Consider the following 288,358-nt stretch of genomic DNA (forward strand, 5'->3'; position numbering starts at 1 on the left):
GAAAGCGTTATGACTATGGTATGTATTTGCAATACATATTATTCTGTAAATGATTTAATTACCTACCGTGCAAACTCCATCATGCAATTTACTGTCGTGGAACTGGTAGATTAGGTGTACTTAATACTGTACTCTTGGCCACGAGTCCCAAATTACGATATATCAAAAAAGAAACTGAACTCTAAAGAACTGAAAAACAAACTCGTTTAACTGTTAAATATAATGTAATGTCCTCGTTTAGGGTAGCAAATGCATTTGTCCGTATTACATCAAAACCAGTGCATTCTACCATGGATCAACATATCACCCTAGGGAGCATAATGGATGATCATATATCACCCTAGGGCATGACTTAACTTCCAATTATCCTCGTGCATGATGCACACGTTACAATCACGTCAGCACAAACAATCCACCAGTCTGCAACTACTATAAACTGAGCTGACAGATATAATGACACAAAAACATATTCGTGATGAGAACATTGTAAGGAGACAGCATGTAAAACGAACCCGCGTCTTCCAATTAGAGAAGGGAGAGCGATTAGACAAGTTAAGGTAGAGACGGAAGGATTTATGATCCTCGGTGTAATCAATATCAGGCCACGTGCGAGGAACCCATTGCTGCCTGTCAAGTGACGAACACAGCAGATGAGTGCGCATATGTTTAACGGCTGACCGCTTCCAGTATCTGCTACTGATAGCAAGGGCCTCATGTACATGATGCAAGAGCTTTGTTTATTGACTGTATGTTATAACAGTGATAATCTGTAGATAGTCTCCCTGGTTTTAATTATCCACCCTTTTGTTGGTGGGACTCCTGAAGGAAACAGGTAGCGGCTTGTTCAGATTGTACCCTGTGCTGATAGCGACTTCTTTAAATCTTATAATTCCGCCTTTCACAATCTAAGTAAACTTAGTCTCAGTTTTATTCGTTACACTATACACAGGAGAGTAACGAGTAATACTGAAACTAAGTTTACTTAGACTCCGACTTTCCTTAATTCACGTTGGTTACCAAAGTAGTCAGTGTGAGTGAGTATGGCTTTACGTCGCTTTTAGCAATATTCAAGCAATATTACTTATGGGACACCACAAATGGGCTTCACACACTGACACTATGTAGGGAATCGACACCGGGTATTTGGCGTGACGAGCTGACGTTTCAACCACTAGACTACCCCTGCGCCTACTAACATGGTCAGAACCAGGGCTCCGTTCCACAAAGCGAACGTGAATGTCTGTCTCATGTATGCAGATATGGGCCTTGGTTTTCGAAGCTCTCTTACCGCTAAGACAGTCGTATCTTACTGTTAATGTATGGCACTTACGACTATCTTAGCACTAAGAGAGCTTCGAAAATCTAGGCCCAGAGTCACAATTGGTCTTAGACATCCACTGCTTGTCGAATAAGGCCTAGCTGGCAGGGTTCATGCATGGCATCGATGGCCGAGGTATCAATCACAGGAATGTCCGGTCCAGACTCAGAGTCGCGTCATACTTCTAGTGAACAGGGTCTAGATTTTCGAAGTTCTCTTAGCATTAAGATAGTCGTAAGTGCCATTCATTAACATTAACTTACGACTATCTTAGCGCCAAGAGAGCTCCGAAAATCTAGACCTAGTTCAGCAAGGCGTTAGACCAACACATCTATAATAAATCAACTGAAATCATTCATATACAGCTTGTGATCATGTATACATTCCTCATGTGAGTTGTGTTGGCAGCTTCTCAGTCCTTATCTCTGAACACATGTTATATGGCGTCCCAGGTATCTTAACTACCTACAGCAGCATTAACAGAAAACGAGATCGACCGTATTGTCAGGTGAGTATGTTTGTTTGCTTACTGTTGAACGCCGCAAACAACATGGCTACAGTCTGTAAGTTTTCTAGTTTGGACCAGACAAACCAGTGGTTAACGGCATGAGCATCAATCTGTATAACTGGGATACGATGACAAGTGTCTGCATGAGCCCAGGATCACAGTTAGTCGTCTCGAACGAGAAGCTAACGTGGGTTTCTGAAGACGAATTCAAACCGGTATCTCCACGAGTAGATGTCTGCGTTACCCACCTAGGGAATCGAACCCGGGTCTTCCAGTGATGAGCGAACGCTACCCCACCGCTCGTGACAATGCATAAATGGATACTAAATGCAGTTAGTTAGAAGAGTTAGTTCTCTTTGCGTTGTTTGTTTGTTTGATTTTGTGTGTGTTTGTTTCTGTTATACAGTAAATTGTGGTCATTTCGAATTTATACCGATCACCGTTTTCATTCGTTATAAGCATAGTTTGATATATTCATATACAAGTGTCCGACACCGAAAACAGGTCGTTAGATTTGCACATAAGCTTGTTCATAAACACTTGACTCACTGTATATGGAAGCGCGGGAGGACACTTCTAGTGGAAAGACCAACTCGAGTCGTCAATTATAAGTCACAACCAAAATACTGTAACTTTATGCAGTTGCATTTATAAGACATAACTTGCAGCAGGTGCGGCGTTCAGTATATATACTCATTCCACAATATCAACATAATTTAACATTCCATATGGCGCGTTGCCAATATTTGCATTATAACGGAGGTAACCCACGCAATCGATATTCCTCATTATACAGTAGTATTGGTAGAGACGGCTGCTGGTTCTAGCATTCACAGCGAGGCTGGTAGCAGACACGAAAACTCTTTGCTGCCATGTTAACGCACGGATGTGGTGGAACCACAATTTGGTAAGGATTCTTCATTTTGGAGCAGTTTTGATAGGTGTAATAGAAAATGACAGACAAACTATGAATTTGGTACCATGGTGGCGCGTATGTACCATATCCGACGGCGGAGTTTTGCAGGATGATGTCTGTTTAGAAAATATTAGGATTCATGCTGATCTGTGGATTTTTAAACATAACGTTACACATGTATGTGATTATTGATGTTCGGGGCTGCAATTAACACATAATCTGATTACACAGAATCAAACCAGGGTTAAGGCCCCAGCGTTTGGTTTAGATCTGACATTTACCCGCGATCAATTACTGCGTTATTATGGTATGTGTAGGACATATTTATAAATAGCAGTGTCAGTGTGTTTAAGCTGCAGACCCCGTTTGAATCGTTCCTCTTGTGTATGTAACACATCTGACCCAGAATGTGTGTTTGGACACGAGCATATGTCTGGATCAATATTCGCTACAACACTGGTAGGTTTAGACCGTTACATATCGGGATTCTTAGGACCGGTGAGAAGTCATCACTCCAGTCAGGATAAGTTATCAACGCTTGTAGCAATGCCACTAATTACTGCTGGAATGGAATATGCGCTACACACTTGTTGCATTGGAATTGCAGAATGCATGCCCTCTCATGTTTTAATGTAGACTTGTAAAAATCTGTAAAGAAATATAGTTGAAATGGTAATTTCTTTAAAAATATAAATGAAAAGAGCTCACTGTCCCCCTAATTGTGTGTGTTTCTGGTTTAGAGGTGCTCATAGCAACATTCCAGCAATGTGGTGGTATGTAGACTACCAACTAGTTTCTGAAATGAAAATATTTTACTGAAAAATGTTCCTTACTAAAAAAAAAAATAATATAATGTAATGAAATTGAGCCGTGAGACTTTCTTCATTTCGAGAAGCTAAAGGAATCAAGATTTGCCACATTTTCTAGACTTGCAGGGGTTTTCTTGGATATATTTGCTTCAGGGTCTGTACTACAGACTAGGTGGTACGTAGAAAATCGACTCTGAATCTGACAATCCAGTGATCAACGACATGAGCATTGACCTACAAAACAGGGATTCAATGATCTGTTTCCGTACTGTCCACTTATCTGGACTTTCCTCTTTAGAGGACAGAAGCACTAAATATCTATGGGCTTAGCATTCAGTATAGTTTTTATGTTTCAAAGCATCTAATTTTATGTTTGCATTATATATGCTGATAAATATTGCAACATAAAACTAAACTCACTCAGAGACAGATGATAAAACAATTTTTGATAATACATTGGGTGATTGTATTCAAATGCATAAACACCATAAGATTAAGTATATGTAGTTTTATTTTGTCATCAGTGATATGCATGTCATAGATTGGAATTTTGTGGTTTCATTAATGATACTTTTGTCTAAGGGTTCAGGAGATTTATATTTGTATTTGAAATTTTAGTGAAATGAAACAAAAACCTGTCATTTAAGGTGTATTTTATATGATGGACATTACAGATTTTGATTGTGACTATCTTGTAACTGTCATAAAAAATATTTGAATCTCATCAAATACGTTTGTTCTCTACCACGCCTTCTCAAACAAAGAATTTAAGTGGTTGTGTACAGAATTAATAGCCAGCTAAACACTCATAGTGCTTATTACAGAGAATATTCGTATCCTGGTGTATTATTTCATGGCAGTGATAATCAAAGACATGTGATTATCTGGTTAGAATTGGTCTACAGCAACCCATGCTTATCGTTAGAGGATCAGAATCTGGTTGCTTGCTTCTTTTATGCATGTCATTGTATCCCAGTTGCACAGATAGATGCTTATAATGTCAATCACTGATTGTCTGGTCCAGACTTGATTATTACATACTGCCATTATAGATAGGATATTCCTTAGTGTGTAGTTAAAGTACAAGGAAAATATTTCATATAATATCAAAAATAATTCCTCTTATTTGTTTGCAAGATATCAGGAATTCATATATACTGATTGGTTAAGTAGTACCAGAGGATTTATGTAGGACATTGTGCCATTAAATACATAGTTTTCAACACCTGTAACTTAAGCATTCATCATGTATATATTTTTCCTAAGTGAAAATTGGGTTGTAGACAATATCATTGATAGGAATTGATCAGCTGTTGAGATGTTAAATACAGGTGTGTAAGATTTATGCACCTGACCATTTTGAGTCGAGCATTCTTATGTAGAATTGAGTTTCAGATTTCCATGACCATTGACATTTTTATATGCTGTTGCTTTTAATCATGACTATGTGCATGCTACTGTGAGTATGAGTCATCACTGTGTCTTTAAAAACAACACTGATGATGAAAATTATGATGAGGGAGGGGAGTGAGTGAGTTTAATTTTAATCCGCACTCAGCAATATTTCAGCTATATGGCGGCGGAAGATTAGAATGACTCTCTTTGGGTACAAAAACTTGCCGTTTCTAATGTAACTATGATATCTACAACTTTCGGTACGTCACGTGGGTGAGTGAGTGAGTATGGCATGCTGCTTATATCAACATTCCAGTTACATGATGCCAAGGGACACCAGAAATGGTCTTCACACACTGTACCCACGTGGGGAATTGAACTTAGGTCTTCAATGTGATGCTTAAACCACTAGGACTGGAAGTGAAAGGAAACAACTCACCCAGTGCAGCTGTGGATGTAGCGATGTTCAACTGAATTAGTTATCAACAACTAATAACTGATTCTTAAAAGTGCCAAAAACAAAAGCAAAGACTGTAAGTGAGCACCTGTTCAATGGACTGAACTAAAGTTCAGGTGTTTCCTAATTTCTCATTACAAATCAACATGTACAATTGAATTGATAGCACAGATGTCACAATAAGGACACTTTCTTTATGAAAATCTTTCTTTTTTAGCAAAGTTAGGAGAATAATAAAGAACAAACAAATACATTAAGAAGGAGTAGGCTTTTCCAACAGTGAAATGTCAAAGGATTTATCATTTAGATGGGAAACATATTCTGCATTGTGAAGGCGTATGTTTTTATTTGTGGGATTTATGGGATGTAGGCCTGACATGTAAGTTTCTGTGTGCCTTGCTGCAAGGGCAGGCTCCAAATCCATCACTGCCTGAAAATTCAGGTCAGTTAGTGAAAAAGCATGAAAATAGCAAACATCCTGTTTCAAACATGTTTTTATCACCTCAAAATGTTGAGTAGGTAAGAGAGTGGAAAAAATAAGGATTCAGACCATTCACTATGTTTTGGAGATGTACGATGCATTTTCAGTAGGTTTTAATGATGCCTTTTAAAACTGTATTTGTCATGGTTGCATTGAGAGTGATTGTGAGGCTAGACTAATTTTTGTTTGCATTGAGAGTGATAGTATAGCCAAACCGATCTTATTTTTTTCAGAGAACCACCAGCCATAGTTTTTTAAGAATAAGAAACAAAGAATGACTGATAATTTTCAATGATCAGACAATAAAATCCAAATGTTTATGTGATATAAATGTGAAATACTCTTAAAATCAGTGTGAAACCTAAACTCACTCAACTTATCTGATGTTGATTAAAGAAACCAAAAGACTTAATATGGAAACTTAGGCGGATGGGGTTTTTTGGTGTTTGTAATTAAACAAAAATTCTGCCATTGGATTTTCTGAGGACAAAAATCTGTAAAACAAGATGTGAAATTGGTCTGACGAATGTAACAATTTTTAACACTTTCTATTTATACAGGTTCTTGTCAAGTTGGATGATTCAAATGATACAACAAAGGAGATGTATGTGCAGTAAATGTGACTAGCTGGTATATCATACACTCATTGACTTGACTGCCAACATCCACACAAATTGACTCACTGTGTATGTTCTCTTAATAAAGGATTAATCCATTACGAGGGCAACGAGAACTGTATACATTACTGGGGTGGTTCTAATGATACCAGATCTTGTAATGGTTATGGTTGGTACATCTGGTCGTATATGTAACGTGTGCTGTAGACCTCTGGCATTTTGTACTGGAGTGAGTGGAGCCGAAGGTTTTACCTCACATTTCCTGCAGTGGCATAGTGGGGACACCAGAGGGTTTCACATGTTGTACCCTTTGGAAAATTCAATATGAGTCTTTGGAAGGATGAATGATTGTTTTAACCACTAGGTCGGCCACAATTTGAGCATGTAGTGAGTGAGGAAACAAGGTTTTACCCCATGTTTTACAATATTCTAACAGTGTTGTAGTGGGGCGACAAGGGGAAATGTGAATTGAACCCTGGACTTTGGCATGATAAGCTAACACTTTAAACACTAGGCTACCTCACCATGTGTACATGTTGGAGTGAGGGGGTAATGGTTATTTTGAAATCAAACCCAGATCTTGAATGAGTGCACCATCAGGCTACCACACCGTGTGTACATGTTGGAGTGAGGGAGTAATGGTTATTTTGAAATCAAACCCAGATCTTCAATGAGTGAATGAGTGAACCATCAGGCTACCACACCATGTGTACATGTTGGAGTGAGGGAGTAATGGTTATTTTGAAATCAAACCCAGGTATTTGATGAGTGAATGAGTGAACCATCAGGCTACCACACCGTGTGTACATGTTGGAGTGAATGTGTGTGAATGTGTGTACGTGTTGGAGGTTAAAGTAGTAACAGAATTTAGAAGATAATATGCTTTTCTTGAATACATACCCTGTGTTTTCAAAACTGAAAATGTTTTGAACAATAGACAGTATTACACAGCAGGCAAAACATATATCATGTTCCTGAGCTCATCTGTTACAATTTATGGTATTATTTGTTATACTTGTTGTGACAGATGTGAGTAATCATTGTTATTGTCCTGATGACATGACCAAAATAACTCCAGTTGTTGACAGTTGCCGCTCTTGCAATATTCCAGCAGCATCACAGCAGACGACATCAGAAATGGGCTTCACACATTGTACCCATGTGGGAAATCAAACCCAGGTTTTCAGCGTGATAAGTGGATACTTTAACCAATAGGTTAACCCACAGTATCTGTAGGAGTGAATGAACATGTGCAAGAAAGAGTGGTACATATGATGTAGTCACAGTATAGAGGACATCATGCCTCATGCAAAAACCAGTTACAAATGTAATTGCTTCATGTATGGAAAGCATGACTCATTGATGTAATATTGTATGTGTTAACAAGTGATTTGAGAGAATTTAATGAATTCTGGTTTTATCTACCAGAATGTAGTTTTATGTCCAATGTGACCTGTGTCCATCGATGTGAGCTGCACAGCCACGTCATACCAGATGTTGTTCTAATATGGTATTTGTTGTTACCTGTTGAGCTTGGAGTCAGTATGCTGTGTCTCAGCTGGGTATCCATACTCCATTCAGTTCGCTTCTGCAAAAAAACCTGCATTAGCCTGGACTAATATAAGTAGCCACATGCATTCACATTGAAATAGAAGCTCATTGTATCTTAAGTTCTGTTGAAGTTTGTAATCTACTATTTTTCTGAAAAGAATATTTTGCAAACCTAGTGTATGAATGAATTAGAAACATAACTAAAGCCTATTCTTGCAAGGTTTTTCAAGCATTTTTAGGAATTTAGTAGGCAAAACATTGAGCCTGGATTGTCCGGTCTAGATGCAACAATTTACAGAGTGCTGTTATACATATCAAACAAAAAAATGTGTCAGTATGTATTGACGAATGACATATGAATATCATGACTCCCAGTGGCATGTCATAAAATCAATGTTGTTTTGTCACAACGTGACATATTCATTAGATGCAGTCAGAGGGCTGTTGTACAAAACAAACCTAGCGCTACAACAGCTGTAAGTCCGTGTTAAGGTATGGGAGTTACAATCTGCACAAAAACACCCTGATAGCAAGTACAGTCCATTAAAGCCAGTATACACTTGCACTGATCTTGCTACAACAGTCATAATGAAAGACTTACAGCAGTTTTAGTGCTAACACTTAGTCTGTCGTACAGACCCTGAAGTATATATATCCAAGAAAGCCCATGCAAGTCTAGAAAATGGGGCAAGTCTAGATTTCCATAGCTTCAGCTCCATTTCATTGTATTATTTTTTTGACTATGAACATTTTTTCAGTAAAATATGTTCTTTTTAGAGATTAGCTGTTAGCTGTTAGTCTATGCTAACACTTTATGCAGGTGGCGTCAGATCTGTAGTTCACAGTACTACTCTTTAGCATGAAAAAAGGGACCGATGAATAAGAGTAAAAGTTCAGGTTTTATTGTGATTGGCTAATATTATGATGATGATGATGATGATGATGATTGTTATTATTTTGATTATTATCATGATTATACCCTACTCAGTAGGCTGTAGTCAGAAAACCAATTTTAGTCTGGTCTAATACAAGCAGCCACGTGAACACACAGTAAAATTTCAGGTTTTAATACGATTGGCATATATGATTATATCAAAAACACGATAAAAAAAAAAATATATTTATGAAGTCTGCCAATACATACGTGAAAATTGTTGTTTGATTGGATCCTGAACATGTTGATCAAGTTTGTACCTGAAAATCATCTTCAAACGTTTGCTGTCATTATGATTTTTACGTGTGAGGGCCCCTTTCTCTATTCCTTTTCATAGCTATGTTGAGTGCTTTGGTTCATTACAGGCATCATGTAATCAGAGATTTACCTTGAGTCATGTTTTTTGTACGGTCCTTGGGACACAATGGGGGTCTCAGACTCTTGACTGTTATTATCAATACGGTTATTGTATTGTGTATCACATTATTTGTTACAGTAATTGAACTGCAAATGATGCCATAGCCTATTAGCAAACTCTTTGATGACTTATTGTTACTTGATTGAAATTTCACAAAAAGTAATTGAACCTTTTCTGCATTCCTGTGGCTGCACTTGAAAATTTAGGTGCATCCACTGTCAATTTTTATGCATATTTGATGCAGAAATCCCTTAGATCCCAGCTTATCTGAAAAAGTCCATGAAACATTATCAGCCTGGTTGCTATTGTACAATGTGATCTTAGTACTAAGGTGAACATAACTTCCATACCTTAACACAGACTTAAGGCAGCCTTAGCGCTAAGGTTGCTTTGTACAACAGCACTCTGATCAAAATCAGCTAGATCACTCACATGCCAGATTCGCTCATGGCTGAACAATCAAAATAACTGAAAAGACTTTCTTTTGAAGAGAGATCATGAACAAGATGAATTATTAAGAGTGTTTGCCAGTTCCTACCACTGCCTGACAGCTACATAATGAGGCATTAAGATTTTAAATTCAAATTTTTCCACATGCTCTCAGTGTTAGCAGTGAACACAGCATGAGAGTGGGCCTTGCATGGATGTAAAGGTATTGATTCAATCTTGCAGGTGACAGTGTACAGATGAAGTAACTGCAACAGTAACAGATAATTTCCTGGTCTTCCAACCTATTTTTGCAGCATGATGAAGTCAGCTCTGATATTGCTTTTAAGTTCTCTCTTGGGTTCGGCATCAGCTGTGCGAACAGTCACCATCGGCGCTGCGTTGAGTTCTGAAAGAAACCAGGAAGTGTTTAAAAATGCAGTGGATCATTTAAATGATTTGCGACTTGGAGGTGATGTCTATTTTAATTCAACGTCTATAGCAATGGATGTTAATCCTATTCGGTCAGCTCTGGATGTGTGTGACCGTTTGTTACCACAGACAGTGTACACTGTGATTGCCAGTCATCCGAACGCCAGTGACCAGTCGCCAATATCAGTCTCCTACACGTGTGGTTTCTACAACATTCCTGTGATTGGAATTGCAGCAAGAGACAGTGCTTTCTCAGACACGGTCAGACTTGTATATCTTTCCAAATCTTGCAAGATTATGTGTACAAACATTTAGAAATCTGAGAATGTCATTGGGTTATTGATAATCTCTTGTCTTTTCCTAGACAGTCCCTGAAGTCTCTTCTGGTCTAAGTATTGAAAGGTTTACACAGGTTTTGAAACAAGAGAATATCATTCAGTACTTCATAATTACTTTTCTTTCCCTGGGATGTCCCTTTGATCTGTTTTTTGAAAGTTTACAGAGTTTTAGAAATACAGAATTTCATTGGGTAATAAATAATTTCAATTCTTTTGCTGGAAAGTCTAGTCTGATTCTTGCATCTGTTACATGAAATGAAGCTGCTATAGGACATTTTGTTACTTCTACTTTCATATTTATCATCTCGTACACAGACCATCAAGTTTTTACACATTTTAATGTTTTTAAATGCCACATATATTTGTTACTTTTCAGTTACTTGTTTTTGTAATTTATGTCATTTGTTGACAAGATTCATAACGAACCTTTTTTTGACCTAACTTCAACCTCTGCAGAACGTCCATGGGACCTTTCTGCGCACAGTGCCACCCTACTCTGCCCAGGCAGATGTATGGATTGCCCTGCTGCAGTACTTCGAGTGGTCACAGGTCATCTTCCTCCACAGCTCAGATGAAGAAGGGCGGGCAATTCTCAGCCAGTTCCAAACCCTAGCTGAACCTCTCAAAATCAAGGTAGGAGGTGAAATGTATTCAAAGATATGTGCACATGTAATATGTATTGATACATGTATATGATATTGCGAATAATTTGTTATAATTTTGATTGTTATAAGTGCACCATTGAAAAAGTTGGTTTGTGTACATAGAATGAATGCACAGTACAAGAACACATCTTCGGAACCTTAAATGCAAGGTATGTTCAAAAGTGTCAACTTGCTTGAAAATGTCAAAATGAGTATACCATGCAATGTTTGTTGATTTGTGCTGTGCTTCCTGGTGCCATCAGTGAGCCAGTCTTGAAACATCGTAATTTTACTCTCTTGCATACTTCCCATGGAGCTGAGCAGTTAAGTGCCAGCTGTTTGACAGATGAATGTATTTTGCACTTTTAGAACGTTTCAGTGGATGTAATGTCGCAGATTACATTTATCTGTTTAATGTGACTATTTTCACCTGCCTTGAAATGGGAAAGGGATATTGTAATGGAGTGTGTCTGTTGGTTCCTCTGCTTCCCAATGGGGATAACTTTTGATGATTATTAACATCCAGAGTAGTAGTAGTAGTAGTAGTAGTAGTAGTAGTAACAGTAGTAGCAGCAGCTGTAACAGTAGCAGTAGTAGTAGTAACAGCAGCAGCAGTAGTAGTAGCAGTCGTAGTAACAGTAGCAGCAGCAGCAGCAGTACTAGTGGAGAATAGTTTTATAGATGTTGATTATTTTATCTGTAGTGTGCTTGGAATGAAAGTAAATGGTGTTTGTTTCATTACGTGTCCTGTGTGTATTGTCTATGACAATTATTAACTTGCCTTCAGTTGAAATGATTTACTGTAACTCTATATCCAGCTTGAGATGACCATCAAGTACATTCCAGGCCAGTCAAACTACACCAACGACTTGTTCAGGACTGTGCAGGCCCAGTCCAGAGTGGTACTTCTGTCTGCATCGTAAGTATTTTATTACGTCAAGTGGAGCATGACCAGGTGTTGTCAGTCTGGTCTCATCTGCAACACTCTTCCACATGAGAGGGGGTGGGGTTCCTCAGTCTGTTGTTGCAGTAATTTAGCATTGAGACACTGCTTGCGTGATCTTGGAACTCTTTTACAAACAAAAGTCTTGTTTGTTTTTGGATATTGTGCTCTAAAATGAGCCAACTTCATAACGTCAGTATGCAATCAGAAGTAAGAAATACGGTTCACATGTATTCTGTAATAATGTACAGTTCTGTCCTGTACTAATATAATTATAATTAGGGGTGGTGGGGTAGCCTTGTGGTATAAGCGTTCGCTCATAACCCTGAAGGCTTGAGTTGTTCCCCACATGAAATTTGTGTCACATAAAGCATGCCTCTATATCAACTGAGATGCTGTGATATAACTGGAATATCATTCCAAGTGGCATTAAATCCATCCCACATTGTCTGGCAGGACTGATGATGCTGAGGTGATATTCCAAGACGCCGAGAACCTGGGTCTGACTGGGGAGGACTATGCATGGTTTGCCACAGAGCTGGCCTTCAAAGCCTACAATGCCCCTGTTGGTACGTACCACAGATGTTTTATACAGCAAAAAGGTTTCAATATTTGTTACATATTCTATTTGAAATTTGAGTATTATCTGGGATGTATCCTCGATTTCAAAGTAAGTGCTGCATGTGTGATATTGGGATAAATCTGTTTTCATTAATATAATGGTTTGAGTTCTGTTTTCATTAATATAATTACTTTCAGTTCAATAATATTAAGTAAAGTCGACAAATTCTGTTATACCTTTACTGGTTTTGGTACCATTAGGATAAAAGTTAGTATGGAATATCATGAGTTTGCACATTCCAGGTTGGAAATAATTACCTACATTTGTTGCTAAATTTGGGTTTTTATGCCTCAGGGGCCCTATCCACAAAACTTTCATAGCACTATGCCATTTGTAAGTCTATGATACAGAAGAGAGTTAATATAACATTACAAATGCTTTGTGGATTGGGCCCCTTATCATCATTTATTTCTACTGACTGTGAGAATATATCATGTATTAAACAGATAGATGAAAATATACAAGAGGTTTCAGTCTTTTAGAGTGTCATGAAATTCTCACTCTTCAAAAAAAGACATCTGCAAATTCAGATTTCATTCCATCAGGTGACATTGGTTCAGTTTTCCGTAAAACATTACAACTAGTTTTGAAAATTTGGGTTTTTTGGCTAAAACAATTTTAATAAGAAGTCATTGTAAAAGATTGCTGTTTTTTAAAGATTACTGTGATTTTACAATTACAATGTTTACAAACCTTTTCAAGTTTCTTGACATGTTTTGCATGTCATTAGATAATTGTTGATAACATGATATAAACATTTATATCCCCCTACATTATATGCACCGAGGATATAGTCTGAACCTCTGTACTTAAACAAAACTAGGTTATCAACTTCAAGTTTGTAGGGACCAAGGGGACTGGTCTTCTTCTGATGACTCCTTGTTGTGTGTTTGTTGTAACTGAATAATGTTATGATTCCAGGCCTGCTTGGCGTGTATCTTAACAATGGAACAGATGAAGAGGCCCACATCAAAGACAGCGTCACTGTTGTTGGACTTGCTTTCTCAGAAATACTCCGCAGCGGAAACATCACAGCACCACCTACTGCTTGCAAAGACATGAGCACTTGGAGCGATGGGACTACGATCATGAGGTATGTGGCAATAATAGTTGTCTATTGGGGAGTTGTGATAATAATACAATAGTAATAATTACTGATTTCTGATGCCTTGTATGCAGTAACAGGTGCTCACTGGTGCTGTGACAAAGTGAAACCTAGATCCATGCTCAGATATACACACACTTCTGAAAGTCTAGTGCTGAGTGGCAGAGATGGGTTGTAAGGAGAGAGAGAAAAGGTGCTTCGATTTTGTATTTCTTTGTTCAAATGGCAGAGACTGCAAGCTGAGAAGGCATGGTCAGACATTATAGAAATAGACAGAGGATAAGGTCTTTATCTTTCAGACATTTATAGAAATAGACAGAGGATAAGGTCTTTATCTTTCAGACATTATAGAAATAGACAGAGGATAAGGTCTTTATCTTTCAGACATTTATAGAAATAGACAGAGGATAAGGTCTTTATCTTTCAGACATTATAGAAATAGACAGAGGATAAGGTCTTTATCTTTCAGACATTTATAGAAATAGACAGAGGATAAGGTCTTTATCTTTCAGACATTATAGAAATAGACAGAGGATAAGGTCTTTATCTTTCAGACATTATAGAAATAGACAGAGGATAAGGTCTTTATCTTTCAGACATTATAGAAATAGACAGAGGATAAGGTCTTTATCTTTCAGACATTATAGAAATAGACAGAGGATAAGGTCTTTATCTTTCAGACATTTATAGAAATAGACAGAGGATAAGGTCTTTATCTTTCAGACATTATAGAAATAGACAGAGGATAAGGTCTTTATCTTTCAGACATTATAGAAATAGACAGAGGATAAGGTCTTTATCTTTCAGACATTTATAGAAATACACAGAGGATAAGGTCTTTATCTTTCAGACATTATAGAAATAGACAGAGGATAAGGTCTTTATCTTTCAGACATTATAGAAATAGACAGAGGATAAGGTCTTTATCTTTCAGACATTATAGAAATAGACAGAGGATAAGGTCTTTATCTTTCAGACATTATAGAAATAGACAGAGGATAAGGTCTTTATCTTTCAGACATTATAGAAATAGACAGAGGATAAGGTCTTTATCTTTCGATTTCAGAGTAAGGATCATGGCAAGTATCTCATTAAGATATTATCCAGGAAAAATGAATGGATTTGTTTTTTGGAAATTGTTTAGGAAACTACGAGACACAAAGCTGACCCATGGTCAGACAGGTTTGGTGACCTTTGACGAGCATGGTGACAGACAGAACCCTTCGTACGAGATACGCAACATCAACCAGGATGGCAAAGCTTTTGCTGTGGGACTGTATGGTGATATTAAGGTGTGTGGGTATTTGTTTACAAATGTGTTTCAGATGACACTCATTTCACAGATATTGTTTAGTTTGTGATAAGGTGTCTCGTTACTTTTACTTACTATTTAAGAAATCACAGGTTAGAGATTTTGTGCAAAATCTCATATTGCATAGCCAAGTTACATAAAGCAGAATTGTTTTCTTGCCCTGAATAGCCAACAATTTATAAGTTAAGTTATATTGTATCAATATTTATACTGATAATTTGTTTTCTTCTGTTTAATGAATATGGACTTTTAAGTATGAAGTAGGCTGGCTGTATGACCAGCTGCAATGCATCTGGAGATATCTCCCCAGTACGATGGCTCAAATCGTGGCTGTATATTGTTTAATCCCACTGATAGTGATCATTGCACAATTACATAGAGCGGGAGTCACATTTAGTGCTTCTTGTGCTGATGGATGTATCTTCTTTCAGCCAATTGAAGAACCCCTGAGGATGATGCATGAGATAACATGGCCAGGGGGGGTCAAGGTCAGACCAAAGGGTCAGAGGATCTCTCGTAACTTGACGGTTGGTACCAATATTCAAATGTTGTTGCATATTAAATGTTCTCATGAAGTTAAATATGTATGCAGTTTGTGATATTAAGCATGAAAGTGTTATAAAAAACTGAAACTAAACACACTCACTCAGTCATGACAATTATGTTGCAAATGTTACGTTTTTAGGAAATGTCATTACAAATGGCGATAAAAGTGGCTTCCCCTTAAAAACAACACATGGAGCACTTGGCGGCAGTACATGAGTTTCCAAGCACCATTTCCTGACTTGTATTGAGTTGTTTTTTTTGAAATCTGTAAAATATTCTCTCCATGGTACCACAATACCCATGTATGTTGACCCATCTTCTTTTGACAGATTGTAACAATCCCTGAGATGCCGTTTGTGGAGGTTGAGAGCCCCCTGCCCAGTGGCGTCTGCCCATCGTATGATGACAAGGAAGTCTTCCCTTGCACACAACACAATAAAACAACTGGTAACAATCTTTGATCTGCCATTGGAGTGCTTAATACAAGAGGGTTCATGTAAAAAGTATCATGCTTTAAAGATTGGCGTGGCCATAATGTCCTGACCTTCACATTAAACCTCATATAATATATACTGTCAAACGATACAACAGGGGGTACACACTTACCTGAATTGATTCATATTTAAAATTGTGGACCCATTCAATGATACTTAATTTACTTGATTTTGAGTGCATATGTCATGTATCTTGTGAACATGATTTTCACTGTTTTATGTTTTCATAGTAAGTGCTGGTGTTGACACTCTAGGTTTATCTGAAATATAGTTATATTTGAAATATGATATTTCATTTTGAAATGTGAGAACTGGCCCCAATTTCTTGAAACAAACTTAAGTCTGAATTTTGAGCTACGTTCAAGTTTTTGCTCAAATTTGAGAAAACGCAGGAATATGCACTTTCCAGAATGAAGTGAAATCAGTATCAAACTCAAACTTATCAGGCAATTCGATTTTATGGACAGGTTTCTTTGGTGATTTGAACATTTTTATTTTTAACAAATACATTTGAGTTAAAAATTCAGCTGTTTCAAATTGTTAAACTCAGTTTGAGATTTGAGTGAAAACTGTAGTTTGTTTCAAGAAATCGGGGCCTAGCTGATATTCAACATCTTTCAAACATTATGTATAGTATTTATGCCCAATGAAATATGTCAATTGACATAAGATTGGTATGAAGTAATGGTGGTACATACCGTCCCCTCACCTGCTGTGTGTCCTTGCAGGGCAGAATCAGCTCCAGTGCTGTACAGGCTATTGTATGGACATGCTGCAGGAGATTGCCAAGCAGGTCAACTTCACCTTCACCATACACCTCAGCCATGATGGACTGTATGGGTCATTTGAAAGGGTGAGTCAGCTACCTCAGTGTCTTCTGTTTTGTGCATCATTTGGATGCCGTAATTTGTGTTTGTCCTTCATTTGATGTTCCTTGTTGGTCTCTGTGTCATTTGTCTTGTGCTCCATTCAGAAACTGTAATCTGTGTATGTCCTCCATTTGATGTTATTTATTGCTCTTTGCGAGACAAGGTTGTGATCTCAGTATTTTGTGTTTTTGTCATATCTCACTGGTTGCTGTTTTACAAAATAACTTTAGAGCTACGACTCTCATAACTCAGGAGTTACGATCAGCATAGGATCTGTTTGTACAACGGCACACTGACCTTGAACTTGGGTTTTGGATGTTCATCATACTTCGGTTAAACCAGTGTTGCAAACTCCCACTTGCCCGACTGTCTGGGATGGTCTGTTTTTGCTGGGCAGTTTTAAAAAAGATGCATACCCGATGGTCTTGGATGAATCTGACTTATAAGGACTAAAGCCTTGATTTGAAAATGTTAACCAGTTTCTCTCCATTTAATTACCTTCTTACTATTTTTCTTAATCCAGAAAATTCTGGACTGGCAACATTCCAACCAGTCTGGTAGCTTATGAGAGTTACAAGACCGGTTGTGTGCCTGAATGTTTGACGAATTTACAAGACTGGTTAGACAATATCTTGATCTCTGCAGCTTGTGTTTCAGCATAATGGTTCAAAGGTGAAGCGATGGAATGGGATGGTGGGAGAGTTGCTGGACAATGAGGCAGACATGATAGTTGCTCCACTAACCATCAACCCAGAGAGGGCCAAGTTCATAGACTTCACAAAACCCTTCAAGTACCAGGGCCTAACTATACTGGTCAAGAAGGTCAGTTGAGAAATCATGACTCATAGTTTCATCATTCATACATAGGTGGCAAGTCCTAAAACTAAGGACATAATAAATGTGTTAGGTATATTTTTCGTTTATTTTTTACAGACCTTAAGCCCATCCTCATAAAACGTACATACAAGTTTTAGCAAACGTACTGATAACAAAGTAACAGATGAACATTTTTTCTTATCTGGACCACTTGCTGTATATTTACGTTGAAATACTAAAATGAACTGTGTTTATAAGAAACAAATATTAATAGTTGTTTTGAGTTTATCATAACCGTAGTTTACTGTATCAAGAAACTCATTTATACATGCCAGGTCTGATACTTGAGTCTCCCCAAATGAATTCATGTTTTCCTTCATGTAAACTCATCTGTTCTATACAGCCCTTCTGGCCCGCAACCAGGAAGCAGTCCAAGTGTTGTTATGAACATTTGCTAACCAGTAGCTGTTCCTATGTTTCATGGTATACCTACAGCTGAAGGTGTACCTATGTTCTGTTCCAGACTCAGAAGGACTCAAGCCTGGCCTCCTTCCTCCAGCCCTTTCAAGACACTCTGTGGATCCTGGTTGGTCTGTCTGTCCATGTGGTGGCACTGGTCTTGTACCTGCTGGACAGGTTCAGTCCATTCGGACGCTTCAAACTGGCCAAGAGTGATGACACTGAGGAGGATGCCCTCAATCTGTCCAGCGCCATGTGGTTTGCCTGGGGAGTTCTTCTCAACTCCGGTATTGGTGAAGGCAAGTTGATTTATCTACAGCATATAATGTAATGGTCGTAGAGCCATCGTATCACCTACGGAGTGGATTCAACTTAAGCATACAGTGTAGTAGTTGAAGAGGTATCATATTTCCAACAGATGTCTGTTTTTTTGGTTCACAAAGAAATGAGATTAGTTTGATGTTTGGGGAATACATCAAAAACGTGTTATACAACTTTAGTGGGTGTAAATTTGGTTTACTCTTCAAGATTATTCCACTTATATGGTGACATGCATGCATGCATGGTAACTGCTTTCCTTTCATTTTTTCTTCCACCAAGGAGAAATATTAAGGCAATGAGGTCCTAATACCTGCAGTATATATAAAAGAAATAACCCTAATGTTCACATGTGTTGTTGGGAACCATGTACTACGTTTTACAGGAACACCCCGAAGTTTCAGTGCCCGTGTACTGGGCATGGTGTGGGCAGGATTTGCTATGATCATTGTGGCCTCATACACAGCCAACTTGGCTGCCTTCCTGGTGTTGGACAGACCAGAGGCCTCCATCTCCGGCATCGATGACCCTAGGGTATGCTACTTCTATACACCCATAATGACCAGCTGTAGCCTGTCTTGGTGGGAGTCTTGTGAAACTGCCAGATTTGGTGTCTTCATTGTCATTGGAGAAGTGTTTAAAAATTTTGACAAGCAGTGTTTTGTTACTGTGTCTTTTGTCTTTGACTAGTATACAAACCTACATGGTAGTGTTTTCTTTTAGTTACAGCTCTGTGCACACATTTCAAAACAATTACGCATCGATGAAAATCATCAGTTATTAATAGATTGTACTTTTGGCAATTGACCAGCCTGTCATTGTGTTTTGGGAAATATACTGAACAGCGTAAGAGACACAAGTTTTGAAAAAGATGAAATCTCATAAAAGTAAGCTGAGCATTCATGTTTATGTCTTCTAATTAAAAACTTGACAAAAATCGAGTTGTGTTTCTCTTGCTTTTCATATTATATTTGCATCCTGCGTGAGAACCATAATAGGATGGAATATTCCTGCACTTCAGAAAATACTGTACTGATGAATCAAGTGATAATTGTCTTTATTTCATTTCAGTTGAGAAATCCAAATGAGAATTTCAAGTATGCAACTGTGAAGGGCAGTGCTGTGGAGATGTATTTTAAGCGTCAGGTAGAGCTGTCCACGATGTACCGCACCATGGAGAACATCAACTATGCCACTGCTAAAGAGGCCATTGATGATGTCAGAAACGAGTGAGGATAGTCATACAAGATGATAGTATTTGGTCTATGTGTCTAAGTGGTTTTCCTGTTTACATTATTAATGCAGAAAAAGAAACATACATGTATTTCATTATCATAATAGTTTCTGTTGTATTGCCTATGTTTCCTGTTGCTGATTGGTTGTGTTGACTAACTGTGTTTGCTGATGGTGATTGCCCATCTTGACTAAATGTTTGTGTGTGTTGACAGACATCTCCAGGCATTCATCTGGGACTCGCCACGTCTGGAATTTGAGGCTGCCAGAGACTGCGATCTTGTCACTGCTGGGGAACTGTTTGGACGTTCAGGTCTTGGCATTGGACTTCGGAAAAATAGTCCCTGGACACATGAAGTCTCACTTGCTATCCTTACTTTGCATGAACGTAAGTACCACATTACCCACAACCTTCTGTCACTGGAACATGTTCCTTTTCTGTTGATAATAGGTATCAACAAAGTCTTAAATCATTAATCAGTTGAAGTGCTTGGTGACACAGTTGAATGCTAACACATTTAGTCCAGTGAAGTCTAGATAAATTGTGACTGTTTTGATTGGAATACATTATTGTATGCATGACTTCAGCATAAACCAGCATATTGACATCTAATATGCCAAATGCAAGCAGGCATGTTGCATGTGTAGCATGTATCAACATATGTCAAGAGTTGAGAGGAGTCATCTCTGTACACAGGTGGTTTTATGGAGGAGCTGGACAATGAGTGGATCCTGGCGGAGAGTACTTCAGCCTGTCCCCAGAGAGACTCTGCCCCAGCCACTCTGGGACTCACCAACATGGCTGGTAGGTTTCTGGAAGGATATAGTGGGAATAGTGATGGTGGTAATGGGGATGATGAGCTACCAACTAGTTACCGATGGAGATAATGATGATGATATTGACAGTGGTCATGATGATGAGTAGGAAAAAGTAGAAGAGTGGTGATGATGAAGGGATTGTGGAGGACGATGGGATATTGAGGGTGGCTATGATGAGAAAGAGTAGGAAGAGGAGGAGGAAGGTGGCGGTGATGAGTGAGTGAGTGAGTTTAGTTTTACACCACTTAAAGCAATATTCCAGCAATATCATTGCTGTGGACACCAGAAATGTGCTTCACACATTGTACCGTGGGTATCAAACCCAGGTTTTTGGCATGACAAGTGAATGCCTTAACCACCTGGCTCATCCTGAGGATGAAGATGAAGAGTAGAAAGAGGGTTTGACGATGAGGATAATGATGAAAATATTAAGGATGGCAGTGATGATGATATTGAGGGTAGCATTGCTGCTGCTACAGAAACTGAGGATGACGATGAAGATAATGATGAAAATATTAAGGATGGCAGTGATGATGATATTGAGGGTAGCATTGCTGCTGCAACAGAAACTGAGGATGACGATGAGGATAATGATGAAAATATTAAGGATGGCCGTGATGATGATATCGAGGGTAGCATTGCTGCTGCTACAGAAACTGAGGATGACGATGATAATGTTGATGACCATAATTGGTTTCAAGAATGTACAAGACATGATATTTTAATTCCTTATTTAATTCCAGGTGTGTTCATGATGGTAGCTGGTGGCATTGTTGCGGGTGTGCTGCTAATATTTGTGGAGATAGCATACAAGCGACACCGTGGGTTGAAGGACAAAGAGCTGGAGTTGGCCCGCAATGCAGCGGACAGGTGGCGTGGTAACATAGAGGTGAGTGAGGCCATGGACTGTGCTGGTGTGTCTGTGACAGGTGCTTGTGGTGTTGTGTAAGTGTTCAGTGTCTGCAGGCTCATGTAGTAAACCAGTGGAGCAGATAGTCAGAACTCTTGTAAGGAATACGACTGTGTGTGTACAGAGTGTTGGGGATCATTTATGTTGTTAGGCATAAATCTTTCAAAAGTGAAAGGTATTTTGTGCATGATATTGCATTATTGGAGATAGATTTACCCGTTTAAAAGTATATTATTCTTGTGTTAGACTGGAAGTAGTCCATGATGTAATCTTTCCAATACAGTTAGAAAAATAATACAGACTCTGCTGGTGTGTGTTATTGTTATCCTTGTTGTGATTTTGAATATATTCAAAACTGTGAATTTTACTCTATTAAACAATTCTTCAAACTCTTCTTATTCTGTTGTCAATCTGCTGTTTTACTGTTTTGCATTAATGTCTGAAATTTTCTTTAAATGAAATATGATGGAGGTTGTTGAGTTTGAGGCCTTTTGTGTGGTGGGCTAACTTGCATCATTGTTAATGATAACTGTGACGATGAATCATAATAAAGAGACAAAGGGTAATTATTGAAGTAATTAGTTATAATAATGTATATTTTGTAACATAAAATAAGAGTTACTTATCATCTTTTGGCTTATCAAGTATTTGACTGAGGATCTGTTGTGTTTGAGTCTGCAGTGTAAATGAGTTTGTATGTTTGTATGTCATTCTGTTGATTGTCATGTCAGTGTCAGGTCAGTCTACTTCAGTGATCTGTCATGAATGTTTCGAGTTTTAGTTATATTGTTTAATATCATAATGTACAACCCATTCAGTGATATGTTCACAACATATTCCTTTTGTTGTGCACACTATTAAAGCTGGACTATTTCTGTGATGTTCTGGAACATAATGTGTATTGATGTAATATTGAAATACATCCTATAGTTTATGTGAAGCCTATGATCACTATGACGTACAGCATGATCTACTTGCCTAACATGTTGCATGGGTTTGGGAGCTGTATCTTCTTATGTTTGTAGATAGTAGACTATGGCCCAAACATACAGTGTATGAGGTTAAAAGGCTGTGTTGAGGATTTCATTGAAATTCATATCCTTTCAGACATGAGAACATTTCGACTTAATGTTTAACAAAAGCATGGCTATGAAGAACTGGAAACAAATTTGGTGATTTGATACCTTATTTTCTGTTGACATTTGTGTTAATAAGAACAGAAATTTATGACATTCTCCATCAAGAAGGGTGACAGTTTCATTGTCATCACCGAGTAAACAGGATTCATATCTTAAGTAATAACAGATCAGTAATACAATGTTAATACTTGTGCCTATTTGACGTTCTTTGCTTTGGATGTATATTATAAAATTTGCCTATCTACTAACAGAGTATTGCAGGAGAAGCTTGTAGATACTGATTATCACCATGGGGAAAAATCCCTGTTTTATCACAAAGGCTAATGTTGATATCATCAATGACAGTTTTCCTGTTGATTAGTTTTAATAATCCCTCCTATTACAATGCTTCCAATTATAAACCTGTATAGTAAGCCTTACTGAGATGTCTCCAAAATGAAATTTGTAAAGTCTCTGAATAACTGCATTATATAGCTTTAATGTTTATCTACAAATTTAGCATCTCTTTCCAACACAGTCATTTGATTGGATAGTTATTGTAAGGTATGGATCATGGTTAGTCTGCGAATGGCAGTGAAACGTTCCAGTCGTCGTCACTGTCACCCTGAATGATTGAGGTTGAAGTTAGGACAATGTATTTGTAGTAATGTGAAAATTCTGTTTCTGAATATTTTAAAAATAATTTTAGGTGATGTTTTTCATGAATGAACTATGACATAGTCTGTTATCAAATTAAATAGTTTTATAATTTGTTTCACACATTTGTTTCATTTGTATACACTTAATGCCTGTTGGTAGTGAATGCGAAATAGACTTATCAAGTTGCTCTTCATTAACATAGTGTCTGTGGCTAGGATCAGTGATGCCAATTTTGAAATTTAAATACATGAAATATTAGTTTCATTGAATCTGTTTTTTCAATTGACCTCTTCCAAATTGGTCACATGATCTGAAGAACAAGTGTTTCTTCAGTCGATGCATGGAGAAAAAGAATAATTATTTGAGTGGTGATGATCCTTTGATTCATCTCTGCCATGTTTCTTCTTCTGTTTTCAGCAACTAATGCATACTACAGTCTTGATCTATGGTTAAGCTTGACATACCATATGTAGTTTAGGTTCATTACATACACATAGACCTAGTTTGAAACAGTTCATCTATGATCAGAAGTTGCCTGTGCATCGATCGCCTGTGGGATATGCTGACAAAATATAATGATTATAGTTGTTTGTCCATTATTCAGAACATTTTATATCCGATTTCATATCACAACTCAAATCTGTGTTTCATATCCAAATTCATCCAAATTTCACCAAGTGCATCTTTTAAGACACAGTCAAATGTTTATTTCAATTCTGAAATCCATAGTATGTATCCAAATATGCATTTTATTAACCAACTCCATATTCCAACTCCAAATCCGTGTTTCATGTCTACTTCAGTTCCAAATCTTTATTTTGTATCAAATTCCATAATTTACATCCATCCCCCAGCGATCAGTTGTTTCATTCTCAGACTGCCATGTCTTCCTCCTCTGATGCAGTTTTAAATGATTCATTTGACAGTACCTGTTTTCTTTAGGATTAAGTTATAGACCTGATAGCCAATGTTATGCTGGTTCAACTTTTAGTATCTTAAGTATCTAGTATCTAGTATCTAGTATCTAGTATCTAGTATCTAGTATCTAGTATCCCCAGATTGTGAAACCTTTCTGCCAACAGGAACCCTCAACAGCCATTGAGGAAGGCGCCTGTCCACAGGCAAACTAGACTTATCTGTAGGATGTTCTGCCACGTTTTCGGTAGGGATTCCATCTCCCAGCATGAGTTGGCTTGTCCTGAAAACAATAACTGCCCAAAGCTAGAGAAATAATCCTGCAACCCATCTTTCCATGCTGCCAGACTGATTACGTTCACACCTTGCCATTTTTTATTTGCATTTAGGGGCTTTGACATATTCAAGTTGCCTAGAAACTGTTTCTGTTTATCTGTTTAGGATTATGCTTTCTTGAAGCATTTGTTGCATTTGACTACTTTCTGAAAGGCATGTTATATTCAAAACTGATTTTAGCCATAATGGTGAAACTTTACACATGATTTTGACTGTTTGCCGTAAGAATCATCTGTCTGTACAAAATCTGATACTGGGTTGTGGTTAATGTTGATGTCCTCATGCCAGTAGTGTCAAGCAAGGGCCATGCTGTAATACTGATGTAGACAAAATGATGTCGATACAGGAACAGGGATAAAGAATTTTGACAATGGGCCACCTTCAGGACTTTTAGCCATGTTCTTAATTTTAGAATGGGCCACTGTCTTTGTATCAATAGTAAGCTTCCAAATTATAATGGGCCATTTTTTATTCTAATGTGCAAAATGCTCCATGACCCTGCCTTTCCCAATCCCTGAAGATAATGTTGAACCTCACTGTGAAAATGATTTCAGGACGTTTAACTCCACAGTCAGCAATTTTCCTGCAGCAGTATGCATATCATCGAGTCTGGACTAGACAATCAACTACAGTTATGAGCCTGAATCGAATGACCTTGACATTAGTGGGTTTATTTGATAGTGTATTTGTAACGGAATGAAAGCAACTTTTGGTTGGGTAGGGGAGCCAGCATGTTAGTGTTCAGAGCCCCTTAATCCAACCTTGAATGGCAGGCATTAAGATAACTGTTGTTGGAAGTAACAGTTTTGGGAAGATGGGTGATTTTGGGAGTGGCTTAATCTGGTTAGAGAGATCGTTAAGGTATTCATATCCTTCCTTGCAGAAGGATTTTTCAACTGATGTTTTGATACTTTTGTGATGTAACAGCACTTCAGTTTTGTAGACTTGAATTTACAAAAATGTATGTTTGCTTTATAATTCTTTTGATGATTTAAAAGGTGTATATGAAGTGTTGAAATTCAAAGATCTCGAACTACTTCAAGATGCATGCACCAGTAATAGGTATAACTAGTCAAAACTGTTGGTCGATGAGGGCATTTGAAGATCATTACAGGAAAACATTGTCAGAAAAGATCTGACAGTTGTCAGTTAAGATGGGTCATTTTGCTGTGTCTACAAAATCAAATTAAGCTGATGTCACCTTGGTGTAAAATTTATTTACTCTTAAATGAGTTTATTGTTTTACCTGTGGCCATGTGCCTTTAAGTGAACTGTTATAGAATAGTCTATTTTCTCCACTTGTCCACTGAATAAAGACTGATATTTGGTCACTGGAAAATGTCTATGATTTCAATATTTTGGTTGAAACATTGCAAATAGGTTTTATATATTTTTCATGTTAACGCAGATTTCAATTCTTTGAGTGTGTTTGTAAATGTGTTGGTTTATTTTTCTCCACCTGTTTCTATCTGAATTGTGAACAAATTAGAAACTAACATGAACAATTAACACTGCTCGAAACACTTGTAGAATATGACCTGCTTACCTGAGTAGGTACTTTTTCCATGGTATATATACTGCTGAAAAGAAGTTAAAGAACACCATTGTTTTTTGCATGACTAAAGGTAATCTGTCATAGCCATGTGTTACTTGTATACAAATTTGTGATCTGTTTAATTAGTGTCGTTCATAATTTCATTCAGTTAGCATTAATTTTGGCAAAATAGTGAGAAAACTGACTGACAGATTGACCAAATCGCTGTAGACAGTGACCATGATTAAATCATTCTTTGGAACAAAACTGTCTGTGTTGACAGAGAATCAATGCTAATATGATAAATGCCATACATAGACCTTCTGAAAGTTGAATTTTTTGCAGTTTGACTTTCATTTGTCAGCATATAGTATTTGTGATTATTGTATTATCAAAGTGTTTCTTCACCGGTTGCTGGTAAATCTTGGAGAAAACATGTGAGCTGTCGACAGCTGTATCAGGGACAGGAAAAGAGAGGGGCCATGCACATTGAAATAAGAAATGGCCCATTAAAATTGGAAGTTTACTATTGATACAAGGGCAGTAACCCATTCTAAATTTAGAAAATTGCCAGTAAAGCTGAAAATAGCCCATTGTCAAAGTTCTCTATCCCCATCCCTCATGTATCTGAGTTTTTTAGAAAGTACACACTATATTCTTAATCTGGAAGGAGTGTAAATTCAGTCTTAATGGAAAGTAATCAAATCTGGTGATGTTTTATTGCAAATTTCATATTACCAGTGGTGATCAAGTTTATTGCATTTTGTTTCTTGATGTAGTTTTATTTGCGGTGCTTAATACTTTAAAAAATTGTTTTTTGCAAAATATTGCATCTCCTGATTAGTTCCAGTTCGACTTTTGCATCACCTTAATCGGTTTTTTTTGTTGATTTGGTGGTGATATTAAAGTGAATGAATCAACAAACGAAGGAATGAATGAGTGACCAAATGGATGGACGTGCACATGAATAAAACTCTTAACTATAGTCATATGAGAATCAGTTGTTCTTCAGCTTCCTTTGAGCAGTATATGTGACTGTCAGATCTTTAATTAAGCCTGATTGTCAGTATACAAATCCAGGTGACAGGTCTGTAGATATGTCTTGACAACCAATAATGCTACTCTTTATTTCAGTCCTCTCACCTTCTGCCTTCCTCCTTTCTTCCTTCTTTCCCTGCCACCCTCCACCTGGGCTGAATAGAGTTGATGCTCTTTAACACGGGACATGGACTGGGGCATGCTGCTTGGAGCAGGGCTAATTCACTGCATGGTCTCACTGGCTTGGGTTAACATTTGCACAAAGAGCACCTGTTGAATAAATTGATATCTAGGTGGTGGCCACAAGTCAGTATCAATAAGTTTTCCTGTTGATATCCAAATGTACTCAGAAAGTTATGTTGTATTTTTATTATTAATAGTTTGATGATCCCCCCAAAATGGTAAATTGTTTATGTGTATTTTACTTTTAGTATTTTTATAAAAAATATCATATATTATATATATATATATATAAATTTTATTGAAAGTAATCTTTTGGAAACACAGTAAAATCTGCAAGAGATCAAGTTAGGGCATATCAATTTTTTCATATGGGCTCTTTGTAAGTAGAATTAGTAGCTGTGTTGGCCTTTAAACTATATAGTTGGCCATTTTTATCCACTTGCAGAAAAAAAAGAAATTGCGGGAGACTTGGGCGTATCTTCATGAGCTGACGGAGCCTGGCAAAAATGACAACGGAGTTGTTTACTTGTGATCTTCACTGCTTGTACGGATATTGCAAAATGAGCACACTTAGCGGTATTAACGTATTAAATGCACTGGCTTAAACATTATATTTACCTATTAAATATGGAGGTAACTTTATTGTTGCAAGATACTGATGCATAGCTAATGTTTCAAGATGTTCCTGCATATTAGCAATGTGTTGAATTTGCTTTTTATGAATTTGTTTTCATGCTTAATTTTATGAAAATTTCCTGATATTTGAATGTTGAAATGGACAATTATTCCTTGCAATTTTCTTCATTGTGAGTACAGTAGGTCATATTTCGTGTCTTGAAGGCTGGAATGGATATTGTGATTATTTGTTCATGTTCACTTAATTTGAATTCAAGTCCACATCTTTCTTTCCTCGTGAATACGTTAACATTTTATTTTGCAGAAGCTATTTCTATTTTTGTGTAAGTGTTGTGAAGTGAAATTCTATGATTACTGTATGGAATTTATGATACTATTTTATGAGTCTCAGGTTTTAATTATACAATTGATGTTTCCCTCCAGAAACGTAGAACTCTTCGTCAGACACTTCAGAAGCAGCGTGAGGAGCAGATGCGTGCTAACTCGCTCATGAAACAGCAGACGTCCATGGATAGTAACAGTACTCCAGTCTTCCGCCGTCAATCCTTTGCCGAGGCCACTGGCAGTCGTGTATATGCTGCCACCCCACCTCCACCAAACTACACCCCCACCCACAGCTGTTCCAGCCAAGGTCGGAGTGTCACATGGGGACGACCTCCTCAGAACTCTGAATATAACATTATATAGGTCTTGGGTTTGATATTCATTTTTTCATATTCTCTGTATTTTGAGAATAAGGCATTGTTTCATTGTTTCAGAATGAGACATTTTTGCAGAAAACATGACATCAAGTTGATGTTTGTTATTCTTACAGAATTTGTCCTTGCTTGGAATTGTTTTGTTTTTTAATTTCAAGGATAAAATTTACCTTGATTCAGACTAACACATGCAAATTTGTGCACTTGCTTGAAAGGGATCAAAGAAAGAAATGTGTTGATTACATTGAAATTTTGTCTTCTATGGAAGCCAGTGACATCAAGTTCTAAGTACTGCGGTTGATGAAGAGGAAAGGTTGTTGAAAGATATTTGTTTTGACTTCCCTTTTGGAATCGGTTGTCATGAAAATTGTACAGGAAATACTCATCTTGAAATATTTGGTTTTGTCTATTCAACATACTTCTTTGTTGTGAAACATTACACAGAATGTCTTCAAATGTTTCATATTTCCACTAGGAAGTGATTTTCTTTATCAACTGTCATAATAATGCAGATATATATTCAGTAATTATTATTGTCAGATCATGTTTTGGGATTCAAAAGTTTTTGGAAGGCAGTATGTGCTGTCCCTATACGATGTGGCTTGTGTCACACAGACATAGTAAATGGATTGTGTTGAAGATGAAGTTGTCTTTAAGAAGTTAGTTTTACAATTATTCATGCAATGACCGAGAAAACAAAGGTTCTTCCTAAGCGTACGAAAACCCATAACGCAAGAATTCATTAGAGCTTTCTTTGTGGAGGTCAGACTTAATGAAGTCTTACCCTAAAGTTTATACTGCGCAAAACAGTTGTTCCTGTTGAAGTAGTCATAATAGTCAGTTTTATTATATATTGAGTGTTGTCTTCAACTTTGGAAGTTTGGGGAGTTATTTGTACATATTGTCGAGTGTCTGACGTGTTGTTTATACCAATGAAGATCTGAATCTGCTTGTATAAAATAAATGTTATCGATCATTTCATGAAACAAAGACAAATCGCACAGGGTGAATCTTTGTACTTGTTAATATAAATAGTCAGATATTAGTGTTTCTTTCAGGACATTATCATCCACTAGACAGACAATCATCCATTGTCATTATTTATCATGGCGTTGTGTTGCCCAGTAAAGTGTCAACACGATCAAATCAATGAAGCCAAAATTAATGCAGCAATAACTTGTATCAGTATGTGAACAATGTTTTAGGATAGATTTCATAAAGTTTTCTGTAAAATTCTGTCTTCAGTCCATGTTTGTCGTTCTAAATCACCTTGTACTGTTGTGAATACCGTACTATGACTGTAATGCTTCAACCTTGTCTGAGGAGTGCTAGGGTAGGCTAGTGGTTAGAGCATTCGCTTGTCACGCCAAAGACCTGGGTTTCATTCCTCACATGGGTACAATGTGTGAAACCCATTTCTGGTCTGTGCCCTTCCATGATATTGCTGGAATATTGCTAAACTCGACATGAAATCATACTCACTTACTCACTCAACCCTGATCTTGGGTTCTCAATATCCGATCTCAGTGGCACTCCATTTCAATTTAAACTGAATTGTTTGTTTCCAAAAAAAAGTAATTATGTTTTCACAGATTTGTTTATTGTTAAAATAAAATCAGCTTTGCAACTTTAGACATATGGTTTACTGGTTTCAGAGTAATTTATCCGGAGAGCCAGTTTGCCTGCAAGTCTGTATACGTGGTATTAACACATAATGTATTTGCAGGTATAGATCAATTTACAGGTATTGACTCAAGGGAACAGCAGGACAGTTTATGGACAGGTATAAAGCTCTTTCAGATCACCTTGATAAAACCTGGAGACTTTGATCAAGAGAGAGTTGCTCAAGATTGCCAGTACTTTAATATGTGATTTAACAGATTATTCACAGTATTGTTTAAATTGTGACAGTTTAAATAATTATAGCTATGTGACAGATATACATGTATTGATTGTTGGCTACATTGTTTATACTTTGAGACATTTTAACTGATTATTGGGTATAGCATTTATACTTTGTTATTCTGGACACAAATGAGAGTCTAACCTTTCGTTTTTCAGTGAAGTCATGTGATATGTACGTTTATTATATATTTGATACTTTTCTTCAGTTGATATTGTGTCGATATTGATCTGCTCAAAGAGTTAAACTCAGCATAATGTGCAATGTATCAGAACCTTTGGTTTATTTTATTCTAAAGCACAAAGGGGAAAGTTCTATTGATATATCAAGAAGGTTTGTTATTATCTACACGAATAGGTTGCATACCTTTAATAATTAAGATGTTGTATATCCAGAGAACTTTTCCCCATTGTTCACCACACCCACTTCTAAGTGCAACTCAAAGAAGTCATTATATGGCAGTATTCACTTCAAATGTTTCCACTAAAGTTTTACCTTTTATTGTTATTTTGAGATTGTGCACTCTCTTCTTTGAGGTTTCATTCATCTCATGAGAGACTTTGCTAATGTACACTGTATTGCAAGTTTACCCCAGGTGTGCAATAAAGTTCTTCCATTGTCCAGTCATTGTCCATGCAGGCATTATAACTCGTCTACTTCAGTTCAATAAAATGAAAGTCTGATGAATGTGTATGTACCATGTGAAGATCCAGGGTTGTACTATATTAGTGAGTACATCTTCTTTATGTGCAAGAAGTATATCTTCTTTATATCATGGAGAGGTGATGTTAGTCAAGTGATTAAAGCATTCGCCTGTCATGCCGTAGTAATGGGTTTGATTCCCCACATGGGTACAATGTGTGAGGCCCATTTCTAGTGGGCCCCAGCGTGGTATTGCTGGAAAATTGCTAAAAGCAGCATGAACTAAACTGACTGACTCACTCAAATGCCTATATCTTGAAGTGAAGACAAAACTTTCAGTCAGCTTTAGCATTCATGATTAGTTCCTTTTATACGTATATTAAAACCATTTGTGACTGTGGTCTCATCTCTTGGTGATGATTGACAGATGCCTAGGTAGGGCCAGGTATTAGGGGATGGATACATGAGTTGTAAATTTGGACAGATCCTTTCATTTTGGAAAGAGTCTGAGCGAACTACATACTTGAAAGGTGTAGGGTGGGTTCTAAACACTGTCTGAATATACATAGGCTCTTGCACACGGTACATCACTATAGATCCATCCAAAAGTAGTTTGAAATTGGTGTGTTGTCACAACCAGAAAGCAAGTCAGCTATACCTGATTGGTCTATATATGTTATGTTTCACTCTGCACTTCAAGAGTGAGTATTTACACAAAGAGAAAACAAGGGTTGTTACCACATATACCAGTACACATGGAAAGAAGTATCGCAAAACCCCATAGTTTCACAGTATTGTTATGCTGCCATTAGACATAGCTCTGGAACTTCTCCAAATCTCCTCATTTCAACTCACTATCTGGATAAACTGACCCTTAAGAAATAATGTAATCATAAATCTAGAAGCATTAGCACAAAAATGTAGTTAATGTTTAGATTCGAAATGTGACAAAACAACAGCTTATTTTGAAGTGATGATAACTATGGCCGCATGGTGTTAACACGTGCAGTCATGTACAAGATTCTGGTAGACATAAATATCAACAAGCGAGTACAGTGTCAATATCTGGTGTAATCTCTGCAAACTGACAACATCCCTCACACTCTCATGTTTACTTATCAACAGCAAAATCAGTTGATTTGTCAAGTTAACAAACTCTAAAGCATTTTACTCTATCTTGATACAGTTGAACCCTAGAGTCTTGAACTCGACTGAGATGAATTATCGGTTGTGTCATTTTACTGAATCTTGATACAGTTGAACCCTAAAGCCTCAAACTCGATTGAGATGAATTATCGGTTGAGGCATACTCACCTCTCGGTCCCTGACCATTTCCTATTTTCATATCATTATTCTATGACGGCAGATATGCCAAACATTCAGATATGTCAAACTGTCCCATTGGTCCCAAAGACTTCACAATGGGGTTGGACTGTACTTGCTTAATGACAGGTACACCTACTAAACAAGATACTCACCATGTGATAATGGCATATTCATAGCTGATATTAAAGTATGGTGCACCCAAAGGGTCAAAATAACCATACAAACCTACTTATGAATATGAATCCCTATATGGGGGATAAAACATCATAGACTGTACTTCTTTGTGTATACAATACAAGATGAGGCACATACAAACTTGTATGGTGGGATTTAACTGGGATAGGTAGGGTGCAGTCTTCAAGTATTGCACTGTTATTACCCGTAATTACCTTTGTCATGGTACACACAGGTGTTGTCTGGCCTGGAACAAGCAAATTATGACAGAACATTACTTTCAATATTTTTGTTTAATTTTCAGATTATTGATTGTCATGTTACAATCCCTGACACTAAGAGATCCAAGAATCTTGATGGCTTTCTTCAGTCTTTCATGTTAAGGGAATTATCCACATTTATTGTTCGGAACATATTTATACAACAACTTTGAATATTGCTGCATGATAATATAGATAATGACCTTAATGCAGAGGACTGAAGAATGCTGCTAATCTGTTTATTTCCTGCCTATATTCCCCAGATGTGAGGGACAAATGGAAGGAAAATATGCATTTAGTGTTGTAAACCTTCTAATGGTCATTTGTAAAATGAACTCAAACATTATAAATGTAAATGACTGATGTGGTTTCTGATTTAACATACAACAGATATAACTACATTCACATGCTAACATCCGAATATTACAAATATTCTTACAAGGAAATTCCTTCACTCATGATTTCATACCACAGATGCAATTCAAGTGAATCAAACTAATGGATCTCATACTCAATGCTGTAATCATATAGAGTCATGAGTGCGGGTAATACAAAAACATTCTGGAATATAATGCTGTGAATATACTAAAAACACCCTGGCACCTTTTAGCCATTTATAGCTTCTCCCTCAAATATAAGCATCTGTGTTTAGAAAACATTAGTCTCTGAATGTACAGTTGGAGAGTTCTAATAACATTTTGAATGGTCCCTCCAGTTGACACCTGCAAAGGTTGGTTGGTTGTTTAACGCAACAGTCAGCAATATTTCAACTAAATGATGGCAGTCTGTAAATAAATGAGTCTGGACCAGGCAATCCACTGATCAACAGCATAAGCATCAATCTTTGCAAATGGTATATGATGACATGTGTCCGCAAGTTAGCAGGCCTGACCACCCAATCCTCTTAGTTCCCTCTTATGACAAGTATAGGTTGCTGAAGATCAATTTTAACCCAGATCTACATGCGTCTGCAAAGATTTCTGCTGAAGCTAATACCTTTTTCAGGTATTTTGTTAACATAAAGAGGTCTTTTCTTATTTTTGTTCCCCTTGTTGTTAGGAATATGTTGTGACAGAACTATAAGTATGTGCATATGGTGTCTGTCATCATTATATGAATATAAACCTATAACATAGAAAACAATACATCAATACCATTCCCATTGGGTAAACAATAAACAATGGAGAATATTCAATCTGAAAAAATATTCCATTTGATATAAAGGCAAACAGAGCAGGACATTCTATAAATAGATCACCGAGTCATCAGATTCCTGAGTTCTGTGGAAAGGTAAGACATGCCCTGCCTGCTAGTACTACCCTTCACTCACACTATATGCATAAAAAGTGTTTCTTGTCTGATGCCACACAGCAGTGTGTACTGGAATATGTATTTCATAAAGGGTGAGGTAGTCTGACTGTAGTGCTTTATGCATTTGCTGTCACTCTAAAGATTCGGATTCAATTCCCCACAAGGGTACAATGTGTAAAGCCCATTTCTGGTGACACCCACCGTGACATTGCTGGAATATTGCTTATAGTGGAGAAAAACTAAACTCACTCATGAAAGGTAATGTCTTATTTCATGAACACCCTGAATATTCCAGTTATTATTTGTCAATCCTATAGGACCTTGTATCAAAAATATTGAAAAAATATTGACTGAGGTAGGTCAGAAGCACACCTTCAAGGTTAACTGGAACCCAGAACAGGTAATGACTGGAAAACGAAGTCAGGCTCCAGACCATAACCTAGACTTTCAAAGCTCTCTCAGCACTTAAGATAGTTGTAAGTTAATGTTAATATATAGCACTTATGCCTATCTCAGTGCTAAGATTTCTTTTGAAACTTTAGGTCCTGGATTAGACTAACAACTAGTTTCTGAAATGAACATATTTTTACTCATAGTTAAAAAATAATAATATAATGCAATGGAGCCCTGAGACTTTCTTCATTTTCACCCTGAAGCTAAGGGAATCTAGGCTTGCCACATTTACTACACTTGCGTGGGCTTTCTTGAATATATTTGCTTTTAGGGTCTGTACGACAGACTAGTCCTGGATTGCCCTGAACTGATGTCAAGGATAACTGGAACCTAGAACAGCCAGTGACTGGAGAATGAAGTCAGGTTCCAGTCCAGGATTTTCCTGAATTGATGACAAGCTGGATGTTCCTGACAACACAAGAGCGGAATCCACTCCAATCTCCTTTGCAAACGCTATGTCGGCCCTCACGCTGTCCCCAACCATGAGGGTTCTTGACTTATCAATGTTAGGATACATGGTCTTTATACACGTGTACATGTGTACATCAGGTTTGCCTACAAGTGTTGGCTCTCTCTTGGCAGCAACTGATACCGCTTGAACCATCGCTGCTGTGATTGGCTGTCTCCTGTTGGGGCCAATCATAATGCCACCTTCAAGTTTGTTAGTTGCAAGAAAAAGACATGATTCTTTCGTGAGGTAGCTTGCTGCTTTGTACATCTTGATATAGTTAAAGTATTCATCAAATCCGACAAGCACTGCATCAACATCATCGTGAAACTTCATGGCGAGAAGCTTATCATTGTCACGTGTTGGCTTCTCGGTCTCGGGTCCAAAGCCGTGGTACTTTAAACCTAATTCCTTCAGCTCAATCTCCATGCCAGGTGTACCCATGGCATAGACAGATCCCTTGACCTTTGCAACATTTTTCAAGTATACTGCAGCGGCATAAGACACTGTGAAGATCTCTTCAAAACAACCTTTGAAACCATACTGCTGAAATTTGTCAACAAGTTCATTTCTCCCTGGAATACTGTTGTTTGTAACGAAGAGAACCTGCTTTCCTGTTTCTCGGAGGTCGTTCATTGCCTGAGGTATTCCAGGAATAGGGGTGACGTGGTCAATCTCCCACAAGACGCCATCACAGTCGAGCATGACTGTGTCGTACCTGGACAAGAATTCTCGAGTGTCGTCTGCTTTCACTTCACGTATGGTTTTACTGTTGACAGTCAAAGTGGAAAATGCTCTTCCGTTTAAAACAAAAGATCCTTCTACAGATTTTCGTTTAAGGTTTGAGTGTGCTACAACTGGCATTACAGTCTTGTGCCACACGCTAAATAGCGATTTGCTCTGCACAAAACATCGTCTGCTAGCGAGGTTGAGGCTGTTAAATGCCATTGCCAACACTGGTATAAAACTACTGCAGTTCAAATAACACAGATAATCTCATTCGTTATTGCATATACATATAAATGGCTTGCTAATTACCACCTACATTAATCAGCGTCGAAAAGGATGGTCTGAAGTTTACACTGAAAGAAGTCATGTAAAATCAGGTGCTTGTGAATTACGTACTATGCAAAACAGTTAAACCCAACACATTACAATGGCACATACATACCATTGCTTTCCGTGGATTAGACTGCTCTCAGTCTCTCATGAATGCCATATATATGCGGGAATTCTGCAAACTGATGTATATCGATTTCACAAAAAACAGCGTTACAAAGGAAAATCAGTAATCATAAAACTACTTGACATAAAAATTGACCAACAGTAAGTAGTCGTACTAAAAATAGTACAAAACAATGGCATGCCTACTTCGTCATCGGTTTCTGTGTTCGCCGCGAAAGTCGAAGTTTTGAACGTAAGAAATACTCAATCGATGATACAGAAAGGGATTACTTGTATCATTGAACAAGATGTTCAGGTAAAACATGTTTAACCATAATCACGTGTAAAATGGAGTGCGATCAATAATACCAACATGAGATCTCACGACATCTGCCCTGCAGTATTGTCCGTTATACCACAGCAACAGAAATAGGGAATGTTTACAAACGTTGTTTCACATGCTTGCACAATGAATTGTCTATCCTTTGGCGCAACCACGTTATCGGCTGAAAGTGCATAATTGTTAGTGCGTTACACTGTCAATGTACTGCACATGTGGAAATGTGAATCGCGTGATCACTGAAATGACTGACATATGGAAATAATGCAGAATGCGGTTAAAGGCACAAGACAATGATACTGTATGCACAATAACACAATATCAGTTAACGTAATTTTAAGCAGGGTGGTAGACACTAGTACGTTGTGACTTTTATACTTAGCTATTGTGTTCTATTGTTATACATATTTTTGTCATGTTATGTATATTATAAGTAAGGCCCACCAACCGAATTTTATCATTGAGGGAAAAATTCTTTGGGTGGGATTTTTAGAATTTTGTAGGGTCCTAGTCAACATGGCCACAGAAAAGCCAAAATGGCCACAAAGCCCTAGTCAAAATTGCCATACCAAAAAGTTGAAATCGCCACACAAAAAAGTACAAAATGGCCATACATTTATTTTATTATATTCTAACACTCATAACGTTTGTAGTATTTGATATCAAGGTGCAAAAATGAGAAAAGAAGTTATATCTTTATATGTCTTTCACAATGTCCAGATACAATAAAATAAACGTGTTAACACTCAACCTAATCAGATGAGGCATAGATGTTCAGGTGATATGATTTGACTGGAATGAAATTTAAGGGGAATATGGGCAGAAGCCTTTCATTAGCATTATCGACAGTAGGTCTATGGAAATAGAGAAAGAATGTATCAACCATGTGCATCGTTTTCTTTCATCAAATGCAGACTCTGTCAAATGATTTCTAATCCTGATTGGTTGTCACAGTCATAGGTTTCTTGCGTGTCCAAGGGCGGCGTTGTAGCCAAGTGCCACGAGTAGAACTTGAAAGTTTTTGCTTTCAATCAGGGTGTGATTCCCCTCATGTGTACAATGATTGAAGCCCATGTGTGGTGTCATTGCAGTGATATTGCTGGAATTGCTAAAAGTGTGTGAAACTCACTCACTCATACAAAGTGATGCAACTGTACACAACAAAGAACCATTGTGTATTTGCTTTGCTCTACAATGCCCTATGTGTATAACCATGCTGTATACAAGAGTTGGTTGTTGCAGGTTCCTGCGTCGTGAGAATCTGGCCAAGCAGTCCCAGCAGAGTATTTCCTGTCCCGCCATCAACTCCCCACAGAAGGATGGGGACTCTCCATCAGAGTCCAGCTCAGAGTCAGGTACCCTTCCAACAGTTAGAAAATGAAACAAATTAATAGAAAAATACTATTATAAGGATAACATGAATTGTTAAATATGGTCCTTTTACAGCCAGAAAAGCATGCGTTCAAATATTAAAAAGGTCTAGATCCCATGACTACAGGTAGGAAATGAAACAATCTGATAGCATGTATGATAAGACATTCTGCCAGTCATTTTTGGCAACAGACCTGCAGATATGTTTTGCTTTTCAATCCTTAATACATAGAATGTGACTTTATTTCAAATACTCATGCATGTGAAGCAAGTGTCTCACATTGCTATCATTCTGATGTTTTATAATGATCATTTGAATGATACAATTTCTGAAAAAGGTTTCAAGAGCACTTCTTGTCAATAGTAACTTTAAAATATTTACTATAAGTAGTAATTGGCGTAAGAAAAGCCCCTCAAATATATTCTTTAAGACATTTATAACATTTCAGTACTACCTCAAAAACAAACATGTTCTCTGTCTCATTCTGTCAAGTTCTGTGCTGTCAGGATGGGCCCATCAAGATACCATTGCCACATATTCTAACCATGTCCCCGTGCCTAGCTGTCAAGACTGTAGCCGGTTAACAGAGTTTATAGTCCTCATCCCGGATACATGTTACCAGTGTGGTATAACACATAATTTCATCAAGCAGTACAATACTTCTGTAATAAACCAATTTAATTACCCAGCATCAATTAACTTTGTTGTTATATTGCCCCAGTTTAGCTTGTTAATATCCCACTAACAGCACAGAGTCTGAGATTATGTAGATCCCTTTGTTGAAACAATGGGCTTATGTAATTAACAAGCTTTGATGTGGATGGGTGGCAACTAAGTAGAGAAGGTGTCAAGTGGGAGTGGCATGTTGTCTCAACGGGTGGCATATATACCACAACCAACAGGGAATACAGTATTGTATTCACTACATTTACATGAACTGCAAACTGGTTGAGTAAGCTTGATTTAGGTAAGGATATTGCTGGGCTCTGCTTTTATATGAATTTACAGTTATACTTTTCAGTTCACAAAGTAGGGATATGTATAATCCTACAAACTAACTGCACATGACAGGCAAATGAGATAAAAATTATTACTAGTTTTTTTTATAAATTAGCACTTTTTTTTAAAAAAAAAAATAAGTACCTTTTTCTAAACTCTGTAGATTTACATTTTGTTCAGTGCAGTGAGGCAAAGCAGGGTTTCAAAATAATTTTAGAAGCCACTTGCCACAGGTCAAGTGACTTTAAGAAAACTTTGTGAAAGTAACTTGTCCTGACTAATTTTCCACTTGCCCTGATTTTTATGACATAATCATGCTGACATAATTCTAAATAAGAGTAAAGCAATGTGTTATTTGATATTAATGTTTACTGGGCTATTTATCGAAAAGCATTAAATAGCAAAGAAAGATAACCCTTCTTTATTATCATTGCAAAATGTAAGGGCTACATTTTGAGCAGATATGAAATGAAATCCAAGTTTTGCAATTTGAAACCATGAAGGGAAATTATCTAATACCTCACCAACAAGTAAGATACAATTATTTTATTGACCAAAATGAAAAATTGTCCTGGGCGTTGGGCAATGGGATTTCTTAATGCCTGGGTAAAGTTTTAAAGTCTCTTCATCCATATTGGTCCTTACATACATATATACAAGTAAGGTCTACAGAGCTGTAAAATTAGATAGTACTATACTAATATGAATTGTAATTCATATATGTAATTTCAATTTGGAACTTCTGATTTACATTTGAGATATATGAATATGTCCTGAGCACTTTTGGACACGACAAAACATAGATCAGTTAAACTAGTGTTCGGACATGACAAAAAATAGATCAGTAAAACTAGTGTTCGGTTATGACAAAAATATATATATAACATGGGCGTTCATTGTCTGTGTATTGTTGCCAGATGGTGAGATTGCCGAGGTGAGTCGCAAACAGAGAATGTTCGCCCGCAGGTCAATCAGACGAGACCGCAAGAAACAGAAGGAACAGCAGAAGAAGATAGAGAACAGTAAGTACTGATGGCTAGTTTCCATGGTAACAATACATTTCGGTTACTAAATGTGAAGATGCAAGTTAGAATTGGTCTTTAGTAACCCATGTTTGTTGTAACGAGGTGGCTAAGAGGACTGGGTGATCATTCTCACTGACTTCGTTGTCCCATGTGATTGTATCCATATTGCCTGCATCGATGCTTATGCTGTTGATCATTGGATTGTATGGACCAGTGTCATTATTCACGCTGTCATATAGCTGGAATATTGTGGAGTGGGCTAAGCAATACAGCAAGCAAATACAAAACGTTCCCGCAGCTGTCTTTCAATAAGTGTTGTATACTATTCATTTCATGTATGTTGTTATGAAAACAGCAAAAACTGTCACAGGGCATTTTCTGCAGCAGAAAATGCATAATATTGTATCCCACTGAAGAGTCTCCTGAAAGAATTGAAAACTGCTGAATTCAACAGAATTGTAAAATTTGCTTGCGGGGGGAGGGGTGTATTTGTGTTATTATTTGTGTCTATAAATTGCAATAATAACCTTAACACACATTGTATTGCTTGTGAGTGAGTACGGTTTTACGCTGTTTTAGAAATATTCCAGCAATATCATGGCAGGAAACACCAGAAATGGGTTTCACACATTGTACCTATGTGGGGAATTGAACCCTGGTCTTTGGTGTGATGAGAGGACGCTTTAACCACTAGACTACCCCATCGCCCTTGTATTGTGTACATGTGTAAAGTATGTATTACCTGCTGTTTCAGATATGATATCAATGGATGACTATCTCAGCAAGCAAGCAGAGTTCAAAATGTGGTTGAAAGAAGAGGTAAAGGGATTTACTAACACTGACACAATGTTGATCCATGTCAAAATGAATAGAATTGCAATGTGAAACATAAGCTATGATAAATTTCACTTTTGGAAAATATCCTGCTAACCTTTTTCTTTGAATCAACCACTTTGTTTTTTTGCATAATTTTGGAACAGGTCACTAGCTGTTTAATTGAAACAGGATATAGACTCATGGTTTGTGTATGTTATGTTTAAAATGTTCTCTTGTCATCAGAAACAAAAGACAGCAGCTGACTTGAAGTCCCCAAAGTTGAAGGCTTACTTCAAAGATTTCATGAAACTATGGAACAAGAAGAAGCTGCCACAGGTATGGAGACAAGGGACGATGATTCCTCCTTTAGAACTGACAACTGGAAGTACTTATGAGTGCTGGCAATAAAATGTTATCTTTGTATTTGTCATACATCCAGCCTTTGGCAGCAGTGTGTTAAGGACCGTTTGACACAACCAGCAACACAATGTTTAAAAAAGCTGCACCTTTTGTCAAATAGCCTTTATCATAGGATTTATAGCTCATTTGACGTAATTTTACCTTCCACAGAAATACTACCGTGGCTCCACTGGCACAGACACGCCACCACCATCTCGGAACCACCAGAGGTTCAGCTTTGTAGAAGGCTCGCCCTTCTCTGACATCCCTGGCTTCCATCACCCCATTGACCTGAGTCTGGAGGGTGCTGTGCTGCTTGACTCTCCATTCTCTACATTTGGGAAGTCTCCAGGGGAGCCCCTCACAGCACAGTCAACACCACGGATCATCAAACTGCCAGACATCGTGAGGACATTCTTTAACCTCTCCTTCACAATGAGGAACTATGAAGATCATTGTGCTACCGATAATAAAGAAGTCAACTTCCATAACTTTTCAGCTTTTATGTTTATGACTTCAAAATGCTGTTCAAAGACTTTAGACTATTAATTCTTTATTTGATCAGATTTCATCTAAACTTTTAAAAATAGGAAGCACATCCATTGTTTCATATGAGGATACGAATATTCCTCTCGATGAAGTTCCTAGCATGCATAGGCACAGATCAAAGTTTTCATCAGTGATGAATGTTTTCGATCTGTTTTCATATATAGTGTGATAATGTGATCAGCAAAAATGATGTACTGATGTTGGTATTTTCCAGAAGAACACGAATGCTGTGGACAAAGAGAACAGTTGTACAGATGGCAACATTCAGCAGGTAATGACTACCCAACTCTTGCTGACAAACACAGGATGTCTGAATGTTGAACAATGAACACTGTAGACAGACTAAGCTATTGCCCTGTGGTCAGACTGTAGTGCTAAGCACTTACTACAGACATGGGATAAAAGTGGACTTTAGTAACCCATGCTTGGTCAGGTGGCTTGGTTGATAAATGTCATCATATGCCAGTTGTGTAGATTGATGCTCATGCTGTTGATCAGTGAATTGTTTGGTCCAGACTTCATTATTTACAGACCACCACCATATAGTTGGAATATTGCTATGTGTGGTGAACCAACCAACCAACTGCTATAGACAGTGATAGAAATTACCCTCAGACAGTGCCTTCAGGCAACCTTACTGGTCCAAATTGTTTTCTACTGGCCCAGTTTTGAAAAAAATGATGTGGTAACTCATTTTATATTAACCAACTGTTGTGGGGCAAACACATTTAAATGATTATGAGAAGAGGGGATACGGACAGAAGTCTTTCCATCTTTATTATCAGCAATGACACCCTTGTTGCCCAGCAGCAACCAGTAGCATGGTTCGCGTAGGGGTGAGTGTTAATTTCTACCACTGTACAGGTATAGCTGGTTAGATTGTAGTGCTAAGACAGCACATTGACTTTCTGCGGTCATTTAGCTACAGTGGCTTTGTGGAACCGGGCCTCATTTCACAAGACTCTTGTAAGCCTAAGATTTTGTAACTTTTCTCGTAGCATTCATACCTCCTATGTTACAGTGTATGATGTAAAAATGCCATGAGAAAAGTTGCAAGATCTTAGGCTAACAAGAGCTTTGTGGAACTGTGCCCCGTTTCACAAAACTCTAATAAGCCTAAGACCTTGAAACTTTTCTCGTAGCATTCGTACCTCCTATTATTACAGTATATGACATATGAATGCTACAAGTTGTGACATCTATGGCTTACAAGAACTTTGTGAAACAAGACCCAGGGCTATAGGCAGAGAGTGTATATTTGACATAGACACCATCACAAGTTATCCCATCTATTTGAAACTGAAAGATATTCGTCTTCATGCATCAAAGTAATCAGCCAGGGTGCTACTGTTCTTCTCTTAGTGCGAAGGTGACTGAAACTCCCATACCCTAACATAGGTTTAGTAGTAGCAGCTAAGACAAGCATGCAACCTATCTGCATGGTCTCACGGATGGAGCATCTTCCTAGAAGCCTGGAGGTCAGAGGCTTTATCCTGGTTGTTCCAAAAGGTGGTTGGCTTGACATCTGAATACCGTATCTGAGTGGGATATGTGGGGCCACACCATGTGATGTAAAACTGTGATGTGGTGTACATTGCTCAGTACTGGAAAGTTGTTCATGTCTAATTGTCTGTCTTGCAGGACAAACCTGAACCTGTGTCTGAGAAAAAGAAGAAGAAGAGTAAAAATACAACTCCAAAGAAATCAAAGTGAGTTGCATGATTATTTGTGATAAACCTTTAATATGTAACTTGACTTGTTTTATTAAAAAACTTGAAAACTCATGAAGGAAATATATTGAATAAGACATATGATATACAATATGGTATAAACAATGGCATAAGAAGTCTAAACAAAGTGTTTAGTAAATAATTTATGAATGCAAAGGTATCTTTTAGATTTATGTGAAATTAAAAGTAGTTTAATTTCCTTGTTTCCTCCTTACAGAATGAAGAAGGACAATCCCTACAAGGTTACCGTGTTGTCATGGACTTCTAAAGGAGAACTCAACGTATGCCCAAGCAGCCCAGCAGAGGAAAAAGAGGGCAAATTGAAATCCTTGAAACCTGTGCCCCCAAAGCGAACCAGCCAGTCAACCAAGTTGAAGCTGGACACCTCCATCCCCTATGAGGAAGTGAAGGATGCTAACCCTCTGGAGGTCTCTGACTATGACCCTCTGTATGCAGACCCAGACCCTTTCTTCAGTGGGAGTCTGTCAGTGTCAAGATCAAAGAGTCTGGATTCTGGTCTCCATGTCGAAAGCCCTCGTCCAGTGACTGATGGTTGTAAAAGTGTGGAGGAGATATATGCTGTGCCGATGAAGAAGAAACGGATGTCTGCTGAGAAGGATAAGGTTGTTGAGGTAGTAACGTCGCCACCTCCTCCTCTGCCGCCAAAACGGAAGTCTCCTCTGGAATCCTGGCCATACCAGGTGATTAAAGGTGATGAAGAAGCTCCTATATTCTCAATGAAGAAAGATGGCCCTGAGTTAGCATCTCCAGCAAAATTAAGCAATGGATCTAAATCAGTGTTCAGCCCACAAAAGACGGAGAGTCCAATGAGGATGGCAGTGTCCATGCCCGATCTGTGTGATCCTAAACTAGATCCAGCAGAAGAGGTGGACTCTTCTTCCTCCTCATCTTCCTCCTTATCTAATGAAGAATCTGAGACTGAGACTTTTGAGTTGAAGGTGAAGATAACGGACCCAGAAGTCCAAGCGTTTCTTGATGAAGATCCAACTACCCTACCCCCACCTCCTGATCTGGTGTCGGACATCTATCCCCCAGTCAGACTGTCCCTCCTACCACCCCCACCACCAGAACTCCTGATGGATACGCCACCAATGGAGAATGAATACAGACCGTCTATTGAAGCTTTTGGTTCTCAGTCATCGCTGATAGCTGAATGTGGCACTCCAAGGTCATCTAAAGTGTTAGAGGAGGGCATGTCGCTGCACTGTCACACTACACCTAAGTCAGTGCTGTCTCTGGACTGTACCTCTACAGAGACTCCTCCTCCAACCCTTGTTCCAATCACTCCTTTTTCACTTCCAAGCCTGGAAGCTGTCAACAAATCAGAGGAGAGGTCACAGGACATGGAACCAACTCCCCAGTCAAGAGCGCCTCAAGCATCAGTTTTAGCGGTTCCAGTTCAGGTGACTGAAGTCAAAGAAATGTCCACAAGTTCTCGAAGGGTCTCAGTAGGGCCGGTGATGATCCCACCACCAATGAAGTCAAAGCTACACAAACCTGACTTGCGTCAACTCACTAGTGAGAGTGAAGCAAGCATGAAGATACCCTCATCTACTGGTGACATACTGAATCAAAAACCTTCATCTACTGGTGATGCACCCAATCAGAAATCCTCACCTACTCTTGACACACCCAGTCAAAAACCCTCATCTACTGGTGACACACCCAATCATAACTATTTGACAGATGCACTCACAGACCTGGATACAAGTGCCGAGAAGGATGAGGTGTTCACCTACCGCCAAGCGCTATCTGGTGCAATGAAGTCACTGAAGTCTGCCTATGCCTCATCTGTGGAAGACATCACAGCAGATGTCCCGAGACGCCATCGCAATCTTGGCAGAGGCCTGAACACAAACTTGTATACTGAAGATGTTATCGACCAGAGGACCACACCAAAACATGATGCAAGGAACCGTCATCATTCTGAAAACAGCGCTAACCATCTGAAGAGGAACATCCAAGAAATGAAGGAACCTGGTGGTAGTTCCAGTTCTACTTCAAGCAGTGTGTCAGAGAACTCAGAAGTAAAGAAGGTCATGAAAAAGCCTCCAGCATTGAAACCAAAGCCAAACAAAGGCAAAGTTGCTGAAGCAGTTGAAAAAGCACGACAGAGACAGTTGTCCAGTGACCGGAGCTCTGTGTCCAGTTCGGCAAGTGACTGCAGCTCAGTGTCCAGTGACAAATCTTCCAGGTCCAGTAGTGAGGTATCTGGTGAAGAGAATGTGCAGAGAAAGCCTTCAAGCTCCTGTGGATCAGTTTCACGAGTACTTGGATCATTGAACCAGAATCGTGTTAGTCAGTCAACACCATCGCCAAAGAAACCACCCAGAACATTCAGTGCTAAGAGAACCAATGGCGAGAATCCACAAAGTCCCAGAACCCCTCTTACACCTACAGGGCAGGTGAAAAGCATCTTGAAGACAACTCCAGTTTCTGGGTCCTGTGATAGAGGTCAAGGTCAAAACTTGGACAAGAAGGCATCCTGTTCAAGGTCACTCACAGAGAAGGTCATGGAGCAAACAAGGCCCTCTATGAGTGCTGGTGTGTTTGAGACAGATATTGATAGTGTGCTTGACGATGACTGTGAAAACAGGGACCCTAACTGTGCCTCTCGAGGAGTCCGGGAAACAGATCTAGACAGGATCCTTGAGGAGATGCAGTCCAATTACCCTCTGTCTCCACTCCTAAGTGTTGACACAGCCTCAGAGATGAACATATAGACTGTTGGGTGTAATACTGGGACAGTCCTGGTGACTCCTTCTAGTAAACAAGTAGTACTGGAGCCAATCATTACTGCAGCATCCTCTTTGTTTTCTGCCAGCAGACCCAGATTTGCAAGTGCTTGCATCTCTAGACGGTATCATGTTCTTGTTTTGCAGTTTGATCAGTTATGTGAAGGTGGTAGACTTAGGGCTAACCATTCTTCTGTAACTGCTGTGCTACGTTATGTTCTGTAGTTTTTGCTTTCGGAGTGTCACAGTGTAAAGTCAATACCAGATGATAAATATTGTATATAGTGTATATTTGTACATTACCAACCTGCCAGAAGTGGAAGTCAGTCTCTGTTTACCATTGAAAAACTGTCTTCCATGAAACTGCCTTTCAAAAAAGTATGAAATATTAGAATTGTTGCATCAAATTGTCCACAGATTGGACTGATAAAATATATTGTTATATTTGAGTAATCATCTACCTATACTTAAAGGTTGATTGTTGTTTATCGCTGTACTCAGCAATATTCCAGCTATATGGTGGAACTTCAAGAATGACAGATAATTTGATCTCCATCTTGTCCGTCACCTTGATGTGCATGCACTTTCATGTTCATCAAATTAACTGATACAAATGTATTGTTAGCTTCTCCATGCAATACATTTTGCAAATTTATAACTATGCTTCTCTGATCTTTTTCTTTCCAACAATTCATTTTCCGTTTTTGTGTTACTTCTTTCAGTAAAAGTGCTAAGTTTTGTTACTGGTCATAGATTCAAATGATAATAGTGACAACTAATGTTTGAATTGTTCCATTTGGACAAAAGACCAAGTGACATGCAAAAAATGTTTGATGGAATAGATATCTCCATTTGGATTAAAACTGGCAGTGCAGGGTCCCCCATTTCCATGTCTCTTGTAAAGGTTTTTTGGTAAAGTGTTTATGAAAATCAAGGATGGATAATTTGAGATTGCAAAGAATCATGGGAGTATGTCCAGGGTTTGGAGAAGGCGTACCAAAATGAGGTATGAAAATGCCATCTGTACAAATTCAGGCAATCTTAGGTCAGCTCACAATTTGACCTAGATAAAGATTTTGGTAGGCCATTGTGACTTGAAGCCAATGAACATGATGTATTCTTTGAGTGAGAAGCTAGTGGTCACTTCAGATACAATGGAGGATGGATTACCAACTCAGAATAAAATATAGGACATCAGTATTAAATGTGTTTGCTTTGAATCTCAGCTGTATGGCAATAGATAGGCATTATAATAACCCTTTTGAGGGAGTTCCTTTGTATTTCTTATTTGAATACCCTTTGGCTACCGTAGTAATAATTCTGTATCTTTATTCCTTATGAGGAAACCATATTCAGAGTAGATAGTGCATGCTTCTGTAACCATTTCATCTGATCTGAGGGAACTCTTGATTTTTTTTTACATTTGTGTAAACTTCTGTGTGTCATACCTTTGATACTTGTATACTTTACACAGCCATCCTTTTTTTGGTATGGAAGTTATTTAGTTGTGCTCCAAGTCTTCATCTTGTCCTTTGCTCTTGCCATTATACGGTCTCTCAACCTCTGAACTTCATTTCCCCGACAGTACCATCTAAATCGATGTCACCATACTGTCAGCATCTGTGGAATCCTGTCTCTTGTAGCTGCTATTGTAGTTCTACATGTACATAAACATGCAAATAAATGCCTGATATAAATGTTTTATTTTTTCATTTTCTGCAAACAGTGATTTATTCTTGGTCAGAGAATGGGTTTCTGCCATTAGCTAGTGATATCAATTGCAAGAAGAGGTTGGGGAATGAGAGAGAGAGTGACACCTCACTCGGCAGTATCCCAGCTATATGACGGTGGTCTGTATATAATATTGAGTCTGGACCAGACAATCCAGTGATCAGCAGCATGATTATCGGTCTGCGCAAATGGGGGCCGATGACAATCCAGTGATCAATAGGGCCAATCTTTGTGACCGAGATTCGATGACGTGGACCACCTGATCCGGTAGTGGCCTCATAAGAATGCAGATCAATTTTCTAACCCAGACCTTCATGGGTCTTTTGGGGAATTAAACCCAGACACAGGGGGATGTGAATTAATCAGAATCTTTAACAACAGTTGGGGAGTGTGGTTTTACGCCACTTTCAGCAATTTTCCAGCATTATCATGGCAGTTGACACAGAAATAAGCTTTGCACAATGGCCCCGTGTGGGGAATCAACCCAGGCCTTCATTGTGACAAGCAGATGTTTTAACCATTAGGCTAGGCCACAAGACTTGAAATTGGGTAAAGTAAATAGACAATGCTAAATTACACGATTAGAAGGCATGATGAGCAAGGACCACTGGATATGCTGTGAATTGTTTGAGTCTTTGCGCCAATCAATCGATGTGTCATGCCTTCTGTAATCTACCTATGCGCCTCCATTATTTCTTCAGTCCTGATGAGTTCCGGTATAGACAGATTCCACTGTATATGGTGGTGGTCTGTTTCAGAATGGGCACTGCAGTCACCTTAGGACTGCTTTGTGCAGCAGAGCTCATAGCTTCCCAACAAATAACTTTCAATCTTCATAACAAAACAATTTATTGTAAAAATATACAATGTCACGTTTTGATCGCAAGTATGACTCTCTTCTTCCTCTTCCTTTTCTTCTCTCTGAGTCTGTCTGTTGCGTCCTTAAAGAACACAACTTCGTCTGACCTCTCGATCTGACTCTGTAGGAACTGGAGCCCAGCCAAGTTGAACCCTATCTGGTCCTGAAACAAAGTACAGTTGACATTATGGTGGACTCATTTGGAAAACAGATGACTTGGCATTCATATACACCCGTGTAAGAGTCAACAGGCAGAAAATATGACGTACACGTTAGTGAGTCTAGAAAATCATTATGTCATGGGGTTTAATACTGATATGACAGTTATGTGCTTTATATGGAACAACTGATCTTTGACAAGTTGGACTAATCTGCAATGAGTCTGGAGTTGTCTGAAGGGGTGGGGGTGGAGACACACCTTGATGTGCTCTCTGGTGACCTTTGAGAGAGTGCTTATCCTGTGCTGTGTGACCTGGGAGAGAGTGCTTACCTCAGCTATGTGACCTGGGAGAGAGTGCTTACCCTGAGCTGTGTGACCTGGGAGAGAGTGCTTACCCTGAGCTGTGTGACCTGGGAGAGAGTGCTTACCTGAGCTATGTGACCTGGGAGAGAGTGCTTACCCTGAGCTGTGTGACCTGGGAGAGAGTGCTTACCCTGAGCTGTGTGACCTGGGAGAGAGTGCTTACCTGAGCTGTGTGACCTGGGAGAGAGTGCTTACCCTGAGCTGTGTGACCTGGGAGAGAGTGCTTGATCTCAGTCTGTCTATAACAGGAAGTAGCATCTGGCTTGAGGTAATCTGACCATGGTGCACTCTGAAATCAAACAGGAAGTAAATCATAGTTATCAACATTTTCATGCAAAACACCCTAGTCTCCTTACTGAATGAGAGTGAGTTCAGTTTCATGCCGCTTGTAGCAATATTCTAGCAGTATTCCATAGGCTTCACACATTGTATCCATGTGGGGAATTGAGCCAGGGTCTTTGGCATGCTGAGTGAACACCTTAACCACTTGGCTACCACCGCTCCCCTTGTCTCACTTATTTAACCTAATAACTGCAGGAATCGTTTCTGTTTTCTCTACACATCAAGGAATCATTTCAATGCCAGCCTATTGCACAACCTGACACATCCCTACCTGAGGAGGAAGAGAAGGCATCGACAGGAGAGCTCGGGCTCCCATCCGGCCTGCAGGAAGATGTCCAGCACCTTCAGCAGGTCCATCACATAGTTGAACGGCAGCACCAACAGTGCCTCCTCCAGCTCACTGCAACATCATCAATAACATTCCTTAGAGATGGACATACCAACATCTCTATCACTCCTACAGTACTGCCAGACTTTAACAAGAGAGTCCGCTGTATATAGCCACTTATGTTTGTAATTCAAATTTAATCCATGTAAGCTGGAAATATGGTAATTTGGAAAACAAAGTGAACGAATAGTGAGTAGGTGAGTGAGTTTAGTTTTACGCCACACTCAGCAATATTCCAATATGACGGACTCTGTAAATAATCAATTCTGGACCAGACAATCCAGTGACCAACAGCATGACCAACAGCATGACCATCGACCTGCACAACTGGGAGCCTAGGACATGTGCCAACAAAGTCTGCAAGCCTGACCACCGGATCCTGTTAGTCGCCTCTTACGACAAGCATAGTTGCCTTTTATGGCAAGCATGGGTTGCTAAAGGCCTATTATACCTCAGACCTTCACTGGTCAAGTGAATGAATAACATTTGTTAGGGACATATTATTGTTGTGGTCATTGGTTGATAATAATGCTGACTCTTGATGAGTAATTTAGCCAAAGCAACTACCTGACATAGCCTGTCTCCAGCCCTATGGTAACACTAAGCCAGACCGGCCTATGTCACGAAGCAAAAGCTGCAGTTTCTGTTCCAGGTTGTTTAATGCAGCCATGATGACACACAAGACCGCTAGTCCATGGACCTGGTTTCTTGTTTATCCAATAAGTTGTCACTATTATTCAGTTAGTTAATGATTCCTGACTATATCCTGAATATATTGTGCACACTAATAATCGAGCCTGGTGCTGTGGCACAAAAACAACCTTAATGCTACAACTGTCTTTGACTTCTTAAATATCGCAGATTATGTCATCTGTAATAAAGGACTTATTATTTAAAACGACCATTCCCTTAATAAACAATTAAAATTAACTTATAGATATTTCTTTTTAAAACTTGTAACTGCCTCAACTTTGCGAACATCACATAGTAGATTTTCACAATTTCATTTGTGGCAGGGCCAAATCACCCTGAAATGGTTAGTGAGCAAGTGAGTTGGGTTTTATGCCATTTGTTATCTATTCTGGCATCGTGATAAGCTAAAGTTCTAACCATTAGGCTACTGGACTGCCCCTGAAATGGTTAGATCATGTAACGCTTCCTTGAGTACTGACCTTGACTTGATCCTCTTGATGACCTCCAACAGGTAGCGTGTAGGGGAGGTAACTCCATACGCCATAACGAGTGGGTTCAGTTGCGGCGGAGCCAGCTAGGAGTAAAGCAATATATGCCGCTGCATTTTTCATAAGGATAATTTCAGCTTTTCGTGGTTCTTCTCATATGTCAAGTTGAGTAGTATATCATGGTATATCATACAATGCAATGTTTCTGATTACCTTATACCAAAATATTAAGAAATTAATATATCAGTCTAGCTGTTTTCTGTTCTGTGGTAGGGAGTGAGTGAGAGTTTAGTTTTATGCTGTACTCAGCAACATTCCAGCTAAATGACGGCAGTCTGTAAACCAGACCAGACCAAACAATCCAGTGATCAACAGCATGTGCATCAATCTGTGCAACTGGGAATCAATGAGGTGTCAACCAAGTCAGTGAGTCTGACCATCTGATCCCGTTAGTCGCTACTTACAACAAGCATAGTCGCCTTTTATGGCAAGCATGGATTGCTGAAGACCTATTCTACCCCAGAATCTTCACGGGTCCCAGTGGTAGGGAGGAACTATTCAACGAATCAGTTTTGTATATGATAATACATAAGACTTCCACTCCGATGTCTGACCTCCTTGCCCGTCTTCCGACACTCCTCCTTGTGTAGCTGTATGTTGGCACTCTCCTCCTTGTACACCTCAATGGCCTCCATCAAGCGCTCAGCCTGTACAGATATACCTTAAACTGTAGTCAGTAGTCACAAAGCTAATGCATTTATAGAGTGTTCAATATCCATCTCAAAGATGCTCACTGGCATCAACGAAAAATAATGCGGAACCTGCAAACATTGCTACATTACCTTGGTTACCTCAAACTGAGAGCAAGGTACTGGATGGTTAGCAGTAACAAGAGGATCTGATGCTACCGGGTACCCATTCACTGCTGGGTGAACAGTTTAACTTGAGTTACAAGATTAGTTACCACTAAGAGTCAGCATGATTACAGAATTGTCTCGGTTACGACAGTTTCTTTCCTTGAGAGTAGTAACTAGAAGTTTCTAGGTAAACAAACACAATCTGCGACTCACCGCTTTAACAGTTTCTGCTGTTTTCTTCCCAGCGAGAGCGACTTCAGTAGTTGTCTCCCCTGGTACCTGAAACACATAACAGCAAATTGTCAACAGACTGATTATTTATCATTTAATACTGAGCAATATTTTCACTAAACAATAACTGTCTGCAAATAACAAAGTCAATGCAAACCAATCCAGTGATCAACATCACAGGCACTGATCTTCACAAATGGGCTACAATGCATGAACCAATTAGTCAGTCATACTACCTGATCCCATTCTCCAGCACGGACTGCTGAATGCTACATCTAACCCTCATCTTCACAGCTGCATAGTTTATGACTAGTCTCTTTGCACGAAACATGATCTTGTTATATGTTCTGTCCTTTACAATACAGATCACTACAGAGTCTGTGCAGGTGACAACACTGTTTATCAGTCTGTATCTGACTGTACTCACTACTGCTTCCATTTCATTGGATATCACCTCCTCAAACTCTTGCTCACGTTCCTGGAACACACAAAAGTGCAATATATGCATAACAAACAAATACCCCATCAACAACATTCGGGGACGTCCTGCCTGTTGGGTGGTTTTCCATCAAAAGATATTTGTTTAGGGGCTGATGTCACAGATTGCCAGAATCATCTTCACAATACTAATCTAAGGCTTCTTGAAAAAATCAATAGTGATAATTTGGTTGGTTTACACTCAAATACTTATGTTATTATGCAAACACGTTTCTCCCAGAGTATAACAGAACAGGGCATGTATAACAGACCACATAAAATTTCTGTCGTGAGTGCAAGAATGAGAAAACCAATCTTTGCAACAGTGTTGACATTTGAGCAAAGTTATTAAGTTGTTCTCGTCCAATATTTAGTGTCCATCTTCTGGCGGATACTTACCATCTCTCGCTCATCCTCCAGAACCAACACCTCCTGTGTCTTCTCCCACAGACGAAGGGACCGGTCCTGGGAGCCAGACACCACGAAGTTGCCACTGGAGCTAATACTGAGACTGAACACCTCTCCGTGGTGACCCTACAACCAGGATCTCATCTCAGGAACTCCATTGCTAAGTATAAGCTACCCATCAAGACAAGTGAACACCAATGCCTATCAGAGACCTGTTGACCTATAGCACATTTGGATTACTCTTTCTCAGTCAAGAGAAGATTCTGATACTTTTTAGGGTTGAGTCCCATCCAGGATTCAAACCCGGACTCTCAGAGGAAGGTACAAAATTGCAAGTACCAAAGTCAATAATGTAACCCACTCGGCTGTATAAATAAAAAAAATACAGCTGGTCTTGATAGTTAAACAGGAGAACTTCTTACCTGGAGTGTTGAGACGAGTTCAAAGTTGTCCGCATCCCACTGTTTGAGCTTCCTGTCCTTGCCGCCAGTGAAGAACATGTGAGTCCGGGGCACGAACTGTATGCACATGATGCTGAAACATGGTGCTGTGTGCTTAAACGTAGATTCACGTTTCCAGTATACTACATATCATAGGGAAGGGAACATGTGAGTCCGGGGCACGAACTGTATGCACATGATACTGAAACATGGTGCTGTGTGCTTAAACGTAGATTCACGTTTCCAGTATACTACATATCATAGGGAAGGGAACGTGTGAGTCCGGGGCATGAACTGTATGCACATGATGCTGAAACATGGTGCTGTGTGCTTAAACTGAGATTCACGTTTCCAGTATACTACACATCATAGGGAAGGGAACACCAGGGGCCCTTTCACGAAGCTCTCATAAGCCTAAGATCTCGTAACTTTTCTCGCAGCATTCGTACCTCCTATACCATAACATAGGAAGTAGGAATGCTATGAGAAGAGTTACGAGACCTTAGGCTTACGAGAGTTTTGTGAAAGGGGCCCCAGAAATGGGGTTCACACATCGTACCTATGTGGGGAATGAAACCTGGTCTTCTGTTTGACAGCAAACACTATCACCCCTAGGTTAATCATTTTAGAAGGCAAACTAAAGCATATTGTTGCAGTGTCACGGCAGGCATGAGATGCAATCATCTCCTGGTACACCCTTTTTCATCTAAGAATATCTACCTGCCAACCTATTATGTGAGCAAGTGAGTATGTTTTTACACATTTAGCAATATTCCAGCACCAGAAATGGCCTTCACACATTGCACTAGTTAGGGGAATCAAACCTGTTAGTTGGGCCTGACGAGAGAACATTTCAACCACGTGCCTATACCCAACAATCCTATGGGTTTATCTTAAAAATACTTCCAGAATCTATGTGAAATATTTCTGTGCACATAATCGAAACTTAATGTGAGAACAGAATTAAAAGAAATAGGAAAAGAAAATGACAGTAGTTAGATCATCACACCCTCAGACTTGGCAATACTCAACAATATTGGTCACATTTTGTTGGGTTTTATTCACCACAAGACAGTCCTTATCATATGAAAGCAGGTTTTTATAATTTTACATATATTTTTCAATCTGACCCAATACCATGTGCACCACATACCAAGAATGAAGTGTCATGTCCTGGCATCTTGTTCCAGCCAAAACTCCAATGGTGAAGGAAGCATGTGACAAGAGGCAGCTGTTGTTATCCCAGGCGTTTATTACACCCAGGCCACTGGGACCATAGATGTCAGTACTGATACCTGGGGTTAACTGGATGATAGTTACCATTCAACAGACGACCCGTGAAGACCTGGGTTAGAATGGGTCTTCAGCAATCCATGCTTATCATAAAAAGCAACTGACTGGGACGGGGTGGTCAGTCTCACTGACTTAGTTGACACATATCATCATATTACACTAGTCTGATGCTCATTCTGTTGATCACTGGATTGTCTGGTTCCGACTTCGTTTACAGACCACCACAATATACTTGAAATATTGCCGAGTATTTTAAACATCAGACATGACCATGATGTTCCTAATTCATGCACTCTCCAAATCCCTACGTAAAGCTATGTGTCTCTGTGTCCGTATCGTCTGGGCAATTGCGTGATACGTAGTGTATAGTGTCCAATTCCATGTGTGCATGTATATGTGCTATGTGATGTGTTAAATCAAGTATTTCTGTCTTGTGCAGGCAATAAAATACTTGTGGCATTGGGGAAATCCACTCGGAATCCCTACTTCCGGCCTCCGTCCAGCTGTGTGATGTGTGACTTTTTCACTGTCAACAAATTAACACACTATGTATCACACTTTACTCAGCATAGAAACCTCTATTACTATTTCAGTATAAAATGTCGTATATGTAGAACGTACGTATAATGCATCATGCTTTACGTGTGCATGGAAACTGTTGCTACTACTTCAGTATAAAATGTCGTATATGTAGAACGTACTTATAATGCATCATGCTTTACGTGTGCATGGAAACTGTTGCTACTATTTCAGTATAAAATGTTGTATATGTAGAACGTACGTATAATGCATGGAAACTGTTGCTACTATTTTAGTATAAAGTGCTGTATACATAGAACGTACGTATAATGCATCATGCTTTACGTGTGCATGGAAACTGTTGCTACTATTTTAGTATAAAGTGCTGTATACATAGAACGTACGTATAATGCATCATGCTTTACGTGTGCATGGAAACTGTTGCTACTATTTTAGCTTAAAGTGCTGTATATGTAGAACGTACGTGTAATGCATGGAAACTGTTGCTACTATTTTAGCATAAAGTGCTGTATACATAGAACTCGCGTATAATGCATCATGCTTTACGTGTGCATGGAAACTGTTGCTACTATTTTAGTATAAAGTGCTGTATACATAGAACTCGCGTATAATGCATCATGCTTTACGTGTGCATGGAAACTGTTGCTACTATTTTAGCTTAAAGTGCTGTATATGTAGAATGTACGTGTAATGCATCATGCTTTACGTGTGCATGGAAACTGTTGCTACTATTTTAGTATAAAGTGCTGTATACATAGAACGTACGTGTAATGCATCATGCTTTATGTGTGCATGGAAACTGTTGCTACTATTTTAGTATAAAGTGCTGTATACATAGAACGTACGTATAATGCATCATGCTTTATGTGTGCTGGAAACTGTTGCTACTATTTTAGCTTAAAGTGCTGTATATGTAGAACGTACGTGTAATGCATCATGCTTTACTTGTGCATGGAAACTGTTGCTACTATTTTAGTATAAAGTGCTGTATACATAGAACGTACGTGTAATGCATCATGCTTTATGTGTGCATGGAAACTGTTGCTACTATTTTAGCTTAAAGTGTTGTATACGCATTACGCATCATGCACTGCACGTTTATGGAAACCTGGGTTTAGACAGAACCCTGTTTCTTGTCTCCAGCCCTATGGTAACAGTAAGCCAAGTTGGCCTATGTCACGAAGCAAAAGCTGCAGTTTCTCTCCCAGGTTGTTTAATGCAGCCATGATGACACACAAGACTGCTAGTCCATGCACCTGGTTTTAAAGAAGAGTCATCAGAAGATGACAAATCCCTCTGGTCCCCATAAAATTGAAAGGACAAATCATCTGAGTCACTTTAAGTCCAGCTTAATTTTCTTGTCCAAATCGTTTCCAAGGAAATAAAAAAAATGCCAAAAATCTGCAAACAGCAAAAGGCACCACTTTAACTTATCTCTGATATATCCACGAAGGCTTTAAGAAAGATACCTGAATGGTATTTGAGTTGTGCTCTGGAAACAAAGCTCACCCTGCCTTTCACAACTATGCCTACAATGTTTCCATGGAAACCAAGAAAATGAGAATGTGTTTTGAGCTGTGCTTCAGAAAAAAATGATTCTGGAAAGGTGGGCAATGTGTCGACTATATATTTTATGCTGCTTTTAGGATTATTCCGGCAATATCATGGTGGGAGACACTGGATATAAGCTTCTACTGACTTTTCTTACAAGTACTTAAAACTGTCCTCAGCCCCACCTCTATCTACATGACAGACACGGGTCCCTAGGTTGTCGGCACACTAGCAATGTTCACAGGAACATCGCCAGCACTGAGTGCGCAAGGATGATGTCATCACAGGACAGAGACTTAAACAACAGGTGGGAGATTACACTTGCAGTGAAACTAATTTTTTATTACCATCAACACATTGACATGGCAAAGTTGATATATTGAGAAGTTACGTTATCTTAACATCAATGCATGTGCTGTTGCCACAAAAGATTAGGGTCATATCAAACTACACATCTTAATGCCTCCATTAAATCACAGTGAAAGTCGCACCATGATCACAATCACACACTTTCCATCTCACACTTAAACATTATTTGGATTATCAAAATCTGAGGTTAATACACTAAACAGGATTTTACTCTGGGCTCTTGACGAGCAGCTAGATTCAGATTGTAATGCTAGGCACTGAATGATTTTTTGTCCAGTGCTCTTTTAAAATGAGTAAGTGAGTATGGTTCTATGCCACTTTTAGCAGTATTCCAGCAATATTACAGTGAAGGACACCAGAAATGGGATTCACACATTGTAACCAAGTTGGGAATCAAACCCAAGCCTTTGGCTTGACAAACGAACACTTTAACCTCTTGGCTACCCACAGCTCATTGACGAGCAGCCCACAACGGAAATTCAAAGAGCTACCGAGTTGCGGAACAATTATAAACACTCCATGCTTCTGTACACATTACATCAACATGTCCCTCAGCCTGTCAGATAGGGAAGCTACAAAAACTCCTTCATATCATCAAAGACCAGGTTTACTATTCCAGGTTTTCATTGAACAAACCATTTACTATAACAAATCAAATTCAAGGGTACATTATCAATACTGTTCCTCCCATTTCTAAACATAGCATTTAGTCATCGATGGACTTAGCTTAAACAAACTGCAGATTTAATATTTAATAACTTCTAAGTAACGTACAAACAACAAGTCAACTGTAACTGGTATGATGCCTTTCAAGTGTTTGCAAACAGACATCTGGCAGGTGGTAAGACTATCAATCTACAAGTGAGTTTAGTTGTATGCCACTTTTAGCAATATTCCAGAAATATCATGGCAGAGGACACCAGAAATAGGCTTCGCAAAACGTACCCATGCGGGGAATCAAACCCAGGTCTTTGGCATGATGAGTGAAAGCTTTAACCACTAGGCTACCCCACTGCCCATAAATCTGCAAAATACCTACCAGGATTACATTTCATATTCTGATCACTAAGTCCAAATTGTTTCCATGGAAACAGGGAAAAATAGAAATACCAAAACTTTGTAAATAGCAAAAGGCACCACTTTGTGGTCTGCCTCACATATCTGCCAAATTTTGCTGAAAGTTTTGAGTTGTGCTCCAGAAAGGAAGCCCATCCCTCCATTTTGAGATTAAGTCAAAATCGTTTCAGTGGAAATTGGGAAAATAATAAATCACAAAAACCTGGAAATAGCAAAAGGAACCACTTTGGTGTCTGCCACACATATCTACCAAGTTTTACTGACAGATATTCAGCAGTTTTTGAGTTCTGCTCCAGAAATCAAACACACCTCTCACTTTTGAGATTATGTCAAGAAGAGTCATCAGAAGATGACATATCCCCTCGGCCCCCACATATTTGAATGAACAAATCACCTGACAGTTACTTAATGTCTTTTTAGAAACAAAGCCCATTAGTCCATTTTGAAACTAAGTCCGAAATGTTTCCATGGAAACCAGGAAAAATAAATACGCCAAAACTTTATAAATAGCAAAAGGCATGACTTTGTAGAGAACTATGTCTTTCATGGAAATGTAAATTTTGATGATTATCTGTGTTTTTAACAAATGAGAGACATATGCTTTGCTGTTGGTGGCTGACAGACTTCAAATGAAACCCATACCCTTTCAAACAACCATAGAAGACACAGAAAGATTCACAGTTACCACAAACTAGAAAGGTCACTTCAGTGGCATTAAGCAACCTCAACATTTTGGCCAGAGGTGAATATTGAGATGGATCGCAGAATAGCAGAAATCAACTGTAGTCACCTGCTGAATCTGGACATGATTAAAGAAAATGTCTCTAATTTCCTGCTTCAAGGAATACAACTAATTTGAAATATATGTATGCTAACTGATTATCAAAATACACACAATCAAACATGACTACACTATCACTATCTCCAGTCTAAGTAAACTTATCCTCAGGACTTTTCGTTACACTCCACTACTGAGTCTAACAAAACTTTATGGGAGGTCGCCTCAGGTAACCTTTGAGATTGACCAATCAGAACATGGCTTACCAAATCGCGGAAGTGCACATTCGCACATACCTTTTGAACTTTTTATCTCGAAAAGGTTTGTAAACGAATGATTCCGAATACTATTTAGCATACGCTTGCTTCCGGGTGATGCACATGGCATACGTACAACCGTGACAATGGTGAGTAAACAGTCGCTGAAAATACTGTCTTTGGCAATATTCAAGGCTGTTATCTTACGGAAATATTAGCTAATGGTAACCATGTCAACAGACACCCCAAAGCGTATATACTGCAGGTCAAATAACTGTGTTATATGCGCATTTTTGTTTGTGGAGAAATCTGTGTCAGTGACCTGAGTATGTTGAAAGTCCCTCTGATCCCTAAATAGTGGCCATTGTCTGGTTGGTTAAATCTATTTAACCGTTTCACGTTTGATTGGACGGTCATTGCCCGCTCAAAGGTTACCTGACGCGACCTTCTACTAGGTTTTGTTAGACTAAGTGGTGGAGTGCAACGAAATACACTGAGACTAAGTTTACTTAGACTGTCACTGTCTCTGACCAAAGACATTAAGTAGCCAGCAAAGCCCTTACACATCATCCAAGGTCAGGTGTACTATTCCAGGCTTTTATTTCACCTGTGTCATTAATAGACATAGATGTCAGTACAGATACCTGGGTTTCTGACAATAACAAAATTATTAGCTGTCATGGCAACAGTACCTCCCAATGCATAACATCAGTGCGACATAACATTTTCTGTTATTGTTTAACACTGTAGTTAGCAATATTCCAGTGACATAGGTAAATAGTGTGAGTCTGGACCATGATTGTTGTAAGACCAGACTAACAGTAACAGGATCAGGCATGCTGAGTTGGTCGACTCATGTCATCGTATCTGAGTTGGGTAAATTGGTACTCATATTGTCGATCACTGGATTGTCTGGTCGAGGCACAATTACTTACAGACCACTGCCTTATAGGTGGAATACTGCTAAGGGCAGCATTAACAAGAAGACAAAGTCATTAATATCCCCCACAACGGCAAAATATCGATATCCCTCATGAATATGTCTACAAGTTATGATTATGCCAAATGTATTGGTATGTATATAGAAAAGTGCACTGATAGGTTCTGAAAGTTCTGCTCCTGAAAAGAGCACAACCACCAATTTCAGTCAAAGTCAAAGTTGTTGCCATGTAAACGCCAAATATATTTTATTCAGGACACCCAAACTATTAAAAATCAGTGCACCACTAAAACAATCTACGTGTCAAGTTTGGTGAAGAAATAGTGAACAGGTTCAGAGTTCCGCTCTGGAAAAGAGCACTACAACCAATTTCAGTCGAAGTCAAACTTGTTGCCATGGAAATGCCAAAAATATTTTATTCACAATACCAAAACTACCAAAAGGCACCAGTACACCACCAGGTCTATCTACGCGCCAAGTGTGGTGAACAAGTATGGAACAAGCTTAAAATTCTGCTCTGGAAAAGATAAATGTGCATGGACAGACAGAGCACATTTTAATACCACCCCACCCCCAGCGAAAACCGTTGCGGGGGATAAAAAGCAAACTGATGGACGATCATAACTCTTCTCTGGTTTATGGCTGGTACAGGTTTATCAAGAACACCAGATCATCATATACATCTCAGACATGGAACCATCAGACATGATGTACTCACCTGTCATCATGGGCAAATATTGACTTGTGACAGTCCCCAAAGTCCATCCCCCAGATCTTGACATTCCTGTCGGCTGACCCTGTCACCAGCAATGTGCTATCTGATGATATGTCCATACACAACACTGGGAGCTTGTGACCATACATGGACAGGAAGAACTGAAACAGGGCAGATGTCACAGATACTGTAGGGTTAAGGACTGCGCTCCAACTTCAAGGCTACTTTATCTTATTTGAATATGTGTCACTATGGTATGATTTACATGTCTTTGCCATACACTATGTCACAGACAGATGCTTAGGTTAAATATAAATCGCTTTAAATAAAAACACAGTTGTATATATTTTGCACTGGCTGTGTACAATTACCCATTATGAACACAGTTGTATATATTTTGCACTGGCTGTGTACAATTACCTATTAAAAACACAGTTTTATATATTTTGCACTGGCTGTGTACAATTACCTGTTAAAAACACAGTTTTATATATTTTGCATTGCCTGTGTACAATTACCTCAACACTTAACATTTAAGTGAGTATTGTTTTATGCAGCTTTTACAACAGTCCAGCAGTATCACGAACGGGGTCACCCGAAATGGTCTTCACACACTGTACACTTGTGGGGAATCGAACCAGGTCCTTTCCTTGACGAGTGAACGATTTAACCACTAGGTTACCCCATCTCCCCCTCTATGTTTGAACAGAGTTTGTTTACATCAGCTCATTAAGAAAAGCAATGCATTTTTTCAATTAATGTCTCCAATAGTTTTTAAAAAGCTATGTCAATGTCTTTTTTCACTAATGACAAAAGGTTAATCACTGAGGGCATTCAAATTCCAATTAAACCTGAAGCTCTCCTGTTTCATGGAGCTGCCGTTGACAGGTTGTAAGCTATTTCACAGATAGAAACGAATCAATCATGGACATTTGGGTCAACCCACCTTGAGTGTGTCAGAAAAGAAAACCTTCACTGTGTTATCCATCAATGAGGCAGCAACAAACTTCTGGTCAGGACTGAAACAGGCAGACACTGATTAACACACCCGTCTCCCACCAACCCACGTTTGGTGGGGTATATCAACGATGTCCCAGCACCGAGAACACCCCACTACCAGTATGGAATGAGGTGGACTCTCAGTTCTGATGTTTCTATCCCAGACTTTCATTTCATCAGCAGCATGGAGTGGCTGTCTCTGTACTCAACAGTCTGGATCAACTTCAACAACTTACAAATAGCACTATTTTCTTTTAAAGCACAGAAACGAGTGAGTAGGAATATACTGCCACTGCAATATCACAACTGCGACACCAGAAATGGGTGTCACACATTGCATCCATGTTCAGAATTGAACCCGGTTCTTTGGTGTGATGACCACTAGGTACCCCACCATGCGATTGTGCAAGTTTAGTTTTATGCCCCATTAGCAATCTGCCACACCATAGCAAGGGGCACCAGTACTGGGCTTCGCACATTGTAAATTGTGGAGGGAGGATCAAACCTGGGTAAACACTATAACCACTTGGCTAACCTACCACCCATCACAGCACAGAAGCATTTTCATCTAGTCTGATGGAGACAGCGAACAAGGTGAATGAGTGAGTTTAGTTTTTACGCCACACTCAGCATTATTCCAGCTATATGGCGGCAGTCTGTAAATAATCAAGTCTGGACCAGATAATCCAGTGACCAACAATATGAGCATCAATCTGCGCATTTGGGAACCGATGGCGTGTCAACCAAGTCAGCGAGCCTGACCACCCGATCCTGTTAGTCGCCTCTTATGATGGGCATAGTCGCCTTTTAAGGCAAGCATGGGTTGCTGAAGGCCTATTCTACCCCGGGACCTTCACGGGTGACAGCGAACAAGGGAGTAGACATCCTTTTGAGGTGTTCTATCATGTGATTTTAACATAGTAAGACTGTTCCCCTCTACAGAAACCAATAATGAAATTACATGGGTTTATTTGTAAAAAATCTTAGAGTAGGTGTAAGCTCAACTCTGTGGAACAAGTAACTATGGGGGCATGAGAAAATTGGAAGAAGCTGACTGTTCATTAACACAGCAATGAGAGATGCTGCAGGTACCTATAGAAAATATTCTAGAGATACAAAAAGCAATGATGCAGATTGTGTGCATCATATTTGTGTGACATATTCAAGTCACTGAGTCAAAAGCAACCAATACATGTTTTCCCATATCATCAACACAGACTGCTGGGGTCTTGTTCTAAACTAGATTTCCCCCTGGGAAATAGGTTAGCCGCGCCATGGCTTAATTGTGAAATAAAATATATGATCAAACAGGGTTCAGAGCATTAAAACGTAACATGCAAACCGAAGCATTACCAATTCATGTCTGACAACTCACCTGTACTTGACGCACAGTACATCCTCATCCATCTTCAGTGTCTTGTTGTGCTCTAGAGTCAAACGTTTGCTGGGGAGAAAAAACAAATTCGTACAGACTGTCATACACATGAACATCTTTCATAATAATTTTATCGTTTGGAACACAGAGTGAGTGAGTGAGTGAGTTGAGTTTTACATCACACTCAGCAATATTCCAGCTATATGGTGGCAGTCTATAAATAATCGAGACTGGACCAGACAATCCAGTGATCAACAATATGAACATCGATCGGGAACCGATGACACATGTCAACCAAGTCAGCAAGTCTGACCACCCGATCCCGTTAGATGTCTCTTACGACAAGCATAGTCATCTTTTATGGCAAGCATGGGTTGCTGAAGGCATATTCTACCCTGGACCTTCGCGGGTTTTTGGAACATGGAGATAACTCTGTACCTGTGTCAGGATCTGAGGACGGATGAAGTCAAGTTGTTTCATTAATTTGAAATAGTGACTGCTACAGAACAACCTCCCTGAGGTCTGATGAAAATAGACCCGAAAAGGTCTGAGGTAGAATAGGCCTTCAGCAACCAATGCTTGCCATTAAAGGCGACTAAGTTTGTTGTAAGACGTGACGAATGGGACTGGGTTCCGAATTGCCCAGATCGATGCTCAAGCTGTTGACCTCTGGACTGTCTGGTCCAGACTTGATTATTTACAGACCACGGCCATATAGCTGCTATATTGCTGAGTGTGGGGTTAAACTAAACTCACTTACTCTGATGAAAATAGCACAGTTGAATCTGTCATTAAGTCATATAAAGTTGTCTTTGTTGATAAGGTTGCATCCTGCTTTTGGCAATATTCCAACAATATCAGGGTGGGTGATACCAGAAATGGGCCTCACAAATTAAACCCATGTGGGGAATAAATTCCATGGCTGTCAGTGTGACGGCCAACACGTTAACCCAAAAGTTACCGTAGGGGTCAGTCTACCCTGATGACAGGCGTAAGTATGAAACTATACAATAGTGACAACAGGAAGCAACTTATACTGCTTGCAAAGCATTCTCAAGAGGAATCTTCTGTATCCAAGACCTAGCAACACATCATATGTCTGCAGCCCTATGGTAACAGTAAGCCAGGTCGGCCTACGTCACGAAGCAAAAGCTGCAGTTTCTCTCCCAGGTATAAAAAGGCAGCCATGTTACCAAACATTACCTCTGGTACAACCTGGTGAGTGAGTGAGTGAGTGAGTGAGGTCACATGTCACTTTTATCAGTTTTTCAGAACAATCGCAATGGATACACCAGAAATGGGTTTAACACACTGTACCCATGACAAGACAAGACTACCAGTAAACTGGACCTCGTAAATGATGGTATCTACAGGTAGAATTGTACCGATATCCCAAACAATATTTCTAGTAAAGCATAGACTACATCACAGAACATGGTCGCTAAATATATCCTTAAACCTCTCATTTAATGACTTGTAAACCACAGATTTCAGGTTCCGTGTCTGGTCCCTATTTCCTGTACTAGCCTTATGTTGATGTAGAAACTTGAATGCAATGGCCATGATTGAATGTATTTCCTTATCACCCATATGACATATCAGCTTTTGTGTCAAGCCCTGGTAACAGAGATACACATAGCTGGTTGGAACTTTGGATAACATTTATTCTGAAAAGTTTACTTCAAATGCACTGCAACTGATAGAATTTAGTTTACTGGAAGATTTAACCTTAACAATGTTTACCTACACTACTGCACCAACTTGACATGCATTTTCAATGACCAGACAATTCAAATTACACTATACAACCTATATAAAAACTATGACAAGCAATTAAGCGTACAACTTATTTGTTACCTTGTTGAATCAGTGTCCTTAATGAGCTCAAAGTTCCAGAATTTGATGTTGTGATCAGCACTGCCACTCATTATGCCTCTCTGTAAAAGGAAACATTAGTGAGTGAGTGAGATAAGACAGTCTAGAATTTGAAGTAGCTCACAGAACCTGACAACCTGTGCAATCGACTTGCCTCCCATAAATAAGAACCGACAGGGTGGACTTCATGATTTGTCAACAAGACAAATCCCATGAGGAACTCAATGTTTCACACTTACCAGGAATCTTGTCAACCATCATGATTACACCATACACAGTGACTACACAATCACCTCAAAATACTTCTTGAAATATTAACCAACAATATAAACACAAACCCATTGGTAGCAGAGACATTTCAGCCAGGTTTCACATGAGCAAGTTCATGCAGACGACTGCAGAGTAAATATCTCATAACATAATGCATCACACCCAGATACCCACAGAACCAGCATGTTGACCCATTTGTCCAGGTCTCACCTTATCAGGGGCCATGGAGATTGACCACAGTGGACCTGAGTGAGCATCTATGTCTTCCAGCAAGGATCCTGATGACACATCAAATATCTGCAGCCTCCCACTCTGTAAGGAGAGATAAGCATTCATCAGTGTGAACTTAACACATAGTTTTGTTACAAATACATGTATGGGTTACATGGGTGGGAAATCAAACAGACATCTAATCCTCCCCATAATTTTGTGTTTAAACATTTCCTATATTGAAACAAGCCTTATGTCAAGCTGATATAACTACACAACCTCCACATAACATGTCCTATAGGCACCTGCGGAGAACAAGGATAAATAATGGCTTTAGAAAACAAGAAAGAAGATGACATATCTCCTCGGCCCCCACATTTTGAAAGGACAAATCATCTGACAGTTACTTGATGTTTTCTTAGATTAAGTTTGAATCATTTCCAAGTGTTTTTAGTCCAAGTCTGAATTGTTTCCATGGAATTCATGAAAAATATAAACGCCATATATCTGTAAACAGCAAAAGGCACCACTTCAAGATCTGTCTCATATATCTGCCAAGATCTGTTGAAAGATATCAAATGGTTTTTGAGTTGTGCTCCAGAAGCAAAGCCCACCCCTCCATTTTGAGACGAAGTCCGAAACATTTCCATGTAAACAGAGAAAATAATAAATCACAAAAACCTGTAAAGAGCAAAAAGCTCCACTTTGGGATCTGCCACACATATCTAACAACTTTTGCTGACAGATATTAGAAAGTTTTTGAGATGTGCTCTGGAAACGAAACACACCTCTCACTTTTGAGACTATGTCTGCAACATTTACATTGAGGCAGACTGATTACAATATAGCTCTGTATTTCAAATTGAGATGACCAAAACGCTAACTGAGCCAAGAATGTCAATGGGAGTTATGATCATCTCCAGGTTATGCCAGCTGGACAATGAAGAACAGGACTCACCTTGGAGCCGATGATCACGTGTCTGTCACCAGGGGCAAACATGGAGGCAAGGGCATAGTCACATGTCATAGTGCGGATTGGTTGCAGAGAGTCCCTGGACATGAAGACAGACATGACACAGTGAGTAGCTGGACATGTGAATCTTTGGTCAGTATTTCAGTTATGTTTTGTCATACATGCTTTCAGTTTGGAAAAACATTAAGTGATACATGTGCTAATGTGTTTAATTTCGTGGAGAAACTCGAGTATGGAGCTGAGAAATATACTATAATCAAGGCCAAGACAATGTTTTTTCCTTTTGTTAAATGCAGCAGCATCATAATAACCGTCTGTGTGAAGGCAGGTGACTGACCTGTTCCAGATCTTGATGGACTCGCTGCTGGCGGACAGTATAGCCAGGTTGTCGGAGCTGAAACAAGTCGTCCTGGGTGTGGTTCGGTGAGCTGGGAGGGCAAGGGTTTTCACATCTGACAACTCAGCCTTCTTGTTGTCTATGTGAATGGTCGATGTTTGGATGGAGTTATTGTTGAGCAGGCACATACACTACAGACAATCAACATAATCATGAAACTGTGTTGAAGATAAACACAAACCTCTGGGGTCACTAACAATCTTTTCCTTGTGTAATAATTACTCAACTCAAAAAAGGTTTGATTAAAAAAGGTTTGCAGCATGATTCAAATGGATACTGTATGGGGACAGAGTATATAAATGCCATCTACCTTCTGTGAAAAGCACAAAACCAGCATCAGATAACATTAGATAAATGTTAATGATACGTATGTAGGAGCTATACATGGAACTGAGAATTGAGCCCAACTATAACACTGTTTTATATACTGTTACATGACCTGTTGATTCCAATTCAAATTGGAGTATGTTGACATGCAAGTCAAATTTTCTCCATTTCTAATTTTCAATAGTCTAAAACCAAATTACAAAGATCAACAAACTGGACTGTCCCTCACCTTCACAGAACTGCTTTCTTCCCCAAGAAGATCAAGTGCCCTCACTTTAGTGGCCATCTTAACAGCAGTCATTCTCTTGATCTCGTCTGTCAGCTTGATCTCCACGGTAACCTCCCCTGCTCCATCGTCCTCCCTGCATATATAGATGGGACAGTCTGTTTTCCTCAACACTGATGATATTTCAAAACAACGACCACTACTAATGTTATGATCAACTCAGGACACAAGAGCCTGAAAATCTTTCTTTTTTATCCAACTCATCCTATAACAACTTCAGTAGAATGGACTGAAACATTTTTTACAATCAGATGAACAAGATGCCCCAAGTTCATAGACTATATTATGATAAATAATACACCCCCTACCTTCTTTACCATACACAGAAAATTTCTGATTTTTTTCTATACACTGGCACGGATCATATGACCAGAGAAGAAATCATATTTTAATTTTAGATTCATCAAAACCTGACTGTCAGGGCTAAATGTTTTCTTTTAAACTGTATTACTAGGTTTGTTGACATACTGCCCAAATTATAATGATAATGTCATGCTATAAATGCCGCCTTCAGCAAATTAGATCATTATATCACTTCAGTGGATTATTGTATTGTCAGCTTAGTAATGGTCCAATTAACTTTCATTATTAAGTGAATACTCATTGCTATGTGAAACATGTTCAGCACACAGCATCACTTAAAGGTCACATGCAACGTAAAACACAACTTTGCAGATTCTGGTACCTTTCGGTATGCACTTACCGAAACAAATCATAAAAAATGCCAATTCAACCTATAAAGTTGAAAAAAATGCGATGAAAAAAAGCCCGCGAAATCGGAGTTCAAACGTTTTACTAAATTCCCCCCAGCGCTGGGGGGAAAACTGGTTTCAACAGCTGTGCTGCGCTGCGTTCATAACGCATGCGCAGTGAATAGGTTTGCAGAGCTTGAAACAGTATGCATGCTCGGAGTCTGAGGTCGTGAGCAGTAGTCTAATCTTGGTTGTGTACACAAACAAGTAAATAATCTACTCGTTACGTAAAAAAACTTGTTGATTGTGGTAAGCAGTCTCTGTCACTGAGAAAGCTCAGTGTCTGGTTTATTCACACCTATATGTCTGTCTGCTTGTCTGCTAAAGACAACATGCAATACACAGCTTCAATCATTGACCACATGCAATTTGAACTTAACACCTATCAGACTATACAACATAAAGAAAATAAGTTGATTTATGACTCGTGCACCCGAGTCCTGTGTCTGTCACATTATGTTACTAGGCACGTGTGAAACACGTGACATGTTTTTATGTCTGTGGGTTGCAAACAAACTACATTCATTTTTTTCGGATGACCAGATCTGACAGAAACTGGTGCAAACTCTTGTCAGTTTCAAGTCCTGCTTTGTACTTGGACGAATGACAGATTCCAACCACGCAGTAGTTTACCATCTCTACTGACATGATTTTTTTATTGGATCGAGCGCAAATTCAGAGAACAGATATTTTCCAAACCCAACATCTCTATATACATTCTTCATGGATAATGACTTCTTTTCGTGTATATGATTTTGTTTGACAACAGTATATGAATCCATACTGAAAATGACGCATCAAGTACACAAAAAGAAGTTGTTATCCATAAAGAATCTTACTTTCTGGTGACTGGCTATACTTCTAAAATGCCCATCAAACAGATCATCTTTCTGTACACATAATGAACCCTCAGCATATCAGCAAATGAAACAGCCAATTGGAAGCCGTCGTTACACTTGAGTGCATATCCACCCGCTATGACTGGGTTCGGTCTCCCGAGGGCTTCGTTTCGGGGGAAGTAAGCCCAAGTACAAAATATTGCACTTTTGAATCGCAATTGTACGCTTATAATTGTGTTTATTTGTTTTTTTACAAGCAGCAATGTATATTACATGTCATGAATAAGTGATAAATGTCTTTTAATTATGTTTGATATTTTGGTTGCATGTGACCTGTAACAGATGGTACTACTCAGACACTGTGTCAGTGGCAGTGTTGTAAACTCTCCACACAGAGAGTCACTAAAACCTGCATACTGAGTCTCTTTCCCAGGATTTCATTTCAGGATCAGCAGGCTGACTGAGACCGTACTCAACATCCTGGTACTGTGTCTCCCATTATGTAGGGTCTAATGGACCAATGAGGACTCACTTCAATTTTCTTTTGGCTTTCTTTTCCCTCTTGGAGAGGTGTTTCTTGAGCTTCTCCTCAGATGGGAGGGTAAACACGTCCACATTTGCATCATTGCCCTACAATACAAGAAAGCATCCTTTGGAAGTCCAAATAATACATAAACCATATGTCATTACATTTAGCATCTGTGTGAATGTATATTTGTCTGCATGTCTTTTGTTTCTTGTTCAGAATGAAATAACTGGAACTTGCTGTAAACAAATTTAATTGGAGTTAACTTGCAAAAACATCAGAAGATCAAACCCATTATCAGCAGATCCTGGGTCTCCCAGGGGACAAAACTCAAGGAATCATGGCACTTTAGACAACTGGACCAGTCAGAGGTTTAGCGACCATTTCTGTTACTGGTTGGCACCATGCATGGACTAAGCTATATGTCATCAAATATGATAAATCTGTGCAATACATATTACATATTCATCTGTCAATATAAAGCCAGTTACTTACATGACAGAGAAGAACACTTTCTGATTCATCTGTTACCATGGATACAATTCTGTCACGACCCGATCGCATCACCGATCCAACTTTGGTGCACTTGAGGATGCTCTGTCAAACCAAAAGCAAATGTCATGATACACACAAAACATTTTGCTCGTTCCATACAGCATTCCTTCTTGTTCTACACAACATTCCAGCATCAAAAAGGTGGATTTAAAGCACATAGTTTGATGACCCACTTACTTGTCCCCTAGACTCAGTACCGCCTATGTATAAATATGCACTATGAAACGAGCTCAGAATGAAGCATGTTGCAAGACATGTCCAGGGTATTTAGCTGACAGAATGGATGCAATAACAAGATTAGAGGAGGACAGGTCAAAGGAGGACCAGTAAATCATAATCAATATATCCTTAACTTGTTTTAGTCTGCTCAATCAATTTTCCAAATCATTTAAACCTATCAGCTACGCAATTAGGTTCTGATGACAAGTGTCAACCAAGTCGTCGCGTCTGAACACCCAATCCTGCCCTTACGACAAGCATAGATTAGTTAAGATCAACTCTAACTCGGATCTTACAGGTTGTGGAACAGGAAGTGCCATTAAGACCACCCAACCACCAGTGTGTAGTTGCTGTCCACACACTATGATCCATAGTCCATAACAGAGATGTCAAACAACTACAACCAACTACTACACCAAACACTACACACCTTGTTGACTCAGAATAAGGTGCTTACCAGCTCATTTTCCTCTCCCACTTCCTCTTCTTCTTCATCTTCGCTTGTGTCCACCTTCAGCTTCTTCTCCGGACTCTCGGCTGTATCTGCAGCATCCTGTCAAATAGACATGTTCACAATGTCAACAACACATGACTGACAGGACATTCATGACTAGCATGTGAGCATGCAAACACACACACATGAACAAACACATTGATTGACTGACTGACTGACTGACTGACATAGACACACACACACACACAGACACACAAATACACACACGAAAAAACTTATACAGCATTCTCAAAATAAGTTGTGATTCTGTCATCAAGTAACCCTGATATTGATACTGCGCTAATGTAAATATATCAGCATTTGGTATTTACTTTTGTTTGTGTAATTTGGTTTGTTACAAACACAGAGTACTACTGAAGAAATTCAGGGTGCAAAAAAGCTTCTTGTGAAAATCAGAATTGTCTTAAACATCATACAATGCCAAATCAAAGTTCACCTTAATCATATATGCCCTTTCATAAATCTGAAAAGCTTTTCTAAATTGACAACATATTGATAACGCTGCAGCATAATTCCTTTTTCATTATTTATCTCTGATATCTAACTTTGAGTCTGACAAAAATATTTACATTTAGTACATCATCCATATTTCCCTACTGCTTCATGACCACTCACCTGCTCTTTAAAAGTGATGTCCCACACCCGGAGCTCGCTGTCGGATGATCCTGTCACCAGACGATGGTCATTTTTCAACAGAACAAAGTCATACACCTGGATAGCACAAACAGATCAACTGAATTATTCACGACACTCTATAAATGATCAAATCTCCATCAGCAGAGATGCTAACTCTTATTTACCTTAATTAGTATTTAGGCCAAAAATGATGCAAAAATTAGTACTTTGGGGCTAATTTTAGCAAGAGCATGAGCATCGATCTATCAAATTTCCCAAAGAATCTTCATGTTTAATAGAAACTATATAGGCATGCTAAGAACTTGTTATTTACACTGTACTCACCTAAATCAGTAGTAAATACCCCCATATAGTGTGATATTGAATAAAATGTATCTGAAATTTTTGTGTATGGTACTAATGCAACCTGTGTAATTTAGTGTAATGTATTTGTTTAGAAATTCATACTTTTTTACTGTTATCATTGTCACATATTTCAGGTTGCTTTTTCGCAACAAATACGATAAAATCATACAGGTTGGCATCTCTGCACCAGACAATCCTGTGACTATTATCTTGAGCATCAACCTACACACATACAATGACATGAATCAACCTAACAAGCCAGCCTAACCAACCCATCACATCGGTCAACTCTTACTATAAGCATGCGTTGTTGAAGGCTAGTTTTACCATGGACCTAATGGTATAGGGATTTGTCAGTACTTTCAACAATAATTCAGTGATCATAATAATGTTCAAGCAATATCATGGCAGGTGTGATCAGGAATGACATGACAAACCCATCAGATTTTTGTTTTGTTTATAGTAACTTTCAAAATATAGGGGAGCAATCTGTAAATAATCGAGTCTGGACCAGACAAACCAGTGATCAACACCATCAGCATCAATCTGCACAATTGGGAACGGATGACATGTGTCAACCAAGTCAGCGAACCTGACCACATGATCCTGTTAGTCACCTCTTATGGCAAACATGGTCGCCTTTTATGGCAAGCATGGGTTGCTGAGGGTCTATTCTTCCCTGGACCTTCATGAATCTTCAATATAAGTAAATTCAGCAGCAGAAAAATGACAAATTCTGCAGGTATGACACGGATCAAATATTTTTCTGCATCAAGTGGTAATTTTCATGATTTATTCTGCGAAAGCGGAATTGCAGATTGAGGGAGCAGCTGAATAGTGAATGTTTTATACCTGGTCATCTCAGGTAAGGACTCATCAAAGTACTTCATCCAGATGCAAGTGCATCTTAAGCCAAGTGCATCTTAAGCCAACTCAAGTCTTAACACAAAAGACTAACCACTATCAGACTGAGCAAACTCTGCTAATACAACAGACTCACTCTTACCTCACTGCGGTGTCCAACCAGTGTCTTGAAGCAATGCTGGGTGTCAAGGTCCCAAAACTTGATAAACGTATCCTTGGAACTGGATCATAAATGTGTCCACAAATTAATGAAAATAGAGGATAGTAAAAGTCTGTTGAATTAGGACATAGCTCAAAATTTTACAAGCAGAGTACATAAGTATAATTAATGTGTGGATTACATATCAAACAACAAGACTGGGTTTGAGTGAGTGAGTGAGTGAGTGAGTGAGTGAGTGTCCTACGCCACTTTTAGCAACATTTCCGCAATATCATGATGCAGACACCTAAAATGTGCTTCACACATTAAACCCTTGGGAATCAAACCTGGCTCTTCAGCAAGATGAGCGAACACTTTAAGTTTAACCACTGGCCTAACCCAATGACTTGGGGATAGAAAGATGTGGTGGTGTTGTGGAAGACATAACACTAGGGCTGTTATGACACACCAACATATTCTGTAAATCAAACCATAGACCTTCATGAATACAATTTGTTATTCATGGTCACCTGAACCGAATTTGAATGAATATTTACAGTTGTCTTCTGAGCATGTTTCACTTGAGTCCTTATCTTCAATGAAGTGACACATGCAAGAATGGAATATATACTAGCACTGCAGTACTGCAAGTAATGTTAGTTTGCAATGGCTGCACATGATACTGCGCACTATAACTATTAGCGTACTACATACCAAATTTGACTGTCATGTCAGATCACAAGACAGCACATCAAATTAACAGTTAACATGGGGGGTTCATATTGTACATCAATCACTTACTTACAATACTGTATTCATGAATAATTATTCGTATTCATTACCCAATATTTGTGATACATATCATATCCGCCACATAGTGTATTCTTTTCAGCCGTACTTAACACAGTGAATATTTATGCTGAATCAGCAAGTATAAACTAAACCTACCTTGTGATCAGCACATTCGTTTCTTTTAGGAAGCAAACCTGGGTGATCTGCCCTTTATGACCTTTCAACCTGAACAAGCCAGACTCATTGACAATGTCCCACACAATAACATCAGTATCCTGGAAAAAAAAACATGTTCCTAGAATTTCAACTGAACATCATTCATGAAATTTCAATGAACAAAAACAAAAATGAGCTACAAATTTCAAAGACAAACTGTAAACTGGCCTGAATGCATTTGGAGATTGCTAATTAAATAGAAAACATTGCAAGCATACGTTGATAAGATAACCATGAAGGTATCTTAATGGAATTTGTTCTCGCAAAATCACCACATATTCATTCGAGTTAGTCTTTAGCAACCAGTGTTTGTTGTAAGAGGCAACAAACGTGATCAATCTGACTTGACTGACACTTGTCAATGTATCCCAGCTGCGTAGATCTATGTTCATGCTGTTGGTCACTGGATTGTCTGTTCCAGACTCCATTGCTTGCAAGTAACTGGTTGTATACAACGCACTCATGCTTGCTGTAAGAGGCGTCTAATGGGATCAGGTGGTCAGGGTCACTGACTTGGTTGCCACGTCATCGTATCCCATTTGCTGACCACTGGACAGTCAGATCCAGAGTTGATTATTTGCAGATAGCTGCCATATAGCTGGATTACTGCCTTGTGTGATGTGAAAATAAACCCACTCATTCAAATAAACATAAAGCGTCCGATTTCATTGTACAGCAAGTCCTCAAAATACTGATGTCCAAGGTCACAACCCTTGGCAAAGAGTGTCGTGCAGAACTTCTCCATTCCTCACACAGATTTAACATAACTTTGACCAGTATTAAAGTTATTTGGGCTGAACATGCTTATAGTGAGAGGAAAGTATCAAGTGACACAGGTTATTATTGTCTGCGCCTGTTACTGTATCCAAGAACGGAACACATCTGGGATATAAATGAAGGAAAACAGATCCTGACACTTTTAAGGGACACAACTCCGCACTGTGATAAATTGCATCTCATGCCCCTTACATCTGCTATTGAACTTACCTCTTTGGGCTCATTTTATATTACAGTAGAGGTTATTCAGAGCTGCATGACACCTACCCTGGCTCCTGACACAAGTCGCAGACCCTGTCGGTCATATCGTAAAGCAGTAACGGCTGACTTGTGTCCACTGAATGTTATGAGTAGGTCACCAGATATGAGGTCGAACACACGAATCGTTCCGTCATCGTACCCTACTGCCAGATGACGTTTGTCCGGACAACGACATATAATCGTTACTTCATGTTTGTCTCCTTTCAGGATGCTAAACTGGAAACAAAATTAATCGTTAGGAGTGAGTTAATTGGGTTGCACATTCTAAGAATTATTTGCTAAAAGAGGTGTACTAAATCCTGCTCTCTCACTCAGAATCCCACCATTTTGAGTTATTGTGACCACTAAATCTGTGATAAATTTAAAGGATGCTTTATACAAACCTAAGTTCAAAGATACTTTGTCTGCTATGAGACAGACGTCAGTTTATTCCACTTCTCTTTAATACTTTTAACCAAGCAGAATTATGGGTTACCTTCTCTCCTGTGCGTAGATCCCAAATAAGGACATTCTCACAGGCTCCAACTGCACAATACTTTCCTCTTGTTCTTCGGATGTCAAGAAATACAATGTTAGATTTCTGACTTCCTATAATACCAAACACAGCACTTGGCTGATATCGCAGATACTGCTTGGTCAAACCCATGACGGACTTATCTGAAAAAGACAATTATTTGAATGTAAATAACAACACCCATTCTGGCAAGTTTACTAGCCAATAGCCAGGGGGGGGGGGGATGTCTTGACTGCATTGGACTGCATGCAGACAACTGAAAATGTTTCTAAAAATATGTGGGCTGGTTGTCCACTATGGGTCGATCAAAACTTGAGTAATTCTTTATATATGCACAGCAACATCATTCAGAGACAAACTAAAAATACAGGAAACAGATGTGAACATCATAAACATAAATACTGATGTAAAAATAGTGCCTGTGCTCACACAGACATAATAAGGAAAGACTTCCTCAAATATTCCCAGTAAGTTTTAAAGGGGCACTGATGTGGAGCAATTTCCGTGGATTGGTGTAAACTTTTGTTATTGTTTTTCTCCCGTGAGTACCCAGATGATATCCCAGAATTCGTGACTGGATCGTGACCTCTGCTGTGCAGTCTGTATGCACAATTGATAGTTTAATTATAGACAGATCAACTAAGATGAAGTCATTTTTACTTCAAATGTATTATGAAAACAAATGAAACACTTTGAAGGTTAATCATCTGCCAGTGGTAGAAATGGTAAAAATTGACTAGGATGGAAAAATAACGAAGCCAATGTACGTCTCTGTATTTTGTGTCATAACCCTAATTAGTTTCTTGTCATATTTGTATGATTTTGAAAATTAATAAAAGAACACATGGTCTGTCTATACTTATAGTAAATTCTAACATGACAGCAACATATATACATTGTATAGACTGCCAATGGGGATCCTATTTCACACACATATGCGATCTAGTGTGCGTTTTCTGTCATATAGATTATGCTGAATGCTACAACAAATAAATTAAAACAAAATGCAGAAAATGAACGTAAAACAGACTAATTTCATAGCAACAATGTCAGGCTACTACCTTGTTCAGGAATGTATCCATCAATATCCACATAAAAGAACGATATTCCATTCATCTGCAGTTGGTAAATAATCCTGCTCTGTGTCATGTGTCTTACAACAGTCTAATTTGCGAAAAAGTAACACATTGTTTCACGTCTTTCACATTAGTGAAAACCTGATAAACATCTCATTGGTCACCCTAGGTTAGCACACCTGGCAACTAATTGTATGATGTCCGCCATTCTAAGTAACTTAGTTAAGCAATAATGAGCAATCAATCCATCTATCAATGCAAGGGTGGTTAATTCTTTGAAGTAAGGATGTTGTTTTTACACTCGCACTTTACGACAGGGTGCAGTCAGTATAGATTTGTACATCTGCACACACTGCCTTTTGATAAATCCGCTGTATAAGATAAAAGTAATTAATCAATCAGTGTGTTATCGGTTAATCCTTTGATCGATGTTTGTTTTTGTAACTCAGCTGATAAACCCTCTTGCATCACTTACATGCAAATATTGAATAACATACAATACACTTGCCATTGCAGACCTTAATTCATAATGTTGAGTATTTACTCCATACAGGGGAAATGCGAAATGGGAACCTTTGTTGAGTAACCTGAGTGGTGTTACTACTAATTATACCTGTTATAAATTCATTAACTGACCATCCAGAGAATGATGACAAATAACACGTGTAGGTTTACACCATCAAACTTGAGTTACAGCAAGGAAGATGTAATCTCTGTGTTGCATGCAGCCTGAAAACACTTATGGGCCGAAACTGTTTTGAGGATACCAACGGAACTTCGTTACATAAGGAATACATGCAGGCATTTGCTGTATATTTGGGTAAATAGGTGTACTAAGTTTGTTTTCTTTTACATAAGATTTTCAGATTTCTCTACTGAAGGCAAAGTCACCGTTGTTATTTTACGAATTCAAATAAATCAACTGTGTGTTTTTATTATCATAAATAATAAAACAGGGTAGCTATCCCAGGTAGCATGCCATCATCGGGCCGACGTCGGCTGATGGTCGACACCGTCGGCTAATATCGGCATCGTTGAACAGCGCTGAGCCGACAGCGGCCCAGCGCTGTTCAACGATGCTGATACATATAAATTCAGGAAAATATTCCCAATAGTGACAATCTGAAAATTTTAGTGTTCATTTGAAATCAAGAGTCTGTAAGTCATAGGTAACGCACAGTTACCTGACGCTAAAAATTACAAAAAAAAGAAATTTAATCTGACGCTGAACTAAAGCCTTCTCTTTGAGCACGTGACAGTCACGTGACATATTCTGTCGTCTGCTTGTTTACACTGACAATTTCCGGTAGCATGGGGAAGAATGGTGAATTGTCAAAGGTCGTCTAAGATTTAATCGTAGCGAAGTTCCAACAGCACAAAAATACAGTGAAATATCTAGTGATGCTTGTCGGCCCAGGAATACGATTTGGAGAACGTGGGATCACAGAAAATCGGCGTACAAATGGACATCGCCGATCGCTGACCGAGACACTCGCCGACTTTTAAAGTTAGTGAAAAGCAGTCGCATTTCTCCATTATCAGATATTACCTCAGCATTTAGCCAGAATAGGGTAAGAATTGTCTCCAAGCGTACAATTCAAAGGAAATTATTCGAATATGATTATCACAGACGTGTCGTTCCAATAGAGCATCAGGATTAGTGAAGTGAATGTGAAACACCGTCTCACTTGGGCCAGAGGAAAAGTTCGATGGCGAGTTAATGAAGAGTGGATACGTGTCATATTCAGTGATGAATGTAAAATAGTTATTGGAGAAAATAACCGTGTGTATGTGTGGAGAAGACCAGGTGAAGGACACTTTTGTGGAAGGTAACATAAATACTCAGAAATACACTGATCGTCTTGACTCACACTCACAGTTATGGGCCGTTATTGTCCGCCATTTCCCGAATGGAAATCATATATTTCAAGTTGACAATGCTTCTGTGCACAGAGCCCTATCGTACCAGAATGTAAACAAAGAAATGACAGCAATGGCATGTTGTGGCCAGCACAGTCTCCAGATGCCAGTATCATAGAAAATTGTTGGAGACTACTGAAAAATCGATTGGGACAACGTATTGTTTACGTCCCGTGAGACTTGGAGCAAGAAATGGACATGTGTGGGAAAATATATCTGTGAACTATATCAGAAACCTACATTTGTCTATTCCTCGTCGTCTGAGGAAAATATTTGCTGCGAAGGGATACATCACTAAATATTGAGGTAAGTACTAAAGTAATTTACTTTTTATGCGAGTTTGAATTTGACGCTACTGTGCGTTTCGCCAGTGACGTCAGCCATGTTTGTTCCTAAATATATGGCACACCGCTGTATGATGGGTTCATACTTTGGTGTGCATTACAACAATGTGTATATTTCTAATGCTGACATCTGATGTAATGAAGCTTTTGAATGGTAGTCTAAAAGATAAGTCTTTAGTCGCCGGTTCGATTCCGGTAAAGGCAAAAACATCAGGATTCCTTACTGCATGGATGTTTATTTAGTGAGTTCATATTCCTATTAATATAAATGTTGTCTATTCTCTAACAATACAATATAAGTAATAAGTATATTATCATGAAATGCTGTGTCAGTATGCAGAGAGTTAGGAAGGTCAGTGATCTGAACGCGTGATGGTAGAAATAAGTAATTCATTTTCACAATTGTTGTAAATGACCATAGATGTTTTGTGTATTTTTATAAAAATGTTCATAAGATTACTAAAATTTCATGCAGCTGAAAATGATGAAGAAGGAAAAATGTAAGAAAAGAGCAAAAATGAGTATTGAACATTCAGTGCAAGCATAAAAAAATACTTTTTTCATGAAATAGATGTTGAATAACACTTAATTCCCAGATGTTATTGTTAATTGAATGTTACAATAATAGTGATAATGAATAACTATGTGTATTTATTTCACAGAAGCTGTCCGATAAAAATCACCTCTTCACCTACCACAACTGTCTCCATAAACTGTGAAGAAAAGGGATGATGGGATAGCCTTGTGGTTCATGTGTTTGCTCCTTTGGCTGAAGACATTGGTTCGATTACCTTCATGGTTACTGTATGAAGCTCACTTATGGTGTGCCGTGTTATTGCCGGAGTATTACTAAAGGTGTCAGAAAAATGAACAAATTCGATCTGAAGAACATCATGTTCACATTTTGTAAAGTAAAATTTTGAAACATGAATTTGATATGCTGGTTTTTCACTTTTGCAATGCTGAGGGAAGACATGTTATGATCAAGCAAAATTGCTTGACAGTTACAGATACAAATTACCTACATTACATATGCCATATTTAGTTGTTTTATGTGGAAAACATCTATCTTTTCGATATACATACATTGATAGGACTGCAGCAACATGTTATAACAAGGAAAACTTGCTCACAATATTGTCCATAAAGCCTCCAATTGTATTAAACAACAATGCAAACAATTATGCATCTATAACACATTTGCACATTCCATCCAACTATTAAGAAAGAAACTGTTTCTTTGAAGTTGAAAACTGAAAGCAAACGTCTGCAGTAAAATATCATACATATAAACAACACCCATCCTTTAGCCTTGAGCCGTTGAACACATTGTGTTCTGATCACAGCTTCATGTAGGGCTCCAGATAAATAAACTTAAATATTTATATATAAAGTGCAGTGTTCACGACTAGTGTCTGACCCTCTGACAGATTTGCCAACGGTCAGACAGAAGTTCCCAACTTGCTGGCCCCAGTATCTGACTGAATATATCACAATAACTTTGTCTGAAGTTGTTATTTGTGGCATGTGACACTTGTTCAGTGTCTATAAATTTATGTTTATAATGTTTGTCATTATATAATGATAATAATTTGAATGCCAATTTTGAGAAATGTTAAATCTTAAATGTATGTTTAACTTTATTCTGTGGGTCCTGTGAATTTTCAGTGGGTCAGACAGACATCTGAAACTTACAGGACCCAAAGTCCTGTTACTTTGAAACACCATTCGTAAACACTGAAAGTGTTGAATGGAATTTAATGGAATATCTACGTATCTATAATATTGTCTTGTGTACCTTTTCCAAATGACTTCCCACATAGCATAATTTTTGTCTGTACATATACCAATATGTCCCTTATCCTGAGCCCGGTTTCAGTGATGACCAGGCTAAATACAACTTTGGAGTTTAATTTCAATGTGCTAAATACAAGCAAATATTCATTTTCATCATCACTGTGCAACATCTTTACTAGACGTTTTCAGTGGGCAATGAACATAAGTCATTTGTGATACGTTTTGAGTGAGAGTTACGAGTATGTACGTGTATTTTGGGAGTTTGTGAAACCATGATCTATGTTCACTGAAATCAAAATCTGTTCCCTGGAATTTTAACACAGTGTTAACACAATCGGTCATTTGTGTCTTAACCATAAGATTAATGCCAGCAACACCCAACATGATACATTATAATGTTGTAGCTGGCAACCTTAAAAAGGGGTAAAATTAGCATGAATATACAACAGAGTAGCCTGTGACAATTTTATGTGCCTGTAATGGATTTAACAATGTAGTTTTTAACAATTATTCTTGTCATCCACCCGTGTCATGACTGCCTCATTCAGAGCTGGAAGAAATCCTTGAATATCAGCCACTGGTAAAGTGATGCCTGCAGACATCAAGACCACTTTTAAGTGGTTCACCACCATGAAGAAGTGCAGTGAGCAAAAATATAATTAATACAGTAGGTAATGGGTTGGAAAAAAGAATGTTGACGTTGAGCCGATGCAGGGCCGATAAAGAATGCCGACGTTGGGCCGATGCAGGGCCGATGTTGGGCCAGTGAAGTATGACGACGTTGGACCAACGTCGATCCGATGAGCAAAACTTCATCGGCTTGATGCAGTTGACCTATGTCGCGCCGATGATGTACACGACATCGGTCCGATGTCGGTCCGATGCTGGCTTGCTACCTGGGTATCATAGCTACCAAAATGTACGTATAATATTTGCTATCACAGCTGAACCATCATTCAAAACTATCTAAATATAAAGGTTTGCAATCTTTCGCACTGAAACAAATGGCTTGCTACGTGCCTGTAGACATCATATTTTGACATAACATTATTAAATATCGAGGTTAAAAACACAGAAATAGAATCAAATTGGATCAGTCACTATACCATCCAAGCCTCCGAAAACAACTACACTGCTGGGATATTCTGTTACGAACAGACAAGGAATATTAAATTATTAAAATCCATGTTTTCATCATATAAGAGACAACATAGTGAAAGTGACTTTTTATCTAGATGTGTTACTTGTGTATCGATAAAGGGAATGGAGAGTAGGGGAAAGTAGTTTGCATTGCAAATTGCAAGTTGGTAGAAACTGAATATTTCCATGCCAACCGACATGGCTTATAATAAGTCTATTTTGCCAATTACTACCCTAACCTCACGCATTCGGGCTATCTCATTACAAAAATATTCACCTGTCAGCAGTTAGGTCGTTTCATGTTGCCCTTTATGAACGTGGATGATTACAGCGGAAGCACGTGTTTTCTTGCGCATGGCTTCTCAGGCTCCTTGCCACGACATATGAGGCCACGGCCCCGCGCAGAGTTAAATATGGCAACATCACAGCTGACTCAGTAATAGTATCCCCTCATTCACGTTCGAAAAAGAAATCCTTTTTCTTCAGAATGGAACCAAATGTCCTCTCGGAGCTTTTGCTAGTGAAACCAATTACGTAATTTGTCACTAAAGTTATAAATTTATCTCAGTTTATTAAAAACAAAAGAAAACAAATACGTTCAGATTTCTGTTTGGTTTTCACTGCGTGTCGCTTAAATGTCGCAACAATAAATTTCTGGGAGGTAAATAAGAATCTGACTGTTTCTGAATCATTTGAACCATGTTATCAAAAATCTTCTCGACTTGCTGAAACTGCATTGCGACGATTTAGAATGGCCTCCGTCGTTACTCACGTGGACATTCATAGCCTTGCCAGTAGACGCATCTCTCAAAAGGGATACCTAGTTCTACGTTTCATATTAATATGAATATTTACATCAGTGTCAATTCTCATTTTATTCAAAGTCATATATAGTCGTATACATATCACGTATAATAGCAGTGCTATTTGCTGGGATCAAAGTATCGCATGAAATAGTGTTCCCTGGTTATTAAATGTGAATCGTACGACTTTCAGTAGTACATTGTATATTAAAGTTTCATGGTCTTCGTTCCCCGCGTGAGTATACATGTGTGAGGTCCGTTTCTGGTGTCAACTGTGTGATATTGCTGGAGAATTGCTAAAAGCGACGCTCACTCACTCACTCACGTGAAGGAGTGAGCCCAAACCCATGTCACTCATAGCTTTACCCAGAAAGTATCTCTCTTTACTTCTCTGTTGATTCTTGTGCACTGATACTTTGTTTTTCACTCCCAGCATAGATCCACATCTGCTCAGTGGGGTAGTCTGGCTAGTGGTTAAAGCGTTCGCTCGTTAAGCCGAAGAACCAAGGTTCGATTCCCCACATGGGTAGAAAGGGTGCAGCCTATTTCTGGTGCCCACCGTCGTGATGTTGCTGGAGTATTGTGAAAACGGAACTCACCACCATCTTATAACAATGCTGATAGGGCGCTACCACCCATTCATTAAATATGTATAATAAATTTGCTTTCATACACCATGCATGAAAAACTGCAACTACTCCTCCAACACAGAAGTTACAGATTTAGTGTTTTAGCTGTTAAAGATATGGTATTATTTCACAGTTCAATAGCTGAAAATGTTAATTAATGATTGAAGTAAAAGTTGTTTAAACTTTGTTCCTGGAGACTGACTCGATCGTCGCGTCTGAGGTTCACAAACATTCCGTGTTCGTTTCCTTATTTTGTCAATTTGGATATTGGGAATATTTCGTTTCGTTTTATATCTCCCGTTCTACGTAGAATATTTTCAAAACACAAAAATTAGTAAATGTGTTTCCTTTTTCAGGACACATTTTTCAAACGGTATTTTAACACATGTTCTTAAGAGCTGACTTTATTTATCTGGTAGTTTTACTGTGTTTGGGAGGACAAGTTGTCTCTGAGTGCGAACCTAATGTTTTTGACTGCGTGATTATGGTTCGATTTTCACTCGTGGCTATGCGTCAAATATGTCTTGTTTACGATATTTAGATCAAGGAATCTTAGTTTTCTTCCGACGTGATTTGGAGAGAATGGAACCTCTCAGATGTGTTGCTTGCTAGAGTAGATCTATCCATATCATGGAAGAAGAATGAACGAGATATTCCAATTCAACGGAGCTGTGTAATCAGGTAATGTCACTGAAATAATGAAATATGCAAATCAAAACATATGATTGGTAGTTTCAACGTGATTTGAAATAGGGCGTGATATTTACAGGTGTTTGATACGTAATGCGTGATGTAGATATTTACTCAAAGTATGAAATTAATCGAACTGAAAGTGCATGTTTATATAATTAGTTTAAAGGGACATGCTCAATATCGATACCTAAACATGTCTCATGTTTATTCATAGCAACATCGTCACTCCGCTATTACAGAAGGATTACCTTAATGTGTTTCATGCTATATTTGTTGAAGTATTAAAGCAAATGAAAGCACCAGTTAGTGGCTCCTGACAAACTTCTGAACTAATTTGTTGGCAATCCATTAAGTGCCCCCTATGAAAGCCTCAATTTTCTTGTGTGTATTATTATATTTTCTAATAATTTGTTTATTTATCTGAGCATTTAATATGATTGGGCAAGGCAGAGTGACTGAGAGAATATAGCCTGGCAGTTTGACCAGGCCTTATTGAAATAGTCTCTGTTACATGTAAGTTAATGATAGAGATATACTTTGTTAACTTATAAAATTCATTGAGCTCCTCCTGTATCAACTGGAATGTTGGTTGGCAGTTATTCTTTCCAAAGTTGAAAATGATTCATTTCCACAGGATGATGACAAGGTTTAAAGGGTTGTTGTTTTCCCATAGATAACCAAAAACAATGTCCTCTTTGAATATTTTAACCAGACTTTGTAGTTTGTACAATATCCAACTTTCCAGGTCTCTCCAGATGGAACTCACTTTGTTACATTCCCAGAATATCTATATGACATCTTCCATTTCTTTAGAATAGTAACCGCATTCTGTACAGTCTACGTAACACATCTTAGTGAGAAGGCATTTGGTTGCCATAATATGGTGTAAGATTTGATATTGGAACCACTGTAGTTTTGTTACTTTCATGCATCTAAATGGGATAGAATTGATTCTCTTCCTATTTTGTTCATTAATATCATGTCCAGTGACATACTCCCATTTAGAGAAGTTGTTATTTCTCTCGCACATATTCTAAGTAAGTACTTTGTAGTAATACTGCAAGCTTTTTTTTGTTTATTTAGACAGTTTATACAGTGATTAAAATATTTTTTCAACTCAACCTGACAACCGGGCCGATGGCCCATAAATGTTGCCTGCCCATCTTGAAAGTTGCCTGCCCACGTTTAAGTAACTCTCTCTTTGACTGGCTCTTATTGAAACATGTTTCTACAGATGTCCAATCATAGCATAGTTTACTAAGCCAGCCTGTTTTGCTATCTTCACTGGCTGAAGAATTGTCCATGTATAATTATGGAATATGCCCGTAGCATTCATTCATCTTTCTTAAATCAAACTATGACATGACAATTAAAATGGAATGATCGTCCTGAGAGCGAACTGAAAGTAGGTCAACCTTAAAAATTTCAGCCAGACAATTGGGCTGGTGGAGAGAATTTTCAGGCAGCCCGACTCAAAATTTACTGACCACAGACAGGCCGTTATTTTGATCACTGAGTATATATGAAATGGTAAAAGAGAAGGTTGTAGGCAAGTGTTTAGTTTTGGTAATACTTGGCACCTACAGACTTGTTTTACAGCTTGATCTGCACCTGTGTAGGTTAGAGGGTGTGTGTATGCTTAGGAACCCAAGAATGTATCTTGAGTACCCTATGCTTGCAGTAAGAGGTGACTAATGGAATTGGGTTGTCAGGCTTGCTGACTTGGTTTGCACATGTTATTGGGTCCCACTTACATATGTCAATGCTCATGCTATTGATCACTGAATTCTCTGATCCAGACTTGATTATGTACAGACCGCTGCCATATAACTGGAATATTGCAGAGTGCGGTGTAAAACTAAACTCACTCACTCTCTCAAATACTTAAGAAAATTTTTTATTTTTTTTGCTAGTCTCTCAAACAACTGTATTACAAGTCACTAACTTATGAAACAAAACCGTAACTTTAGCATTCATCATGTGAGTATTTGCAATGCCTGTCTGAAGCAACACACCTCATAATGGCATAAAACCACACTACAAACCAAAAGTTGACCCTCAAAAACATAATCCTACAACATTGTATTGGCTTTGCTAGTAGTAGTACTGTACTTTACTTGCCTTACTTTTATGGACGTGAAATACTGAAGGCTGAGGTTTTAAAGAGGTGCTTGAGGGGAAATTTGGTTGTTTTAAAAGTTGGCTGAATTGTTGCAATGAACAATATTCCAGCTATATGTCTGGACCAGACAATCTGGTGATCGTCATCATTAGCAACATTCTATGCAATTGCGATACGATGACAAACGTGGTAAGAGGTAACTACCGTGATCGGTATCACACAATGTGTAAGGCCAATTTCTTGTGTTCCCAACGCGATATTGCTGGAATATTGCTTAAAGCAGAATAATCCTTAACTCACTCATCAGCTGATTTTAGCCATCTGACCAACTCAAATGATTCAAAACATGTTTTGCATCCATCAAAATGTTGATCAGTGACACTCGCAATCTCACAAGTTAACATGGGTCATTATGAATGCAGTCTGCATCAGGAAACATGTTTTGGATAATAACATAGTTTGTGGGTTGGTCTATGGTTCCAGGGAAACTGAGCAAATCTTGCTGTCATCATAATGTTCAGGAAATTCTGTTCTCTTTATCACAAAAGCACACCAAAATTGACTGTCTGGTTCCCTATGGCACCCTTAACACATATTACATTTCTATCACTGACATAATCAAAAAGAAACGCATGATATTAAATGTGACCCATATGAATATGATCAATGCAACTAGAATATATACTGTGTGATGTTGAAGTCATTTGTATTTGTAGTTCTCAGTTTAGAATAAATTGTTATGATAAAGTTTTGCCCAATCTTGTTTATGTGCATCCTAGCTATTGAATGGTAGTTGTTATCATGAAAGTGTTACACATGTATACACATGTGTAAGTCAGGAACTTAGAAACCAAAAGACCAGGCTAGCTATTCTCGAAACTGTCGTAGCCCTACTAAGTTCTCAAGCCCATTCTTAACACATTGGCTATGACCAAAGTTAAGAATTCTTAGGGCTACAAACGTTTCGAGAAAAGGGGCCCTGGGGCCATTTGCACAAAGTAATCTTAGCGCTATGACTATCTGAATCCAAAGGCACTGCTCCACAAACTGAACTTAAACCTGTCACCATGTACATGTATTGTAAGAGTTAAAACAAGTCACATTCCATCAAAATAAAGTGGAATAAGACACAGATAATCATCACTGAATTGTCTGGTCATTGTGATCACAGGACCAGTATGTGTGTGGAGAATGGTTGGTTCGTCACATTCTGCAGTGTTCCATTTGTGTTACAGCAGTCAAGAAATAATGGAGTGTGGTGGGACAAAACTCTGTTGCACCATGTCAGTCATAAGCATGGTTTTGAGTTACGTGAGAACTATGTCAATCTCAGTGGCCCATTGTGTTTTCAATCTCAACTCACTTGGGAGGATACAAGTCTTGCTACTTCTAGGAACATCAAGTTTATTGTGGCTTTTTCATCCTAACGTTGTTTCCCACTCACAGCTGGGTAGACAGTTCACTGCATGTTGCTGTACCCACAACTAGGTGTTTGCATGTATTCATGTGGATATTATCTGGTCATGTACCAACAGATTCAAAATTTCAAGGGTTCATAAGTGCACAGGGTGGCGTACTGTACTCTAGGGGTGTGTGACAGCACGGATAGGGTCTGCACACAAAATTGGCTGCAGGGTTTTTACAACCGGTCACAGGTGGGCTCGATTCTGACACTTCTACCTAGCTGGATCACAAGCCACAATTTGACTGCCTGAACTATCTGATTGCTTCTTTTGACAATGTATATTGTTGGTACCTATGTTATTGTCTATTTTGCCCTTTACTCTGTTTTAGTTCAATTATCAATTTGACAAGTCAAGGAAATTCTTCGACATATTTATCCAAACTTGTGTGCTATAGTTCCCCACATTATATTCTTAATTTATGTGTTAGTACTCACTGATGACTGAAGGGTATTTTTCACAAAAACCTAATGAAGATGTCATTTACAAGATATTTAGCATCAGCATTTCAACTGAAAAAACTATCTGTAACCATGACAACATTAATCAGATCACAGCAGTTGCCATGGTCACCAGATGTCATATTTTTCTCCCGGGTTACAACAGTGATGTGGAAGTGGTGTAAGTTACATGATCCAGCTAGACATGAGTTCACTGCTTTCACTAGCGCCAGGCATGCAACAGGTGGCAGTATTCCTCATCCTGCTCTGGTGTCAAGGATAATACTGAACCAACAATATGATGGGTAGGAGATTTGTGTAACGTGTGCATTTTTGTGGTAATGTCATGTGTCCATGTTGTGCAGGAGAGATTCCCACTTATTAATTTGTAAGCGATGAATGGTTATTTGGTGGTCTGATGATGGAGTCTAGAGTATTTAGGGGACGCAAATTCCTTTGTCTGATAAAAACTGACATTGGACATAACAAACAGACTAGCACGTCCACAGTGACGCAGAAAAAGTCCAAATACTTTTTTTTAATATTTTGATCAAGTACTAGTCAGGTTATCATACCATTTGCAGTTTAATTACTGTGATGATCATGATACACAATGCAATAACAGTTACTGATTTGCAACAATATCATAACATAGTATTGAAAATAATATTTAAGTGTCTAGGCCCCCATTTTGTAAACCAGGACCCTGAAAAATAAGAGTATGAGTCCCAGGGACCCTCAAACACAGGACTCAAGGAAGGTAGATCCTTGAGTCTGATGTGGATTAGCTACCAAGAGCTGGCGAAATCATGACAATCTGTTGATTCTACTTCCAGAATCAACATGTTTGAGTGATTACTTGACAAACACCATAATTCCAGTACCCCTTGTTTATTTTGTAGGTGATAAATGGTTATTAGGTGGTCACAATGGAGTCTGATGTGGATTATTTTGTAAGAAGTGGAGAAATCATGATTATCTGTTGATATCTGGTGACGAATGATTGTCACTGATTATGTGTAATGACTGCAGGTCTATTGAGAATCTGTTGCCTTTACTTCCAGCAGCAATTATTTGTAATTTTTGTATTTATTTCGTTCTTTATATTTTTAGTGAATTTCTGACTCAGAATTAATTATAGAAACAAAAGTTGTTTAGTTGGAATGTCGCACTTCTCACTTAGCAATATTGTATGACATCCAAGTCAGTTAAGCTGACCACCCATCCTTTTAGTCACCACCTCTTACAGCAAGCATTGGTTACTGAAGACCAGTTCTAACAAGGATCTTCATTGATTACAACAACAATAGTGTGATGTAATGGTGTATCTGAAAATGATTGGTTTCATTATCATTATACCTCTACAGCTCATTCTGTGTAAATGAGTCCAGTGACACTCTTAGCTGATGAAAAGTAAACCAGCATTAGTAATTTTTTGTGTGTTGGGTGACAGGTCATTTTGTTTGGGCTCATTCATACAATCTTGTGATGTATTATAACATCTGGAAAACCTCGGGACACAATGATGATGCAGGTCAATCTGAAACTACCTTTGTGGTCTACTGGATAGAGTGGTTTTCATGTGAGCTGGAACTCTGGAAGTTCTGGTTTTATCCCATTATATGAGAAGGTGCTTGTTGTTACCCTGCCTAGTGCTCTTCACCTTTTTTTTATGTTTGATGCCACACTCAGTATTATTCCAGCTATGTCAGTATATGATGGCGGTCTGTAAATAATTTTGTCTGAACCACACAATCCAGTGATCAATATCACGGTGCAGTGATGTGTCAACCAAGTCAATAAGTCTGATCTCCCAATCACGTAAATCACTTCTTGCAACTAGCTTGTGTTACTGGCGATGAGTTCTACCCTGGATGTTCATGGGTCTGATTTTCACTGAGAGTATGTATAACAAGGACAGTTGGCTTAAAGTCTATTTTCCCTGTCTGATTGTTAGTGAATGTTACCCTGTGGTTTTTGTATCTCGGTGGGATAGCACTAAAACGACTCATGTCCAGGTCAGTCAAATGGCATAGGCAGATCCAGATAGGAGCTGCAGCGGTGCGCACCCCCTTTTCTGTCATGAAAGTGTATTAAATGACCCATGAAAATGGGTGAAAGTGAAGTGTACTCACCCTCTTTCTCAAGAGTGTGCTCCTTCCCCTTTCTTCCTGCCATGAATAGCTACCTACATATGTGCATATGTAGCGGCCACAAAATTTCCGGGTGGTGTGCTGGGATTCGAACGGCGGATCTTCCGATCTGAAGTCGGATGCCTTGTCCACATGACCAAAAGAGGTTAACCCTGTCAGCAAGCTGACATGGTAAGGATGTCATCTGTGGGATGACTCCAAACCCTGCTACACATGCATGTCTATATTTTACAATGATGTAGTGTAGGGAACTGGTTGAAATCTCACAATTTCTTCATTGCGAAGGAACATTCATCAAAAGAAATTGATTAGTGCCATATTTCAGATTTTCTTATCCAGGTTGTTATTGCAGATAAATATAACACGATGCAACTTGCTACTTTTAGTGATGACTAATATATCATGAACATAAACATCTGAGAGTCTTCAAGAAATATTTTGTCATGACTTTTCAGTTAGTGAACTGAAATTTCTAAGAAATATGCACATTTTGAACCCTGACAACTTCAAAGATATGTTAAATTGTGAAATGTTTCAAACACTGAAACAGTAGTTCCAAAATCATTTGTGTTTGATTATGGCAACATATGATCAATTGCTTGGTCATTTTTTTAAATCTTTCAATGAAGGGGAAAACCCTTACAGTGATGCATGAATTAATCTTGAAGTTGAATATCTTCTTTAAACCATATTTCACTACTAGACTTCACCAGATCATCCATATTTATATAACCCATGAAGGTCACGGGGTAGAATAGGCCTTCAGCAACCCATGCTTGCCATAAAAGGCGACTATGCTTGTTGTAAGAGGCGACTAACGGGATCAGATGTTCAGGCTCGCTGACTTGGTTGACACATGTCAACGGTTCCCAATTGCACAGATCAATGCTCATATTGTTGATCACTGGATTGTCTGGTCCAGACTCGATTATTTACAGACCGCCGCCATATAGCTGGAATATTGCTGAGTGCTGCGTAAAACTAAACTTACTCACTCACTCCATATTTATATAACTATACTGGTATATATTGTCCTGATGGTGTTTTGTTGTGGTCTACCTATAAACTAACAGTAGCGAAGGGGCTTATCGCCATCACATTCATCCTTGTAATGTTGTATTGGTGAATGTGCTCTTCTTGTACTGAAAACAAGCAGTAAGCTCTGAAAGAATGATGAATCAGGGTTATGTATGTATGTTGCAGGAATTCTGCTAGCCTTGCTCCAAGGATACACTGAACAAACCATTAAAATTCCAGCTAATATGTTTTGTTGATTAGCAAATCTAGATATACGCACAGTTCAAAAATGTCTTTTTGGTGCAATGATAAAAATGATGAAATACTTGTAACATTGTTTTTGGTGAATAGTTATTACTTTACAAACTTATTCAAGATCTAGAATTCTGTATAATTAGCATTGTGCTATACAGGTGGACTCTTTGTGTCTATTCTTTTATCATGTTTATAGGAGAAACATGTTTTCAGAAATGTTTTGTTTTATAATGGTTCAGCAGTTTGAAAGCAAATCATATGCGAGAATCTGTGTACCATATGGGTGAATTATCATATCAAATACAAATATCTCCATGCTCTTACTTGTTGATCGATTATATATAAGCATAATGAACAATGATATCCAAGTTCCAAATTTTTGTGGCACCCACTGTAAATAAATAACAAAATAGAAAATGTTGCCTTACTTTGTTCTACAGCATACACAAAACAATGAAAGAATTGCTGACAGGGAAATCTTGTCCATTTGATTCTCGATGCCTTCTGCAAGTTGTCCTTACTGACACAAGATTAATAATGGAATTATTATTTGGAATAGTGACTGGTGAGAGGTTACATTTTTAGTCCTCTGTTTTGAAATTATCTATCAGGCAATCAGTTTAATTAATTTGTTGGAACATATTAATGTTCCCACCCAATTGTAGAAGCAGAGGAAAGCCAGGTCCGTTGTAAGAGGCAGGTATTATTTGAGACTCGCTGGCTTGGTTTGTTGATGCTCTTGATGTCAGTCACTGGACTAGACGTGACAATTTTTAAACCTCTGTCACAATACTGTAATATTGCTGAGTGTGGCATTAAAACATTAAGCAAAGACGGCATTGCAGATTCATGTTTGGTGTAAAGGACAAATAGGTTACTAAATCACGTCAAGTGATCATCATGATTATTTAGACCCGTGAAGGTCCCGGGGTAGAATAGGCCTTCAGCAACCCATGCTTGCCATAAAAGGCGACTATTCTTGTCCTAAGAGGCGACTAATGGGATCGGTGGTCAGACTCGCTGACTTGGTTGACACATGTCATCAGTTCTCAAATGCGCAGATCAATGCTCATGTTGCTGATCACTGGATTGTCTGGTCCAGACTCGATTATTTACAGACTACCACTATATAGCTGGAATCATGGGAATATTGTTGAGGGCGGTGTAAAACTAAACTCACTCACTCACTCATGAATTTTTAACAGTATTTGTTATTAATATTTCCTTTAAACAATTGCGTTTGGTAATCCACTTGTCAGTCTTAGGATTGTTTTCAGTTTATATTATTGTCATTATGATTGAGCTGTCAGAGTTAAAGAACGTTTACATGACAGTTTCCTAGTACTCGGAATTATAGGCTTTGTCGTTGATATCAGAAAGAGGTTATGCATCTGGTTCTTGTGGTGCAGTCTTTAACGTTTTTAACCATATTATTTGTTCAGTAATTCACTTTGCCTAGTTTTCTGTTTTTATGATGTTGGTTAGAATATTTGTTCTAAAATACGTGGTAAGTTGTGAAGTGAGCATGATATACATGAAAATATAATTTTAAACAATTTCAAACTATTTTTCATTAAAGTGGTTGGTAAGGTGAAAAGGGATACCTTATATTTAGGGTTTCAGAGGATAACATCAGGGGGTGATGGTGGACTTACATTTCATATTGCAAGTAGAGGTGTACTGAGAATTTTGAAGGAGTACTGACATATTTTTGTGTGAGTGAGCCGGTGATGTGATTTGTTATGAATGATATTAAAGAACTTTTCAACTATTAAACTTTATATATGGTATGTGTACAAAGTCATTTATGTGCGTACATGATACGCTTAAAATTTTATATTACCGGTATGTTGTACATAATTTATTTTTATTCGTACATTGTGCATGTAAGTCCCTTATCTGTTGCTCTGAAACTACGAGAAGAACACTCTAGAATTGTTGAGGAAAAGTAACAGATAGGACTGGTTGACACCCCAGGGTGATGGTGTAGCCTAGTGGTTAAATTGTTTGCTTGTCACGCTCAGACTCACCACATGGGAGCAGTATCTGAACCCCATTTCTGGTGTCCCCCACCCATAACCATGTTATTTCAACTTCTTTGAAAGGCATACTGACAAGATGAAACATCTTAGTTCATGTAGTGTGTGACTTCTGATTGTGTCAACAGGAAGTGTTCAAGTGATCTTAGTGATGTTCAAGGACTGTGGTGAAACAAGCATTTCCTTGATAACGGTCATCTGAGTCCAGTCTCAGTGAGTGTGTGAGTTCTTTTATATCTAGAGGATTTGGACAACAACACAAGATGAAAGTAGTATTTAACATAACAAACAATTTGAAGTGGGTATCTTTGATGAAAATATGTGACAGTTTGTAGCATCCTGATGCTTTAGTTCAGGATGATCTAGAATACTGTTATTTGTAATCAAGATGGTGACTACATTATACTAGGTACTGGCAGTATCATTTTCCCTGATTGTTAGATTTTATTGTGTGATTTGCTGAATAATACATGATGTTGGTGCTGGTAGTCATCACATGCTAGAATCCATTAGTGGTAAATGGCTGTTTTGTTGTTACCTGATCACTGGATCACTAACACCTTAGTTTTTCATTCACCCATACAGCTACTCCCAGTTTTACAGGAATATTGACTTCACCTGGGGAGGTGGGGTACGGATTAAAGATTTCACTTGTCATCCCAAAGACACTGAATTCAATCATCTGATAAGGGTACAATATGTGACACCCAGTTCTATGGTCTTTTGACCTTATATTACTTGAATATTGCTAAAAGCAATGTTAAAGCCTTGTTAGAGACATGTCTGTGTGTCTGATATATGCTATTTTAACATATAGTGCTCAGTGTTTTTCAACTCGCCATGCTGTACATCAGCTGGAAGTGGTCAATACTATCAGCGGCATGTCACAGTATCTACTGGGACTGGGAGACGTTATTTGAGATTGCTGTTGATGATAAGCCATTGCGGGTTGGTAATCTGGCATATATTGGAAGTACTCAGCATTTAGTAACATCTTATGTCATGTGTATCATGCATATGGTGCATACACAGGAATATGTTGTACCAAATAATTCATGCATGTGCCATATATATGGTAATAACTTGTGCCATGCATGTTGACAGGTGGGAGTTGATGCTCCATACATATTCAGATGTCAGTTACCTGCACTTGTTTGGAAAGGTGTTTCTGTTCTCATCTAGACAGGTGTTATGTACCTGTTTTCATCTACATAGGTATTATATGAGTACCTCTGCTTGTCTAGTTGGGTGTTATATATGTATCTGTGGTGGCCTGGACAGGTGTTATGTATGTACCTGTTCATTTAGACAGGTGTTGATCCACGAAGGTCAGGGGTAGAATAGGCCTTCAGCAATGCATGCTTGAAAGGTAACTGTGCTTGTCCTAAGAGGCAACCAATGGGATCGGGTGGTCAGACTTGCTGACTATGTTGACACGTCATTGGTTCACATTTGTGCAGATCGATGCTCATGCTTTTAATCACTGGTTTGTTTAGTCCAGACTCAATTATTTACAGACCACCACCATATAGCTGGAATATTGCTGAGGGCGAGGTAAAACTAAACACACTCACTAGACAGGTGCTATGTATGCACCTGTGCTTGTCTAGACAGGCGTTATATACGTACCTGTGCTTGTCCAGACAGGTGTTACATATGTACCTGTGCTCGTCTAGACAAGTGTTATATATGTACCTGTGCTCATCTAAACAGGTGTCATGTATGACCCTGAGCTCGTCTGGACAAGTGTTTAAGGTGTAAAAGGCATCATGAGTAGTTTCTGTATTGATGTGTTGGGGAAGTCCTGTCGAACAAAAACACACGTGCTTGACACTCTAGGTATTTAGTGATATCCTGGAACCCATCCTGGTTGCTTGATACAACAAATTAGAGTGAGTGAGTGAGTGAGCTTAGTTTTACTCCGCTTTTAGCAATATTCCAGCAATATCACGGCAGGGGACACCAGAAAATGGGCTTCACGCATTGTACCCATGTGGGGCATCGAACCGGACCAATTAGACTGAGTGGCTGGCACAGTGACTGTTAATTGTGTTTGAAGGTCACAATGTTACGTAAAACACAAGTTTGCAGATTCTGATACCTTGTGGTATGCACTTACCGAAACAAATCATCAAAACTGCCAAATCAACCTATAAAGTTGGGAAAAAATGTGATGCAAAAAAGCCCGGAGTTCAAACGATACCCTAATTTTCCCCCAGCGCTGGGGGCAAAAGTGGTTTCAACAGCTATGCAACGCTGCGCTCATAATGCATGCACAGTGAATAGGTTTGCGGAGCTTGAAACAGTATGCTTGCCTGGAGCATGAGGTTGTGACCTGTAGTCTTATCTTGGTTGTATACACAAACAAGTAACTAATCAGCTCGTTACATAAAAAAAACATGTTGATTGTGATAAGCAGACACTGTCATAGAGAAAACTCAATGTCTGGTTTATTGACACCTATATACACCTCTGCCTGCCTGTCTGTTAATGACAATATGCAATGCACAACTTCAATTATTAACCACATGCAATTTGAAATTAACACATATCAGGCTTATAAGCCATAAACAAAGAGCAAATGAACCAGTGACCAATGAAAAGGTTTTGTTACACTTGAGTCAACACTCACCGGCTCTGACTGGGTTTGGTATATCGCTGCTGCTTCGTTTCGTGGGAGATAAACCCAAGTACAAAATATTGCACTTTAGATATGCAATTATACACTTATAATTTTTTCTTAATGCATTTTATATATCATGAATAAGTGATAACTGTGTTTTAATTATGTTTTAATTATGAATTTTTGGTTGCATGTGACCTTTAAGTCAGTGCTAACTATTTTGTTTGACTTGCACTAGCTCTGAAATCTCTTATAGAATTATCAGAGTTGGTTGAATTGTGTTTGTTGAAGGCTGAGTTTGTTGAAGTGTTCTTGTTGAATCCTGAATGTGTGTTGAATTCTGTTGGTTGAATGCTGAATGTGTTTTGAATTCTGTTGAATGCTGAGGGTTCGTTGAATTCTGTTTGTTGACTGTTGAGGGTGTACTGAATTCTGCTTGTTGAATGCTGAGGGTTTATGGAATTAGGCTTGTTGAATGCTGAATGTGTGATGAATTCTGCTTTTTGAATGCCGAGTTTGTGGAATTCTGTTTGCTGATTACTGAGTGTTTGTGGAATTCTGTTTGTTCATTAGTTTATTTGAATGCCGATTGTTTGTTTGCAACTGATCACTACATGCAACCTGTTTAACTCCATCCATTTGTTTCAGTACTAGAGAGGAAAGAAAGCATCAAGATGAGTATGCTGACGATTGAGGAGTGCGAATTACTGTCGGACTCCAAGTATCGCAACTATATCAGCCAGGTGGAGAAGGCTCTGCGTAGCTTTGAGAACACCAGCGAATGGGCTGACCTCATCTCCGCACTCGCCAAACTGAACAAGGTTAGTAGACATGACTCTAGGCAGTGGCCATGAAGACTAGTAAACATATGGAACAGTTAAAGTAAACTTAGTCACAGTATTATTCAGTACACTCCTATACTGAGTCTAACAAACGCTAGTAGCTGGTTGTGTGAGGTAACCTTTGAATGACCTATGACCGTCCAATCAAACGCAAGACAATCGAAGAGATTTAACCAGTCTGACAGTGTTTACTGTTTAGGGTTTTGCAGGACTTTAAAAATTCTCCAGTCAATGACACTGACTCCTCAATAAATGAAAGTCCACATAAAACACAGATATTTGACCTGTAGTATATATGCTTAGGGCTTTCTGATGACATGGTTACCATTAGCTGGTATTTCTGCAAGTTGCAGCATAGAATATTCACATTTAGTTAATCAAGCTTATATTGCTCTGGGTAATGATGAATATTTAGTGCAACTGTCAACATGATCAGTTATTCAAACTTCTTCGGACAGTGGGTGCAGATGTTACAAGCTGGAATGTTTCCAGACATTTGACTGATTATTTTCCATAATCGTCACGATCATACTAACATCAACCGTACAGTTTCATTTGATATGGTACAATTTTAGGGGACATAATTGTGATGCATTGATAATTCAATACAACATTACAGCCCTGATTGTCATGTGTCTGCATCATTTCTAAATGGCTGTTAAACAATGAACAAAGGCAGCATGTGAGTTCTAACCCTGGATTTGCATAGATAATAATCCATTCTTTATACTGAGGCACAACCAGCTGATACATGTCTGGCATCTGCTTCATGTGGAAAAGCTGGCTGAGCTAATGAGTCCTGAACACTGTTCACAGTCTCACTTCCTGTCAGCAGGGACGATGGGGTAGAATAGTGGGTAAAATGTTGGCTTATCACGTCGAAGATGAGCTGGCTTGATTCCCCACATGAGTACATTGTGTAAACCAGTGGTTTTTATTCCTCCCTCTCTCTGTCTCTCTCTCTCTCTCTCACACACACACACACACTCACTCACTCACTCACTCACTCACTCACTCCTATTCCTTCATGCCAGATTTTGAAATGGTGTCATTTTCCATAATTATGGTAGATAAGGACAGTAGATAACTCATTATTCTACCCTTGCAGGTCTGTTAATGGAATAATGACTCATCAAGACTTAAAAAGGTCTATTTCTGGGGTCCCTGTCAAGATATTGCTGGTATATTGCCGGAATTCATTTAAATGTAAAAAATGAACTGACTCATTCATTACCTTTCAACTCACTGTTACATACAGGTCTTGTTGGCACACATGAAGTACCCAGTAGTACCTAAGAAAGTGACAATAGGTAAACGCCTTGCTCAGTGCCTACACCCTGCCCTGCCAAGCGGCGTTCATCTGAAGGCCCTGGAAACGTATGACATCATCTTCAAATGTATAGGAACACAACGTCTGGCAGTGGATCTGTTCATCTACAGTGCGGGCATGTTTCCTCTGCTCAGCCATGCTGCCATGAGTGTGAAGCCGGTATTGCTGACTGTGTATGAGAAACACTTCGTGCCTCTTGGCAAGCACATCAAGCCTGGACTCAATGGCCTTCTACTGGGTCTGTTGCCTGGCCTTGAGGAAGGGGCTGAGAACTATGATCGGTAAGTCGAGGATGGACTTCAATAGGCCAACTTTAAGTAGGACTTGTATTTGCTTCTGTTGTGGTGATACTGTGGCAGGGGTTGCTACAATTATAAAGTTTTTGTGCACTTAAAGCTAAACCTTATGCTGAATTAGGTGAGAGAGATGGTGACTATGTTTAAATATCTGACATGTATTTGCTTCTTTTTCATAGAGATCCTCCTTGGGGTACTTATAAGCATTTAAATGTTCTTTAAATTCTCGCGACAGTTGTAACTATATTTTTTCAATAAAATATATACAAAACAAAAAACATCGTTTTTGTCTTGTGAGACCACCCCTACAGGGCCCCTGGCCCCGTGACAGCCAAGAGCAGGTAACTCTTCAGACTATGGCCTCCAGCAAAACACTTCCTTTTCTGTCGCCCGCCCGCCCGCCTATGCAGACGTGCTTCAGCCTTCACAGAGACTCTTGCTTACCAAAGACAAAGACAAGTACTAAGATGAGTACCTCAGAGGCTCAAACTGTATGTATGGTTTCTTTATTAGACACACGGGCGCATTAGGAATCATTTTTTACAGTTTACTTGTCAAACTGTTGTAACTTTTGCCGTCCCTGTTGGTAGCCACATGGTTAGCATAATGGTGGAAGGCAAACCTTTTTTCCCGCCAAAACTTTTAGTTTTATGGCGGTCTTTTTTAAAAAAAGTAAGCTTGTGTTAGCTATGCTTTTATGTACTTTATTCATGTTATCTCCATATTTACTACTATTTTTTATAAAAATATGTCGTAAACTATGGTGTCGTGGCACTTAGCTTTTACCTTAACTATGTACATAATTTTAGTTTTAGCTTTGCGCCCATGCGTGTCTTGTTTTATTGTTGTTTATTACGCAACACTAGGAGGTTATTTGTTGCCTTGCAGTTTAAATAAAAAAAAAGCTGCTCAACATGCAAATCCTCCATTCCGGCTAAAGACCTGCATGATGTATGTCTAAGGTGCCTAGTGGAATGTCATCACGACGATCAGTCTTGTGATGTATGCGCGGGGTTTACCCCTCAGACCAGAAAGTCTAGACACGCGGACTTCTTGTTCTATTCCAACCGACTGAAGGCGGGGGGATATCTGGGCTCAGGACCCTCCATCTAAGCGCTCCCACAAAAAGAAAGGCGCAGCTTCTTCTTCGGAGGGGTCGGTTAAGAAGGCCAGGGTGTCTAGGGACCCTTCCCCTTCTTCTGCCGTTGTATCCTCAGCACCTACCCCTACTTCGCAAGCACCATTAATCTCTGTTGATTCAATTAATGCCTTGTTTCAGCAACAGATGTCTTCGGTAGAATCAATGATAGATTCGGCGCTGTCTGGTTTCCGAAAGGAACTGGACGCCTGATCTTCATTGAGCGGCCATGGTGGTTCAGTTGAGGGAGGCCGCGGTCCGGGCTTAGGCTCGGAGAACGCTCCTCCCTCTGGGCAGCCGTCCTGCGCTTCGGGCGTTCAGGCGGATGTGCCAAGGGCAGCTGACCCCAGCTTGTCCCGTGGGGCAAGTGGGGCAACGACGCCCGGTGTCGGCGGCTTGACCGCGGTCAGCGCGCCTAGTGCCACGGTGGGCAGGCAGCCTAGTGCTGCCCAGCCGCTGGGGGCATCGACATCCTATCCATTTCCTGGGCTCTCGGGTCACCCTCTGGTGGGGGGCTTGCCCCAGTTGCCTAGGCGACCTAGTTCGGGTTCTGGCAGGGGCGAACCTAGCAGCTCGGCCCTTCTTAGTCTCTCTGCTCCTTCGAGTTCCGTCTCAGTAGCGCCCACGATAGGTTCGCTTTACGGTGAAGGTTCCCTGTCTGAGGAGCATGAGGAGATGGATATCGAGGAGGGGGGGATTGGGGAGGAGTGCGAGTCGGAGGTCACGTACTCGTTCGGTTCGTCCCTCAGACAGGTTAGAGTGAAAATTGCCGAGGTCTTACCTCAGGTTTCTATTCCTGTGTCGGAGTCCGACCCCTTGGAGTTTCGGCTCCCCGGGGAGGCGTTCGCGCCTACTAAGGTCGCCGAGGCGAGGTTGCGCCTGCTCCCATCGCTGGTCGGGGAGGTAGTGAATCCGCTCCTTTCGGGTACCCGGTCGCGCTTTGATCTCCCGGAGATTAGCCACCGGTATCAACTGGATGAGGATTCGCTATTCGAACCGCCGGTGGTGGACGAGTGTGTGTAAGCCTCGGTCACCCTGGGGGGGTCCTCCTCCTCTTCCTTGGCGGCCGTCGCCCTTCTCCATGGCCGCTCCAGTGCTAAGGTCCACCTATCGTTCCTTTGAGGAGCAATATAGGTGTGCGGCCCAGCAGCTGAGAGTAGTGGTCCATTCAGCTTACCTTTCTGCTTTGCAGGGGCAGCTGTTGGATCACTGTTGGGAGCTTTTGGGAGCACTGCTGACGACTCTCCGTCGGCAATGTTGGGTCGGCAGCTTACGGACGTGCACTCTCATCTGGCGAGGGACAGCATCGGGTGCTGTGCTAGCCAGATGATGGGGGCCGTCATGGGGTTGCGTCGGCTATGGCTATCCGTAGCCAGGTACTCTCCCGCTACCCAACAGGCACTCCTGGCTCTGCCCTACAGGTTGGGATCTTCCCTCTTCCCTGGGGCATTACAGGTTGTGCGGGAGGCTGTGGAGGCTGTTAGCACTTTCAAGGACTCTAAGCTCTTGTTAGAGCAACCCTCCTCGTCTCGCCAACGGCCTCCCACTCTTGCTTCAGCTTACCCTTCGGCGCCGGCGAAGGAAAGTGCTAAGTGGACTGCTCCGCTGCAGCACAAACGTAGCAAGAGGGCGAAAGGCAAAGGCAAGGGGCCTGCGTTGCAGCAGTCGCAGCAACAGCAGCCTTTTCGGGGCAAAGGCAAGCCTACTCCGGCTTCCTGTTAAACATTTGGAGAACTGCCGACGGTGGGGGGTACATTACCTTGCGCCAGAAGTCCCTGTAGGCGGCAGGCTGTCACTATTCCTTTCGGAATGGCAGGCAGTTACTTCAAATCCCTGGGTCCTGTCCACAGTCAGGGATGGCCATATGCCACAGTGGAAGCGAGACCCTCCACGCTTCTCAGGGATTCGGCACACGCCGGTGCCGTTCTCCCGGGAAAAAGCAGAGGTCCTCCGTGCCGAGGTCCAGTCGTTACTGGACAAGGCTGCCATCGAGATGGTTCCGGAAGGTCAACAAGAAGACGGGTTTTATTCCACGTACTTCCTTGTGACCAAGAAGGACGGAGGGTTCAGACCGATCTTGAATCTCAAAGGGCTGAACAAGTTCATAGAGGTTCCGTCCTTCAGGATGGAGACACTGCGGTCAGTGATCTCTTCCGTAGAGACAGGGGATTGGCTCACGTCAATCGATCTCAAGGACGCTTACCACCATGTTCCGATACACTCCGAGTTCAAGAAATACCTTTGGTTTTTCGTTCGACGGGAAGTGTTATCAGTTTCGGGTTCTACCCTTCGGCATCTCCACAGCGCCGAGGGTGTTCACCAAACTTATGTTGATTCCGGCTCAGCTGGCCAGGTCACAGGGCAGATGTTGTCATCCGTACCTGGACGATTGGCTTTTGAGGGCCCTCGGGCTCCTGTTATCACGTGATGCCACACAACAAGTGATGGACATCCTGTTGAAGCTCGGCTGGATCATCAATCTCAAGAAATCAGACCTGACCCCTACACAGGATCTGGTGTTCTTGGGGGCACGGTTCAAGGGACCGAATCGTCAAAGTTCAGAGAACTGTATTTCAGTTTCTCGAGTTCCCCAGAGCCACAGCAAGAACTTGGCTTCATTTGCTGGGCACTATGGCGGCTACAGTGGCATGCGAGGTTGAGAATGCGACCCATTCAACAGGCATTAGCCCAGTTGTGGTCCCATTCGGAGAGCTACGAGACTATTCTCGAGACTCCCGCTTGGTTGATTCCTCACCTGCGGTGGTGGACGGAAGTCGGAAATCTGTCCAGGGGGATCCCCTTAGAGACACCGACACCTTCCCTCTCGATTCAGACGGACGCCTCCCTCACAGGCTGGGGGGGCGTCCTGGGCGAACTATCGGTCTCGGCCGTTGGGCTGAGGATGAAGTTACCCTACACAATGTGTTGGAATTGAGAGCAGTCCGCCGGGTTTTTCGAGAGGTTTGTGGAGTCAGTGCGGGGTCAAGTGGTTCGCCTAGAGATGGACAACCAGACCGCTATGACGTATATCCTGAAGCAAGGCGGCACAGTGTCTCCGTCCCTCCTTCAGGAGGCGTGGCAGTTTCTGCTGTGGTGAGACCAGTTCGACATTCGGGTACTCCCCTTTTTTCTCCCGGGCATAGACAACGTCCGCGCAGATGCGCTATCGAGACGTATACTAGCCCCACACAAGTGGATGCTGCATCGGGGGATATTCGGGATTATTTCCCAGTTCGGGTTGTTCCAGGTAGATCTGTTTGCCTCTGGGGCGACGAATCAGATTCCTGTGTTTTGCTCAAGGATACCAGATCCGAGAGCGATAAGCCAACAACGCCTTTCTGCTCGATTGGACAGACAGAGTGCTGTGGGGTTCCCACCAGTTCCTCTCATCTCAAGAGTCCTCTTGCAGCTGACCGCACAACCGGCTTGGCTGCTTGTGCTTCTGGCACTGCTTTGGTCGGCTCAAAGAGGGTTTCCCGTAATTCTCAGGTTTCTGGCTCAGCCTCCTGTTCTATTACCCTTTCGACCGGACTTACTATCCCAGAACGGAGCGCCACACCCCAATCCCAGGATTCAGTGGGTGGCTTGGCCGCTGTCCGGAGTCGCCTCCGTGCGAGAGGAATTCCTGCACCAGTTGCAGACACAATTCTGGCTTTGCAGAGGGATTCGACGAACGTTCAATATGAGGATAGATGGGCCTGTTATGCGCGCTGGTGTGTCGACAGGGGGATTTTCGATCCCTTTTCTGCAGATCTAGTATCTGTGTTGGAGTTTCTGCAATCTAAACTGGAAGCCGGTCTGGCCGCTTCTACAGTTAGAGGTTACTCCACGGCAATCTCTGCCTTCCACATTCCTGTAGATGGTGCATTATTGGGGCAGCACCCTCTAGTTCAGTGCTTCCTTGCAGGCGTGGACAGAATCCGTCCGTCTGTCCGGCGGATTAGTCCCCCGTGGGACTTGCCAGTCGTTCTTGATTGGCTGTCCAGTCCTCTTTTTCACAACCTGTCGGCTCTGTCCCTCCAGCTGTTGACATGGAAGACTGCTTTTCTTGTGGCGGTAACCTCTGGCAGGCGGGTAGGCGACATACACGCTATGTCCGCCAACCCTGAATTAACGGTGTTTCACAAAGACAGAGCGAGCATTCGATTGCCAGATACTTACCGTCCTAAGAGAGATAGCACCTTTCACGTTACGGCGCCTATTGAGCTTCCTGTTTTCACGCAGCCTTCGCCGCCTGGTACCTCTCTTCGACGTGCTCACGTCTTAGATGTCCGTACGACCCTTAAGGCTTATATCAAACGAACAAAAGACATTCGGAAGAATGATCAATTGTTCTGCTGTTATGGTGGTGGCAAGGCTGGCCTTCCGGCGAACAAGCAGACCATATCTAGGTGGCTTGTCTCTGCCATTTGTATGGGATACACCTCGAAAGGTCGTACGCCCCCTGAAGGTTTGAAAGCTCATTCGGTTAGGGCTGTGGCGACGTCTAAGGCATATGCGTCTGCCTTGCCCATTGAGGAGATCTGCTCCGCGGCTATTTGGAGCCGACCGAGCACGTTAATCCGTCATTATCAGTTAGACAGACTGTCAAGCAAGCGTGCTCGGTTTGGCCAGTCAGTTCTCACCAGTGGGCAAGGCACGAGTGCCCTAGCCGATTGAGCTACCCTTGCATTTGACGAACGATCATTTGACGAACGATCATTTGACATTGTAGCTGCAACAAGTAGACTGGTGGTGGTGTCTTTCTGTATACTTTCCGTCTTTTATCCCGGTGGTGGGCTCTATTATGGTGGTGGTATTTTTTGCTTTACCGGTCTAGACTGTTTCAGGCCTTCCCTAGCACCTTGGCCAGTGCACGAGAATGGACCCTGATATATCGGTCGCCTGTCTCGACTCCTGTTTTTTGAAAAAAAAAGGTGGGGGGGCATTTTTTATAAGCACCCTACGACTTTCTCATAGAAATGTAGGGTTAGACCGTGTAATAGCCTGGCCCTGGTCCGCACCCCCGCCGCAAGGCATAGAAGGTCACGTGACCAGGTAAGTTTGATTCCTTGTTACTTTCAGTTAAACGTAATAAAGGTTATCATCTTATGTCAGGTTTATGAGCAGACAGAATGCCTCTCCCTAAGATCAGTCTTTTGGAGTCTGTCTTATGCTTATAAGTACCCCAAGGAGGATCTCTATGAAAAAGAATCGAACAAACCTGTAGAGGTTGCAGATTCTTTGAATAGAGTCCTCCTTGGGGTAAGGCCACCCCACCTCCCCACATTCTGTCTGTATTGCTTACAGAACGGAAGTGTTTTGCTGGAGGCTATAGTCTGAAGAGTTACCTGCTCTTGGCTGTCACGGGGCCAGGGGCCCTGTAGGGGTGGTCTCACAAGACAAAAACGATGTTTTTTGTTTTGTATATATTTTATTGAAAAAATATAGTTACAACTGTCGCGAGAATTTAAAGAACATTTAAATGCTTATAAGTACCCCAAGGAGGACTCTATTCAAAGAATCTGCAACCTCTACAAGTTTTTAGAGCAACCAGCTAAATTGAATTTGGAACTTAAAAAAGTTTCTTCAGCCAGAGGCTTAAACATTATGTTTTGGTTTGTTTTTAAAGTCCTTTGTAGTTTAATTCTTTAAACAGCAATTTACCAATTTTAACGTAGAATTGTCAAAATGATTTAAAATATAGAAATGTTGTCTTTGTCTAAATGGGAGGATGACTGCAATCATCTGTTCTAAATTTTGTTCAACCAATACCTTGCACACATTTGAACTTGTTTTCATATTTGGTGATCACCCTCCATTTCTACAAGAGAGGTGCAGTTTTTGTAACCCCAAATAACATGATGATTTGAACAACTTCAAAGATGGCATTGGGTGTGGCAAGTAATAATTTGGTAGAGAAGTAAAATAGTGATCACTATGATACGTGCTTGTGTAGTGTTTATGAAGCGGTGTCATGTGTTCAGGACTAATGTACTGCTGGAGGACTTCCGTGATGCAGCAGTACCCAGCTTCTTCTACACCTGTCTGTGGGAGTGCGTCCTGTCCTGCCCCAGTGTTAGACTTCCGGCCATCACATTTCTGGTGTCCCACTACAACAAGAAGCAGACCATGGAGGACCAACTGGACATGATGGGGTTGGAGATAGACTTGATGGTGGGTAGACCTCATGATGGGTACATCTGATGATGTGATGGTGGGTAGCTGGATAGACCTGATAATAGGTAGATGGGTAGACCAGATAATGGGTAGATGTGATGACCAGATGGTGGGCAGACCTGATGATGGGTAGATGGGTATACATGAAGGTGGGTAGATGGGTAGACCTGATGATGGGTAGATGGGTATACTTGAAGGTGGGTAGGTGGGTAGACCTGATGGTAGATAGATAGGTAGACCTGATGATGGGTAGATGGGTACACTTGATGGTGGGTAGATGGATAGACCTGATGGTAGATAGATGGGTAGACCTGATGATGGGTAGATGGGTACACTTGATGATGGGTAGATTGGCATACCTGATGGTAGATAGATGGGTAGACCTAATGATGGGTAGATGGGTACACTTGAAGGTGGGTAGATGGGCATACCTGATGGTAGATAGATGGGTAGACCTGATGATGGGTAGATAGGTACACTTGAAGGTGGGTAGATGGGTAGACCTGATAGTAAGTAGATGGTGGTGGGTAGATGGGTAGATCTGATTGTTGGTAGTCAGAGTAAAGCTGGTGGTGGATAGATGGGTGGATCCGATTGTTGTGGTTGCTGAAGACTGAATTATTTTTTAAATTGGTGTAGAAAGTTATTGATTCTAACACTGATGTCATCCTCTCTGCTTTCAGGTGAAGGCAATTTGTGGCTCCCTGCAGGACACTAGTGTTCTGGTGCAGCGTATCCTTCTGGACTTCTTGCTTCTAGCGTTTCCCATGCACAATGCACAGCTCACCAAGGAAGACATGAGTAAGATTGTCAAGTCAGCCATCAATGTTGTCCTCCGTCGTGACATGTCACTCAATCGCCGACTCTACGGCTGGCTGTTAGGGACTACCACAACGGGCACCTCTGTGACAGTAGCAGAGACCAACCGACTACATCGGTCGGACAGCACTTCTACATCCAGTGAAATGGATCTGGGATACTTTCACCAGTACTCTAAAGACCTGTTAGTGAAGGCTCTGAAGGGAAAGCTGAATAACACAAATGGGTTTGATTACCACACAGGAACAAGGACTTCTGTGTTGAAGCCATTCAGAATACTCATCAGCTTGTTGGACAAACCAGAGATTGGCCCAGTCATCCTAGAAAGTGTTTTGTTGTCAGTGTTCCGCTGTTTACTCCGTGAGTGTAAAGGTGTTACAGAAGCTGGCGCTCAGGGTGATACTTCAAGACCCCGGAAGAATGGTAAGAGCAGCAAAGAAAGCACAGACAAAGACGATCAACTCAGCAGTGAAATGATCAAAACTGCTAACTTGCTGTTCGGATCGTTTGAGCCGTACTTCATATGGGACTTTGTGTCACGGTTGTTTACAAGTGCATGTGATACCACAAGGACTGCCCAGCGAGCCAGTGTGTCGTCTAGTCATGAGGCAAATGACACTCCATCTCTACTGGAACTGTGCAGCATTGTGGAGTTTCTCCTAGATATTGTCTCTCTGGTAAGTCTGGCCATTTCCATGGGGATTCTGTGTGTCTCCAGCAACTGATTTGATAAACTATCTATACTTTTCAAGAGAAACATCCCTCAGTATGTCTGATATGTAAGTTGGACGATTAGTTTAAGTTGCCAAATTTTATGTTAATGGATCATCATTGCGGCTGTGTAGTGGCCAAAAAACATTGGTACCTTGATATTTGTGATAGAAGTTTCTTTACTATGATGGCTGTTGTCATCGTGGGAACTGAAGTCATGTAAGTGACCAACTCTGATTGTTTACATAGGTCCTCTTATCTACCAATTTAAGGGAATATTACTATGCTGCCACTTTGTTGTCATGGAAACAGGAGAGAAAACCATGATAACAATGTGAGAGAAATATTCCTTTGGTCTTGCTGCCATTTTGTCAATCAGTTGGAAACATCAGTCGAGATTTTAGGTTAAACCATACAATAATCATAATAGGTTCTCTGACTTGGTTGAGAAATGTCATCATATCCAAGTTATGTAGATCAATGCTCATATTATTGTGTGTGGCATAGAACTCACTCACTAATTCATAACGATAAATAATCTGCTTTTTACATGGCATAGATGAATGAAAAAAATATCATTTGTGAAAACACTATCACACAAGTGGTATTTCGCAGTCTGCATAATCATGAATGGAGATAATTTCGATGAAATTTATTTGATCAGGAGATGTACCTGGAGACGCAAACCGAGTACCTCCCAGAGCTGCTGCATCACATCATCGCCTCTGTAACTGGCCATGTGAATCACATCACCGAGGCCGAGGTAACCGCCACCCTCAAACTCTGTACAAAGATTCTGGAGAAGGTTCAGCCCTCCATGACAACAGGTATGGAAACTGCCGAAGGTGATGATGATGTCATGGTCGGGTCAGAGGTCACAAGAGAGGAAATTGACCTTGCTGTTAAGAAGAGGCTTGAAGAGAAGGAAAGAAATGAAAACAGCAAAAATGTCAGTAAAGTGTCAGGTGAGAAAGAAGGTATGAAAAATGTAAAGAATGATGATGAAAGTGTAAAAGAAGAGAAAGTAAATAAATTGGAAGACGAGAAGGATGATGAGAGTTATTTCAGTGCCCTCAGTGATGTAGATGGTGCTAACAGTCCACTGAAGACCCCAGTAGATCAAACTTGTTCCAAAACAAAATCTGATGCTGAAACCGATGGGACTTTAAACAAGTCAGACTCAAAACAAGATGGAAACGAAACAAAAAGCCAAGGCCAGTCCAAACCCATGATGCCCGAGCTGAGGCGACAAGGAAGTGTAGCGAACCCTGTGACCTTGATGCAAGCTTGCGTTCACAGTTTCCAGGACTTCTTCCACGTGTACACCAGCATGCGTGTGCTGAAGAGCTCGGCCGTGTCTTCAAAATGTATAGACATCATCACTTTGTCCCCGGAGCTTGTGCGGTCCAGTGACAAGGACTCAGTGCTGGATGGAAACTCTACTTGTAGTGGAGATGATCGCCCCTATACTGATGTGTCTGGGTTGAAGGTGTCTGCGGAGGGGCTGATGGAGAAGAGTTTTGAGGCGTTTGGTCAGGCGTGTCGACTGTTGGTGGACTTCTCAAGCTTCCCAATGTTCTGTACGGACTATCAAAAGGTCATGGACCAGACTTGTCACACAGGTAGGGTTGACATCATTTCTTTTTATAAACTGTCAGTAATGAAAATTGCTATTTATTATTCAGTGAATTTCATGAAAAATTTATTCACAAAGTGGTGTTGAAAATAGATATGGACAGACAGACACATGGTGAAAGGCAAAATGTGAGAATGTGGTTGCAACTGCATACCACTTATTCTTCCTTAGTCATGGCGTCACAATATGACTGCAATATTGCCGACGTGATGTTAAATATTAACTCACTCACTCACTCCTTAGTCATGGAGGTGGTGGGGTGGCGTAGTAGTTTAAAGCATTTGCTCATCTCGCCAATGACCCCTGTTTAATTCCCTAGATGGGTACAGTGTGTGAAGCCTATTTTTGGTGTCTGGTGTAATTGTTATACTGCTAGAATGTTGCAACATAAAAATATGCTCACTCACACCTAACTTCTAAGTAAACTTAGTCTCAGTATTATTCATCACACTCCTTACACTCTATCAAACTCTAACTGGATAACTGGAGGTTATGTCATGTAACCTTTGAGATTGACCAGTCAGAATACAGCTGACCTAACTGTGAAAGACGATATTCGCACATACCATCTGAAGTTTTCCCTTGAAAAGGTTTGTACTGGAACGATTGTGAATGCTATTTTACATAAGATCGCTTCTGGTTGATGCACATGGAGCATGCCACAATAGTGACTAAACAGTCGCTAAAATAGCATTTCGGCAATATTCAAGGATATCATATTATCTAATTCTAACCATGTCAGCAGAAACCCCAACGTGTATTCACTGCAGGTCAAATATCAGTGTATTATGCTTATTTTTGTTTTTTGAGAGATCCGTCTCAGCAACAGTAGAATTTTGTACGTACCACCCGAACCCTACTCAGTAGCTGTTGTGTGACTTGTTAAATCTGGTCGGTGTCTCGCATTTCATTGGACGGTCATAGGTTGTCCAAAGTTTAGCTGACGTGACCTGCTAGGGTTTGTTAGACTCAGTGTAGGAGCGTAATGAATTATACTGAGACTAAGTTTATTTAGACTGGCTTAGACTGTCACTCACTCCAGAGCCATATTGTACAGAAAAATCATAGTGCTATGACTGTCCTAACCCTATGGTAACATGTAAGATATGGGAGTTCATTCACAGTTCAGGTTGGTGCTGAGATTGCCTTGCACAATGCCACCTGGTCTCTTTTTATATCTGAAAAGTTTATAAACTTAATGTTTTTGTGGAACCGTCCCTTTCCTTTGCAATTTTAATTTACATATTTCAGAGGACAGCAGTACTCTTCCGGAATGGCTACAGGACCTGATAACATGTGCTTGCTTTGTGGACTGCTTTGAGATACAGAGTGCTGCCATAGCAACCATCCTGGAGCTCATTACTCTCACCCAGTCGGTTCAGTCAGTGACAGAGAACAAGGGACAGGAGACTCGTCAGCGGATGTCCACCAGTGAGCGAGGGACAGTGTCTGTGGTGATTCTACCGTCGCTTCTGCCAAGGCACCTACAGTACATCAATGATAATATGGTGTTCTACCAGGTAGGTTTGTGTTTATTGTACACATTGTATCGTATGTACTGTATCTTCAGATACAGAATATTACATCCTGTTTTCATATGAATCGATGTTTGAAATGAATGGTTTATGTTCAGTTTGTCTCTTGCATGAAATTGTTAATTATGAACTAAATGTCAGTGGTTGATTTTCTGTGTTATATTGAAATCCCATTCTGGGAAAAACTTCATGCTTGAGGCTGTGAAAAGAACCAGCATCAGTGCTGTAAACAACACTGACAGAGGAGGAGTACAGATGTTTTTGTAACCTGGCTACACTACTGTTGTGCGAGGTGCATCAAAATGTTGATAAACATTAAAGGATATAGGAAAGACCCAGGAATTACCCACAAATACTCAGAGCAGCATGAAAACGAGATGGTGATTCATGAAATTTGGAACTAGTCCAGGGGACCTAGGTAAACCCCTGAGGTACTGCTTACCCAACCAGTCCTTCTCTCATGCCTATATCTAAATGCTGATGTTTTGTTTTGTAGACGGTTGCTCGTGAACTGTGGTCCTTCTTGAGCTCCAAGTTTAGCATGCACCATCTACAGTGTGTGGAACTGTTTCATCAACTGCACCAAGTGACCCCAAACAGTTGGGTCTGCGAAGATGTGATCGGAACAGCACTTGTCTCCGACAATGAGGTCAGTGGGCATCACACTTACTTTGTGCTTGGAAATTAATATTGAGTGTAACACATGACTGGAGTTTTTGATTCTGGGATATTTGTTAGAGGTAAATGAAGGAGTTGCTTTTTTTTTTCAATATGGAACCTTATTTTGTGTTTTGGGGGAGTAAAATAAACCCTCACTCATCATGTTCTTCTCAAAAGTTAAATGATCATTGTTATCATATTATCATGATCTCTTTAGCTTTTTGAGTATTTGAGATTCTGTCAAAGCTGAGGTGATTCTTTCCTTCAATACTTTTAATGGTGATTTTTTGTGAGAGAAAATATGGTTTAGTAACAATGAGACCATGTGTACATCGCAACAATCCACACAGTGAGGTATTCTCAAGGCCCTTTATCGAAGGCAGATATGCAAATGATATACTGAGTCACTATGGTGTCTGGCAAGATGAGACAGTTTCCATCCAAATTCTTTTTAAAAGTCCTTGAGAGTTCCTTTAATCCTCTGAATTGAGAAGATGAAGAAAATGTAGATGTTTTTACTGTTTTGACTCATATTATCTGTATTATTTGTCATTTGTTTTCATGGTTTGTGGGATGTTTGTCCAGATTGAGCGTATTGAGGCATTGAAGAAGTTCACAGTCCTCTGGCATCTCACCCGGGACCTAAAGATTGACCACAACCCTGGACATCCAGTTCGGACATTTGACAGGTAATCAAGTAGATATAAAGTGTGCTTCTCATTACATATTTGGTCATCTCTTGGTGTCCCATAATAACTGCATTTGAGGTTTTTGTTTTGTTAGTAAGACCTCTTCCCAGGTTTTACTTTCCGTTAGTCAGACCTTTTCCCTGGTTTTACTTTCCGTTAGTAAGACCTCTTCCCTGGTATTACTTTTTGTAGTTATCTTTTCCTAACTCTATATGAACATCAACATTTAAATGATATTTGAGTGTTTGAAATCAATTGAAAAACATTCTTCAAGATTAAGTTCAAAGTGCTAATGTTTTCCCAAGCAAGATTGGAACTGCAACTCTTCATATTTGTAGGCAGATGCTCTACCACACGGCCACCAGGCCGACGAAGGAAGTGGGGTTGAATTATCTATTCATAGTTACTGTTATTGAATTGATTTACTTGCACTTCAGGCATTGTATCTTCATTTAATGATCATCTACATTGTAATTTTCCATCATTGATGGTAAATATGTTACACTTACTATATATGAGACACTTCTCCTTGGTTTTGGTAGATAGTGTAAAACCATCACGGTTGGCTAATTTCCCTCCCCCTCTAGTTTTACATTGTTTAGCAAATCCTCGGAGATGTGTTTTTCTCCAACACTTAAAGTGCTCGCTTGTCATTTTTATTTACAATTCTTATGGAATTAATAATCATCATAAATGTAAATATAGAATGATTGACCATGAAATCAATTGACTTGCTTCTATTAGTGATGTACATGGGAGTGGACTTTAAAGTTTGTGTGTTATGTTGCAGATCTATGTTTGTGGTGCTTGACTACTTGAAGGAAGAGTCGAATGCTACGAAGACATTGGCAGCAACATGGCTCACTCACGTGGTGCAGCGTGGTGACATCAACAGGGTGCTGCAGCCGCTGCTGCTCATGTTGCTGCACCCAGACACAGCCAGGTCAGTGCAACCAGTATAGTGCAGCCAGTATAATGCAGCTGGTACAGTGCAGCCGGTATAGTGCAGCCTGTATAGTTAAGCTTGTAAGGTTTAGCCCGTGATACGTAACCAGTCTATCACACCTATATGGTGTAACCTGTGCATTGCTGCCATTGTAGCAGATAGGAAGAGCTGCAGTTGGTCTTCCCCATTACTAAGTGGTACTGGATTGGGTGTATGGATAGCACAAATTTTATTTCTTCAAGGCATGAATTTGTTGAACATGTGTGTAGGCAGTATGTAAAATCCAGTTTGAGACTTGTCTGTACACTGTGTTATACCTGTTCTACTTAGATTCCCCAACAATTCATTTGCTAAACAAACAAAAATATGCAAAAACATTCAGGAGATAAGACTATCTTTGGTTTATGTCCCAAAGAAATGAACTTCATGAACTGAAACAAGCACTATTATTGAAATATGGACGAATTGAAATGCTGATTTAACCTGAGACTGTTCCAGTTTGTGAAGTCTGTCTTTTGTTTCAGGATCTCAATTCAGCATGTTAATGTTCACAAACCGAAGAAAGTTCAGCTGTCAGAATCCGGTGATGAAGATGACATTAATGCAAAAGTCTATGCCATAAGCAGTGAAGGCGGCAATGTTATCTTCCATGTGAGCCAAGAAGGGAACAGATTCTCACAGAAGACTACCGAAGATTTGAAATCTGTTGCCCTCACTGTGATGAGTGAAAAAGGGTCTGCCACAACAGCTAGAAGCAAGAACGTAGAGGTTGACAACGCATTTGACAGAGTCAACCCTGATGATCTCAACTTGAGGATTAATCCGTTTGGTTCTCAGAACTCCCTTGACAAGCTGATATTTGATGGGTTTGAGATGCCCCACTCAGCTTCCATGCCCAATCTGACGTCTGCTCGGAGGTTGGACAAGGAGACATGTAAGAAGGAAGGAATATTTTTCGATGCTGCAGAAGACCTGACCGCTGAATCAACAGATGATGAAGCCTTTGTAGAGGAGGTGACAAATGAGGACTTTGTGAGGGAGATGCTTGAAGAAATCATCCTTAAGGCTGTTTCCACAGCTCAGTCAGATGGGTTCTTGAAGCGTGAAGCTGAACGTACTATAAGCTTAACTTCCAAAGATGGTAGTATTTTAGGGGACCATGACTTGCTGAATGCCATCGGCAAAAGAGGTCTTGAGATAGATTCCCTTTCCAGCAGTGAAAATGATCTCCGACCAGTTCAGGAAGATGAGGATGAACGATCCACAGACATACACACGCTCCACATGCATATTCTGCTCTATACACAGAAATATGACTACAAGAGGGCATTGTATGCCCTCTCCACAATCAAAGCCATGTTGACAATGTGTCCGCGACTTGTGGTAACGGCTATGTCCACCACCAGTATCAGTGCCATAAGAGCTCCTCACATGGCTAAGATACAGACTTTACTTGCTCGACACAGGAAGTCAGTGTTTGGGAAAAACTTCTTTGGGGAGCTACCTCCTGAAGTGCTATCTGGTTATCGCAGCAACATGTTTATTGAGATAGTGATCTCTCTGTGTCTGTATTATGTGAGGAGTTATTATCCAAACCTTATGATCAGTAAACCGTCATCGGAAGAATTGTTAGGCAACAAAGAGGTGCATATTATGGCGACAGAGATTTTAACATTGTTGATGTCCGAACTTGTCAGTATTATGAGAGATAGTGGAAAGAGTTTCCGTTCCTACATTGGAGACTTGCTGACCAAGTGCAAGCTTCAGAAGGCTTTGCTCCATTGTCTGCTAGCAAGTGTGTACAACAACCGAAAAAAGAATCCAGAAAACAAGACGAAAATCACTGAAGCAATCATAGCGTTCAACGAAGAAGCACTTGACCCATGTGCTAACGAAACATTCCAGATTAAATTGCTCAACCTGATTCTCGTAATGATCATGCTGGAAGAACAGATTTATGGAACTTATTCCGACCCTGAAGCAACCAATCAGAATGCAGTATCTGACTGGGACCGAACTAGAGTGAACTTTCAGACGTCACTCTTGAAGGTCCATTACTTAGCATCTTCACCTATCGTGCAACAGACTATGTTTTTGTCTGGTGTTCTAAGCACACTTAAACAGCATCACATGTGCCATATGCATCGACACTGGGTTGCCATGGTAACATCAGCACTTCCATATATGGGGAAGGCGTTGTCCAGAGTGGTCCTGTGTATTGTGTCTCAACTCTGTCGGAACCTTGAAGTCATTGCTGGGGAATATGTGGTTAACAGTAAAAAAAGGTGAGATAATCCTAAATACATATTGACACACATCTTTGTTGGTAAATTATTGGAATAGCTCTTTTGGAGATAAATATGGCTTTGTGGAGTCCAGTCCCAGTCATGACAAGGTTCTTTGATAAACATGGTAATTGGACAGTAGTGATTTCAGCTATGGTTACATTACCTGGAACGATTTCTGTAACAATCCAGAGTAAAATTCTATTCTGCATAGTACGCTAAAATTTTCATGATCCAAGTAATATTAACATTTGAAATAAAGAGTTCGTGCTTGTGGATTTCATGGTGCAGACTGTCATGGTGCAGACTGCCATGATACAGATTCTCACAGTGATTTACCTGACACATTAAGATGTGTAGTTTGATATGATTCTTGCCTTGCCTTGCATTGCTGGAGCATGTGCATGGATTTTAAGATCATGAAGATAATATAATTGGCCATGTCAGTATGTTGATGATAATACAAAATTAGTTTCACTGCAAATCTCCTTCCCGTTGTGTTATTGGCTGTCCTGTGATGACATCATCCTTGCGCACTCAGTGCTGGCGATGTTCCTATGAACGTTGTCAGTGTGCCGACAACCTAGGGACCCATGTCTGTCATGTAGATGGAGGCGGGACTGAGGACAGCTTTGAATTCACACAAGAATAGTTACTAAAATGGTAATTGAAATACATGTAACACCATTAAAACATATCTGAGAAAACTGTGTCATGAATGAGTTTCATCTTAGCTGCCACTGTTATCTCTGATTGGTTCAGTGGCCCATTCCGCTCTGCAAACTCTTTGTGGATTGAAACTCTGATGGTTTAAAACAGACTTGTGAAAACTGTCATACTATAATCAGAAATGAACCCCTTTCTACGCTGCACACCTAGCTCTAAGTTAATCATAACCCTGGTGCTTTAACATAGACTTATGACAACTGTAGTGCTACGATTGCTTTGCGGAACCGAGTTCCATTCTATGGTGAGAACATAGCTGATTGTGACTCAGTACTATGGAAGTAAGTCTGTGCAAGTGCTACAGCCAGGTCTTATACTGGTCACAAGCCAGTATAGCCCTATCCTTTTCTGCAAGTATACACAAACACTGACAATACATCACCTTAGGCTGGCCACATCTGTAGCACCTGTAGGACTTGGTCAAGTAGTAACTGGACCAGACTACATGTATTTTGGTGCATTTTCATTGACTTACGATTTTGCTCTTGCTGTAGCTCGACCTTACTTCAACTGGCCCCTCCTGACCACACAGTGACTATGTTGGAGGGACTGACCACACTGTGTCACTACTGTCTGCTGGACAATGTTTCCCCAATGTCCATCGGCCAGCCTGCTCCCACAGCTAGCCTCATCAGCACCGAGACGGCCAGTGCTGGACATATACTCACCAACCTCATCCACGTTTTCAACCCCATCAACAGCAGCAGGGTAGGCATTGCAGGAATACCTGTCAGTGTGTCTTGGTGTGGGGGGATAAGGTGCTCTAACTGTACTGAAGCGACGCTCCAGCTTATCAGTAAATAATTGAGTCTGGACATGACAATCCAGTGATTGAGATCATGTGCATCAAACTACGCAGTTGGGATACGATGACATCAACCATCAACCTGACATCTGATTCTGTTAGTCATCTCATACAACAGTCATGGATCCAGGTTAGGATTGGTCTTTAGCAACCCATGTTTGTCATGAAAGGTGACTAACGGGATCAAATGGTCAAACTGGCTGACTTCTTTGGTATCGTATTTCAACTGCATGGATTTATGCTCATGATGTCAGTACTTTCTACAGATTGCCGTCACACAGTTGAAATATGGTTGAGCATAGTGTAAAAAGTGAACCAACGAACCAACCTTAAATATATATGTCAAGAAAAGAATCAATGACATCAACAACTGGCAGAAAATGCAAGTGAATATATTGCTTGTGTATGTATTGTTTTTATGCAAGCTGACAACATTATTATATACCTCAAGATCACATTGCTGAACATGTGTAATGGACAACTTGTTGCATTGACTAAGTTATAAAATATTCCAAGTAATGCTTTATTTCTATGAATAGGTTATTTCAGACATTGTAAACTGAGTTAAAGTTGTTTTAACCTTGTAATTATGTGAGTTCCTTGCATGTCAAGGAGACGAGTCCGCAGCGAGATGACTCTCCCAGCAACCCGGTGCTGGAGGCACGGAGGTCCCTGCTGAGCATCCTCCCCCGCATCATGGCCTGCATGTCCACACTGTGGAGGGCCATCAACACCGTCAAGGTGCCAGAAGCCAAGCTCCTTACCAAGGAGGGCTTCCTGGCTCTCGGTTCCCCCAAGGTGAGTGTGGGGCTGGTGTGTCATGCTGGTTAGAGGATTAGATCTTAAAAGAATGTCATGTGTTTGGAGTGCTGGGTCTCACACAGTGTCAGTGGCTTAAATGTCATGTGGGTGGGGTGTTGGGTCTCCAAATGTGAGTCAACAGATGGCAAATCATGTATATGGAGTTGGGGCCTTCTAGATTAGGTTAGTGACTGGTTTTGTAGACTGTAATCATTGAGTTTTAGCACTAAATTAATGGTACAAGGCCCCAGCTTAGGACTAATGGCAGAATATATGGCCTCATGTGTTCTGTTCCAATAGATTTACTATTGATGATGCCTTAATGCTGCTGTTCTATTACAGGTGATACGGCAGCAGGTGCTTGAGTTTCTCAGCCCCATCTCTGTCCCCCATGGCACAAACCTCCTAGGTGCATTTGCTGTGGCCTGGAATGACAGGAGGAAGAAGACTACTGGCATTGCAAAGAGGGTGAGAATTAAACATTCGTTTTGCATCATGAATACATGAAACGTTGGTATCATTACAGATAGTGTATTCTTACAGTTATTCTTACAATTATTTACATGTGACAGTAGTTGGTGGGATAGTGAAGACTTGGTTTCAATTCCCCACATGGGTACAATGTGTGAAGCTCATTTCAGGTGTCTCCTGCTGTGATATAGCTGGAGTCAGTGAGTGAGTTTAGTTTTATGCTGCACCCAGCAGTATTCAAGCTATGTGGCAGTGTTCTCTAAATAATCAAGTTTGGACAAGATAATCCAGTGATCAACAGCATGAGCACCAATCTGAACAACTGGGATCCGATCACGTGTCAACCAAGTCAGCGCTTCTGACCACCCGATCCAACTAGTCACCTCTTATGACAAACATGGGTTTGTGAAGATCACTTCAAACTCGCACCTTCACTGATGATATTGTTGGAATGTTGCTGAAAGTGCCATAAAGCCACATTCTCTCACTCATTCACATGTGGCACTAATTCTTGAACATATCTTTCTGTATTGCAGGTGATCCCCCAGCCATGTGAAGACCAGTTGTTGCTGGTAGAGCTTGTTGCTGCTATCAAAGTGCTCCCCACGGACACACTCATCCAGACTGTGAAGCAGGTACTCAAACAGCCGCCTCCTGCCGAACTGGGACAGGGCAAGGTGAGTCACACACATAGCTTACAAGCGTGGACTTTCATACTTTGTTGTTAGGTTACTATGTTTTTATAGATTAGACCTTATAAAATAAATAACATTTTCAGTTAGATGTTAGAGAAATATGTGCTTCTTTCTTGTTTGATCTTTTGTGAATAATTGTATGGTTCTGCTAGATGGGTTGGTGAGGATGTCTGCCAGCTCAGTGTCCTGATATTTAGGCCACTTCTAATGTTTTATTTCTTTGTTTATTGTTTAACACCACACAGTCATGTCTGGACCAGACAGTCCAGTGATCAACAGCATGAGCATTGATCTACACAATTAGGATGCAATGACATGGAAGCCTTACCACCCAGTCCATTTAGTCACAAGCATGGGTTGTTTAAGACTATATATACCTGGCTCTTCACCTGGCTCCTCCTGTAACCTGTCAGTGTGTTGTGTATGTGTGTTGCAGAAGGTGGTCCCCCTGGAGGTGAACATGCTGCAGTTCTTCTATGCCTACATCCAGCAAACTGGTCCAACACAGCTGCTGGACTCCTGGCCTTCCCTACTGGGGCTGTTCAGGGAGGGGCTACAACTGAACCTAGTTCCTCCAGGGCAGTTTCTTCTGCTTGAGTAGGTCATCGTTGTCACAGATTTGATTTGGAAAATTGATCATTCATTGCCTTAAATTACTATAATGCCAAAGATCTTTTTCATCTAACAATGTTTGGATTTCTTACGTGTGTATATTGTTGAGTACACATGCTGTAATTTTTCACTCTCTGGACATCTTGTGTGATGACAAATAGCTTAAACATTCACTTGGCGTTTTTGTGTGCTCTTTATAGACATTTGTTGAATTAGTAGAGATGTAGAGAATATTTTCTCTAAACAGTCATTTATTTATGTAGTTGCTGCATGCATTTATACTGTGCTTGTGATGCTATTGACGTCTGTTTGTTGCAGGATTTTGAATGAGTTTGTACAGAAGACCCCAACGATGGAGGAGAAGAAGAACCAGAAGGATCTGCAGGTACATGGGATAAATCACCAATGTCCATATCCACTACACATTGCTTGTTGCCAACACTTACTAGCAAACAAGGATAAGTTGAGTACAGACCTGACAATCGACCCCATTTGCATATATGAGTGCCATCCACTGGGGAGTGAAGTGAAGGGGCCCAATGTTATCATATAACCGGCTTGAAACACCGACCATGTGAGAGTCTTATGAGCATGGCATGTGCAGCTATAGGCGAAATCAATTTCATTGTCATGCACTGCTCATGCACTAGCGTACATCTGCTTTCCCTTCAACAAACAATGGGTTTGCTCGTTGCTGTGCATGGCCAACTTCTCGTAAACACATTCTCTGTGCAGGTCCAACTTGTCCTTGTTTGCCAGTACCACAGTAGTTACTAGTTCGTTACTGGTTAGAGCAGTGGCCTAAAATACCCCAATCTTCTACAATCCTTTTGTTTGGGTTTGAATCCAAGATTTCACCCGAATCTTTTGTCCACTCTATTTGTATCTGGGTTTCATCTAAGTGGTTCATGTAAATGTGTGCCTGATGGGGTCTGAAAATCTACTCACTTTATAGTGTTGCTGTTGGGTCATTGTTTCTATTTGTAATTTGATTACAATATCAACCACTGTTTTGGTTTTAGGATTTAGGAATGTACCTGTAGTGAACACTAAGCTGAAGCCATATTCATGCTTGTTACAAATGTTTGTGTCTTTCTGCCTGACTGGATGCCTTTCTTGGTTTAGTGAAAGACCTGTATGATGATTGTAATTCTAGGAGATCACACAAAAGGTTCTGGAAGCCGTGGGAACAATTGCGGGGTCATCACTGGAGCAGACAACATGGTTGAGGCGGAATCTGGCTGTGAAGCCAGGACCTCAGGCAGACATTACAGAGACTGAGGACGGGGATGTAACAGAGGAGAGTGGTAGGTATGATAGGAGAGTGGTGGGTGTGACAGAAGAGAGTGATGGGTGTGACAGGGGAGAGTGATGGGTGTGACACAGTAGTTGATGTGCGGGAGAGTGATGGGTGTGACAGGGGAGAGTGATGGGTGTGACAGGGGAGAGTGATGGTTGTGACACAGTGGATGTGCCACAGGAGTGATGGGTCTGACAAGGGAGAGTGATGGGTGTGACAGGGGAGAGTGATGGTTGTGACACAGTAGTGGATGTGACCGGGGAGTGGTGAGTGTGACAGGGGTGAGTGATGGATGTGACACAGTAGTGGATTTGACAGGATAGTGATGGGTTTGGCAGGAGAGAGTGATTGGGTGGGACAGAGGAGAGTGATGGGTGTGCCAGGAGAGTGATGGGTGTGGCAGGAGAGAGTGATGGGTGTGACACAGTAGTGGACGTGACAGGATAGTGATGGGTTTGGCAGGAGAGAGTGATGGGTGTGACACAGTCGTGGATGTGACAGGATAGTGATGGGTGTGAGAAGGGAGAGTTAATACCCTTGAGTTATGATGATTGTCGTGGTTCTGTGGTAGATGTGGAGACGATTGTAGCGGAGCGGAAAGTCATGGAGAGCCAGCTGAACCAGGACCGAGATGCCAAGTACAGCGTGCAGGCTCTCTCCATCTTGGCCGAGGTGAGGAAGCAAGTAAATTCCCCAGTTGTGCTCATCTGGGAAATATTGTAAATCTGAAAATTTGGGGATGAGAAGATTTTGCCCGTGACTAACAGAAGCTTCAACTACACCTAGAAAGAGTGTCCTCACACTGTTGATGAGATACTAAGATTTAGCCCACTTTTAAGCCCTATGGATAACAGTCACATCACCTTTCCATTGTAGCAGTATTAATCTTTATGTTTCCTAAATCCATATGTTTTAAGGTTACTGTTTGTGTTCTAAACTAAGAGATCATGATCTACTCCAGCTGACTGCAGCTCTGCTGGATGTGGTGTACGGCAGTGACGAGAAGGACAAAGTGGCCCCCTTCCTCATGACGACTCTCACGAACGTGTTCCCTTACCTCCGCAACCACAGGTAATACAGATTGGATTTTAGAACATTTCGACTGTCTTGCATAATGTCTCAGGAAATTGCCATGTTTACGCAGCCTTAAAACCTCATGTGGATTATATAACATGCCAGATGAAAGTGATAGTAACAGTATTGTAGTTACCATTAAAATCTGCATTGATTCCCGTATGGACTTAGGGATCAAGGTGACCCCACTGTCTAAGACAGTGCTGTTAAATAATCTGTAATGTTGAATTGTTTCCCAACAACTACTGGTCCCCACAGTTGGTGACTTTCTTTAACTCCTTAAAGTTGGCCTCCTCGTGGCCTTGACATTGTGGTATGACTGCATTATTGTTGATGGGATAAACTTTTTTTACTCAATCACTTATAGGAGTCGTAAATGGGAAATACTAACAACCAGTTTGCGACCTCCTAGATAGGATAACTGAAATACTTTCAGAGCCACTTTAGACCCAATTTATGTCTGTACCGGACACATGAAGCTCTTCAGATCTTTAGCAAACCATGCTTCTTTTTAACGGCAACTAAGTGATTGGATTGTCAGGCTTGTTGACTTGGTTGATATATGTCATTGTTTCCTAGCTATATTCATATTTCATGATCATGATGTTCATCACTGGGTTGTCTGGTCCAGACTAACTTCCTTACAGACCACCATCATATTGCTAGTATATTGCCGAGTGTAGTGGTAAACAACAAATAAAAACCAAACTTCTGTACACACAAGTAAAAGATCCCTTTATTTGCAGCTGCCACAACCTACCAAGCTTCCGAGCATGTTCGCAGATCCTGGCCAACATCAGTGGGTACCAGTACACCCGCAAGGCCTGGAGGAAGGAAGCTTTGGAGCTCCTGCTGGATCTTAGTTTCTTCCAGATGGATGTCAAGTGTATTGGCTTCTGGAGGACTGTCATCGACAACCTCATGACACATGACAAAACCACGTTCAAAGATCTCATGGGTCAGTAGGAAATGTGCTGCAAATATATGAACAGGAGTATAGACTATGGTTTGTTCTGACTTCGATTCTAGGTATGCATGCTATACTTGTGCTGTGCTGTACTTGTTTATTTTTTTAATTATTTTGTAATGGTACTGCAGGACGTGTGGCGATGACCCAAAGTGGATCTCTGAACCTGTTTAGCAGCAAGGAACAGGAGTATGAGCAGAGAGCTCAGATGTTGAAGCGATTGTCGTTTGCCATCTTCTGTAGCGATGCCGACCAGTACCAGAGAAACATGCCTGACATTCAGGGTGAGTAGTGAATGGGACAGGATGGGGCGTGGATGGGAGGGGCTGGGGACGGGGCGGAACAGGGCTGTGGACGGGATAAGGACAGGATTGGGATGGGGAGAGGGTTGGGGATGGGATTGGGCTGGTCGGGAAGGGGCTGGGGACTAGGGGCGGGACTGGGCTGGGGACGTGGATGGGAACAAGGAGAGGGCTGGGGACGGGGCTGGGGCTGATGAAGAATGGCGAAGGGGTGAAAATTAGGCAAGATGTTTAGTGAGGTTAGTTGACAGACACTGATGGATTGTTGGAGATGTTGAGGGCGATGCTAATCACATCAATAGAATGAGGGGGCATCACCACAGTAGACAACAGAAATGTAGTGATAGAAGGAGCAGTGTTTACTCCTACCAGTTCCTTCTAAAACTGTCAACTCTCTACTCTTGTTTCCCAGAACGTCTAGCAGAGAGTCTGCGACTGACCCAGGTGCCGACTGTGATGACCCAGGTCTTCCTGTGTTTTCGGGTCCTCATCCTCAGGATGTCACACCAGCATCTGACGTCTCTCTGGCCGACAATCATCACAGAAATGGTAGGAAGTGTCGCACTGGATGTCATGTTGCTTTATGCTTGATTTAATGTGAGCAGATCGGTGAGTGAAATAGCTGCTTGCCGCCTAGCTCATTCCAAACAAAATTTCATTTGGGTTCAAGCTTTGAAAATGTCCCATGTTCAACTTTCTGTTGAAATTTTACCAAGGTTTTCTTTGCATGCACCTTTTTGTTGATTGAAATAAACAAAAGCCACTCATCCCAGTAGGCTGCATCTCTCTGAACAACCATGTTTGAGAGAGTTTATTTTTACACCATGTTTAGCAATATTTCAGCAATATCATGGCAGAGGGAGACCAGTAGTGGATTTCCCACATTGTACCCATGTTTGAAGTTGAATCCGGCCCTTCAGCATGACAAGTGAATGCTTAACCACTAAACTACCGCACCACCCCCAACCATGTTTGGACCCGTGAAGGTCCCGGGGTAGAATTGGCCTTCAGCAACCCATGTTTGCCATAAAAGGCGACGGTGCTTGTCCTAAGATGCGACTAATGGGATCAGGTGGTCAGGCTCGCTGACTTGGTTGACACATGTCATCGGTTCCCAGTTGCGCACATCGATGCTCATGCTGTTGATCACTGAATTGTCTGGTCCAGACACGATTATTTACAGATGGCCGCCATATAGCTGGAATATTGCTGAGTGTGGCATAAAACTAAACTCACTCACCATAGCCATTCATGAATTCAATTCCTTATTTATGTTCAACAGAACCGAATATTAACAAATATTTATGACATTTTAAAGAAGCAGGTTTTATTTGAGCCCTTATGTGTTTTTTCATGAAGAGATATGCTAGAATAGAATATGTACTAGCTTTGCAGTAGCACAAGTCATGTCAGTTTGCTGGCCACACATGGTACCGTCAACTAGAGCTATTATACACCAAATTTGAGCTTCATGAGGTCACTGGTTATTGCTGTGACAAATTAACACTGTCAACTTGGGCATTCTGTATTGTGCATCAGTCACTTAACTACAATATTGTACTTGTGCATAATTATTCATCCTCGTTATCCAATATCACGTTTGCCACATTGTGTATTTGTTGCAGCCCTGGACCTAGATTTTTTAAACTCTCTTAGCACTAAGACAGTTCTGAGTGCCATTCATTAACATTACTTTTCAACTATCTTAGCACTAAGACAGTCCTAAGCGCCATTCATTAACATTACTTTTCAACTCTCATAGATCTAATACAGCCCTAAGTGCCATTCATTAACATTACTTTTCACCTCTCTTAGCGCTAAGAGGGCTTCGAAAATCTAGGCCCTGATTGGAATATTTTGCATGTTTTCCCAAGGAAGTAAGAAGGGATCCAATGGGACATTTCAGATGTGATTGTTTCTCTGTCTGATAATAACACTGACAGCCTTGACTGATAGTGTGTGTCCATGGTTACAGGTGCATGTGTTTCTCCAGATAGAGCAGGAGCTGTCCACAGATTCAGATGAATTTAAGTAAGTATGCTACTGTGATGCTACATTGCTACTGGTTGTGGGGTGTGTTTCCTGCACTGGGCTCCAAATGTTTAGTTGTAGGCTTGGGCCAAGGGGCGAGAAATTCATGTAGTTGTTGATACTAATCGATGTATATATGGCGAAGATCAGAGGTTTTGTTGGGGGTGGTTGGATAGCCTAGTGGTTATATAGTTTGCTCGTCATGCTGACGACTTGGGTTGGTTGGATTCCCCAGGTGGGTACAATATGTGAAGCCCCTTTCTGGTGTCTCCTGCTGTGATATTGCTGGAATATTGCTGAAAATGGCTATAAAATGAGTCTTTCTTTTGCTAGTATATATAGTCAGCCACAAATCTGTTTTTGTCTCAAAAGGAAGAGAAATATTATCAAAACCTGTATGCAAAATTACAAAGTCAAAGTTTGTGTTTGTCAGTATTTGAATACATTTTTTGCCATGGTAGCATTGTAAGTAGGTGAAATATTGATAAACAAACTGACAAACAGTTAGAATATTGAAAAAGAAATTGTGTGCAGTTCTGATTTTGTTCCATCCGATAAGATATCAAGTTTGAGACATTACTTTAACACATATTGCTGTTAGATGCTTAGTTATCGAGTGAATTTTCTACATGCCTATACTGAATAAGAACATCACTGAACATTACATGTTCTGGGGTCATTTTTCTGTAATTATGACTGCAGTTTCATAAAAATATCCCCCAAATATTCATTATCGGTACACCTGTTTTGTGAAGAACAGTGTACTACTCTGTCTAGTAGTAATTAACTGCTTTGCATACTTAGAACATTGATTGGGATGATATTTTAGACTTCTTTTAGACATCTTTTTGATGAATGTTCAAGAAAATTGTGTTCATTTGGGCCGGTTTGGAGTCTAATCTGTTGTGCCAGGTTTTTTCAATATATTTTTGTTTTCATATCCCTGTCTCTTTGATTTTCCTTGAATAATATCATTTTTATGAGCATGGTTTTGACATTGACATTTTGAGTTGTTAAATTGTTTTACTGACATGTTTTGTTACACAGGGGTGTGGAAACTTTGTTCATAACAAACACAAACCAAAAACCTACTTCATCATGGAGGTTTGTTTTGAAGGATATTTTTGTACAGGACTTTTAGCAGTGCATTAACGGATATCAGTATTTTTAGAATGTATGTTTGGAATCTTGAGTGGAAAGATTTGACGTTAACAAATATCCAGTGTTCTACAAAAACTGCCAAGTAAAGGAAAAAAAAAGAAATGCTGAAAAACTTAACCTGAATGTTATTTTATGTGAATCAGTTCACATTAAACTTTGATTTGAAATAAAATTTGATTTAATAGAAATAATGAAAATAATTTTATTAGTTTTATGATGTAATGTTACATTGAAAATGTATGAACGCTATTGCACTGCTAGTCAGTTTTCCTGAGAGATCTATTTCCCTAGACACTTCCACCTCTAATACTAGACACAGCTTGTAGCCATGACTCTTGTACTACTAACAGCACACTTCTATAGAGTAATACCATTAACATGGGATCACCTTCTGGTCTTCGGCTGTCATGTACAGTCTTTTTCAGACATTTCAAAAACAACTAACCAGTTTTTCTGATATTTCAGATTCTAACAACATTTAATATAAAGAAAACTCTAATCTTTTAGTAGTATTCTTTTGTCACAGTCATTTCATAATTGTGATGACTTATCACTGAATGTTTGTTTGGTCTGTTAGGCTGTTCTTGCAGGAAGAATGGATTCTGTGATTGGATCCATTTAACTTTATTGAGTTGATCCATGTTTCGGAAGTGTGTCTGTATGATGAATATGATATCTGCATAAAATCTGCAGCTTTGCGTGTGTGTCTACGTCTGACTTCCTTGTTTTGCAGTGAGAAATGGCTTGGCAGAATGCTACCAGCTTGTGTGGTATAGAATATGGCTATGAACAATAAACTCATAGTTTACTGTTGGATTTTGTGTTTACTTCATTACTGTTGAACCTTCATTAGAGAACAGTAAGTGCCACTTTGTGCTTGTTTGTGCCAGTATGTACCAGTTTGCAGCAGTTTGTACATGGGTGTACATGGGGCAGAAAAGAAGGGATGTATCTGGGTAACAAGATCTGTGTCTTAGTACTCCAATTTCTTCTTTCATAAGAAAGAGTCATCACAAATAGAACATTTGTATATTTGTCCTCTTTCTTAAATTGTGGATTTACAGCCTTTGTACATGTGAGTTGTGTCTATGTCTGAGGTGTAGACAGAGGACATTAATAAAGTACATATTTGTGGAAGCATCACTGGATGACTAGGTACTGATGATTAGATGCCTTCCTCTGAAAGTGTGAGCGCAAATCCTGGATTGGGCTTAACCCAAAAGAGTACCAGAATTTGTACTTATTTGTTATTACGTGTATGTAAAGGCACTGTTTAGACTTACGACATACTTGGACTCATTGTAAGGTCCCGGCATATTTGTAACACCCATTGTACAAAGAAGGGAGGTAGGAGTGATAATTGAGAAACTTGTTAAGGTGAAACCCAAGGGCTGGGTGTAGACTTTCTGTATCGGTACACTTTGTGGATGGCCTCTATGTGGAAGTAGCTTCCCTTTCTTCAAGCATGGCCAATGCTGTCTGGAATAGTTGTAGATGCATAGTACAACTATAGCCGTGAAGTATCTGGGTGATATTGCCATACCAGTCTGGGTGATATCACTGTACAGGTCTGGGTGATATTACTGTACAGGTCTGGATGATCTTGCTTAAGAGGTCTGGGTGATATTGCTGTACAGGTCTGGGTGATATTGCTGTACAGGTATGGATGATCTTGCTTGAGAGGTCTGGGTGATATTGCTGTTCAGGCGTAGGTGATATTACTGTACAGGTCTGGGTGATATTACTGTACAAGTCTGGGTGATATTGCTGTTCAGGTCTGGGTGATATTACTGTACAAGTCTGGGTTATGTTACTGAGCAGGTCTTGGTGATATTACTGTACAGGTCTGGGTGATATTGCAGTACAAGTCTGGGTGATATCACTGTACAGGTCTGGATGATCTTGCTTAAGAGGTCTGGGTGATATTGCTGTACAGGTCTGGGTGATATTGCTGTACAGGTCTGGATGATCTTGCTTGAGAGATCTGGGTGATATTGCTGTTCAGGCGTAGGTGATATTACTGTACAGGTCTGGGTGATATTACTGTACAGGTCTGGGTGATATTGCTGTTCAGGTCTGGGTGATATTACTGTACAAGTCTGGGTTATGTTACTGAGCAGGTCTGGGTGATATTACTGTACAGGTCTGGGTGATATTGCAGTACAAGTCTGGGTGATGTTACTGTACAGGTCTGGATGATATTACTGTACAGGTCTGGGTGATATTGCTGTTCAGGTCTGGATGATATTACTGTACAGGTCTGGGTGATATTACTGTACAAGTCTGGGTGATATTACTGTGCAGGTCTGGCTGGGTGATATTGCTGTTCAGGTCTGGGTGATATTACTGTACAAGTCTGGGTGATGTTACTGAGCAGGTCAGGGTGATATTACTGTACAGGTCTGGGTGATATTGCAGTACAAGTCTGGGTGATATTGCTGGACAGGTCTGGGTGATATTACTGTACAGGTCTGGCTGGGTGATATTGCTGTACAGGTCTGGGTGATATTACTGTACAGGTCTGGGTGATATTACTGTACAGGTCTGGGTAATATTGCTGTTCAGGTCTGGGTGATATTACTGTACAGGTCTGGGTGATATTGCTGTACAGGTCTGAGTGATGTTACTGAACAGGTCTGGGTGATATTACTGTACAGGTCTGGCTGGGTGATATTGCAGTACAAGTCTGGGTGATTTTGCTGTACAGGTCTGGGTGATATTACTGTACAGGTCTGGCTGGGTGATATTACTGTACAGGTCTGGATGATATTGCTGTACAGGTCTGGATGATATTGCTGTACAGGTCTCTGTGATATTACTGTACAGGTCTGGGTGATATTACTGTGTAGGTCTGGGTGATATTACTGTACAGGTCTGGGTGATATTGCGGTACAGGCCTAGATGATATTACTGTACAAGTCTGGGTGGCACTGCTGTACAGGTCTGGGTGATATTACTGTACAGGTCTGGGTGATACTGTGGTACAGGCCTGGATGATATTACTGTACAGGTCTGGGTGATATTACTGTACAGGTCTAGGTGATATTGCTGTTCAGGTCTGGGTGGTACTGCTGTACAGGTCTGGGTGATATTGCTGTACAGGTCTTGGTGATATTGCTGTACAGGTCTGGGTGATATTACTGTACAGGTCTGGGTGATATTACTGTACAGGTCTGGCTGGGTGATATTACTGTACAGGTCTGGGTGATATTACTGTACAGGTCTGGGTGATATTGCTGTACAGGTCTGGGTGATATTATTGTACAGGTCTGGGTGATATTGTGGTTACAGGCCTGGATGATATTACTGTACAAGTCTGGGTGGTACTGCTGTACAGGCCTGGATGATATTACTGTACAAGTCTGGGTGGTACTGCTGTACAGGTCTGGTTGATATTACTGTACAGGTCTGGGTGATATTACTGTACAGGTCTGGCTGGGTGATATTACTGTACAGGTCTGGGTGATATTGCTGTACAGGTCTGGGTGATATTGTGGTACAGGCCTGGATGATATTACTGTACAGGTCTGGGTGATATTACTGTACAGGTGTGGGTGATATTGCTGTTCAGGTGTGGGTGATATTGCTGTTCAGGTGTGGGTGATATTGCTGTACAGGTCAGGGTGATATTACTGTACAGGTCTGGGTGATATTACTGTACAGGTCTGGGTGATATTTCTGTACAGGTGTGGGTGATATTACTGTGCAGGTCTGGGTGATATTACTGTACAAGTCTGGGTGGTACTGCTGTACAGGTCTGGGTGATATTACTGTACAGGTCTGGGTGATATTATTACTGTACAAGTCTGGCTGGTATTACTGTACAGGTCTGGGTGGTACTGCTGTAAAGGTCTGGGTGATGTTACTGTATGATGTGTAGAAGAAAATAATCCCAGATTCTTTTTAAAAATCATTTTAGATGGATAAGCTGAAATGACAACAAGTGACAGCTGGTGATTCAACTTCACCCCAGTCACATTATTTACCATAATTCAGTACCTCTCTCCATCAATGCCTGAAAAGTCCTATTGCATTAGGGGAACTTTGTATTCCCAAAACCTCTGTTCAAGGGAGCTTTAGGTGAACTTTGTAATCCCAAACCCTCTGTTCGAGGGAGCTGTAGGTAATCTTTGTTGTGAGATTTAGGCTTCCTAAGTTTGGTATGTTTGAGTCAGATATTGGAGCAGTGAACCAAATTTCAGTATTGAATCTGAACGCGAACAGACAGTTCCGTGGCATGTAGGTCCAAACATTGTCAAATTGACTGTGGAGAGAGGTTTTGAGACTTCAGGGTAAAAAGGGGTGATTTTGATGAGATCGGCTGGGTTAGAAGTGACCAGTCGAAACAAGGTTTGTACTAGGGAAAAGCAACCACATTTGAAATTCTTTTGATGTGAACAACCATTGTTTCAAGCGGTAGCAATGCTTATTATTGGGAAATTACAAAGTTACAAATACAGATTTATTTCTGATCCCCAAGCCATTGCTAATATGGGGAAATTACAAATTTACAAATACAGATTTATTTCTGATCCCCCAAGCCAAACAAGTTTCCTGTTGTTATTATTTGTGTTCTGGGCTTGGTGACAGAAAGCCGAAAATTATAAAAGGGAAAGTTTGGAAAGGCTGATTTGCGGTATCTTGATTCTCTTGAGTTTAACAAGTAAGAAAGTAAGTCCATTGCTCATAGTTTATTTCTGTTTTTGAGCACAGACTGGTCAGAAGAATGTGCTGTAACAGTCTGTTTGCTCTCATAGGAATATAGTCACCCAATGTGATATGAGTTTGCAAATGTTGAAAATTTGCATTACCTAGAGTACTTCAGGTTATTGAGTTATCCAAGCTTTGGAAGACTGGGCACATGGCTTCAGGCAAGGTGATGTTTTGCCTCAAGGTCTGTTTCTATATTTCATGGATCTTTTTTGATGAGTCACAGGTGAACTAAGAGGCATACTACAAACAATGTTCATCATGCATGGAATTTGAATTTGAGTGTATATGCAACATGTAAGAATCTGCCGATGATGACGTGTGTTCTCATCTTTCAACAGTAACTATATTCGGGCCTGCTCCAGGTACAGTCTGAGATTCTACAGACCTTTCTTCATCTTAACTCTGTTATTGTCAACATTGAGTCTAGTGGTAGAAAAAGACATATTTCTTCTGTTGTGCATCACTTTTAGTCATTTTATTTTCATTTTTGGTTCTGTTTTGCTCTTTTCTGTCTTGTGAACTGTGGATGACCTTTTGAGTTGAAGTTCATGAATCTATTTTGTGACATCTCATCATTCATACATTAGATTTGAATATGTATGTTTTAAAAGATTTTAAAGATTAAACAATATGAATGGTAGTAAGTTAATGACATAATGGCATGACAAGCCTGGGTAATTTGCTGTTCAAACAAAATTTGCTCTGAATAGAGGAATACAAGATAGTCTTTCAATTTGTTAAAAGGATACTACAGTCAATGAACTGAGGAAATAATCTTACCGATTTGTGTAATTACTTTCAATTTGTTAAAAGGATATTACAGTCAATGAACTGAGGAAATAATCTTACTGATTTGTGTAATTATATTAAAACTTTAAATAAAGTTCAATATCACTGACCTGAGGATGTGAAGCATATTCAAGTCCCACATCGACACTATCCTTATCAAAACTTGAGTAGTCTATATGTATAGTCATTTGGAGTCAATCTTTGTGTAGTAACATGTTGTCTTACATAAATGTTCACTCAGAAATAAATGATGTTATTGATAAGTCAGACTGAGTGCTATTTTCATGTCTACCGCTTCAGAATTTTCAGTGTTTAGATAAAATGGAAGTGAGGATTATGCTGAATAATTATGCATAAAAAGAATTGATAAAATTGTCATGTTTTTTAATAATAGCAGAAGTTCTATGGAGTGTTACTGATTTTATTTTCCAATACCAGGTAATGTCTTTGAAAAAAATTCCTTAAGACAACAAACATTTCAAGGCTAAGAATTTTTAAACTAATAAGTTTGTGTGACATTTGTTTGCAATTGCAGTGACATGTTTAATTCATCACAAGGAAATCCTTAACTAGTTGAAATTTGTGCAGTGTGTACAAGATTTCAGCTTTTAAAACTCCCAACTATCACTCTTTTCACATGATCATGTACCTGTTGTTTGGGAATGCTGTTTTGGGAATGTTGTTGATTTATTTTATGGGAATGCCTTTGACCTGTGAATGCTCTTGTTGTTTCTCCAGTTTTGTTAAGTCCAGGTATGTTGCAAGCTTCCTCTGATACCTCCGTGACGTGTGTTGTCGTTAATTGTTGTTTCAACTCAACAAGTGTGCATGTCATGCCTGCTGAGATTGTGTGATGTGTTTCAATCAATCACATAGACTTGCCCATGCACCAATCAGATTGCCTTTATCACATTGCTAAACATTATAACCAATAACCCTTATACAGAATCTGGTAACTAGTTAATACCTATATTCCGAACCCTTTGACCTATGATGCATGTAAGACTAAAATCTGTGTGTCAGCACATGCCTTTTTCTACCATTTATTTGTAATTTTGAAATATTTTAAAGACACATTTCTGTTTAAATTTAGTAACATATTTGATAGGATATATACATATATATATCATATAGTATGATTCAGCTTCATTGTGTTTATCATATTATCACATGCTTTTCACAACACATTGGTAATGGTAATTGTTTTCATGTGCATCATTATCATCTGTCGAATATTTCAACCCATGACGGTGCGCGGTAGAACTTGACTTCAGCAACCCATGCTTGCCACAAAAGGCGACTATGCTTGTCATAAGAAGCAACTAACGGAATTGGATGTTCAGGCTTGCTGACTTGCTTGACACGTCATCAGTTCCCAAAGATAGATGCTCATGCTGTTAGTCTCTGGATTATCTAGTCCAGATTCGATTATTTACAGACCGCCCGCCATGAAGCTTGAATGTTGTGGCATAAAACTAAACTCACTCACTGTCTAATATTTCAGCATCAGTTTTACATGTTTTCTCTCTGATTAGCATTTTCTCATAGATGTGTTGTCATAGAAACGTAGGATCCAGTAGCAATGATCCTCCATGCTGACTGGCTTCAACCTCGGCAGCTGCAACAATTGTCCCTCACCATCTTCTTCACACTTTGACCCTTTTAACTGCAGTTTAGTACTGTTATGTTAACAGCCGAGATTAACCGCTAACGTGGTACAGTAAGGCAAAAAGTAAAGCAAAAACCTCTGTCAGTGTCTCTCTTCACTAGTAATAGACTCATGACCTGTGAAGGTCCTGGGGTAGAATAGGCCTTCAGCAACCCATGCTTGCCATAAAAGGTGACTCAGCTTGTCGTAAGAGGTGACTAACAGGATTGGGTGGTCAGGCTCGCTGACTTGGTTGACACATGTCATCGGTTCCCAATTGCGCAGATCGATGCTCATGCTGTTTATCACTGGATTGTCTGGTCCAGACTCGATTATTCACAGACCGCCGCCATATAGCTGGAATATTGCTGAGTATGGCATAAAACTAAACTCACTCACTCACTCATAGACTCACTGTGGTGGTTTAGTCTTTCTGTCCAAGTACAACATTGCAAGGGAAGGCAACTCTTTGTAAATTCATGGTCAATATTTATTGTATCAATCTAAAATAAGTACTGGTTCAAATTTTTCTTGTGCTATATGTGAAAGAACACGAAAGCAAGAGTTATTGATTTTGAACTGAATAATTATGTAATAATGTTCTTTTGCTTATTAAAAGTGTTATGAAAAGGATGTAAGACAGTTTTGAGTTTTGCAATACGATGATATACATACTGAAGTCATAATTGTGTATAAAATGTTAAAATGTTATCAGTCAACATAAATGTTATCATTTACCAATTATGACATGCTTAGTAAGAGGATGTGGTTCACAGAAAGTAGATATCCCCTGAGGGGTGGAAGGATAACTTAGTGGTTATAGTTTAGTCTCCCACTATAAATCCGGGTTCGATTACCCACTTGGGTGCAGTGTGTAAATCCTATTTATGGTGTCTGACAATATTGCTGCAATATTGATAAACATCGCATAAAACTGTACACAGTGACTTACTAGAATCACTTAATGTGTATTATTGGAGAAGGATCTGGTTGTTCCTAAGGCTGGCTGAGTTGACTGTGATGCATTGTTGCTGACAACCCTTGTTTCTGTAGGACCCAGCTCCAGCGAATTGCTGCCCTAGACTCTAGCTGGGCACATCTTGGCAACGGCCTGAACGCCCACAACAACCCTGCCTGGTTACAGCTTTACCTCAGCGTCTGCAAGCTCCTTGACCTGTGTCTGGCCCTGCCTGCAGACATAGTCCCACAGTTTCAGCTGTGAGTAGTATTCATGCATAGACCATCATTAGTCATTTATGATTAGTCATCTCCACTGTAAAACAAAACTTTCCCAGTGCAGTGATGTAGCTGAGAGTTATTTCCCTCTGATAGTTGGTCCCACAGTTTTTATCAGCCTTGTGGAAATTCAAATACATATGTTTTTTGTCTTTTGTAGCTCTATCAAATTTTTGACAGGGTCTTTAAGAGCTCCTAGAAAAACCCTAAGTTTGATGGTCGATAATCTTTACAAACCCCTATGAATGAATGCTACATATTAGTTCAAAGGAATCTTTGCTTTAGTTACTGTTTTTACTTACCCCCGGTCTGTGCATCTGCATACATTGTCTGAAGCATATCTCCTATACTATTAGTGATAGTTTAACCAATGTTGGTACACATGTCAAGCTTGATCCCTACATGAGCCTTTTGAGGGTTAGGCCCGGATATTAACTTTAGTTTTTGTGGTTTCAATGGAAAAGTGACATAAGCAGTGACCATGCGGATGTCATCTTGTCCCCTGGAGATCTGCTAAACTATACCTGCTAGCTTCATAGAATTTGGTACACATATCAAGCATGATCCTTAGATGTGCCTTTTGGACATTAGGCCCAGATGTGAATTTTGTTTTTTCATGGAAACTTTTAAGCTTTGGCTTTGAGGATGTTATTTTATCGTGGACAGATCTCCCACACTTCAGCTTTATCAAACCTGGTACACATGTTAGTCATGTTCACCATGATCCTTACATGTACCTTCACACCAGTGTATGAATTTTTTTGTGTGGTTTCCATGACAACAAGTTAGATGTTGACTGAAATTGGCAGTTGTGCTTTTTTCCAGAGCAGAACTTTAAAACCATTACTTATTTCTTCACCAAACTTGGCACATAGATAGGTCTGGTGGTTTAGTGGTGCCTTTTGGTAGGTTTGGATTTCTGAGTAAAATATGTTTTGCCTTTCTATGGCAACATGTTTGACCTCAACTGAATTTGGATATTTATGACTTTGTCTTCTAGTTTTGATGGATTTACATGATGATAATGTCTGAAAAAGATGGTATCTCCACATTTCTTTGTCTCCTCCTATGTGAGGTAATCCTGGTATGAAGACTGCCCTGTTAAGAGAGATGGTGTTGCAGGTACCGATGGGCATTTATTGGTGCAGCTGGAGGCGAAGAGAAGGAGGTGATCAAAGACAAGCGTGTCCAGCGACCTTGCTTTGTGCCGCATGTTGTCCGTCTCTCCAAACTACTCAACACCAGGGTAAGCAGTCTTTGAACACTTATCATGAAGAGTGAATGAGACAGGTTTTAGAGATATCCCAAGAATAGTTTGGCAGTGGACTCTAGAGTTGGGCTTCACACATTGTTCCTGTGCTGGGAATGGAACCTGGAATGAAGAGCAAACTATCTGTTGATAACCGAACATGGACCATACAAACCCGTGACAGATGTTATGAATCTGACAAGCGTGTCCAGGGATCACTGATAAATCTCCACTATACTCTGGATGCATCTACGGGTTGGCCTTATAATTTTATTACCTCCCTTTGCTGGCTCTGCATTCTCACAGTAGCTAATCAGATAAGCCGCTCTTACAACCGAACTTGCCAGTATCAACATAGATAGTGGTCACGGCTGCAAATCTCATGCATACAAGTTAGCAAGAATTAGTGCAAGAAATATATCCAAGAAACCCTTTTTGGGGGGTACTTCTGTATTATGTGAGTTACCATGTTTAAAAAGTGAAAGTATGTTGTGACTGGTATGCTCAACTTCCCTGCGTAGACACCTGATTGGTTAAAAACCCATCCAAGGGAGGTAATAAATTCTCTGGTCTTCCCCGTAGATGCATCCAGGGTATAATGGAGACTTATCGGAATGTATACCTTGGAGATATCGAGGATGTTTGTGATATAATGACATACAGTCCATCATGTCTTCGAACCTGACACCCAATCCATTTAAGCTTGTGTAACCAGCAGACGCTACTTGATATTTGTTGTTAGGAATCCCAACAGAAGCCACATGTAACCACTCACTAGATTGTCTATATCCAGATATGTTTCCCTTTTTGTAAGTCGGGATGATATGTAGTTTGTGTTTGTCATATGAGTCGACTAATATAGGATCATTTGGTAGAGCCTTTGTCAGATAATGTATTTTTCTCCTTCTGTTTCAGCTTTCTGGAAATAATCCCATACTGAGGCAAGTACCAGGTCGACCTCTCTTGACCTTCACTGTCCTGCGTTCATTGGTTGAACTCCAGCCTTTCTTCAACACACTCTGCAACATTAACCAATCAGAAGCAGACCATTCAAGAAGTAGCCAGTCACGTAGCAGGACCTTACCGAAGTCCAAATCGGCTCCAGTCAGTGTTTTGGAGGACTCTACAGGTCTACCCATCCCAGAACTCCCTTCCACAGTACATCCAAAATCAAACAAACAGTTCATTGAGGAGCTGGTTGAAAGAGACTTCTTGGAATTTTTGTCTCAGTGACACCAAGATTTTCAGAGAAATTTGAATCTGACCACTACTAACATAGCACAAAGATATTCAGACAATATTTGCCTTTGGAGCAGACTGGGACCCATGTTGAGAAAGTTCCCAGTTAGCTAACATTGGTCTTATGATCTGCAGAACTTAAAGTCAAGTTAACCATGAGCACTTAATGGTTTGGGGCACAGACAAATTTTCATCATATGGTTTGACAAAAAAGCATGATCATAATGCGATATAGCTACACCAAACTGATACGGTTAATACTTAGAAATTATATGAATGTTTTTATAAATTTCATGTTTTCCGTCTTGCCATAAGGAAGTGGACAGAGCTGTCCAGAGTAATGTTCATGGTGGTCATCGGTACTTTATGTATGGACAATCAGATATACAGGAGAGTGATTGTCACTCAAGTAATCTTCTATAATTTTTAGGGTTTACTTTTAATGAGAAATTTCTGGTGTGTTGCCATGTACATTAATCATTTTACCAACAATAAGTATTAAACTGGTCAATCTTGTCAAATAGAATTTGGAATAGACAAATATTTTTATACCTAGTCGTCAATCTCTTATAAAGAGCTACTCAAAGCTAACTCGTGCTCTGTTCAATATTCCTGTTGATACGTGAGACTGTGTTGGTGTAGGGTTATATTTTATCAGGATGTTATCATGCCTGGCAACTCTCATGCATTTGGTGCAAAAATCATGCTTTCACAATCAGAAGTTTCACCCCTCATATCCACTTGTTTGGCTTCAGATGAAGTTCCTGGCTGAATAACAACTTTGTACATTCTCCTACGACCTTACTTTACTGTGCAAAGTAAAGATAACCTTACAAAACAAAATCAAGATGAACTTACTGTGTAAAGCCAAGATGACCTCACTGTGCAAAGTTATGGTGACCGTACTGTGCAAATTCAGTGGAACAGTCTTTTATTTCGTTGAAATCCATATCACCCTTGTTTGGGTTCCTAGTGTATACACAAACTGCCAAAGACATATAAATATACATATAAGTGTCCTTGACATGAGCTACATTTTGGTGTAAGTGTTACAGTGGTGTGTACATGATCATTTATTCCACCTGTAAATGTTTCTGGGTTTGAAAAATGTCGTTTAGGTGTACAGTATCCCCTGCTAGGTTTGGTATATCTGAAGCAGCTTATATCTTCTGGTAAGAACTTCAACCAATAATTATTATTCCAGTAGAAGGTACACCCATCTGAGTTGAAACTTCCTTCTCTGATCAAATATCACATGTGCATTTTGCCTGACGTCAAACCCGACAGTACATCACTGATGAGGTCTGTCAATTTCCTTGGCTCTGCTTGAGATCTCTTCATTTTTATAACTTCATATGAAATCTAAACATTTGGAGGATGATATATACTGCTCAAGAGATGTTAAAGAAGTCCTGATGCTTTATCTTGTGTACCTTGAAGCATTTGGTGTTTGTTAACTTCTTTTGAGTAGTATGTATGTTGGTTATACCAATCCAAGAAGATATAAAACTCATTCTTTCACATGTGAGGATTGACAGCAGTTATATGAAAGTGTTTGTGTTCTTTGATTTCAGTAGTATATGAGACATCTTATATTTGGCTAATTGCAGATGAATAACTTTTGTATATTTTCTTATTGAGGTGATCGACCTTTCATATTGTGGGTTCATGTATGAGCACACCGCTAAGTCCACAAAATCTTGAAATCCTGTTTGTAGAAATATTTCCCCGTGTACCATATGTATATCAAGTGTTCCTGTTGCTTGTGCGATGTAGTTGGAAGATGGTATTGCATAGTAAATAGCAGACATGTTTTCCTCGGACAGAATCACTCGGATTGGGATGCTGTCAGATAGGTCCAGTTAATCGTTGACTATTACCTGGAGAACACATTAAATCATTGTTACTGAAATTAAGCTTAAGTTTCGTATACGTTGCTCTATTGATTTCATATTGGGTGATTGACTATGCTTGTTCACCTGTAAAGTATGCCGATACTCTGAAATAACTTTTGACTGACCATAACACATGGGTCAGTCTAGGTTTGGTGTCTGTCTTCTCATTCATGAAACAGAGAACAGATTAACATAGGGTCTCTCTGGGAGAAGATGAAAGTCATAAGTAATGGGGTCCTTTCATACCTTGAAGTGGATGGTTGGGTAGCCCAGTGATTAAAGCATTTGCTTTTCAGCCTGAAGACCTTGGTTTGATTCCCACATGGGTACAATGTGTGAAGCCCATTTCTGGTGTTCCTTTGTGATATTGTAGGAATATTGCAAATTTCAGGAATCCCTAGATTCAAATATAGAGCAACCATCCCCAAGACAATACTCCGGTTTATTTTTGATCTCAGCATATTCTCTATTGTAGTGCCATAACAAGTTGTATATATTTCTTGAACAAAGCCATGTTCCTTGATGTGTGAGTGTTTCAGTTGTTATTCAGCTGGAATACTGTGTGCATACTGAAGCTGTAGGAACAGTGCCATTACCTGTCATCTTGTAGGCATGACGTTTGTTCTTATAGATTGCCAGCTGTCTGTCATTTGTCACTATTAGTGGTATTACATTGATTGGTTCATTGTAATAATACTTAATGGGTCATTGACACGAATATTGGATTCTGGCTTGAAGATTGTAAAACTACAAGCAAAAGAAGCCTTTAGTTCTGTAAAAGAATCAAGGTTACACACATAAAGAGTAAGAAATGAATCTTATTTTCATATGGACAAAGGCAGATCCTACATAATTTTTAATAAAAGAAGCCTGAAATTTCATAGAATTATAGTTAAAGACAATACCAATACATGACTCAAATTTTATTCTCAAGTTGAAAAAGGTTGTTATGAAATAGTTTAAGAGATATATTTTTTAACTGACCCTAACATGAACTGATATATTTTGACATATGATAGAAATAAGAAAATTTGAACAAACCTGCTTGGCAGGTATATTTGGTTTTGTTTGTGTAATGATTCTTATTGTATTGATAACAGTAAAGAGGATGATAGTAGTTAATGTGTTATTAAATGGTTGATAATGAATATATTGCTTATCAGTGGTGGGGGGTTGATATTGGTAATAACAGCTATTACCCTTAACAGTCAACAGTGGGGAGATGAGCCTTGTATTCAAGGCATTGGTTCTCCTGAGTTCAACTTTTGCCTTAGGCCTATGGCTGGAAAAACGACGATATGATGTTAATTATTAACTGTGTAAAGATCCTGGATTCCTCACCAGTCTACAACATTTTTCTGTCCCTTAGCAGGAATAATAGTGAAAGTGGCCCAGAACCCCACTCGCTATAAACAGTCCAAGCCCTAGAATTTGGAAGCTCTCTGAGTGGTAAGATGCCATACGTTAACACTAACTTACGCCTATCTTAGTGCTAAGAGAGCTTCAGAAGGTTAGGCCCAGGTGTATAGCAAGGGAACCACTAGCCATTATGGAGAAATGTACTTGTATATATAGCAATACAACCTCAAGTCTTTCAACAGTCTGCACTCCACAATATTGGTGTTAGACTCCATCATGTACAGCGTCATATTTTAGTCCGAGGATGATCATGTAGTGTCATTTTAATATGTGGAAACCTTGTATCTACACATGGGTGATGAGATAAATTGTACTGATATTCATAGAGATATTGTCCATATATAGTTTTTTTAAATGTAATTTAAGAGGCCATATAGAATGTCATTATTCTGAGGTATCAGTTTATGTATTTTAGTAAAATACTATGTTTTCTGTGGTTTGATTTGCTTTAGTATGGGGTGTGGACTTGAATATATTAATGAAATATTGTTCCTTCAGTGTTTGGGGTTTTATTGTCAGTCGGACAGTACAACTTTAAGAACTGGTGTGATATATGATTTGAATCATTGCATTATTTTCCCATGTTTTCAGCCATAGGACTTCTGTGTTTATTATGTCAGTGATTCGTCTTGGTGCAGCTAGTGTTTTGTGTTCAGTCTCGGTCATGACATGATCATCAGCATCTGCAGAATATACTACCTTCCAGGAAACTGGTTGTGATTAGAATCTACTGGGTGCTCAAGCCTGGGTGCTTTATATCAGCTTTAAGTGTTTACTTTAGAATAAAGAGAGATTAGTAGGACATTTGATGTCTGTACAGTTGTATGAAATCATTCCACCCATGGACACGCCTTCCATTAACTCCCTGAAAATACGAACATCCCTGATAACCTTTGTTTATTGATTTAAGAATGTCCTTAACAAACTGTTTAAAAACACATTGTTGCTGTAAAAAGCCTGAAGTTTGGTGGTTTATATTTTTTGGCTTTCTTTATTCATATTGTCAACAGCATTCAGATGTTTTTCCTTATATTGTACAGAGATAGTCTGTGATAGCATGCATGTGGCGTAAAGTCTATACTATTCAAACGTGTGATTGGGATACTTTCTATTTTTCCACGAAACACCACGTTTAACTGTTAGTGTGTAAATAGTAAGGAATGGCTCAGCATTCTTGTCAAATTTTGAGTAGCATTGCTTCAAAAGTGCTTGATTCTAATCCCATGGAGAAATTATTTCAAATACTATAGAGAAGTTTGGAAGTGACTACACTGTGATATGAATCAAACAATACCAATTGTTGTTATGAGGTGTTGCTGTGGTGATAGTTTCATGTAAACCTGTGGAATTTTTCTACCATGCCCTCAATTCTTCAGAATTGGTGTCATTGGAAATCATGATGCTATGTGATTGGTAGATTTATAGAGTCAATGGAAGCTGCTATATCTGGTGACCCCTGCGGTGATATTGCTGGAATATTACTAGAATATTGCTAAAGGTGGCATAAAATCAAAGTCATTCACTTATTTTGGGTGCCTAGCAGACAGTCAATGTTACAAGTATGATTTCAGTTGGCAGCAAACATATAAACTGTTCTGCCTGTTGAATATGAAACAATAATGAGTTTATGTACTATCTGCCAAACGAAGAAAAAATATACATGTATACTACTCAAAGAAGTTAGAGAACACCCAGTTTTCAGTGTTATATACTGATGGAAACGAATTAGAGCAAACTAGATGTGGAAAAAAGATTGTTCCTTCCCTTTTTTGAGTAGTATATTTAATTTGCATGTTGAGTGATGGTTAGACAGTGAGGCATTACTCTTTGGCTGGTATATGTTAGGTTGTTTTGTTCAATTTGAGTGTTAAATATCAGTACAGTATGCTTGTTAATGTGGAGAATTTATATTTATTGTATGAAACTTCATCTAAGGTTGTATTTCCTTTATACCTTATATACTGGACAAAATAAGTTGGGGAAATTGGTATTTTTATGATTGATATTTTATCAGTGTGTCAATGAATAAATACATCACTATTCAATATTTCAAAATTTGCCTATATCCCTAACTATTTTTGTCCAGTATCCAAGGTTCATTCTGTAAAATTTAGATTCCATTAGGTGGATATGGGTTTTGAGGGGTGCATGTTTTAGGGGGTATGTTCTTCTTGACGTTCCAGCTCACGATATATTTATTGTGTTGTTCAAAAATCAGTTTGAAAGGAAGAGAGGTGCAATTGTCTGTGCAACTGTGTGATGCTTTCTCTTTGCTCATTTCAAACTTGAAAGAAAATCAACCAATGTACAGTTTTTAGAATTCTTTAAAATATTTCAGATTTCAAGAATTGTAGTAACATGGGTATTTGTAATTTGATTTCACTTCTTTCAACGCTAATATAGTCCTTCCCAAATGGAAAATTGAGAGTTATGAGTATGGCATGAAAACTATCAGGACTCGAATTCTTACCATGTCTGGTCATTTCATATTTAACGCAATAAAATCTTGTGTTCATTTTGTTTTAAATTTAATATATATATATATTAACAAAATATGCTATTGAGAGAAAGTGAGGGAACTGATAAAGTCTTGTTTGGTGTTATTTGTGGCCTACTGCATCATATGATGCGTCTTTCACGCCTTCTTGTTTTGGTGTAGGTAGGTAATCAGGATTTTGAAGTTTAAATGTGAAATTATGTCAAAATGTAAATCCAGAAAAAATAGCTTTACAGTTGAATGTTTAAAATGTAACATAATGTCAAAATTTTAACCTGGCAAAGAAAGTATTATATTTGAATGGTAAAAATGTTGAATTAGGTCAAAATGTTATTCGAGGAAAAAATGATCGGCCTGCGCAGGCGAATATGTCAGAAAATGAGAATTTCTTTAAAACTATTCCCTTACTTTCTCTGAGCAGTGTAGACTTTGAGTTTACAAATGTTTATTTTATATAGTAGTTATTTATGCATGCTAAGTATAACCTAAGCTTTATATATTATAAATATGAAGTGGTATATGTTGCAAATAACTGTGTGGAGTGATTATTGAAGCTGATGAATAAATATTTCCGACTTAAATACTAAAATCATATTGCTATTTTTAGCTATTTGTAACTTTCTTCTTCAGATTTGAAGAAGTTATCCTTTTCACTCCACTTTTATTAGGATTATTTTTAATATTACAAGGATTCATTAAAACGATTCATTTATAGTTTGTGTAAAGTTAAACAGAATATCATACCTGTTTACACCTATTTAAAGTTATGGTATATTTCAAAATATCTACAGTGGAAGCTGTCTAAGCAGGCACTCATCGGGACTGAAGAAATAATACATTTTAGACAATGTGCCGGATTGGTGAGCTGATGATGAATGTGAAAGCCACAAATGAGACTGAGGTTTTATGCTGGTGTTGACAACTTACCGGAATGGACAGCTTCAACTGTATTCATGAAATGAAACTGACAGGGATGTGAGTGGATTGTTTTAGTTCCATTACAACCTACTTGAAGTAAAATTGGACAATGAAGTGAAATAGAATTATTTTGCGTGGGTCAAGACACAACTATTAAAATAACAATAGTTTCTCTTAACATTAGCAAATGCATTCGAAGTCAGCCTTATTAAACCCAGATCTTAGTACCCACATCATATCTGCAGTATTTTTGTAATGGACAGGGGAAATCAAGTGGTTAATGCATTTGCTTGTCATGCTGATGACCCGGGTTCGATTCCCCACATGGGTACAATGTGTGAAGCCCATTTATGGTGTTCCCTGCCGTGATATTGCTGGAATATTGTTATCAGTGGTTTGATAAGTTACTCACTTAGTGTTGGTGGTGAGTAGTGTGATCTGATGGTAATGAGACTGTCTGTAATACTTTTTTGTATTTTCAAATATTATAATCAAAGTGACAAGGCATGGACCTCCCATCCCACAGGTTACTTGTGTATTGCCCACTAGCTTTCTACATTCTGTGAGAGAAAGATAAATCCAACCTTTCTGTTATACATGTACCTATGCTTTTGTTTTGTTTGCCTCAATAAACAGTCCTCTGTATGCATACTTGTTTGTGTTTGTGCATGATTCAAAGTACAATCTCTAGTGGTGTTGATATATGCATAATATTCATAGGTGGAACTGTGGGGTGGGGTCGGGGAGGGGGTGCATTAGTATGCATCACTCCTTGTGCCCCGAAATTTTGTTAAATGACCATTGAAACGCCGGTGAAAATGATGACTCATTCATTGTCTCCCAACATGTCTCCCAACTGTTTCTACCAGAAAGTAGTTAAAAAAATGTTGTCTTGAATCTTGTCTACAAATGTATATTTCTCCGAAGTCTTATCAGTACCAATGACGTGGATCCGCCATTTTCACACTGACAGGACTTGTTTTATAGACACAGGTAGCACGACCAAGGAAACAAACTTTTGCTTTGAGATCCATGACTGGGGTTTTCATCAGTCCCATCATCCTCTGCGTCTATCAGAATATGGAAGAAGTCTGGTCTTTTCAAATACAGCAGAATCAGGTAGAGATTGGCTCTTGATATACTCACGTACATCAACACCACCTGTCTTCGATGTGTGTTTTAATCACACTTTCAAAAATTACGTGTGAGTGGATGAGTCATGAGTTTAAAGTTACACTCACAATTTTAGACTAAATCAAGATATATGTTCATAGTATTCAAACATTATCAAAGAAAAAAGACTAAGAGGCAATTTCTGAAAACGTAGATGAAATCTTCATATCATTTTCATTGAAGAGACACAGTCATAATAAATATACGGTTCTTATCTGATGTGACATATGTTTTTCTCAGAAGTGAGTGGATGGTTTAGTTCGAATATAATTTCAGTCAGGTGACAACACATCTGTTTCTGTGAAAGAAAGGTGATCTGAAGCTTCCAGCTGTATACCATGTTATGAAGGTTTCAGAGGCACACAGTCATAAACCCAAATGGTACAAACCAAGAATTATAGATGCTGGTGGAGATTCCAACACATGATGATATGTTATGTACGCGGCTAGAGAGGAGGAGCAGTCTAGTGGTTAAAGCGTTCGCTCGTAACAACACGGGCTCGATTCCCCACATGGGCACAATGTGTGAAGTACATTTCTGGTGTCCCGCGTGATATTGCTTCTGTATTGCTAAAAGTGGCGTAGAGCAAAACTCTAATGGACGCAATGGGGCAGCTTCGACGATCACTGGCGCACCCGTGGCCCAAACTTTCTATAGACTGTGACGGGTTGTTTCAGATGTAGAGCTCTAGGTACAAGGCATTGTAAGCACTTCTGGTAAATAGTGAAAACACAATATACGAACACATTCTGGACCCACCTTTTGTGTGCTCACCTCTCCGTCCTTTATATCACCCTTGCGCTGCTCAGTCATTTCGCTCAATACCCTCGTGAAGAACTTTAAAACGTTCTTTCAAATATTGCTACCACCAAGAGCTTTGAATAAAGAAATGAGTTGTGGAAAAATATCAGGAAAGGTACATTGAAAATTATTAACACTTGTTCACAATAATTGTTCAACAAAAGCTACCAATAAGATTAATGGAACCGGCATGTAACAGTAATCACGTTTCATTTGTTATTGAGACATGTCGTAAATATTATTCAGCAAAGTCCGTTGGTATATTTCAATATTTCAGAAAGAGAATAGGATTTGAGAAAATAATATGTCGGGAGATGTGTCATAGTTTAAAATCATCAAGGTAATTAATAACATTTGTGGACTGTAGTCTAGGATTTCATTTCCCTAAACACACGATCAAACGCTCGATTTCTCTGTTGATAAACTACACATGATCAAGTGTTTACTGTGTTTGTAAAAAACTCTTTGTCTGAGTTCTACATATGAGGTAGGCATCAATCGGATCACTGTTGGTCACATCTCTAGTCCTTAGGATCTTGCTTACGGCGTGCACCAGGGATCGGTTCTTGGACCTCTACTTTTAACCATTTATACTTTGAAAATTTAAATACCAATATAACAGCAAAAGAGCGACATACCCGAATGGCTATACCCGGGTGTTATTTGTTTGCTCAGTCTGAAACATTCAGCAGAAATGTTACTTTATATTAAGTTTTTGACAACATCAAAGTGAGCAACGAACTTTGCTGCCCCTTAAGACGGATAATGATTAATTTTCAGTTTTCAAAGACGGCCTAATCGAGATTTAACAATAATGTTGCCTTAGGAACAAACCGATGGAAGTTCCTGATATAAATCACAGGCTGGGACGAAGAATACCAGCATCCTTGAACACACGGTTCCTCTTCTTTCCATATCTGGACATAATGCAAGGCACATTCAGATGTCAAATTAGATATTGCTATGCCAGCTGCAATATTATACTTCATTTTCTGAATGTCAATTTGAGATGAATATCCATCGAATATCCATACTATTATTATCTTAATATGACGGAATGTAAATTAGTCAAAATTTAAAAAGGAAATTATATATTCGATCCTTTCTGCTTGGATAACCTGAGGATAAAATTTACAGAGCCATCACCTCACTATTATAACAGAATCCATTTATATTTCCAGATATAATCGAACGGACTTCCTACAAGTACAAAAAAATATATTTAAATCTGGACAAAATAACACCATTCATGCATTTACAACGCCCCAACAAAAACAAACAAACAAAAAAACCCAAAACGAACAAATACCCAAAGCAAAACAACAAACACCATAATCCCGTCTGCGCTTGTGATACGACCCCTTTACAAACTGTTTTCAGGCGAACGGCCTTGAACGGAAGTTGTTTTGAGGTTTTTGACCCGCCAGCCACTGTAGAGGCTTTGCAACTCTGAAACAGAAGGAACTTTATTTTGATCCAATTATTTTCCTTAAACATAAATCAGAAACAAAACCTATATCCACAGAATCTAAACTGAAGGCATACTGTGCCTAATTGCTAATTAACGAACAAAAGTCTTTATTACAAAAGAGGGATTGCACTGAATCCACAGAACTGCGAGATACTGAACAAACCTGAAGATGTTTTATATATGTACTGATATTAAAAACAATAATTTAAAAAAACCAGGTAAAAGAAAAAACATTAAACAAAATTCTAGATTATATAAATGGAATCATTTTACTCTCAGAAAACATTATATTGCATTTGAGAGCATCTAATTTGAAAAACTTCACGCGTGAGCATGCCCATGGTGCTTCCTAGATTCTCGGCAGCTTCGCGGCCTAGAACGTGGATAAGTGCTCCCCTTGTAAAGAAAACTTAGCTACGGAGTAGATATCAACAAGGCCGAGTATCTCTGTCAGGAAGCGTTTCCAGGGAAACCAACCGGCTTCTTAAACAACCCAGTGGCCGGAAAGTGATGATTCACGAACCCCAAACTGGCGCGGCGAACATTCGACTGCGCCAAGTTGGGTGGATACGTAACCTGCTGAGTTAAATGTAACGAATGTAAACTGAGCGATAATTTAGATCACAAGGTCGGATCCAACCCAAGTCTTCACGGAATGCACATCTTGAACTCAAAGAGCAATTACTATATATAGAAGCCTGAAAAATAGGACAACACTAGTGCGGTTTTGATTTTCACAGCTGAAAAACGTATCTGGGCTTTGTGTTTTGGTAGTTTTAATTTCTAAAACGTTTATTTTCCGTAACATATGTTCATTTCAGAGACTAGCTGTTAGTCTATTAAATATGCTGCCTTTGTACCTTTAACATGTATTGTCCACTCAGACACGATAGACACACAAAACCGGGTAATATTGCCATTCCAAACAAACCGCAAATATACAATCTGGATCGTTTCTTATGCAATGTGTTGCAAGGTTTGGAACCTTTATACATTAAACATGCCATCGCAACGACTGCCGCTTGCAACTAGAGAAACAGTATATTCCGTTATTTAATATCCAGGGTCCCACCATTTCCAGGATCTTTATATCCACAACATGTTCGTAGCGCTATGACGTCGACATTCGGTGGTCTCTGATAATCTTTGAAGTTACGACAGATCGTAACCTTACGAACTCTTTGTGGATAGGGACCGTCCAACGGTGAGATGAAGTGTGTACTTAGTTATGGGTGGGAAACTGAACTATGGTCACTATAATAATTTTGATTTACCTCGGGCAGTTGTTTTGGGTTTTTTTCTCGTAAATTCTATAACATCACAATTACTGCTAATGACTTCAACTGTATTCCCAGTCATCGTCAACTTTTTGTCGTGAAGGTATTACTTCGTTTGACTTCGTATCAGACGTGTTTTACCTCACCGTATGGGAATGCACGTATGTGCGTACATTTCGTGTTTTATGTCCAAACGATCCCTGTTAAGGGCTGTATAACCAGCTGTTATGCACATCTCTATAACCAGCTGAACTCGTGTCGACAATGACACAAAGGACAAGTGTTTGCTTTTCGGTTTGATAGTCCTTGTTTAGGGCTACATACACTGTTCTAAAGGCCTCTGAATGGCTGTATACAATGACACAACGTGTCTGTTTTGTGTGTCCCTCCGGCCAAAGTCCACGTGAAGTAAAACATATCGATCGTTTAGCTAATTTCGGGTTTTACTTACAGCAATATTGAACATTCTTGTGCTACTGCCTTAAATAAGTTCGATCACAGGGACTTTGGTGTCTATAATCGCGTCTGGGACATCAAATACTGAACGAACATGTACCGTTTTGATACTATATCCATAAACCGTTTTGATACAGTCCCCATGACCGAGCCGAGCTGTTATCGCTCAGATGACATATATTAACCCAGCTGTTCAGATAGCAGCCCACAGCACGCAGCAAAGCGTTCACTAAGCTACACTGGCAGCACTTTGTTGTTCGCATATCAAGACAAGGACACTGTTCTTCGCTGAACTGTTGTACGGTTGTTTTTTTCTGTCTCGGAAACGTTCGATTTGCCCGGAGTCAGTGGTGAAACTTCTCAATGGAGATACTAGGCTGTGTTGACATCTCTCCAACGTGGATTCTGTGTATAGCTGTTTTGTTTCTGTTTTATGCGTAAGTAAATAATTGGTGATCTGATCAACTAATGAGTTCAGTGAATACTGACAGGATAGCATTCCCTCTAAAGACAGTCCCACACTGGCTAGACGACAGTTTTTGACAAGGTTAAGGCCGTTTGCCTGTCAAGAAATGCCAAAGGGGTCATGTCATAATCACCGATGCATTTTTGCCTCAAATTATGAGAGTGAAAGAGCTACAATATCAATAAATGCACTTTAGTGAATCAGTTTTCTTCTTTTATGATTTTTAATATATTTATGTGGCATTGGAATAAAGAAGCAACTGTCCCCGTATATTGTGTGAATGAAATGTAGGGGGCGGTGGGGGAGGATGTTTTTGCGGGAAATAAAGCGGAAACGAATTGGTTTAAAATCCCAAGGTGTGAATTAAGAACGGGGTGTCATGAATGCTTCATTAGTGTTACTTATTCTAGATTCAGATGTTATTTGGAGGTGAGGTGAGGTGAGGTGAGGTGAGGTGAGGTGAGGTGAGGTTTAACGTTGCACTAAGTATATCTCGCTAACATAGTGACTTGCTAGCTTGCTGAAATATCAAGCCGCATCACACTGATTCCAATCTGGCCTGTCCGTGATCTACTCATAATGCCGAGCACCAGGCAGGGACCAGCAAAGACAACATTTCAGTGTATTTTGGTATGACATTGTTATTTGGAGGTCATGTGGGAAGCAGTACAGTTATATCTCCAAATATACATGCAATGTTTTTTGTTTTTAAATATCAAGAACGAGATAGTTGACTAAAATACTGTACCCACAAAAAGAATCTAATGTCTACAAACGAGACAGTTGACAGAAATACTGTACTCACAGAAAAGGATCTAATGTCTACAAACGAGATAGTTGACTAAAATACTGTACTCACAAAAAAGGATCTAATGTCTACAAACGAGACAGTTGACAAAAATACTGTACTCACAAAAAAGGATCTAATGTCTGCATGTAAGTTGTAATGATTATTTAGTTTACCTACTGTGATATACGTTCATCTGAAATAAAACGTAATATTAATGTTGCAGAAAAAGAAAAGTACTTGACGTTTTCCTACTAATTTTCGCTGGATATTGGTTTCAAAATTACAAGTCATTTCCCGAAAATGAAGTATCATATTTCTGCTGGCTGGGAAATATCTAATCTGACATCTGAATGTGCCTTAAATTATGCATAGATATGGAAAGAAGAGGAACCGTTTGTTCAAGGATGCTGGTATTCCTGGTCCCGAGCCTGTGATTTATATCGGGCACTTTCATCAGTTTGTTATGAAGGTGAGATCAAAGTTTAACTCGATTAGAAAGTCTTTAAATAGTAATGCTTGTGAATATTATTTTTCCTAAGGAATACTAAGGTTCGAAGCTCACATTTACATCGTATTCTTGTTTCACATTACCTTCCAACTCAAAATGGAACTCTGCCTCTCAAAATGTGCATGATTTTTCACACTACTAAGTTTTATTTTCTGTCGGAGAAAAGGTTACATTTTCATTGAAATCAAGAGGGTTTAGGCATAAAATAAAATTTAAAATAAAATCCATCCTCGCGACTCATAGTTTGAAAAAAAAGTGATGAAAAACAACATTGTTTGTTTATGTGGACCTATGAAAATAAACACGTGGTATCGAGTTCATGAATAACGTGGGGATGAATTATGTTGTCTTTTGAAACATTCTGTAACACAGATTCACGTAACTCAACTCCCGCCATTCCGGGAGGTTACGGAAATGGGCGAGTGGTGACGAATGAACTGGGCAAGCCTCGGGGACCTTCAGGAGCCTAGTGGTTAAAGCGTTCGCTCGTCACGCCGAAGATCCGGTTTCTGTTCTCCACATAGGTACAATGTGTGAAGCCCATTTCTGGAGTCCCAACCGTGACATTGTTGGAATATTGCTAAAAGCGGCGTAAAGCTAAACTCACTCACTCGATCTTTGTTACAGGGTGCGTACATCAAAGAATGGGAGAAGTATGGTAAAGTATTCGGGTATGTCATCTTTCGGTGTCGTGTGAGAGATACTGACGCTTAAAATGGCCTTATACTCTACTCACTCAGTCGCTCATTATTTTAGATGAAATACTGCCACCCATGACATGTTTTTTTTTCAAATGTTCCTTCTTTCGTTCATGTATGATAATATATGGAGTTGTTTTTTATTTGATATTTCATACCACTTAATGGACCAGCTTTATGGCCTTTGAGTAATCGAGCGTTGTCAAGGTAATCCAGTGGTCAATAGTGACAGAAACGGTTCATATTGTCGGTGTAGGACGATGCTAATCGATCGCACTGAGACTTGATCTACCTCACTTATGATTAAAGCCGAGAAATTTCCACGATGTGATGTTATGTTTCAAGGGTATTCCTTGGTGGACTGCCGTTGATCAGTGTGACAGACCCGGAAATCATCAGAGAGGTCTGCATCAAGGATTTCCAGCATTTCACAGACAGAACAGTTAGTATTCTTCCGTTATTCCATCCTCTTTCTCTCTTCCTTCTCTCCCTCCTCTCTTCCTTCTCTCCCTCCTCTCTCTCCCCCCCCCTCTCTCTATATATACACCTGGAAATTAATCAAGCAACACCCCAATTTTTTCTATTGGAGCAACTTTGAAGTGTTCTGACAATCAAAATATGCCGGGTTGATATAGTTTGACACTTTTTTATTCAACAGACGATCTCTGACAAACAACTTAAAGGGAAAAAGTATCAAGACTTTGCTTTATTGCAACGAAATCCAAATTCTTAAAACTGTCTTAAATTCATGAAAAAATGGACACAATTTACTATTCATCCACAGACGTTGTTGTCAGGTGTATTAACACAAATGTCACATGGAAAGAAAGAACAGTCATCTGAGAGTCTGCACACCGACTTTCATCAATATCTAGTGTGTCCTCCCTGCGCTCGCACCACCGATTCCAGACGCCTCCTCATTCCTTGGATGAGTCTCCGGATCTGATTCTGGGGGATCCTGTTCCACTCCTCATGCAGGGCAGCCGTCAATTCGTTGAGATTATGGACTGGTGGGTCTCTCTGCCTCACACGACGGCCAATAAAGTCCCACAAATGTTCAATGGGGTTGAGGTCAGGGCTCATGGCAGGCCATGGAATTCTGTCAATTGCATTTTGCCGCAAAAAATCATTTACAGCATGCGCCCTGTGAGGTCTAGCATTGTCGTCCATAAATATGGGTCTCGTTGCCAGAGGATGGTTCTCAAAATGAGGTACCACAGCCCTGTCAAGAACCTCCTGTTGGTAACGAACACCGTTAAGGTTGCCACGGATGGTAATGATATCCAACTTGCAGTTCATGGAAATGCACCCCATACCATAACGGAACCTCCCCCAAAGGCCACAGTCTCCTGGATGTTCCGTGGAGCCATTGCTGTGTTCCTCTGCCTCCAGACCCGAGTACGACCGTCCACCATGTGCAGCAAGAACCGGCTCTCATCTGAGAAATGGACCTTCCTCCAAGAGGCAATGTTCCAGTGCAAACGGTCATTACACCAGGCCAGTCGGGCTGCCTTATGGGCTGGAGACAGTCTGGGTCGCTTGATTGGCCTCCTTGCCCGGTATCCTGCAGCTTTCAGACGATTCCGAACAGTCCTGTTCGAGATGGGTCTCCCTGGAAGCCACTCCTGTCTCAACCGAGAGCTCGAGTCGAAGGACCTGCGCCGTACAAGTCTCAGTAAAGCTCTGTCCTCCCGGACTGTGGTCTTCCTGGGTCTTCCTGGTCTAGGCAGGTCTTTAACTTCATTAGTGGCCCGGTATTTTTTCAAAAGTTTTGAAATTATGGAATGATGTCGTCCGATTTGAGTCCCGATTTGTCTTAGAGACATACCAGCATTCCTCATGCCGATTATTTGCCAACGAGTGGCCTCTGATAATTTCCTACGTGCCATGACATTGAAATGAATGAAAAACCGAATGCAATCGACAACCTGCGCTTGTAAACACCCCAGGGAAAAAGTGCATTTTTCGAAAGTTGAGGTTAAAGCAATGCACGTGCGCTGTGCAAGCTTCACGCGCGTCATATCAACCCATGAAAAGCTCATGCTGTATGTCAATACATCAAAATTGAATAATCAATCATCAAAATTACTTCGTTAAACTTTGTTAAGTTTTTATGTGTCTTTGAATTTGGTGTTGCTTAATTAATTTCCATATGTATATATTACCAGTTGTGTATGTGTGCTTGTGTCTGTGTGTCACCCTGTGACCTTTCTGTAATTTGAAAGGGATGCTGAATTACACACACACGCACGCTCGCGCACACACACACACACGCACGCGGTCACGCACAAACACACACAGGCATAATAAGCGCTTGCATGAAATAACACAGAGCACTTGGTGAATGGAATATTCACTTTCTAAACCAAAATACAATCATATAATCACATTATGTTTACATACAGAATGTTTGATAACCTTACAGAATCTTGACCTTGACGACTACCCAGTGACCAAAAGTATTCTTCTTGAGAAAGGCGCGAACTGGAAACGAATCAGGAACATTGTAACGCCATTATTCAGTGGCGCCAAACTTCGCATGGTAAGAACATTTTCAATTATGCGTTTATTCACTATTTCTTTCACTACGTGAGTAGAAAATACGAATATTTTAAAACTATTTTCTGAAATTGTATTTCAGATGTGCGACCGAATAGATCAATGCTCCTGTGTACTTACAAATAACTTTGTTAAGGCCGCGGAATCAAACCAAAGTATTGAAGTCAAACCGTAAGTCTGTATTTTTCCCAACCATGTATTTATCGGGTCATATCTAGGTGGGGTGTTGGGGTAGCCTAGTGGTTAAGGCGTTCACTCGTCATGCTGAAGACCTGGGTTCAATTGCTCACATGGGAACCATGCGTGAAGCCCATTTTTTTGTGTCCCCCGCGGTGATATTGCTGAATATTGCTAAAAGCGGCGTAAAACCGAACCTACCGATATTTAGGCGTATTGTAACAGTCATGTCCAAATAGTGCAATATCACCTGTGTGTTTTGTGTTTTAAGAATAGCACATTGAAATATGTGAACTCGGTTCCAGCTACTTTGGGGCATTCACAATGGACGCTATATCAAGCACAGCGTTCGGGATCGATGTGGATTCCCAAAGTGACTTCAAAAATGTTTTTGTTGAGGAGGCAAAGAAGTTCTTCGGGGAGGGAATCCAAAACCCCCTCGTCATGTTAGCTAGTAAGTGAATGTTTGTTGTGCTAATTGTGGAATCCGCAGATCGGTCGCAGTTCAGGATGTACGACGTTTGATAATGTGTTTAATGAGTGTAAAAAGCAGCAAACGTTTGAAACTGTTAGCGTTGTTTCGATATGAAATCTAGTATCCACTGTTCACACATGTATTTCCTATAATGCGGGACGGTGTGATAGCCTAGTGGGTAAAGCGTCGTTCGTCATGCTGCAGACCCGAGTTCGATTCCTAGTTGAGTACAATATGTGAAAGCCATTTTATGGCGTTCCCCGTCATGATATTGCTGGAATATTGCAAATGTGAAGAATCCCTAGATTGAAATCTCGGACAACAAACCCCAAGACACTATTCTATGCTTTTATTTTGAACCTAACGTATTCTCTGTTTTGGAAAGATTACTATCATGATATTAGGTAATGACATATCTTACAACATATTCTTTGAAACTTTCTCTCAAATACCATCACAGTGTTTTAAAATATTTAAAAAAGTGTGATATCAAAGACAAAACGTGAATTTGTTGAATAAATATGTCGATGAAAAAAGGTATATCCCCAAAATCAATTCTATAGCATCTACATTGATTATTCAACACAATCAACTCCTCAATTGTCTTATAGAATAATTGTTGTTAAATTTCAATTTACATTTCCAGTGATTTTTCCCGCACTCACCCCCTTGTTCAGAGCCCTAGGTGTGAGCACATTTTCACGGAGCACACGGAAGTTCTTCACGAAGGTCCTGAATGAAATGATTGAACAACGCAAGGCTGATATGAGGGCCGGAAAGGTAGGAACACAAAAGGATTGCAATGATACATACACACAAGGAAGAGAGTTTACGGACGTCCTCTTCTTTTTTATGAGGAACACAATGGAGATTATAATTTCTCTCCTTCGTTAGGTGAATGAGTGAATGCGTTTAGTTTTACGCCCTCTCAGCAATATTTTAGCTATATGGCAGTGATCTGTACCAGACAATCCAGTGATCAACGGTATGAGCATTTATCTACACAGTTGGGAACCGATGACATGTGTCAATCGAGTCAGGGAGTCTGACCACCCGATAAGCACCTCTTGCTTGTTGCAGTCGCCTCTTACAACAAGTATTGGTTGCTGAAGACCAGCTCTAACCCGGATCTTCACGGGTACATCAGGTGAATGGACGTTATGAGACAGACAGCCAATATAGCAAATGCAGGAACACCGAAAGTAATTATAGGACAACAAAGAAGGAATCTAAAGAAGAACACCAACAGCTGACAATGCTTCCTGTGAGCCCTACTTTCCTTGAAGACTTTGGAACACGGGTGATCCCGTTGGCTATAAGAGTTGCAAATCACTTTGGAGCGTTCTGTCCATTAGACGTGTACATATACATAATCTATGATACCTTATTTGTATCGTTATACACCTTGTGGTTCAGGGTTGGACCAAAACGACAAGCTTCATTCGTGACTTACTTCCGCTATTCCGATCGTCATCTTGGAGGTTACGGAAAGGGACGATTGGTGAGGAATGAACAAGTTTCTGGAACCTCATAACGGATTTCCTTTCGCAATAGCTTGTTGGTCTTTATATGATTGGAGTACGTATCAAAGCGGCCAAATTAAACGAAAAGTCATTTGTATTTTAAAACGTTGCGCCACAAAACTATTAATTCGTTTTATCTTTTGATTTTGTTTTCTTTCATAATTTTTGAAACTGTGATTATTCTGTTTAAGACATACACGTGGTATTCATGTGTGTGGTGTGAGATACATGTAAGAGCCAACCTTACCTGATTCTGTTGTAGACGAAGAGACACGACTTTTTTCAACTACTGATGGACGCAGAGGATGATGGATCTGACTCTCAGGGTGGACCTCAGAGAAAAAGTTTGTTATGAGGGAATTAGTTTTTCGTTATTCATTCTTCGAATGATGAAAAGTAAGCTAGATTCGCTTTTCGAAGACTATGTTAAACATCAGTTGTTCAAGCATTCTGAAACTCATCATGTGATATAATAACAAAATGTTCATCTTAGAACTGTTCCACACGTTTTTATATCTTGTTTGACCGGTAGCTTGAACTAAAACATAAACTATGCATATAGCTGTAAAACAGATTTGAGCCATGTGTTGAACATACACGTGTGCGTATTGTGCCTTGCTAACGTTCTGATCCATTCCAGAGATGACCAATGAAGAGATAATAGGACAAGCTTTGTTGTTCTTCATTGCTGGATACGAAACTACGGCCAACACTCTCCATTTTGTTGCCTACTCTCTGGCTAAGAACCCGGATGTACAGAAGCGACTCACGGAAGAAGTGGACTCGGTTTTGGGAGACGTGTGTAATTTTTTAAACCAGATTGTTTTTCTTGACAAACGCACGTGCATGTTTAGCGGGGATGTTAAATGCAACGTATGTCATATTTTGGATTTCACTTTCTCAGTAAAGTTCAAATTCTGGAAGTCGCGGTGGCTGAACGGGCTATGTGGCTGACTTTGTGTGCTGGCGATAAGGTGCCTGACTCTGAGGGTGCGGGTTCGAATGTCGGATGGGACTCAACCCAAACAGTACTATAATTTATACTTTACTAAATGGCATTGTGTAATCATATCTGGGATGTTAAGTTCCTGTAGAAAGAATAACATTTACCTTCTAACATCAATGGCAAAGACGCATTAGATTGGTTCGCTCGTCACGCTGAAGATCCGTGTTACAATTCCCCATATAGGTACAATATGTAAATCTCATGTTTTGGTGCCGATATGCTGCTGGAATATTGCTAAAACGGCATAACACCAAACTAACTCACCAGAAAATGACTCGTGAAAGTCCCGGGGTAGAATAGGCCTTCAGCAACCCATGCTTGCCATAAAAGGCGACTGTGCTTGTCGTAAGAGGCGGCTAACGGGATCGGGTGGTCAGGCTCGCTGACTTGGTTGACACATGTCATTGTTCCCAATTGAGCAGATCGATGCTCATGTTGTTGATCACTGGATTGTCTGGTCCAGACCCGATTATTTACAGGCCACCGCCATATAGCTGGAATATTGCTGAGTGCGGCGTGCAAGTAAACTCACTCACTAGAAACTGAAAACAGCATAGCAATTTTTAAAACATGCATGTTGGCTGATGAGAATGTCCACCTTTCAGGACTTCAACTGCAGGTGTTTTCAAATCCTTGGTATCGTATAGTAGTAGACAATCTGATATTCCTATAATTATCATATGAGTACCGAGTCCGAACAACCAACCTTCTTATGAGAACGTTGTATGATCTACATGACCAAAGAGCCTGTCCCACTGGTGAGTGATGGGGGCTGTGGGGTAGCCCATTATTTATTCTCGATTTCCTCACAGAGCTATTCAAAGCTGCTGCTTATAATCGGAAAATATTAAAGGGACGCTTGAATTTTCCAGTGCTCTCCATTTGTTTCTCAGGTATATACCTGACCATTTCATTGGCTCTGAATTGCCATGATACGTCATTACATGCTTAAAGTGCCTTTAGTCGTACCTTCGTGTCAAATGATTTGCTCGTCATACCGAAAACCCGTTTTCGATTCCCGCATAGGTGCACTGTGGAAAGCCCATTTGTGGTGTCACCACGCCCTGTTATATGCTTTACGTCAACCATATGATATTTTGTGTTGCTGAAATCAGCACCAATCGTTATTTTTTATCCAATCCTTGTTTTAAAGACGTTTTAATCATCACAAGTATGTATATATTTACATGCGTTCCGATGTTCGGCATTTGTGTTTCAGAACAATCCTGATTATGATAATATCGGTGAAATGAAATACTTGGATCGAGTGATCACGGAGACTCTCAGACTGTACCCTGCTGTAACTGGGTAAGACATAAGACTTCACATAAGTATCACACGCAAGGTAATTTAGCATTTGAGTGATGCACGCAAGGTAATTTAACATTTGAGTGATGTACGCAAGGTAATTTAGCATTTGAGTGATGTATGCAAGGTAATTTAGCATTTGAGTGATGTACGCAAGGTAATTTAGCATTTGAGTGATTTAATTTAGTCATTTACTTTATTGAGTAATATTATAGACCTATTGGGTTTTAAGTGACTCATGTGCGTTTTTGTACTCCTAGATTTGTAATTAACTAAGTAAATTTTTATTGCGTAAAATAAGCAAATATCGCCTTATCACTGTCGCCATAGGGCGATGGGGGTAATCTAGAGGTTAAACCGTTGGCATGTCAGGCCGAAGGTTCGATTCCACACATGAATACAATATATGATGCCAATATGTGGTGTCCCTTGCCGTGATATTACTGGAATATTGCTGAAAGGAGGCGCAAAACCATACCACTCACCGGCGCGCGATATGTTCCTGGTTGTCCTTGACCTCACTGTAAATGCAGGTACTCCAACTCTCCATACCCTATGTTGCAGAGTAAGTCGTAATGTAGCGGAGACTGTCACCATTAAGGGTTACACATTCCCGAAGGGCTGTTCCGTCACCTTCCCTCCCCTGGCTATACACAGGGATCCTGAATTATACCCTGACCCAGACAGTTTTAAGCCAGACAGGTAAGGAGTTTCACGCTGTGAATCCATTTCTGATGTCCATCTCCTTAATTTTCATACTCACTCACTCACTCGCGCACTCACTCTCACTCACACGTTATTTCCTTGTATGAGGCCACTAACGGAATCAGTACTCATGTTGCCGATCACTGGATTGTTTGGTCCAGACTCGATTGTATATAGACCGCCGACATGTAGCTGGAATATTAATTATTTGCTGAATGCAGCATAAAACTAAACTCCCTCGCGTTTCCACAGTTTCCTATCCCTTTCTGTCAGTTGTTGCTTTTGGACAATATAGATATGGACACTAGAAATCTCCGTGATTTACCTTTGCGGGTCTGTCATGGGAGATATAGCTGTAATACAGCCTAGTGCAGCGGAGGCCTAACTAAAACTGTTATGGAATAATGACTTGTCAGGACATAAAAAAGTTCATAGTACTTCCTTTCAAGTTTACTGTTGTGAACTGATATTTTACTGCCCTCTGAATGTATGAATCGTGGGTTTTGTCTGCTGGAGACTTTCAGCCCATACACATGTTTAATTCCTCAATTTAGATGGTTGCAAAAGTCTGAAATGGACCCCATGAATTATCTCCCCTTCGGTCATGGTCCTCGTCAGTGTGTGGGAATGAGACTTGCACAGGTGGAGATGAAGATGGCGCTTGCTCGGATTCTCAAAAAGATTCAGTTTGTGGCATCAGAGGACACCTTGGTGAGTCCAGTGTTTTTGGATAGATACCATGCTTCCTCCAGGTATAAGCATGTCGTTAAGATGAAAGAGGTAGTTTAAGTCCCATGAAGTGATGGCTCACTCTCTGAAATGTTTATCTGAAGACCTGTATTTGATTCTCATTTTGAGTTTCTGGTGTTCCCCGTCAGGATATTGCATGAATACTGCTAAAAGCGGCGTAAAACTAAACTCACTCACTCCTGTACATCAACACTGAAATACCTTTCTTTAAAATGAAACTGAAATATCATTATTTCGGGATCGGGTGGTCAGATTCGCTGACTTGGTCGACACATGCCATCGATTTCCAATTGCGCAGATCGATGCTCATGTTGTTGGTCACTGGATTGTCTGGTCCAGACTCGATTATTTACAGACCGCCGCCATAAAGCCGAATTATTGCCGTGTAAAACTAAGCTCAGTTATTCACTCCATCAGTATTTGCAACTCTTCCTGATTAAAGTCGTACTGGAGGTGGTTTATTATTATAACTTGGTACTTTCAGCCATACGTCGGAATGGACAACATCACTATACACTCAGGCATACTGACCCCCAAGAAACCAATCCTGGTCAAGATCAAAGTCCGGCCGGACAAGTGAAGTGGGAACTAACTACAGCGTCCTCCAGACTCTCGATGCACTATGATGCTGCTCTAGAATCGCTTGCGTTTGCTTCAAGGGAAACGAAATTCCTAGAATAGATTTATTGGAGAAATGATATAAAACTCTGCTCTTATTGTTGCTTTATATATTATAGTGTCTGAGTAGCTCGCTTATTTCGTTTTCTGCAAAGCTTGCACATCTAATGAGTGAATTCTAGTTGAAAATCGCATCGATAGAGTAACTAACGATCAATTACAGTTTTTGGATAGCTTACATACCAAGAGAATTCCGTTTGTTAAGAGAACAGTGGAGCTCTATAAGGATGCGTCATCATAACCTTAGTCGTCAAGAGGGGTAGCTTAGTGGTTAATGCAGTCGCTTGTCATACTGAGGAACCAAGTTCGATTCCTCCCTTGGGTACAATGTTTTAAGCCCAATAGTGACGCCCCATCATGATTTTGATGGAATATTGCTAAAAACGGCGTATAACTAAACTCCCTCACTGAAGCAGATGAAGTTATGTTGGTCATCACAATGAGTGTCTCACTGGCAAAAAATCCTCAAATAAAAGAATGAACAGGACACAAAAATCTTGTTAGAATAATTGTATTTTGTTGAATCTGAACAAAGGCAAAAACAAGGTTGGATGACTTCAGAGTCCGACACAACCATGCAACCAGGGAACTGTTCTCGATACTATGGATTGTCGCCATGTTAAACAGGGGGTTGAATTTCGATAAAATCTACTGTGATTTCACCATTGATTTGACTATGAGAAACATCAACCGATAGTTCTCCTTGTGTAACGGGCTGAAACAGTCTCAGCTTCGTCAGTTGTAACAACATGTTAATGTACAACTTCTTCGTTGTTGTGACGTTTCGGACTCTCTCACTGTATAATAAAGAACTTGCTTATTTGTATATCGTTATCCTTCCTTACTGCTGCAACCTGCTTCTCAAAGACATTATCTACTTAAAACTAGCCTGGAGTTCTTTCAAATCATAATACCTTTCATTTTGACGAAACTAAATTATTCCATTTATAAGGACAATTAGGGTGCTCTTTCCTGCATTATGTAAAGATATTAATTCTGCGGCTGACATCCATCACTTGTGTAATAAAAAGTACGGACTACAGATGAGTCAGGCATGAAGTCAGGCTCATTCAGGCTTTTTTTATCTGTCGATGTATCTCCGATGTGATGTACAGTGCGATTGTATACGTGATGTGCCTTTTTGGGAACATATGCAAGTAATATTTGTCTTTTAGTGCTTTATTTATCACACGTTCCTGTTTACTATTGCACTTAAGCCATATATACAAATAAACTGTCAGTGTCTTGCATATTGTTGCTTTCTGCTGTGTACTACTGATGTTTTTGCCACACATGTAAATAATGTGTTTCTAACTGTGTTTCATATACATGTATAGCACTTTCCTGCTTACAAGAAATGCCCTCTGAAGGTGTAGTGTTAAATTAAATTTACAATCACTAAATTTGAAATTAAAATAAATTTTATTAAAGTATTGTACGTTCGACTCAGTGAACGTACTGAATTGTTTCAAAGGCTTTCGCTAAGTGATCTAAATTTAGATTGCGTGAAATAAGTGAAAACATTGTTTTATGTTTATTACTCTTTCCGTCTGTCCGTTCTCTTGTTGGTTCAAAGTAGGAGATGAGATTCGGTTGAAAATGTTACGAATGGCTTTAGTCACATTGATTATTTCCGAATACGGCAGAAAAAAAATAATGACACGTGATGGCAGAATTGTCAGGTATCTCACTGTTTCTGAATGTTGTGGTGTGGACGATTCTACACACTGCTGTGAGTGAGTGAGTGAGTGAGTGAGTGAGTGAGTAACCCATCCTCGATATCTCCCGGTAATACGTTCCGATAAATTTCCACTATACCCTGGATGCATCTACGACGGCCTGATAAGTTTATTACCATCGTTGACTGACTTTTTTTTATCCAGTTAGGTGTCAACGCTGGGAAGTTGAACGTACCAATCACAACTCACCTTGACTTTATAAAATGCCCAACCCTGATAAACACAAATCATGCAGAGGAACTCTGAAAGACATACAAGGAGTTCTTGCATATATTTTTCTCAAGTTTCGGACCTGACAATTTGTATGACTTAACATAAATCTGAGTGTCACTTCAACAAACGTTCACAGATGTCTTTGCTGACACTGGCAAGTTCGATTGTAACAGCAGCTTAGCTGATTGACTACTGTGAGAATGCGGAGCCACCCAAGGGAGGTAATACAATTATCGGGCTGAGCCGTAGCTGCATAAATCTCCGTATAGTGGAGATCTATCTGAACGTATACCCTGGAGATATCGATGATGGGATTTTCGCCGATGTTAGCGATATTCGAGCAATCACGGCGGGGGACGCCAGAAATGGGCTTCACATTGTACCCATGTGAGAATCGAACACTGGTGTTCAGCGTGACGAGCGAACGCCTTAACCACTCAAAAACCTATCCCTCCTCTCCCTTGTGAGAATGTCCATGGTTCCCTGGTACCTTGTGGCATACATCGAAAACAAAAAATACAGTCAGAACCCCCCGCCGTCCATCAGTGAAGGAATAATGACACTTGTGACAGCAGGACTTTTCCACAATTCCAGGAACTGTGAAAATTGTGCATTTAACATTAGGTGCAGTTTTAAATTCACCGACGTCACGCGGTTGCACTGGCCACATGAACTGAACAAGAAAAAATGGGAAGTATGTTATTGTTTTTTATTACGAAAGAATACACTTCTACAACAGAAGTCTCATGCGCGATCTCTAAAGCTAAATGAGAAAAAAGTAATGAAAACAAGCTACAAATTTCGAGAAATCACTTGAAATATCGAGAAAAAGTAATTTTAATATGCTTGGAGTGAATATTAACAAGCAATTGTCGGTAATGTGGCATAACCCCACGGCAGCACACTATCAAATCAAACTCAAAACCAAGTAATAAAAGTGATGGTCGTAGTTTAAAATGAAGTTAAATGTCAACAGGAAAACATTCAAAAGAAGTCCAGTGAGCCGTTCTGGAGATATCCTGCTGACAATCATGACATATTAAAAACTTCAAAGTGTGACCTTGAAAATTACATGGAGGTCACCAAAATCGACTGGGCCTTGCACCTTCCTTGTATGAAGCTTGGTGTTAAATATGAAAAAAAAACCCAAAACAAAACCAAAACCAAAACCCAAAAAAAAACATGCAGCGTATGGCTCACGGGGTCGTACGCAACCAAACAATTAAACATAATTAAAACAGTGATCTCACTTGTTCATGATATAGGTTAACATGCTGAAATCTTCAAAGTATCATTGAGAACTAGTAAAGTGTGTGAAGGTAACCAAAATCGACTAGGCCCTGCGCCTTCCCTTTGTGAAGCCTGGTGTCAAATATGATGAAAATCCATTTATTTGTTGCTGAGGTATATGGATGTCAACGGTAAAGGTTACTGCCCCCTTCTGACCTTGAAATGATGGTCAAGGTCATCAAACCTGAATGGAACCTTTCGTATACTGCAATGAACCTAAGTACTAAGTATGAAAACTATAGTCAACGCTACAAACTCGTACGGACGGACGGAGCATAGCACTATATCCCCTTCTTCACGCTAAACGCGCGGCCGGGGATAACAAAATAAAATATAATTACTTAAATCAAACTAGAAAAGTCGTAATTTACAAAAATATAAACAAATCATTGAAATAAACATACAATTCACGTTACCAAGCAGAATTTGACGTATCTTAATGATTTCTCCAGCTATTGCGACATGGATACCAGCTGGTGCCTTACCGATACACATACGCTGGATGTAAACCGTAAATTAAAACAGTCTGTACATGTTAAGTCAAACGTTGTTAATCCACTTCGAGCTGATGTAGTAGCTAATGTCTTCCACATGACCACTTGGTTGACCTTTTGATACTGGGAATTCACTATGCGTACTCCTGGAAATCAAACTCTAGTTGTCAGGTGGAGGCGTTGCTTCACTTCCGTACTGGGAAAATAGGTCATCTGGTCATCATGGACGCTATCACCTATATAGTGACTGTCTACAAAGTGATCAACTCAAGAGTGTTTCCTTCAATGCGCATGTGCAGCTGCCATTTTTCATAAAACGGTATGATGTTATTTTGGATTTATTACGGATTACATGGGTTTGCAAACCACTATCCCTTATAACGAGACTAACCTAACCTATATAGGATAACAAATAACACCTTGATTATACCTTGAATATCCCTCTCCAATTTGTTAGGATATCTATCGTGGTCCACTCCGCAAAAACAGTTTCAACTTTTAGGTCACAGTGCCGTCTACTTATCATCAGCCTAGTATTGACTTCCTCTCGCTCTTCTGAACAAAGACCTATATTCGGCCATATATCTGATCCTCAGTACATTTAACCCATAGTTCGATTCCGGGTGCCCCCTCTATATTTTTTCGCTGAATCAGTCATCAGTGAAGGAACAAGGAACATTTGGATGGAGGAGTGTTTCCTGACTACAAGAAGTATGCAGCTAGATAGAAACGATTCCAACTTTGTGCCATGCATCCCCAACTACAAACTAGAAATTTCAGTTCATACCCAAGCTAATTCTGACGGCACGGGATGCTGATGACTTTCCTTGATTGACAAAACAATACCAAACAGGTGACAGTTGAAGAGGACAAAAAGAATTGTCAGAAGTGGTTTTCGAACCCACGCCGGGAGAACCCGGCTGCGACCTGAACGCAGTGCCTTAGACCGCTCGGCCATCCTGACTGCTGGTAGACTGTACACACCTGTATAAAGTATATCAGCGAGAGTCCTATGTATTGGTTTGGACGCGCAAAATGCATTCCACCCACACTGAAAATATGGAAAAAATCCAGTTTAGACCCTATTAAGGGCGCTAAAACTGCATATGAATACTTCAAGGGATATATTGTGAAGCGTTCAATGTATTTAAGTCGCCGTGAACTGAACGCACTTGAACTACGAAGTGCCAGGAAGAAACGTGTGGATATGACGTGAGCCCCAGCATGTTTTGATGGGTGTCAGATGCGACCAGATAGGCCAGTGAACACTGTTATAAATGAATTGAAAAACTGTTTTGTCAGACTGCTAGTAGGAATTAGGTTGCTAGCAACCAGGAGTATATATATATATATATATGTAAGATGGTTAGAAGCATGAGGAGATTCATACTGGTGATTTCGCGTCTGATGCCAATGGTTGACAAAAATGTCATTTAATTGGGCAGCCATTTCGCTGCCCAACGAAGCCACGTTGGTGAGCTGGACCCGGGTTTTAACGTAACACAAGGGAGGTAATACATGGCATGATGGCGGATGTGGGCTGTTGTCAGGATCTGAAAACACGAGATTTTTGCCATGTTACTTGTCTGAACGGACTCGGACCCTGAGCATGATAGGCTTCTTGGTGTTGAATATGCCTGTAAATACATCCACGTCCTCTTCTCTGATAGATGCCTGATTGACAAAAAAAATCATTATCGTCACCACACTGTCATCATCATCATCATCATCATCATCATGATCATCGTCGTCATCATCATCATCATCATCATATGTTTATCAATATGTACAGCATGTTGTAGCTGGTTCTACAATGTCAACTCGTATAAATCTCAGAAGAAATTCTTGAACCTTAAGTAGGTTTCCACTTTGAGTACAAAATTGGCTTTGGTGGAGATCTGACAATAAGGTGCCATCTGAGAGAGAACTGTCAAATTATGAAATCATTGGTTTTGAGTAGCCAATGCGAGGACCTCAGACATCGAGTTTAGACGGATGTTTTCGTGACAATGCATGCTGCTATATTCTGCTAAATATATATATTGCCCTTTTCTACATTCAGTAGACTACCCACTCGTATAATTCTGTAGAGACTGGTCTGTGTAAACCCATGCTTGTAAAGAGGTGGCTTACGGGATCAGGTGGTCGATGAATTGGTTAAAGCATATGTAGATAGGGTCTCACGGGGTCAACCATTCGGCACAACCAGGTTTTGTCAAACACAGATGAGTTTAGTTAAGTATTTCACAACTTTAGTTATACTCATGCTTTTTCTTGTCTAAATAGGAAACAGTCTAAAGTCAAGGTCAAGGTCAAGGTCTTAAGAACAGCGTTAGTCACTCATGTCGTTTTTGCTCACCAGTGTGTCCTCTGCAGGTTCAAACTGAATCTGTTTGAGAATCCGAGCCAGTGCCAACTTCATCTCCATCTGTGCAAGCCTCATTCCCAAACACTGACGGGGACCATGACCGAAGGGGAGATAATTCATGGGATCCATTTCAGACTTCCGGTCCCATCTACATTGAACAATATGGCATCGTCAGCTGAACTCATACCAGGGAAGGTTCATTGAATGAAGCTTTTACTAGCCGTGTGAAGGTCAAGGAAGTCGGCGAATCCAAGGGAAATATGCCTGTCCTGTATTGGCATAGACCAGGTAGGCCTAAAGTTGTGGGGTAAAGGTATATCGTTTGTGGAGTGTGTGATGGCATCTACCTGTCAGCCTTAAAGCTGTGGGGGTCAGTATATCGTGCGTGGAATGTGTGATGGCATCTACCTGTCAGGTAGAAAGCTGTTGGGGGTCAAAGTATTTCGTGTGTGGAGTGTGTGTGATGGTACCTACCTGTCAGGCTTAAAACTGTGGGGATCGGGGTAGATGTCACGATCCCTGTGTATCGCCAAAGCAGAGACGACGACTGCACAGCCCTTTGGAAACGTGTAACCCTTGATGGTGACGGTCTCCGTAGCCTCGCGGGTTGCTCTGCAACGTAAGATATGTAGTGCTGTCATCACTGAGATTTCACCATGTGCCCACGGATGCATTCTGGACAGTCCGTGGTATTTCTGAACCAACACCTGTCTCACACACAATTGTAACCTGTGCAGTGTGGGTCAGACCTGCTTAAAAGGTGTTACTTCAAATACTTCTAACGTAACGATGGGCGGTGAGGTAGCCCAGTGGTTAAAGCGTTCGCTCGTCACGCCGAAGACCCACGTTCGTTTCTCCACATGAGTACAATGTGTGAAGCCTATTTTCTGGTGTCCCCCGGCGTGATATTGCTGGAATATTGCTAAAAGCGGCGTAAAACTGCACTTACTCACTCACTCTAAAGACTACTATGCTTCTTTTGTGTTTTGAATTATGTAGTGTGAGAATGGTTTTAACTATATTCCAGCAATATCGCGGCTAGGGACTCCAGAACTGGGCTTTAGACTTTGTACCCATATGGAGAATCGAAACCAGGGTTTTCAGTCGGACAGGTTAACCATTAAGCACACAGAAACTTTTTTTCAGTTTTTCTATATGGTAAAAATCGAACAAGTGATTGACTTTTCAACCCATAAAAATACGAGAAGATCCGTCAGTAATGTAATAACGTACTACTTTTTGAGACAATGTTTGGAATTGGATACCAGGGAAATGCCCGCTTAGGTAGCGTCCGAGTCTCTGTAACCAATCACATGATGTCTCATGTAGACACCAAGACAGACAAGCACTTAATTCTGGGGCTTCATTCTTTCCAGGCTGGAAAGCACTGCCAATAACTACGGTATATACACTTCGCCAGAAGTGATGCATGTTTTCGATAGGTCTCGTCCCAACAAACCAAGAAACACAATCCTGTCGAGATGGGATTCGAACGTTAGTTGATGAATCCAATGTACTCCCACGTACTTGGGCGTATTATGGGGTGTATTACGGGGCGAACGTAGAAAAGATTTTAGATGATCTGAGATCATAGTATCATGGAGATCTGATTAGGATGAATATATTTCTATTCATTTACTGAATAGAAATACTGGGCGTTGATGTAGCCTAGTGGTTAAAACGTTCGTTCGCCACGCCGAAGAAACGCGATTCCTCACAAGGGTACAAAATATGAAGCCCATGTCTGGTGTCTCCAGCCGTGATATTGCTGGAATATTGCTATAAGCAGCGTAAAACCATACTCACTCACTCCGCTCTCCAGGTAAACGCTCCACCCAGTTGAGCTAACATGACAGTATATTTGAGATCGTCATATATATTACTCATGGCGACAAATTAATAGCAACACAAAGAGTTCCCCGCTGTGAATTTGCTGGAATATTGCTAAAAGCGGCGTAAAACCATTCTCATTCATTCACTATTCATTAACTGAGCAGAAACTAGCAATCCGTTTATTACTATTATCTGAATGTCTAAACATTGGTGTTATTTTCAACAAAAGAAGCTAGTCTGAATATTTCTCATCACTGAAAGACTTCCGAAACAATCTCTATGAAAACTGTGTCATGGTATCAGACTGATGAATGATTTCTCACCCAGTTACAGCAGGATACAGTCTCAGAGTCTCCATGATCACGTGATCCATATATTTCAGGCCACCAATATTATCATAGTCTGGAGTTGTCTGAAAGACAAAGACAAACGTCTAGTATCAGGGCACTGGTTACATAAACATTTATGCTTTTTTAAGAACACCTTCAAAAGGGGATGAGTGTTTGTCTCTTGCCTTCCTGGAACTATAAAGGGAAACAGTTATAAGATGTTGTGATCCTGTACTCTAATCAACGTTCTATCAAAGTTAAGAGTGTGTTACGTCAACACTTTGAAGTAGAAAAAGTAATCTGTAGTAGTAACAAGTAGTAACCTGGCAGGGGGTAGGGTAGTAGGGGGTTGCAACTGCCTCCATGGTCTACCAACGGCCCTGTATTCTGTGTACTGGGGTTCCTTGACACATCAAGTCCTTTCTGAACGCGGAAGTCGTCATCTACGTCGGACAGTCAAAATGTGCTTAGTGTTGCCAGGTGTAACCCCCGGAGGGACCATTGTCGGATCTCTTTGTAGAGATTTATCGTGTAATGTTTGCGAGACACGTTGGTCTATGATGCTGCAACTCGCTGTGGGAATTTATGTTCCTTAATTGATAGGATGCCCTTGTTCTACCATCCTATCCTCAATATATAGCCCTTTACCAGCATCTAGCTCCATTATCTATGTGTACCTATCGGAAACATTATCTATTTTCGTTTTATTACGATGTCCATTAGGGCCGATAAAAATCTTTTGACTTTCAAACGACATGTGAGTTTTTGTGTGTTTGTCACGGTTAAGAGAAACATGTTTTTTTCTGAATTTCAAATTACGTACGTCTCCCAAAACCGTGTCGACTTCTTCAGTGAGTCGCTGTTGTACATCCGGGTTCATAGCCAGAGAGTAGGCAACAAAATGGAGAGTGTTGGCCGTAGTTTCGTATCCAGCAATGAAGAATAACAAAGCCTGTCCAAGTATTTCATCGTTGGTCATTTCTGGAATGCAGAAATAAAGAAATGCATTTGTGCTCGTCTTTGCATATAGTCAACACAGAACTCAACATTTGCAATAGAATGGAACATGTGTTATTTCTTAAGTTATTGGAAAACATCACTTCAATGGCCCAGTACTTTCGAAGGCAAGGCCATGTTCCTTGAATTGGCGTGGCAAGATAACAGGCATAACAACCTGGAAATGGTAAATGTACATTAACTTTAGCTATACTTAGCAGTGTGATCCCGTACTATAATATTAGGCTCAAATAAGTACTGAAAATTGCGAGTAAACCTTTTAATGTGTTATGGCAAAACAAAATTACATTTCACTGACCCTTTCTTCAGATTAAATCAGTCATTTCCGCACTGTGCGACTCGTTTCACAGCAAAGAGCAAAACAACGGAAACAAATTGACTGCCCCCTTCTTTCAAATACATTGGCCATCTTAGCATTGTGGGGCTCAATTCACAACAGAGGCAAAGAAAACACATTTCTGCTTTGAGATCCACTGTGACTGTCCCTCCTTTTAACATACATAGGCCATCTCAGCATTGTGGGGCTCAATACACGACATGGGGCAAAGGAAACAAACTTTTGCTTTGAGATCCACTCTGATTGGGGTTTTCATCAGTACCATCATCCTCCGCGTCCATCAGAAGTTGGAAGAAGTCTTGTCTTTTCGTCTACAACAGAATCCGCGAAAGGATACTCGTACCACATACATCCACACCATGTGTATGAAACCGTATTGAATCCACTCAACTAACATAGTGAGATAAAGAAAGTACAATCAATTTGTGAAAAACGCAAATGAAATTTTGAATTACGTAATAGTTTCCTTGCCGTGAGAGAGTATGGGCACATATCCATGGACAGTCATTGACCTCCACGAGCTCATCGGTTCAATGCACAGAGGAAAGACAATAATTATACAACCAACAATAAGCTCTGAATTCACCATCAGGAGAATTTCTGTTCAGTGAATACACGAAGCAGTATAGGACGATTGATAAGTTCCGAATTCATCTCTAGGTCAATTTCGGTTAAATACATAAAGGAAAGAAGGTGTACAGCGATAAATAATTTTACAATTCACCCGTGGGAGAATTTCGGTTCAATCAATAGAGGAAAGACGGTATGCGACCATAAATAAGTTCAAAATTCGCCCAAATTCGCTGTTAAATGCACACAGGACAATAGACGGAAATTCCGAATTCAGCGCTTGTGTACCTACCTTTCCATCTCTTAAATCAGCCTTGCGTTGTTCAATCATTTCATTCAGGACCTTCGTGAAGAACTTTAGAGTGCTCTTTGAAAAAGTGCTAACACCCAAAGCTCTGAAGAAGGGAATGAGTGCGGGGAATATCACTGGAAATGAAAATAAAATTCCATTCAATAGCAGTTATCAAAAAACAATAAAGGTGTCAAGCTACCAAAGCCACGAAAGTTGCAGCTGATAGCAATGAATCATCAACTGGTAACCGGCCGTACACAGTGGATTTATGAGATACGCTTTCCATTTGAGATTCATGTGATAAAATTTCTTCATCAGTTTTGTGTTTCGTCCTTGATGTCATGTTTTGTAGTTTTAAATATGTTATATAAACACCGAGAAAGCATTTTAACATATTTCTATAACATAACGGGACATTTCATTATCAGCGATGCCTATAAATTGAAAGTCTAATTATTTGAAACATTTCAAAGAACTCAATCATCAATGTAGCTTGAACCAATTCGCTTATTTTAGCATGATTCAAATGTTTATTCAGTTAGCAAATCCTGTTCTGGTTTTGACATCCGAATGTCTGCTGTGAAATAATTTGTGAATATAAAAACACAATGAAATATAATTTCTCGGAAGAAGTGTCATAAATAAGAAACATATAATGGTACTATGTGATGATTTTCATCCTTTGTTCACTTCATTCACAGAGTCGGGGTTTCGTACAATTGGGACTTAACAATACTGTAATTGTATTGATGAACCTCCCAGTGAGTGAGTGAGTGAATGAGTTCAGTTATATGACGCAATCAGCTATATTCAAGAATATATATATATATATATATATATATATATATATATATATATATATATATATATATATATATATATATATATATATATGGTCTGTGGTCTGTAAACAATCGAGTCTGGACCAGACAATCCAGTGATCAACAGCATGAACATCGATCTACGCAATTGGGACTGTTGAGACGAGTCACCCAAGTCAGCGAGCCTGACCACCCGATCCCGTTAGTCACCTCTTACGACAAGCATAGTCGCCTGTTATGGCAAACATTGGTTGCTAAAGGCCTATTCTACCACGGACCTTCACGGGTCCCAAACAAATGACCAAACGTCCACGTATTCCTGAGCTTAAGCCACTGCTGTGGAAAGCATAATTAGTTAATCACTAATCACTTACTAATAATCATCATAACTGGGTTTAAGAACCCTGGTCCAAAGAACTTCTTTGCCTCCTCAACAAAAACATGTTTAAAGTCACTTTGGGAATCCACTTCGATCCCAAACGCTGTGCTTGCTATGGCGTCCATTGTGAATGCCCCAAAGTATCTGTGATGAAGTTCACATAATTAATTATTGAGTTTCAGTAGGACTTTCTTTATAAAACAATACATTGGTTACGGTATGCGCCGAATATAACAAAACGAGTATACCAATATGCCAACAGAGACAAATATTCTATGTTTGTGTAAAAGGAACTTACTCATAAAAATACAATGTAAATGACCTTTCGACTCGAAGCCCCTTTACATATATAGAGGCGGATGCAGCTATTGTGAGAGCGCGTGTTTTTGTGTGTGTCTGTGTGTTTGAGTGTGTGTGTGTGAGGGAGAGAGAGGGAGAGAAAGATGTGTGATGTGTGTGTGGAATGTGTCTGTGTTTGTGTGCGTGTGATTGGTACAGTTCAGAAGGGAGAAGGGTTGCACAATTCATTTGCACACGTTTTCACGAGCGTTTGATTTGTCATTGATTTAACTTTAAGCCCCCGATTGACCTTTGGATCCGCCTATGAGTATGTATGTATGTAGAACAGATCATTGCAGATGTGACAAATCGTTCGTTTAAACACCAAAATAATTAGGTGGTTTCGTATACAGGAATGGGAAAGAAACCATAACGTTGTTGGATATAATGCTCAGATGTCAGTAGGAAATGCCATTCAACTACTAGACAAAAACATGTTATCTACGGACATGTACACTGACATAAGTGTGAGTGAGTAAGTGAGTGAGTGAGTGAGTGAGTGAGTTTAGTTTTACGCTTTTTTCAGCAATATTCCAGCAACATAACCGCTGGGGACACCAGAAATGGGTTCCACACACGGTCCCAATATGGGGAATCAAACCCGGATATTCGGCGTGACGTACGAACGCATTAACCACTAGGCTATCCCATTGTCCCTCACTGACATTAGCCTGGCCGCATACATGGTAAGTCTTCATGAGGCAGTTTGGTTTGAGATTTATACACAAAAACATACGAGTTCTGGCGTTGCGTCCTAATCTTGTGGTTTCATTTGGACACGAGTGGGAGGGGATTTGTTTTTGAAGTACAGCTGTATACAAACTGGAAAGCAATAAAAGCAGATAAAGGGTGTGAGAGAAGTACATCGGTTCGTCTTACCCTTTGACATCAATCCTCTCGTTCGATTCCGCTGCTTTAACGAAGTTGGTTGTAAGTTTATCGGCACATTGGTTTATTCGGTCGCACATCTGTAAGAAAATGTGAAAATTACAAAACCTGGCATTGATTTTGCAAATATTTGCGAAAACACACACACAAAATCCTAAGCAACCAGGTGCGTTCGTGTTTGGGTGAATGAATGAGTGAGTGGGTGAGTTGTGTTTAACGTCGATCTTTACATCAATTCAGTCTCATCAGCTCAGTAGGAACGCGATGCAGACCATAGATTGACTGTTGTTTAACTTTACACTCAGCCATGTCCTATAGCATAGGTTCATGACATGCGAAAGGGACTTAACTCTACTGGTGGGATCTGGTCAACCATATTTTCCGTGCTGCTATAAAATCTCATCTGACAAATACATTGATACATATCGCTACTTGAGGTTGTAATTGTATATTCCATAAAATAAGGTGTTCATACTACAAACAAATGAGTGAGTCTTGTTTTACAACGCTTTTAGCAACGTTCCAGCAACATCACGGCGGCAGAGACCAGAAACGGGCTTCACACATCGCACCCATGTGGGAAATCGAAACCGGGTCTTCGATGTGACGAGCAAACGCTTTAACCACTAGGCTACCCAACCGCCCCTAATACATACGAAGCCACGTAACCTAAAGCACGTAAGGTTTGCATCTCAGTCAAATACAGACAATACTGTGAAAGAAAGGGCTCATTAGAACGACTCCTTGTCCCACCCCTTGTGTTGATGTTACTTGTACGTAAGAACGAGTTGCGTAGTCGTTACTCTTCTTGGACTGACATAGTGAGAGAGTTTGGTTTTACGCCGATTTTAGATTTATCCCAGGAACATCACGACAAAGACATCAGAAATGTGCGACCCACAAGTCGAAGCCAGATCCTCGGCTTCACGAGCGAACGCTTTAACCAGTAGACTAGCCCCTGGATTGAACTGAATAAATAAACTGAATATTGTTCTTACCATGCGGAGTTTGGAGGCACTGAATGTCGGGCTTATAATATTTCTGATTCGTTTCCAGTTGGCGCCTTTCTCAAGGAGGATACTTTTGTTCACCGGGTAGTTGCTCAGATCCAATATCTGTAAGGTTATCAAACATTCTGCATATATACACCGTAACACTCTCCAACATTCTTCATATATACACTGTAGCACTCTCAAACATTCTTCATATATACACTGTAGGACTCTCCAACATTCTTCGTATATTCACTGTAACACTCTCACACATTCTACATATATTCATTGTAACACTCTCAAAACATTCTGCATATACTCGTATATACTTGTATCATTCTGAAATAGTCTCTATATATATTCACTATGACATTCTCAAGTATCCTGTGTATATTCACTGTGACATTCTCAAACATTCCGTATATGCTCACTGTAACACTCTCAAGCATTCTGCATATATTCACTGTGGCGCTCTCAAACTGACTGCATATATTCATTGTAATACTCAAACATTCTGAATATATTCACTGTAACAGTGTAAAACATTGTGTATGTATTCACTGTAGCATTTTCAATCAAACTGTATGTATTCGCTGTAACATTCTCAAACATCCTGCATATATTCACTGTAACATTCTAAAACATTCAGCATATATCCACTGTAACATAGGCAAACACCCTGTACATATTCACTGTAACATTCTCAAACATTCTGTATAGATGTACTGTAACATGCAGCATATTTTCACAGTAACATTCTCAAACATATTGTACGTATTCATTGTAGCATTTACACAAATAATATAAACAGACATGTAACACTTATTATTTGCACACACACTTCATAACTAGTGTTTGAATGCAACAGGCAATATGAATCTACCGTGACCACATCTAAGCATATTATGTATATTCAATAAGATCTGAAAGACTTGTATAAAACTAAAGAAAACATATATTCAGATTCCAACTATAACAAAATGCTTACAACTCTGTCTGTGAAATGCTGGAAATCCCTGATCAGAATCTCCCTGGCAATGTCAGGATCCAATACATTGACCATAGGGAGGCCACCTAGAAAAACCCTGAAAATACAGCAGACATATTTAGCATTAAGTGAGTGGGAGTAGAGTCTGCTTCACGAGCAGGTCCAAATAATGAATATATAGACATTACTCAGTCGCACGCATATGGAGCTAACGAAGCATAATCAGGCAGATTCTGGATTTGTCCCGATGATCACGTGCCCGAAAGGAGATTGTACTCATTGTACTGAGACAATGTGTAAACATCAGCATTCTTGGTAAATGATAACCATATTGCCATATTACTGAAACAAGAAAACCAAAGTACAGATCGGTTGATGAGGCTCATTTCTGTGAATGGTTGATAAATTAGTCGACAAAATACAAAACAGGTGTAAAAATCAAAACATTTCAGTCCAACTGTACATTTATATGCTGCTTCTATATTTTACTGGTGGTGTAAAAATCAATGTAGGTAGACAGGTAGGGCATACATTTTGAGAAATCGTTTCCTTTGTTCGTTCACTCTTTCTTCCCTTTTAAGAATGTGTATATTCACGTGTATATATGTCTGTGGACTGCACACCCAATAAAGATTTAATGATGATGAATACCTCGGCGAATTATACAGTTGCCCATACTGTCAATCACTGGATTGTCTGGCCCAGACTGGATGATAGTGACAGTGAATATGGCCATGTGGTAGATATTTGATACAATTATGTACATATTAGTTTTAAGTCATTTAACAATTTTATGAATGTTTGTATATTTATAGTTTATTGCAGTTGCAGAGATATCACTTCATATTTGGATATTTATGCATAATTGTATAACAATCACTTTGCATTGCAGATATAACATTTCTTATTTATAGTAATGAATGCTTTTCTATCAACAAGTCTGGTCATTGTGGAACTGACTATACTCAGTACAGTCAGTCAGAAACATATCTATTAATAGCCATGAGGTCGGTGTTATTCTAGTTTCATTAAAGGTGGTTATGTAGGTTCATTACATTATTATGTGCCCTTAATTGATCCATTCTGATCGTTCAAACTCTTGTCCACGTTTACTAACTCAGGTCTTCACTCTACTCTCATTGCTTGCACTGACAAGACATTTATCCTGTGCTGGAAAATAACACCATGTTACATCACCAAAGGTCACTTTAATCTTTATATCAATTAATCAGTGTGTATACCTTTAAATGTTATATTGTTGATGTTTATGTGTTAATATAAGCTATAACTTATGTGTAAATATAAACTGTAACTTGTGTGTATGTGTACAAATTAGTTTCGGCTTGTTGGAGTCACAAAGCTTACTAATAATTCAATAATGTTTTAGTATATAATATTTAACATGAATTCAAATGTGTTATCTACTAGTATTTCAATGAAGAGTTTCCAGTCTTCCATGAGTAAAGTAGCACTTTTGGATGTTTGATTGATTGATTTTACATACGAATGTAAGTATGAATGTGATATAAGTTATATTATATCCTAGGCATTGAAATGGTAGAGTATATATGTATAGTTTACGTTATCCTAACTTGATCCATGTTTATATAGATTATACATCCGATTGACTGGCTTGACAGGGCTGTACTCTGTACCCTAGTGCCATACACCGGGTAGGGATCGCATGTAGCATGATTGTATATATTTATGATGTTTTGTGTATTTTATATACGTTATCTGGGCATGTTTACTGTTTTCATATGCCTCACTGACTTAATATTTATGGCAATTAAGCAAGGAGTGATCGCCCCTTGTAGTCTATTTGTCCAGAGTATGTAATAATAGTTTTTCAACTAAATGTTGTGATAGCTGATTTTACATCTCATGTATATATTATGACTTATGTAATTATTGAATCATGTATTGTTTCGGGGTGACGTTATCAGTATGGTGCAAACATTCTCACACCCGTAACCAGTGTCCTGGATTCGTTAACATCCAATCACAATCTCGGTTACAGCAATACGGTGCTTTAAAATAACAATACATATAATACAGCGATAATACAGGGGACCATATAAATATACTTCATACATTGTACCCATGTTGTGAATTGAACTCCGGTCCTCAAAGTGACGAGCGACCGCTTTACCCACTGGGCTACCTCACGGCCCTCTAGACTGGATTAAATCCAGACCTCCGCCATATGACTGGAGTATTCCCGAGGGTTAAGAAGGAAAACCGAACAGGCAAATTAAAAATAACAGTCATGCATGCACAAATGGTGGTTACTTGGAACATATGACATTCTCAAAGTCCCTGTCATACTGCCGTTTAGGTATGATTTACATCAAGGGGAGATAAGCTCGACGGATCTACATACCCGAATACTTTACCATACTGTTTGAAGTGCTTGTTTTCGAAATCCAAGCCCTGTAACAAGATGTCATCTTTGATAGATTTGTTTCAAATGAAAGAAAAATCACAAAATCAACCAGCAGATATACTGATCAGCAAAACGAACACAATTCTGGCTTTTATTAAATGTTTAAACAGATGACACTAACATGAAGGTTTGCTTTTATGAGATTTCATTTTTCGACTCTTTTGCGGTTCAGTATACAAATAGCTGAATGGCCTCTACTGTATTTTGTCGTGACTCGTATCACATATTACACCCCGAACAAAATAGTATGGTGTCAATTTTGCGGGATTAGTTTTGAATTGACGACTGGACATATAATTGAACCTCACTGAAATTTTCAAAGAAGGTTTGTTTGAGATTACACTATGAGCTTACGTTCTTAATCATCTGATGGAAGTTCCCGATATAAATCACAGGCTCTGGACCAGGAATACCAGCATCCTTGAAAAAACGGTTCCTCTTCTTTCCATATCTGGGCAAAATACAGATTTGGGTTAGAAGTGATCTTCATCAACCCATGATCTTCATAAGATCATGATGCGACAAACGGGATATGTATAGGGTGATCGGGGTCGTTGACAAGGCTGACACGTCATCGTATCCCAAACTATCGACACGCATGATGTTGATCACCGGATTGACTGGTCCGCTTTCGACTATTCACACACCGCCGCCATATTGCTATAATATTGCTGAGTACAGCATTAAACAACATCCAAATAAATCTGAAAGTGGCGTCGACAGTTTGAAGCAAACTTAGAATACGCGCTTACGGGTTTATGAGATGCCCCCTTTATAAAAATCGATTACAGGAAAACGGCCTTCACCTTGTGACATTTAATGCCGTAGTGTCTGTCGTCACTGTTTTCTGTCTTGTTCATTTACGACTGTGTATTAATCTGACAACTAAATCTCATTAGTGGATCAGATCACCAATCATTTTACTTACGTATAAATCAGAAACAAAACAGCTATACACAGAATCCATGTTGGAGAGATGTCAACACAGCCGAGTATCTCCATTGTGAAGTGTATCCAGGAGATCAATGGGCTTTCAAAACAACACCGAGGTCAGTGTGCTCCTGGTGATTCACGACCAATGAATTGACGTTAATAACATTCACTCAGAGTTCACTCAGAGACGGACATTCAATATCATGTCAGTTGGACCTTGGGTTCTGCGTTGCTGACATGAGTTGGTGTTTTCGCTGGGAGATTTGCTAGCACGGTTACAACACGGGGAGCATCTCAAAATGTTTTAGATGCATTAAAACTCCATCCACAATAGTGCGGGGAAATAGGAAATGAATCTCATTTCGTTTTAGGTTTGTAAAGCATAAAGTTTGATATTTCTCTGTGAAACAGAACCGGTACCTTTCTATCCTGTGCGCGTAAAAGGCAACTAGTTGGGACTTCAATTTAACAGTCATTCTTATGTTGTTTCATCAATCAGTCTGACCTCTAGATCCCGTTAGTCGCCTCTCATGACAAGCATGGGTTGTTGGAAACAATTCAAACTCATCCACTCTCTTAAATACATGTGCACAATGTATGTATACCTATTCTAATATGTACACGATGCAACACGACTTCGAACTGGAGTGTTCATCCAGCTCATTAACTGTGAAGTTATCATTTCCTAATTTCTTCTCAAAACCAAAGACTGCTTGCGAAAGCGCTAGCTGTGTTTTCCCCTGCACAGCACGTGCTGCACGTTGCTATAAACACGGCACCGTCGAGCTAGTTCTCCGGCAGAGAAGGCGTGTGAAAATGAACTCCGGAAACGAAGTTTACGTTTGTCTGTAACATGTTCCAGCCTTAGATTCCTAAACCTACTTAGCGGATTTTCGTACACTGATTTACATATCTGCGTCCAACCCACAGGCTATTCCTGAGCAGGTCAAGGATATCGGAGTGAGTGAGTGAGTGAGTGAGTGAGTGAGAGTGAGTGAGTGAGTGAGTAAGTGAGTGAGTGAGTGAGTGAGTGAGTGAGTTTTATACCGCTTTAAGCAATATTCAGGCAATGTGATGGTGGGGGCGCAAGAAATTCGCTTCACACATTGCACCCATGCGGAATTCGAACTCTGGTCTTCGGCTTTAACCCCAAGGCTACCCCACCGCTCTAGCATGAAGAGTAAGGCCAACATGAAGAGTAAAGGCAACATGAAGGGTAAGGCCAACAGGAAGAGTAAGGCCAACATGAAGAGTAAGGCCAACATGAAGGGTAAGGCCAACATGAAGAGTAAGGCCAAAATGAAGAGTATAAGGCCAACATGAAGAGTAAGGCCAACATGAAGGGTAAGGCCAACATGAAGGGTAAGGCCAACAGGAAGAGTAAGGCCAACATGAAGAGTAAGGCCAACATGAAGAGTATAAGGCCAACATGAAGGGTAAGGCCAACATGAAGAGTAAGGCCAACATGAAGGGTAAGGCCAACATGAAGAGTAAGGCCAACATGAAGAGTATAAGGCCAACATGAATAGAGTAAGGCCAACATGAAGAGTAAGGCCAACATGAAGAGTGAGTGAGTGAGTTAATATTTAACGTCACATCGGCAATATTTCAACCATATCGTGACGGGAACATTCTGCAATGAAAAGGACTATGTGTACATTATAAAACCCGTCAACGAAGGACAGTAAAACACCTACAATATCACAATTAGCATTAAAACTAGTGTGGAAAATCAAAACTGATATCGTTATATGGACAATACAGTATAAAAACAAGCTATAAATCGCCAACAACAGAAGGTAGATCACCATACTAGGGACCATGGGGGATCCGACTGAGAGGTTACTGACGGAGACGATGCTCGTCATAATTTATACGTTTTTATACGGGAGGCACTGCCTGCTGCTCAGTATCAACATTTTTTAAAACAAATTTTATTCACTTAAATAATGAACAGAACTGGCAAACAAGCCAATGGCATATTTAAATGTCGCTCCAACGTAAATGTATTGATTATATACATATATACGCCATGTCAACAGTACATAATTACTGGTAGAAATAAGTAAATCATATTGATTTTGGTCAAATGAAATTAAGTTATTTACAGTTAAGTATTTTATTGCATTTCCGCACATTGCTTCTGAATTCTTAAATCGACAAGAATTTTGAATAAAACAATAACCAGATTTAACACTTTGCAAAGTTTCAATTTCTGATGCTTAAATATTTCCATAGAGGACCAACTTGAGGTTGTATCCGGTTGGATAAAAGTGCAAATCATTCCCAAATCATCATTATATGGAGACGGAAAGCAATAATCTAAATTATCTTCAAAAATAGCACCACAAGATGGGTCATTAGATATGAAACAATTAACTTTGTTCGAGTTCAGATCACTTCATTCTAATCGAAGCATTCAGTGCATAATTTGACAGAATCTGTTTCCAAAATTTGGATCATGCAGATGTTATACCTGGGATGTGTTTGATTTTATATGTGAAAGATTTTGAAGTCTGCATTTGTTTAATATCATCCAATAAAAGGTTCAGACGTTTTACAGTGCTTGGTAAAAAAGCAATCCTGTAGATGGTTGTTCTTGAAAGAATGTTTTGCAAATTTGTTGCATTCCTAAAAAAATAGGAAATACAGATACAGTGTCTGGAAGCATACTGCATAAAAAGCTTGGTACGATAATGTGTATCATTTCATGAAAAATGTTTAGCTTCCTTCAGCTATATGTAGGAAATCAGTTTCCTCAAACAATTTTCATGGCTTGTACCGCGTGTTGTCCCACACAGTTCTCAAACACCAAGTTGTAAAGTTTCCCACAATATATTTGTGATTCAAACACGTGTAATATTATGGATTAATACCTGATTTTAAGAGTATTTCTTGAAAAAATGATACTTAAAATATCTCAAGCAGTTTGTCTACAACGTTATTTGTGATGTCCATTTTCCGGGTTTGAGGGGATGTGAGTGAGTGTAGTTTTACGCGGTCTATAACCAGACAATCTGATCGAATCTCGACCAGACAATTCAGTGATCAACAGCGTGAGCATCGATCTATGCAGGTGGGAACCGATGACATGTGTCAACCAAGTCAGCGAGCCTGTCCACCCGAACCCGTTAGTCGCATGGGTTGTTGAAGGCCTGTTCTACTCTGGACCTTAAAACAAAGACTGGCCTCAGTCAGTTCACAGGCAATCTGTAGAACAAATGGGGTTGCGCAGCATACAGAATATGACCTGTATTCTTATATGCGAACTAAGCGAGCAAAGGTCAGCAACGTACTTTCCGCGCTATTTTTTCATGTCAAAATAACATACCGCCACCATTAAAGGTACACTCCCATATCCTAACTTGGGTGTGTTCTCATATTTTAAACCCCATATCTAATAATTATTCATGCGAAACATATCATGTGCAGGAATGATGACCAATAGGGGGTTGTGTTCAACGAAGCGTGTCCTCTAAGATCACAAAGGACTTTTAGAAAACTTCCCATACGGATTTACCTCCGCTGCAAAGATTCTAATTATTTTATCAAAGCAACATTAAATAGCACAAATCCCCCCCTGCCCTCCCTTGAAATGGTCACAACATTTTAAGCGCCACCCGTGGTACTGAGATCGTTCTACGCCTCTATTCCCCCCACCAGCTTCCGGTTCAACGGAGTGAAGGAACAAGAATAAGCAGAAATTAAAAAGAAATGCCGCGTATCCTAATTTTACCATGAACCCGTTGGAGTTTATTTTTCTTCTCTGTTGCCATTATTGTTAGAGTTTTCTTAACATTTATTCTACATTTCACGTGAGTAATTATTAATCATTGGGTTGGGAATCTGAGCGCACAACCCAGTGAAGAATTGGGCCGGAACACGTCACAATTTAATTCTGGACTCACAAAAGTCCAGAAACTCTCAGCACTGTGGCCACTCTCTCACAAGGGATTTCGCAAAATTAAACATACAGCTGTTATGTATATGTGCTAAGGATGAAAAAATGAAAAATTTTTTTTTCGAAAACTCAAAATTTAAACTCGCTCGCCCATGGGCACGCCCATGGGCGAACAGTGGCCAATGGGTAGGCCCATGGGCGAAAGTGTTTCATTTCATCCAGAATAAATGTTGTGGAGGTTGTAAATGAATGAAAAAATGTTGATAAGTATCATGACACAAATTTCAACTTGTTGTGACTTGACTCTGCTAACTGACAGCGATTTTAAAAAATCTCGCCCATGGGTAAAAAACATATTGGCCCATGGACGAGAATAATTAATTTCATTGAAACTACATGGTTTTTTTTCAGGCTTTGCAGCTTTTCAATGAATGAACGTGTATTTATTATTGTCTTGATACGAAATTAAGCTTATTTTGACTTAATTCGGCTAATTAAGAGTGATTTTTCAAAAAGTCTCACCCATGGGCGAAAACCATTTGGCCCATGGGTGAGAATATTTACTTTTACTCAAAATTCACCTTTTCCCATGTTTTGGAGGTTGTGAATGGATGAAAGTATGTTCATAAGTATCATGTCACAAAATTCAACCCATTTTGAATTAATTCCGTTAATTTAGAGCTTTTTAACAAAATCTCACCCATGGGCGAAAAACATTTTGGCCCATGGGCGAGAATATTTCCTTTTACCCCCAAACCCATCTTTTCCAATATTTGGAGGATGTAAATGAATGAAAGTACATTTATGAGTATCAGGACAGAAATTCCAACTCATTTTGACTTAATTCCTCTAAATGAGAGCAATTTTGAAAACTCTTGCCCATGGGAGAAAGACATTTTGGCCCATGGGCGAGAGTATTTGCCTTCACTCAAAATACATCTTTTCCTGTGGTTTGGAGGTTGTAAATGAATGAGGATATATTTATGAGTATCATGGCACAAAATCCAACTCATTAGGACTTAATTCTGCTAAATGAGACCGATTTTCAAAAACATCTCGCCCATGGGCGAAAAACATTGGGCCCATGAGCGAAAATATTTCCTTTTCACTCCAAATACATCTTTTGTAATGTTTTGGAGGATGTAAATGAATGAAAGTGTCATTGTGAGTATCATGACACAAAATTCAACTGATTTTGACTTACTTTTGCGAATTCAGGAAGATTTTTTAAAAAAAATATGCCAGAATAATTACTTTTCCTCAAAATACATCTTTTCCTGTGTTTTGGAGGTTGTAAATGAATGACGATATATTTATAAGTATCATGGCACAAAATCCAACTCATTTTGACTTAATTCTGCTAATTTTGTAACAAGTACAAGAATCTGGACTTCCACTTAAATTTTCATAGCTTTTTTTATTGTCTTGGGGGTTGTAAATTTATGAATGAAAGTGTGTTTATAAGTATCACGACAAAAAAAAATGAAATCATTCCGGTCTTAATTCGACTAATCTCGCTCGTGGACAAAAACATTTTCGTTTGCTTGTTTTCTTTATTTTGCAAACATATGGTTTAAAAATAGATGCAATTCGAATGAAAATTCAGTTTAATTTCGTGAGTTTAGTTTTATGTCGCACTCAGTAATATCCCAACAAAATGGCGGCGGTTTGTAGATAATCGAGTTTGGATCAGACAATCCAGTGATCAACAGCATGAGCATCGACCTGCACAATTGGGAACTGATGACATGTGTCAGCAAACGTCAACGAGTCTGACCACCCGATCCCGTTAGTCACCTCTTACGACAAGCATAGTCGCCTTTTATGGCAAGCATGGGTTGTTGAAGCCCTCTTCTACTCCAGATCTTCACGGGTCCCGAACACAGAGCTTTACTTCCAGCAACATATAACAGTACACTTAGAATGCGAAGTCTTGAGATTCTTTTGAATTTAGGTATTCTATAAATATAACAAAATTCAACCTATATCTCTGAAGTTGAAGCTTTTAGTGAAAGCCCTAATCAAGAGTGACCAAACTCCAGTGACTATGCTGGGACACATTAATAAACGGTGTTGTGAGATCTTTTAACTGTATTGAAATATGTCTTGTCAATTCCACTGACATTCACCAAATGTACCCACCTAGTAGTTTCAAGTGTACCTACCCAGTTTAGCATGTTTCGTTTTAATAGTGTGGTCTCTATTTTTAGTAATTCCCGTTTGCCCGTCCCGGCTTTTCTTCGTCCGAGGTTTTATGGGGTATTCTCCTATTTGTCAGACCAGAAATAATCTACAACAGGGGTAGGTCACTCCCTTGTTTTCTTTACCATTTGTACTAATTAGTATGCGCCTCCTCATGCTCCAATGCACACAGTGACCTGATTCGTCTCCATCGCAACTTAGGCTGCGTTTAACAGTACTTCAGCCAGTTTACTGTATCAGTCGAAATCTTACAATGAATGAATGAATGAATGAAAAGCAAGAAGTATATGTGAATGAATGAAAGAAATGATAAAAGAAAGAAGTACATATGTGAATGAATGAAAGAATAAATGATACACCACGGACATTCCTTCAAAAACATTCTAAAGAACGGAAAACTATCGTTAGATCACATGTGTTAACATCAGCTTGTTATTGTCTAACTGGTCAGACGTAACAATTGTCAGACAGGTTAAAACAACAAACTATCTGGTTGACTGCACAGCTGCCTGTTGACGTAGTCTACCCACATCACCTACTTTTCCTGCGTAACCTTCATCTACATCACCATCCTTAAAGGTCACATGCAACCAAAAAATCAAACATAATTAAAACACATTTATCACTTATTCATGACGTATAATATACACCGCTTCTTTAAAAAAAACAAATAAACAAAATTATAAGCGTACAATCGCGATTCAAAAGTGCAATATTTTGTACTTGGGCTTACTTCCCCCGAAACGAAGCCCACGGGAGACCGAACCCAGTCATAGCTTGTGGATGTGCACTCAAGTGTAACGACGGCCTCTGATTGGCTGTTTCATTTGCTGATATGCTGAGGGTTCATTGTGTGTACAGAAAGGTGATCTGTTTGATGGGCATTTTAGAAGTATGGCGAGTCACATGAAAGTAAGATTCTTTATGGATAACAACTTCTTTTATTGTACTTGATGCGTCGTTTCAGTATGGATTCATATACTTTTGTCAAACAAAATCATACACACTAAAAGAAGTTGTTATCCATGAAGAATGTATATAGAGATGCTGGATTTTGAAAAGACATGTTCTCTGAATTTCCGCTCGATCCAATAAAAAATCATGTCAGTAAAGATGGTAAACTACTGCGTGGCTGGAATCTGTCATTCGTCCAAGTACAAAGGAGGACTTGAAACTGACAAGAGTTTGCACCAGTTTCCGTCAGATCCAGTCATCCGAAAAGAGTGAATGCAGTTTGTTTGCAACTCACAGACATAAAATCATGTCATGTGTATCACACGTGCCTAGTTACATAATGTGGCAGAGACGGGGCTCGGGTGCACGAGTCATAAATGAACTCATTTTCTTTATGTCGTATAGTCTGATAGGTGTTAAGCTCAAATTGCACGTGGTCAATGATTGAAGCTGTGTACTGCATGTTGTCATTAGCAGACAGGCAGGCAGACATATAGGTGTGAATAAACTAGACAATGAGCTTTCTCTGTGACAGAGACTGCTTACCACAATCAACAAGTTTTTTTTACGTAACGAGTAGATTATTTACTTGTTTGTGTACACAACCGAGATTAGACTACTGCTCACGACCTCAGATGCTGGGCATGCATACTGTTTCAAGCTCCGTGAACCTATTCACTGCGCATGCGTTATGGACGCAGCGCAGCACATCTGTTGAAACCAGTTTTCCCCCCAGCGCTGGGGGGAATTTAGTGAAACGTTTGAACTCCGATTTCGCGGGCTTTTTTTTCATCGCGTTTTTTTCAACTTTATAGGTTGAATTGGCATTTTTTATTATTTGTTTCGGTAAGTGCATACCTAAAGGTACCAGAATCTGCAAAGTTGTATTTTACGTTGCATGTGACCTTTAATATATTGAGCAGAGAGCACAGAAGGCCCTATAGCTGTAACCACTGAACCGTGGCGTCTCTCTGCTCCCAAGTTCCCAAGTGGGGGTGTCCTTTTCTACCTATTCCAATAATCTTTAAAACATCTAACAAGCTCAACGCATGCATAAGAGTATTTTTTATGTATTATTCAGTTGATAAATTATTATTTCATGATACATATATGTACAATATTTTGCTTCGATTCTGTAACTACCCACATTATGACATTGAGACCATTCTGATTTATCGAGTAAAATACGATTGTATAGTTTTGAGTTTGAATCTTGGCATATTTTACCGGTTTGCCACTTTTGCACTCTACCTGTTTAAAGGGGGCGTGCATATTTTGGTGGTTTTTAGTATTCCATCTATTCATTTGGATTTATTAATTTATTTGTTTTTGTTTTGTTTTGTTTTGTTTTTTACTGCTAGCGGGCCTTTTAGTCTGCTTTGATAACTGTAAATTTATTCTGACGTTTGACGAGCGGAACATGAAGTGTTGTTATCATGTGTGTTATGTAATTATATTATTGGTATGGAGCGGTATTGATATGTATGTTTATGCTTGCCAATCCAGTCCCGATTACTTGAGGAGATTGGTTCAAACTATAGATTAACGTATCCATACTATTAATGTGTAATCATTATATCGGGCTATGAGGAATACGTAATGTAATCAAGATTGACTTTGCATTTACTTTTCTATTTTTTAAATAAATTTTCACTATTTTTGCTTCACTCGAAAAGATTTACTTTGGATTTCGTGATTGTGGTCTTTAAGTATTTTAGAAATTATGCTGTTGAGACAATTGGAACTGTTGATCTGCAGTCTTTCAAAATTCCTTTTCACGAGATATATTCTCCCTTTTTACCAGTTCTCAAAATGAACATATAGCTGTTTACACAAAGGTATCTTCCCGTAAAATAAGTAGGACGAAATGTGAAGCATAGCAGCGCATTTGCCATAACTGAAGTTGTTAAAATGATCCTGAAAACTGTCATTTTCAACATTCACCTTGCAGGCAATTTTATCAAGAAACTAAATAACTCATTACTAATGGAAGGAGTGAACTGAAAGCCCATTTTATTAACTGAAGTCACTGATTGAACTCGCCAACATCGATTCACTTACATTCCTGTACACGTGTCTTATTTCGTTTCCTGAGGACACACATTTTACTTTTTTTTATAGAAAATCCGTATAATCCGTAATCTAATCCCATAAAACAACACCGTTGTCACTACACCAAACGATTTTAACCACGACCCAAAACAAAGGTTTAACTTACAGGACTACCTGTAAGATATCCCTTTCTTGATAACGAGTTTAACAGCTACGCCGAAATGCTGCTTACCTTATAAGAAGTTGTACATCCATAGAACTTCCGTGTTTTTTTCCAAATGATCATGACCTGAACAGATATTACTTTGTCAGAAACTTCATGAGTGATTTTCAAGTTCTAATCCACACACTGATTTCCACTTTTTCATCATTTTGTCTTTTATCTCAGCTTGCTGAGTATCTCAGCATAACTCGCAAAGACAATGGAAACTGAGCGGAACGATGACACTTCTGTTTCTTCCGCGTTCACTTACGTAATTTCCGCAAAGCGCCTACGACAATTTGCGCCGAAAAAGTCATGTCTCGTCCGCTGGTCTTGTTTATTGGAGTAAAACAGCTGCCGCTTTCAAGTGTATTTCACTTGTCATATACAAAATTCATCCATGGACCACATTAGGTCATTAGGGGACACCAGCTTTGAAATGAACAGGTGTTCGTGAGTGTATATGGATGAAAAAGACTGCAAGACGCGCAGCCAAATATCTCACATTCAAAGGAAATGTCGAATTGATTGTTTTATAAGGCATCGAGCTGACCAGTTGGTTTTGTTGTTGTGTATAAACCCCCTTTGCAAGAACTTTGTCAAGCATACCTGCTTTGTCCTTTTGCAAGACCTGCACATAGTAGTCTTTGAAAGACGTTGACATTTATGTGCAGGTGCTCTGGAAAACCTTGTCCGGCACGATATTCCTTCCAATTTAGTTATTGTGTGCATGCTGCATTTCAACTTTGGAAATGTGCTTAAAACATATTTTGATTCTCAAAGAATGTGGTTCGTTTAGCAAGCAAAATATTGCTTTGATTAACACTTCACCAGTACCATACAATATTACAGAATACACAAAACCGGATACACAAAATCGACAAATTATAGCATTGTGATTAGGGGTATATGGAGTTATAGGAGTCCCTTTTTATCCACCGAGACAAGTCCTACACGCCCTGGTGGGATGTGGATTCGGGGAGGGGGTAACGGAGGAGATGACCAAGACACACGTACTCCATACGCTATCATGGTCTTCCTTACTGCTTGAAGATCGACCTTTTCTCACTGTGGTCTATGATGACTTCGGTGAACGGAAAAGAACTTATTCACTGTGAAAACCATAAAATAGTTGAATCCGTCCACGATTTTATCATAAAACACAAAGCTTGATTTTTAATTTTTTAACAGGAAACTAATTAACTTGTTAAAAACTTTCTCACAAATGTCCAGTGTTTCTACAAAGAGCTAGTCAGACACAACAAACCATAACTCTATTTTTCATGTTTACTATATGATTGTTGTATTTGATGTAATGATATGTATGCATATGTTATTATATGATAGTTCATATGGATGACGACACATGCTTCATTTATATTTTGTATTATATGCTGTATGGGTGAGGTACAGTAAAGCTTGTTCACCAGTCCCAATCAGAGTTACAAAACACACAAATATACAACAACATGGAGATGTGTGGAGAAAATAGAGACATATGGAGAACAGCAATGTCATAACTGAACAGAAATCATTCCCTCTATTGGTGAAGGCCGTGTGGGATACGTTAAACAAAGAAATCTAGTCGACCATGCCTCCTAATCCTCTTACTCCTTAAACAAACGACTTGTCTGAGCTGTCTAAAATTGAATTGAAATTTTTGTAAATTCGATGTTTCGGGTATTACGTAAGGAGGTAATCAGGTGTCAACACTATGGCGTTCGACGCTCCGGACATGAAGGAAAACCAAATACGTTATAAAGTACAGTAATGTGGTCACTATGAGCGAGGCAGACAGTCTGATGAGCACAGCTCATTACGGAAATCTTTTGTCTTTGGAGCTGCTCGTTGAGACGCTGAAGCCTTCTGTCAAGTTCTTCTTTATTCTTTATTGTGGCCACTGTGTCACAATATGCAGTTTACATGCTCACAGACCCTCGATTCACGATGACGCCAACTTTCTCGACTACTGTTCGTGCGACGACTATCATTCAGGAATTGGTTCCACAGCTCATTCTTTCACCGATGTCTTTGTGTATGTGTTTTAGCTCGTTAATTAGCGTAGCGACAGGTCCTGCTATTCTCGGACACAAGTTCTCCAAGGTCGTCGACGCTCCGAGTGTCATTAGAACAGTGTTGAGCACTGTCACACTCCACTGTTTTCGACAGTCCTGTTGTGTATTTGATAAAACAATCGACAATCCGGGTGTGAACCAAAAGAGGATACCACCATTCTCATCGGTGGATGAAATGAGATGAAGAATACCCGCATACTCTTCATCACATTGCTACACCGTATTTACCATAACGGATGTTTAAATATCACTTTATGTAAATAGAGCATCAAAAGAAGCTGAAACCATGTATTATATTAACATGGTACTAACTATAGTCGATTCGAACCACTGCGTTACAGTTCGCTGACTGCCGTGGATGCAGGCTTTTCCCACGTGGCGGGGTAAAACTTAATGATCTATTCTCCCTCGCAAGGCCACGTGAACCAATCAGAAATGGACATTCTTAAATGGGGTAGGAGAAATATGCCCTGTACGTTCTTATGAACCTTGATCTTTCAGGTACATTTCATCAGTTGTGTACAAATACTGGTCTAGAATAATGTTTCAAACACTTTAATACGTATTGATGCAGGGGCTCCATATATGTTCTTGTTTACGTCTCGCTCGTCAAACGTCAGAATAAATTTACAGGTATCAAAGCAGACTCACTCGCTGGGCCACTAGCAATAAAATAAACCCAAACAAAGCAAACACAGATAAATCAATTAATTTAAACAAATAGATGGAATACTAAAAACCACCTAAATATTAGTATGCACGCCCCATTTAAAAAGATAGAGCGCTAAAGTGGCAAGATTCAAACTCAAAATTATTCAATCGTATTTTACTCAATAAATCAAAATGGTCTCAATGTCACAATGTGGGTAGTTACAGAATCAAAGCAAAATATTTTACATGTTTATGTACGATTTATTTAGCAAAGCCAGAAAAATCCCCGACAAACACGGCCGCTTCTCCTCAATATGTGGGTTTGTGAGAGTGAGGGTACTCCCTGCAAGGCTCGCTCCCATTAGTTAACAAGGCGCCCTCCCAGTTTATGTATTTTTTACTCGATAGGTACGGAAAATTAATTAGGCGATGTGGGTATGTCATGACTGGTTGATTTCTCAGGATAAGGTGAATTGGGTATGGCAGAGTCGATATACTATGATCATAGGGGATTTAGCAACCTTGTTGGAGTGAAGGAATGACAAAACTCTGTGATAGATTAATGAGTGTCTTTTTTAAGCATTATGAAAATGGGAATGGTAAATTAACACAAAATGCCCTAGACCTGTCCAGCGTGTCATACATATATATATATATATATATATATTAGTTTATGATATATATATATATATATATATATATATATATATATATCATAAACTAATAATTTATCAACTGAATAATACATACAAATACTCTTATGATTATGTATAACATCACATTTTAATAAAAAGATGCATGCGTTGAGCTTGTTAGATGTTTTAAGATTTATGGAAGAGGTAGAGAAAGACACACCCACTTGGGAACTTGGGAGCAGAGAGACGCCACGGTTCAGTGGTTACAGCTATAGGGCCTTCTGCGCTCTCTGCTCAATATATTAAGGGTGGTGATGAATGAATGAATGAATGAATGAATGAATGAATGAATGAATGAATGAATGAATGAATGAATGAATGAATGAATGAATGAATGAATGAATGAATGAATGAATGAATGAATGAATGAATTTCTTTATTTCCTCCAGAATTTACATCCGAAGATTTACAGCATCTCTGATGTTACTCAGAGCAAACACATAATGTTAATATATAGAATATGAATGCTAGAATAGAAATATGAATGCTAACGTCATAAGCTGTGTAAATAACTATTCAGTAAGATACGTACACAGACTGCCGGTTATTGCTGCACAGAAAAGAGAGGACTGTCCAACACATTCTTGAGATGAAATACATATTTACAAAATAATAGTGACACATTGTCCCAAGTGGTCAAGCTAACAATTCCAGGTAATGTTTGAGCCGCTCCCCAGAATAATGCAAGCATTTCATTTTCATCCAAAAGTTCAATTTTAACATAACTGTCAACATCCAGTTGGTCAATGAGGGTGGAGAAGAATTCATTTCGTTCAGTTACATAGTACTCACAGTACAAAAGTACATGTCTGTCATAATGGAAGAGGTAGAGAAGGACACCCCCACTTGGGAACTTGGGAGCAGAGAGACGCCACGGTTCAGTGGTTACAGCTATAGGGCCTTCTGTGCTCTCTGCTCAATATATTAAGGGTGGTGATGTAGATGAAGGTTACGCAGGAAAAGTAGGTGATGTGGGTATACTACGTCAACAGGCAGCTGTGCAGTCAACCAGATAGTTTGTTGTTTTAACCTGTCTGACAATTGTTACGTCTGACCAGTTAGACAATAACAAGCTGATGTTAACACATGTGATCTAACGTTAGTTTTGCGTTTTTTAGCATGTTTTGGAAGGAATGGCCGTGGTGTATCATTTATTCTTTCATTCATTCACATATGTACTTCTTTCTTTTATCATTTCTTTCATTCATTCACATATACTTCTTGCTCTTCATTCATTCATTCATTCATTCATTCATTGTAAGATTTCGACTGATACAGTAAACTGGCTGAAGTACTGTTAAACGCAGCCTAAGTTGCGATGGAGACGAATCAGGTCACTGTGTGCATTGGAGCATGAGGAGGCGCATACTAATTAGTACAAATGGTAAAGAAAACAAGGGAGTGACCTACCCCTGTTGTAGATTATTTCTGGTCTGACAAATAGGAGAATACCCCATAAAACCTCGGACGAAGAAAAGCCGGGACGGGCAAACGGGAATTACTAAAAATGGAGGCCACACTATTAAAACGAAACATGCTAAACTGGGTAGGTACACTTAAAACTACTAAGTAGGTACATTTGGTGAATGTCAGTGGAATTGACAAGACATACATTTCAATACAGTTTAAAGATCTCACAACACCGTTTATTAATGTGTCCCAGCATAGTCTTTGCAGTTTTGTCACTGTGGATTAGGGCTTTCACAAATAACTTCAACTTCAGAGATATAGGTTGAATTTTGTTATATTTATAGAATACCTAAATTCAAAAGAATCTCAAGGCTTAGCATTCTAAATGTACTGTATATGTTGCTGGAATTAAAGGGCTTCAACAACCCATGCTTGCCATAAAAGGTAACTATGCGTGTCGTAAGAGGCGACTAACGGGATCAGGTGGTCAGGCTCGATTACTTGGTTGACACATGTCATCAGTTCCCAATTGTGCAGGTCGATGCTCATGCTGTTGATCACTGGATTGTCTGATCCAAACTCGATTATCTATAAACCGCCGCCATATTGTTGGGATATTACTGAGTGCGACATAAAACTAAACTCACGAAATTAAACTGAATTTTCATTCGAATCGCATCTATTTTTAAACCATATGTTTGCAAAATAAAGAAAACAAGCAAACGAAAATATTTTCGTCCACGAGCGAGATTAGTCGAATTAAGACCGGAATGATTTCTTTTTTTTGTCGTGATACTTATAAACACACTTCATTCATAAATTTACAACCCCCAAGACAATGAAAAAAGCTATGAAAATTTAAGTGGAAGTCCAGATTCTTGTACTTGTTACAAAATTAGCAGAATTAAGTCAAAATGAGTTGGATTTTGTGCCATGATACATATAAATATATCGTCATTCATTTACAACCTCCAAAACACAGGAAAAGATGTATTTTGAGGAAAAGTGATTATTCTGGCATATTTTTAAAAATCTTCCTGAATTCGCAAAAGTAAGTCAAAATCAGTTGAATTTTGTGGCATGATACTCATAATGGCACTTTCATTCATTTACATCCTCCAAAACATTACAAAAGATGTATTTGGAGTGAAAAGGAAATATTTTCGCTCATGGGCCCAATGTTTTCGCCCATGGGCGAGATGTTTTTGAAAATCGGTCTCATTTAGCAGAATTAAGTCCTAATGAGTTGGATTTTGTGCCATGATACTCATAAATATATCCTCATTCATTTACAACCTCCAAACCACAGGAAAAGATGTATTTTGAGTGAAGGCAAATACTCTCGCCCATGGGCCAAAATGTCTTTCTCCCATGGGCGAGAGTTTTCAAAATTGCTCTCATTTAGAGGAATTAAGTCAAAATGAGTTGGAATTTCTGTCCTGATACTCATAAATGTACTTTCATTCATTTACATCCTCCAAATATTGGAAAAGATGGGTTTGGGGGTAAAAGGAAATATTCTCGCCCATGGGCCAAAATGTTTTTCGCCCATGGGTGAGATTTTGTTAAAAAGCTCTAAATTAACGGAATTAATTCAAAATGGGTTGAATTTTGTGACATGATACTTATGAACATACTTTCATCCATTCACAACCTCCAAAACATGGGAAAAGATGAATTTTGAGTAAAAGTAAATATTCTCACCCATGGGCCAAATGGTTTTCGCCCATGGGTGAGACTTTTTGAAAAATCACTCTTAATTAGCCGAATTAAGTCAAAATAAGCTTAATTTCGTATCAAGACAATAATAAATACACGTTCATTCATTGAAAAGCTGCAAAGCCTGAAAAAAACAACATGTAGTTTCAATGAAATTAATTATTCTCGTCCATGGGCCAATATGTTTTTTAGCCATGGGCGAGATTTTTTAAAATCGCTGTCAGTTAGCAGAGTCAAGTCACAACAAGTTGAAATTTGTGTCATGATACTTATCAACATTTTTTCATTCATTTACAACCTCCAAAACATTTATTCTGGATGAAATGAAACACTTTCGCCCATGGGCCTGCCCATGGGCCTACCCATTGGCCACTGTTCGCCCATGGGCGTGCCCATGGGCGAGCGAGTTTAAATTTTGAGTTTTCGAAAAAAAATTTTTTCATTTTTTCATCCTTAGCACATATACATAACAGCTGTATGTTTAATTTTGCGAAATCCCTTGTGAGAGAGTGGCCACAGTGCTGAGAGTTTCTGGACTTTTGTGAGTCCAGAATTAAATTGTGACGTGTTGGCGTATGATGGTGACGATATTTTGTTTTAACATGAAAATCATTTTTCGAACCGAAGAGAGGGAAGTACGTTGACAACCTTCGCTCGCTTCGCCCGCATCCATGGAAACTGCCTACTTTCTTCCTGCTGCGCAACACAATTTGCGTTACAGTAACTGGTATTAAGAATGAAATTGACAACCCGGTAATTATAGATTATTTTACGAATATTCATATTATCTTCCTTGCCGAAACGTAGTCTAATCACAAAGGGGTTTTCTCGTTCTCCGAGGATAAGTTCTTCGCCAGGTCTCGCCAGAAACATGAATATGCATTAGGGAACTCTGGTGGCATCTCAGTTCTGGTATAAGTCTCAATGTCACAGTCTGTCTCTTTCTTAAACAGTACCCGTGAGAATATTGCCTGGTGTCGGATTCAGCTTGTTGTTGTACAAGGCGAACGCTAAGCTGACCGTAACTCCCACACCTTACTACGGACTTGAGGTAATCTTAGCACTGAGGTTCTGTTGTACAACAACACCCTGGACTTTATCAGGTATACTGATGAAACAGTTACAGTTTGCCTGTGGTCAGTTCGATGTCCGTGACTAAGTATCTATACACCCGTGAAGATGCGGGTTGGAACTGGTTTTTATTAACCTATGTTTTTCGTAAGGGGCGTACTCGATCTTTTGAGCATTGTCGAAAACTTTTCATATCTCCAGGAACTATGCCAGTATGTATTTTATGAAAGTTTATGTAATACGTAATACGTAATTATGAAATACGCAGGTAGACAACTAATGTTTAACATTGTTGGTCCTATATTTAAGAGAAAAAACTATTCACTTTAAACAAAGAAACGCATAACTCAGAAATCTGTTGTATTTTCAAACATCCATAACTCGTCCACAAATAGACGGTAGTGCATGATTTTTTGCATCAGTTTAGAAGACGAAAGTGTCTATACAGCTTGGTGGATAATTACAGATAACGGAGTCGTTGAGCACCATGGTGACGACGTAGCACGGGTCCGACGTCGGATCTCCTGGCTCTCAACCCAGTTTCTCTTAACCTGTTCATTATACTTTCAACGGATGTCCTTCAAAGTCCAGGCATCCTGGTCGCTGTGCTCTTAGTCGCTCATGGCAGTACGATCACGCAAATGTAGTACCCGGATGTACCGATCTTGTGGTTACAATGTTGACTTGTGACATGCCTCTATGGGGGCAATCATTAGTTATGCCTGTTTGGTTGTAACGAGCTGCATACCGTGATGTCGTGCTCAGACTGACATTCAGTGGCCTAGCAACAGAAGGTTTGTAATCTCCAGCGTGCATTTCTTCAATGTCGATGTTCGGTGGCCCAGCGCCAATACGTGGCGTAGGAATTTGACCTTGAAACTCCTTCAAATCGAATGCCGATTTCCGAAAGTAATCCGGATTTTTATAGCCAGATAGAGCATGATCTTTGCTGAAAAGGCGATTTCTACTGCGCGGCATTGATGCCATTTCAATCCTCGAAATTGCACTTTACTTGTGCAATTGTGTAGAATCATGTTATCAACACGATCTTGACGATTGTTTGAAGACAAGAGGTAATTAACATATATTTTTAAAAACCCAAAATACCAATGCGCTTCTTTTTTTTTGATGGTATATATATACGTAACATGTTTGCTTAAAGTTACCATGCCAGAATTTCAGTTTTCTCCAAATGATACCAACGCTTAAAATGATATTTTGTCAACAATTAGTGAATTTCCGCAAAGCGCCTACGACAATTTGCGCCGAAAAAGTCATGTCTCGTCCGCTGGTCTTGTTTATTGGAGTAAAACAGCTGCCGCTTTCAAGTGTATTTCACTTGTCATATACAAAATTCATCCATGGACCACATTAGGTCATTAGGGGACACCAGCTTTGAAATGAACAGGTGTTCGTGAGTGTATATGGATGAAAAAGACTGCAAGACGCGCAGCCAAATATCTCACATTCAAAGGAAATGTCGAATTGATTGTTTTATAAGGCATCGAGCTGACCAGTTGGTTTTGTTGTTGTGTATAAACCCCCTTTGCAAGAACTTTGTCAAGCATACCTGCTTTGTCCTTTTGCAAGACCTGCACATAGTAGTCTTTGAAAGACGTTGACATTTATGTGCAGGTGCTCTGGAAAACCTTGTCCGGCACGATATTCCTTCCAATTTAGTTATTGTGTGCATGCTGCATTTCAACTTTGGAAATGTGCTTAAAACATATTTTGATTCTCAAAGAATGTGGTTCGTTTAGCAAGCAAAATATTGCTTTGATTAACACTTCACCAGTACCATACAATATTACAGAATACACAAAACCGGATACACAAAATCGACAAATTATAGCATTGTGATTAGGGGTATATGGAGTTATAGGAGTCCCTTTTTATCCACCGAGACAAGTCCTACACGCCCTGGTGGGATGTGGATTCGGGGAGGGGGTAACGGAGGAGATGACACACGTACTCCATACGCTATCATGGTCTTCCTTACTGCTTGAAGATCGACCTTTTCTCACTGTGGTCTATGATGACTTCGGTGAACGGAAAAGAACTTATTCACTGTGAAAACCATAAAATAGTTGAATCCGTCCACGATTTTATCATAAAACACAAAGCTTGATTTTTAATTTTTTAACAGGAAACTAATTAACTTGTTAAAAACTTTCTCACAAATGTTCAGTGTTTCTACAAAGAGCTAGTCAGACACAACAAACCATAACTCTATTTTTCATGTTTACTATATGATTGTTGTATTTGATGTAATGATATGTATGCATATGTTATTATATGATAGTTCATATGGATGACGACACATGCTTCATTTATATTTTGTATTATATGCTGTATGGGTGAGGTACAGTAAAGCTTGTTCACCAGTCCCAATCAGAGTTACAAAACACACAAATATACAACAACATGGAGATGTGTGGAGAAAATAGAGACATATGGAGAACAGCAATGTCATAACTGAACAGAAATCATTCCCTCTATTGGTGAAGGCCGTGTGGGATACGTTAAACAAAGAAATCTAGTCGACCATGCCTCCTAATCCTCTTACTCCTTAAACAAACGACTTGTCTGAGCTGTCTAAAATTGAATTGAAATTTTTGTAAATTCGATGTTTCGGGTATTACGTAAGGAGGTAATCAGGTGTCAACACTATGGCGTTCGACGCTCCGGACATGAAGGAAAACCAAATACGTTATAAAGTACAGTAATGTGGTCACTATGAGCGAGGCAGACAGTCTGATGAGCACAGCTCATTACGGAAATCTTTTGTCTTTGGAGCTGCTCGTTGAGACGCTGAAGCCTTCTGTCAAGTTCTTCTTTATTCTTTATTGTGGCCACTGTGTCACAATATGCAGTTTACATGCTCACAGACCCTCGATTCACGATGACGCCAACTTTCTCGACTACTGTTCGTGCGACGACTATCATTCAGGAATTGGTTCCACAGCTCATTCTTTCACCGATGTCTTTGTGTATGTGTTTTAGCTCGTTAATTAGCGTAGCGACAGGTCCTGCTATTCTCGGACACAAGTTCTCCAAGGTCGTCGACGCTCCGAGTGTCATTAGAACAGTGTTGAGCACTGTCACACTCCACTGTTTTCGACAGTCCTGTTGTGTATTTGATAAAACAATCGACAATCCGGGTGTGAACCAAAAGAGGATACCACCATTCTCATCGGTGGATGAAATGAGATGAAGAATACCCGCATACTCTTCATCACATTGCTACACCGTATTTACCATAACGGATGTTTAAATATCACTTTATGTAAATAGAGCATCAAAAGAAGCTGAAACCATGTATTATATTAACATGGTACTAACTATAGTCGATTCGAACCACTGCGTTACAGTTCGCTGACTGCCGTGGATGCAGGCTTTTCCCACGTGGCGGGGTAAAACTTAATGATCTATTCTCCCTCGCAAGGCCACGTGAACCAATCAGAAATGGACATTCTTAAATGGGGTAGGAGAAATATGCCCTGTACGTTCTTATGAACCTTGATCTTTCAGGTACATTTCATCAGTTGTGTACAAATACTGGTCTAGAATAATGTTTCAAACACTTTAATACGTATTGATGCAGGGGCTCCATATATGTTCTTGTTTACGTCTCGCTCGTCAAACGTCAGAATAAATTTACAGGTATCAAAGCAGACTCACTCGCTGGGCCACTAGCAATAAAATAAACCCAAACAAAGCAAACACAGATAAATCAATTAATTTAAACAAATAGATGGAATACTAAAAACCACCTAAATATTAGTATGCACGCCCCATTTAAAAAGATAGAGCGCTAAAGTGGCAAGATTCAAACTCAAAACTATTCAATCGTATTTTACTCAATAAATCAAAATGGTCTCAATGTCACAATGTGGGTAGTTACAGAATCAAAGCAAAATATTTTACATGTTTATGTACGATTTATTTAGCAAAGCCAGAAAAATCCCCGACAAACACGGCCGCTTCTCCTCAATATGTGGGTTTGTGAGAGTGAGGGTACTCCCTGCAAGGCTCGCTCCCATTAGTTAACAAGGCGCCCTCCCAGTTTATGTATTTTTTACTCGATAGGTACGGAAAATTAATTAGGCGATGTGGGTATGTCATGACTGGTTGATTTCTCAGGATAAGGTGAATTGGGTATGGCAGAGTCGATATACTATGATCATAGGGGATTTAGCAACCTTGTTGGAGTGAAGGAATGACAAAACTCTGTGATAGATTAATGAGTGTCTTTTTTAAGCATTATGAAAATGGGAATGGTAAATTAACACAAAATGCCCTAGACCTGTCCAGCGTGTCATACATATATATATACATATATATATATACATATATATATATATATATATATATATATATATATATATATATATATATATATATATATATATATATATATATATATATATATATATATATATATATATATACTAATAATTTATCAACTGAATAATACATACAAATACTCTTATGATTATGTATAACATCACATTTTAATAAAAAGATGCATGCGTTGAGCTTGTTAGATGTTTTAAGATTTATGGAAGAGGTAGAGAAAGACACACCCACTTGGGAACTTGGGAGCAGAGAGACGCCACGGTTCAGTGGCCTTCTGTGCTCTCTGCTCAATATATTAAGGGTGGTGATGAATGAATGAATGAATGAATGAATGAATGAATGAATGAATGAATGAATGAATGAATGAATGAATGAATGAATGAATGAATGAATGAATTTCTTTATTTCCTCCAGAATTTACATCCGAAGATTTACAGCATCTCTGATGTTACTCAGAGCAAACACATAATGTTAATATATAGAATATGAATGCTAGAATAGAAATATGAATGCTAACGTCATAAGCTGTGTAAATAACTATTCAGTAAGATACGTACACAGACTGCCGGTTATTGCTGCACAGAAAAGAGAGGACTGTCCAACACATTCTTGAGATGAAATACATATTTACAAAATAATAGTGACACATTGTCCCAAGTGGTCAAGCTAACAATTCCAGGTAATGTTTGAGCCGCTCCCCAGAATAATGCAAGCATTTCATTTTCATCCAAAAGTTCAATTTTAACATAACTGTCAACATCCAGTTGGTCAATGAGGGTGGAGAAGAATTCATTTCGTTCAGTTACATAGTACTCACAGTACAAAAGTACATGTCTGTCATAATGGAAGAGGTAGAGAAGGACACCCCCACTTGGGAACTTGGGAGCAGAGAGACGCCACGGTTCAGTGGTTACAGCTATAGGGCCTTCTGTGCTCTCTGCTCAATATATTAAGGGTGGTGATGTAGATGAAGGTTACGCAGGAAAAGTAGGTGATGTGGGTATACTACGTCAACAGGCAGCTGTGCAATCAACCAGATAGTTTGTTGTTTTAACCTGTCTGACAATTGTTACGTCTGACCAGTTAGACAATAACAAGCTGATGTTAACACATGTGATCTAACGTTAGTTTTGCGTTTTTTAGCATGTTTTGGAAGGAATGGCCGTGGTGTATCATTTATTCTTTCATTCATTCACATATGTACTTCTTTCTTTTATCATTTCTTTCATTCATTCACATATACTTCTTGCTCTTCATTCATTCATTCATTCATTCATTCATTCATTCATTCATTGTAAGATTTCGACTGATACAGTAAACTGGCTGAAGTACTGTTAAACGCAGCCTAAGTTGCGATGGAGACGAATCAGGTCACTGTGTGCATTGGAGCATGAGGAGGCGCATACTAATTAGTACAAATGGTAAAGAAAACAAGGGAGTGACCTACCCCTGTTGTAGATTATTTCTGGTCTGACAAATAGGAGAATACCCCATAAAACCTCGGACGAAGAAAAGCCGGGACGGGCAAACGGGAATTACTAAAAATGGAGGCCACACTATTAAAACGAAACATGCTAAACTGGGTAGGTACACTTAAAACTACTAAGTAGGTACATTTGGTGAATGTCAGTGGAATTGACAAGACATACATTTCAATACAGTTTAAAGATCTCACAACACCGTTTATTAATGTGTCCCAGCATAGTCTTTGCAGTTTTGTCACTGTGGATTAGGGCTTTCACAAATAACTTCAACTTCAGAGATATAGGTTGAATTTTGTTATATTTATAGAATACCTAAATTCAAAAGAATCTCAAGGCTTAGCATTCTAAATGTACTGTATATGTTGCTGGAATTAAAGGGCTTCAACAACCCATGCTTGCCATAAAAGGTAACTATGCGTGTCGTAAGAGGCGACTAACGGGATCAGGTGGTCAGGCTCGATTACTTGGTTGACACATGTCATCAGTTCCCAATTGTGCAGGTCGATGCTCATGCTGTTGATCACTGGATTGTCTGATCCAAACTCGATTATCTACAAACCGCCGCCATTTTGTTGGGATATTACTGAGTGCGACATAAAACTAAACTCACGAAATTAAACTGAATTTTCATTCGAATTGCATCTATTTTTAAACCATATGTTTGCAAAATAAAGAAAACAAGCAAACGAAAATGTTTTTGTCCACGAGCGAGATTAGTCGAATTAAGACCGGAATGATTTCATTTTTTTTTGTCGTGATACTTATAAACACACTTTCATTCATAAATTTACAACCCCCAAGACAATAAAAAAAGCTATGAAAATTTAAGTGGAAGTCCAGATTCTTGTACTTGTTACAAAATTAGCAGAATTAAGTCAAAATGAGTTGGATTTTGTGCCATGATACATATAAATATATCGTCATTCATTTACAACCTCCAAAACACAGGAAAAGATGTATTTTGAGGAAAAGTGATTATTCTGGCATATTTTTAAAAATCTTCCTGAATTCGCAAAAGTAAGTCAAAATCAGTTGAATTTTGTGGCATGATACTCATAATGGCACTTTCATTCATTTACATCCTCCAAAACATTACAAAAGATGTATTTGGAGTGAAAAGGAAATATTTTCGCTCATGGGCCCAATGTTTTCGCCCATGGGCGAGATGTTTTTGAAAATCGGTCTCATTTAGCAGAATTAAGTCCTAATGAGTTGGATTTTGTGCCATGATACTCATAAATATATCCTCATTCATTTACAACCTCCAAACCACAGGAAAAGATGTATTTTGAGGAAAAGTGATTATTCTGGCATATTTTTAAAAATCTTCCTGAATTCGCAAAAGTAAGTCAAAATCAGTTGAATTTTGTGGCATGATACTCATAATGGCACTTTCATTCATTTACATCCTCCAAAACATTACAAAAGATGTATTTGGAGTGAAAAGGAAATATTTTCGCTCATGGGCCCAATGTTTTCGCCCATGGGCGAGATGTTTTTGAAAATCGGTCTCATTTAGCAGAATTAAGTCCTAATGAGTTGGATTTTGTGCCATGATACTCATAAATATATCCTCATTCATTTACAACCTCCAAACCACAGGAAAAGATGTATTTTGAGTGAAGGCAAATACTCTCGCCCATGGGCCAAAATGTCTTTCTCCCATGGGCGAGAGTTTTCAAAATTGCTCTCATTTAGAGGAATTAAGTCAAAATGAGTTGGAATTTCTGTCCTGATACTCATAAATGTACTTTCATTCATTTACATCCTCCAAATATTGGAAAAGATGGGTTTGGGGGTAAAAGGAAATATTCTCGCCCATGGGCCAAAATGTTTTTCGCCCATGGGTGAGATTTTGTTAAAAAGCTCTAAATTAACGGAATTAATTCAAAATGGGTTGAATTTTGTGACATGATACTTATGAACATACTTTCATCCATTCACAACCTCCAAAACATGGGAAAAGATGAATTTTGAGTAAAAGTAAATATTCTCACCCATGGGCCAAATGGTTTTCGCCCATGGGTGAGACTTTTTGAAAAATCACTCTTAATTAGCCGAATTAAGTCAAAATAAGCTTAATTTCGTATCAAGACAATAATAAATACACGTTCATTCATTGAAAAGCTGCAAAGCCTGAAAAAAACAACATGTAGTTTCAATGAAATTAATTATTCTCGTCCATGGGCCAATATGTTTTTTAGCCATGGGCGAGATTTTTTAAAATCGCTGTCAGTTAGCAGAGTCAAGTCACAACAAGTTGAAATTTGTGTCATGATACTTATCAACATTTTTTCATTCATTTACAACCTCCAAAACATTTATTCTGGATGAAATGAAACACTTTCGCCCATGGGCCTACCCATTGGCCACTGTTCGCCCATTGGCGTGCCCATAACAGCTGTATGTTTAATTTTGCGAAATCCCTTGTGAGAGAGTGGCCACAGTGCTGAGAGTTTCTGGACTTTTGTGAGTCCAGAATTAAATTGTGACGTGTTGGCGTATGATGGTGACGATATTTTGTTTTAACATGAAAATCATTTTTCGAACCGAAGAGAGGGAAGTACGTTGACAACCTTCGCTCGCTTCGCCCGCATCCATGGAAACTGCCTACTTTCTTCCTGCTGCGCAACACAATTTGCGTTACAGTAACTGGTATTAAGAATGAAATTGACAACCCGGTAATTATAGATTATTTTACGAATATTCATATTATCTTCCTTGCCGAAACGTAGTCTAATCACAAAGGGGTTTTCTCGTTCTCCGAGGATAAGTTCTTCGCCAGGTCTCGCCAGAAACATGAATATGCATTAGGGAACTCTGGTGGCATCTCAGTTCTGGTATAAGTCTCAATGTCACAGTCTGTCTCTTTCTTAAACAGTACCCGTGAGAATATTGCCTGGTGTCGGATTCAGCTTGTTGTTGTACAAGGCGAACGCTAAGCTGACCGTAACTCCCACACCTTACTACGGACTTGAGGTAATCTTAGCACTGAGGTTCTGTTGTACAACAACACCCTGGACTTTATCAGGTATACTGATGAAACAGTTACAGTTTGCCTGTGGTCAGTTCGATGTCCGTGACTAAGTATCTATACACCCGTGAAGATGCGGGTTGGAACTGGTTTTTATTAACCTATGTTTTTCGTAAGGGGCGTACTCGATCTTTTGAGCATTGTGGAAAACTTTTCATATCTCCAGGAACTATGCCAGTATGTATTTTATGAAAGTTTATGTAATACGTAATACGTAATTATGAAATACGCAGGTAGACAACTAATGTTTAACATTGTTGGTCCTATATTTAAGAGAAAAAACTATTCACTTTAAACAAAGAAACGCATAACTCAGAAATCTGTTGTATTTTCAAACATCCATAACTCGTCCACAAATAGACGGTAGTGCATGATTTTTTGCATCAGTTTAGAAGACGAAAGTGTCTATACAGCTTGGTGGATAATTACAGATAACGGAGTCGTTGAGCACCATGGTGACGACGTAGCACGGGTCCGACGTCGGATCTCCTGGCTCTCAACCCAGTTTCTCTTAACCTGTTCATTATACTTTCAACGGATGTCCTTCAAAGTCCAGGCATCCTGGTCGCTGTGCTCTTAGTCGCTCATGGCAGTACGATCACGCAAATGTAGTACCCGGATGTACCGATCTTGTGGTTACAATGTTGACTTGTGACATGCCTCTATGGGGGCAATCATTAGTTATGCCTGTTTGGTTGTAACGAGCTGCATACCGTGATGTCGTGCTCAGACTGACATTCAGTGGCCTAGCAACAGAAGGTTTGTAATCTCCAGCGTGCATTTCTTCAATGTCGATGTTCGGTGGCCCAGCGCCAATACGTGGCGTAGGAATTTGACCTTGAAACTCCTTCAAATCGAATGCCGATTTCCGAAAGTAATCCGGATTTTTATAGCCAGATAGAGCATGATCTTTGCTGAAAAGGCGATTTCTACTGCGCGGCATTGATGCCATTTCAATCCTCGAAATTGCACTTTACTTGTGCAATTGTGTAGAATCATGTTATCAACACGATCTTGACGATTGTTTGAAGACAAGAGGTAATTAACATATATTTTTAAAAACCCAAAATACCAATGCGCTTCTTTTTTTTTGATGGTATATATATACGTAACATGTTTGCTTAAAGTTACCATGCCAGAATTTCAGTTTTCTCCAAATGATACCAACGCTTAAAATGATATTTTGTCAACAATTAGTGAATTTCCGCAAAGCGCCTACGACAATTTGCGCCGAAAAAGTCATGTCTCGTCCGCTGGTCTTGTTTATTGGAGTAAAACAGCTGCCGCTTTCAAGTGTATTTCACTTGTCATATACAAAATTCATCCATGGACCACATTAGGTCATTAGGGGACACCAGCTTTGAAATGAACAGGTGTTCGTGAGTGTATATGGATGAAAAAGACTGCAAGACGCGCAGCCAAATATCTCACATTCAAAGGAAATGTCGAATTGATTGTTTTATAAGGCATCGAGCTGACCAGTTGGTTTTGTTGTTGTGTATAAACCCCCTTTGCAAGAACTTTGTCAAGCATACCTGCTTTGTCCTTTTGCAAGACCTGCACATAGTAGTCTTTGAAAGACGTTGACATTTATGTGCAGGTGCTCTGGAAAACCTTGTCCGGCACGATATTCCTTCCAATTTAGTTATTGTGTGCATGCTGCATTTCAACTTTGGAAATGTGCTTAAAACATATTTTGATTCTCAAAGAATGTGGTTCGTTTAGCAAGCAAAATATTGCTTTGATTAACACTTCACCAGTACCATACAATATTACAGAATACACAAAACCGGATACACAAAATCGACAAATTATAGCATTGTGATTAGGGGTATATGGAGTTATAGGAGTCCCTTTTTATCCACCGAGACAAGTCCTACACGCCCTGGTGGGATGTGGATTCGGGGAGGGGGTAACGGAGGAGATGACCAAGACACACGTACTCCATACGCTATCATGGTCTTCCTTACTGCTTGAAGATCGACCTTTTCTCACTGTGGTCTATGATGACTTCGGTGAACGGAAAAGAACTTATTCACTGTGAAAACCATAAAATAGTTGAATCCGTCCACGATTTTATCATAAAACACAAAGCTTGATTTTTAATTTTTTAACAGGAAACTAATTAACTTGTTAAAAACTTTCTCACAAATGTTCAGTGTTTCTACAAAGAGCTAGTCAGACACAACAAACCATAACTCTATTTTTCATGTTTACTATATGATTGTTGTATTTGATGTAATGATATGTATGCATATGTTATTATATGATAGTTCATATGGATGACGACACATGCTTCATTTATATTTTGTATTATATGCTGTATGGGTGAGGTACAGTAAAGCTTGTTCACCAGTCCCAATCAGAGTTACAAAACACACAAATATACAACAACATGGAGATGTGTGGAGAAAATAGAGACATATGGAGAACAGCAATGTCATAACTGAACAGAAATCATTCCCTCTATTGGTGAAGGCCGTGTGGGATACGTTAAACAAAGAAATCTAGTCGACCATGCCTCCTAATCCTCTTACTCCTTAAACAAACGACTTGTCTGAGCTGTCTAAAATTGAATTGAAATTTTTGTAAATTCGATGTTTCGGGTATTACGTAAGGAGGTAATCAGGTGTCAACACTATGGCGTTCGACGCTCCGGACATGAAGGAAAACCAAATACGTTATAAAGTACAGTAATGTGGTCACTATGAGCGAGGCAGACAGTCTGATGAGCACAGCTCATTACGGAAATCTTTTGTCTTTGGAGCTGCTCGTTGAGACGCTGAAGCCTTCTGTCAAGTTCTTCTTTATTCTTTATTGTGGCCACTGTGTCACAATATGCAGTTTACATGCTCACAGACCCTCGATTCACGATGACGCCAACTTTCTCGACTACTGTTCGTGCGACGACTATCATTCAGGAATTGGTTCCACAGCTCATTCTTTCACCGATGTCTTTGTGTATGTGTTTTAGCTCGTTAATTAGCGTAGCGACAGGTCCTGCTATTCTCGGACACAAGTTCTCCAAGGTCGTCGACGCTCCGAGTGTCATTAGAACAGTGTTGAGCACTGTCACACTCCACTGTTTTCGACAGTCCTGTTGTGTATTTGATAAAACAATCGACAATCCGGGTGTGAACCAAAAGAGGATACCACCATTCTCATCGGTGGATGAAATGAGATGAAGAATACCCGCATACTCTTCATCACATTGCTACACCGTATTTACCATAACGGATGTTTAAATATCACTTTATGTAAATAGAGCATCAAAAGAAGCTGAAACCATGTATTATATTAACATGGTACTAACTATAGTCGATTCGAACCACTGCGTTACAGTTCGCTGACTGCCGTGGATGCAGGCTTTTCCCACGTGGCGGGGTAAAACTTAATGATCTATTCTCCCTCGCAAGGCCACGTGAACCAATCAGAAATGGACATTCTTAAATGGGGTAGGAGAAATATGCCCTGTACGTTCTTATGAACCTTGATCTTTCAGGTACATTTCATCAGTTGTGTACAAATACTGGTCTAGAATAATGTTTCAAACACTTTAATACGTATTGATGCAGGGGCTCCATATATGTTCTTGTTTACGTCTCGCTCGTCAAACGTCAGAATAAATTTACAGGTATCAAAGCAGACTCACTCGCTGGGCCACTAGCAATAAAATAAACCCAAACAAAGCAAACACAGATAAATCAATTAATTTAAACAAATAGATGGAATACTAAAAACCACCTAAATATTAGTATGCACGCCCCATTTAAAAAGATAGAGCGCTAAAGTGGCAAGATTCAAACTCAAAACTATTCAATCGTATTTTACTCAATAAATCAAAATGGTCTCAATGTCACAATGTGGGTAGTTACAGAATCAAAGCAAAATATTTTACATGTTTATGTACGATTTATTTAGCAAAGCCAGAAAAATCCCCGACAAACACGGCCGCTTCTCCTCAATATGTGGGTTTGTGAGAGTGAGGGTACTCCCTGCAAGGCTCGCTCCCATTAGTTAACAAGGCGCCCTCCCAGTTTATGTATTTTTTACTCGATAGGTACGGAAAATTAATTAGGCGATGTGGGTATGTCATGACTGGTTGATTTCTCAGGATAAGGTGAATTGGGTATGGCAGAGTCGATATACTATGATCATAGGGGATTTAGCAACCTTGTTGGAGTGAAGGAATGACAAAACTCTGTGATAGATTAATGAGTGTCTTTTTTAAGCATTATGAAAATGGGAATGGTAAATTAACACAAAATGCCCTAGACCTGTCCAGCGTGTCATACATATATATATATATATATATATTAGTTTATGATATATATATATATATATATATATATATATATATATATATATATATATATATATATATATACTAATAATTTATCAACTGAATAATACATACAAATACTCTTATGATTATGTATAACATCACATTTTAATAAAAAGATGCATGCGTTGAGCTTGTTAGATGTTTTAAGATTTATGGAAGAGGTAGAGAAAGACACACCCACTTGGGAACTTGGGAGCAGAGAGACGCCACGGTTCAGTGGTTACAGCTATAGGGCCTTCTGCGCTCTCTGCTCAATATATTAAGGGTGGTGATGAATGAATGAATGAATGAATGAATGAATGAATGAATGAATGAATGAATGAATGAATGAATGAATGAATGAATGAATGAATTTCTTTATTTCCTCCAGAATTTACATCCGAAGATTTACAGCATCTCTGATGTTACTCAGAGCAAACACATAATGTTAATATATAGAATATGAATGCTAGAATAGAAATATGAATGCTAACGTCATAAGCTGTGTAAATAACTATTCAGTAAGATACGTACACAGACTGCCGGTTATTGCTGCACAGAAAAGAGAGGACTGTCCAACACATTCTTGAGATGAAATACATATTTACAAAATAATAGTGACACATTGTCCCAAGTGGTCAAGCTAACAATTCCAGGTAATGTTTGAGCCGCTCCCCAGAATAATGCAAGCATTTCATTTTCATCCAAAAGTTCAATTTTAACATAACTGTCAACATCCAGTTGGTCAATGAGGGTGGAGAAGAATTCATTTCGTTCAGTTACATAGTACTCACAGTACAAAAGTACATGTCTGTCATAATGGAAGAGGTAGAGAAGGACACCCCCACTTGGGAACTTGGGAGCAGAGAGACGCCACGGTTCAGTGGTTACAGCTATAGGGCCTTCTGTGCTCTCTGCTCAATATATTAAGGGTGGTGATGTAGATGAAGGTTACGCAGGAAAAGTAGGTGATGTGGGTATACTACGTCAACAGGCAGCTGTGCAATCAACCAGATAGTTTGTTGTTTTAACCTGTCTGACAATTGTTACGTCTGACCAGTTAGACAATAACAAGCTGATGTTAACACATGTGATCTAACGTTAGTTTTGCGTTTTTTAGCATGTTTTGGAAGGAATGGCCGTGGTGTATCATTTATTCTTTCATTCATTCACATATGTACTTCTTTCTTTTATCATTTCTTTCATTCATTCACATATACTTCTTGCTCTTCATTCATTCATTCATTCATTCATTCATTCATTCATTGTAAGATTTCGACTGATACAGTAAACTGGCTGAAGTACTGTTAAACGCAGCCTAAGTTGCGATGGAGACGAATCAGGTCACTGTGTGCATTGGAGCATGAGGAGGCGCATACTAATTAGTACAAATGGTAAAGAAAACAAGGGAGTGACCTACCCCTGTTGTAGATTATTTCTGGTCTGACAAATAGGAGAATACCCCATAAAACCTCGGACGAAGAAAAGCCGGGACGGGCAAACGGGAATTACTAAAAATGGAGGCCACACTATTAAAACGAAACATGCTAAACTGGGTAGGTACACTTAAAACTACTAAGTAGGTACATTTGGTGAATGTCAGTGGAATTGACAAGACATACATTTCAATACAGTTTAAAGATCTCACAACACCGTTTATTAATGTGTCCCAGCATAGTCTTTGCAGTTTTGTCACTGTGGATTAGGGCTTTCACAAATAACTTCAACTTCAGAGATATAGGTTGAATTTTGTTATATTTATAGAATACCTAAATTCAAAAGAATCTCAAGGCTTAGCATTCTAAATGTACTGTATATGTTGCTGGAATTAAAGGGCTTCAACAACCCATGCTTGCCATAAAAGGTAACTATGCGTGTCGTAAGAGGCGACTAACGGGATCAGGTGGTCAGGCTCGATTACTTGGTTGACACATGTCATCAGTTCCCAATTGTGCAGGTCGATGCTCATGCTGTTGATCACTGGATTGTCTGATCCAAACTCGATTATCTACAAACCGCCGCCATTTTGTTGGGATATTACTGAGTGCGACATAAAACTAAACTCACGAAATTAAACTGAATTTTCATTCGAATTGCATCTATTTTTAAACCATATGTTTGCAAAATAAAGAAAACAAGCAAACGAAAATGTTTTTGTCCACGAGCGAGATTAGTCGAATTAAGACCGGAATGATTTCGTTTTTTTTTGTCGTGATACTTATAAACACACTTTCATTCATAAATTTACAACCCCCAAGACAATAAAAAAAGCTATGAAAATTTAAGTGGAAGTCCAGATTCTTGTACTTGTTACAAAATTAGCAGAATTAAGTCAAAATGAGTTGGATTTTGTGCCATGATACATATAAATATATCGTCATTCATTTACAACCTCCAAAACACAGGAAAAGATGTATTTTGAGGAAAAGTGATTATTCTGGCATATTTTTAAAAATCTTCCTGAATTCGCAAAAGTAAGTCAAAATCAGTTGAATTTTGTGGCATGATACTCATAATGGCACTTTCATTCATTTACATCCTCCAAAACATTACAAAAGATGTATTTGGAGTGAAAAGGAAATATTTTCGCTCATGGGCCCAATGTTTTCGCCCATGGGCGAGATGTTTTTGAAAATCGGTGTCATTTAGCAGAATTAAGTCCTAATGAGTTGGATTTTGTGCCATGATACTCATAAATATATCCTCATTCATTTACAACCTCCAAACCACAGGAAAAGATGTATTTTGAGTGAAGGCAAATACTCTCGCCCATGGGCCAAAATGTCTTTCTCCCATGGGCGAGAGTTTTCAAAATTGCTCTCATTTAGAGGAATTAAGTCAAAATGAGTTGGAATTTCTGTCCTGATACTCATAAATGTACTTTCATTCATTTACATCCTCCAAATATTGGAAAAGATGGGTTTGGGGGTAAAAGGAAATATTCTCGCCCATGGGCCAAAATGTTTTTCGCCCATGGGTGAGATTTTGTTAAAAAGCTCTAAATTAACGGAATTAATTCAAAATGGGTTGAATTTTGTGACATGATACTTATGAACATACTTTCATCCATTCACAACCTCCAAAACATGGGAAAAGATGAATTTTGAGTAAAAGTAAATATTCTCACCCATGGGCCAAATGGTTTTCGCCCATGGGTGAGACTTTTTGAAAAATCACTCTTAATTAGCCGAATTAAGTCAAAATAAGCTTAATTTCGTATCAAGACAATAATAAATACACGTTCATTCATTGAAAAGCTGCAAAGCCTGAAAAAAACAACATGTAGTTTCAATGAAATTAATTATTCTCGTCCATGGGCCAATATGTTTTTTAGCCATGGGCGAGATTTTTTAAAATCGCTGTCAGTTAGCAGAGTCAAGTCACAACAAGTTGAAATTTGTGTCATGATACTTATCAACATTTTTTCATTCATTTACAACCTCCAAAACATTTATTCTGGATGAAATGAAACACTTTCGCCCATGGGCCTGCCCATGGGCCTGTCCATGGGCCTACCCATTGGCCACTGTTCGCCCATTGGCGTGCCCATGGGCGAGCGAGTTTAAATTTTGAGTTTTCGAAAAATTTTTTTTTCATTTTTTCATCCTTAGCACATATACATAACAGCTGTATGTTTAATTTTGCGAAATCCCTTGTGAGAGAGTGGCCACAGTGCTGAGAGTTTCTGGACTTTTGTGAGTCCAGAATTAAATTGTGACGTGTTGGCGTATGATGGTGACGATATTTTGTTTTAACATGAAAATCATTTTTCGAACCGAAGAGAGGGAAGTACGTTGACAACCTTCGCTCGCTTCGCCCGCATCCATGGAAACTGCCTACTTTCTTCCTGCTGCGCAACACAATTTGCGTTACAGTAACTGGTATTAAGAATGAAATTGACAACCCGGTAATTATAGATTATTTTACGAATATTCATATTATCTTCCTTGCCGAAACGTAGTCTAATCACAAAGGGGTTTTCTCGTTCTCCGAGGATAAGTTCTTCGCCAGGTCTCGCCAGAAACATGAATATGCATTAGGGAACTCTGGTGGCATCTCAGTTCTGGTATAAGTCTCAATGTCACAGTCTGTCTCTTTCTTAAACAGTACCCGTGAGAATATTGCCTGGTGTCGGATTCAGCTTGTTGTTGTACAAGGCGAACGCTAAGCTGACCGTAACTCCCACACCTTACTACGGACTTGAGGTAATCTTAGCACTGAGGTTCTGTTGTACAACAACACCCTGGACTTTATCAGGTATACTGATGAAACAGTTACAGTTTGCCTGTGGTCAGTTCGATGTCCGTGACTAAGTATCTATACACCCGTGAAGATGCGGGTTGGAACTGGTTTTTATTAACCTATGTTTTTCGTAAGGGGCGTACTCGATCTTTTGAGCATTGTGGAAAACTTTTCATATCTCCAGGAACTATGCCAGTATGTATTTTATGAAAGTTTATGTAATACGTAATACGTAATTATGAAATACGCAGGTAGACAACTAATGTTTAACATTGTTGGTCCTATATTTAAGAGAAAAAACTATTCACTTTAAACAAAGAAACGCATAACTCAGAAATCTGTTGTATTTTCAAACATCCATAACTCGTCCACAAATAGACGGTAGTGCATGATTTTTTGCATCAGTTTAGAAGACGAAAGTGTCTATACAGCTTGGTGGATAATTACAGATAACGGAGTCGTTGAGCACCATGGTGACGACGTAGCACGGGTCCGACGTCGGATCTCCTGGCTCTCAACCCAGTTTCTCTTAACCTGTTCATTATACTTTCAACGGATGTCCTTCAAAGTCCAGGCATCCTGGTCGCTGTGCTCTTAGTCGCTCATGGCAGTACGATCACGCAAATGTAGTACCCGGATGTACCGATCTTGTGGTTACAATGTTGACTTGTGACATGCCTCTATGGGGGCAATCATTAGTTATGCCTGTTTGGTTGTAACGAGCTGCATACCGTGATGTCGTGCTCAGACTGACATTCAGTGGCCTAGCAACAGAAGGTTTGTAATCTCCAGCGTGCATTTCTTCAATGTCGATGTTCGGTGGCCCAGCGCCAATACGTGGCGTAGGAATTTGACCTTGAAACTCCTTCAAATCGAATGCCGATTTCCGAAAGTAATCCGGATTTTTATAGCCAGATAGAGCATGATCTTTGCTGAAAAGGCGATTTCTACTGCGCGGCATTGATGCCATTTCAATCCTCGAAATTGCACTTTACTTGTGCAATTGTGTAGAATCATGTTATCAACACGATCTTGACGATTGTTTGAAGACAAGAGGTAATTAACATATATTTTTAAAAACCCAAAATACCAATGCGCTTCTTTTTTTTTGATGGTATATATATACGTAACATGTTTGCTTAAAGTTACCATGCCAGAATTTCAGTTTTCTCCAAATGATACCAACGCTTAAAATGATATTTTGTCAACAATTAGTGAATGTCTCTATTAGGTCTGGAACGCATACATTGACTGTGCTAAGAGACATCTTACAGATTGTGGAGCATCGTATGTTAAACTTATCCAAGGTGCACAGAAAGAAATCAATGAGAGAGAGAGAGAGAGAGAGAGAGAGAGAGAGAGAGAGAGAGAGAGAGAGAGAGAGAGAGAGAGAGAGAGAGAGAGAGAGAGGGAGAGAGAGAGAGAGAGAGAGAGAGAGAGCAAGCATTTTACAGGTGACTCTACGAATGCGTATCTTGCACTTATAATTTGTGTGCGCATTTCATGCACTGTGTACAATCTCTGTTGTAAAGAGTAAAGGATAGTCTATTGGTTAAAGTGTTCGCTCGTCGTGCCAAAGGCTAGGATTCCACATATGGGTGCAATGAATGTAACCCATTTCCGCCGTCTCCCGCTGTGATCTTACTGCTATATTGGTGAAAACGGCGTAAAACCACACTCACTCACTTTCTCTGGACATATGGGATATGTTTCCTAATCATCAATGTACAATTCGCAATAAAGATAACGATAGCTCTGTAATAAAATTAATAGCAAAGAGGTTAATGCTAATAAATTTATTCTTAATCATATTATGTCTAAGTCCAGGTTTATTTCTATAAACTTATTCGATTAATTATTGCAACATGTTTTACAGGTTCAGCCGGAAAACTTTTCGTCAGCAGTCCTCTCCTTGTCCTACTTCTCTGTCTGTCCAAGTCAGTAAACTAAATCTATTTTGTAGTTTGAATATAATTAGGACATGTCTCATGTACCTTCGAATTGTTAGGTCACGATTAACATTTGAAGTACAACGGTGGTACTTCGTGCATAATACAGGGATTTTAGTTTGGATTTTGTGCAAATGTGCAAACCTAATTGTTAAGTGTACGTATTGCTAATTACATGTTAATTACACACCATTAAAGAAGTGAAATGTTAAATGTTTTCGTAAATAAAATCTTCTGAAGTCATCTTGAGATTGCGACACAGAGACACACAACAAGGTACATCTGGCACCTCAGCTCCTACATTGTCAACACATGTAACAGAACATTGATATCTGTACTGTAACTTCATCTAAGTAGGACATATCAAAGGCCGAAAAATCGTTATCTGCATTTAAGCTGAATTGAAAGTTCCAGTTCGTTTTTGGAACTCGACCTCAAACGACACGTCTTACAGGTGACTGAGATTGTATACGAGCCTTATATATGTCCATTTAACATTCATTGTGTCGTTTTGAAGTGAATATTTAAGGCAAACGCCAGAAAGTAACCAATCTCGACTGCATTAAGTTTAAAGGGGTGAAAAATTGTGAACTGATCATTAAAACACATTTGACCTGTTTATGAGACACGTGAATTTGTTTCGACTAACTGTTTTTCAAAATTATACCCTTTTAGACAGTGCTCTGAAACTTTAGTAATGTATTTCGTAATTTTGATACATCATCTGTTCATTACTCATAAGATAAACCGAGCGATATCTGGATAGGATATGCCATTCTTCTCTGTTTGAACATTAACGTGCACGTATCTGGTACGTGAGTGATTCTAGATACATAAATGCTGTAATTCAGGGTCCCGATCCACAAAGCGTTCGTACTGTTACGACCTGTCTTAAGTCTTTAGTTTATCATAAGCGTACGAATGTTGTAGTGCTACGCACGTTTTGTGTATCGGGACCCTGTTAATATTTTTGCAATCCAGTGATCAACATCATGAGCAGACATGTGCAACTTATTCTTCATGTTTCTGATAACTGTTTGCCTAGTTTGAAGATACAAAAATGAAGAAAAGAAATGTTATTCGCTGTGTACAAACTATATTGTTTATGTAGCAAAACACAGCTGCGGTCATTTATTTATAGTTTAAAGATGTATAAACAATTATGTAAGTGCATTTGTATAATACCTGGACAATGCAAGTACCAGTTCGCACGGCAACACAGGGTTGATGTGTCGGAACAGTTAAAAAAGGCTGAAAAAATGATAAATCTCAATGGCAATGTTTGCATTATGACAACAAGACATTTGGAACCGGGACCACATATCACAGAGATAGACCATGTTACCCGTCTTCCACCCAGGGCTCTTGGAGCCAGACCCGTTCTCGTCACCCGCAAGAATCTGAAAGAAAGGAACAGTCCTTAACAAGCAAGTAAACATCTCACGGGTCTATATTCCTGGTCTACATACACATTGTACGATCTGCAAAGAAGAGGCTGAAACGATGCATGATGTATGCAAAACAAGAAGGTAAATTTGCAGCATTCAGATCACACTGACTGCAGATAGATAACGAAGTCTACCGTCTGACAACAAATGAAGACAATATTGTCCTGATTAGAACAGTCAAATCTAAGACTGAGGACCCAAGCTTGAACTCTGTTTCGGTGTGGACAGGGTCCGTAGATATTCATCTCCTGCAAATGTGTCTTCAGAAATATACATGGGTATTAAGAATGAAATCGACAAGTCGGTAATTATAGATTATTTTAAGAATATTCATATTATCTTCCTTGCCGAAACGTGGTGCAATCACAAAGAGGTTTTCTCGTTCTCCGAAGATAAGTTCTTCGCCAGGTCTCGCCAGAAACATGAATATGCATTAGGGAACTCTAGTGGCATCTTACGAACAGCTTAGTCGCTTTTTACGGCAAGCATGTGTTGCCGAGGCCTATTCTACCCCGGACTTTCAAGGGTCCGACACTTTCAGAATCTTCTAGGTGTATGTATACTTCACAGTAGAGTGTGAGGGACTTTCTAACAATGTGAGGGACTTTCTAACAATGTTAACCACTTTGTAATGTCTATCAGTGAACGATCTGTAGACTGTTACCGCCTAGAAAAAAACTATCGAACAAATCTGAGTGCTATCAGAGACATGCAAAAGGGTAAAGTACCTGGGCTTAGTAGTATCGAAATGTTAAAATCATTATTCAATGGACTTTTGTTACATCATGTCTAAACATAAGAGTCTCGTTTACTCTTTCCTGGGTTCCGTCCTATTGCGCAACTTAGTGCAATAACGAGTCCACAATTGTTAGACTAATTCATTTAGCTGGGTGCATAGATATTAATCAGTATGATTTGATAAATCTAAGGATATGTATACTACAAACAAAAAGAATGGGAACGCCCTCCAATTTGATAGCCGTGCACAAACCTAAAGTGGTGGCATCATTAACTGATAAAAGTGAAATGTACCTGTGTTTAGTGGACACTTTAAAAGACACGCAAAAACAACCGTTGAAGCGACAACTTAGTGCACGCGAAAGACAGACTTCCTATGCATATTGTCGCAGCTCTTTCTGAAACGAAACTGCAGGCAAAGCTGAAGTCTTTAATTAAAGTTACAATTACCGCAACATGCCTCGCGTAGACCATTAAATGACCACAACAGGACCCGGGCCATTGTTTGGCTAGAGGATGGTGAATCCTTAAGTAGTGTTGCTCGCCGCTTTTACTTTTAGGTGTCTCTTTCCGTCATTCACAGGCTGAGGAAACGGTTCCAAACCACCGGCAGAGTACAGGACAGACCTCGATCACGACGGCCACGAAAAACAACAACGGCGGAAGATGGGTATGTTATAGTCAACGCCCTTAGGAACCGCTCTACAACTGACAGTGCTCTACGGCTGCAGCTCAGACATGCAACCAACACAAACGTTAGCATCTCAACCATCAGGAACTGAGCAGCTAATCTACCGTAACGTCGTCCAGCGGTACGTCCTCCTCTTCGTCCACATCATAGAGCTGCACGTCTGGCCTGGTCCAGAGCCCATTTGAGGTGGAATCAGTAACAGTGGTCTGTGGTACTCTTCACGTCCGTCTTGAGCCCAATGATGGAAGGATTAGGGTGTTCAGGAGGCGTGGAGAGGAACAGGAACAGATTTGGAGGTGGATCTGTGATGGTTTGGGAGGCTTTAGCTTCCATCACCGTACTCCTCTGTACCATGTACAGGACACTTTGACTGGATTGAGGTACCGAGATGAGATTCTGCGTCCTCTGGTTCTTCCAGCTTAGAACACCACTGGTGCCGGAGCACACCTGCAAGATGACAGACCACATGTAGCTTGAGTCGATAGAGACTTCTTGGGACAGAATAATGTGAATGTGATGCAGTGGCCAGTTTATTCACCGGATCTGGCTCCAACTGAACACGTGTGAGACATTCTGGGACACCGTGTTCGAGACAGTCATGGAATGGCACCAACCCTCTAGGTCCTTGTACAGTGGCTTCAGATGGAGTGGCAGTTGATTCCACAAGCTACACTCGGCACACTTTTGAGGTCCACGAGGCGCAAATGTGCAGAATACATCAATCAACGTATTGATTCTGTGTCTTTCAGTTTTGACCCCGGTCCTCTTCTGCTGCTAATACTGGAATTGCAGTCAGTGATATCTGCCCATAAATCCATATCCATTACACCTTAAGGACAAAAAAATGTTTTATTCAACCTTGTGATAAACCAACCCTACCACTTTAGCTTCACTTTGGGTGCTCCCACACATATCACTCCTTTTAATCACTACACACACGTTGTACAGCGTGCTCTGTCATGCTTTGACAAACGAAACCCTAGAAATCGTGGAAATCTCAAAACGAGGCTCTGTCGCAAGAAAACTTTGGCGGTTTGGTACGGAATTGATATTATATCAATCACGTTACATGCGTTGCAGAACTACACTGAATAAGGTGGAACCATTGAGGGAGATGCTTTGTAAATTATGTCACAAATTAAGTCATCAAACAGGGGAATGTGATTGCTTTGTTAAGCTATGCTGCCTAAATCTCAACATAAAATATAAAAGTGCGGTGTTATTAAAGTTTAAAATTATAATTCATTTGTCAAAAAACCTTTTCCCCAACATTTTCTTATGAAACAGGAAATTAGAATTCAGTGTAACCAGGTTGTGGTGCCTAATTTCACTTTCACGCGAGAAAATTCGAATCGGCTGAAAAGTAGGTAATTGTCTGAGTTGGTTAATGAGACTCATGTTTCGGTATGTACAGGTATTTATTCTTCTGCATGAATCAATGGTATGATTAATCCATTTTTCAAGGAGGACAGTGTTAATGATCTAGCCTACAATAAGTATTGAAGTGTCCGGTAAAATATTTTTCAAAATGATATCTTTTAACATGCTTACGTTTTGGCCTGAGCGGGAAGAATTTCTCATCCCAGAACAGACAGGATTCAGACATGGATTCCAGACCCACCATGACATATACTTACCTCTTTCATTCAGAGGCACCTCTGTCTACATAACGGGAGCCTGTACTATGCTTCGTTTGATTCATTTGATAGAAATAGCCATGTTTTAGCTGTGGATGGGAAACAAAATGTAAAACATATAGACTGCTTTGAAAACATGGCTTCGTATATATTACTAGCATATATATCCTATATATATGACAGTCAACATTCACCTGACTAAGGGGCAAGGAAAAACCCAGAAACGTTGTGCATGCAATAAACAAGATGCTAACATCCATAATATGATGTCTTGAACACCAACACAAACTTCTATATACCTAGTGTTTCCTCCAAACCACAAAAAGGGCAGGGTGAAGGTTCTACAGAAAGGGGCCCCCTAGTTTGAGAAGGGCACAAACCACAATCAAAAACAAAAGAAAATGATAAGATTCAGCCTCATATATTATCAACTCTCTTAAGGCTTTGCATTATTCTCAGGAAGCTTTTCACAACATCTTCCAAGTCAGTTTCATTGTGGCTGTCTATGTTCAGGCCGATCATCAGGGGCCTGTTACAGTTGCTTACTTTCAGTCTATTCCTGTGCTCAGTGACAACTAGCTTCACCTGGGAGAACGCCCTTTCCACCTCCAATGTTGATGGATCCCCAGGAACTTCTCCATATTGGGATACAATGCACCTGTTTGTGGTTTCAGTGTTGTCAGGGACTTCAGCATGGCCTGTTGAGTGATGTCCTCTCTGAACACCTCCTTCACTGCTGTCCACTCTGTCAGGGTCTGGTCAGCAGCTAAGCCAAAGTGATCAACTAGCTCTGATATCTGTAAGAAATCAAATGTGATTAAGTATTTTATCTCTATGAAACAACTCATGTGAAGTATAAGTATCTGTAACAATTTGTAAACTATTAAAATAGAATGATTGTTGTTGATTATTTATAGAAATCAATCACAGTTTTTGGATTAAGGCCTAGCAAAAACGTTTAACAAAATCTTGTGAGTTGTTTCTGAAAAATAACACAATAACATACCTCTGCGTCACCAAAGAAAGTCAGCAAAGAAGCATTTCTAGGCTTCCAAGGATGACAAGTTTGTCAATGTAGATGTGTAGGCCAGCCTCTCCTCCAAGTTTGAAACAAGACAGACCAGGAATAAGTCTCTCGATTCCCCCACTTTCGGTCCTCGTTGGGAATCTCTCTCCACTTCATATTTCCTGGACAGATCAAGCACTGTTGACAGATATGCTCCAGGCTTCTCTTTCATCTTGCGAAGTATGTTAATGGTACACTGAAGGTGGAGCTCCACAACACTCAGGTCTAGATCTCTTCTCTCAAACAGCTTAGTGAGGGCTGACACTGTCGAGCAAACATCACACATGAGGAGGATAATATACAGTTTGTCATCCGCCTTGAGTTTTTTGTAGATGCTTTCGGCTATCACCTGCTCTCTTGTCGTTGCTCATACCAACATCATTCTCATTATCAACTAAAATGGCTGAATACAGGTGACGGACAGTATGACTCAATCATATTGTGTGGACAGCCTTCTTCGTTGTTAGAATTCCTGTTTTTCTTCAGGCGTTTCCACAGCATTTGATAGTTTGTGCATTTGTTCCTGGCTTTTTGTTTCGGACAGTGGTGTAGTGATAGCATTTGAAAACCCCTATCAAGAGTCCATCGACATTTTCAATGGACGTGACAGATTTGAACGTGGAGATCACTGCAAGCTGCATTATGTGATTAATGCAGTGAACGTGAATCAGACTCAGATTCTCCTTTTCCACGTCAGCAACCACACCATCTTTCTTTCCCCTCATGACAGCAGGTCCATCACTGGCGAAACAAGTCATTTTGTTCTTCTCTAGGTCTGCATCATGAAGATAGTCCTTGATGTTTTCAACTATAGTAATGACGGTGCCGTTAGGTATCTCCACATCTGTAAGGAAAGCCAACTTTGATTCTCCTTCATCTGTGCATCTTCCAGCCATTGCAAGATGCTTCCTTGTTGCCACATCAGTATATTCATCCATATCCGTATTAAGCAATATGATTCATTATTCCTCATCTTGGTATGAATCTTCTTCTCTTCCACAACCTCTGACTGGCTATCCATAAAATCCTGTATAATCACATGACTTGTACTCATGGTCTGAGATAGGTTTGCAAGATTCATTGCTCCAAGTTCAACACAAAGATTAACAAGTGGCTTGAAAAGTGTCATGTGAGGAAGGTGGTGCTTAATGAGGAAGCACAGAACCTACTTCGCATCAATCAATGCAGACATTTCACTTTTTTGTAGTTTGCCTAATGTCTCATCAACGATGGTAAGTTCATTCTTTTCAAGATGAATTGGATATTCATGCATCCTGGAATGTTCGTGTGCATTCACCTTGTCAGTCTCATTGTTACAACCAATCTTGTTCCAGACTACGGATCCATTTCTTCCTTTTGTATCTCACTTCTGACACAGAGAACAGAACATGAGAGCCCTGGGCATACAGTCCTTATCTATAGCTACTTCTTGGTACCTAAGCCAAGGTCGGTTAGACTTCCACTTCTCATCAAATGTAAGCTTCTGACCACAACCCGTCTTCTTCTGAGTTTTGAAGCTGGCTGTTCTCTCAGACTGCTTACAATCAAGTACAATAGTCAGTGTGCCATAGTTCAAAATGAAGTCACCCAAACTGATAAGGGCCGCATCCCTGCTAAGTGAATCTATGTCCAAAGCATTGCGACCTCAAGACGGAAGTACCAGCGAGCTATCATCTCTATTGGCAACATCTGCTTCATAAGAAACAACCTCAGACTCTTCCAGATTTGGTCTGAAATGCATCGGTGGTATTTTGATAACATAGTGTCACAAAATTGTTGGTAATCACGAATGAATTTTTCGAGTCAGTTGTGCATTCATTCTATAATAGATATTTAGTTGGGGGAAAATAATGTTGTTTGTTTCTTTATCTTATAAACATTTACAAATAAGGAGGTGTATCATAATTTGACAACAGTTTCTAGAGCGGACAATAACAACTCTCAAAAGTAAACAAGTTACGAAAGAAACACAAATAAACATGAAACAGTGAATAAACGTTTCAAGGACACAGATGATAAATAGTGAATTAATATTTTTGTTTATAGTAAATCGACTATGCTGGAAGTTGCATTGTGATACTAATGAATAACCTGAAACTACAAAAAATAATATAAGTGAAACTACGAATAATTAATTGAGGGTACAGTAAATACTATCCTCAATCACCATGTGAACATCTTACATTTTGGGATGTGTGCATTGATCCAATGATAGTTTCTTGTGTTTTATTCTATTACCTACGAGGGCGAACATATCGGGTTCGTTTTTTTTCATACGATGCCCCAGGACAAAATATCACTTTGTCATGGTGACGCGACGTCATAACAATGCTATGATGTCACGTTTCGTCTGTGACGTTGCGGCGGGTAGCCGGCCTGTGTTCGAAAGTAGATCTGGGTTCATTTTCCGCAATTTGACGACTTTCAAGTTTACGACACTCGTGCCTAAATATCGGCATATCCGTCGTTCTCACCCGGGAAATATCAACATTTAGGCATCCGTGTCGTAAACATAGTATGCCATGAATACTCATATAATATCCTTTATTTATGCAGACAATACCAACTCTCAAAACCAACACTATTTGGAAAGAAAGCTAAACATGTTGTCCAGTCTGAAGATTAAACTTCTTAATGACTCAGCTGATAAATAATTCTTCTTCCAATTGAGACACGTGAATAGGAAAGATGTAACATATGTCTTATTTGAGATTTCACTTCCTCAGTTCCTCAACCAAAAAAGTACTAGAATTTGTACTTTACTGAGGAAGTGAAATCCCAAATATGACATATGTTGCATTTGACCACTTCCTATATGGCATCGTGTAATCATAGCTTTCGGCCGTGGGAGCCGTGCCAATTCACACTTATCAGAGAGGTACACAAAGTACGCAGTCTAGACTACCAGTTGTCCGACTTTCATTTTTTGTGGAAGTCGCGGTGGCTGAGCGGGTTAGGCGGCTGACTTTGTGTGCTGGCGATTAGGTGCCTGACTCTGAGGGTGCGGGTTCGAATCCCTGATGGGACTCAACCTAAAAAGTACTAGAATTTGTACTTTACTGAGGAAGTGAAATCCCAAATAAGACATATGTTGCATTTGACCACTTCCTAAACGGCATCGTGTAATCATAGGAAAGATGTACCTAATAGATATCGTGAAAGAACGGCATTCTCAAGAACCGCATGGATGATTCCGTTAAATGATACACTTTCATGAATAATGGTTATGCAACCCTGTTCCATTGTTCTCATGGATTCTAACTATCTCCTTTGTTATTTTCATTTTACACGAATGATATCGTTCCAAGTCCAGCATCAGATAATCAGAGATGTATAAATCTAGAATGACTGAACTATTCATACAACGTTTTGCAGATGACATTGTATTTTCTTGTATTTGTTTTCCAGTCTGTGGTTTACAAAAGAGATGAGATAAGTTAGTTATATATTGTGACCAATGAATTAATGTAACCAAGAGTAATGAAATTGTGTTCAGTTTAAAGAAATGTGAAATAATGATTCTTGGCAACTGCCCTATGATAGAAATATCTTGGAGTTCATCTATCAAGTTCAGGCACATTGCATATCACTCAAAAAGCTTTGGCCGAACAGACCTGGAAAGTTCCATCTATACTTGCATCCAGGAATTATCCTCAATACCTAACTTCCCCAGCCTACTTATGCATGTCTTGTTTCAAATATGTGGTGTGTAAATTCTTCCAGTTGTGCAATATGGCAGTGAAGAATGTTGCTTTCACACATCACATGACGTTATTAACAATCACGATAAATTTTGTAAAGGTATTCCTAGTCAGTATCTTTGTCTGTGCTGAACTCGGTAGACACTCACTAAAAGTAAATATATATTCCTCGTCAAAACTATCGCATCACACATTTTAAAGTCAAATTAGAAAATATATAACAAACAACCAGTATGGAAACACACTAAACTTTGACAGTCATACACGTAAACGTGGTGAGGTCATTTAGACTCTGCTGCATTTACACTCAGCTGCATTTTCGCTCTACTGCATTTACACTCAACTGCTTTGTGTGTCTGCTGCAATACTTATTTCAACTTATTTTACGGTGAGTTTAGTGAACTTTAGTTTGCTACAATTTAACCCTCAATTTGTGCTCAAATTCGGTCTTGTATTGTCACGTTTTTGACTGAAAGCTAACACGAGGCCATATGATGTTTTAATGTGTTTTTCTACGCACCATTCTTATGAGGTTGAAGATCCAGTTTTACTTGGTGAAAGAAGTGGATGGTGCAATATTTGTGGCATACATTGTAAATTTTACATATTGGCCGAGATTGATGTCCAATGTTGATAATGTCATCTGGAAGAAAACATATGAATAAATACCAATATAACCGTGTAGGGACGCCAGTATTGAGCATTGAATGTGAAAAGCATTTAAATCTAAAATCCAAATTCTAAATTTGGCAATGTCTAAAAAGTGGGAAATATCACTGTTCAAACACGAATATATTGGCAACGATAACCAACCATGGAAGGATGACCTGTTGTTCTTTTCAAAACTCGACTTTCCAAAGAACATAAGAGATAGTGTCACTTATGAGTTTTACATCAGCCACACCAAGTCTAACGTATTTCGTATTGCTATAAAACAGTGTTCGTGTGTGTGACTGTTTTAAACCCTAGAACTTGTGTATTGGGGGAATTAAGTTCGGGATCTCCACGCCTTCAAAAACAAGCAGAGAAGGGATCTCAGGCAAAGCAGGAATCTTTTATTCTTTAGACAATCAATAAATCAATAAACCAACCAATCAATAAACAGAACAATCAATGAATCAGGTCAATCAATTGCAATCACTGAACATTGGAGAATAACGAGGTAAGACAAGTAATCAACATCATAGGTGTTATGACGCAATACCTATAAATGACTAATTATAGTTCACTGACGAACCTAAAGGATCAGTCATTAACTTTTACTTTAAGAATAAAGGTGACTCGAATACTTAATTGAACAGTGACAACTATAACAATTTTATCATTGTCGACTATTGAAGTAAATAGAGTAAATGAGGGTCAATACTATGTAAATACTTCAACGTGATAATTTATTTGAAACATTCTGAGTTTTGATTTCCAAATGAAACGATAACCGGCATACAAGGCAATAACTAACGAAGCGGCTCACTTAAGTTTACAGTTGTCATGGTGACGATTAGGTTAAGCCTCACAATTTACATACTGCCCCGACGCCCGTGTGTGCGCCTGACCGTGACGGCTTAATGATTACAATAATATGTGTCTTATAACGAAAAGTGGATACTCTCTGATTATTTCATACTTAGACTGATATTAAAGAAAATTGCCTGTATATTTTGAACTATTCTAGACTACCACTACATCGCCGCAGCGTCATGATAATGTGTGCACATTACATGAACATATATTTATAAGACATTGCCAGAATGTGCGCGTTTAGCTAGATAAGTTTACATAAAGTATTATTATATTCTAGAACATATGCAGTCACAAACTGGATATCTTGAACGCAAGTATATATATAAGCTTGTGGCGCTAACATGACATATAAAAATCGTACATATAACATACATTGCAAATAGTGTACATGATATATCTGTATCACTTGGGAATGCTTCAATAATGTTGTGCACATTGAATGTGTTGTAAACTATTTCAGCATCCACGACCCCGTACAAGAATAAGCTATATTCTAAGCTTTAAGATAAACCTATACTTTATACCAACTATATGATATTTAGTGCTGTACTTGATGATACAATTTACTTGAATGAAATACAGCAACAAACTAGTGATTTCGAACGGCAGTTTAGGATTTTGACTAAAAGTAGCGTAAGTTCATTGTTCAAGCAAAGTTTTGGAATTGAAGCAAGATTTAATAAGAAATGTAAGAAAAGTGGAAGTGACTTACCTTCAAAACCAAACAGAGAGGAATCTCAGTCAAAGCAGGAATGATTCTAGTGTGTAACCATCCCGCTTATATACCCGAGACCTCTTGTTCGAATCTGAAGGCAAGTTCCCACGCGCATGTTGGGGTTACCGGTTTTGACAATAGAATTTTTCACATGCTGGACATGTTATGCAAGTTTTGGAGGACAGATACTTAGCGTTGAATACCGAAATAGTGAAAGTTATAAAATCAAAGATTACCAATGCCGCTTTAATGTCATGGTTTGTGCTGGTTTCTTTGTAAGATTATACTAAAGTTGGTCAGCCGTAACTATTCTGTCAGGACCCCTGCGTTGACAAAGCCTGTACCTGGACTGGGATGCAAGGTGATCTAACATTTAATTACTCCTGGTGTCCCTTGACCAGTTGTGGCGGCTTGCTTCCTGAGGCGAAAAGTAATGTTACGCAAACTACCTGTACCCAAGCAGCTAGTTAGGGAAAAATTGAGTTAAATATAAATTGTAGAATAGTTTTGAATTTTGATACAACTTGAAGAGAAAATAGGTAAAAATTAGCACTGTTGTAATACCCCTGGGCGTGTCGTGGAGCTTTTGACCGTAAAAGCCCTTTTGACTTGCTGTCGCTGGAAAGATTATGAGGTAATGATAATAAAATGCATACAATACACTGTACAAAAATCTCAAAAACAGAATGCAAGGACACTGATGCAACCTAAATGTATGTACTGTGCAGACAGCTCACTCAAAAGTCTTGGAGCATGACAGAAGGATCTAAAACGTGATAGCGACCATCATGAACCATAAGGATGTAGGCAGCTAAAGGTTGATTGAACATTTTATGTAGTTTACGGGCGGTAAAGAAGGAGATTCGCAGAGTGTGGGGAACAGCGAGTGTGGTTTTTGTCAGAAGATTAGTGACTGTGAAGGCAGGCCAGTCAACAGTAAGAGTAGGAAAGAAGTACCCTGTAATGCGGAAATGTTCTACAGTGAAAGGAGGCTGAACCTCCCAATATGAAGGGCAGAGGCTGAGAGACAGAATGGGAACTGTAACACAATCCAGCTGGAGGCTGTGTTGCTGACCATCAAGCAAAGGTTCTGCAAGAGACTGAAATATAGTTTCCGTCTTTCGTGCACTTTCAGCAACACGCTTAAGGCTGAGGTGAGATTTTTCTTCATTGGCCAGAACATCAGAAATTTCATGGGAATAAACATTAAACTTTGGAATAGTGAAATTAACTGCTTTTCGTGTCACCTGCTATACTGTAGAGGGTAGAATCATCAAAGAAGTGTTGGAGCAGAGCCAGATTGACAGGGTGAAGGTGCGTGATTTGATTGTGTGAATCACGTCACGAACCAAAGGGTGCAGGATAAAATAGATCTTCTGTAGATAAAGAACAGTAACAGGGGGTGACAATGAGACGGAACGTACATCCCGCAATCACACGATGAGTAGAAGGACAGTGGAGGGTTAGGAAAGGTATTCTATACACAAGAACCTTTGAGGTATCAATAGAGATAAGCTGAGGTGGCTGAGGTTTGGTGATATAACGAAAATTGCAAAGGGCTTTGATCAAACTTTTACTATTTTGAAAGAGTGCCAGGCTACATGATGGTTTGGTAGATGACACTAAAGCAGTTCGAAATGGACAATGCATGACAAATTCGTCACCTGAACAGGAAGCTACTGTAGAACTGTCGAGGCTGAGGAAATATCTCGAATCAGATGATATAGCAAAATAAGGTAGTAAATCAAGGAGTTGCGTTGAGTGGGATGATGTCTTGTTCACAGGCACTGGGACAGAAATGATGCTGTACATTTGGAAAGGTTGAGTCAAAGATGACAGAGGGAATTTAACAGAAATGTACACATGGGACTTAGTGCGGGCAAAGATGAATTTAGCTTGGGAATAGTAATATGTAGGGTTGGTTTGGAGCAATCGAAAATTGGGATATTTTGAGGACAGATGATAGATAGTCTGTTCCAAAATATGTGGGGAAATGAGAAGTGGAGACAGCTTATTTTTCACGAGGTCTAAAATGCCTAATTTGAGCTCTTCAAGTTGATGCTCTACCATATTGGCTTTTTGAATTTGGTCTATCAACAGAGAGGTAAGGGAAGTAAAGGTAGACTGAATATTTCTCGCATTATTCTGTTTCGCAGTGGCTGTGAACGTTAAGGCATCATGATTAGCCTTAACACCTTTCAGTGCATTTTTAAACCACAAGTTTCATAAAAGAGGAGAGGTGGGGGGAGTGTTGTTGTAGAACATTTGAGAGGTTAATGTTATGTTTAGTTAGAGCATTTATATGTTTGGCCAGCAGATTGACGTCATCAGTTGTGGCTGTGCCAAATAGAGTTTTTGAGAGTGACCCTACAGAACTAAGGACTGCCCGCTTGGAACGACTGGATAATGGAATTTTGGATTCTGGTATCAATTCAATAATTTGATACCTAGTATCATTCATTTTGGCAACACATTGAGTTTTCATAACATTAAGATGCATTTGTATTTGATGTAGGAAAGCACACGTGCCATTGCCATGATGGCATCCGCTCATAGTAGGTATGCTGGGAATGTGTGGAAGCTTAACCTCATAGGTGTGTGTCCAATATTCTGTTGAGAAGTGGGCTTGGACTGTGGGCTGAAAAGCTGCGCCATAGTTGAGTCTTTGTACTGGACTGGTGCCAAATGTAGGGTGAGCGAGCGGAGCCATAAGCCACAGGATAATCAAACTCCAGGATGGACCTTTGATGAAATGAGAAAGGATGCCATTAGATTTGAACTGGCTGAGAGAATGTTGTGGCCACCAACATGAAAACAACCTAGCACTATGGGACACAGAAACTTAATAACTGTAAAAGGTTTTGGTCACCAATGGCAAATTAAATCATTTCACAAAGATCACCATGGTAGCTGGATGTCACCTATGGAAATGCTACTGAAAGAACTTGCGTCGCCTACCAGACCGATGGAAATGATTTATCAATGAAGGATCAAGATTGGAAGCAGGCTCCCAAGTATATAGTTTGTGAATAGCCTAGCCATTTGATTTGGTACAGTTTGGTACCTTTCGCCCATTTACATCGAAGTATTTGTTCAACAGGATAGGTGTCTTCCTGTGACTGAGACGTAGATGGTGAAGAGCCTGAATCAGGGATGTGTGGCTCTGGAGGTACCATCTGAGTGTCGTCTTCAGCAGATGTGCTGGGAAGTGGAACGTGATTTGAGTCAGGGCAGATGTTGTCGTCAGCACAAGTGCTGAGATTAGGAGACTGACTACCAGGGGTTGGACTGAATTCTGGAAGTCTGTCATCTTCCATACGAGCCACGTGAGGCTTGAGCCGGTTGGCGTGAATAAGGGCCTTGTGTGCTTTGTGCGTTTCCATGGGTGGTTTGTATGTGTGGGTGGGACCTAGTTCAAGTATTGAGTAGGGACCTAACCGTACGCTCTTTGTTGAGTTCCTGAGACATTTGCATGTTGGCAATGTTCTTAGCTACTTTCAGGTTATTTAGAAGTTCCTTCAGATGATATTCAGCAGTTTTGCCTAGTGTGGGTTTAGGAAGGAGTTCAAGATCAATAGGGCAATCTATTTCTCTGCCAAAAACAAGGTAGTGTGTAACCAGTGGAGGCACATGGCGTACACCGCATAGACATCATTATACAAGGAATGAGGTCTGCCCAATTGGACTGGTCAGAGTCACAATAAGCTCTGAGTGCTTGCTCAATTGTCCTATTGCACCTTTCATACATGCCATTGGTTTCAGGGTGATATGAAGAGGTCAGGTGTCCATCAATTCACACAGGGTGATATGAAGAGGTCAGGTGTCCATCAATTCACACAGGGCATTGACAAGTTTGGATGTGAATTGTCTCCCTCAATCAAAAAGGAGAGTTTGTGGAGCACCATAGCGAGTTATCACCTGATTGAACAGATGTTGGCTACCTCTGTGGCATCCTGGGTCTTCATGGCAAAGCCTTCAGACCAACGAGACAATGAATCTACCACTAGCAGAACATATTTGAAGTCTTCTTTTGTTTCAGGGAGGGGACAAAGAATATCAATGTGAAGGCGAGAGAATGTGTTGCCAATGGGCATTGGGACCATGGGTGCGTGTTAACCATGGGTCGTGGGTTTGATTTTCTGGCATACCTCACAGGACCTGATGTAATTGTCTATGTCTTGGTACATGCCTTACCAATAATACTTGGTAAGGAGTGACTGAAATGTAGAGTCCCTACCAAGATGGCAACCACCTACTTTAGAGTGGGACTACTATCTGGGTAATCTGAGGAGGTCTAGTGGCCTTGGCACCCCTGTGTTTTGCCCGAAAGACGTGATAGAGAATGCCATCCCTAATTCCTGTGAACGACCAACAAGACCTTTGATTTGGGCATCATTATAGTTCTCAGGAATTTCACCTCTAGATATGTAGTCAATGATATGCCTAAGATCTGGGGAATTGTGTTGCTGAGTGGCAATCTGATCATCACCTACATCTATAGCTGAAACCATGAGAGAAGGACCAGGTGGGGGTGGCTTGTTTGTATAAAACAGATCAACAGCAATTGAAACTGGGATGTCAGGCTCTGGATTAGAATCAGAAGGACAGGGTGAATTTGCAGGATTTAAAGGAATGGTGCTGGGTGGAGTGTTAGCAACAGAGGAAATAGTGTCTGATGTGTCACCAAGCTGTGGGAGAGAGAACTTATTGTTTGACACATCAGAAGGTGAGGAGGGAATAAAAGGAGCTGCAGAAACCACTAAGACAAGAGTGTCTTTGGCAATGGCAGATACAACTTGAGCATATGTTCTCTTAGGTGGTAGAGGAGGAGATGGTATGTCATCTGTAATAGGAGCCGTTGTAGGCTCAGGGTATTTAGTCCGAGAGAGTGCATCAGCGTTGGTGGTTGATTTGCCAGGCCTGTGTACAATTTCGTAATCATAGTCCTGCAGCATGACAGAACATCGCCCAAGGTGACCCGTGACTTCCGTTATGTTTTTGAGCCATGTTAAAGCCTTGTGATCTGTGTAAATTTTGAATTTGTTCCCTGCCAAATAAACACGAAATGACTTTATTCCCTCTACTACTGCCAAACGTTCAAGCTGTGTGACTCCCCAATTTTTCTCTGATGTGTGAAGTGATCTGCCCCCATAACATATGACATGTTCCTTTCCATCAGGACCAAGCTGTCGTAAAATGTATCCTAAAGAGGTACTAGAGGCATCAGTTGTAAGAATAAAAGGCCTCAAGGGATCAGGATAGGCCAGGATTGGAGAAGATGTCAGTTTTTGTTTCAAGAGGGTAAATGCCTGTTGACATTTGTCCGTCCAAGAGAATTTGACATCTTTCTTCAGAGTATCCTAGAGAGGTGATGCTATGCCTGAGAAGTTGGGGACAAATTTTCTATAGTAACTGCAAAGGCCAAGAAAGTGACGAACATCATGTACATTCTTGGGCTGTGGAATTTGGGTGACAGCTGCAATTTTGGACTGATCAACCTCAATGCCATTTTTGGAAAAAATATGCCCTAAATACTGGACCTGTTTTGTTCTGCAAATTTACATTTGCTTGGTTTTAGAGTCAATCCTGCTTCTTTAATCTTTTGTAATACACATGTCAGATGGGTCAAATGTTCCGAAAAGGGTTTTGAATAGACTATGATGTCATGTACATAAATGAGAATGTATTTCCAGTTCATCTCTTTTAGAGCTTCTGAAATTGTACTTTGAAAAGCCATAATGGCATTTTTGAGGCCAAAAGGGAGACGGTTCCCTTTTCCCACTCGTAAATACCGTCAGGAGTGATGAAAGCTGATTTATGCTTTGTTTCTGGATGCAGCGGAATTTGCCAAAAGCTGCTAGCACAATCAAGAACACTGAAGATTTTTGCATGACTTTCACCCACTGCATCAATTACATCTTCAAACCTGATTAGAGGGAAAAACATGGGCTTAGTCACAGCATTGAGGCGACTGTAGTCTACGGCAAAACGATAAGTGGTGTCACGTTTCTTAACCATGACAACAGGTGAGTGCCATTCTGAAGAACTGGGTTGGATGATTTTGGCATCAAGGATTTCTTTAATTTGTTTTGAGCATTCTTTTCTGACGTCTGCACTTTGCCTGTAAAAAGGACGTCTAACAGGTCTAGCATCACCTGTGTCTATTCTATGTGAGTGAAGGTGGGTGGTGCCAAGTTCAGACCAGTTAGTAGTGAATGCAGAATGTTGTGATAAGAGGAAAGATAAGAGTTCCTGTTTTTGAGATGGAGAAAGGTCAGAATCAGAAAGATCAAATGACAATCCGGAAGGAGTAGTGCGTTTATGGCGTGAAATGGACTGGGATGGTGTCATGGGTATGTTAGGACTATGACCTAACCTAGCACTTGACGAGGTGACAGACCCAGTATGAGGCAAGTGTGAGCGTGATTGGATAGGGGCCAGTCTTGGTTCAGGATCTGGCGAACCTGGAAGCACTGATATGCTAGAGGTTTGGACCTCACAAGCTACTGCTAGCACTCTTTTTGTATTTAGACAGATAGGGGTATTGGTAGGGTTGAGGAGACGCATATAGACGCCTTTCTTGGACTTAGTTACCAAGCATCTGCCACCTTGTAACTTAATCCTAGAGAGCTCAGGGGCAGGTTCAAGAAGAAGAGTAGCACCTTGGCGATAGCGGGAAATATGAACAGGAATGTCTACCTGGCAAGAAGGAGGAATGGTAATGGACTTCTTGGACCTAGCGTAACCTGCACTGGATTCAATGAGGGGAACAGAGATGAGACCCTCTTGAATTGTAAAGGCTCTGTCAGCTAGAGAGATAGTGGCTTTGTACTCTGACAAGAAGTCCATACCCAAGATGATAGAGTGGTGAAGGGATTGAAATACATAAAAAGATTGAGGAAAAAGGAGATTGCCTAAAGAAACATCTAAATAAATAGCACCTAGCACTTTATGAATTTTGCCACCTACACCCACGATTTCATGAATGTCAGATTCATGTAAATCGTCAAGTGTGTAACCTGCTTTCTGAAGGAAGCCCATGCCAACACATGACACAGAGGCACCTGTGTCAACAAGGGCCGTTGTCTCCACTTGCTTCACCTTAATGAGAACAGTGTTCTTCACTAAGGGAGCCACAAGTGAGACCAAAGGTTTCTCATGCCTGACCTCAGAGGTCTGAGAATCAGGTGCGAGTCCCTATTGTTTGGAGTAAACATTCTTTGAATGATACGCCCTAAAACATACACTGGAGTGATGACCTATCCTCTGACAATGTGTACACTGAGTATGATAATGATAATACAATCTGTTTGAACAGTACATACCACATCCCTTGCACTTGTTCCTTAGAAACGGAGGGACTGGCAGTTGCTGGCGATGGCTGTATTGTCCATCCTGTCTTCTTGGAGGTCTTTGGAACTGGGTCTCAGGATGCTGCTGTGGTCTGGGCTGTAGCGACTAGTTGGGTTGACTGCTGGCGGAGCTGCAGCCTGGACAGCTGGCTTCTCGGTCTTGGTTATCAGAGTTGCCACAAGCTCTGACAACTGGTCCACTTTAAAGGCCATGTTTACTTCTGGAGTTGCAGACCCAGACTGTGACTTCTCTGCAAGCTCCACATGATGTTGTACCTGTTCCAAAGTTGCTGGTTCCTTGTTGATGACCCACTGCCGCATGTTTGGCTTGAGTCCATTGACTGCAATTGCTACATCAGATGCCGGCAGCTGGTGATTACAAGTTGCTACTTGCAGTCTCGTGATGTACCCTGCAATGGACTCCTCCGTAGCCTGGGTCATCTGCAGTACATTGACGTCGAAGGTCTTGTTTTGCTGGAATCTGGCTTCGAATTCCGGTTTGATGAGATCCAAGTACTTTTGTGTCGCCTCTGGCAAGTCCTGATACCAGAGTTTAGCTGACTCCTCCGAGTAAAAGGGCAGCAACAGGCACTGTCTGTCGGTGTTGTAGTTGAGGAGCCCCACGAAGTTCTGGAACTCCTGCCACCAGGACTTGGCATCCTCCTTAAAAGTGAATGGCCTCAGCTTAATGTGTGGCATCACCATCTCGAAGAGATGAGTTGGTTCTGGCTGTGTGGTTGACGATGACGATGCACTAGATGCGGCTGATGCTGTTGAAGTTGTTGATACTGTCGTCCCTGTTGATGGGGTTGTTGTAGTAGATACCGCTGAAGTACCGGATGGTGGTTGTGTATGTGAGGTTGAGGGTAATGACGTTGGACGTGTTGAGACCTGCTCCTCGATCGAGTTGGTTAGCTGAAACCTTGGATCGTCCCCTCAAAGTCTCTGCTTGTAGTTTGTAGGCGTGGCTCCGGTCATCTAGGATTGGCTCCACCAGTTAAAACAGTCAATCCGAAGCTACGATCATGTGTTGATTACTGAATATGGTAGACATCTGTCCTTTTTGTATTATTTCCACTGTTCAAAAGGAATATCATCTTTTCCTTGTATATCCATTTTGCAATAATCATAGAGAAAATACAATTCCAAAATATTATTATTAACTTGAAGAACTGCCTCAGCTGTTAGTGTCAAAGAATATAAACTCAGCAAAAATAAAAACTTGACACTCATTATTTTTCAAATAGTGTTTAAAAACTTTTCTTGAAAGAGTTCTTGTTGTGATTATGGTTAAATGCATTGTCAAGGGCATTACGTCACACATTCATTCTACTGGTCGGGCCTAAGTAGCAAGGGGGTGGGGGGGGGGTGGGGGGGGGAAAGAGCACTGCACGCTAAAAGCACGTTTCCACGTGCCACAAGTCACGTGACCTATCGATACACGTGCAATTGATCTCACGGTAGCAGAGTAGAGTGTAGCAGTTGTAGCAGTACTAGTGTGGCATATTTTGTAAATAAATTTGGCATAAAGTTGGCATGTTTGGTCATACATATTTTATATAAAATTAAAAACAAAACAAAAAGAATGTTAAAATTACCTGTCTTTACTATGTTTACTAACACTGGCCTCCATCTTGAATTTTCTAAAAAAAAACCTCACCAGCTTTTTCTGAATTGGGAATCATCCCAATTCACTTCAGTTCTTCTTTCCTTTTCATAGCCTTACTTCCATTTTAGTATTTACCTGCCCTTGATTGGCTCCTTATGCCCACAACTGTTTTCTTGGTTTTCATTGGCCCTGGTGGTCCTTTATAATTGCTCACCTGTATGTTGCCTCTCAGTGGGTGCCTGCTCCTTAGAGAGATCTTCTCTTTTATACAGGAGTGTCAATCGTCTTCAATAATTCATCCTAAATATGGTTAGGCCTCAGTTAAATTTATTAAAACGCAACATAGAGTAAACATTAAACATTCAAATTCATGAATTATTAATTACAACATATAAAAACATTACCTTAATACAACTGTCTGGGTATTTGTTCTAAATTCAGGCAGTTTGAGTTGTGAATTTGACCATGGCCATGTGCTTATTTTGTCGGCCATGACAGTAATCCCATTACTTGATACAGTGACAGACTGTTAATGAATTGGTGAATTATATGTCTATGATATTGACATAATGTCATATGATATTTAACCATGAGAATGTATGATATATATATTGGTCATATTGTCCATGTGTCTTTCTTGTTTTAAATGTAATAGTTTGTTCAGTGGGTGCCTGGTCCTTTCAGAGACCTTCTCTTTTATACAAGTTCCCCACAACACCTCATCACCATTGAAATAAACTGTAGAATATTGGTCAGACTTGTCAATTTTTACGACGTCGTCCAGAGACCGGACATCACACCCCTGGACCCTGGTCATTGCCATCCAGTGAAACCTTAATGCGGCAGCATACATGCACAGGAACCAGGTGCTCGTTCCAGAGCTTTTGCTATTCATGGCAGCTCATGGCCCAGGTCTGACTTTTCAACAGGATAACGCCAGACCTCATACGGCCCATTTAACATCGAATTTCCTCAGGAACGCTGGCATCAATATCATGGAGTAGCCTAAGATCTCCCGACCTCAACCCCATAGAGCATGCGTGGGATGTGTTAGTCAGGCGGCTCCGTCTAGTAAGGAACCCTCCACAGAACTTGCAGGAGCTTGGTGCCGTGTTGGTACAAATATGGCAGCGCATTCCCCAAGCTGTATTCAGACGCATCATCCAATCCATGAACGCCCATGGTGGACACATCCGATATTGACATGATTTCATTAAGTTGTGACTCACAGTTTTGATCATGGAAATTGTAGTCGCATTTCCAGTGGAACCGATTCCATGACAAACTTGATCTGTATTTTTAGGAAAAGATCGTCACTGCAAAAGAGCGTCATAAGTCATGCCCCTGGATGCTTCCGATGTTCAGACGTGAACAACCTCAGGTGGCATGACTTATGATGCTCTTTCGCAGTGACAATCTTTTCCTAAAAAAATCATTTATAGCTCCGACAACACCTCATACCTAAACGCATTCAACACGGGTGGTCAAAGATGGATAATTATGAAAATGAAAACAGCAGAAACTAAAACCAAAACTCACCGAGACGGGTGCTCCTTCCAGTGACGCCATGTTTTGATGTGTGAGTTTCAGAAAGGGACTGACAAATCACGGAACTGAGCTGAGAAATCTCCGAAGATGGCCGATCTTGTTTCAAGTATTGCCGACATTGTTTCCGGGGCGTTGTGTTTCTGTTATTACCGCTGAACTACTGATATCGCTGCAATTGTTTCGCAAGTGGGCTGCGTTTGTTTACATTTGAGATGCAATTCCTTCAAATTTGCCATAATTCCGTCAGTTACTTAGTGGGGCCTGTATGCGCATCACCTTGGTATGTATAATGAGACTGAAAATATGACATCACTGACAAATGAAGCTTTTAAGTTCTAAGCCTACATAACTTCTAGACGGGTGACTGGTAGGTATTGCAGAGAAATGTCATATAGCGATATATTGCGATGCGATAGCATACATTGCGTTATGTATATATAGCAATATATTGCAACAATTATTTTAACAAAAAGAAACTACTCGTAATCGAGTTAATGCTTGATTATAAAGCAAATAGACAATATTCGATGTGCTTGATTAAACTTTAATAAACACTTTTAATCTTGACAAAATGAAAAACGTGACCTTTTTCAGCCCAAAATGTCACCATGCAGGAGCTTTTGTCCTCGTATTCACAAGCTTCACAATAAATTATTCGTTGCTTAGGTGTCGTCATTTTGCAACAAACGCATGACTTCTGGAGTGAAAAACGGAGATACCTGAGGATTTCCGAGTGTTATACAAAGTATTCCTAATGGATGCCACAATACCAGTTATCGACCAGCGTGTCGCAATACGTATGTTTTCAAGTCTCAACCAGTAAATACCGGTGAACCGGTTATGTTATATAGCACTACGAATTACTAACTAAAGGCTTATTCTTTTCACATACCATTAAACAAATAAAATGATATTGTTATAAGAAAAGGATTAAGGTCTTATGAAGTTATCTTGATTATTATGGGAGAGTGAGTGAGGGACATGCACACCCATATATACACACAGAACGACTTCGAGGTAAACTCAGAGACAGACACAAACACACACAAGGTACTTCTGGCACCTCAGCTGGTACATTTTCGACACATGTAACAGAACAGTGATATCTGTACTGTAACTCTATCTATATAGGACATGTCAGAGGTGCAGGAAATAATTCGTCATCAGCATTTAAGTTGAATCGAAAGTACAACTTCGCTTCTTGGAACTCAACTGCAAACGACACAACGTTCTCTTGATAGTCACTTACCGTATCCAGAGGCAAAGTCTTGTGTAATACTAATTGTCGATATGAGTGGGAGGCAAAGATTGGAACTGGAAGAAGTGACTCAGGATGTTCTATTCAGGAAAGTCAAACATAATCCCTGTAGATATCGAGTTGGGGCTACAAATGATTTATCTTCTAGACTGGCCGGCTACGAGAGTGATGGATATACAGCCAAGAAGGTTTACTACGCTCCTTCAAAGAACCCCAAAATGAAAGAGGATAGACTCCTCAGCATGCTTCCCCCAAACCATCCATACAACGATCACAAAGTAAGCAACTACAGCCATGATGGTGAGGGTTATGTGTATATCATCGATATGAAGAAATAGCTACCAAGATGTGAACTGAAGTTTTGTGGCTGTGTGCCATTTCTCTTAATCACAGGACCGTATGTGATAAACTTTTTCCACGCTGAAACGGATTAGGAACTCAACCAATGAAGGAGAAACTGGTTTGAACTGATTTCGCCTGAATGGGCTCCAAAGTGCTTTTCCAGACAAAAGAGAAGATTTTTTCATAATATTTTGGATACTTACGTCGACCAGTACAGTAACTGATGCTTTATTTGATAGCACTGAGACTAATGTGTTAGAAAGTATGAATAGTAACAGAACTAGTGGAAGAGAAACTGATTTCATCTGATTTCTCCTAAATGTGCTGTAATTGAGTTTTCTGGCCAAAAAGGACTTCACATTTTGGAAACTTGTGCTGGGTAACACAGTGATTGTTGATTTGTTTCTCACAGCATAAACACTAAAGAGTATGCACAGCGCACATTTTTGATGTGTTGATTTCACGTTTCGTTACCAGCAAATGGTAGAAAGTATGCACAGAATTATTTACTCACTTTCCAAGTGATATTAGGGAGGCGTATTCATTTTCACCCAACCATATTCAACGCAGTAGTTATCTATCTTTTGAAAAGTGGAAACTGATCTTCTCTACATCACCCTATACTATACCTGCTACTTATTCTTAACCTTGTATATAATTCTGCATGATAACTATAATTATGCATTAAGTATATCAGTACCAACTATATTACCGTTGAAAAAATTACCGTTGATCATAAAATGTGTCTGAGTCCTAGTTTATTTGTATTTAAGATGACCAGGACATGCCTTATGTACCCGCAAATTGCTGAGTGAAGACTAGTCTATGTAGCATATGTACAACTGTGGTGCGCCGTGTACAATACAGGGATTCTATTGTGGATTATTTGCAAACGCAAAGGTCTTATATTCTTACTTATATACTATATACGGAAAGGTAGAACTATTCCTTCAAACCAGTTTGAACTAGACAAACCGAATTACTAGGGGTGGGTATTGCATTTATTGTGTCTGATGCCGATCATAGTATATGTATGGATCATACATCTATAATATAGATGGCGATGTCATGTATGACATACAATAGGTTCGAGTTTAGGATAAACATTTAAAATTATAATTGCACACAGGAAAGAAAACCTGAGAACTGTGCAGGGTAGTAAAAATCCCCATTAGAACTGAAAACAGTAGAGAAAACATTAAAACTGCAGCTGAGAAAACATTAGAGCTGTACACAGGAGAGCAAATAATAGAACTGTACATTGGAAAGATACATTAGAACTGCACACACGACAGGAAATATTACAACTGCCCACAGGAGAGAGATCATTAGAACTGCACACATGAGAGAAAATATTAGAACTCTACATCGGAGAGTAACATTAACATTGTACACTGGAGAGAAAACAGTAGCGCTGCACACAGGAAGCACCCACAGTGTGTGATTACGTCCAGTAAATATCATCACTGTGGATGATGCACATGAGGAATGCCGTGACCTAATGATAACATCTATTGATAAAACAGTTAGGTCAAAATAGGACGTAGAGTCATTGCTTACATTTACTATAAATAGACACTCGCATAACTAACAGTTCAACTTAGGTATTTGTTGTGTGGCCAATACACCATAATCATTTCAGTATCAACGGGTGCTATCCCACTTCCACTTCACCGAGACGTACCAACTTGAGTTTATGTCGAGACATACAATTTCACACGATGAGAGGAAAGAGAAAACCAAAGAGAATCACTCAAGATAAACTGTTCATTAAACTTGGGCATGATCCTAGCCGCTATAGAGTGGGAGGTACAACGAGCCTTCCTTCTCGGATGTCTGGATACAGGAGTAAAGAGAAAAGCCGGGGCGACACTAATATGTTCTTTGCCACATAAAAAATGTAAAGGAAAAAGAAAACAAGGCCTTGAAGATGCTACCAACAAATCATCGCCACAACTATCAGTAGTTTCCCCGACGGTCAAAGTTGCACCTTGTACCTATGAGACGAGAAGAAAAATAAACCGACATGAAAGGGAGAATGATCGAAAAATGAGAAAAATGTAAACACAGATTTCATACGGGACGTAACATTTCAAGTGATTTTTGCTCCTGTGAAACATTTCATTGGAAGGCGATCCCGTATATAACAAATATAGCGTATACATATTCCAATTAAAACTCTATTGTGCGAATCGTGTGTGTTAATGATGTAAGTTATGTCATCCCATTTCCAAAATAAACCCCAAAGCAACTTTGTTTCAAGTTTTCACTTAGAATGTGATTTCCGTTTACTGTCCAGTGGCTATACATCCAGCAAAACAGTCATGTTCACAATTATTGGCTATAAAAAATACGACATGATATGGAAGTACTTTCTCGATGCACAGTTTCCAAGAATGAACTTGCGAGTTATCTACACTGAAACGAAAGTAGCTAGTCATACACACACGCGGCGATATCGCGATTTCATGTTGTGTTTAAACATGATATTGTTGTATATACCTGCTTTGACACGTTGAAACATCCTCATTGGAGGTCAAAGGTTATCTTAATGCAAATGCGAAACAGACACACGATGACTCATCAGCAGGCCACCTACAAACCGGTAGGGCCAGACATGCTATACAATTTTGTTCATGGAATATATAAATAAATGAGCAGTAAAACACTGACAGATTTCATTCGACTTTTACGAAAACCATGTTCATGTGCGCGCGCGCACACACACACACACACACACACACACAGACAAAAGCTTGTAATAGGTGTGTTTGCACAAAATTGTTAAGACGCGGGAATGGAATAATCATTTTGTAAGAAGGTAGCCATGCACTCACATGGAACAATATAAATATTTCAGGAGATATAGCATCATGGTAGTATCCCTAACAGAGTGAGTAAAAGACTGGGTTTGGTTTCAGCTGCCTTAAGCAATACTCCACCAACTTCATAAGAAACTGACTTCGCACATAGTACACATAAAGCTCACAGTCTAGTACTCCGTTCTAAATCCTGTGTCCATGACCGTAACACGTAACCGTAACCGTAACCGTAACCGTAACCGTAACAAAATTATCATGGGATTCTAACACAAGCAGCGGTTGCATTTTCTGTTGAGATTAAAACACTTCAAGTTACACCAAACCATGATGGTGCTTTTCTATAAAAGTTTTATTCAGTCTGTTCTAACTTTTAATTTTCTGTGCTGGTATAAGAACCTGTCTGTTCAAAACCAGTATGTTGCTTTTCTATAGAAGTTTATTCCAAGCTGGTCTATTGTTTTAATTTTCTCAGCTGGTATGGGAACCTGTCTGTTCAAAATAAAAACAAATTGCTCAAAATTCTTTATGCTCAACACAAAAATGATTGGTCTACCTTTGGAAAATATCGGCTGTTTTTATGAGCAGCAAATTATAAAAAACTCAAACAAAATTCTAATAGACCCGACTCAGGTTCTATTTTCGGAATACTCCTTTCTTCCTACAGGCCGTAAACTGCATGTGTCGACATTACGAACAAACAGGGCTCGCAGACACACCAATCATTAGTATCTGTCTGAGCAATGGGATACGATTAAATGCAGTCAACAAGTTATGCCACGGTGTGTGTGTGTGTGTGTGTGTGTGTGTGTGTGTGAGAGAGAGAGAGGGGGGGGGGGGGAGGAGGGAGAGAGAGAGTATGAGTCTCTAGAAAAATCCACGTTTCACCGAAGTAAAAAAACGCACACCCAAATAAGGAGTTCCTAGAACAAGCCTATACATTTCCGACACGTATAACTGAACAGTCATCATATCCCCGCCCTGTAACTTTTGCTGTGTATTTAGGCTGAATCGAAAGTAGAACTTTGTTTCTTGGAGCTCGGCTTCAAACGACACTACCTTCGTCTCATTGTTACTCATCGTCTCCCGAGTTAAAGTCTGGTGGTTTCCTAATTGTCGATATTAGCAGAAGACAAGGATCGCCATCAATGAAACGGATGCAGGTGACTCAGGCTGCTTTGAACAGGAAAGTCCAACGCGATCCATGTAGATTTCGAGTTGGAGCCACAAATGACATGTCTTCAAGAATGTCTGGTTACAAGAGTGATGGATGCAAAGCCAAGACGGTTTACTATGCACCGTCCCAGAACCCTGCAATGAAAGAGGATAAACTCCTCAGCAAGCTTCCCGCAAACCATCCACACAACAATCACAAAGTGAGCAACTACAGTCAGCCTGGTGAGGGTTATGTTTATGCCATCGATATGAAAAAGAAATAGATGAAGATATGTGACCTGGAACTTTCAGTGACTGTGTGCCATTTCTTTGAACACTTTGTGACATACTTGGTCTGGACTAATGTTTTCCATGCTGAAACGGGTTAGGAACTGAACCAATGGAGAAGAAAAAGCTGATTTCAGCTGATTTCACCTGCATGTGCTGCAGATAAATTTTGTAAAAGAAACACTTGCCATAAGATTTTGGATATGTATACCGGCCATTTATTTGTGACCTCGATCAGAGACAAGAGAACAGAGAAATGGCAAGAAAAAGGGCACGAAAACGAAAAGGAGCCACAATTTAATGTGAAACATATCATTGGGACTTTGCAATCCTATTGTGATTTTCGAAAATAATTTCAATTCTGGATCTGTGTCAATGTACAAACTCGAAAGGCTTTGGATATACACATATGCTATTTTCCCCATTGTTAATACATACTCATTGGATATGTTGATGTGTTAATATGTACTGATGGCACGTTACGATGTAAAGTACTAAAGTAAATATAATGTACTGCTTGCACGTTAAATCCAAGCGAATACCGATTTGTAAAATGAGGAACTTGAATTAGTAAACAGTCACTGAAAATCATGTGATTTTTTGTTGTCATTATTATTTTTGTAGGATGGTGATATACTACATGTTAGCTTAATGAAACATTTTATTTCATCCCATTTTTTAAAAAGGTTTTAAGCATTGTTTGGTATTTTTCGCTTAGCATGTGATTTCTCTCGTGTACATCTTACATACAGTCAACCATGTTTATTTATAATACCAGCTATAGAAAAACATGGTGTAGACGTACTTTCTAATGGCACAGTTTCCAAGAATGAGCATGTGTTTGATACTGAAACGAAAGTAGATAGTTATACACTCACATGGGACGATATAGAGGTTTCATGTAGTGTTTAAACAAGTTTAAGGTTATGTTAATGCAGATTGCGAAACAGCCACACGATGACCCATCAGCAGACAGTATACAAACAAGTAGGGTCGAACAGGCTGTAATATAGTGCATGTAATGCATCACTGAAGTGAACAACAAAGCACTAACTCCATGTTCATGTGCACATCACGAAAAACGCTTGCAATTACCACTCGTGACCACCCGCCCCTTTCCGTATTCTCCAAGAAGTCTGGTAGTGATAGTCATCTATCGATGCTTGTAATGCGCGAAAGTACGACAAACCAGTCAGAGCGCGCGAAGTGGTTGGGTATGTTGGCATAACGGCTGGTCTAACTACATGTATTGCTTCAGTCATGCGAGCTGGTTGTGGTAATTGTACGAGCGCTTCCAGCAGTTGTAGGAAATGTCATAATAAATCGCTACGAGTTCCAAACCAATAATGTTATATCTGTATGTAACTAATCAACTTTAATATTTCAGACTGGGCATATATTTCAATCAGAGAATATGTGAGTCTTGACCCGTTTTGACCATTCATATATTTTTCAGCGAATTAATTTAAACTTCCACTTGGGGTATGACAGCAAGATTACACGAATGTTCAGTTTGGTAAAATGTCATTTTTGAGTTTGTTTAGGGATTTAATGTAGCTGTTTTTATAAATATCTTATTTGCATATACAATTAAAGAAACCCCATTTGTAATTATCTGATGTTACGGGAATATAAGGTGGACCTCTGGTAAGGATTACGCCAGAATATGTCTTTAACAAATACAAACACGTATCAAGGAGATTAAAAAAAAAACAACAAAAAAACCCAAAACCAAAACCAAAACAAAACCAAAACCAAAACCAAACACCCAAACAAACAAACAAACAAAAACAGCAAGAGAATGTATGAGTACTTCCTTGATAATCAAGTACCACTGCGATCAAACAAGACTACAGTTATCGTTCTTGTTTGAAGTAGTTCTACATGTATGTTCCTATGTCAGTATGAACTCTTTCGAGAGGGGCACGAAGTGCTATTCGGCCTATTCCGGAATAATACGAGCTGGTCATGAATGGCAAGTGGCGTGATTGCATGAATTGTGTTAAACGTGGGAATGGAATAATAATTTTCTAAGAAGATTGCCATGTCCTCAAAAGGAGACAATATCAATATTTCAGGAGAAATACTGGGTCTTAGTTCCCTTGTGAGATTGGTTTCACATCACTATTAGCAGTTTAGGCTCTCTGACGGGATTGAGTGAGCGAGTGTTGTGTTACTCCGCTTTTACCAGTCCTCTACCAATATCACTGTAGGGGACACCAGATACTGACTTCACACATATTACTTATGTAGGGAATCACAAAGAACATGAGAAACAAAGAATAGATACAATTTTGTTCCACTGCGTGAAATTGAACCCCGCACACAACAGACTACCAAACCCCTCCAAAGGATAACTTGCTCTCCATTACTCGCGTGTAGTAACTGTTCATCTATGTCACTTGCATTAAACATTTTACACATAGCCTACCGACCCAATTCATTTAAAGTCCTCTCGGCAGTTTACTGGCATCTAACCGCATCATGTAAAACATACCACTATCTCTCTTTCCGTCTGTATCTAGTCCTACTGGATAGAAGGCCAGTAGAATTTACGCTTACACAAATGTTGATATTGACAGACTGTAACTTATAGATGAGTACATTCACCATGATCTCCTACTTGGAAGGATGCGATCACCAGTAATGACGTTTGATATACATAAAAGAGAGTCGATGGCGCTCTGGTCGTTGTTAGCAAAATAAGTGTACTTGCCTGCCCCAGCCTCGTTGCCAGCAAATGACAGGAAAGAAACCATTAGTACTTGACAAAGTAGAGAAAACCTTTAAAACTGGACATAGATAAAGCACCAGTATTGAGAAAGGAGAGAAACCATTAGGTGGACACAGGAGAGAAACCAATCGATCTGAGCACAGGAGCGAAACCATTAGAACAGCTCCCAGGAGGGGTACCAGTAGAACTGGTCAAAGGGGCGAAAGCAGTAGAACTGGTCAAAGGGGAGAAAGCAGTAGAACTGCACACATGCGAGAAACCATCAGAACTGGACACAAGAAAGAAAGCATTAGAGCTTCACATAGTTCAACAACAAACAAGACAAGGTATTTATGTTATAGTGGTTGGCTGAAGCTATAAAAGTGTAATTTCGTGACGACGCTGTGTACTGCGTGACGGTATCTTATATTCATGGTATACATACAGACTTATACAATCTACACAAAACATGCCGAAACGTGGACGACAGGGACAGGCATGTACCCGTTCCAGGTTTTGCAATAGTTTGATTTACCAGCCGGCCGTGAGGGCCTGCAGCTACATGCAAGTCTCAAACTCTACAGGCCCTGAATGAAATCTGCAGGCCCATTCGGTTAGCGTCAAACCAAAACAACAAGAAGAAGAAAAACAAAACAAAACACCCCCCCCAAAAAAAAAACAAAAACAAAAACAAAACAAAAACAAAACGAAACAAAAACAAACAAAACAAAAAACGAAAACAAACAACAACAAAAAAACCCAAAAAAACCAAAAACAAAAAAAACACCAACAAAAAACAAGACAAAACAAAACAAAACAGACTGGGAATGAGTCAGTTCTTATTCTCCATTTATTAAATATACGAAAAGTAAAAAAATATTGACTGAATATTTAATACACCCAAACAGATACAAAACAGTAAAATCAATGAAAAATCCTTACACTGCACATTCACCGATAATGTGAATGCTAAGACGTCTGTATAAATGTCTTCCCGATAATGGAAGCTATTTCAGAGTACTAACTTTAACGTTTACCCGTACTCTGTACGGACATCTTTGTCCCTCCACAAACATCTAACCAACTGATTAACGCTGTCGCCAGCTATAACCACGACATGCACGGGATTTTTCAACCCCCGTGCATAAATGTATAGCGATGGGTGCATTCGGTCGCGGTGACCCACGCTAAAACGAAAACATCTGTTTCCTCCTGTTCAGACTGTATTGTACACAGTTTCAATCGAAGCCTAAGGCACGAAGAGGAGGTAATAATTGTTTGACAGGTGTTGACATTCCAACGCCAAAGCGCTGAAATGATAATTGGAAGTAGTTTTGTAATTTACATATCATGTAATATGTGTATTATAAGTTACAATATGCTATTTGTCAAATAGCTCATCACGGTTTTGACACATGTGGTGCAATGATAATAATTATCAGATCAAAGCATCCGTAAATGTTGGACATACTGGTAAATATTTTTGATACGACCCCCGCCACTAAAATCGACAATAGTGGGGATTAATGGTTTGCCATTTGCTTGCAAGTTGGAAAGTCACCGCCTCACTGACGCTTCACAATGACATACTACCAAATGCTGCAGCCATTATCACCCGGTCTACCCCATTTCCACGATAAACAAACAGGGTACGTACAGCAGAGCGTCATCACAAGCTATAGGGCGATTTTGTTAGCAGCTATCGCGCCTAAACTGTCAAACTCAAGAATGCTCACGGTAAAGACACATTAAAGATATATGACCTAATCAAAGTTAAGCCTGAGTGAAAAGTGATGGCGGCTGAAAGGGATATATATTCCCACATCCAAGACCCCGCACACACGCTCACGCACGCACGCATGCACACGTACACATGCATTCATTTTTCTTTATGAAACAGACAGCATTAGGTTTGACAGACAAAATAAGTAATGTGTAAATTGATCAATGAAATTCATTGATTCCTATGATCTGCTGTAATACTGTAAATCACGAAAGGTTTTCGTCAAGATATATTTGCGACTTGCCTAATTCTCAAAACGTAGCTTAGTTTGACAGTTCCAAAGCTTACTTGTATCTGAAAGTTCTAACTGAAGTAAATCTAATCACATATTAAAGTTTGCAGCTAATCTTGATCTCAGTTCAGTGGAGTACTTCCGCGTGTATGCAATCAGTGATGTTTTCCAGTTTAGTCAGTGGTATGCGGACAAAGTGTCGGAGATTACACAGTTTTCCTCAGAAATGTAGTAATGAACAGTGTATTTCGTAATTTGAAAATACCAGATAAACCGAACGATATCACGGTAGGACATGTTATTCTCCTTTGTTTGAGCCTGAATGAGGGCGTATCTTGTACATATACGTGAGTGATTCTAGACACATAGATGCTGTGAGTCAGTGACATGTTTAAACAACTGTGACGCTGTCCAGCTTTGTGTTATGAACGTATAGTCCCACGTAACCGTTTGTTTCTGTTTAACGCCAACTCAGTAAAGTTCCATTTTTGTCGCGGCGGTCTGTAAATAATCGGGTCTGGTCCAGACAATCCAATGATCAACATCATGAGCATTGGTCCAAGCATCAGTTGGGATACTGTGATTTGTGTCAACAAAGTGTGACCACCCGATCCCGTTAGTTGCCTTTTACGACAAGCATACTTTGTTGGAGACCAATCCTTACCTGGATCTTCACAGGTTTAACAGTTAGTTGAAGATAAATCAGGCGTGGTTCACATTTCAACGGTCATTTATACTAAATCAAACACGATAAATACATAAAAACATAAACTAGTTGTAGAAATAACCTAATAAGAATATTTAACTGGCTAAACATGTTGGCTGACTATATTTACTGATGAAAGTCAGAGCCCAAATCATATTCAAGTGTATGGGACACATAATTCATGTTTTGAAACATTTAAGAGAAGGTTAACAAGTTTACATAATTGAATCTCATGGCAATGTTTGCATTTTGATAACAATACACATACGTGGAACTGAGGCCCCTCTGATAACATGTTGCATAGTTAGAAAGTACACAAACAAATCCCGTGTACGCATTAATGCAAAAGATAACGTCAGTTACACTAAAGAAACGCTAATCGAGTACATGTAGCGCCCCCAACCCGCGCCAAATGAGAAAAAACATCATTGCCCGTTTACATGTTAGTATTTACGGCAATAACTTGATATTATCACTTGTGAGCTCCATAAATCATAGTTCAGGTCGGTACAATCTACTCATATTTGCAGACCTAGACATAAGGCGTCTGTTGCTCAATCTCTACCACACGATTCTGTCGGTCCTCTGGAAGAGTAACATGTTTCCTAACCTGGCGATAGTTGCCCTATCGGTGTTGGGTACGTATCGAGCTACAGTTTGCGAGGTGTATATGATTTTAAAATTTTAAACGTACTAGTGAGGCATTTGCACAAAGGTTCCTTCAATTTCCAGTCTGTTTCCAGTTAACGTTTCTGCTACGACAGACAACTCTTTGTTTCAAAGTTAATCACCACCTTGATATAGAGGCTCGTGCGATATTGGCCTTAGACAGTAGGCACTCCCTGACAAAGTACCCATGCCCGTGAAGATCCGATTGAGAACTGATCTTCAGCAACTATCAGTTGTGCTTGTGGTAAGAGACGACTAATGGAATCGGATGGTCAGGCTCTCTCTGATGTCATCATATCCTAATTGCGTCGATCGATGCTCGTCTTGTAGATCACTGGATTGTCTGGTCCAGACTCGATTATTTACAGACCACCACCATGAAGTTGGAATATTGCTAAGTGAGGCTTTAAATCACAAACGTACAAAACAAAGTATCAATGTTATATTGGTGGGTTGACGCTATAAAAACGTTATTGCGTGATGTTGTTGGGAAGTCCGTTACGTTCTGTATTGCGTGAAGACGTTGGGAACCTCACGGCGTTCTCCTGTTGCTTGGCAAGGTTCAGTATTGCCTGACGACATCTTATTTTAAGACATTTTTTTTATCTATACATATGTTTTTTTCACTACAGCCCTCAGCATCAAGGTGGAGGGGGCATGCGATTCAGATGCCTGTGACTCAGAACTGACGAATCTTAGAAGTAAAACCTATTCAAATCTGCAGGAGCTCTGCAAGTAAGTATGTTCTCTTCGCCTCTGTATGTGACATTTATGAGTAATAATTATATGGATCACCTTGATGTGTGTTATGAGTTTAGAAATACCACGTCATTGATAAATGAAACTTTATCAAATAATGGGGTCGTGATAATGAACATAGTTTTTCTTAAATTTTATCAAATTGTTTAACTACAAGGAGAGCATAATTTTCTGTGGGAACTGCACGCTGTTTTACACCAAAGAGGGATCTGAACCGAATTTACAAATTTAAAATGGGAGTTGGGATGGGAGTGGGGGTAGGGGTTGGGGTCGACGGTGGGGTAGGTTACTCAGGTAACCAAATATTGATTAAAAGTATTGGTCTTTTATTGAAAAAGAAAAAAATGCAAAAGACCATATCTGCTCAAAGTGAGTATCCCAAATTTTCAGTTTTAACAAAATGCAGCAAACGCTTAAAAATGAAATTGTGTCAACAATTAGTGAAATTCTCAATTAGGTTTTCCAACGCATACATTGACTGTGCTAAGAGATTACTCAAAGACTGTGGTGCTGATTACTATGCAAGTCAGCTCGAAAATACACAGAAGTTAATGAATGAGGAAGGCTGCGGTGAGTACCGCCGGTACACCATACGAGGGAATGTCAATAAGTTTTGTGCCTTGCATAGAAAAACACAAAATATTGGTATGAACCACATTTATTTTTCAACATAGCCCCCTTGTGAGTCAAGACACTTGTTCCATCTTTTCTGCCAGGCGCTGATGCCATCTCTGTAGAAGGCGCCATTTTGGTCCTCAAACCAAGCCTCAGTAGCAGCAATAAGCTCATTATTATCCTGAAATCTACGACCACGCAAGTGTTTCTTGAGATTTGGGAACAGATGGTAATCACTTGGTGCCAGGTCTGGAGAGTAAGGACAATGCGGCAAGATTTCGTACCCGCATTCCTGGACAGCAGCGGCTGCAACGCGAGAGGTGTGTGCTGGAGCATTGTCTTGATGTAGAAGAATACCACGTCTGATCTTGCCCCGGCGCTTCTCCCTGATTGACTGTCGCACTTGCCTCAACAAGTTAGCGTAATATTCCCCATTCATTGCTCTTCCTTTTGGTAAGTAATCTATATGGATAACGCCTTTGCTATCCCAGAAGACTGTCGCCATTACCTTCTGCACTGAGGCTTTGAACTTTTTGGTCTTGGGAGAAGTGACATGTTTCCATTCCATGGATTCTTGTTTGCTCTCAGGATTATAGTGGTGGATCCAGGTCTCATCACAGGTTACTAGCCTAAAGTGAAAATCTTCTGGATTCTTGTTGTATCTGGTTAGCATGGCGTTGCTTATGGTGACCCTTGTTTGCTTCATTTCATCTGTAAGCATTCTTGGCACCCATCTTGTGCACACCTTAGATGTTCATGAAGAATTGTCTCGATGGATCCGTGTGAAATGCCTGTGGTCTCCTCTAACTCGTGGAGTGTGATTCGACGATTTTCCAGCGCAAGTCTATGCACTCTGTCAATGTTTTCCTGACTAGTGCTTGTTGTTGTTGGGCGACCTGGACGGGGGTCATCTTCAAGACTCCCTCTACCATGCTTAAATTCATTGACCCATCGTTTGATGGTAGCAGATGAAGGGGAAGACTTCCCATAAACTGCTGAAAGCCTTTCTTCAATGTTCTTCGCCGAGTTTCCTTCAAGAACTAAGAACTTAATTACTGCTCTATACTCAATTTTATTCATTTTCACTGCCGTGAGGGGGGTCTCTTTCTGTCAATGTGAGCTGTTCAATAACTTTTGATAGTAAGATACCAAAACTTATATATCACATCAGCTACACCCCAAGGTTCAATGTCGTACCACAGGCTGTGACACCTGGGTATGAAAAATGCTCAAGGCGCCAAACTTATTGACATTCCCTCGTGTCATGGAAACTCAACTCTTCATCAGTTGCTTGACCTCACTGAAGATAATGTCTTCCTTCTGGAGCTGACAGCGTAAAATCGCCAGCTTTTCATATATATAGCGTACATGTATGCTGTTAGTGAGGCAGTATGTTTATCATTGTTGTAAATTATCCCTGATTATATATACTCTTGAAAAAAGTAGGGGAACCTGAATTTTCAATTTGGATAGGAAATGTAAACGTTGACAAACGTTTCAAGTACAGACATCTTATGAACGCACCACCAATTCCATCTATTACCACCCCTAAACACAACGCATGATATGCACGTGCACAACGCAGTAGCCCCATACACGTGCATGGGATCCCATTCTTGATTTTGACGGTTTTCAAGAAGGACGAGAAATCACTTAGAATATTAATTTTGACACACATTTTGCATCACACATACGTTAGTGTTTGTTTCTAGTCGTTTGTTTTAAAATGAAAATCGCACACATGTAAATTACACCAATCATCTTTCAAAAGCGACTAAATTATATACGAAATAGGTATGGTTGTAAGAAAGTGCATTCAATATTGTCACATCAACATTGATTGACTCCGATAAAGTTCCTAAATATTTTTAATCGTAAATAAAAAATGAAGTTCCCCTACTTTTTATGAAGAGTATATATAACCCTCGCCCACTTTTTCAAGACGTTATAACCATATGTTTAATCTGTACAATTCTGAATAAAGATAACGATAATTATGTATTAAACATATCAATAACAAAGAGGTTAATAGTAATATATTTAGTTTACTCATACAATGTGTCTAAATCCAGGTTTATGTTTATGAACTTGTTCGACTTATTATCGTGATATATTTGTTTGCAGGTTCAGCCAAACTTTTCGTCTGCACTCCTCTCCTTATTCTACTTCTCCTTGTATCCAAATTAGTAAACTAAATCTAATTTGCAATTTGAAGGTAACCAGGACATGACTCATGTACCTCCAAATTGTTAGGCGAAGACTGGTATATGCACCATAAGCACAACGGTGGTACGTTGTGTACAATGATTCTTTCAAATCAGTTTGAACTAGAAAAACCGCACTGGATGTTAATAATGCTAATTAAATTATTGCTTATTCTTACCACTCACCACTCAACAAAATAAATAAAGCAAAGAAGTCTAATGAAGTTATTTTGATTATTACGAGGGAGTGAGAGTGTGTGATTGAGTGAGTGCGGTGGTGGGAGAGGGGGGTGGGGGTGGCGTGGGGTGGTGGTGGTGGTGGTGGTGGTGGCATGCAAACCCACTGATAAACAGGAACAGACACAGAGAGGCACACAGACACTCACAAACACAAGCTATGTCTGGCACAGGACAGTGGTATACTACTTCCTCTTCATTGTTACTCACCATGTCAAGGGAGTTAAATTCTTGTGGGTTACATATTGTCGATGTGAGTAGAAGACAAGGATCGTCATCAATCAAACAGACACGGATGACTCGGGCTGCTTTGAACAAGAAAGTCCAACACGATCCATGTAGATTTCGAGTTGGAGCCACTAATGACATGTCTTCAAGAATGTCTGGTTACAAGAGTGATAGATGCAAAGCCAAGACGGTTTACTATGCTCCGTCCCAGAACCCTGCAATGAAAGAGGATAAACTCCTCAGCCAGCTTCCCGCAAACTACCCACACAACAATCACAAAGTGAGCAACTACAGTCAGCCTGGTGAGGGTTATGTTTATGCCATCGATATGAAAAAGAAATAGATGAAGAGATGTGACCTGGACTTTTCTGTGACTGTGTGCCATTTCTTTGAACACTTTGTGACATACTTTGTCTGGACTAATGTTTTCCATGCTGAAACGGATTAGTAATGGAACCAATGGAGAAGAAAAAGCTGATTTCAACTGAATGCTCTGCAGATATTATTGACATGCATGTCGACCATTTATTTATGACCTCATTCAGAAACGAATGGCAAGAAAAGGGACATGAAAACGAAAAGAGCCAAATATTTATGGTACAAATGTCATTGGGGATTTGCAGTCCTTCTATGATATTCTTAACCTAAATCCTAGAGCCTGGTAAATGTGAAAAATATGACGTATACAAACTCTAAAAGCACTTTGGATATACACAAATGCTACTTTACCCTTTGTTAACACATATCTATTGTTGATGGTGATGGAGATGTATTAAATGTACTGTTGGCACGTTACTATCTAATGTACTACTTGAACGTTACTATCTAATGTTCTGTTAGGACGTTACTATCTAATGTACTGTTGGCACGTGAATGTAATGTACTGCTTGCGCGTTAAATCAAGGCAAATACTGATTTGTAAAATGGGGAAATTCAATTAAAACAGCCATTGAAAATCACAAAATCATTTTTTGTTCCCCTATTAATTGTAAGATCGTGATATACTACAGGTTAGGTTGATAATGCATTTTCTTTCATCATATTTTCCTTTCATTTCTCTTTCCTGTGCAGTGTCAACGCATCCCGGGGATTTCATACAAGCTATAGAAATACGACACGGTGCACAGTTTCCTAGAATGAGCATGTGTTTGATACTTAACGAAAGTAGATAGTCATACACTCACATGGGACGATATAGAGATTTGAGTTTTAAACATGCCAAAGGTTATCTTAATGCAAATTGCGAAACAGCCATTCAATGACTAACCAGCAGACAGCATACAAACAAGTAGGGTCAAATAGGCGAAGGCAAGCTTGTGCATGTAATGTATCACTGAAATGAACAGAAAAACACTCACTCTGAATTTCCAATTTGATCCCCGCCATATTCACGAGCACATCATAGAAGGTGGAAGGGTAGCTTAGTGGGTAAAGCCTTCGCCCGTCACGGCAAAGACCCGGGTTCGATTCCACACATGTGTACAATGTAAAGCCAATTTCTGGCGATTAGCGAACACTTTAACCACTGGGCTACTCCACCGCCCGATTAATCATTAGTAAAACTCCAAGATAACCCCTAAAACACTTCAGACATTTTACACGTGGGGAATCTCTGACGGGAGGCGATCAGTAGCCCGTGTTTTATAATGTATTGCACATGGCTTCCTTAATCACAATGTTTTAGTTTTTCGTGCTAGTTTTATATTTATATCTGTGATATTCTAGTATTTTTACTGTCCATCGTCGACAGGTTTTTATTGTATACATATATTCCATTTTAGTGTTAATTGTTCTCGTCACGATATGGCTGAAATATTGCCGATGTGACGTTAAATATGAAGTCACTCACTCACTCTCTCTGACAGGAGACACTAAAAATCTGCAGTATTTTGTTCTAGTGTCTGGAAATGAACTCTGACCCTACGTCCCCCGATCGGAGTCCACGTCCACGTCTTAATCTAAGGAAGGTCCCAAACCCTCCCCATGAAAACTTGTCCTTTATTACACGCGAATAGTAACTATTCATCTGTTTACATATAGCCTCTTAACAATGCCTGAGCGTGGGTTGTGAATCACAACCTGAGTGTGTTAAGTTTCAACGCAACCATGGCACTCATTTCCCACGAGAAATCGATCTTTTGCAACAGGTGCTCTTTGTGATTTAACAAACATAGACACAACAAGTAGCAGTTATGACGTGCCTAAACAGAGAGAGGTAAAGGTACGTCTAGCTGAGAGACAATCTCACAGGTAGGCGTTCATGCTTGGACCTGTGAAGATCCGGGATAGGACTGGTCTTCAGAAACCAATACTTGTTGTTGGGGTGACTAACGGGATGGGTGGTGTGTCCCAGTGCTAATACGTTTGATCACTGAAAAGTGTGTATCTGCATATGGTGTGAGAGACGTAACACGGTCGTGTTTTTGTGTTTAAGAACATTGGTATAGTAAAGATTTATAAAGATTTTATAGTAAAGTTTTCTTATCATTTTTGAAATCAGATTAAAAGATGTGTACATCCAAGAATGGACAAATATATTAGCACTAGATATATATGTTATGCAAGTTTTAAGATTAACCTTCAGGTAGAGAAACATTTAAAAGATTCGACCTTGTGTATATTTGCAACCGACGTGGCTCGTGTATATTTAAGTCGTCCTTCAGTACAAGAATTTGTTCGCCTTAACAAACACACACACACAAACACATGCACGCACGCACGAACGCAAACACACACACACACACACACACACACGCACACACATATATATACATACATATTCAGACTTAGTTTTAGACATTAAGTATTGTTTGATTGTTTATGAATTCATATCAAAGAGTTTTGACATGCATCATTTATACATCATTTATGTCTCAGTTAAAGCAATATATAAAGGTTAGTTCTTACAAATATATGCTACAAATATAACCTCACGGCTAGTTTTAATCGTTTACACACAGTATTCCTCGAGACACTGTGCATCACCAACCCAACCCAATCTGTTCTCATCCTAGGTTGGCAAACCTGGCATACAGCCATCAGCATTATCAGACAGAAACGTTCTGCTGTGACATCATGTGGGAACTGAGGTGCTGGGGTACTGGGGTATCCTAGTGATTAAAGCGTTCGCTCGTCACGCCGACAACCCGGGTTCGATTCTTCCTATGGGTAAATATAGTGAAATCCATTTCTGCTGCCATGGCATTTGTGGCATTGCTTGAATATTGTTAAAACGGCGTAAAACTAAACTCATTCCCTTTTACTATGTGCTAGAATTCTGTGACGTGAGTTATGATTAAGTGCAGGTTCAATGATTTTGATTAAATAATACGTAACTGAAAGCAAGCATAATGAACTGAAAGGGACGTTTCCTCTGCCCCCCACTCCTCTCATGGTCAGTTTCCCATGATGGAACCACGTTACTTTGTAAGAAACATGACAATGTGAATTTATGAAAATCTTTATTAGAATTCATCACTATTCATCGCAAGAGATATTACATTATGCATTATAATAAGCTAAACCTTAAAGATGATATTATAAAATCTAAAGATAAACAGATTTCTAAAATAACATATTTTATTTGTGAAAGCTGGCTTACATAAGTATCCACCAAATTTAATGGCACTTGGGGCCATTAGAAAACATTCGAAAATATTTGATGTATCAAATACTGACTGACGGGGCGGAGGGTAGCCAAGTGGTTAAAGCATTCGTGCGTCACGCTTAAGAACCGGTTCCGAGAGAAATCTCACGATGTGTTTTGCTGAAAAGATGTGTTTGGGGATGTCACATAGTCCTCACTTTCTACACTTACTCTGGATATGCACGGCTCTATGAAGAGGCTGGGAATACTAAATAACGTCAAATGAACTCAAAGATACAAAATGTCGTTACAAAAATGACATGTGAAATCGAAAGAGAAGCTTCAGATAAGAGGCAAATGTGAACGTCAGTCAGTTATACACCGAAGTTTGTGTTACAAAGTAAAAGAGTTCATTGGATCAGAACAAATTCTTAACATCACTGTCACTGACAAGCGCTCTTTAACACCATGCAATCCATTTGTATGAATAAGTTGAACTAAATTGAATTACAATGACAAATATTACAAACCGTGGCTTACTGGTATTGGTTATAATAATTCATAAGAAAAGGCAAACGGGTATATTCGCTAATAACACCCTCACACACAGTTTAGTTATTCCATAGCGATAAGCTTGTCAATGGTCCCCTTTCATAACACGTTGAGGTTCTGTTTGGTTCTCTTCTGTGAGTGCTGTGTCGATGACAGTGGACCGTAAAATGTAGGCCAGGCACAAAAGCGTAGACACGAACCAGACATGTATAGTTAGTTCGAACCTTGATGTGTCGAATTGTCTAGGAGTAATAGATTGGTCCTTGCGCATTCCGTATTTAGTACTTTTCCGGTTGTGTCGAACTCCGGAGTATTTACAACTTCAACTTCGACACAGCGGTAATTCACTATAACCAAGCATTCTGTGTATGACATAGATATCGCCTACCACTCCGGTATCACTATGCATCCACACATTATCCTCTACACGAAAAGCTTTCCAACTGTCTTTTCGTGCGCTATAACGAAGGCGTTACAGGGAAGAATGCACAAAGGGGAGATATTCACAGGCTCTTTGTATCCATGACTGTGTTCCCAAGATCAACACTGCATACAAGACGCTCTCTGCTCCTACTGCGTGAATTAGCCCGACTTTTCTCATGTTCAGCAAAATTTCAATAATATCCCGGCCTTAGACATCAGGAGGAGGCAACGTAGGATCCGAACGCCGGTCGTCGATGTGATAATCCAACGCATTAACCGCTGTGCTATTGCTTCTTTACCTTAATCTGTATAACGTCAAACTGTTACTCTTAAACCACTTACTCTTTAAGTAGTAGTAGAGCTACTGAGCACTTGTTAAAATATCTTAAAAAGACATTCCATGAGTCTTGACGAACAGTTCCCAGTTCCCCGTGTCTATAGCCAGCATATACATCTATTATTCTTTTTCACATATAGGCGTAAGCAGTATGACTTAAATATTTCATATTTAGAACATGCAACAGCTAGCCGATCCAAGTGAAGCGGTGAACAAGTAACATGAATCAGGATTGTGTCCCATCCACGCCAGCATTAAACATGGTGCATCTGGTCCCACGGAGGTCTTACCTGATGATATACACCATTCCTCCTCCACTATGAGGATAGTAGCCGGCCATTTTGAAGAGGTAGGGATGGTTTTCCGGCAAGAGAGACAGGAGGTTCCTCTCCGCTTCTTGGACATCGTCAACCAATGCGTAATGTATCTTCGAAAACATGGGTCCATCATGGCTGACATTCCTTGACGCTAAGTCATACGTGGCACCAATTTCATACTGATAGGGATTGGTTTTGAGCTGCTCCACCAATTGCTCAAAGCTGACTTCAAAAACATCGCAGGAATCAGAACCATGCATTAGATGGGTCATCCTGAAAGGAGAGTGCTTACACTTGATGTTTGTCTGGCCGTGTTATGTTGACAACTGTTCGGTTAGAGCACAAGTGTTTGCGTTTGTATACGCAAACGAGAACAGCCAATGCAGAGCCATAAACATTCTATAAGAACATAACGACGCATTGTCCGCACCAGGTGTGTGTTGTATGCAGTAAATGACTTACTACAGCTTTGGATACTAGGCTATAAACATGATCTTACTCTTTGTAACGTTCGTCTTTTATAGCTGTTGCAGTATACGAATGAATGTTACTTATTGCATTGAACAGCAATCCTGTAGACCTTTGGTTTGGGATAGGCTGATCTTTTCAATCGGATTGTCAGTCAGCTGATATCGTCAAACAACTCTTGCATAGAACATGTGTATGTTGTCGTGTCAGCAGCGTTGCCTTTACAGTAACATGCAGGTTCAGTCTTCTCACAGACATACTCTTGATGAACCGGATTAGAAATGGTCTTCAATAAAACATGCTTGAGAGACGACTAACGCGATCGGGTTTCAGTTGTGTAGATCGATGCTCATGATGTTGATCAGTGGATTGTCTGGTCGAGAAACGATTATTTACAGACCGCCGCCATATGTACTGCCTGTTACGTAAAGCAAGACACCAACCCACCAAACATGAAGACAGGGGTTGTGGCATTATCTGATTTCTCTGAATGTCATATAAATGTTCTGTTAAAGCGGAATGCATTAATTAGTAGTGGTAGAAACTTAATGCGTGCGTGCGTGTGTGTGTATGAATGATGTGTCTGATTTGTGTTTACAGCGTTAAGACAAGGTGACATCGTGTAATGCCCACTGTTGTATTAACTCGAGGTGGTAAAAATGCACACACACTGTTCCTGTGGGGCTGCCATCAGAGTGTTCTGATGTATGCTGTAACTAGCAGCATACAAAACACTTGATATGGACGTTTCTGGGTAAATATTTGTCCCTTCATCGGATGAATGACAGAAAAATAGTTGCATAGGTATATATAGCATGTATATGAAGCCACAGAGTTGTTTTATTATAGATTAGTGAGAGCGTTAATTAGTTAAATTAGGGTATACATAATGTTTGTACAACATGCCTCCATAGAGTGAACGACCACTGTTAAGCCAGTAAAGGGTATACATGTACAATGATACACATTGGGATGTACAATAACTAGCAATAGTTAATGCTGCACATCCTTTCATTCACACTTGTCAGGGGGCACATTATTTGGACCACCAGCTGTCCGACTTCAATCTTGTGTGTAAAGCGGTGGTTGAGTGAGTTAGATGGCTGACTTTGTGTGCTGGCGATTAGGCGCCTGACTCTGGGACTGACTTCGAATCCAGGATGGAACTCAATCCAAAAAGGTACTGGAATCTGTAGAAACAAAAAGCGTAAAACCAAATGTTGTATAGTTGTAGTCGGGTAATGAGGCCAATACCTGTTTTATGGACCCGCGAAAAGCGAATGTCCGTGAGTCATTGATACAACAGTGGGCATTACACTACGTCCCCTTGTCTTTACGCTGTAAACGAAAAGGACCCCTAGATATGTCATACATACACCCACGCACATACATACATACATGCACGCACGCACGCACACACACACACACACACACACACATACATACATACATACATACATACATACGAGGTCAATATTCTTTTACGAGGGTTCAAATTCACCAGTCTGTAGTTGTTTTATTATGCAATTACCGCAGTTTATTATGCAGTTTGTCGGGGCGGGTCAGCACTTAGAGTGAGTGAGTTTAGTTTTATGCCGTTTGGGGAAATATTCTAGCAATATCACTACGGGGGACGCCAGAAATGACCTTCTCACGCTGCACCCATGGGGAGAATCGAAACCTGAGCTTCGGTGAGACGAGCGAATGTTTTAACCACTAGGCTACCAGGCTACCCCACCGCTGTGATAATAACACAGCTCGCAGTGATATATGTAGGACCCGCATTAAACCAGTATAACATATAGGCATAAACCAAGATAGCTTATCAGAACGAACTTTTGTACTGAAGATAAACAAGGGAGACAACACCAGTGACGACACTTATGATACAGGTGGTGGATTGACCCAAGACATACTGCCAGAATGCGTAATATGTCAAATTTAGACTCGCTTTCAATTTCGATTTCAAGAAAACTCTTATTTTACTGATCTGCGAATCATTTCGTAGATGTCAAAATTTAAACCTAAACTTAAAGCAACAGTCCATTTCTATAGCGCTAGTTCCAATGCAGGCTCAAAGCGGACCGTTCAGGGAAGATTAGACATAGAGCGCATGACTGTCCCTGACAGGTAAGTGAGAACATCATAAACGTTAAAGCGTTTAGTCACTGTCAAAAACGGTTGTGTCGAATTTTGATGTGTCGTGGGGCGGTGGGGTGGCCTAGTGGGTAACGACATCGCTCGTTACGCTGAAGACCTGGGTTTTATTCCCACATGGGTACAATGTGCGAAGCCCATTTCGGGAGCTCCCCACCGTGATATTGCTGGATAATCGCTAAAAGCGGAGTCGAACTAAACTCCCTCATCATTCTGTGTGTCGGATAACTCGAAGTATTTATGTACCCTTACACTTCAACATAACTATGTTTGTTTGGCATAGCGTTTAAAACAAAGACGAAGCTAGAGTGCATTGACTGTCTTGTACTTGCTGAACCCGTTACCTGGCAACGGCGTCACGTGCTACGTTGGCTCTGTGTGTGTGTGTTTGTGTGTGTGTGTGTGTGTGTGTGTGTGTGTGTGTGTGTGTGTGTGTGTGTGAGAGAGAGAGAGAGAGAAGCGGGGCGGGAGGGGATTTAGAGAATCAGAGAGTTATGTCAGCCATACCGAATACTCTCGACTACATTGGCACTAAATTCACTGCTGTATAAATAGCTGCAGTATTATAAATACCATGTACGTATTATTTTAAATGATAATTAAGTCCTTGATTCACACTAAACAATGATTACACTATGTCATTAAGAGAATGGCCAAATGTCACATTATGTCAAACTTTAAATATTAGAATCTGTACTCTTTACTGTGATAGCATAATCCCATATCTAACAAATGATAAATCTTAGTAAATCCCTTCTATAATATCCAGCAATATGACTTCCCATAAAACTGACAGTCTGCCACAAGATAAATACGCACAAAATGTTATTGAGCAACGTTTTTCTCAGTGGCAATTCGAACCCAACCTGAAACAATACAGAAAAGTCGAAAGGATTTCGTGGGTATACAGAGATTTATCTCCCTTATTTAATGGCGAATTGAGATTTTCAGTGTCGCTTGCGGTGGATGTTAAAGTTCTAAGCTTCAGTTATCAGACCAACTGCGGACCTTAGACACGATTAGTTACCCAACAGACGTCAAACCTGAGTGAGTATCCATTTCAACCATTTCATGTACATGTGAAACATCTCTCAAAGCTTATCCAGAAATAATAGCGCCCATGTTCGTTTTCGTTTGTGTTTTTTCGTGTAAATATCCATACGATTTTTATGCATGCGACCAAACTAGAATGTCTTACAGTTAGGTACTAAATTAATTAGAACTTTTAAATATTTTCATTATCGTTAATTACGTCATGGACAAATACAGCATGAGCTGGCGGTATGTCGCGAACTTGCTTAGGGACTCCCCCTCGGGTTTTCCCCAAGCTATAAATAGTTCAAGTTCTGAGAAAACCCAGCAGGGCCAGCCAAATCGATTTCAGCTTTTCATCTGGGTGTGATATAAGCTCATATTTGTGCTGTGCGTTCACTACACTCATGCAATGGCTATATGTATGGAGTCATTGTTTACTGGGTCCATTTGCTGAGAACAGGTTGGTGAAATTTAGAAAGTGGTCAAATGTAACATGTTATGCTTGGGATGACACTCTCTTAGTAAAGTACATATTCTGATACTTCGAGTCGAGTCCTGTCGCCTAATCAGTCAGACACTGATATAGATATAATTAATAAACATGTAATGGCTTATAGACAATGATCAGAACGTAGAATTTATGTAATACAAATGCAAAGATTTACTATATAAATTATATAAAGTTAAATGTCTAATATATTGGTTAATATACTTACTATTTAGCTCTTCTTGGTGTATAATGGGCACTTGTCTATGGTCTACTTTCACAAGTTCCCCCAGGCTATTAAAGAACAAGTCCACCTTGACTTTGGCATCGTCTGCTTCATGGTTGTGGATGTTCCTGTGTGTTCTAACAAGGTTGTTGGCGGTGTTTATGGTTGCAGGTCAACCAACCTTGCAACATCTCCAGTGGGCAGTTTGATTTCTTCTTGACTTCACTGTAAACTTGTAACCATTGCATACTACACTCTGGCCACCCCAGGGATTGGGAACAAATTGTGCAAGCGCCTCTGAGATTACAGAATGACTGATCGTAAAGTGAATAGCGGTTTTATAACCCACATGCCACGTGTCATATTTTGATTACTTTTAATGACTTAGTTGCCCAATCATTATGAACGGTCTTCAGCATGGTCGGTTATTGACCTTGTAGTGACCACCACTTACTTGAACAGACTATAACTGCGTAGGCATTGGACTGTTAATCTTAATCTGCTTAAAGCCAATTTAAGCGCCGACAAAAAGAGACTACACCGTTTAATCTTTGGTAATGTGTAAGGGACCGTTCATAATTTTAAGGGGAGGGTGGTATCACCCATTTTGTACCGGGTAGAGTACACTTGTATTAGGGGTGGGTGGGTCCAGCAAGTTTGTACTTAAATGGGAAGTGTCACCATCTAACCTCCAAGCCATAGATTATGAACGCTCTCTAAATAGGCAGGTGTAAATAGAACTGATTTTCTTAAGGGTCATTAACCAACCAGTACCTCTCTAAAAGGCTTTTATATTCAGTTTATTAACGCGCTCGTCTCCGACAGGCTTACTGAGCTAGCTCGTTATAACTTACTTGTGTCTATTTTATAGGCTTGATAGGACAGTTCATACACCTGTCTCTATCTCCACGGCGTATTTAGCCAGTTTGTTTTTTGACAGATTCATTACAATTCATTAACCCTTCCCTTTCTGATAGACAGGATATTGATCTTCAGTAGCCCATGCTTGTCGTAAGAAGCGACTAACGGGATCGGGTGGTTAGCCTCACTGACTTGGTTGACACATGTCACCGGTTCCCAATTGCGCAGATCGATACTACTCACTGGATTGGCTGGTCTATATTCGACTTCTTACAGCCTTATAGCTGGAATATTGCTGATTGCAGCTGAACTCACTCACATTGCAGCAATAATGCACGAAGACCTACCCTACTACATCCGTATATCCCTAGATACATTACTTCAATTCACAACGAAGTCGTTCTTCTGCAGCTACTTTTCAGCTAGCCATGAGTGAGACAGTCTTCTATCAGCCCGGTATGTCCTTGGGTAGAACCTTTGATCTCCGGACCTACGGGAACGGTTTGGACATTTTCCCTGAACACTTGGTCGACAGTCCCCAAATCATAGAAAGCCATCAGAATACCATCAAGTACAAGGTCATAAAGAACAGTCAAGACGTCAACAATATCTTGGAACTTTCTGGAGAAGTCTCTCTCAAGATTAAAGCTGGTATTTTGAACGTACAGGGCATGGCGTCATATCTAAAAGAGGATAACGTCAAAGACGAATGCACTGAAATATTCGTGAGAGCTCACGTTGAAACGGTAAGTTTTTGTAAGAAAATGGAGTTTTGTGCATGAGTGGATGTATACAGTGTCGAGCAGTACGTCACGGTATCAAGGGAATGTTGACAATAGTTCCTTAAAATCATGGACATGTCTCTTCTTCAAACCCATGAACATTGGTAGATCAAATTCCATTTGATCATTACATTATTCTTCTAACCAAGAAACACCAACTTCTTAATGACACTCAAAAACAGTTAACCAAGAATACCGGCTTGTTACTTAACATAGCTGCAAGGAGCCAAGCTGAAAATATGGCAGCCATGGTCAGGCAGGACACATGCCACCCATTGTTTATCCATCGTACAAAGCTACGATGACTGTACGCCTATGTATGGCTACACGATCACCTTGTATTTAGATAGCTTTGTTCAGGTGAATTAGTAACTGTTACAATTCATGACGCCTTTCAACGTGGCCACTACTTTATTCAGACCCATGAAGATCCGGATTAAAATTGGTCGCCAGCAATCCATGCTTGTCGTAAAGGGTGACTGTGATGGTCAGGCCTGCTGACATGCGTGGCATGTGTAATCATATCCCTGTAGCTGGAATATTGCTCCATGATTGCATTGCGGAGTGAAAGTAAAGTCAGCCATTCACTTCTATACTCAAATTATATCTTAGGGAAATCGATTTTGCTTTACCTTGTAAAAACTTTCCTGGCTTATGTTTCAGCTTACAGAAACTCTCAGAGACTTAACCCCAAAGCACACCTGGCAAGAACGCCTCATTGGCAGTCATTTCATACGAAGTATAACATATGGTGGGGACTTGCTGGTGAGAATCCGCATCAGGGATTCAGACACGGCCATAATTGGGGATATCGAGGCAAAGCTCAAGGGAAATATCACCCCATTCAGAATTGGGGAGGCTAGCCTAAAACCGGATAAAAGGCAGAGGAATATTCAAGATCATAGAGAAATCGAGATTGAATATCTCTCGACAAGCGTGGACTGTGAGATGCCTCGGGATGTAGAAGAACTGGTGAGAGTTTTGAAATCATTTAAGGGGGAAATGTTGAAGATAAACAACGGCAAGGGTGTACCGTGTAAGTGTGAACTTCTTCCTTTGAGTGTTCTTGACTCAACGATCCCTACCCAGATAACGGACAAAAGTCTTGACATACTCCTGGTACAGGTTGATGAGAAATTTGATGACTTGCGTTTTGCGAAAAAACAGCTGGAGAAGTTTGCCGAGAACCCAAGTCTTGAAATGACTGAGACACTATCCACAGAATATGAGGAGCTTGAAGGTCGTATTGATGAGGTTTTGGCCGAATTTCATCATGTAATCAGCAGACTGGACATGACCGTGTCTGGAGATGGGACAAATCAGTTTACTCATATTTTGTCTGTGTATAAGGAAAATAAGAAGATTGGTGGATTTCAGAAGGAAGTGACTCAGTTTATCAAACGACACAAGCCAACAGAAAACCCCGTGCGCCCTCAGGTATTTCAATACCAGACCTTATAATAATTCTCTGTGGATAATTCTGTCTATTTACTGTGAGAAAGAGGGTTTTACAGATGTCAGCCTATTTATTATGTTTATCTGTATTATTCACAACGAAGGAACTCACATCCATCTCCTATGTGCATCACTTCTAAATGTTTCTCGGTGATTCTTCACGTAAAATGCCAGGCAAGCATCAGGAGTACCACTTTTCAGTGTCTGTAGTTGCACCACATTATTAATAGAATTTCTGTATCTTAAAAGAATATCTTGACTGGAAGACTCTATTATTATATGTATGATAACAATTCTTAATTAGGAATAGTCAGGTTAAAGGTAAGTTAAAATAAGAGACCCCTTAAGGCACTTACAAGGTGTAAAATATCATACGTGAATCATTTCGTTTTCTGAAGAATGTCCTTTCTTTCAGATCACTGATGAATGCCCAGAGGCAGACATGAGAGCATCGTCCGATGAATGCCCAGACTCCATGACTGAACAAGAGACTTGTCTCAGCGTATTAGGTCTGGAGAAAGGCGGATCTAGTGAGTCGTGTGTATTGGGGCAGGTTTTGTTTTCAGACACCAGCCTGGCTCCCATCACTGGGGCATCTGTTTCCAGGATTGTCTGTGAGGACATAACTTTAGTGACAGCATCCAGTATATTTACCAAATCGTCGGAAGGGCAATGTTTGAGTGATATCGGCACTTCCATTGCCTATGCCCCTTCCGGATTCCATGTCGTTGTTTTTGTCATACACATCGACCAAAATATGAACAGGCATGACCGCAATACACTAAAACATCTGAGAAGTGTCCTTGGAAGTAACATGATCAAGACTTACGGTGCTGTTGCCCTTGTTCATGATGACGTTTTCGAAACAGGTTCGGAAGCGTCACTTTCTAATTCCACTGAGACTGCAAAAGCACAGGATGACACCTTGTCGCATCTCCTTGATGAATGTGGCAACAGATGTGTATTCATTAACCATAAAGATTTGAAATCACCTTCCAGACTGAAGGCAGCGCAGAGTGACCTCCTGCAGGTCATCGACAAGGTCCTAGTGAAAACTCACCGCACCACTTTGAGCAACGATTATTTCGTTCTCAGCAAGAGGCTGATGGCTGAAGTGGAGGAAGACGACAACCTTGCATTTGCGTTAGATGACTCACTGGGGAACGCTCCTGAAACCGTTCATCATTCACAGGATAGGGAAGAACGAGTGGGAGAGAGGCTGGCAGCGATTTTTGAAATCTGATACGACTTTGAATCAAATATACCAGAAATAACAATGACGGATCCGATGAGCAAATGTCCCATCGTCATCAGTAACAGATGGCACGTGAGCAACTCTTTTACAAACTTGATAACTTAAACCATTTCGTCATTTCTCTGACCCACAATCCTCAGGGAATCCATTTGGTCTTACACGAAAACTCGTACACTCGTCAAGTTGTATCTACGTAAGTGCGGCCAAAGTATTGTTATTGGTATCATGTTATATTGTTTCGTAGAGAGTACTGGTGCTCTGTAAATGTGTAATGGGTTAACATCAACCCCGTTGGTCCTATCCTATGTCAATGTAAGTATCTGCCTTTTGTGATTCTTGTAATATGTTTTGTGTGTGTTTACAGGCTCACCTAGTTTCAGGAATTCGTGTGTGCAAATTCTTTTGTATCTGTTATTTAAATAGTGAATTAAGGCAGTTTATCATCCTTGCATGAAAGCCTTTTAACTCGTTACAGATTGTAATCATTATGCCCAGGCTTTCAGCTGGAAAATTCATGATACGAGGAGAACCTAGTTTGTAGTTCACACAAAAGAAGAAAACTTATATCATGATTGATGATTTCTTCGAAATATCAACATGTGAGACATGGACTATTTTGCTATTTTAGTGTGTCCAAATAAAATATGGGAAATGGTTCTCAGTCTTTGAAGAAATACATGCAAAGTACACTCGAAAGACATGCACTCTTTTGTGTTCACAAGAATACTTCCGAATAAGCTTACTTATATTTTAATTCATTTACAACTCATAATTATTCTTTTAAGTAAGCGAGTGAGTGAGTTTAGTTTTTACTCATCAATATTCCAGCCATATGGCGGCGGTCTGTAAATAATCGAGTCTGGACCAGACAATCCAGTGACCAACAACATGAGCATCGATATGCGCAATTGGGAACCGATGACATGTGTCGACGAAGTCAGCCAGCCTGACCACCCGATCCCGTTAGTCGCCTCTTACGACAAGCAAAGTCGCCTGTTATGGCAAACATGGGTTGCTGAAGGCCTATTCTACACCGGGAGCTTCACGGGTCCTTTTAAGTAAGTGACTGAATGGGAGTTTCGCTGTTAATGCAATACACAACCAATGTCCTAGGAACCAAATTCACACCCCGTAGTCATGTGGAAATCGAACGCAGGTCTTAAAACTGAAGAGAGAACACATGGGTACACCACCATCCCATCAGGAATGGAAGCAGTAATAACCTTGCAAATATGTAATACTATGGAGATTTAGAGAAAGAAATCTAGAACAATCACATGCACTTAAAGCACATTGAAATATGCGCAAGAAGTAGACCTAAATGGGTGTACGTAATTCTAAGTCAAAATGCACTCATGTAGTGAGAGAATTCTTATTGATAACCGTCAAAGTGTTTGGGGGCGTTTCAGATTCGAAACCTTGTTTGAACATTTGAGATTCGGAACCTATTTGGAATCTCTGCAAAATATGATTCTTTCAAATTCCTGCGGCTTGTGAAGCAGGAACGACGTCGCTCAGAAATGTACGTGGCATTGTAGGAAATGCATCAGATAACTACACATCCTGGTCAGCCCTGGAATGACAGTTGCAAAGTGACACAATTCTACAACGATTTATACAAACCGAGTTGTACAAACAAAACTTCAAACATATCTAACAAAATAAGCGTGGATCTTGGATACTCGAGCATCGCAAAAGCTCGTAACTGCTCTTCATGTAAGTTTATTGATTTCGTTTTAAAATGTTTTAGAAATAACACATTTAACATCATTTCCTTCATGCAAATTCAAACAGAAAAGTTTACATCGGGCTTGTTCATCCACCTGATGACACAAGACAATAATGCAGGACACCTGCACCTGAAAATTAAACATTAATCGCTGTACCGTTGCCTATCCAATAATGCTGGGCGAGCCATCGGCGAAGGCGTGATTCCTGATGAAGGGAGGAGCTGGCAGGTCGTTGTCTCTTCCATACACAGCGCATTTCCGGAGCGGACAAGGGCTGGTCCGCCATTCGTATCGGAGGCCAACAAGATGGCGACTGCCACAACCGGATGTTGAGACCGTCACAGATTTTGTGTCGTGCATGGTGATTGGTGCAGCAACCCACACGTCATGAGTACCACATGTCGAAGTACTTGAGCTCGAGCAACAGACCTGTTCATGGAAATCTGATTAATATGCATGTACAAGTGAATAATCGTCACTCGTCACTGACTTAGCAAATTGAAGTTTGACTTCGAAAATGCTTCGTATTCTCAGAGAATCTAAACACGACTTCAAAGATCAGTTGGTGATGGTTGCTTCAAGGTTATCCTGCGACTTGGTGATGAATACTCTTTATTGTTAAACCTCTTTCCAGCCTGATGTTGTTTTGAGGCTATATATTCTTATACCAAATGGTGAACCACCACACCAATGAGGTTTGTATGTTATCTTGGGAAGACGCTTCATCAATTCTAACTACAATCCTTATATAGTATCAAGCAAGGACTTATATATGTATAATTATTTAAAGGATGTTGCAAAGGTTCTAACAATCGCAGAAAACGAGTTCTGATCTATCAAAATGATTTCATGGTCACGCCTTACAAACGTCACACGAACTTTCCTTGCCGATATGTGTCTTGCTGCATATGAATCAAAGTTTCTATTTTTGCTGGTACAATCGAAATATGGTTATGTGGCCAAGGGTTTTATATCGATATTCAAACAGCCATTTCCCGTCCACCTATGTGTCCAACTTCATTTGAAATAGTGAAAAATTCTCTCCGCAGGGATGTGTGACAAGACGATAGATCGCAACTTTCTGTTTCATATCGAGAAATATCCTAATAGCTCGAACCTGTATTTACATTTCACAATTGCTGGAGTATAATTATGCACGTTTGTTTCACTGTTACTTCAAAAAGCGTCAAGCCTATCTGCTGAGGTGTTGATCAATGAAAGTTACAACATAAAGTTTTCAGTAAAGACTTCAAAAGGTTTTCTCGTGGATATCATTTCCAATACCGGTACAGAATGGTACATGATGCAATTCTATTTTTTGACTAATTCAGATGTACAGTTGAGTAACCTTTCCATGTGTTTACGTGCGTGAGTTTTGTTTTACTCCGCTCTCAGCAATATTCCAGCTATATGGCGGTCGGCCAAGACACACCAGTGATCAACAGCACGAGCATCTATCTCCGCCAACCAAGTCAGCGAGCCTGATCACCCGATCCCGTTGGTTGCCTCTTGCGACAAGCATAGGTTACTGAAGGTCAATATTCTAACACATACCTTCACATGTGTATGTGTTTACAACAAGGCAGATGCGGCCACATTTTCGGAATCCCTGGTAGCATTATTACTAATGATGTATAATGAATATAAACGGAATCGTAAATCAACTTAGTTCTTGGTTGATGTTTCTTATAGATGGGGGAAAGGGTGAGGCGCTTGCTTACATTTACATTACAAGCGATGGCCATTTAAAATACCTGCACGCCTGAAATATGAATTTTATCGGAATAAGTAATATGTGTGCACATGCATATGGTTATACAGTATATGGGTTTTGATCATTCACCTCAAACCCGTCATTGTTCCTGACTTCTAATGGCGTGTTTCCAGCGCTGAATTCAATCTTAAGAAGTCGATCTTTGTCGTTGACATCAAAACCGGAGGGAAAAGGACCTTGGTAGTTCAGACCCTTCTCTTTGTAGGCAACTGCCCTACCCGCTAGTACCAGTCTCCTAGCAACGTCTTCCTTATACCGAGGGTGGATACTGTAGAATGAGATGCGGCAATTAGCAACAACATCCAGTGGGGCCATTACGGTAAATGGTTTCTTTGTTTCTTGTTGTACGCTGAAAAGTCGCAGTGTTTGAGCTATAACGGGTTTGTCTGTCATGTTCGAGTCTGAACAAAATAATCAAGTTGTTGATATAATGGTCATGCGATCAGGGATAATCTACAACAGGGACAGGCCACTCCCTTGCTTTCTTTGCCATTTGTACTAACGTGTGCCTCGTCATGCTACAACGCACACAGTGGCTTGGCTCGTTACCAGCGCAACTTCAGCTTCAGAACTTCAGCCAGTTTATTGTATCAGTCGGAATTTTACAATGAATGAACGTAATATAGTAAGAAGTAAGAGCAAGAATTATAAGTGAATGAATGAAAGCAATCAAGAAAAAAAGCACGTATGTGAATGATGTTTTAGAATAATAACTAGAAACACTCGAACAACTCAGTGTAGTATTTCCATGGCTGATCAGATCATATCAGTGACATGGCACATTTTTCACACACCTCAGATACACTCTAACATGTTTTTTAGACGATGAGACTATCACTATTACATGCAAACACATTTCACTGAAAGGTGTACGTGAAAGACGTTCTTGAAGCAATGACTAGGAACACTCAAACAACGTCCTTTAGTATTTCAGTTGCGGATCAGAACAGAAATATGTCATATTTTTCACACACCTCAAATACACCGTAACCATTTATAAAGTCATAAAACTATCACTACTACATGCAAATACCTTCCAACTAAAGGTATGTTCCCCTTCTAAAAATTAAACGAATGTGTGAAAGACGTTTTTATCGACTTAATTTAGTTAATTTTGATCTTGGTGAATCGAGAATGGACGCCAGTGAACTATAACATACCGACTTGAAACTTAACTACAATTCTACTGTCTCAATACTGACATTGATAACAATTATTTGACTAAAGTGAGAAAATAGTTAACTTAAATAGTGATAATCTTCTTACATATAGGTTTTCAGTTGTTACAACACTCAGCGAATGTAATCAACTGTTGAAAATAAACCGGACTCAATCTTAAATACTAAGCTACCACCATATTGTCTACACTGGTCACGTGACGAGGCGAGACATACGTTCAGCGGCTTTTCGGGGGGTTTCTTCTCCCTCTCACTATAGGCTCCCTGATCCTATTAATGAACCTAACTGTTCGATTCACTTAGAAAACCTCTTACGAACTGAATTACTACAGCGAATGAGTGGGTGTGTGAAATTTTACGACTCTTACAGAAATTTTCCAGAAATATCGCGGCATCAGAAATGGGCTTCACACATTTTTCCCAGGTAGGAAACGAACCCGGGTCTTTCATGCGACAAGTATTTAACCACTAGGCTACCCCGCCTCCCCATAATGTTGCTGGAAAACTAGCAAGTACAATGGAAACGTTAATTTTATCATCTGTACTTAATGGATAATATCAACTTACGTTCCGTATGGGGATGAGAAATCCGGTAGATCCATTGCGACTGCCATGAACGTGTTGGGCATTTTAACATTCGGTGCGCGGCCAAGGTTACCCGTCTGTGCCCAACGTAAAGGTGGGAACGAGCCCACGTATGTGACGTTGTTATTGGCAGCAAGCTGACAAGAGAATATCATCTGATATCGCATGGTTTGGATGGTTTGCTTTTACTCAACAATAGTACTGTGTATTGGCTATAAAAATGTACCGCAATGTATTGCGATACAGGTGCCTGTATTGCGACACGCATTGCCATCCATGTATTGGGAACTTACGTGGCTGACAGTGCGTGACCCTAACGGTACATGTCAACCATATTATCTATGTTTCAAGTCCCTAAATATATATTTTACGATTCTGATAATAGCAATTGCAAAATTAGGTTGCATAGTTGTTTTTATACAATTTATAGTATTACAGGATGTAGTTTTGTCATTGAATAACGAAGGAAAATTAATTGAAAGTTGTGAATGCAAGTTTCTCTAGGTTTCAATTTAAACCATAAAAATGATGAAAAACTTCATCTATGTTCGTCACCCAATACATCGTTTTCTTTTAAAAAAATAATAATGAAATACTTATCGTTTGAAAAGCGTATTGCGATATACTATTCTACGGATAATACCCAGCAGCCCTACTCACACAACATTCCAGCTGTATGGCGGAGGTCTTAATAAATCCAGCCTGTACCTGACAAGCCAGTGATCAACAGCATGAATATCGATCTACGCAACTGGGATACGATGACATGTGTCATAGGTTGTATGGATTGCTTAAGGTCAATTCCAAACCGGGTCTTCCCTGGTTAAAATAATCCATAAAGACAACCTTTCATATTGGGATACGATGACATATGTCAACCAAGTCAGCGAGTCTGACCACCCGATCCCGTTAGTCGTCTGCTGTGACTAGCATTTGTTGCATAAGATCAATTCTAACCCGGGTCTTCGCGGGTTACAATAATACATGGAGACAAACTTTCATATTACAAAGTTCGCCAGATAAGATTGAAATACCTTGTAAGTCACATTTCCCAACTAACCAACGTCCATTATGGTTCCATCTTTTCAGAAATACAAAGTGTTCGGAATGTTTTCAAGCTGGTCTAAACGTTATGATGACAGATTTATCTTCGTTAGCATCTGACCTGTTTACAAAGCTGGTATAGGATTCAGATAATATCCAGCTGGTTTATTATAATAGGTTCGTCACTTTGACTCATTCGAGTTGAGAGATTTGTAAACACATTCGCCTGTTGTCGTGATTAAAACGTGATTGGCAGGCGAAGACTTTCCACCGACATGTACACTTGGCTTAAAATATGTCGTATATAAATGTTGTTACCTGAACAAATCCGAAGGGGAAATCTGCATCTGTCTCTCCCAAAGATCTCTGATGGAACTTACTTCTCCAGTCGGCAATAATAGCGGGGAACTCACAAGCGTAGCGATCGGGGTGACCAGCGTTGTTTTCTCCTAATAATCATGTATTTGTTAATATTATTTCACGAAATACTTAAGCTCAAATACAATGAAAGAACAATAAGATTTAAGCCCAGTTTTGCCGTTCATTGACAATGGGCATCATTATCATCATGCAGGTGGTATGCGTATGAACGCAAGCATCAGCTCACTTTGTATAATTACGGAGAGTTATATCTTAATATCAGCAGTTATGATTATGGAAAATATCAGTATTTATTTGAGAAATTTTAAACGGATAAAAGATAACCTTGGTACCACAGGACGCCGTAGATTGTCATGTATGTTAAGGGATTCATCATCGAGTTCCAAAGAACGTTGTCGGAATTTGGTCCTCTAAGAGAAATCATAGTTAGGGTTTCATACTTTTCATGCTCAAATATCAGCGTTACAGGTTACTGTTGTGTTGAATTGCGGTTATAGTTTCAGATTTTGACCAAATAATTATGGAGCAATAGACGCTATACATTAGACAACATACTGAGCTTTATAATATTTTGAATTGAAATATCATATGATTAGTATGCCTGGTTGAGTGAGTCTTGTTTCACGCCGCTTTAGCAATATTCCAACAATAGTGACGCCGGAAGACGCCGGTAATGGGGTTCACACATTGTACCCTGTAAGGGAATCGAACATTATTACCTCTTTGTTTTCACTGGACACTTGTGAAGAGCATCTTGAGAGGACCATGCCTCGATGGACGTTCCCCCCCAGGCCGACTCCACCATACCAAGGGGATATTTGCGGTGAGGGTAGAGGTACTGAGCGTATAGCCAACACACAGCAGAAAACAGTTGGAGAGATGCTGTAAGGCAAACGAAATTTGATAGTATTAATTTTTAGTATTAAAATGATAGTAGAACATGGATTAATGTCAAATTAAGTTTATTGCTTGAATACAAATTCTCTTATCTCAGTAGGACTATACGAATGCCGGACACGGAGATTCTTGTTCACGAGCTATAGAATTGCGAGAATATTCTCTTACTTTAGCACATCAGTACTTTCTATCCATAGCTATCCTACTGTAAATCATTTCGAAACATTTTTGGTGAAACGTTGGAGACAGTAAGGGACGGTGACTGATTGCGGAAAGAGAACGTAAAATTTCCAAATAAGTGAGTGAGTGAGTTGTGTTTTACGCCGCACTCAGCAATATTCCCTTTATATGGCTGCGGTCTGTAAATAATCGAGTCTGGAACAGACACACCAGTGATCAACAACAGGAGAGCATCGATCTGCGCAACTGGGAACCGATGACATGTGTCAACGAAGTCAGCGGGCCTGACCACCCGATCCCGTTAGTCGCCTCTTACGACAAGCATAGTCGCCTTTTATGTCAAGCATGGGTTGCTGAAGGCCTTCACGGGTCCAAATAAGAGTAATGACAATGTGATAAATATAATCATCATCATTGCATGATGCATATGTTTTCCTATTTTGAATTTGAAATGTATCTATAATACGTATATTTTCAAAACCTATAGACGCAGATTTAAAACCCCAGAAGACGTGCCTTGTACTTTGCACTATACAGGCCAACATCAACAAGCACCAGAGATCTATAACGCAAGGTAGTTACCTCCCAACTTTAGGTTTACTCATGTAAAATGCATCTTAATATTTAGACACGAACACCTACATGTAGCATATTTCCTAACTTTAGTTTTACTCATGTTATATGCAACTTAATATTTAGACACGAACACTTACATGTACCATATTTCTGCCACAAAATTTTAAAACTGAGTGATCAAAGTTTTAAGCATTGTACAAACACTGGAAAACATAGTGACACGTTTTCCTTCACATGGATGACATGGATGACATGGATGACATGGATGACATGGATGACATGGATGACACTGATGTTTATGTTGTGTGACATATATATAACATCGGCTCACCTTGTGAGGGTTTTGACCAGTGGAGCGCAGCGCCGTGGAGATCATGGAATGGGGTGTTTGATTCCAGGGTGTGTGTTCTGAATACACGGATATCCGTGAACTTCTCTGCCTCTGCTATAGCCTTAGCCGGGTCAAATAGCTGAACATAGATTGATTCTTTCATACTTCTATGGTTATGGAAGGGCAAATGCGGAGAGAAGATATTGCTTAGATTCAAGTTCTGTTATTAAATAAAAAACTCCACCAACAGGGTTACACGAAAAATGTAAAATATTTGGACGCAAAAAAAACCCAAAACAAAACAAACAAAAAAACATCAAAAACCAGAAACAAAACAAGCAAAAACAAACAAACAAAACCCTCCAAAACAAGCAAATTATCAAGCAAGTGATAACTGTGTTATGGGCAACATCGAAACGTCACTAGTATTATATTGAAGAAGTTGTGTATCCATAGAACTCTCCTTGTTGTAAATGCAACTGAAAGAAATTAACATAGCAGATGATGTAATATTAGATGTACCCGGCTGACATAAAAGTTCATGTTGCTTTGTCCAGAGCAGATCCATACATCTCCAAACAGGACATCCGTGACCGAGACATTTCCCCATGGATATGAGGCTGTTATTGTGAAAGGTCCGGGGTCTGTTATAGCAGGGAGCTTCACTGTCCACACACCGTCTAGCTCTCCACTGGGGTCAGCGACGACTTTGGTGGACACCTTAGCATGACCACCACTAACTTCAACAACCACGGCTGCTCCAACCTTATTGGACGTTCCCCAAACCACTGCATGTTTGGGACCTCTTTGAAGAACCATATGATCCTGGTAGTATGTAGCGAACTTTATGTAAGCAGCGCATACTGTGAATTGAAGAACAATGAAACGGCCGGTTTACTCAACTTATGGTCCATTTTCAGTTTTAAATAGTTGCTTGATTTGGTTGTTGTGTAACGCCAAACTCAGCAATAGTCCAGCTATATGGCGGTGGTCCGTAAATAATTCAGTCTGGACCAGACTTACAACATGAGCATCGATCTAAGCAACTGGGATACAATGAGATGTGTTAACCAAGTCATCGACCCTGACCACCCGACAGGCACGCGTTGCTGAAGACCAGTTCTAATCTGGACCTTCAGGGGTACTGCTTGAGAAAGAATGAGAACCTTTTTGCTTTACGAAATACTCGGCAGTATTCCAGCATGTAAAAATGCAGTCAGGACCAGACAAACCAATGACTGGCATCATCAGCATCGATCTTGGGATACCACGAGATCAGTTGCTTCTTACAGATGTCATTGGTTACTGAAGAACAATTCCAATCCCGATATTCTTGGGGTCGGATGCTGAGTGTGGACAGAATCGGTAGAGACTGAACATGGGTTGTATCATTCATGTTCAATTACCAGGTCAGCCTCGAACATACTGTACAAGACCAGTAAATAGCCAAACCAATGCTCGAGCACTTATTTAAGATCACTTGTCAAAAAAACTGTAACAAAGACAGTTACGAATTGGTAATGAGTTCACGAAGGAAATGATCTTACCTGGAAGCAGGAAAGTGAAATTCACCAAAGCTAAATTCAGTTTCATATCGGTATGACCATGAGACTGAGAGACCAATGGTAAACAGCAGATGTTTGGTTCTGTTTATCATATTGATAAGGTTCTATGTCAAGACAATGCACGATAACCATGGACAGCTACAGACCCGTGTGAAAAAGCATTCGGACACCTGACGTAATTTCCATGGACTAACATGTTATATAATTTAAGTGTAACATAAACGATTGTCATGAAGGTAATTTGGGAGGGATCTTTGTCAAATCTGACAGGCAAATGTAGAATCACCTCTGCTCTACGCACATAATTTCAGTTCAAGTTTCCGACCATTATTTAACTAATGACATCACATTTATCAGCTTAAGTATGATTCCACGATGCACAATCCCACTGGCCGCCTTGGTAAAGAGTTCCCGACAATGTACATATGTTGATTAAATGGCCGCCATTCGATAAATAAGAAAAGGAAAATTAAGCAGAAATTAAGTGATTGTAGGTAAGATGATTCCCCACAAATATGCCAAATCTGACTTCGATCTTACGGAAATTAAATTCATGAAAATTATTTAAGCTACACTAAATTAATATGTAAGTCTATGGAAATTACGTCAAGTGTCAGAATAGTTTTCAACGATGTATACCGCTCTCGCAGTGTAAACCGGGTTGACTTAAAGTTAGATGTGTTAGGATTTTAAAAGTCACACTGTACACTTGAACACAACTAATCATTGTCTAGCAATGACTAGAACAACAATACCCTTCTAATTTAGTTTCATAGTTTTCGAACTTTACACCCACGCAAGAAGTGCAATCAGTAAGCACGAACGCATTCTTCAAATGGACAGAATCCTGGCTTCCTTAATTAATGAACTGCTACACTGATGTATTCCGGGTTTCCGGTTATCCCTAATACCCCGTATCAGCGCAATATTACGAATAAATAAGAAATAGTAAGTGCATGACGAGTATGTTTATAATACCCACGTATACATAATTATTCATAGTTGTCAACAACGTGAAAGATGATTGAATATGATAAAGATATAAACCTCTCGTCAGTATTTTGTGCGTTCTAAATTAAACGAGTGTGAATGTTGCAGCATAATTTAAACTATATGGTGGATGATGCGCTCGTAACGCCGAAGATGTGTATTCCATTCAAAGCCAGTTTGCAATTTTGAAAGACCACACGTGACGTTCACCATAGGCGATAGTATTCATTGCTGGTCAGTAAATAAATACCATCAGTAATAAGAGAGGACACGTATATTACGCTATGTTTCATGTCCATACATTCTCGCCTTTATCAAGTCATTTAACATACATGTAATATTAAATTCTTAAAAGATAAATACCAATAATAATTACGTACGTCACTTTGGCTACATACACACAATACATGTTTAAATAACTAACATTATGATACCGGCGTGATATTGCTGGAAGCGGCGTAAAACAATACTCACTCACATTTCAATTTTCAATTGTTTGCAAAAGTACATTTTCCAGGGTTCCAGTTGACAATGACCAAGCCATCCAGTGTAAAATCATATGAAGGAAAACACTCATAGAGTGAATACTCGCGTAATGCCCATGGAAGCGGTACATGTACAGTTGAACACTGTTGTGTAGAACTCTGATAAGTCGATATCGCGGTTGTCTCGGTATAACATCTCAGCCCCGTTTTCTGTTTAGACGGTCTGTGATTCCTTCATTGTACATATTGCATCCTTGTACAACGAAATACGGTTACAACGAACTGCCTTTATAACGAACTACGTCATAACGAAATACCTTTATAACCGCCTTCCTTTATAACGAACTACCTTTATAACGAACTACCTTTATAACGAACTACGTTGTAACGGATTAAGTTAACAACTAACAACATTCACAACGAACTACGTTTACAACGAGCTACCTTTATAACGAACTACACTTAGAGGTCACTTTGACCTTATGTTTTTTCCAGCATCACCATCTCCTCCACTGAACTTCATGACTACAGTCTCCAACGTATCTTCAGTTTTCTACACCTTGTCGGAATTATGGTTGACATCAACCTCGGCGGTTCTCGGTGTGACATATTTTGGTAAAGGTCCGTCTATGTTGATCCCAGGTGTGTAGTCCACGCCGTTGTTGTCCCCGAACTTGCCCAGAGCACGTTCTGTACATTCCAAGAATACGTTGAACGTGACCCGTATGTCATCGGAAGTAGTTGCTTGTGCGCATACAGCCACGCGCAGGAAGTAGATGTCTCTCGCGATGGCAGGAATGATGTATATCCGGCCGTCTGTCAATACCTCATCATGAAGGAGCTCAGTCAGTCGATTTGACCCCTGGGAAATGGATAATGCGAAGTGAGGTTGTAGGTTGGACGATTTTGCGCCACCTTTTATTTATCAAACGAATTGAAACTTATTGTAAACTACAATCCTCAGATTATAGTCAATACTGTTATCGTGTCTGGAACTGTTCATCTTAGTTACAAATACTGAAAAGGATCAAACCAAAAATACAATTTGTACCATTCGACAAGCACTTCTGGAATCGCGGTGCACCATCCCCGTTGTTTTCGAGAATGGAGAAAAAATGTAACTCTTCGAGCTTTCCTCTGACTCTGTTGCTTTTGAAATACTGTTCATACCCTTGAACAAACTGTATTCACGAACTTATTCATTCACTAATATGTACAACTGAAGGGTAGAAACAAAGAACTCACCTTTAAACGAAAACAGACTAATCCCATGATAACGTCTGCAACAATCTCAAAGCGGTCGTCTTGGGTCACCATACTCTCAAGCTCCTTCGCAAGACGCACATGCTGTTAAACATAATTTAAGTGCACGTAGTTGGAATGTCTCACTAGATTCTTGATTTTATGCAAATAAAATAAGCAGTGTTCAACACGCACCTCTCTAACGTATTGCTGTATGCCAGAAACGCCATAGGACCTGAGGACGAACCAGAGTTTGAGGGATCGGAACCTTCTGCCAAGCGGAATCTGCCAATGCTGGAACATCAATTTTACTGTCATTTTAGTCCAGAGATCTCATCGAAATACTGAACAGCAAAAGAAACGGAACCGTGTTTCTTTTGGCAAGGTTTAAAACAGAAGACATAAATATGAACGCTTACGTTTATGAGGTTTCATTTTTTCCGAAAATTGCGTTTCTTTTGCTGTACAGTATATATGCAAACCACACGAAAAACATTTGAATCGAAAACGTGGGTGACTGAGTGAGGTTAGTTTTACGCCGCACTCAGCACTAATTCAGCTATGTATAAACAATCCAGTGATCAACAACATGAGCATCGATCTGTGCAACTGGGAACCGATGACTTGTCAACCAAGTCAGTGAGCCTGACCACCCGATCCCGTTAGTCGCCTCTAACGACAAGCACAGTCGCCTTTTATGTCAAGCATGGGTTGCTGAAGGCCTGCTCTACCCCGGGACCTTCACGGGTCTAAATCGAAAACGAGTCCAGAGCAATTTTTGATTGCATTTCGGTTCACGATGATATATTTGATTTATGAGTTAGTGGGTGAATGTGCATTGAACGTCACTTGGAACATTATCCCAGGAATATCATAGCGTGCAGCTACATGACAGAAGAAAGCAAGTGGTAATGCAGGTACAAGCCTCTTAGCACTTACGAGAACCCAACATGAGTTTAGTACCGCAAAACCTACAGCTGCAATCCCACGCGAATGTGACATTCGAACAAATGATTATCTGGTAGGCCTTAAGTACGTGCCTTGGACGACTGTACTAACCATCCATAAATTTAAAAAAAATGAAATGCCATGTGTTGCATACAAAATCAGTTTACTCAAGTGCTGAAGAGTGTTCCTACCCTGTAGTCGGGCACCTTATCCTGGTCTTGGTGTTTAAGGTATACCGGGTCGACGTTGAAAGCGTCCACCAGCAGCTTCCTGTCCTTGATCCTGAAACAGTGTTCAAGTCAGTTCTGAATGCTGCAGATATGTTCCGTTTGTCCCATGTGTTCGTCAGTTTTGACCAGGTAAATCAGAACGTAAAATCGTCCCTGGCACAATCAGGAATAAGCTTGCCACATGAGTGAGACAGTGAAGTTGGTTTTACACCAATCAGCAATAATCCAGACGATCTGTAATTAATAATTGAATCTGAACCAGAAAACCCAAGGATCAACAGCATGAACATCGTTATACGCATGACATGCGATGACTTGAGTCAACCTAGTCAGCGAGCTTCACCACCCGATCCTGTTAGTCGTCCTTTACAACATGCATGGGTTACTGAAGATCACTGTTCATTTCTTGAAGATCAATTCCAATCCGGGTCTTCACCGGTACTTGTCACACGAACAAATAAAACCTCACACTCACATTTTGAACATGGGAGACGTTGGGAAGAGCAATATTGAAGAAAGTTATTGATAACAACTTCTTTTATTTCATAGGAACGACGTTTCGCGACGGATTCTTTCACCATTGACAACGGTGCTGTCCATAAGTATCAAATTTGTCAGTACAAAACCATACAATGCAATTTTATAATGATATAAGCTATATTACATTTATCAAAATGGTCTAATTTAATGCGCTTCCAGGCGTACACGTTTAAATTGATGCTATGTCAAGAGTTTGTGAAAGCTCCCGAAGTGGATGCAACGCAATGCCTTTTCCAAATAAAGTCGAGGAATAAGAATCTCCTGACTCGTTCTTGTGTGATAATAGTTTATCTACTTTATGTCCGTTGCCAGGGCCGTGGGGAAGCCTAGTGACTAAAGCTTTCGCTCGTCACGCCTCAGACCAGGGTTCGATTCCCCACATGGGTAAAATGCGTGAAGCCGATTTCTGGTTTTCCCCCTGTCTTGAAATTGCAGGAATATTACTAAAGCGAGTAGAGCGACTTAAACCCAACGCTCGCAAAATGGTAATTATTGAATGTCATAATTCTGTTTGAATATTTTTTTAGTTATATCTTTGTATGAGTCGAGTCAATTAAAATTTGACGCTTTAGTCCAGTTTAGCAGCCTGTTTAAATCAAGTGGTGTGTATGGTTTTATGCTACCTTATATATATCCTACCAATATTCCAGCGTAATCATGACAAAAATGCCTCACTCATTATTTCCGTTACCTTTCAACCCGTGAAGAGAGAGAGGCAGTCGGCCCTATGACCTCTCCGTGAGACGGCCCGTGAAGGTCCGGGGAAGAATAGGACTTCACCAACCCATGCTTGCCGTAAAAGGCGACTATGCTTGTCGTAAGAGGCGACTGACGGGGTCGAGTGGTCAGGCTGGCTGACTTGGTGGACAAATGTCATCGGTTCCAAATTGCTCATGCTGGTCATCACTGGATTGTCTGGTCCAGACTCGATTATTTACAGAAGGCCGCAATATAGCTGGAATATTGCTGAGTGCGGCGTAAAACTAAATTCACTCACTCCGTTGCCATTCCCAACCAATCCACTATTCGTTCGAGAAAGTAGTTTATATGCCAGTAGTGAAATTTAATAACTCAGCATGAGGTGATGTCTGCTCACGACAGATAATGTCAAAGATAATGACGGACAGTGACAGAAAATGTTGAGTCCAGCATAATAATTCTCCTGTGCCTTACCACATGACTGACAAGTCAAAGTTGCATAACAGCCATTTGTGCGGGTTCATGCTGAACGTTTCAGCGTACTGAAACAAAGTAAAGGAATTATAATCAGTTAACAGAATCTGAAACTTCACTCCATGTTTCGCCGTGGACTGTAAATTGCCAGGGGGTACCAAGCCATTTCATGCGCATGCGTACGCCTGGGCTTTTAAAAAAATAATGGTAGCTACGCTTCTGAATGCGTTTACCCGAATCTATGCCGCCGCCCGTCTCTCGATGAAAACTGGTGTTCTCAGCTTTTATGAAACAATGTAAATCGTCCTCACCTCGACACCCTTCATGTATGACCGGAACTCCGGACAAACAAAGGCACTTCCGGCATAAGCAGCATCAATGTGTAGCCAGATACCCTCCTCCTGGCCTGTAATGTTGGCAAGGAAACTACGCTTATAACGAACACGCGTACAGGGTTTGTTTGTTGTTTAACGCCGCGCAGCAATATCCTAGCTATATGCCTGAGGTCTGTAAGTAACTGTCTGGGCCAGACAATCCAGTAATCAGCATGAACACCGGTCTTCGTAGATGGAATACGATGAAACGTGTCATGGCCAAATCCCGCCCGGATCTGCACAGGAGTCTCTTATAAGGAGGTGAATGGCAAAATCATTTATAGCAAAACACTATACACGAAAAGATGCGATGGGGGTAGCCTTGTGGTTAAAGTGCTCACTCTTCACACTGAAGACAGGGTTCGATTCCGCTTATGAGTACAATGAATGAAGCCCTTTTCTAATGTCACCCGTTGTGATACTGCTGCGATATTGCTAAAAGCGGCGAAAAGCTAGACTCCCTCACATACTCACTATACGCGAAATATCTTTCAGTGGCATTTAAGTTTTTTTTCGCCATGTTTAGTGGTGTAACAAAGACCTAGCTCAAGTTGTAACTTCAGAATAACAAATAATCCGCTGTTTGGGCTGGGGCTAACAAGGTGTTCGAATCCGCACCGAAACGTCGCCTTGGCAGAATGCAGTCATTCAGGAACGAGAAGCATGAACTCACATATTGGACCAATCTCTTCAAGGTTGTCGAAAGCACACGTTCCAGTGGTTCCTAAGGAAGCGCACACCTAGAAACAAGCAACATCAGTACATATCCTGCCAAGGTGGGTCAGAGCTCGTTGTATCACGGTGTGTCATTTTATTGAAGGAGAAAAGATTAAAGTCGGAGACGATTATCATATTTTTCAAGCACATTATTGCAAATATTGCTGGATATTGTTTTGACAGTTGATATGTTGATGTGCTCGGAAAACTCGAACATGGTTTAAGAAATTCTTTCCTGTCTGCCATATTTGTTTGTTGTGTTCCCGCACACGTGGAAATTGACCGATGAGAGCCGTCTTGTGTCAGAGATTACGGACACTGCCGATGTTTACCGAAGAGAGGCCAGACGTTTATTCAAAGAACGAGGGTAGTGCGAATGCGGGGGTCAGCGTTCAAATATGACAAGCAGGTAGACAAACTGAATACTATAGACAGGAAGGTTAAAAACTGGCCTACAAGTTCTACACATTTTTGGGGTGGAACACTTAAGGTTTGATTTAACCGCACGTTAAAATAGTTGGGCTGTGCTGTTTTCGATCAGGCTTCTAGGCTCGCGAGTGAAACCCCTTGTCTATTTTATGTAAATAGTATAGCGGTAGAAGTTCCTAAAAAATCTATTTCTTTACCGATTTTGTTCAAATTTAGCATCCAAAAACAACATACGACTGCAAAAGGCTAGATTCAAATTTTTGAAAATTATTGTCCAAACAGAGATTCGAACCCCTGTGGTTGTACCCATTAAGTCCGAGCGCCAGGCAGTGATCAGCAATCGTGTATTTGAGAGAGTTAGTGGTTGAGTATGGTTTTAAGCCGCTTCAGCAATACTGTAGCAATACCACGGAGAGCAATACCGGAGACGAGCTTCACACATTGTACCCATGTGGGGAATTGAACCCGGGTGCTCGGCATGACTAGTCAATGCTTTAACTGCTTGGCTATCCCTCAGCCCCATATTGGACACATAATGAGTTCAGGTGTCAGTCCAGCCCTAGATACTCACAAAGAACGGCAACAGTCCTTGGCTCTTGTCCTCCCGAATGGCCGCCCTCAGCGTCTCCCCTCTCAGACTGTAGTTGCCATCCGTCGCTAGTTTCTTCATCTTCACCTCACCCAGGAGCCCCGACCGATGAACAGAGGAGTTGGCCTGGTGGGACAGTAGTGCTGATTAGTGAATGCTCTCAGCAATATTCCAGTTATATGGATGCGGTTTGTAAATAATCGAATCTGGACCAGTCAATCCAGTGATCAAGAGCATGAGCATTGATCTACGCATGGCAAGTGTTAACCAATCAATGATCCTGTGGTACTGTAAACAATATGTGTAACACAATAGCATGAACATTATCTTTACCTTCCTGTAGTGAAGAGTTCTTAGCATTTCGCGACATAGTATCGTGTATGTCTTTACCTGGCTTCAGTGGTGCCCTTCGGAAAGGTCTGAGAGCTGTTTTGATACCTATCTGCTACGTTAAACTGGTAAATTGTGTTCACAAAATTATTAATTCCCACAAAGTATAAATATATACTCTGCAAATAAAAAAAGAAAAGAAACGCTGTAAACACAGCGTCTTGGTCTCTACGGAGAAGGAAAAAAACCTGACTCGTCACTTAATTATAAAAAAACAACGTTTCCACCACTGTTGTGGAAGTAGTCGTAAACACCACTGTTGTGGAAGTAGTCGTAAACACCACTGTTGTGGAAGTAGTCGTAAACACCACTGTTGTGGAAGTAGTCGTAAACACCACTGTTGTGGTAGTAGTCGTAAACACCACTGTTGTGGAAGTAGTCGTAAACACCACTGTTGTGGTAGTAGTCGTAAACACCACTGTTGTGGAAGTAGTCGTAAACACCACTGTTGTGGTAGTAGTCGTAAACACCACTGTTGTGGTAGTAGTCGTAAACACCACTGTTGTGGTAGTAGTCGTAAACACCACTGTTATGGAAGTAGTCGTAAACACCACTGACGCCCAAACCAATGATGCTGATCAGTTAGAATTTCGGTAATCCCCTATCAAGCATGACAGCGGTGTGAGGATATTGGTCTGAATGCTCACAAAACTTCATAGAAAGAAAAGATTTAATCACGCTATTGCTGACGTTACCTGATCAGATGCATAGCCAATTAGTTTTGAAATAACGTCCACGTTTCGGAGGTTCGGATCTTGTTCTTTCAGACGTTTGACATACTTGGTCCTAGCTGCTAACAGGCACAGAAACACTGTCTCGCTCGCTGTCGACTGGAACCAAGAACACAGAAATATAGACAATATTTGCATCCTTTTAACAATCAGTGTTGTCATGGCCATGTTCACTAAACTGTTCTTCAGAGCATTGATGTAGAATGCATTACTGTATATTTTCACTGTTTATTACGCAAGGAGAATTAACACTTGAACATTTCCGAAGACAAATCGATATAAGAATTTTGAAACTTTTTCTGCAGCACCTCTTGATATGAGTCATCTTAAGCAACTGACAGTTTGTGGTTTTACAGTGTTCTTTGAGAACAGAGATGAATTTTGGAGGCTTAGTGTAAAAATAACATAGATTACTAAAGATAAAACAAAATAAAATAGGAGCTAAGATGTAACCTTGAGGGACACCATTAAAAAACTGAACCAGTGAATATTTTACGTATCGTTTCCTGATGTTGTGAGTGTGAGTGAGTGAATGAGTAAATATTGCTTGATGAACTTTCTGTCAGTCTGCAAATTGTCTCTCATCTTGATGTATAATGTATGACACCCCACGATTATGACACAGACGCCAAATACGTCATACTGCTACTCCATAACTTGTCCGAATGACACTGTCGCCTAGTCGGTAATACTGACGTTTTACCCTCCTGTATAACCTACCTGTATGACACCTCCACCTGTATAACGTATCTGTATGGCACCACCTGTATAACCTACCTGTATGACACCGCCGCCGGGTCCGTCTCGCTGATGTAGAAACTCCTCCGGCAGGTTCAGCATCTTCCCCAACCAGTCAGTTGTCACCATCTCTATCTCCGTGCATGCGGGACTGGCCGCCTACATTCAGTAAACGTGTGTACATTTTGACAGATCAATATAACCTGAAATGAAGTAGTGGTACTTGATTGTTTGTTTCTAACGGTGCTTAAATAATCTAGTTTGGTCCAGACAATTTAGTAATCAAGAACATGAACACCAGTGCATGAAACTGGGCTACGATGACATGTCAACTTAGTGAGCAGGTCTGACCACCCGACCCCGTCAGTCGCCTCTTACTACAACCATGGGTTACAGGAGATCTTCACGGGTCGGAACGAAAGGAACATACATGAATGGTCATTCAATAACAGGGTGTATCACACGTATTTGAGTAAGTTTATATTTGATAAGTTGAAGTTGGTAACGTCAAAACACAATAGGTATTACGGTTTACTTGAACAACTTAATGCTGGTTTCAGTTCATAATTTGGTTAATCAACACGTCGCGAAAAAAGAAATGGTAATCTTATTGTACATCAATTCAGAATGATGTTTGTTTAACAAACTAAATTTCATTACAATGACAGTAATGTACCATATTTATGTTCAGAACACTTTTCCTATGGTTTGCGGATACAAAGACTAATTAGCAACTCAAACGTGTTGATTACCTGCTAGATTCAATAGTGCATTTGACGTGCTAAGGTAATACCTTTCTTTCTGCATCAGTGTAAATGTCATATTTGTTCGACCTACTAAAAACAGGTGTAAGTGGATATAAACTGAACAACCTTACCCATGAGAAACCAATACAGCCAATTGCGTCTCCCAGCATGTCACCCAAGATGGACGGATAGGAACTTCCGGCAG

The 288,358-nt window shown here is 39.7% G+C and overlaps 10 protein-coding genes, 1 non-coding gene and 1 pseudogene across 20 annotated transcripts in view; 5 read left to right on the forward strand and 7 right to left on the reverse strand.

Moving 5' to 3' along the window:
* The first annotated feature begins 2,623 nt into the window (after positions 1–2,623).
* On the forward strand, positions 2,624–31,394 carry LOC137286337 (glutamate [NMDA] receptor subunit 1-like). 5 transcript variants are annotated; one of them, XR_010956990.1, is made up of 20 exons: positions 2,656–2,733; positions 10,077–10,523; positions 11,057–11,233; positions 12,063–12,163; positions 12,644–12,756; positions 13,731–13,902; positions 15,059–15,206; positions 15,658–15,753; positions 16,102–16,219; positions 16,995–17,119; positions 17,793–17,957; positions 18,475–18,709; positions 19,114–19,262; positions 19,800–19,957; positions 20,177–20,349; positions 20,659–20,766; positions 21,524–21,669; positions 24,551–24,630; positions 27,920–28,018; positions 28,534–31,394. XR_010956990.1 is itself a non-coding variant. In XM_067818134.1 (19 exons), the coding sequence occupies exons 2-18, from the start codon at positions 10,149–10,151 to the stop codon at positions 24,596–24,598; spliced, it is 2,607 nt and encodes an 868-aa protein (XP_067674235.1). In that variant the 5' UTR covers positions 2,656–2,733; positions 10,077–10,148; the 3' UTR covers positions 24,599–24,630; positions 28,534–31,394. The 5 variants fall into 5 exon arrangements, 4 of the variants coding, with proteins under 4 accessions (XP_067674234.1, XP_067674235.1, XP_067674232.1 ...); XM_067818134.1 differs by lacking the exon at positions 27,920–28,018; XM_067818131.1 differs by lacking the exon at positions 24,551–24,630.
* Positions 31,395–33,137: 1,743 nt separating this feature from the next.
* Positions 33,138–36,433, reverse strand: LOC137286338 (glycerol-3-phosphate phosphatase-like). The gene has a single exon (XM_067818135.1). The coding sequence runs from the start codon at positions 36,271–36,273 to the stop codon at positions 35,191–35,193; it is 1,083 nt and encodes a 360-aa protein (XP_067674236.1). The 5' UTR covers positions 36,274–36,433; the 3' UTR covers positions 33,138–35,190.
* Positions 36,434–36,712: 279 nt separating this feature from the next.
* On the forward strand, positions 36,713–47,126 carry LOC137286523 (nucleolar and coiled-body phosphoprotein 1-like). The gene is made up of 9 exons (XM_067818438.1): positions 36,713–36,805; positions 38,072–38,184; positions 40,118–40,222; positions 40,980–41,044; positions 41,285–41,377; positions 41,612–41,845; positions 42,204–42,260; positions 43,631–43,698; positions 43,937–47,126. Exons 1-9 carry the CDS (start codon positions 36,798–36,800, stop codon positions 46,461–46,463), a joined length of 3,270 nt encoding a protein of 1,089 aa, XP_067674539.1. The 5' UTR covers positions 36,713–36,797; the 3' UTR covers positions 46,464–47,126.
* Positions 47,127–49,038: 1,912 nt separating this feature from the next.
* LOC137287109 (WD repeat-containing protein 3-like) lies at positions 49,039–82,779 on the reverse strand. The gene is made up of 26 exons (XM_067819244.1): positions 82,648–82,779; positions 76,055–76,236; positions 75,586–75,795; positions 74,482–74,600; positions 73,537–73,615; positions 72,165–72,260; positions 71,493–71,588; positions 70,757–70,858; positions 70,268–70,365; positions 68,088–68,220; positions 67,472–67,662; positions 67,120–67,213; positions 66,162–66,263; positions 65,664–65,743; positions 63,807–63,875; positions 62,379–62,451; positions 61,436–61,593; positions 53,895–54,006; positions 53,464–53,598; positions 53,015–53,065; positions 52,570–52,635; positions 52,114–52,206; positions 51,491–51,585; positions 50,202–50,330; positions 49,784–49,877; positions 49,039–49,228 (listed from the first exon to the last, which is right to left on the reverse strand). Exons 2-26 carry the CDS (start codon positions 76,223–76,225, stop codon positions 49,076–49,078), a joined length of 2,799 nt encoding a protein of 932 aa, XP_067675345.1. The 5' UTR covers positions 76,226–76,236; positions 82,648–82,779; the 3' UTR covers positions 49,039–49,075.
* Positions 82,780–84,101: 1,322 nt separating this feature from the next.
* LOC137286389 (protein dopey-1-like) lies at positions 84,102–144,850 on the forward strand. 2 transcript variants are annotated; one of them, XM_067818227.1, is made up of 28 exons: positions 84,102–84,483; positions 97,256–97,428; positions 98,708–99,060; positions 106,180–106,369; positions 107,056–107,868; positions 108,567–109,524; positions 110,790–111,058; positions 111,570–111,722; positions 112,319–112,422; positions 113,213–113,365; positions 113,893–115,653; positions 116,874–117,087; positions 117,797–117,982; positions 118,328–118,453; positions 118,993–119,133; positions 119,588–119,748; positions 120,082–120,148; positions 120,920–121,070; positions 121,635–121,735; positions 122,025–122,134; positions 122,884–123,095; positions 123,236–123,388; positions 123,819–123,955; positions 125,382–125,437; positions 126,485–126,541; positions 134,802–134,966; positions 136,107–136,230; positions 137,149–144,850. In XM_067818227.1, exons 2-28 carry the CDS (start codon positions 97,282–97,284, stop codon positions 137,464–137,466), a joined length of 7,380 nt encoding a protein of 2,459 aa, XP_067674328.1. In that variant the 5' UTR covers positions 84,102–84,483; positions 97,256–97,281; the 3' UTR covers positions 137,467–144,850. The 2 variants fall into 2 exon arrangements, with proteins under 2 accessions (XP_067674328.1, XP_067674329.1); XM_067818228.1 differs by lacking the exons at positions 84,102–84,483; positions 126,485–126,541 and adding exons at positions 88,722–88,825; positions 131,650–131,673.
* A 4,484-nt stretch (positions 144,851–149,334) lies between these two features.
* On the forward strand, positions 149,335–162,273 carry LOC137286710 (cytochrome P450 3A5-like). Its single transcript, XM_067818693.1, has 14 exons — positions 149,335–149,817; positions 151,009–151,105; positions 151,772–151,815; positions 152,188–152,284; positions 154,268–154,384; positions 154,484–154,572; positions 154,884–155,032; positions 155,700–155,833; positions 156,839–156,920; positions 157,217–157,374; positions 158,802–158,890; positions 159,455–159,592; positions 160,150–160,306; positions 160,830–162,273. Exons 1-14 carry the CDS (start codon positions 149,744–149,746, stop codon positions 160,923–160,925), a joined length of 1,521 nt encoding a protein of 506 aa, XP_067674794.1. The 5' UTR covers positions 149,335–149,743; the 3' UTR covers positions 160,926–162,273.
* Positions 162,274–163,663: 1,390 nt separating this feature from the next.
* LOC137287111 (cytochrome P450 3A24-like) lies at positions 163,664–179,586 on the reverse strand. The gene is made up of 14 exons (XM_067819246.1): positions 179,287–179,586; positions 178,713–178,809; positions 178,296–178,345; positions 175,913–176,009; positions 174,931–175,047; positions 173,924–174,012; positions 172,701–172,849; positions 171,506–171,639; positions 170,864–170,954; positions 170,113–170,270; positions 169,284–169,372; positions 167,602–167,739; positions 167,119–167,275; positions 163,664–166,433 (listed from the first exon to the last, which is right to left on the reverse strand). Exons 1-14 carry the CDS (start codon positions 179,358–179,360, stop codon positions 166,338–166,340), a joined length of 1,536 nt encoding a protein of 511 aa, XP_067675347.1. The 5' UTR covers positions 179,361–179,586; the 3' UTR covers positions 163,664–166,337.
* Positions 165,640–165,723, reverse strand: Trnal-cag (transfer RNA leucine (anticodon CAG)). Its single transcript has one exon. It is a non-coding gene; the product is annotated as a tRNA-Leu (tRNA).
* Positions 179,587–227,869: 48,283 nt separating the features above from the next.
* On the reverse strand, positions 227,870–230,515 carry LOC137287943 (uncharacterized; annotated as a pseudogene).
* Positions 230,516–249,437: 18,922 nt separating this feature from the next.
* LOC137286490 (uncharacterized) lies at positions 249,438–268,246 on the forward strand. Of its 5 annotated transcripts, XM_067818385.1 has the most exons (6): positions 249,438–249,575; positions 250,239–250,341; positions 250,823–250,935; positions 264,510–264,844; positions 265,544–266,317; positions 266,751–268,246. In XM_067818385.1, exons 1-6 carry the CDS (start codon positions 249,536–249,538, stop codon positions 267,576–267,578), a joined length of 2,193 nt encoding a protein of 730 aa, XP_067674486.1. In that variant the 5' UTR covers positions 249,438–249,535; the 3' UTR covers positions 267,579–268,246. The 5 variants fall into 5 exon arrangements, with proteins under 5 accessions (XP_067674486.1, XP_067674491.1, XP_067674490.1 ...); XM_067818389.1 differs by lacking the exons at positions 249,438–249,575; positions 250,239–250,341; positions 250,823–250,935 and adding exons at positions 261,223–261,462; positions 262,441–262,536; XM_067818390.1 differs by lacking the exons at positions 249,438–249,575; positions 250,239–250,341; positions 250,823–250,935 and adding an exon at positions 261,200–261,462.
* Positions 268,247–269,186: 940 nt separating this feature from the next.
* On the reverse strand, positions 269,187–277,929 carry LOC137286209 (sialate O-acetylesterase-like). The gene is made up of 9 exons (XM_067817928.1): positions 277,814–277,929; positions 276,789–277,129; positions 276,267–276,405; positions 275,002–275,164; positions 274,607–274,692; positions 274,220–274,350; positions 272,840–272,994; positions 271,164–271,362; positions 269,187–269,749 (listed from the first exon to the last, which is right to left on the reverse strand). The coding sequence occupies exons 1-9, from the start codon at positions 277,857–277,859 to the stop codon at positions 269,483–269,485; spliced, it is 1,527 nt and encodes a 508-aa protein (XP_067674029.1). The 5' UTR covers positions 277,860–277,929; the 3' UTR covers positions 269,187–269,482.
* Positions 277,930–279,859: 1,930 nt separating this feature from the next.
* Positions 279,860–288,358, reverse strand: part of LOC137286208 (aromatic-L-amino-acid decarboxylase-like) — a 9,415-nt gene continuing 916 nt past the window's right edge. Inside the window, exons 2-12 of the mRNA XM_067817927.1 lie at positions 288,285–288,358; positions 287,447–287,566; positions 286,634–286,768; positions 285,531–285,674; positions 284,487–284,553; positions 283,751–283,845; positions 283,440–283,507; positions 281,688–281,778; positions 280,744–280,842; positions 280,552–280,653; positions 279,860–280,168 (exon numbers count right to left, since the gene is read on the reverse strand). The exon at positions 288,285–288,358 is cut by the window's right edge and continues 40 nt beyond it. Coding sequence (XP_067674028.1) covers positions 279,860–280,168; positions 280,552–280,653; positions 280,744–280,842; positions 281,688–281,778; positions 283,440–283,507; positions 283,751–283,845; positions 284,487–284,553; positions 285,531–285,674; positions 286,634–286,768; positions 287,447–287,566; positions 288,285–288,358 — 1,304 coding nt within the window. The remainder of the gene's footprint in view (positions 280,169–280,551; positions 280,654–280,743; positions 280,843–281,687; positions 281,779–283,439; positions 283,508–283,750; positions 283,846–284,486; positions 284,554–285,530; positions 285,675–286,633; positions 286,769–287,446; positions 287,567–288,284) is intronic.

The sequence above is a fragment of the Haliotis asinina genome, chromosome 6, assembly GCF_037392515.1.
Source record: "Haliotis asinina isolate JCU_RB_2024 chromosome 6, JCU_Hal_asi_v2, whole genome shotgun sequence".
NCBI classification, from domain to species: domain Eukaryota; kingdom Metazoa; phylum Mollusca; class Gastropoda; order Lepetellida; family Haliotidae; genus Haliotis; species Haliotis asinina.

Coding starts and splice junctions, on each gene's coding strand:
- LOC137286338 (XM_067818135.1), bottom strand. CDS start 36,273: ATGGCATTTAACAGCCTCAACCTCGCTAGCAGACGATGTTTTGTGCAG.
- LOC137286209 (XM_067817928.1), bottom strand. CDS start 277,859: ATGAAACTGAATTTAGCTTTGGTGAATTTCACTTTCCTGCTTCCAG. Junction 274,693..275,001: donor TGTCCAGTGAAAACAAAGAG/GTAATAATGTTC, acceptor GATTTCTCTTAG/AGGACCAAATTCCGACAACG. Junction 271,363..272,839: donor TTCTCATCCCCATACGGAAC/GTAAGTTGATAT, acceptor CTCATTCTACAG/TATCCACCCTCGGTATAAGG.
- LOC137287109 (XM_067819244.1), bottom strand. CDS start 76,225: ATGGGTTTGACCAAGCAGTATCTGCGATATCAGCCAAGTGCTGTGTTT. Junction 70,366..70,756: donor AAAGTGTTCTTCTCTGTCAT/GTAAGTAACTGG, acceptor CTTGTATTGTAG/GGCAATGATGCAAATGTGGA. Junction 52,636..53,014: donor CCAATGAAATGGAAGCAGTA/GTGAGTACAGTC, acceptor TATGTGTTTCAG/GTACCAGGGGAGACAACTAC.
- LOC137286523 (XM_067818438.1), top strand. Junction 40,223..40,979: donor GCAGAAGAAGATAGAGAACA/GTAAGTACTGAT, acceptor CTGCTGTTTCAG/ATATGATATCAATGGATGAC. Junction 41,846..42,203: donor TCATCAAACTGCCAGACATC/GTGAGGACATTC, acceptor GGTATTTTCCAG/AAGAACACGAATGCTGTGGA.
- LOC137286490 (XM_067818385.1), top strand. CDS start 249,536: ATGTTTCCTAACCTGGCGATAGTTGCCCTATCGGTGTTGG. Junction 249,576..250,238: donor AGTTGCCCTATCGGTGTTGG/GTACGTATCGAG, acceptor TTTTCACTACAG/CCCTCAGCATCAAGGTGGAG. Junction 250,936..264,509: donor AATGAATGAGGAAGGCTGCG/GTGAGTACCGCC, acceptor GTTCTTCTGCAG/CTACTTTTCAGCTAGCCATG.
- LOC137286389 (XM_067818227.1), top strand. CDS start 97,282: ATGAGTATGCTGACGATTGAGGAGTGCGAATTACTGTCGGACTCCAAG. Junction 111,723..112,318: donor CACTTGTCTCCGACAATGAG/GTCAGTGGGCAT, acceptor ATGTTTGTCCAG/ATTGAGCGTATTGAGGCATT. Junction 113,366..113,892: donor CTGCACCCAGACACAGCCAG/GTCAGTGCAACC, acceptor CTTTTGTTTCAG/GATCTCAATTCAGCATGTTA.
- LOC137286710 (XM_067818693.1), top strand. CDS start 149,744: ATGGAGATACTAGGCTGTGTTGACATCTCTCCAACGTGGATTCTGTGT. Junction 155,834..156,838: donor CTGATATGAGGGCCGGAAAG/GTAGGAACACAA, acceptor ATTCTGTTGTAG/ACGAAGAGACACGACTTTTT. Junction 160,307..160,829: donor TGGCATCAGAGGACACCTTG/GTGAGTCCAGTG, acceptor TGGTACTTTCAG/CCATACGTCGGAATGGACAA.
- LOC137287111 (XM_067819246.1), bottom strand. CDS start 179,360: ATGGAGATACTCGGCTGTGTTGACATCTCTCCAACATGGATTCTGTGT. Junction 171,640..172,700: donor CCCAGTTATGATGATTATTA/GTAAGTGATTAG, acceptor TTTCATTTCCAG/TGATATTCCCCGCACTCATT. Junction 166,434..167,118: donor AACCTGCAGAGGACACACTG/GTGAGCAAAAAC, acceptor TTTGTCAATCAG/GCATCTATCAGAGAAGAGGA.
- LOC137286337 (XM_067818133.1), top strand. CDS start 10,149: ATGATGAAGTCAGCTCTGATATTGCTTTTAAGTTCTCTCTTGGGTTCG. Junction 11,234..12,062: donor CTGAACCTCTCAAAATCAAG/GTAGGAGGTGAA, acceptor CTCTATATCCAG/CTTGAGATGACCATCAAGTA. Junction 12,757..13,730: donor AGCCTACAATGCCCCTGTTG/GTACGTACCACA, acceptor TTATGATTCCAG/GCCTGCTTGGCGTGTATCTT.